The sequence below is a fragment of the Dreissena polymorpha genome, chromosome 10, assembly GCF_020536995.1.
Source record: "Dreissena polymorpha isolate Duluth1 chromosome 10, UMN_Dpol_1.0, whole genome shotgun sequence".
NCBI lineage: Eukaryota > Metazoa > Mollusca > Bivalvia > Myida > Dreissenidae > Dreissena > Dreissena polymorpha.
In genome coordinates, this window is record NC_068364.1 from 37,954,918 (window position 1) to 38,243,275 (window position 288,358).

General features: G+C 35.4%; 7 protein-coding genes and 1 long non-coding RNA gene across 15 annotated transcripts in view; 5 read left to right on the forward strand and 3 right to left on the reverse strand.

Moving 5' to 3' along the window:
• LOC127849055 (fibrinogen-like protein A) overlaps positions 1-738 on the forward strand; it is a 1,390-nt gene extending 652 nt beyond the window's left edge. Inside the window, exon 1 of the mRNA XM_052381778.1 lies at positions 1-738. This exon is cut by the window's left edge and continues 652 nt beyond it. Coding sequence (XP_052237738.1) covers positions 1-738 — 738 coding nt within the window.
• Positions 739-11,413: 10,675 nt separating this feature from the next.
• LOC127848359 (uncharacterized) lies at positions 11,414-14,240 on the forward strand. Its single transcript, XR_008034464.1, has 3 exons — positions 11,414-11,591; positions 12,243-12,304; positions 13,981-14,240. It is a non-coding gene; the product is annotated as an uncharacterized LOC127848359 (long non-coding RNA).
• A 57,782-nt stretch (positions 14,241-72,022) lies between these two features.
• LOC127847177 (voltage-dependent L-type calcium channel subunit beta-1-like) lies at positions 72,023-223,310 on the forward strand. Of its 7 annotated transcripts, none has more exons than XM_052378896.1 (14): positions 72,177-72,226; positions 149,757-149,840; positions 162,757-163,250; positions 165,482-165,514; positions 191,765-191,881; positions 193,150-193,272; positions 195,971-196,104; positions 200,724-200,809; positions 203,945-204,108; positions 205,385-205,524; positions 209,524-209,636; positions 210,555-210,706; positions 212,803-212,898; positions 216,485-223,310. In XM_052378896.1, the coding sequence occupies exons 3-14, from the start codon at positions 163,137-163,139 to the stop codon at positions 217,055-217,057; spliced, it is 1,845 nt and encodes a 614-aa protein (XP_052234856.1). In that variant the 5' UTR covers positions 72,177-72,226; positions 149,757-149,840; positions 162,757-163,136; the 3' UTR covers positions 217,058-223,310. The 7 variants fall into 7 exon arrangements, with proteins under 7 accessions (XP_052234861.1, XP_052234856.1, XP_052234859.1 ...); XM_052378895.1 differs by lacking the exon at positions 72,177-72,226 and adding an exon at positions 142,883-143,218; XM_052378897.1 differs by lacking the exon at positions 72,177-72,226 and adding an exon at positions 142,885-143,218 and having other exon boundaries at positions 203,948-204,108.
• Positions 130,272-134,553, forward strand: LOC127847178 (fibroleukin-like). The gene has a single exon (XM_052378902.1). It carries the CDS (start codon positions 131,199-131,201, stop codon positions 132,738-132,740), a length of 1,542 nt encoding a protein of 513 aa, XP_052234862.1. The 5' UTR covers positions 130,272-131,198; the 3' UTR covers positions 132,741-134,553.
• A 28,744-nt stretch (positions 223,311-252,054) lies between the features above and the next one.
• LOC127847280 (uncharacterized) lies at positions 252,055-256,422 on the reverse strand. Its single transcript, XM_052379085.1, has 3 exons — positions 256,174-256,422; positions 254,487-254,609; positions 252,055-252,446 (listed from the first exon to the last, which is right to left on the reverse strand). The coding sequence occupies exons 1-3, from the start codon at positions 256,403-256,405 to the stop codon at positions 252,430-252,432; spliced, it is 372 nt and encodes a 123-aa protein (XP_052235045.1). The 5' UTR covers positions 256,406-256,422; the 3' UTR covers positions 252,055-252,429.
• Positions 256,423-260,397: 3,975 nt separating this feature from the next.
• LOC127849056 (uncharacterized) overlaps positions 260,398-288,358 on the reverse strand; it is a 41,007-nt gene continuing 13,046 nt past the window's right edge. The window contains exons 2-3 of the mRNA XM_052381779.1: positions 263,618-263,866; positions 260,398-260,588 (exon numbers count right to left, since the gene is read on the reverse strand). Coding sequence (XP_052237739.1) covers positions 260,398-260,588; positions 263,618-263,866 — 440 coding nt within the window. The remainder of the gene's footprint in view (positions 260,589-263,617; positions 263,867-288,358) is intronic.
• Positions 280,492-283,736, forward strand: LOC127848578 (uncharacterized). 2 transcript variants are annotated; one of them, XR_008034588.1, is made up of 3 exons: positions 280,492-280,937; positions 281,379-281,598; positions 282,223-283,736. XR_008034588.1 is itself a non-coding variant. In XM_052381124.1 (3 exons), exons 1-3 carry the CDS (start codon positions 280,909-280,911, stop codon positions 283,370-283,372), a joined length of 1,335 nt encoding a protein of 444 aa, XP_052237084.1. In that variant the 5' UTR covers positions 280,492-280,908; the 3' UTR covers positions 283,373-283,736. The 2 variants fall into 2 exon arrangements, 1 of the variants encoding a protein (XP_052237084.1); XM_052381124.1 differs by having other exon boundaries at positions 281,443-281,598.
• Positions 284,348-286,716, reverse strand: LOC127848577 (uncharacterized). Its single transcript, XM_052381123.1, has 3 exons — positions 286,394-286,716; positions 285,948-286,162; positions 284,348-285,637 (listed from the first exon to the last, which is right to left on the reverse strand). Exons 1-3 carry the CDS (start codon positions 286,694-286,696, stop codon positions 284,581-284,583), a joined length of 1,575 nt encoding a protein of 524 aa, XP_052237083.1. The 5' UTR covers positions 286,697-286,716; the 3' UTR covers positions 284,348-284,580.

Here is a 288,358-nt window from a genome sequence, read left to right on the forward strand (position 1 = left end):
CGTTCATTGAATACATTACAGGAAATATCTCGGATAACATCAGATACTGCCAAACTAAAAACGTCGTATGAAATATTGAAGAACATAACTGGTAATTTAATTCCTAAATCCTGTGACAGTGTAGTTAAGAGTGGTGAATATACAATATATCCCGATGCGTTTCCACAGGGCGTGAAAGTTTATTGTTATGTGGACTCCACGAACAAGGGATGGATAGTTATACAGAGGAGGAAAGATGGGTCTGTAGATTTCAATCGCACTTGGGCAGATTACAAAGCTGGCTTCGGTGACTTAAGTGGTGAATTCTGGCTAGGCAATGACCATGTCTACCAGCTGACTAAGGACACACCGAGACAGCTGAGGATTGATATGGAGATGTTCAATGGAACGAAGCGATATGCGCTGTATTCTGAGTTCAAAATATCATCAGAGTCTGAGAAGTATAAGCTCCATCTGTCCGGATACACTGGGGACGCAGGAGACTGTTTATTAATGAGTAATGGTATTCACAACGGTCGGTCGTTTTCAACTTTCGATAGAGATAATGACCGATGGGATGACGGTTGTTGTGCATGCCGTTGGGTGGGAGGTTGGTGGTTTGATGCCTGTTTCAGCGTATATCTTAACGGTAAATACTTCAAGGAAAAAGATTACGTGCCTAATTCGGAAGGAATTCACTGGTCCACGATCACTGGGTGGTACACATCTTTAAAATTTGTGCAAATGAGCATGCGCTAAGAACGCACATTAAGACGGAGATATGACTTGATAAAGTATTTCCATTGGAGCAAAAAAAATGATTGTCATTCGTATTGTATCGATTGTTTTAATGTTTTGATGTACAATAAAATATTGCATGATATTAGTAAACACATTTCATGTATAACTGTCTTAGAAGTCACCTGTGAAAACCCTGTCGCGTATAAATGCTTTACATTTGTATTTCAAGTGAAATTCAACTATCATGTAAATTTGGTGCGCTACATCTACAATTGAAGACTTTTCTAACGCAATAATCTTCAAACAAGTATTTTTCAAACACGAATGTCTCAAGTGTAAGTAATGATTTAGACTTAAAATTGTAAATGTTATCATTTTACACCATTCTGTGGACGCTCACGATAAAATCATTCTTCCCTGACAATCAGACGCTTAAGCACGTGGGGTAGGTATTGTTTCATCTTGCTGCAGCTGGAAATTGTGAAACGCGATATAATGTTAATTTTATTTGGATGTCATTTTAAGTGGGTTGTAACGCTAAGATAACATAAAAATAATTCAAAAACAGTATTGTTCGAATGAATATTTCTGGAACTCAACCGCGCAGTTGGCATTTTGCAGGCTACATACCACACGTGCTAAAGCGTATGATCGTCGCGGATGTATGCTTTTATCTTGAGCTTGCACAAAATGTAGTCAAATTATCACATATACAATACTGACTCATAAGTGAGTTAGTCAGTTTGATAAATGTTGGTTTAGAAAAGTCTCCAAGTGAGCGGTGCGTCAGAAAAGTCAACAAGTGTACATCCCACTGTAGTAAGGTTTGAGTGTAAAAATATCCAGTGGGACCATACCTGTATGATCATTGCTTATTTGCTTGCCTGTCTTTTCAAACACAAAAGTGCGAACGAACTTACACTAACATTTAAGGGCTTACTGATAATTAATACCAAAATCTTGATCCGTGAAACTAAATGACTGATTGACTGAGTGAGTGACTTTGTGATTGAGTTACTGACTGATTGAGTGAGGGAGTGATTGAGTGAAGGAGTGAGTGATTGAGTGACTGACTGACTGAACGATTGAGTGACTGACTGACTAAATGAGTGATTGATAAGCATTTATTTAAATGTATTCTTTACCATTAAGGCATTGTTATGAGCATATTGGGTGCATAATTTATAAGCACGTGCTGATAGCCCCGTGCAGTATAATTCTTTAAGGGGTCGAGATATCGCAAAAGTAGCACCGGATTCGGGTTCCGGGAGACATAATCACATAGATTGGACTATCTTATTGTTTTATTTCACTGGAATTTAAGCTATACTGGATTTTGAGCTTCTGTTAAAACTGTGCTGCATTCTTATCGAATTTTACCATTTAAAAGCAATAATTCTTTAACGGATCAATATATCAGAAAATAAACACCGGATTCAGATTCAGCGAGCCAAATTCATATAGATTTCACTATCTTATTGTTTGATTTCGATGGAACGAGCGAACGAGCGAGCGAGCGTATTTCGTTTGTGCACGTAAATAGGACGTTTGTATGAAAAGGGTGCTTATTGCAAAACATATTTTGCTTATAACTTTTTCATTTTTTATCATTTTTCATTTTTTTTTCCAAACTTTTTTTTCACACTATAAACGGTTTATGTTTTAATATAAACAAAAAATTGATTTTTTTTTGTTATATGATACATATGTATTTTTTTTTTTTTTTAAATTAATAACTTTTTTATTTTTGAGTTTTTTTCAAATTTGTTTTCAAACTTTTTAACAACACTGTTTATGTTTTATTAAAATTGTTGTTTTTCAAGCACAAATAAAAAAGTTATGCGTTAAAATGTTGTTGTTTTTTTACTATTAAAGTGATATTATGCAGATTCGTTCAAACGACACAAAGATACTATTTTGTTTTACGGATCATTTCGGCTTAGAGGACTGGGTGAGTCATGTAAAATATCGAATATAATAAATATTTTGTATAAACAACTGGTAGCAAGATGAGTTGTAGATAATTGGTCAGTAAGCACATTTTAACTAACTCTTTTGACGTGTTAATTCTTTTCAGCTCAATTCAACAGTGAAAATGCCCATAATATCACTTTAAGTAACAGCATTGTAACGAGCATTTGTCCTGCCTTTTCTTTACATCAGAGTGTGCGAGGCTAGTATCAGTTTTAAAGATCAATATCTTGATTGCTATTAAAATCGTTGATTATACACTGATTGATACACAGGACAAAATGTTCGGTACACTCTGGGAAAATGAGAAACCCACGTCAGGTCCAGCGGCATAATAGTGGCCAGCCAGGCAGCCTCAAACTGTATGCGGCTTCGGTCAATATACGATTTGGGGCTGCCTGACTGGTCAAGATTATATCGAATGGCATTTACGCTTTAGTTTACTCTGCATTTAATTCCCAAATATGGAACGGACGACGTTTATGGTCCTGCTTTTTCTTTTTTCTTTACATCAGAGTGTGCAAGGCTAGTATCAGTTTTAAAGATCAATCGATCTTATCCCGAAAGATGCAATCAAAAACGTATGTCACGCAGCTTCTAAGAAAATCTCATTCGCCCAAATGCAAGCGAACTCGGGGATTCGGCAGTGGGATTTCGACAAAATCCATGTACTTCAATAAATGCACCACAAACTCTCGTCTGTCAACGTCGATGCCAATGAAATACACACACACACACACACACACACACACACACACACACACACACACACACACACACACACACACACACACACACACACACACACACACACACACACACACACACACACACACACACACACACACACACACACACACACACACACACACACACACACACACACACACACACACACACACACACACACACACACACACACACACACACACACACACACACACACACACACACACACACACACACACACACACACCACACACACACACACACACACACACACACACACACACACACACACACACACACACACACACACACACACACACACACACACACACAAGCACACTTAGGAAACAGTTGATAACCACTAAAGGAATGGACGCGATCGCGAAATGGCTTTTCATCCAGAAGACAAAACAACGTTTTACAAATAGGCACGTCTTTCGACAATCTCCACATGAAGCAAATATCTTAGTGGGTTTTCGCCATAAATCGTGATGCATCGACAATTTCATGAATCCTCCGCGACAAATGTGAAAATAACCATACTTAACCACCCACTAGCGCATGCCCACAACAAACACATACGCAACGTTTAACAAGTGCACTTAACGCACATTATAGTGCACTTTACATGCATTCACTGTTTTCATCCACTAATCATCACCGCTTAATAACGAAGCATTCAAAAGACAATACGAAATCCGTTTGCAACTACTTTCCACATCCACGTCTACTTTTAGTATGATGCTTTCAGTTTCACTTTACTGGCACAATCCGCAATTACATGACTTTGCTCACATACGCACGCAAATTAACATATCAACATATCACATACATACAATAAATACATAAATAACAACGTACTAAATCACGTACTTAATTCTTCTTCTTCTTCTTCTTCTTCTTCTTCTTCTTCTTCTTCTTCTTATTATTATTATTATTATTATTATTATTGTTATTATTATTATTATATTATTATTTCGAGTTCAAATGTTTAAAGTTATATCTCCCAAATTTCAGTTCTCTACATAAGCGCTATTTAAAAAAGAAAGAAAAATTCCGTGACTTTTTCATTTTGGCACTTTTACAAGAGCTTGAATGGCTACGATTCGAACATAAGTGCATAAATTGCACAGCTGTCACTGTGCGTCAGTGTTTGCCTGGTCACACTACATCCTACCTTACACAAGCATTTAATATTGCAAACAATATTAGCTATAATAGTAGTTGTAATAGCCATGCAAATTTTTCTACAACAGTCTTAAAAACAAGAAGTTTTGAAATTTTGATAATACATTTTGGAATAATTGGGATCATTTATATGAATTTCAAAACATTTGGAAATTGAAGAAAATGTGTATGTTTTATATTTGTAGCAATTCACGGAATTGTGTTTTAAATAATACAATTGATTAATTACTGTTAATAAAGCAATTAAGGTGGCCATTAACGTGGCCTACTAAATCTACCAATAACTATTGAATTATCAAGGTATTAAACCACACTCTCATTTCAGGTAACATTTGTTGACGTTTTAAATAATGATTTCTTTTTATTATCAATTTAAATATTCATTTTATTATCAATTTAAAATTGTATTATAATGTACCTTAACTATTTGCCATAATTTATGGGACTTTTGGAGGGCCATTGGCAGGGTTGGTAAATCAGTAAGGTGGTATTGCTCAATAGTATGTTGATCCTGGTTGATGAAAACATAACCGTATTGTCATACTTTAAAAAATATCATACCGGTTCGCTCAACGTCCTTTCAATTCCCACGTCGCCCTTAAATTGTCGGTCTATACATTTAATGAATATGTATATATTCTCATAGCAACCTTATGTTCTGCATATGCGGCGTCCCTTTAAATTTTGAAGGCGTAGGGGTGCTTACCACACCCATTCAGAAATATGTGAACCGTGAGTTTGGTCCCTTTATTCTTATATCCGATATAAAGACGAAACGACAATTGCTGGAGCTATAGAAACACACATAATCCGCTCATAATGACACTCACAGATTGACCAGTTTTAGAAGAAAACCTAACACATTTTTTTTTATAGAATCATTGCCTTAATCGATCATTTTAATAAGCACACACGTTCCACACAGATATCGGTGATCTAGAATTCGCTACAACCATCGCAATTTAATGAATGAATGTAATTACAACTTCTTTCATATTCACGTAAACGCTGCACTCTGATTCGCTAATCCGCTCTAGTGACTCGTTTTTTTTATTTCTCAAAGAAAGGCATACATATGTACATTTAAACGTATATATTCATAAATAAATCATAATTACGTCATTGTATTTATTGTTTGATTCTTCATGACATTTCTTTTAGTCCCAAACGACAAATGACGTCATAGTTTTTCGTTAGCTTCACAATTATGCCGTTAAACGAAAGTGAAACCGGAACTGAAACAAACTAAATTATTTTCATACGCCAGCGATTATAAGTGCGCTGTGATCTTAAGCTCGTAAAAAGTATAGCTAATGTCATATTTATATTGTAGTTACAAGAATTTAACAGAATTGTTAGCAGTTCATCGGGGTATGCACTGTCTGAGAAGTTACACTTTCTTATAGTAAAATCAAAAATTACTTTTCTGAAAACAATTAATAATTTCTTAAATAAACAAATGGAAAAGCTCTTCTTTATATAAAAGCTACTACTGATTACGAACTAAAGATGGTGATGATGATGATGATGATGATTATTATTATTATCATTATTAATCATTATTATTATTATTATTATCCCACACGCTTGTTAAAGTCAAAAGTTATGGGCAAATTAATGGGTAAAATGGGTAAAATAAAACTTCATTTTACTAACAACATGCTAAGCACATGATTATAACTTTTGACCGAGGGGTCAGATCAAAATTCCAAATAGTGCACCGTCGCACATATGCTCATAACTACCATGTGTGTAAGTTTCAAAGATTTCGTGCTAATAGTGTAGGAGGAGAACCACGCCCACCCCAAATTTTGTTTTAACATAACTTCTTCATTTATTCACCAATTTACTTCAAATTAATACTGAACATCTCTTATGACAACACGGTCTATCTCGACCATCCATGTCCACATTACCCACCCCAGGGCCATTGATAAAGTTAAAGGCAGCTTGATGCCCGTTCTCTTTCAAATTTATCGAGAGGTCCACGGGTACTACTTCCCCGTACCCCAAATTTTTTTCGTATCCAAAATTGTTCGTACCCAATTTTTTTGCACCCATTTTTTTCGTACCCAAATTTTTGTTCGTACCTAAATTTTGTTGGTACCCAAATTATGACAACACGGTCTAGCTCGACCATCCATGTCCATTTACCCACCCCGGGGCCCCACCAACATAGGCCTTGCCAACCCAAAGTTGCCTTTTAATTTAACATCTATGCGGCTTGGGCATACGCGTCGGCCTCTGCCGCGCCATTTTCTAGTTATGAGTTTATATTTGTCACCATCGATACATGTATATGGTATTCAAATATTTGATAGGCATGCAGTTTTCTTTCGACATGCAATTTTCTTTAGACTCATTCAAATCATAAAGCCCTGTCTGCACAGTTGCGCAATCTGGTCAGGAGCTGCGCTGTCCTCTATTAATCATGCAAGGTTTCGTGGTCTGATTATATATCTTCTGACCTATTGCGAGATGCGCAGACTGGACATATCTATGCTAGTTGCATGGCGCGGGTCTATACAAATATCTTTGTTTCTTCTTCTTCTTCTTCTTCTTCTTCTTCTTCTTCTTAATAATAATAATAATAATAATAATAATAATAATAATATTATTATTATTATACCAGATTTATAAAGCGCCCTTTTCATGCAACAATGCACGTTCAAATGCGCTTATAAATGTAACGTCTTAGCACAATACTTTTCGATAGAAAATTAAAGGGAGATTATAAGTTTTGTATATGTGTTAAATTGTAATATATTGATAACAATATGTTACAATAACCCCAAATAGGCAAGAAAAATTATACATTGAAGACGAATTTCATTTAATGCAGCAAACACAACTTAGTGCCCCGAACCGATTGTTACGAAGATATTTCGTACATATTTTCCTACAATTACCGAAGCATTCGTTTTTTTATTAGGACCGGAGTTAGTGTTCGTGTGTCGTATGAATAGATATCGTTGCAGGAAATGAAAATGGTCGGTAAAACTAAATTTAGATTCACATCGTACATGCATGATATACATGCTGGCTAATTCGACTGTACAGACATTTTCTATTTCAGAATTAAATATCTGGCTTATTAAGCATTCTTCGACACATGTTCTTCTTAACTTATATTTTAATTTATATTGAAATATATGTATGATAAGTTGTTTTTACACATTTTATAAAAATTCATAAATATTTAACAAAATCGTATAATCCGCCTTTAAAGTCAAACTGTGTTATTTATAGCAAACTGATAAATTTTGGTATCATTTCAGTCTCTCAAGAACGATTTACATACCGACTGAAGAGTATGGCAAACATTTGTGGTTAGATAATGAAACGATTGCCGTCTTATCATGACACTATATTTTTCGGTAGTTTTTGTTTCCTCATCTTGAAAGCAATACTTTCTTATCAACGTTTATCGATAGTCCATGGTGTCTTCCCCGGATGTTTTAATACCGAGTTAAAATGCAAAGTATTATTATAACATATATCACACCCACAATAATATCGACAGTGATCAACCCAAAGAGTTTTGTTGTTTTCTGTATAGTTTTAGCGAAAATTGATAAATTATTTCCGATTGTCACGAATTTCCCCCAATGAACTGCGTTTAACTTATCATTATCAAACAATAATGACATGGAATTCATATGAATATTAAAATAAACGTTTTTCTCTAAAAAAACAACAACATTTTTGCTTCATTTTTTCCGTTTTTCTTCCGTCGATCTGATTAAGAATTGGCTCTTATTAAGGTTGGTAACTAATAGCCTCATCTACGCACGTGTATGTATGTATTTCAAGGTCCCTTTAGAAGTCCTGCTGCAGATTTCCTTGCCATATCAAATCTCCTTCACCCCACTGTACTACCAGAAATCAGTCAAGCGACATTAACGAGGTTACGCAAAAGACCTTTGATAGAGTATTGCAATCTCGACATCCGATTGTCGATCAGCAGTCTTTTTATTTTCCCTGATCTATTAATAGCCTAAGATTTGGAATTAACTGTACTGCGCAAAAATACCACTTGACTGACGTACCACGTAGTGGACTATTTTAATCATTCATAAACTAACTCTTCCGCGACACGTATAGCTACAAAAAAATTTATTGACTTACGATCCATGTCAACATTATTTCATTTAACACGATTTTCATATATTATGTGTCAATTTGTAAATGATTGTAGTTCAAGAACTGAAACAAGGACGCGAATTATTTCTCGGCGCAGATGCGGCAGTTATCAGGTTTTGGGTCATTAGCAAAACTGGCTTGGAAAACTTGCTGTTAACCTTAGTTGTGGGCACAATATACTAAATATGTCCCTATATAATTCAATGTAAAAGCGACAACTTTAAGCGAAAATAAATGCAACATTTTGCACATAGAGACCCCCATAACCATAACTTTTCTAAAAGGTCATTATAAGCTGATTCGATTAAAGCAATAACAAAGATATGTCATGTTCAAACCAAGATAGAAATTGACACAAATCTAAATCGACTGTTTTAACACCTTAATTTTTCCGGCCATTTTCTAGTGGAATGTAACCTTTTTTAGTGCAAATGTGTACTTCAGACTCTAATGTTTTCATATGTCGGGGATTTAGTCAATCTCTTACACGACGGTTACATTACATTTGGACACATTCTCGCTAAGAATTTTAGCTAGCAAATGAAAAATTATTCTCTTTCCGTACCCAACAGGCAAATTAACAATTAGTAATTTTCGTTCAATAAATGCAACAAAGCTTCGGCTTGCTTCTCCTTTAATACAAGATTGGCATTGTAATCATGCACAATATCATTCAATTTCTCCATGTGTTTACATATGCGAAACTGCGCGGAATGATTCCATCTGCGCAAATGGGCAATACAAAAGATCCAAAAAGATGCGTTAAATATACCAGTTTTTTTCGGATATTGCGTAAACTAACAAATTATTTTTCATTGTATAATGTCTCCAATCCTAAATATCTAAATAAATATACAGTGAATGTGTTTGTTCGGTTTTGCCAAGATTCTTGGCAATCTATGGCTGCGAGTCCACTGTGAGAGCAAGGAACGACAACTCTGCGTGGAGATTGGGATACAGTACTGAACACCTATTCTTTCCCTTTCAATATCTCCAAAAGATAAAGTCAGCATACCAGTCTAACGTGTTAAACATGGCTCAGAGAAAAACTAAAAAACCTAAATTAAAAAATCAAATAAAGTATGTTTTATTTAATAAAAAGATTTGTATTCTTATTATTTTAATGATATCAAACTTTAGATTCGTTTGTTCGGAATTGATAAAATATTACTCCTGCCGATTTAACTATTTTTGATTGGTTCGAAAGAAGATTTAGAAGCTGATACAAAAATGTCAACCAGAACCAATTAACTAACGTTTGCGACTTATTTTTGATATATTTTCGTCGGACTGAAAACAGAAAACCCTTCAATACGATATATATTTTAACCAAGAATCGTAAATATTTCGAAATTTACCATATACAAGTGGAGAAATGCTAAAAATGCAATGCCTCCTCGCTTGCAACAGTTACAGGTGATTTATTTAACGACTGCAAATGATGTAGATCTTTAGTTTAAATGATAAAAGAGTTCTTCGTTCAACAAATTTTATTGGAAGAATTAAATATTGTGCATGGTAAATATAGTTTTATTTAATATGACTATGGGATATATCACTCAGTCTCGGGGCCAAACAAACCTTCTTCGCAAGGTGCCTCCTTCTCTTCCCCTTAACCAAAAGGGCCCTTTCCTCTACAGAAATTCTTTAAAATCATGCATTTTTCTCTAAATTTCCAATCTACTTCAGTATATTTCACCCCCCAAAGCCAGACAATTTCTCTTTTTTCCCTCAAAAAAGGCTGTGGGCAGTGTGGCCCTTTCCCCAAAGTTGGTGTTTTCGCCCTGAGTCTTCGATAGTCTGATGCTTAGTCAGAACAGAATTCAGTTGTAGTGGATAACAATTTTGCTAGCACTAGTTGCAACAGGTCTTCAATATAAAGCTTAGTTGTGAAAAGGCATTATTGTCCTTAATTCCCAGCATGTTTGGCCCTGAATGAAAATAAACATTGCATTCTTATTGAGGTATACATGTAGTTGTTTAAGGTGTTCCAAATCACGTTTTTTGTCATGTTATTTCGTCATATAATAATGTTTAGAAAAAGGAAGATACTTTCATTCTCTGTTCTATTTGTCACAAAAACAATAAAATACTTGTTAACATGCCTATAATCCAACTTAATCCAACTTGTAGTACGTTGTACATCGATTCTGTCACATTAACAGCAGTTTCTCCCACACTGGGTATGTTCTCAAAACATTAAAGATTTTGAAAACACTTACATTTATGTTGATTCAATTTGTGTCAAGTATTAACCTTCCACATCATAAAATTCTGTTAAACGGATGAGTACCTAAGTGCTACGTATTTACGGATCGCCAAAGTCGCATTTGACAATTACAATTTCTGGTTGGCGATCAAAAATAAGATTTTATTGAAATTGGCGATTGAACATTTTTTCCCCTTTTTTCAAATTCAGTCTCTTCATGTAAATTCCTGTTTACAGTCCGTATAAATTGCCAGAAACATCGTTTAGGTTACAATATACTAAATCTTTTTGGAGTGCAATGCTATACTCTTTAAAAACCTGAACATCATTTATAAGAAGACACAATTCTCTGTGTGGGCACTTGCCATGACTTTATTTTAGAATGTTTCTTTGTGCATGTGGTAGGGAAAACATTGATGTTTAACAGAAATTCACTCATTTGCTTGAAGGTTAAAGACTACATGAGACTTTGACAGATGGCGGGAAACCCTCATCCACTGGTACGAACCCGGTAAATTGATGGCTGTAAAACAGTGACCGCTGATTCGCATCGAGTTCTTTCTTGCAAAACGCACGACCCCCCTTTTTTATTGTCTAAATCATTGCGACTTGGAATGCTCTTTAAGAAAAGGTATGGTTATGGGGGTCTCTATGCGCAAAAGTTTGACTTTATTTTTTGTTGAAGTTATTGCTTTTACATTGAATTTGTGTAGGAAATCTTTTGGTATATTGTAACCTAAACTAGCTTTAGGTAAAAATGAAATATCATCTGCAAGTGCAAAATATGACTGGGAAAGCTGATTTTTGGTCATTTCTTAACAAAAGAGAAGAAAATAAGTGCCTTAAATGCATGAATTCAGATAATTTGACCTGGAATAGTTGTTTTTCAAGTTGACCCCCACCCTGATATAGCCAAATAAGGGCTAAATTGCTTTCCGACTTGAATTCAAAGGCATATTGGTTGACCGTGTAGCGTTAGTGTGCTACATGAAGTCAGAATTCAACGCCAGGAACTCCGTGATCCAGTAACGCAACAATAGCTAGTGCATAAAGCATGAACATTCAAACAGAGCCCCATTTCACCGACATGGAATGGCGGACATTTTTACAGTTTGGACAGTGCAGCAGACACTTAATTGAGGCAGCCTTCATATTTAGTACAATCATGAACATAACAAGGTTTATTACTTCATATTATTCATAAAAATACACTAAAAATACTTAAATGCATGTTTTTTGCCATTTTATATCTATTTTTTATTGGGAATTTTGACTTTTTCAGGTAGAGGAATGTCTGCAACTAAGCCGAGGGCCACTGGATAAGGGTTGTTGATGGTAAAACAGGTAATAATACTAAATTATTATCATGTACGCAAGCCAATAAGCATATTTATGATGCTTAAGGTGTGAAATACTGTCATAATCAGGTTTGTGGTCACTCAAACCCTTGCCGCCATGCAATTCCCCGTGCAGTTTGTATGGATAGTTCCGCGTCCTGACACATAAAGCTCGCGCTTTGTTGGCAGCAGAAGTTGGCACTTAACAGGTTTATCCTTGTTCCTTAGCATGTATGCAGTGCATCTGAGTTGATATGCTACTTGTAACCCTACAATTAGCTTGTGTTTGGTATTGTTTTCTCACAATATGCTTACAGTCATGGTCCCGGCTTGAAAGGATGTGGCGTCCGACTTAAACATAGGATTGTTGTAGCAAGAGTCCCCTTCATCATTTACCTTAGAGGGATCTTTTTGCCAAAATGTGGCACTTTCAGCAACCAGTTTAGTTTTTCATTTGGTACATGCTTCTCTCATTCAGTGATTTATGGGAAGTATTGACCTTATTTGCTTGTCTTTGCATACAAAGGTGACATGGATCAATGATATGTGTTGTGTTGAGAATTCTGCGGGAAGCTGTGTCCCCAGAAGATGTACTAGAAACCTCTTTCAGGAAGCCTGCATTGATCTGAGCTGCCTTTCTGCCCCTGTTACTTCATAGAACTTCATTTCTAAGCTTATAATGCTCTCCAACATATATGTATCTTGTTCATTTTAACCTTTCCTTCTAGTTTAAACCCCCAAAATGAGCATTTTTGTCTTTCGCTCAGTTATTAACGCCCATTTTGACCAGATTGCCACCATAAAAATAGTCAAAAGTACTTGTTTTGCGCCCAAAATATGAAATTTTGTATTCTCTTGAACCTCTGAATGACAGCTGGCAGAGCATATTGACCATCTGCTGCAGTTTAAAGGCACCCATGGCATTATATGCTAGAATATACCATTTGCGACTGGTAAATAAATGGGCTCCGAGCAACAAGGCGCTTTCAAGATTTCACACTTTTATACGTGTGAAACAACAAGTTATAGGAAGCTTATTGATTTCTACACTTCAAAGTATCTTTGATCTCTCATTTTTGCTTAATTGTTGTTTGTCTTGGATGAAATTGGATATTTTTGCTGTGAAAATGACATTTTTGGGGGTATTTAAAAAAAAACACACACAAAAAAGACATTATCAAAATTGCTTGGAGTGAAAATATCTAACAAGTTCATTCTTTCCCCACCCCGCATAAGCCCCACGTGCCTGTCCATATGGTTTGTTTTGGTATTTTGTTGCAGATATTGAACACAACAGCTTTAACTCTTAAAGGGACATTTAAGCTTTAACAGCCCTTAAATCGCCTTCTTCGGACCGAAAACACCCGCATGTGAAAATGTGATCTAAAATGGCCAAATGGACAGATAATCCAGCCAAACTTAATATATTGGTGCAATATGAATAGGAAGATAATAATATGCAAGAAAAACACATTTCATTCAGAACATATTTTTCCTTTAGGTTACAATATACTAAATCTTTTTGGAGTGCAATGCTATACTCTTTAAAAACCTGAACATCATTTATAAGAAGACACAATTCTCTGTGTGGGCACTTGCCATGACTTTATTTTAGAATGTTTCTTTGTGCATGTGGTAGGGAAAACATTGATGTTTAACAGAAATTCACTCATTTGCTTGAAGGTTAAAGACTACATGAGACTTTGACAGATGGCGGGAAACCCTCATCCACTGGTACGAACCCGGTAAATTGATGGCTGTAAAACAGTGACCGCTGATTCGCATCGAGTTCTTTCTTGCAAAACGCATGACCCCCCTTTTTTATTGTCTAAATCATTGCGACTTGGAATGCTCTTTAAGAAAAGGTATGGTTATGGGGGTCTCTATGCGCAAAAGTTTGACTTTATTTTTTGTTGAAGTTATTGCTTTTACATTGAATTTGTGTAGGAAATCTTTTGGTATATTGTAACCTTTATCAATATTCCCTACTTTACCTAATCAGTACCTACTTCCACAAGTAATTGCCATAAACGCCACATGGGGTTATAGATAATCCACTGATAGGAGATAGCATGACGCGCATATCAAATATCAAAGCTACATAACACAGTCATGTCTGCTGACACGGATGCATCATGAGAAATTCCCAGGTAACTTTCCAGTTGCCAATCTGTGATGTCACAGTCCAATCGGTTTACGAGAACGCTTATGAGGGCGGGCTTAACCGGCGACTATTGATTTTGATTGAAGTCGGTCAGTCATGAAGTAAGCGTCTATTGGTGATAGATTAAGAAGGAATCACAGTTTTACCATTTACGTAATATAAAACGGTAATTAAAACAGTACATTAAAGATTGCATCGGGCATTATCATTACACCTTTTTCCTGCAAACAATTACTGTAAAATTGCCTTAAACTATTGTTACTTATGAAAATTTAAAGGAAAATGTTGCGCAATTAATTACTTATGGAGAGTGAAGACAAGGGTCGATAACAATTTTATGCGGTAACAATTTATTTCCAGTACATGAATCTTTCATCATGTCTGTTTATAGAACTTATTTACACGTTTTTTTCTACAGCCACGTGATAGACATTGCTGCCTAAACTCCATTTGTACTTATCTACCGAATTAACCATTCACTGTATATGTATTAACCCGGGTTTTAATAAGAGCGCGAAATTGTTGCTGTTGTCTGTCAATTAACACCAGTGCTAAAGCTATGCCTAAATGGAAGGGCGCCGTGCCCTGCCCTCCGGAGCCCCGCCCTGCCCTTCTGATGCACCCCCTGCCCTTCAGTGCTTTCCACAGGATGTTTGTCAGGCGCCCCGGGGCTGATAGAGATGGTTCGGGAGGACATGTTGATTTATTTTTTAATTTAAAATGTCAATTCACTTTCTGTGGTGCGTTATAACTCAAAGAAAAACAGCGTCAAAAGACGTCTTTTGGTGCGCTATGACTCTTCAAGAAAATCCTCCAGTCATTAAAAATATATATAATTTTTTATATTGTTTAATTGTTTTAAAACTTTCTCGCACAGATAGTTGAATCCCGACTCGAACGATTCGCCAATACATCCGTTTCAACCCGACTCTATTACTGTATACGTACTACTTTTCAAGTTTCTATTTTTTACCCGATAATCCCGTTTATTCTGTTTTTTTATGAATCACTTTCTGGAAAATATTCACAATAAAAGCTCTCAATTATTTCTTTAACACAAACCTTGCCATTTGTGTATAGTATCAAATAAATTTTAAGTGACTATTTATAGATTTGATGAAATATTGCCTCCGAACATGCGTCAATCCCCTGACGTGTTGTGTGCTTGTTAAAACGCTCAATACACGCACGCTTTCTAAATGACGCGACATTGTACATGCTGCATAATTTTCGCGCTCTTTTAAATTGAGAAAAAGCTTCGACACAAAATAAATTTGCACTGCTAATTTGAAGCAAGAATATTTTAACGATTCTGTAACATTTACATTCGGAAGTGTGTTTCGGATTAAGAACGCGTTAACATCGACTTACTAGAATGGGTTTCGGATAACAAATTTAATTATTCACATTTGAGATTTCAACAAATATTAACAGTTGCGTTATAAATTCAATGATAATTTGTTTAAACACTTTACGAGTCGAATACATGTTTTGATGGAATTATGCAATAAATGCACGTTGTCCACGAGGATTACGGCCGGTTGCCATCATCAGTCTTCTAAGTATTGATTATCGGACGAAACATTTACAAGTGTGCGTAATTAATTCAATGAAAATTTGTTAAAGCGCATTACGTGTCGAATAAATGTCAGAAAAACGAGGTGAATTAGTTTTATAAATGGACATGATGAAATATACATGTACTGGAATAATATTGTATTCGCATAATTGTAACCGGGAGTTATTTGCACAACTTACTCGCTAAATTGGTTAATTGTTTACCACTTGCAATTAATTTCTCGTATTAATTATGAGTCATAGAAACACTTGATTACAGTAAAAAGGTGTGATGATGATGCCCGAAACAGTCTTTAATGTACTGTACTGTTCTATTTACCGGTTTTATATTACGTAAATGGAACAACTTCTTGCTAATCAAGCTGCGATAAAATCTTACTTCGTGCCCGACGTCAATCAAAAATAATGGTCGATAGTTAACCCCGCCCTCATATGCATTCGCGTAACCGATTGGACGATGAACATCACAGTTTGACGACTGGAAAGTTACCTGATACATCCTTGTCAGCATTTAATTGACTGTGTAATGTGGCTAGAATAATCGATACGCGCGTCATGCTATTCTCTTATCAGTGGCTTATCCATTACCCCATGTGGTGTTTATGGCGATTACTTGTGAAAGTATGTACCAAGTGCTCTTTTAAAACAGGGAATATTGATACACTGATAAAAAAATCTTGACAATCTCCACTTTCTTTTACTGCAAAATACACTGATCGGAAAATTCCCGGCGAGGGATCGTTAAATGGCCTGTGGAAAACCCTGCCCTTTATTAACCATACATGCCCAGATTGTCCGGGATTGTCCTGTAATTAAGAAATGAATGACGTAAGCAAAAATAACGTGTAGTCGTCGCAGTCGTCTGCAAGAGTTCTCAGCGTCAAGTCGTTGTATCGTCAGTTACCCTGGTGAAGAGCGGTCCGTCCAGCCTTCCAGATTGATATCAACTGAACACAACACCCAAAGTACAATAGTAAGTACTATACCATTCCAAATAAGCCGCGCTTTACTCCAACTCTCAGACAAATAGCCTCTGCCCGTGGCGGGTGACGAGAGAATCACCTCTAGGAACTTCATCTGTAAAAATGGAATATTTGCAAACGTTTGCAAACCCCCGTATTCCCTCGGATCCCACCTTAGTCGGTAGTCCATCCATAACAATCTTATTCCGGTAGTGTAGGATAAAATGCCTTGAACTTCATCAAAATTCACAATTGATTTCACGTTCAGTTTCATCGTCACATTGACTGCAGAGAGTTGTTCGACCACCGGCCGAACATTGAAATTGTATCCATTCGTTAGATTCGACAGAAGATTTTCTGTGTCAGAAACTGTCCTCTCGCCAACCGCATTGCTCGATAGCAGACCTATCAACATAATCATCATGACTATCACCACCGCCATCTCGGCCTGCGGTTGACTTGAATTAACACAGCCGTTCACCGGAAATGACAAAACAATTGATACTGCAGCGTTTTTAACTCGATCTTTGAAAAAGAGTGTATGTTTTCACGCGTTTACGAAAACTGCTGAAAGGTGCCCTCAAAACAACGTACATTAGTGGAATCGTGATATTTTCCGCGCATGCGCACTGACATATTGGCAAAAGCATTTGTAATGTCATTTGTATTTCATAATTTTTTAATACGACCGTAAAAGCATTTAATAAGCTTTTCATAAGTTGTCTATAATTCCCATTCAATGTGTCTTAAAAAATAGTAAAAATAGAAACATGTGTACTGATTGTTTATTTTTAGGCGTACACTAGTTGTTGACTGTTACTGTTGAATAATTACTATTTATGACAGTTATTGGGAATTAAGTATATTCAGAAGTTAATCGTTCAATATTTGTTCAGTTACAGAATGAATGATCGTTGCGTATAAGTCCATATATAAAGAAAAGGGTTCGCAACAGGCAACCGTAAGCCTTCTATACTCTGCCATATTTGCAGTCATTTACGGTGTCTCTTCTGTAATGACGTCATGAAAACGATGTATCAGTATGGCAAGCGGTTCGACTCATAATCCCAAGAAACTAGGTTACTCATGAAAACCTAGGTTCTCAAAATGAGAACCTAGGTTTTCGCTTGAAGATTGCACATGGCTTCAAGAACCCAAGTGTTAAAATGAGAACCTAGGTTTTCATGAGAACCTAGATTCTCATTTGAAAACCTAGGTTTTAATTTCAGAATTATGCGTCTTTAATACTGAATCCGTGGTTTTCATTTGGGAATCATAGGTTCTCATGCGAACCTAGGTTTCCAGAATTACGCGTCGGGCCGCGTAAACTTGCTCGTTTGGAATACGGGACACATATTATTCAGGGCGCAGGATCAATGGGGTTCACATATGATTACACACGGGCTGGACAGAATGAAAACACGCCGTTAAGAACTTTGTTACGGTTGCATAGAGGGGACATTCATTCTTCTCTTTTTTTTATTGCTCTTCTCTTTTTTTCTATCTCGTGGCCACGAGTTAGCTATGTCGTGGCCACGAGATATAAAAAGAGGATTGCATAACTAAATAGAAGCGGAGTGCAATTAAAACAAGAAATATCTTTAAAAAAGATATACGGCGTTGATTGTGGTCGATGTTTATGAACGATCAAAAGTTATCTCAATGAGATAAAAAGTAGCGGATGCCTTTTTTCTGCGCAGTTGATAGCTACATCATAAGCAAATCAATTACGGGGTGTTGCGCCAGATTTCGTGGCTTATTTTGCTTTATGTGATATTATTACTCAGATATCTATATTTACAGTATAGAAAAACACAAGAAACATGAAAATAAACGAGTGCATATAGGTCAGCCGGCAATACTCGAATCTTATTTAATTGCATAATTATAGTATAGCGAATTATTGTTGTCATGCTTAATAAACTGGTCTAAATGCATAAATATTTCTAATTAATTTTATCAAAATTGGTCCTTATCATGCAAATTTTGAAACCATATTAAAAATCGATGATTGACATACCACAATAATATCGCCGAATATCTTTATTTAGTATCTTTCTGATCAAAACAGACTTCAAGTGCACAAAGTTTACGAGACGGCGTTTATATAAAGATTTCTGCAACTGACCGCAAACTGACCTTGATACATTGCGGATTGGAATGCAATGCATTACAGTCACTACGTTATTGTCAGTAAGACACAATGATCGCAACCCCTTTTGCGAACTCCGGTGATGAACTGTATATAAACTCTGACTTTCACAAAATGGCCGCGTATTGACCCGAAACCTCGCGGGTTGAAATGCAATGCAAGTAAGTACTAAATATGACAACATAGCCTTTAGTTAAACGCTTTTGCGCTGGTAATTCTCTGAAAATAAAAGGTGAACGCACAAACTGTATTTATGTCGAAAATTGATTGTAAAACTGTTCTATCTATTGGGCCTTTTCATTAGAGATAAAATTGTTTCATGCAGTAAAACAGTGTTACAAAGACGCGGATATGTTTCCAATGTTCTGGTGTTATACTCAAATCAGCCAATGGAATAAATGAAGTGTATTCATTCGTACCTAGCCGCGGGAAATTTTATTTGAGTATTATTGGACACTTACAAAGGTCAAGTCAGGGTGAAAAGCTGGCTTAATACAGCTTACGCCGAAAAAGAGCGGAGTAGTAAATAAAGGCAGAGTGCATTAAACAAAAGAGGAAAGAATTTTCGCTATCTCGAGATCCCGAGTTAGTCAGCCAATCAAATTTTGCGTAACATGTGTAAATATAATGTACGCATATATATATAGCTGGTCAAAGCAGGCAAGGCTCTGATATAACATAACATACTACTATTAGTACTACTATTACTACTAATACTACTACTGCTGTTGTTGTTGTTGCTGCTGTTACTACTACTACTACTACTACTACTACTACTACTACTACTACTACTACTACTACTACTGCTACTACTACTACTACTACTACTACTACTACTACTACTACTACTACTACTACTAGTACTACTTCTACTACTACTACTACTACTACTACTACTACTTCTACTTTTACTACTTCTACTACAACTACTACGACTAAAACTTTGAGGACGACGGACGACGACGGACGACGACGGACGACCAACGGACGACCGACGGCCGACCGACGGACGATTGACGACGACCGACGGACGACCGAGGGACGACTGATGGACGACCAACGGACGACCGATGTTTGGACGAGGGACGACCGACGGACGACCGACGGACGGCGCCGGATGGACGACCGGAGGACGACCGACGGACGACCGACGGACCACGACCGGAGGACGGACGACCGACGGACGACCGACCGACGGACGACAATGACGACTACGACTACTACTACAACGACGACTACTACTACTAATACTACTACTAATACTACTACTAATACTAGCAACAGCAGTAGTAGTAGCTGCAGCAACAACAACAGCAGCTTAAGTTGTAGTAGTACTAGTAGTACTAATAGTAGTATGTTATGTTATATCAGAGCCTTGCTTTTGGGACGTTTTCATTGGCTGATTAATTTGAGGGAACAAGATAGTATTTGATTGGCTGACTAACTCGTGGCCACGAGTTAGCTAAGTCGGGATCTCGAGATCTCGAAATTCTCTCCTCTTTTGTTTAAAGCACCCTTCCTTTATTTACTTCACCGCTCTTTTTTAATTGCACTCCTATTTTATTTAGTTTTGCACTCCTCTTTTTTCTATCTCGTGGACACGACATAGCTATCTCGAGATCCCGACTTAGTTAACTCGTGGTCACGGATAGAAAAAAGAGGAGCGCAATTTTAAAAAAAGAGGAGTGAATGTCACCTCTAAGCATCTCGAGATCCCGACTTAGCTAACTCGTGGCCACGAGATAGAAAAAATAGTGCAATTTAAAAAAAGATGAGTGAATGTCACCTCTATGCCACCGTACTTTATTTTTGCAGATATCTCAAGTTATTGAAATATGTTTGCAAAGTCTTTAGTGCATAAGTTTTTCTTGCAGTGTGGGCCGATATCTTACGATTGAATAAGACATTATTACACATTATCAATAGAAATTAAACTTCTATTTATACCATAATGATTTCTTACTATATCACCGACGTACTTTAAATAGAAAACTGTTTACCGTACAGTCGTTTGAGGTCCTAACAAGGGAACTGAATATCTGAAACTCATTTAATGCTGTAACAATGAATTATGTAACGATTGATCTGAATTTGTTTCAATTTTTAATCTCAAAATAATATTTATAAATAAAGATGTATTTCATAAACAGTTTAATTTTTTATTAACGTGTTCAGACCAATGTCGACCGATTTCTTTACTAATTTCATTCCTCAAGAAGTTTCCTCCAAGTTTCGTTTAATATTACTAAGCAATGTCTGAACATAGTTCAAAAAATGTTCTTGGGGAGTAACATTCACTGTTTCAGGTATTTTAATTATCATTCTACACATATGCCGCCAGCATGTACCAAGCAATGGGAGACAACTGGAGGTTAATTATGGCAAGCGGTTCGATGCATAATCCCAAGAAACTAGGTTTCTCATGAGAACCTAGGTTTTCATGAGAACCTAGGTTCTCATGAGAAACTAGGTTTATGAAATCCCAAGAAACTAGGGTTTTCATGAGAACCTAGGTTCTCATTCTGAGAACTTAAGTTCTCGTTTGATATCCAAGGTTTTCATAAGAACCTAGGTTCTCGACAGCTTTTCGCGTCGTTCTTTCTGATAACCTAGGTTTTCATGAGAACCCAAGATTTCATTTGGGAACCATAGTTCTCATGAGAACCTAGGTTCCCACTCTGGGAACCTAGGTTCTCATTCTGAGAACCTAGGTTCTCATAAGAAACTTAGTTTCTTGGGATTATGCGTCGAACCGCTTGCCATAAGTTGTCATCTTTTTAACAAAAAGTAAAACCATGCAATAAACGTTTTGAACGATTTTTTTATTTTACAATTAAAGTCAATGATTTAGTATTTCCTTACAAAAGAATTTGCCTTGAGTATGAATACTTCGTAAATCCTGCGTATACTGTTCGCCGCATAGATAAGGAACAGTCAAGTACTTGAAAGTCATAGCAAATTTCATGAACCCATTTATGCCTAGCGTCTAGAAAAAAAGGCCTTGGCAAACAGCGTCGATGATGCGGCATCTCATCAGGGTCTGCGCTGTTTGCTTAAAGGAATTTCTGTAAGAAATATTCTAAATATAGAAATAAATATACTAGACATCCCTAATTTTGGAAATAAATTGATCCAATTTAGAAAGATGGGAGAGTCCACTAGGCATAACTGGGTTTATTAAACGAACACGGTAGGAACCTAGATAATCAAGTTCAACAAAACAGTGTGCAGCATGTCCACCACGGAGTTTGTATGTTTACTTACATTTGACATGCACACGTTGTAATCAAGACTAAGGGGGCACACTACAGTTTTTCACAAATCGGCTACTGGCTGCCGGGATGTGGGCTCTGTCCTTCCTTACAGCTGACACAACGTATACACCTGAAATCATACAAAACATATCTTCAGGATTGTTGGGGGTATGTCTTCCAAAAAATACATGGATAGCCATGGTGCACCCACTTGCGCTATATTTTTATCATGGAAAATCAGCCAATGTGAGGGTCTGAATGTCACCTGTTTTGGCGGCCATTTCTGTGATTGTCAACACAAATTTACCACTAAACTACAATTAACAGTTCATTAAACACTGTCTGTTTTACTGCATCACTAACCAGATATTTGACCGACAACGAAGGATCCTAGGGTCATCCAAGTGGTTTTTCAAAGAAATTCAGTTGAGTGGAGGCACATTTAAAATTCATGCAAAATTAGCCTTCGGAGCTAGAAACCAGCATGTACGTATTTCATGACCTTGGCAGCCCAGCAGAGACACTGGCTATGCAATGGACACATTTTCAAATTCACTAATCACCACCACTCAAATATGATACTTTGAACTTGTAAAACACTATAATTGCTGCTCAGTTTCATTGTATCCCTATTTATAAGAAATATCTCCCCAGCCAATTCGACACTAAGGCTTAAAACTGAATAGAGCTAACTTAAGGCTCCTCTACACTCTGGATCAGCAGACGATTTTATTCCTATCTTACGGGGGATCCGGAGATAGCCGATGTATCAAGATCTGGCTCCTCTTATTCTTTCTCAAGCCATATAATACTCATCTTCGGCAAGAGAATTGGAAAGCTCACTATAGAAAATCGGCCCCGATTTCTCGAAAATTCGTAACTCACTTTTTATGGTTAAAGGGCCTTTTCACGTTTTGGTTAATTGACACAATTAAAAAAAGTTGTTTGAGATTTGCAAATTTTCGTTTTAGTTCTGGTATTTGTGAGGAAACACTAATACTGAACATATACCATGCTCTAAAATATCCATTATATGCATCTTTTAACGATTTGAAAACCTGAAAATTAGAAAAAGCGAAACGATTGAATAATTTGGAGAGTTCTGTTGTTGTCGTTATATTTTGTGAAACTACCAGTATTGCTTATATAAAGTAAAAAATACATTACCTCATAGCATGAGCACGGATGACCAAGTGGTCTAAGCGGAAGACTTTTACATCCAGGACTCAAAGGGTCAGTGGTTCGAGCCTAGTTGAGGGTTCCTTTTTTCTTTTTAATTTGTATTCCCTTTTTTACTGGAGATTTTTGGGTCCAATGTTTAATTTTATCAATATAAAGCATTTGGTGACAAACTTCAATACATGCCAAAATCTGTGAAAAGGCCCCTTTAAGTCAATATAAACCAGCTTTAGCTGATTAATCTCGTTAAATTTTCAATCCGATTTCACAGAATCTGTTTGAGGATTATATACTTAAGCAGGTCATGAAACAAAGTCCACATGTGAAAGAGTGGAAGAGCTTAATATGGCGGAAATTCGGCATCGTTTTCAAAGATCGCAACGGTTTGTTCGCATAGACCTTTTTTTCGAAGTTCAATAGCTAGAGGAAGCGTTGCATCGGTACAGGTTTAGAAATATGAAGATGTTGAGCTTCGCTAAATTTGTGTTTCCTATTTTGGAAAGACCTACAAAACGATAGCATGATTTTTCCTTATTATTGAATGTTTAAGTGACATTAAATTATTTCTTGATGTTAGTTATTCCCTACTTTGTAATTTGTGGCGAACATGGTCCCTCTGTCACGTCAGTTTGTCGCTCCATGAAATATGCTCGAATCGTTGTAAACAGATCCAATTCACAAAAGGTGATGTTGGCAAAATTGTACATGCTTTTTTTAAAGCATCTACCAAAGTTCAGAATTAAATTTTAACTTTAAAGTAAGCTTGCAATGCTATTGATAGCATAGCTATTTTAAACTAAGCTTGAATAGATATTGATAACATCATCGGGCTTTTTGGCTGATTTTATAGCCATCGTTTGCTCATGTGCCCATTGGAAATGGTGTATATTTTCCCATGTCCATACCCAAAATTACAATCGAGATTATACGATTTTGTCAAATATTTTTGAATTTATATAAAATGTGTAAACAACTTATTATACCTATATTTCAACATAAATTTAAATAAAAGTTAAGAAGAACATGTGTCGATAAATGCGAAATAAGCCAGATATTTAATTCTGAAATCGAAAATGCTTGTGCAGTCGAATTCGCCAGCATGTAAATCATGCATGTACGATGTGAATCTAAATTTAGTTTTAGTGCAGATTCGTTCATACGACACAAATACACAATTTTATTTTACGGATCATTTTAATTTCCTGCAACGATGTCTATTCATACGACACACGAACACTAACTCCAATCCTAATAAAAAGACTAATTTTTCGGTTATTGAAGGAAAATATGTTAAAATTATCTTCGTCACAATCGGCTCGGGGCGCTAATTTGTCTTTGCTGTATTTTATGAAATTCATCTTCAATGTATAATTGTTCTTGCCTATTTGGTGTTATGTTTAGAACATGATATATACATAGTTTTGAGTTTGAAACATCCATGTTTAAAGTTTTTCATTTTATCAAATCATATAAAGTTGGCACTTTAGGGAGAAAAGTACTACCATAATTTCTTACGTGGACTCCTGTATGATACACTTGAAGTTGATACCTGAGTGTATGCCGTCATCTTTAAGATTAAATTATGTTTTTAAATTTCCATATACCACTTTAATGTTTTATTTAAGATGACACCTGGTTCTGGAAAAAGCAACAGACGTGAAAACGCTGGACCAGCCACCATGTTTTTAAGAGCAAGGTGAAATCCTCGATCCTTTCGAGAAAAAAGAGGAACAACAAGCGCTTTCTTAAGATAATGTCACCGTGGAATCTTCAGCTCACAAATTAACAAGCCAGGAGGGGTCATTCGGAAACTGCCCATGATGTTCAGTTGTAACAAATGACACAGTTTCCGTATGCGGAAACTGCTCAGTATAATAAGGTCTTATAAATGCATTCTTTCACATAACATTATGGATGATAGGGAAACTGCTCAGTATGGTCATGTGTTATATATGCATTCGTTCACATAGCATGATGGGTGATACGAAAACTGCTTTGTATGGTCATGTGTTATATATGCATTCGTTCACATAGCATGATTAATGATTCGAAAACTGCTCTGTACGGTGATGTGTTATAAATGCATTCGTTCACATATCATGATGGGTGATACGGAAACTGCTCAGTATGGTCATGTGTTATAAATGCATTCTTTCACATAGCATGATAGGTGATACGGAAACTTCTCTGTATGGTCAGGTGTTCTAAATGCATTCGTTTACATAGCATGATGGGTAATACGGAAACTTCTCTGCATGGGCAGGTGTTATAAATGCATTTGTTCTCATAGCATGATGGGTAATACGGAAACTGCTCTGTATGGTCAGGTGTTATAAATGCATTCGTTCACATAACATGATGTGTGATACGAACACTGCTCAGTATGATCATGTGTTATAAATGCATTCGTCCACATAGCATGATGGGTGATACGGAAACTGCTCAGTATGGTCGTGTGTTATAAATGCATTAGTCCACATTGCAAAATGGGTGATACGAAAACTGCTCTGTATGGTCAGGTGTTGTAAATGCATTCGTTCACATAACATGATGGGGATACGGAAACAGCTCTGTTTTGTCATGATTTATAAATGCATTTGTTTATATAGTATGATGGCTGATACGGAAACTGCTCTTATGGTCATGATTTATAAATGCATTCGTTCACTTAGCATGATGGATGATACAGAAACTGCTCATTATATCATGTGTTATAAATGCATTCGTTCACATAACGTGATACGGAAACTGCTCAGGATTATGTGATGGGCTCAATAATTAGTGATACTATTGTAAACAGTATCAATATGGACTTAAACACTCATTAATTTAATGGTGATTAACCGTACAATAAGCTAACAGAGTTGTTGCCCATGGAAATCAATTAGCAATTGTAAGTCCGGATATTTTTTTGTAAATAGAATCGACATCTTTTAATGAGATAATTGTAATGTGTCTGTGCATTTTTATTCTTGTTTTAACATATTCTTTTATTAAGGAACATGTAAGAGACTTTAAATGATTTCAAGATGTTTAATACGACTAGGCCCTGTTCTTCCATCATATGCTATTATTGTTTTTTCTTATGTTAAATTGTTTGTGTGTTTTTTTTCGGCTTAGCTGTCGAACACAGGTGTTAAGCTTTCATGACCTTTACCAACATTTGAGAAAAACATTTGAATTGAGTTAACTAAAACTTGTTTACTACTTTATGAGTCAAATGGAATTGTTATTAGTCCTAATCAAATACATAAATATTGAATTTCGGGGATTAGAATAAGTAAGTGTTCTTGTAAAAATATTTTCACTTTCGTTACACAACAAACATTCCATCTCGCAGAATATAAAGGTCAGTACACGGTAAACCTTTCTTGATTTTGATAACTGCATTATGGAAATCGAAACATCTTTACATGAATATTGTACAAAATGGTGCAAAATGGAAAATGCAGAAATTACTGCTGTCAATGAATGGAAAACCAAAGTATTATTGATGGCAATGCATAAAATATATTTATATAATACAAATCCGTTGGCCTTACCACATATACCTAAATTAAATCAACAAAGTCTCTGTAAATTGCTGAAAGAATTACAATCGATAATCGTCATAGTTCCTTCAGATAAGGCGGCTTATAATGTTATGATAATATGACGAGTGTTTTATGTTTAAACGATTTCACAAGAACTTTCACAAAGTACATCATATTAGGATCACAATAAGCAACTTAATAACATTATTGCCGACCATATTGCTGAGTGCAAAAACCTTATTGTAATAGTAAATATTACTGACAATTGGCATCACTTTTCTGGATACCTAAATTACATTATTAAACGCCACATAAACGTCCTTTTAAAGCTAATTCAGTGCATTGTACCACCAAGTAATTATCAGTGTATCTAACATCCGCACCGAGTGCTATTAGATATACATAGCTAAATCTTGTAATACAGTTTATGAAAATAGTAATACAAACTTATTTGGGTAAAAAAAAATCCTTAAAAGTTATTGATAAAATTGAAAAGAAAAAATGTCACAAAAAGGTGTCAAAATAAGCACATCTGATTTTTTCTACACAATATAAAACGCTTCTTCGGACTTGAATAAAATCCAAACTCGTTTCTTTGATTGAAAAAAAAACATTTGCAAGAGGGAAGTGTTCTTGTCTTGCTTTTAACACTAAAACAGATTTTTTTTTCTTATCAGATATTAGATAAATACACCATTTGAACTTGTCTTGACTTTTGTGCAGCACTTAAGGAGCCCATACACCAAGCACGTTCTTAGACAGTTCGACCACGTTTTGAAGAAAATGCATAACGGGATGTGAACTTGCTTGAACGTGTAGTTTTGGTCAGAAAATAAATCTACAATATGATTGACTGATGTCATACACAGTTTGCGCTATGTGCAGCTCGTTCCTATCCCGTCCTATCCGTTGCCAGTCCGTCTTTATCTAGTTAAAATCGGGTCAATTTTCCCATTGTCCCCGTTGGTATACCGTTGCCAGTCAGACCGAGCCCGTCCTCAGCCAGTTCGATCACGTTCGTACGATGTTCTTCTTTATTTATACAGTGGTAACTCGTTCAAAGGCAGTTCTCACTCCGTCCTACCACGTTCTTAATACGTTTAGGACGTTGTTGCATCCACGTTATGCACGGCGATTATAAACCGACTACATTCCTGCCAGTTCTCATTAATGTTTCACGCTTTGAGCCGACCAGACGTACATTTGTAATGCCTCCAAGAAATAATTCCGCCAAATTGGCAGTGCGGCTAAAGGCTGCCGCAATTAAAAAAAATGCTGTACTCTGCTTCTAACATAAATTGCAAAAAGCAACATTAAAAAAATTAACAGCTCCAAGATTGTCCATGTTTCAACTTTATATTACAAATAATGAATTATGAGACAACGACCTCTATTTATATGCACATTGTCTGAACGTATTGTATTTACGGTTTGAACGTTGTAACAACTGCATTTACTGATTACAACGTGCTTGGAACCTACTGCGAACTCCTTAAAACGAGTACAACGTACCAAGAACTTACTTAGAATACATAAATCGTGTTGCAATCGTTGTAAGAATTTATCTTTTAGTTTCTATTTATTTACACGAACCAAGATCGTACTCAAGACGTAGTGCGGACGGGGTCGGTCTTTCTGAGAACGGATTGGATGGACTAGAAACGGACTCGATCGGTATGGCATCGTACAGGTAATTTCGGTCCGATCGCACTACGTTCTGGCACGTTCCTAACCCGACCTTAGTACGACCTATCCGTTCTTAGTACGTCAATTCCGTTTCCAGTACGTTGTTACTACGTTTAATTGTTGAACGGGATAATTGGAAGAAAATTTTGAGTAGGCTCAAAGTTCTGAAACAACTCTCACGTTCAACCCCGTTCCAGGCCGTCCACACAGTTCGAAGACAGTTCGTAGCACGTTGCTTCTACGATCACTCCGTTCACACACAGTTCGAGCCCGTTTAGTCACATTTTTCAGAACGTACTTCGAACGGAGTCGGTGTATCGGGGGTATTACTTCTTCTGGATAACTTGTTTGTTGACTTTAATGGTACAATATTTAAACAAATTATCGGTGTTCCTATGGGTACTAATTGTGCGCCACTTATAGCTGATCTATTTTTATATTGTTATGAAAGCGGTTTTATGTTAGAATAATCGATAACTAAACAACTAGATTTGATTCAACGTTTTAACCTGACTAAAATGTACATTGAATGATGACATACTTAATTTAGATAATCCATACGTTGAATAATATATTCACAAAATCTACCCTAAAAACCAAGTTTTAAATAGATCAATCAAATGCATATGCTGCGTATTTATCTAGACTTACATCTAACTATTAATAATAATAATGTGATCAAGACAATATCATACGACCAACGGGACGACTTTAACTTAGAAATTGTGAAATTTCCTTTCCTAGATGGTAACATCCCTTAAGGTCCATACTATGGTATTTACATTTCGCAGTTGGTACGTTACGCCAAAGCATGTTCATGTGTTGAAGATTTTAATGATCGTAAATTTATATTAAAGGGGCATTTTCAAGTTTTGGTAAATTAAGAAAATAAAAAAAAAATGTTTCTGAATCGCACATTTACGTTTTATTTATGATATTTGTGAGGAAACAATAAGACTGAACATTTACTATGCTCTAAAATATCCATTATATGCCTCTTTTGACGATTTAAAAACCTGAAAACTACAAAGCGTTGCAACGCGAAACGATTGAATAATTTGGAGAGTACTGTTGTTGTCGTTTTATTTTGTGAAACTACAAAGATTGCTTATATAGTGTATACAATACATCCTTCATTATATGAGCACGGATGACCGAGTAGTCTAAGCGGGTACTTTTTACTCCAGGACTCCATGATACAAAAAACTCCAGTGATTCGAGCCCAGTTGAGGGTTAATTTTTTTCTTTTTTTTTTCTCTTTTTTTTAACTGGATACAATGTTTACATTTATCAATATAAAGCATTTAATTACAAACTTCGATACATATCCCAAAATCTGTGAAAAGGCCCCTTTAACGCAGAAATTGCTTAAACAAGTTTTTTTATACCATACCCTACGACGTTAATTCGCTAAATTTAACTCGAAGTATTGTGATTATATGTAAAAATATAATGTTTCTTTAAAATGGCGTTTAACTAATTGAATTTCTCATCCATCATTTGATATAGCTTCATCTTTGAAGCGTGTTCGCAAATTTAAATATCTTAAAGCAAATGTCTATATTACTTTTCAATTTAATTAACTCATTTTTATCACAAGGATATGATGCTGACGTAATTAAAAACATATGCATGTTGTTTTTCGATTCACCATATCTTTCTTCTCTTTAAATTTGGAATTATTAATGGAATGACCATTTTATATGTCTACTACCCCTTTAAATATTGGATTTTGTTACTGGTGACGCCATCGTGTCATCTCTTCTAAATTATGTCATCCGATCCATTTTCACAGTTTTGGATACGTGCATATTTCATCGGGTTTATATCGTTAAACTTTATTAATATTTTCTCTTTGACTGGCGTTTCTTGTATAATGTATTTTTTAGCAGTTACATTAACAACCAAGCTATGTTATTTGGATCATTTACACCCAATGTATTTCTGCTTCTTCCTGTATTTGCACGATAATGATCTGAAATATTAGCTATATGATGCTAGATCTATATTCCTTAATCTGTTTGTAAAAAGAAGGGATGAAGTTGACACTTGTTCGTAATTTCATTGCATCATTCCTTAAAAAGCTGTAATTCTGTTGCTCTGGTCTCCTTCCTACCATTGAGTAATTAAATGGTAATTAAATTGAATGCGTTTTAAATCCCTTTTATTATTGTTTAATTTGAGTTGCAATGCTATTAGGTTAAATTTTATTTACACTTATATCATGAATATTGCTGGGCCAAGTTTGAGGTTGAGCGCTCTAAAACCGGTTTAAAATCCAATGCTTTTCATTGACCGTTTCAAGGCGGTGACCCCAGCTTTATTCTTCTATTTGTGTATGTTGTTTCGTATTGTGCTATTTCGTACTGTTTTGGCAATTGGTCATTTGCCTTAAATAAAGAACCAACAAATTGAATATAAGAAGAATGCAATACTGCTCCAGCAGTTGGAGTTTCACTTATTGGCGTCGCACTGGAGTGCGGCGACTAGTATGTAATGCTTTTTTTTCGCTTATGGGAGGTGAAGTTATTTTACGGATCAATACATATATTTTTGTTTTAATAATATCTTGCATAGTGGTGTTTTTTTTGTAAATTAGTGTAAATAGGTACTGCATTTGTGCCTATTACATTTATTACAACATTTATTGCCAATAATGCAAAGCTAATTGTTTTAATTAATGACTGATCCACAACAGATCACAGGGGAAAGATCACAGGAACTGGGCAAATGCGCGAAACGTTGTGGTTTTGTACAAAAACAAATGATGTTTTGTATAAAAACAAAACATAATCAAAATATATAATTATTTTGTGGTTTTTCTAATTTGCTTATTTAGTGGAGAATCAATGTTGTACGATATTTGACGACCTATCGTGCAAGCAAGTTTATTGGAAGGCGTAGTGGTACGAAAACGTACAATGTATTAGTTTATTAGTAGACATATAATAACGATCGCTATACACAACTTCAACAAATAGCAGTACAAAAGTGAATGTCAGCCGGAATAGCTCAGATGGGAGAGCGTTAGACTGAAGTTGTTTACGCAACAATCATCTAAAGGCCCCAGGTTCAATCCCGGGTTCCTACATTTTAAGATCCATTCTACTACAATTGGACATTTTTATTAAAATTAATGGATGCAAAGTGGTGACAACGTTAACTAAAATTTCTTACATCACTTAAATATCTTATAAAAAAATACACGTGTTTTTATATTAACAAATAAATGCAAACAACAAATCTATTATCCATGTATTTTTATGGTTGTCTATCATAGGCCCTAAGTACTATCCCTACCACAAAGAGAGCGCGAAGCGCGACACGTATTATTGATTGTAACAATGAGTTGCGATAAAGGAAGCAGCCGCTTATCAAGGAGGAGCTGTGTCCCAGCAACCCTTTTCCTTAGAGTCAAGCACTCCTCGGAGTTTTTTTTTAAGAACCACATAGAGCGCAAAGCGCGACACGTATTACTATCCAGGTAGTATGGGCCCTTTAGCATTATCCGACCATTACGTCCATAGTTATCTTCCTTAGAATTTGAAAAATTTGAAATCCGTGTTTGAAGTCCAAAATCTTCATCCGATTGTTCCCAAACTTTCACAGGTTTTTTTATCATTGAGGAACTAACCCAATCTTTTTATGAGCAATATCGGACCATCAGTCCAGAACTATGTCTCTTTGAATTTAAAAATAAAAGTGAAAAACTGTTTGGTTAGGTGATTATGTCAACATTTTTCATCAGATTCTTTCCAAACTTAGTGTCTCCATATCAATGAGCATTTTTACCTCATTTAAAATGAGAAACATCGGGACAATAAGTCCAGAATTGTTTGCGTTTAAATTTGACAAAATAAACAATTTCCACTTGTTTAAAAGATTTCACAACTTTCGTCTGAATCTTTCCAAATTTGTTAAATGTTTTTATATCAGTATAACCCGAACCCTATTGAAAATGATGAATATCGGATCAATAAATCAATAATGAACTTTTACTGAATTTCAAAGTATTGTGAAATGTAGCTTCTTTATGCAATTGACAGTTTTCATTCAATTTTTTTTCAATCATTTACAATGTTTTCATATCAATAAGTACTCAACCCCTATCGTAAACGAGCAACGTAAGAATAAGTTCAGAATCATCTCCCCTTGAAGTTGAGAAAAATATGAAATAACTCTTACAAGATGAAGCAGATTTTGTAAAACCTACACAGTTCTGTTCCATTAATGAAAACTGCACACGGATGACAGTAAAAAAAAGAAACCAATGTAAATAAAATGAACTATGAAATATTTTGGGGTTACAACACAAAATCATAGATAATGGTTATTTGGGGTTTATAACACAAAATCATAGATAATGGTTATACCAGTATCTTTTTCTATTTTGTTTAAAATAATCGGCCAATATATTAATATTTACAGTAGAAAAAAAACAAACTATATATTTTATTCGTGAAGAGCAAACGAATGTTTAAAACATAATATACCATATGTGAGGGCACATATTATATGATCTAATGTAGTACCTATCACTCACAATAATTAACGATTTGATAATACATGTACATCTTTGTAATTGGTATTTCCTATATTATGTATTCACTAGCATAAAAAGTGTATACATACATAGGAAAACAGTAAATGTGATAAGTACTATGTATTGATTTTTAAACATATAAACATTTATCAAAAATTGCATAAACACATACGCAGTACAGAAAATAACAAACTTTTCAACCGGTGCATAGGCGCCTTACACCTTCAAGGCGCCTTTTCACAGATTTTGGCATTCATTGAAGTTTGTTATTAAATGCTTTATATCAATGTAAAAATTGATTATAAAAAGCTCCAGTATAAAAACAAGAATAAAATTAAAGAAAGAATAAAAGTAAACCTCAACTGGGTTCGAACCACTGACCCCTGGAGTAAAAGTCTATCGCTTAGACCACTCGGCCATCCGTGCTCATACAATCAATGATTAATTTTCTACTTCATATTAGCTATCCTCGTAGTATCACAAAATATAACGAAAACAACAGAACTCTCCAAATCATTCAATCATTTCGCATTGCAACGCTGTATAATTTTTAGGTTTTCAAAGCGTCAAAAGATGCATATAATGAATATTTTAGAGCATGGTAAATGTGAAGTATTACTGTTTTCACACAAATATCATAACAACAACGAAAATTTGTGAATCTGAAACATTTTTTTAATTTGTTAATTTACCAAAACTGGCTCTTACAATCACTGCCATTTAAAGAGAAAACTACCAGATTTGGTAGGCTTGTATTTGTTTCGTTTAAGTATTAAATTATAAAAGTAGTGTCATTTTCTTTTATAATTTGAAAATAGTGTATAAGTTTAGGTTTATAATATAAAAAAATACTTAAATTAAAAAAAAAGTAAAAAAATAAATAAATAAAAAACTGTCAAATAATTGTACCACGTGGCAAGGCTATCATCACGTGATTGGTTATGAAGGCAGGGATTTGATCCAGCTATGCTGGTTCCAATCAAATCTCTGCGCGGAGGTTGGAAAAACAGCTGTTAAATTAGAATCAATTAAACATAGACATATGACCTATAATGAGCTAAGCAACAAGGTAATTGATAGTTTTATTATTTATCGATGTTTTGCTTTGAAAATTTAAATTGTAATGAGCGTAGCATGAAATTGTAGCGAAATAAGGTCATTTCCAACAGCCTTACTGTGGGACTAGCTCTGTAGCGACGCGGTAAGAAGGTCTGAATACTATCTCTCTGGAGACCCGGGTTCAAATCTCGTTGGGGCTCAGAATTAAACATTTTAATGGCGAAGAGGCAATAACGAACTCAGTCATAGAGTCGCGGATCCCGCCCGTGTAACGGATGGCGCTTGTGTAGCGGATGGTCTGGGCACACATTAACAGGGGGAGGAGTGTAGTGAAATAAGGTCACTTCTAACAGCCTTGCTGTAGGGCTGGCTTTTAAGCGATTCGGTTAGATTGTCTGATACCACCCTTGAAACCTGGAGCTCAGGATTTCTCACATTAAGATAAAGCAAAACAAAACAATTGTGGCCTTATGAACTGTCAACGTTATCTTTAAAGGGATCTTTTCACGCTTTGGTAAATTGACAAAATTGAAAAAAGTTGTTTCAGATTCGCACATTTTCGTTTTAGTTATGATATTTGTGAGGAAACAGTAATACTGAACATTTACCATGCTCTAATATAGCCATTATATGCATCTTTTGACGATTTTAAAACCTAAAAATTATAAAGCGTTGCAACGCGAAACGATTGAATAATTTGGAGAGTTCTGTTTTTGCCGTTAAATTTTGTGAAACTACGAAGATTGCTTATATAAGGTATAAAATACATCAAGCATGTGTACACGGCGGAATAGCTCATTAGGTTAAAGCGTTTTTACTTCAGGACTCTGGCAGGACTCCAGGGGTCACTGGTTCGAAACCTGCTCCGGGCAATGTTCTTTTCCTTTTTTAAATTTTATTCTTGATTTTTTACTGGAGCTTTTACGATCCAATGTTTACATTTATCAATATAAAGCAGTTAATGAATAAGTTAAAAAATGCCAAAATCTGTGAAAAGGCCCCTTTAAAGTTAAAAAAGCACCCCCTCCCCCTTTCGTAACCTCACCACCCTCCGGCCCCACTCTGTGATCCCTGGACGGTTTGTAAGTTCATACATATTCGGACCAATGTTTTATTCTGATCTTTAACAGCAAATAGTATTGCCACAAAAGTCTCCTTTATGCTATCGTACGATTCCCTTGATTCTCAATCATTACAAGGTACGCACTTACTCAATCGTAGAATCATGCTTATTCATTTCATCACTAGAACATAGGATCTACGCATACAACGCAATTAGACTTCACAGAAAAACCGCTATTCATAGAATTAAAACACATTTACAAAACTCTCAAATTTGGTTTGCTGTTTAATGTAAGATTTGCTTTAAGTTTTTGTTTTTTACAAATGTACTACCTTGTATGCGACACTGTACTGTTATCTACACATTAATATGAAACCCGATTTAACAACCAAAAGAAATAACACGTGCATCAATAAAGAGGTGACTTCTTGTTGAGCATTGATTCAAAATGCTAAGAGTGCCGAGTTAGTACTATGAGACCAATTAAACTCTAAACATATTATCAGGAGAGAAAATCTCTAACCTCGTGTAGAAATTCAACTAAGACAGGATATAACTTTAAAAACATCATTATTGCAGCTCTGAAAAGGTAAATGCAACCACGGACAGCTGTTTTAAGATTGTATTAAACTAATTCCATTTCCCATAGTGTCTTATTATAAACTGCAAATTTTCAAAGGATTTTATCGTATTTCTTATTCATCAAATTTTGCAAGAGTGGTATCATTTTAAATATAAATGTGTCCTCTTTCAATGAATGTAGTCAAAATTTTCGACAAAAGCCCCGTACTCCAATAAACGCGCCTCAAACGTTTGTCTTTCGACGTTATCCAAGATGAAATACACCAACATGTTGCGGACAAACATAGGATGCAGGAAAGAACACAAAAAACATGGGTGCGATCGCTAAATCGCATTTAAAACCGAAAAGAAAAAACTATTTTTAAAAAGGCACTACTTTCGCCCACGGAGGGATACAACATGATTTAGTGTAATGTAACCGAAAGGGCTCGTCTTTCATCTATCCTCCGTAAGATAGGCAATCGTTTCCAGAGTGGTCTATCAGTTTACAAACCATATCCTGCGACACCATAGGAAATATTGAGTGTATTAAGATTGTAGTTATTCAGTCATGTATGTATTATCTTTTAATTAAGTAAACCCACATTACCATTGGTTATTTGGGGCTATATAGGAGTCACTTTGTCGGTCTGTCGGTCGGTCGGTCTGTCAAATGCGGGGGAATCAGGTGGTCAGAATTGAGAAAAATGGACGCCGATGCCTCGATTTGATGGAGAAATCGAGTTTTCAAACTGGTACATCTTCCTTATTACTTACTGGTACTTGTTTTTAATCGGATGACGCCTATCATAGGGCCAGCAGGAAGCGGTTTCAGCGAGTATCAACATTTTTCCTCTGATTGGTCTGAGTGTGAAGTCATGGATTATTTCGAGATTTCCTGAACCGTCAATTGAAATTGAACACAGACTAATAATAATATCACTGTTTCCACACTTATTAGCAGTTTAAGTACCAGTTGTTCATTTGTACGCATTTTGGTTGACAAAAATGGATAAATCGATTGCTCATGGCGTTATTTGCAAGGTAAAATTGAGTTTCGATTGGTTTTGACGATTTATATAGAGCACGCACATGGCCCTAATACACGGACAACTTCTTGAACAACCTGATATTGAGCACGCACATGTCCAGGAATACCGTTTTCTCCGCCCAATAAGTCTAAAACACCCTCGCATTGGCATGTTCTGATACATATCTAATGTAAAGGCACTGTAAATTTTTTACTTTGGACCTACAGTGCTGCAATTCATTAAAACTACGGACGGAACCTAGCGGAATGGATCGATTCAAAATAATTGTATCGCTTTTATTATGTGTGCAAAAAGACTGAAGCCTGGCGATACGCCAAATACTTTGGCGTCTCACCAGACTTCAGACCTCTTGCCTTTTTGATGATATTGCATTTAACGATTTGATATACAATGTACGTATGAGTCAATCTGAATTATAATGTAATGGATCTGGATCGGGAAATGTTTCAATTTGATAAGTGTAGCAAACATATTAGGGGCAGGGTAAATGAGAATATAAATTGACTTGGGCCTTAAAGGGGCCTTTTCACAGACTTTGGCATATTTTGAAGTTTGTCATTAAATGCTTTATATTAATAAATGTAAACATTGGATCTTAAAAGCTCCAGTAAAAAATCAAGAATAAAATAAAAAAAGGAAAAAAAAGTAGCCGGTACCAGGGCTCGAACCAGTGAACCCCGGAGTCCTGGAGTTAGTCTTAAGTAAAAACGCATTAGCCCTCTCGGCTATTCCGCCGTGTATGCACAGTTTAAGTATTCTATACCTTATGTAAACAATCTTCGTAGTTTCGTAAACTTAAACGACAACAACAATTATTCAATCGTTTCGCGTTGCAACGCTTTATAATTTTTAGGTTTTCAAATCGTCAAAAGATACATATTATGGCTATATTGGACTATGGTAAATGTTCAGTAATACTGTTTCCTACCAAATATCATAACTAAAACGAAATTTTGCGAATCTGAAACAACTTTTTACAATTTTGTCAATTTACCAAACCGTGAAGCCAATCATATCTGCCGGACTTGCGGCCAAACGATCTCCTCTAGGTCCGGTATAAATAGCCATTAGAGGACACATGAAGGAACAGGGCCATATAAATGCTGTGGCAGAACTTTCTATAGTCGGGACAATTAAACACGGCACATGAAAGATTGGTTGATAAATTTAGGTTTTATTTGTAACGTCCCTTAATCACAAGACATTGGTAGATCTATTGGTATTTAAAGTTGGTGTTTTGGCTCATGAAAAAAAATGTGTAGATCAAATATGGCTTCAAACACAAGGTTTGGGAAATAAAGCTAAATTATGTTTCTTCAAGAAGTGATAGGTCAACAACGAATGCGATAAGACTTAAAAAATGTTTGCAGCAAACAATTAAACTTTGTTCTTTGAGAAAATGAAACTTTCATTTTGCACAGCATATATAGTTATTCAGTTCTACTTCTTAAAAATGAGCAATTTCCAATGAACAATAGTGTCCCTCCTTTATTCAGTTGTTTGCTGAAGGTTGCTTCAGACAGCCATTCAATCTTTGATTGAAACATTATATTATTTGTGTAGGACATTTTATATTCCTGCAGATACCTTTATCGATCTATTAAAACTGTAAACCTCGATTGATTCGATAGTTTGTCGTCGAACCCAAAGTACGCAAATTTTTACGCGATATGCGCAGGCGTTCCCAACGACAAATCAGACAGCAAGAACAACAGCGAAAGTTTTGTTTGAGAAGTTTTTTGTGCATTACGGCTTTCCGGCGCGTTTACACAGTGATCAAGGTACCAATTTTATGTCTGGCCTTATAAGCGAACTGTGCAAGTTAGCTGGAATTGAACAATCTAGAACAACTCCATATCACCCTATGGGTAATGGGATGACAGAGAGATTTAACCAGACACTGCTGCACATGTTGTCCACACTCGAGGAGGACAAGAAATCCGACTGGAAGTCGTATGTTGCACCGATGGTTCATGCGTACAACAGCACAATTCATACCAGTACTGGTTATTCGCCGTACTACTTAATGTTCGGACGTCACCCAAGGTTAGCGATCGACGCACTACTTGATTTACCGTCGAACGATAATGGGACGGTGTTCCAGAATGAGTACAGCCGCAAACTTCGCGACAGATTGGCGACTGCGTATAGTCGTGCGAAAGAGAACGCATTTCAAAATGCAGAGAAAAGTAAGAGGGTATATGAAACTAGAGCCACTAAAATCATTCCAGGTGATTTGGTTTTAGTAAGAAATGTGACTCAACGCGGGAAACAGAAAATCGCTGACAAGTGGGCAGATGTGCCATATGTGGTAATTGACCAGCCAAATACTGAAATTCCCGTGTATGACGTCAAGAAGGATCAACCTCACTCCAAACGTATACGTCGTGTCCACAGAAACTTGTTGCTGCCATTGGGAATAACGGAGCAACATCAAAATAAAGAGCAAAAAGCTCCGAGATACGTTATACCGCAACGACGGACACAATCACGTGACAACTATGACGACGGTAGTGTACCCATACGTCGCTCGAACCGCCAACGTAAAGCGCCGAACTTCTACGTTGCGGTTTCGTGTTATATATGAACGGTAAAGACTAACAGTGATATTATAATGTGAAGTGTTTGCTAATAGACAGAAGTTTGGCATAAGTTATAGAGTTATTTTTAAAAAATGATGTAAATATGTGTCTTTATAAAAATTGCCATATATTGTACTTAAATGTTTGTATAATAAAATTTATGATGGATACGTACCATTTGTTTGTGTTATTACGAACAAAAATGTGCAAGTTATTGTACTTGAATGTTTTATAATAAAACTTATGATTGATACCGTGTGTTTGTGTTATTGCAAACTTTGGAAGTAGTAACGTGATGAACGTATATGTTTTATCACCGCGAGTTCTATAAAATTTTAGAACATATATAAATTAATGTCGGGACGACATTTCTAAAGCAGGGGGAATATGTCACAGGGTATAAATTCATAATTATCGTTAGTAAGTTATTTGTTATTCATGTCGAGTAGTTTTAGGTAGCTCTGATATAAAGTCTGTAGTCTTAGTTATTTTATAGTTAACATATAGTTGAATTTAACCTAATTTAGCACGTGCACGTAACAACCAATCATACACTTTCCATCCTTTATTCAGTTGTTTGCTGAAGGTTGCTTCAGACAGCCATTCAATCTTTGATTGAAACATTATATTATTTGTGTAGGACATTTTATATTCCTGCAGATACCTTTATCGATCTATTAAAACTTTAAAACTCGATTGATTCGATAGTTTGTCGTCGAACCCAAAGTACGCAAATTGCGCGTAGCTAGGCCGGCAACAATAGCAATGTGCTGGAACAAAAACTGTCACATGACCACAAATGCGAACGACCACGGCTATTTTGCCGGACAAAACGTCAATCGAAGGTATTTTTTCTATTATTTTCTCCGTTTTAGCAGAACACTTGTTACAATGCCTTGGTGTACCGTACGCAGTGCGAATTCTGCTTTTCATTGATGTATTGCTAATATTTTTAGGTATAATACTTTTTGAGAACACTTAAAGCCAAATATGGAACTCGACGATGCAGACGACCACACATCTTGTTTCTGTGAGCGTTTCTCTTTTAAAAGACCAAGTTGTCAATGTTTAACTATACGAAACAGACCAATAGAACAGCTTCGAAATCTAAAAAGTTTTCAAAAGGTTATTAACATGGTCTAAAGTATAATTATAAGGGAAAAAATAAATGGGCGAACGACCACATTTGAAAAACGTTTGCGAACGACCACACTTGGAATATATATTTATGCGAACGACCGCACATAATTATTAAACACTCGTACTAATGCACGCACGCACGCGATATTTATTACTCTATTCTTTAAATTATATATCCTTGTCTTGATGTACGAGGTCGAATGTATCAACTTGTTCAACACGATAAATTTTCTTAAGTGTCATCCGCTTCCTAGGTCAATTGTTAATAAGCCTTGAGCGTTGACTTATCTGATATAGAAGCACTTATAAATATGCTTTATTTTGCTCAAGCTAAATAGGTGGAAATAGATTCCCTAAATATAAGCTTATGTGTTCAAAAATCTTCATAAAAGTTCCGCCTTTTTCAATTAATTTTGGTTTAGAATCTTTGTATACTTTAGTATAATTTAGTATATAGTCATAGAAATATTTATGCATATTACAATATATTTTTTATTATTATAGACCATTTATATACCGTACGGGAAGATTGCATAAGTATCATCTGCTGGATTAGTCCAAGGATTTACCATCAGAGTGTGACCAGAAATGTGCGGCATGCGTATCTAGATCCAGAGCAGTCGTTACTGATATTACGATCAAGTAAGTTATTGGGACTAACTGTAGGCTATTAAAACAAACTTCGTTTTTTTTATCCCACTAGTGCATATATGCTCAATTCCGATCGGTATGACAAAACAAATATCAAATGGAAACCACGTGGATTGTTAAATTTTGAAATAGGCTAGCAATGTTATAACTTTGAAAAATATTTTTTTTAAGTTACAAATACTTAAATACGAACCAAATAAATTTGTTTCAATATATTTTATGATAAAATTTGCGATAACTGATAATCTTACAGGGACCATTTCTTTGATCATCGAAAATGGAGTAAGAAGAAATGCGGGACCATTAGTACGGACAGAAACTCTCTACAAAAAGGCGCCCTTGATGTTAGGTGGGAAAAAGCTAGAAGAAATGAATCCAAAATACTGGTTACTTCTAAAATGGGCTCAACGGACGTCATCTAACTTTCATTGTGTTTTGTGTACTATATTGGAACAGCAAAACGATGAATTCGAATGTAAATAATATAGATTATATACCAGCTAATGATATATTAATTAGAAGGTAAATACTTATACAAACATTTACCAACTGAATGTACATTTTTTTAACATATTGTATACGTATCACACGCGTCAGTGGCGTTTGTAGATACGCAACTTATTGTTTAACATGATATAATTGTAAATATATGCATATTAAATTTTATATATGAGATGGAAGTCTAATGAAATATGCAGTTATTTACAATTGTGTTGCATGTCAAAGGTGAAACGAGTGAACATTAATATTTGTATCCTTTCTATCACAAAACTGTACATTAATTTTATTTACCACAAACATTTTTTCAGATCAACAATTTATTACAAAAATAATCAAAGACAAAGATCACAGTGCGGATATTTGCAAACATAAAACTGTCAGTCTAAAATGTATAATTATGCTTTCCTGAACACATTATCACAGAACATAAACATAATAGCACTGAGTGTAAATAGTCATAAATAATCACATTAATGACTTCGCCATATGTAACATAAAGCATGCATTTATATAATACAAAAGCAAACCATCAATGAAATTGTGTTTACATTTTTGACTAGAATTGTTTATATTATATATTTTGTACCATATGACTCATTTCTACTTCAAATGAGCATAACAAATTGTATAAACTATTTTAATGAATCTACAACATCGTTATCGTTAACGCATAAAAACATTAACAAGCGAAACCTAAACTAAAGAACAAGGTTTTTATAAATTAATTATCACAAGCACCAATTTATAACAAATACTATTGCACTAGAAAAACAGCAAACAGCTCGTAAATGAAGATAAAAAATACCCTGAAATAGCTCCTTTTAAGCAGGTGAAAAACACTGTTGATGCCAATATTGTGTTCCGACTACACATTGATCACACACAATGATTAGGTGTTAGACGTAGATATTCGAATTAGTCGCCTAGTTTCATGGTGCATTACTCTGAATAAATGGGCATATCGACGGTTACCCCCTCTATAAATACATATATAAAATACAATTATTGAATGGTATATACCACAAAAAGCAATACTATGTTGATGGAAATGTTAAGAAATATAACAGCTAAAATATTGTTTAACCAACACGTCCTCTGTTTGATTAAAACTCACGCTTATGGAATCCGATTGCATCACATCAAGTATACAATACGTATATTTACAAGTCCAGTATCTTCAGTACTCTTGGAGGTGTTGCCATTTACATAATATTACTATAAGCTTCTACATTGTTGCCGCAGTCGCTAAAATATCCCATGGACAACTTTGTATAATGATTAAAATATATATGCTACTGTGTGACTATCAACAAGAGATCTACGTTTTAAGCAGTAATTTTAATATTTTTAAAACAGTATAAGCCACCAATATATCCCTATAAAATAGAGGGGCATCCACAAAACTAACGTCTTGCACTTCTGCAAAGTATGAACAACAGAGCTATGAAGTTTCAGTTTGATGCACAGAATTGTTTGTTGTTAAGTTCGCATGTACTTTTGACGCAGCAAATAACTCTGACACAATTTAACGTCTTGCATTTCTCCATAGTATAAATTCAATTAACATCATATTTTATTAAGTTTTATGCCAGCACAACAAAACAACTAAGAGACAGATTTGCGTCAAAAGTACACCTGTGTAGCGTAACAGACAGCCGACTGAAAGAGGGATTCCAATATACCACACAAACTGCGTTTGGAAGGGTAAAAGGACCATTTAGAAAATGTGTGTAACTACACATAATCATTCAGGGGGCAGTTTCATCAAAGATCGTAAATTAATTTTGATTTGCGACTCAAATATGAAAACTGAAATTTTACAAGCTGTTCATCAATATCCACTCAAAATATAAACAATGTTGGAAAAATGATGAAATAAATAAGTATAATAGTAATTCGTATTTTTTTACATTGCTGTTTTGCATTATTGCTTCTTTGAAATATGAATCGTATTCTAAATTTGTCGTACGATGTTTAATGAAACGGCCGCACGGTCAGCACAATACAAATGCATGATTGGCGAACTGTACTCTTTGCGTCGCTTTATTACTGCTGGGTACTTTCATGTGACGAGACAGTCTACTCCGATGCCGGAATTCTTTATCCCACTTCAAGCATTTCAATTTATGTTCTCCGTTGTGCATACATGTATCTATGTGTGCCTTCAAATTGGCTTTCTCAGCAAAACGTGCACCACATATATCACACGCAATTGTCTGCCCATTTTCCCGCCGCATGTGCTTCGGCAGGTCAGCATTTGTAGGAAATGGCTTACTGCACTTGGTACACATGAATGTCTTCTCTTCGCCATGTACAAGACATCTAAAATTATTATTATCATTACCATTTAATATCGTTTAATTATATACGAACATTCTCAATTTTCTTATTTTAGTCAAAATATTTTATAATGGGTCAAATAGTATTATTCATATCATAATAAACTATCATTACTACAAGCTGCGAATTAAGCCGATGTTGGTACCAATACAAACATAAGCAAGTAAGACTTTTTGCAGGCGACATGATATACTAGTTATTAAATACAATATTTTTTGTTAGGATAACCACCCATCTTTGCTGTGTCGATTTTGTACCTCTAATTTGTAAAATTTCATCAGGGAATAGACATTAAAAAGAAGAACTTAACAGCATATTTTTGTATTAATTACACTTTCGTTCAAACATAATTCAATACATGATTTACAAAATTATTGCACCTGTGCCTGTTCAGATTCGCCTTGCTGAAGTACACTTTATCGCAGCAGGTATATCTCTTCCCAGTACCTGTGTGACTCATCTCATGCTGGCTCAGAGACGACTTGCTTTTAAGAACGTTGCCACAATAGCGGCATATCTGTGGGTTTGAATGATCCATCTGAAATATACATTTCATTGCATGCATACATGTGTCAAGCATACAGTGTGTGGTCGTTCGCCTGTAACTCGAGTGTGGTCGTTTGCCAATTTCAAAACGAATGTCGTCGGTCGATCTAAAGAATAAAATAATAATATTGAGACTTATATTTTGGTCGTATTTGAAAAAATACGCATACTGACAGTAAAAAACCCTTCAGTTTTAATCGCTTTAACAACAAACACAGGTATTAATAAAAAATGTGTGTTCGTCTGCATCGTCGAGTTCGATATGTATCTTTGAATGTTCTCAGAAAGTATTTAACCTAAAAATGTGAGCAATACATCAATGAAAAGTAGAATTTGCACTGCGTACGGTACACCAAGGCATTGTAACACGTGTTCTGCTAAAACGGAGAAAATATAAGAAAACATACTTTCGAATGACCTTTTGTCCGCAAAATAGCCGTGGTCGTTCGCATTTGTGGTCACGTGACTGTTTTTGTTCCCGCACATTGAACAAGTTGATAACAAGTAACGAAGAAACTAAGTGGAAATTTAAGGAGTGATTAAATTATTAGTCATGACCAAAACATATGACGATCAATTTGAGGTTCGTGAACAATACTCTCCATCCGGGTTAAAACGTCTGCTGAATATGAGAACATAAAGAAGCTTACAACAATACAAACCTTACTAAAATCGGATATAGATATATCACTACTCATTTAAATGATACGTGAAGTTTAAACGCTTCACATAAATAGATTAATGACAGTATGAGTGCAAAGACACCGGTTGGTGACTTTTCAGTCATTTATAATTGAAATGCTCTTAATAATATTATGCCATGTTTAAATATACATCGAAACATCACAAGCGTAGATATCATATGGATGCCACTTATTTTCTATGTTTCTTATGGAAATAATTTATCACATTATATCAACGTATTGAATTGTATTTTAGCGTATGTTCAATTGCGCTCGTCGTCGTCGTCATAGTGGTCGTCGTCGTCCTTTTCCTCCTCATCATCATGATCATAAACATGATCATCATGATTATCATGATCATCATCATGATCATGATCATGATCATGATCATCATCATCATCATCATCATCATCATCATCATCATCATCATCATCATCATCATCATCATCATCGCCATCCTTCTACTCCTCCTCCTGCTCCTCTTTTTCACTTCTTCCTCCTCCTCCTCCTCATCATTATCATCATGATTATGATCCTTCTCCTGCTTCTACTCCTCCTCCTCATCATCATCATCATGTTCTTCTTCTTCCTCTTCATCATAATCATCATCGTCGTCATCATCGTCGTCGTCTTCGTAGTCGTCGTTTGTCTTTGACAGGTTTTTTCGAAAAAATACCGAGACAATAATAATAATTATTATTTTAATAAAAATAACATCCGCGATCTTTGATCTGATGGATCTTACTGATTAACTTTCACGTACACGCACCAAAATAAGCGTCGTATATCTTTTTAAAGGTATATTTCGTTTTTACATCCCTTACAACGTAGTCCAGGATAAGTCATCGCAGTGCGTGGAAAAAATTGTTGTAGCAAATTCTTATATTGGGAATAGTGCATAATCTACGAAATGTAAATGTATCAATCTTAAAAATAAAATAAACAAGGCCAGCAGGTATTGCTAACTTTATCTTTCAAGCAGCAGTAAAGACAAATAAACGAAACTAAAGTGCAAAAAAAGTAACACAGTAACATTTTGGAAACTGGTGATGATGATTCATTTAGCTGGCGGCAGCTGATGGAGCCGCTGGAATAAATCCGCATCTATTACTGCGCACATTGTTCTGGTATGTGTCTAACAATTTCGCTGCGTAAATACAAGAGTGTAAAAACATCCAGTGGGACCATACCTATATGATAATTGCTTGTTTGCTTGCCTGTTTTCTCAGAAAATCGAGCGAATCTCATGAAAGGTTGGGGCTGGGCCAAATATTTGGGTGTGTTTTTTTTCTCGGTAAAATTAGCGGATTTCCTGGAAGGTTGGGACCTGGCCAAGTACAATTCAATTTGTATGGAGAAGAATTTAGACAAACATTGCTACATGTCTGATCAATCTGATAGTGGCGGTGTGTTTCATAGAGACAACGTCGTGTTTCGTTTTTATTGGTATTGTTGGCAATGCAATGAGCCTGTTTAGAATAGCAACACGCATATTGATATAATACAAATCTGTTTTTATTACGCCGTTCTTACCCTTCTTACAACCCAATGACGATAGCTTAAAGTCGACATCTAATTGAGTCACATAATGTGAACTATGTTAATGAGAACACAAACAACGCGATAATGATATACGTGCACATAAAACTATGTCATTTGTCTAAATGTAATATCAATATAATGTGACAAGTGAATGTTATATACACAGCCATGCCATTTGGTTTACATCAATATCCATACAGTGTTGTTTTCACATTGGCTTAACTTCTTTGTCATATCTTTCCTAGAAAATATCGAAACACATGATGTAATAAGAATATTTCGTGTATTGAATTATTAATATCATATTGTATAATATTGATGTGATAACGTGTTTGGTTACTTTGTAATGTATTATATATTAAACTCTGTTTTTGTGAGATATGATTAAACAGAACATGTTTGTCTAGTCATTTAAAGGATTGATTTCAGCTTTCATTGTCATTAGCATTTGTTTATGAGAATGAATTGTATCTAACTGTAATCGAAAAGTGAACAACCCTTGTGAATTGTCGTCGTTGATAAGGACCTTTTTTAACATTCAAACTGTGATCTCATCAATCCGTTTATATATTATTGGTCGTTAGAAACGAGTGTTTCAAAGACTCGTTTAATTTAAAGGGGCCTTTTCACAGATGTTGGCATATTTTGAAATTTGTCATTAAATGCTTTATATTGATAAATGTTAACATTTGATCTTAAAAGCTCCAGTAAAAAATCAAGAATAAAATTTAAAAAAGGAAAAAAAAGTAGCCGGTACCAGGGCTCGAACCAGTGACCCCCGGAGTCCTGGAGTAAGTCTGAAGTAAAAGCGCATTAGCCCTCTCGGCTATTCCGCCGGGTATACAGAGTGTAAGTATTTTAAACCTTATATAAGCAATCTTCGTAGTTTCGTAAATTTAAACGACAACAACAGAACTCTCCAAATTATTCAATCGTTTCGCGTTGCAACGCTTTATAATTTTTAGGTTTTCAAATCGTCAAAAGATACATATAATGGCTATATTGGACTATGGTAAATGTTTAGTTATACTGTCTCCTCACAAATATCATTACTTACACGAAAATTTGCGAATCTGAAACAACTTTTTTCAATTTTGTCAATTTACCAAACCGTGAAAAGATCCCTTTAACAGGTGCGAACATTTTATTAAACTATGAAACGTAGTAAAAACAAAACTTCTGCAAAATGTTACACACGGGACTGGTGCCTTTATCAGAAACAATTGCATTAACTAAACTGATAATTATTGATGTATTAAACTCCATTTTGATATTAATTTTCTTTATGTATTGAGCAATTTAATTTTGCTTGAAGTCTATATTTATGCAACAAAGTCATGCGACGATAAGGACTATGATATGCAAGTTTCATTATTACGTAACGAGTTCTTAATGCAAAGACGTCGTCTGAAAAGAGTGTATGACTGTTTCATGTACACGTGTAACTTAAACGCAGAATTATCGTAAGTTTCATAATCGTTTGTTCGCAGCTTAAGGATAAAAACGTGGGCGTCCCATGTGTTAATATCCATGATTTATGACCAGTTTTTATTTGACGGGTATTTTAATGCTTTTTGTGCGTTTATAAGCATTTTTTACGATTTTCGTCTGATGCTTTTGTTGATGTTTATGACTTATGTTGGCAGGTGAATGCACATTCGTATGGAGACTGTGGGTGCTTCATGGTTATAACAAAACGTCGAACCGTACTCTGATTGTCCGTACGAAGCAATGGTGTGGCCGACTTGCTTCCGTGTGGAGATATTTTTTGCAAGGTTATCACACTACATTCCTATGATAAGCGAGCAGACAACGTTCGGTGCTACATATGATATATTTACCGGCTACTGGCTAACGATGTTATAAAGTAAATATAAATAACAAACTATCAGAGTCTTATGTACCCGTTTAAACCGTAAGATCTAATTATAAAATAGCAAGGCTTCTTTAGATTAAAACGACTCTGCAAAGACTTACATACATGATATGAGTTTGGACTGCTGTGAAATTTGGTCATGTCCGTAAAAATATTAATTGCCTTTCACATAAACGCAAATTTTACGCTATGCTGCTATCGATTCAAGCTGCAATTCATTTAAAGTAACATTAATTTAGGGAATTGTTATAAATGTAGAGCATTGTTTCAGTCACAAAGTATGGTTCAAATCAATATTAACATATTTAAATATACACGTAATAATAACTGATTACAAAAAAACAGATTGCCAGTTTATACATGATTTAATTATCGAATAAAAGTAACTATAATATACATTCATGTGCAATCGATCTGCTTAAAAAAACAACACAGTTTACGATATCGCTTTGGTGTCGATTTTGTGAAATTAACTAACGAGCTCTATTAAGACTCATGCGTTCCGAGGCAATCAAAAGATAACATTAAGGGACAATCATGGCCTTATGGTCGCTTCCGGATATAGGCCCATGATCAATTAAACCAAATTTCTAGCGAAGATCATACCGTGTAGACATACGTATCGGACAACTACTTTAATCTTTTGAATAACAACACAAGCAAGGTTTAAACACATACCGATAGAACTACCGGGGTAAGCACGATTGACTGAAACAAATAAATTAATTAGTTAGGGTGGAGGACAAATTGCATCTCTTGTTTTAGTTATGAAATATGCTGATATATTCTTTTCATGTTCAATACTTTAGAACGAAAGATTCACAAATCTGCATCAGTAATAGATGTTTCATGAATATCACGCGTACCGATTTAACGAACGTTTACGTAACGTTGAGTGTTCAGTATTTGTATACAAAATGTTTCATAGAAAAACTGAATACAATATGTGCAATAATATTTTGTTTCTAAAAAGCAAATGTCACAGGGTATAAATTCATACTTATCGTTAGTAAGTTATTTGTTATTCATGTCGAGTAGTTTTAGGTAGCTCTGATATAAAGTCTGTAATCTTAGTTATTTTATAGTTAACATATAGTTGAATTTAACCTAATTTAGCACGTGCACGTAACAACCAATCATACACTTTCCCTCCTTTATTCAGTTGTTTGCTGAAGGTTGCTTCAGACAGCCATTCAATCTTTGATTGAAACATTATATTATTTGTGTAGGACATTTTATATTCCTGCAGGTAACTTATTTGAATCTTTTGTTTTCTCTTTCAGATGAAGTTCCTCTTTTAATTTCATCTGTTGAAGCTTCATTGCTTTTATTTCAGCTTTAAGTGCTTTTTCATCATCATCTTCATTACTTGTAATTTCATCAATGTCACTTTTGTGGTCATGTTCACATTCGTGACATTCAGATGGTGTAAGTGTTTCAGTACTGCACCGCACCCCCTCTTTAAAAATTCTGTCCTCAGAATCAGCATGTATCTGGAATGTTTCCTCCATCTTCTTAGTCAACCAACTAAGTTCCTCATCTATTGAATCCATGTCACTTTCATAATCGTTGCCATGGTAATCATCAGTCTTTAATCCAACAGTTAATCCAACAGCACCATCAACATCACTATCATGGTCAAGTTCAGTCCTCCTTTCATGTTCCATTTCTTTACAGTTGTGCTGTAATCTTTCTCCAACAGTTTCTCTTCTTAATTGTTTATGCTTAACATCATTTGCATCATTCACATCGCTATGTTGGGCTGTTTTGTTTTCTATTCTCATCTTTATCAATTCATCTCTTTGTCGCTGAATTTCACGAATCTTTGAGTCTCGTTCCTTTATTTTATTCAGCATTTCAATTTCCTTTTGACTTTTCAACTCTTGTTCCTTTAATGTTTGTTGTTCTTTATGTTTCTCCCTTCTTTGTCTCCTTAATTCTCTATCAGAATCCATTTTCAAATAGTTATATTCACGCTCACACTAATTTCACACTAAGCACTAAGTTATGATATTGATCCGAACCATATGCAGATATCAAAGTCTTCTCTTTAATTCACTTCTCTTCACAATATTCTTTGCACTTCACAACACAAAACAATTCATTCAAAACTAGTATGTCATTAGTATTCGTTCAACTTCACTCACTCTAGATTAAATTTCATAATGTCAATCAGTAATATAAATCACTTGTCGTTAATAATAATTTCAATGCAACAATTCACAATTAAAACTATTCTCCCAGTGACTATTTCACTTCAGTCGTACGCACTTTTCTTTAATAACACTTTGTAAAACACACACTTAAATTTCATCAACCTTCAAATTCACAATTCATAACAGTTGCCTTTCTTTTCAACTCAAAAATGTACAATATACATATAATACAACACTAAACCACTAACTTCAATAGTGACCAATACATCTAATTCAATTTTAACACCTATGTATAATAGTAACCCTACATGTCATATAACACAATACAATAACAAAAAATTGTACACATTCATTCAATTATTGAATACCAAAAATAGGTATTATTATTAAACGTTCAACTATTTATTTCTCTTTATTAGCTCTCTATTTAATAATTACTTAATTAATAAACAATTACTGTAAATTAGATTAAACAAAAGTCAAAATAAATGTTCAAGTTTTATCAAACTCAACAAAAATCTAAATAAATGTCTACAAACAATTAAAATAAATATAGTGAAATTAATTCACAAATTATGATTTAATTGATGAATTAATCTAATTTTATTATAATAATAACACCTATAGATGCGTATTTATGAAACAATTGAACAAAACAATTTGATTAAACTATTTACAAATACACTCTCACACACGTACAACTATTTACAACTACACTCTCACACACGTACAACCATACATATTTAATCACACAATCATTGAATACTATGTACCATACAACTAAATCACTATCTGTACAGATTCGATACCCTATTTCCGGTCCGAAAATTACACTGGTCACTTTTACGTAGTGTCAAGTGTAACCCGCAACGCAATTACTATTTTTCCTACCAACGAATATACTATATACGCAATCAATTATTGCGCGACTTCTTTTCCCGTTATCAAATAAATCGATTATTTAAAAGCACTGTCCACAAACCGAATGTGTACGCTTTTAAATTGCTACCTCGATTAATTTTTTTCTTCGCTCGAATACGCGGTAAATCGACGCGATTATTTTACCTTGCAAGGCTTAAACGCAAACCAGTATTTCCCAATGAAATTAGATGATCAGTCTAATTTCAGTACGAAATAACTCGATTTTAACGATTTCCTATTTATGAAAGTACTATGAGTGAGCGTTGTTTCAAATTTTTGTAAGTTTGAAACAACTAAGGACAATTTTGATTTTACATGAGTTGAAACTTTTTTATAAGTGGGCAGCAAATTTATTGATTGTCTTGATCCCAAATTATGACCTTTAAACTAGCACCTGAGCTATCTACCTGAGCTATGTTGCCGGCCTAGCTACGCGCAATTTGCGTACTTCACTTCAGATAAATAATGTCTTATCTATGAGGACAAAAACAAGCTTAGCTTAGCTCAAGGGCCATAACATTATTCAGTATTAAGTGGCAATATTAAAATAGTTTTTCTCATTTTTGTTTAATCGTTTATGCCAAGTGTAGTATTTAAGACATTAAATCCGCATTTTTTGCAACGACATAAAACGATGTCACTAAGTGCAAAGCGCAATTTTCAACAATCTTTCTTTTAAGTTGTAAAGTTCATACTGTTTGATTAATGTGTTCAAATTACGTGGACAGAACATGACTCCATATTGTTTGAAACATATCAAATTATTACTCATATACAACTCATATAGGGCAATAGGTGAAAGTGCAGACTTCAAAGTGCATATTCGCTTTCCCTTCGATATTTTAAGATTAAGTGTCCTTAATTATTCTTTTATGTGCGAACATAATTCCGTGATTACTTAAAAAATTCATATTCAACGTAAAAAAAGAATAACTATAGTTATTGTTTGTTTTTTGGTTGTTTTCAATATTTAGAACATAACTAAGCAGTATTGAAGAGTTTCAAATAATATATCACATTACACGTGTTCACATCTTAAAATATATGTTTTTTTCTCGGAGAAATTCATTTTTTGTGTAAACAGTGACGCCAACAGTTATTGATTAGCTTTAGATTTTTTTGTGCAAACAGTGACGCCAACAGTTATTGATTAGCTTTAGATAAGAACTAGATCTGCAATCAATGTATAAAGTTCATGACCTCTCAGAATGTTAAGCTCTGCGTAATATGAACAAGAAATATCTTAAACAAGAAATATCTTTAAAAAAGATATACGGCGTTGATTGTGGTCGATGTTTATGAACGATCAAAAGTTATCTCTATGAGATAAAAAGAAGCGGATGCCTTTTTTCTGCGCAGTTGTTAGCTACATCATAAGCAAATCAATTACGGGGTGTTGCGCCAGATTTCGTGGCTTAGTTTGCTTTATGTGATATTATTACTCAGATATCTATATTTACAGAATAGAAAAACACAAGAAACATGAAAATAAACGAGTGCATATAGGTCAGCCGGCAATACTCGAATCTTATTTAATTGCATAATTATAGTATAGCGAATTATTGTGGTCATGCTTAATAAACTGGTCTAAATGGATAAATATTTCTAATTAATTTTATCAAAATTGGTCCTTATCATGCAAATTTTGAAACCATATTAAAAATCGATGATTGACATACCACAATAATATCGCCGAATATCTTTATTTAGTATCTTTCTGATCAAAACAGACTTCAAGTGCACAAATTTTACGAGACGGCGTTTATATAAATATTTCTGCAACTGACCGCAAACTGACCTTGATACCTTGCGGATTGGAATGCAATGCATTACAGTCACTACGTTATTGTCAGTAAGACACAATGATCGCAACCCCTTTTGCGAACTCCGGTGATGAACTGTATATAAACTCTGACTTTCACAAAATGACCGCGTATTGACCCGAAACCTCGCGGGTTGAAATGCAATGCAAGTAAGTACTAAATATGACAACATAGCCTTTAGTTAAACGCTTTTGCGCTGGTAATTCTCTGAAAATAAAAGGTGAACGCACAAACTGTATTTATGTCGAAAATTGATTGTAAAACTGTTCTATCTATTGGGCCTTTTCATTAGAGATAAAATTGTTTCATGCAGTAAAACAGTGTTACAAAGACGCGGATATGTTTCCAATGTTCTGGTGTTATACTCAAATCAGCCAATGGAATAAATGAAGTGTATTCATTCGTACCTAGCCGCGGGAAATTTTATTTGAGTATTATTGGACACTTACAAAGGTCAAGTCAGGGTGAAAAGCTGGCTTATTCAGCTTACGCCGAAAAAAGATATACGGCGTTGATTGTTGTTTGAGTTTGTGAAAGGTAAAGAGTTCAAAATATGAGACCAAGGATAGCGAATGTCTTTTTCTGTGCAGTTCTTAGCTGGATCACACGCAATACGGGATGTTACGCGGAGTTTTCGCGGCTTATTTTACATAATTACATATTGCTGGTCATAAACCTATAGATACAAAACAGAAAACCAAATGAAGAATGGAAGTGAAATTTTAACATATGAGTCAACCGGCCACACGCGAAGTATCCGTACATATTTTAAATATTTATACGCGCGTTCTTCGAACAAACCTGTTTTAGTGGTTTGTCGGGCATTGCTTTTTGATTCGATTATTAACAGTATCGAGAATCATCGCGCTCATGCTTAATACATTAGGCAATATGGTGGAATAATTCTTGTTAAATTAATTAAAAATAATATTTATCATGGTATTGTTGAAAACACATAGAGACTCTATTATTGACATACCATAATTATATCGCTGAATATCTTCATTTAACATCTTTTGTGGTCTAAAGAAAATCTCAGTTCACCTAGTTCACGGATAGGGTCTATATTATATAACAAACTGGCCACGAACTCAGGGCAGCACATAAGCGTCTTCGGACGCAGCGATGACCTGTAAATAAACCCTGATAACTCGCGGGTTGAAATGCAATGCATTAAAGTGAGGCCACGCTTCCACTGCTTTTTATACTTTTACATGTTAACATGTTGATAGGAATATGAAAGTCAGTACTAAAATGAGAACATAGCCTTTAAGTAAAAACGCTGTTGCCTCTGAAAATAACAAAGGTGGACGCACAAACTGTATTGATGTCGAGATTGAGTGTAAAATTGTTCTATCTATTAAGCCTTTTCATTAGAGATAAAATTGTTTCGTGCTGAACACGCAGTAAAACAGTGTTAAAAAGACGCGGACATGTTTCCAATGTTTTGATGGTATGCTCATATCAGCCTATGGGATAACTGAAGTGTATTCATTCTGAACTAGCCGCGGGAAATTTTATTTGAATTTTATTGGACAGTTACAAAGGTTAGGTAAGGTGAAAATCTGGCGTATACAGCTAACGCCGAAAAAAAAATCTTATTCCAATCTTAAGTAAAGATAGAGATGCACACTACAATTAAGTTTCAAGCAAATTTGTTTTCAATGTAACACAAGTAGCGCAATAGATTTTTCATAGTATGTTTTTTTTTTTTTGGGGGGGGGGATATTCGAAAAAAACGTAATGGATATAAAATAAGGGAATAACAACAATAAACAAAATATTATGAAGCCAAGGCAAATGATCACACAATTTATGTCAACATGCTGTCCATGGCATAATGATTTAAAAAAAGAAAATCATTAGTCTAGTCAAGAGCTAATAAGACCATTCCGTGAGATTTTGGCGCGCATGTTAGCTTATGACCAGACTGTGGGATAGCGCAGGCTTGTCTTTAGTTGCCATGGCCGAATAATGCATTAGACCCATGTTTGCACGGCGCGGCTCATTAGGTTATATATCAACGCACATTTAAAGCGTTCACTAATATTATGTTTTAAACCATACTTTCATAAAAAAACTTATATGTATCCTATTCAAATAATAATTTAAGCCAATGCATCATCTCCCAATAATGCCGCAAAAATACAAAAATAATATTTCAATATACACCATATTTAAATTACATTATTTTATAATTATAGCATTAAATAGGAAATAATGATTTAAAATATGGGCGAGGACTATCTGTGATATGGTTTCACATAAAGTCGGTGGTATTAATTATAGTTATCGATATGTACAACATGTAACAACACAACATATTGGGTAAGCCCCAAGAGGTGATGTACATGTGTATTTGTAGGCTGACAACCGTGGTGGACAAAACTCTTCGAGAGGGCAATATTATACCCGAACTATAGCCATAAATATGCGTATGATCATTATTTTGTTAAACCGCACAAATAGTCTGTTATTTTCTGGCGTTTTGATGTTCTTCTTTAACGAACAACCTGTCGTACGTGCATTGAAAACCGTTAAAGCGTTTTCAGCCTACGTACAGCGTGTATTACACAGATATTTTCAATAACATTTGGGAAAAGTCAAACTTGTATTATTAATCATTAATTATTACCATAGAATTAGAGGGCAGTCGTTTGAACTGTTGCTCTAAAGCCGTAATGCTGAGGGCAACAGTTCAAAATGTTCCCTCTATACTGATTAAAAATAATATGACTGTTCGTAAATACCAATACATATATATTTTTTAATTCTTAGAATAAGAAATCCATGTAATGATACTAACACTTTTACTACTACTATTACTATTACTACTACTACTACTACTACTACTACTACTACTACTACTACTACTACTACTACTACAACTACTACTACTACTACTACTACTACTACTACTACTACTACTACTACTACTACTACTACTGCTACTACTTCTACTAAAACTACTACTGCTTCTGCTGCTGCTGTTGGTGCTGCTGCTACTACTACTTCTACTACTACCACTACTACTACTTCAATAATAATAATAATAATAATAATAATAATAATAATAATAATAATAATAATAATAATAATAATAATGATGATAATAATAATAAAACTAATATTTTAATTATTATTATTATTTTTATTTTTATGATGATGATGATGATGATGATGATGATGATGATGATGATGATGATGATGATGATGATGATGATGATGATGCTGATGATGATGATTATTATTATTATTATTATTATTATTATTATTATTATTATTATTATTATTATTATTATACTACTACTACTACTACTACTACTACTACTACTACTACTACTACTACTACTACTACTACTATTACTAATAATAATAATAAAAATAAATAATAATAATAATAAATAATAATGAAAATAATATTTATAACATATTGTATATTGCTAAATAATGTTTTAAAACAAGAAAACATCACAGAATATTGACATTTTGTTCATAAACATTGGTAAACAGTTAAACATACGTAATGTTAATTGATAAAGTGACATAGCTAATACTAACCACAGGTGGTTAGCGTGTGGCTATGATATTAATTAGTGAAAACATCATTTTGAATGATAAATAATCATATTATAACGAAAAATTAACTTTTCTGAAAAAAAATATTTCACTATCAAATATATAAATAACAAGGTATGCAACTCAAAATCAGCCCAAAACGGGGTGCATCGCTTTGAACAGCCATATCTTCATCAATTTTGCAGCGATTTTCACGATCTCGGTCTTATTCAACGCAGAAATGAATTTCCTTTCTGGAAATGTATATGTCTTGCAATATTTTTACAAATGCTGGGTCAACTTTTAAGAAATAACACGATACACAACACGCATGACCCAGTTGACAGTGATCATGTATTCTTTATGAATGAAATCTCCAGTTGTAAAGACACACCTCCGCATTGGACCAATGAAATCACTCGTATGTTTAAAATGTCAGTTAGTTGAAATGTATGTAAACAAAGGTTTCAAACGGCGCTGGACAGTTAGTCTTGATGCAGAATGTAACGACAAGAACGGTAATAATGTTTTTTCATACGTTTTATTGAATTATGGTATCGAACTACACGAACTTTATAGGGAAGTTGCCCTTTACTCCGTGAAGATTTCAGTCTTAAAGACAGCATGATCACTGTCAACTGGGTCATGCGTGTTGTGTATCGTGTTATTTCTTAAAAGTTGACCCAGCATTTGTAAAAATATTGCAAGACATATACATTTCCAGAAAGGAAATTCATTTCTGCGTTGAATAAGACCGAAATCGTGAAAATCGCTGCAAAATTGATGAAGATATGGCTGTTCAAAGCGATGCACCCCGTTTTGGGCTGATTTTGAGTTGCATACCTTGTTATATATATATTTGATAGTGAAATATTTTTTTTCAGAAAAGTTAATTTTTCGTTATAATATGATTATTTATCATTCAAAATGATGTTTTCACTAACTAATAGCATAGCCACACGCTAACCACCTGTGATACTAACAATTATATCCCGATAGGGATATAATTTCGTTCCAGAGTCATGGCAAATCAAAATTATGGAAAGATGGTTTATATGGGTTTTTCAATTGGAAACGGATGTGACGTGTAATAGCGCATTTAGCTTTGTCCAGCTATTTTGTAAGAACTCTGAATTTTATTGCACTTTACAAGTCACTATTTTAAAAAAAATGGATAAGTTTTATTTTTTGTTTAACGGACATGCTACGATTTTATTGATATAGCTTATATGCGTTCTCGAATTTTGTTAGCCAACATATCTCCAAATTTTCAAGCATTAACTTATTTTATCATTGAAACTTGTTACAACATGCAGATTCAAACGTTATTTAGAATTAAAGCATTTGGCATATTGTTCCAATTTTTTGTAATTAGCCACGCAATCTAAAAGTAGTTTATTTTCATTGCAATATAATTATTAAATACATCTAAAATGAATCGTCATATAAATGTAGCCTAGTCGATACATAGTTATCCATGTAGAATAAGGTGCGTTGAAATCGTCTTTAACCCATTTATGCGTAGCGTCTAGAATAAAGGCCTTAGCAAACAGCGTAGACCCAGATTAGACGCCGCGTGACGCGGCGTCTCATCAGGGTCTGCGCTGTTTACTTAAAGGAATTTCTGTATGAAATATTCTAAATATAGAAATAAATATACTAGACATCCCTAATTTTGGAAATACATTGATCCAATTTAAAAGGATGGGAGAGTCCACTAGGCATAAATGGGTTAAATCAAAGAATAACTTTTACTTGCCTGAACCTAAGAAAATGCACTTTTAAATTTCTTTTGTTTCGTCGAAATCATTTTGTTAATAAGATTGCCATATTTAACAATGTCTCAATGCTGAGATGTGCTATTGATATTTTAACTTAGTATTTCAGAGGTACAAATCGACTTTGATACGCCACTTTAAACGCGAACCTCTTTCACCATCTGTCTTTTCATGTAACAGAAATTACATAGCGCTGCACGTTCAAAACATAATTGACATGACGCCTTATCTATGATCGCTCAACCCACTAGAATTGATCCACCAATCAGCGATCGATTAATCGGGCGCACTCGTTTGCAACGACCTGTCCGCCATTTTCTAGACAAGCTACATGTTTAGGTTCACTTATATTCCAACGAGTTTCTTTTGTTTTCCTCTTTAAAAAACGATTAAAAATGGTTAAACGGTGTCAATGGGGATTATGTAACTCGGATAATCGATATCCTGACAGATTAGTTGGTGACATTGAATTTATTTCGTTTCAAAAGCCGAAAAAAGACCATTTCCAACGTGGCAATGCGGTCTTGACAAGAGCGAGTGGAAGCTTCAAGAATTACCGAGATCTCCTTTATAGAACATTAATTTATTTCACAAACTTGAAATGTCATATAAGCAATAACTAAGCATTATTAAGTATGTATTATGTCACGTGTGCATGTAAAATAATTGAGAATTTTGGTACCCAATTCGTGTAACTTTACGAAATCCCCGTTAAAAATCACGTTTCTGTGTGTGTATATGAAACAAGTGAAAACCATTTTGTTATTATTTTAATAAAGACGTATCGATAAATGCTATTGTAAAAGAGTTATTATTACTGATATTAGTAAACCAATAAATGCGGTAACTTCGGGGAAGTCGGTACATGTACCTGCGCGAGCGTCTGATATTGGTAGCCTTATTAATTTATAATAGCCTGACCGTATTCCATTTCGTACAACGCTAATTTTATATCAAACAATGTTCAAACTTACTGTGTTGTTTTTGCGCTTTAAATTATAGTTATTGATAAATGTCCGATAAGCAATGTTTAATATGATTAATATCACTTTTATACGCAATAACATGTGGGATTGAGGTACCCACCCGGCGTCAGAAAGCGCGTAAAACTTCACCGAATTCCCAGTCATAAAGCGCTATTTCGTGTCAAATACACGGGGAGGCGGCAATGTTTCGGTAATAATTTTGTTAATAACACGGGTAAATGCCGGTGAAGTGTTAATTTATTGCAAATACCATAACGGGTTCGATTTCGGTAAGCGCGCAAGCGTTTGAGAGCGTGTTTAATGTACCGATTTACCCGTTATAAATAGCTGATGTTCTCTTTAAACGTATATTTTTTTCATTTGCAGAATAACTAAATGGCATCAACCCCTTTACAAGTGTAATATGGTGTTAAACAAGTCCATAAAATCATCCGGAATATAGCGTAAATCTATATGCAGACTATAGGCAAAGAAGCCATTTTGGTGTTAGTTTGTCTAGGTTTTCTTCCCACTGAGCCACGTGATTAAGTGGGCGAAGCGATCACTGATAAGGCGTCATGTCAATTCGTTGATATCAATTAATAGAATCACGTATTTTGTGTAGTTAAATGTTGCTCAGCAACATAATGTAAAACAGAGATAGCGGCAGACTTTTAAACTCAGCGTCTGGGTTTCCGTTATTAATGTTTGCCAGGTAGCTGAGTGGCGGATATATTGAAGCCGTGCGTTTCTTGTGTTTTTAAATACAGTGCTTCGTCTCACTTCTGTGCATTACACGTGTGGTATTTAGAAATATAGTTATGTATTTTAAATACAAAATGGTCTTGTACATTGTATATTTAGTTTTACTTCCAACTGTTTTTTCACAAATGTCAAGTGAAACATCAACATCTAGAATTAGTAGAAGATTGGATAGAATTGAAGAAGACTTAAGAGCTGAATTGCGTAATTTACGAAAGGATCTGAAAGAAGAAATAAATTTTATAATAGAGGACATATCTGCGCTTTCTACCAGGCTTACGGGATCTTCAGGACAGGTTGTGAGACATGACGAAGAACAAGTTTCTAAAACACAACAGGCGTCGTGTGATTGTGGAGATATTGTGAGTCAATATGAAAATGTAATGATGGCATTTAAGAGAGAAAAATTCGAAAATATATTGCTTCGAAAGGAATTTCAAGAAATGAGAAAACAACATGATTTTGAAATCGGAAATATCAGCAAAAAGTTTATTAACATGGAATCTAGATTAAATAATGCGGAAAAGACATTACTTTCAGAAATTGACTCGATTAAAAATGAAAAAATGGCGCAGTTACGTTCAGAAATAAACACAATTAAAGACGAAACAATTGTAGAATTTCAAGAAATGAAAAAACAACAGGTTGAAAAATGTTACAAAGTCGAAACAAGATTAAAAAGTGCGGAAACGACATTACGTTCAGATATAGAAAACATAAAAAAAGAAAACATGCCGATTAACCATAGCTATGCTGCGTGTCAAACATATATAAATAACACGCGTTCTTACTTCAACGACGTGACTATTCATTTAAATGAGTCATTGACAAACCGTTCTTTGAATGCATTACAGGAAATAGCTCGGATAACATCAGAAACTGCTAATCTTAAAACGTCGAATGAAATCTTGAAGAGCAAAACTGATTTATTAATTCGGCATCTACGTCACTTCCTTCCTCAATCCTGTGACAGCGTAGATAAGAGTGGCGAATATACAATATATCCCGATTTGTACATAGACGGCATACAAGTTTATTGTAATTTGGACTCCACGAACAAGGGATGGATAGTTATACAGAGGAGGAAAGATGGGTCTGTAGATTTCAATCGCACTTGGGCGGATTACAAATTTGGCTTCGGTATCTTGAGTGGTGAATTCTGGCTGGGCAATCACCATATCTACCAGCTGACTAAGGACAAACCGAGACAGCTGAGGATTGATATGGAGATGTTCAATGGAACACAGCGATATGCGCTGTATTCTGAGTTTAAAATATCATCAGAGTCTGAGAAGTATAAGCTCCATCTGTCCGGATACACTGGGGACTCACAAGACTGTTTATTAACGGATTGTGTTGGTTTTGGTCTTCACAACGGTCAGTCGTTCTCAACTTTCGATAGAGATAATGACCTATTGGGTGACGGTTGTTGTGCATGCCAATATTGGGCAGGTTGGTGGTTTGATAGATGTTTCAGTGCACATCTTAACGGTAAATACTTCAAGGAAAAAGATTCCGTGCCTTATGCGAAAGGAATTCATTGGTACACCATCACTGGGTGGTACACATCTTTAAAATTTGTGCAAATGAGCATGCGCTAAGAACGCACATTAAGACGGAGATATGACTTGATAAAGTATTTCCATTGGAGCAAAGAAAATGATTTTCATTCGTATTGTATCGATTGTTTTAATGTTTTGATGTACAATAAAATATTGCATGATATTAGTAAACACATTTCATGTATAACTGTCTTAGAAGTCACCTGTGAAAACCCTGTCGCGTATAAATGCTTTACATTTGTATTTCAAGTGAAATTCAACTATCATGTAAATTTGGTGCGCTACATCTACAATTGAAGACTTTTCTAACGCAATAATCTTCAAACAAGTATTTTTCAAACACGAATGTCTCAAGTGTAAGTAATGATTTCGATTTAAAATTGTAAATGTTATCATTTTACACCATTCTGTGGACGCTCACGATAAAATCATTCTTCCCTGACAATCAGACGCTTAAGCACGTGGGGTAGGTATTGTTTCATCTTGCTGCAGCTGGAAATTGTGAAACGCGATATAATGTTAATTTTATTTGGATGTCATTTTAAGTGGGTTGTAACGCTAAGATAACATAAAAATAATTCAAAAACAGTATTGTTCGAATGAATATTTCTGGAACTCAACCGCGCAGTTGGCATTTTGCAGGCTACATACCACACGTGCTAAAGCGTATGATCGTCGCGGATGTATGCTTTTATCTTGAGCTTGCACAAAATGTAGTCAAATTATCACATATACAATACTGACTCATAAGTGAGTTAGTCAGTTTGATAAATGTTGGTTTAGAAAAGTCTCCAAGTGAGCGGTGCGTCAGAAAAGTCAACAAGTGTACATCCCACTGTAGTAAGGTTTGAGTGTAAAAATATCCAGTGGGACCATACCTGTATGATCATTGCTTATTTGCTTGCCTGTCTTTTCAAACACAAAAGTGCGAACGAACTTACACTAACATTTAAGGGCTAACTGATAATTAATACCAAAATCTTGATCCGTGAAACTAAATGACTGATTGACTGAGTGAGTGACTTTGTGATTGAGTTACTGACTGATTGAGTGAGGGAGTGATTGAGTGAAGGAGTGAGTGATTGAGTGACTGACTGACTGAACGATTGAGTGACTGACTGACTAAATGAGTGATTGATAAGCATTTATTTAAATGTATTCTTTACCATTAAGGCATTGTTATGAGCGTATTGGGTGCATAATTTATAAGCACGTCCTGATAGCCCCGTGCAGTATAATTCTTTAAGGGGTCGAGATATCGCAAAAGTAGCACCGGATTCGGGTTCCGGGAGACATAATCACATAGATTGGACTATCTTATTGTTTTATTTCACTGGAATTTAAGCTATACTGGATTTTGAGCTTCTGTTAAAACTGTGCTGCATTCTTATCGAATTTTACCATTTAAAAGCAATAATTCTTTAACGGATCAATATATCAGAAAATAAACACCGGATTCAGATTCAGCGAGCCAAATTCATATAGATATCACTATCTTATTGTTTGATTTCGATGGAACGAGCGAACGAGCGAGCGAGCGTATTTCGTTTGTGCACGTAAATAGGACGTTTGTATGAAAAGGGTGCTTATTGCAAAACATATTTTGCTTATAACTTTTTCATTTTTTATCATTTTTCATTTTTTTTCCAAACTTTTTTTTCACACTATAAACGGTTTATGTTTTAATATAAACAAAAAATTGATTTTTTTTGTTATATGATACATATGTATTTTTTTATTTTTTTTTAAATTAATAACTTTTTTATGTTTGAGTTTTTTTCAAATTTGTTTTCAAACTTTTTAACAACACTGTAAACTGTTTATGTTTTATTAAAATTGTTGTTTTTCAAGCACAAATAAAAAAGTTATGCGTTAAAATGTTGTTGTTTTTTTACTATTAAAGTGATATTATGCAGATTCGTTCAAACGTCACAAAGATACTATTTTGTTTTACGGATCATTTCGGCTTAGAGGACTGGGTGAGTCATGTAAAATATCGAATATAATAAATATTTTGTATAAACAACTGGTAGCAAGATGAGTTGTAGATAATTGGTCAGTAAGCACATTTTAACTAACTCTTTTGACGTGTTAATTCTTTTCAGCTCAATTCAACCGTGAAAATGCCCATAATATCACTTTAAGTAAAAGCATTGTAACGAGCATTTGTCCTGCCTTTTCTTTACATCAGAGTGTGCGAGGCTAGTATCAGTTTTAAAGATCAATATCTTGATTGCTATTAAAATCGTTGATTATACACTGATTGATACACAGGACAAAATGTTCGGTACACTCTGGGAAAATGAGAAACCCACGTCAGGTCCAGCGGCATAATAGTGGCCAGCCAGGCAGCCTCAAACTGTATGCGGCTTCGGTCAATATACGATTTGGGGCTGCCTGACTGGTCAAGATTATATCGAATGGCATTTACGCTTTAGTTTACTCTGCATTTAATTCCCAAATATGGAACGGACGACGTTTATGGTCCTGCTTTTTCTTTTTTCTTTACATCAGAGTGTGCAAGGCTAGTATCAGTTTTAAAGATCAATCGATCTTATCCCGAAAGATGCAATCAAAAACGTATGTCACGCAGCTTCTAAGAAAATCTCATTCGCCTAAATGCAAGCGAACTCGGGGAATCGGCAGTGGGATTTCGACAAAATCCATGTACTTCAATAAATGCACCACAAACTCTCGTCTGTCAACGTCGCTGCCAATGAAATACACACAAACACACACACACACACACACACACACACACACACACACACACACACACACACACACACACACACACACACACACACACACACACACACACACACACACACACACACACACACACACACACACACACACACACACACACACACACACACACACACACACACACACACACACACACACACACACACACACACACACACACACACACACACACACACACACACACACACACACACACACACACACACACACACACACACACACACACACACACACACACACACACACAAGCACACTTAGGAAACAGTTGATAACCACTAAAGGAATGGACGCGATCGCGAAATGGCTTTTCATCCAGAAGACAAAGACAACGTTTTACAAATAGGCACGCCTTTCGACAATCTCCACATGAAGCAAATATCTTAGTGTGTTTTCGCCATAAATCGTGATGCATCGACAATTTCATGAATCCTCCGCGACAAATGTGAAAATAACCATACTTAACCACCCAGTAGCGCATGCCCACAACAAACACATACGCAACGTTTAACAAGTGCACTTAACGCACATTATAGTGCACTTTACATGCATTCACTGTTTTCATCCACTAATCATCACCGCTTAATAACGAAGCATTAAAAAGACAATACGAAATCCGTTTGCAACTACTTTCCACATCCACGTCTACTTTTAGTATGATGCTTTCAGTTTCACTTTACTGGCACAATCCGCAATTACATGACTTTGCTCACATACGCACGCAAATTCACATATCAACATATCACATACATACAATAAATACATAAATATCAACGTACTAAATCACGTACTTAATTCTTCTTCTTCTTCTTCTTCTTCTTCTTCTTCTTCTTCTTCTTCTTCTTCTTCTTATTATTATTATTATTATATTATTATTTCGAGTTCAAATGTTTAAAGTTATATCTCCCAAATTTCAGTTCTCTACATAAGCGCTATTTAAAAAAGAAAGAAAAATTCCGTGACTTTTTCATTTTGGCACTTTTACAAGAGCTTGAATGGCTACGATTCGAACATAAGTGCATAAATTGCACAGCTGTCACTGTGCGTCAGTGTTTGCCTGGTCACACTACATCCTACCTTACACAAGCATTTAATATTGCAAACAATATTAGCTATAATAGTAGTTGTAATAGCCATGCAAATTTTTCTACAATAGTCTTAAAAACAAGAAGTTTTGAAATTTTGATAATACATTTTGGAATAATTGGGATCATTTATATGAATTTCAAAACATTTGGAAATTGAAGAAAATATGTATGTTTTATATTTGTAGCAATTCACGGAATTATGTTTTAAATAATACAATTGATTAATTACTGTTAATAAAGCAATTAACGTGGCCATTAACGTGGCCTACTAAATCTACCAATAACTATTGAATTATCAAGGTATTAAACCACACTCTCATTTGAGGTAACATTTGTTGACATTTTAAATAATGATTTCTTTTTATTATCAATTTAAATATTCTTTTAATTATCAATTTACAATTATATAATAATGTACCTTAACTATTTGCCATAATTGATGGGACTTTTTGAGGGCCATTGACAGGGTTGGTAAATCAGTTAGGTGGTATATGTCCTTGCTCAATAGTATGATGATCCTGGTTGATGAAAACATAATCGTATTGTCATACTTAAACAAAAATATCATACCGGTTCGCTCAACGTCCTTTCAATTCCCACGTCGCCACTAAATTGTCGGTCTAAACATTTAATGAATATGTATATATTCTCATAGCAACCTTATGGTCTGCATATGCGGCGTCCCTTTAAATTTTGAAAGCGTAGGGGTGCTTACCACATCCATTCAGAAATATGTGAACCGTGAGTTTGGTCCCTTTATTCTTATATCCGGTATAAAGACGAAACGGCAATTGCTGGAGCTATAGACACACAGACAATCCGCTCATAATGACACTCACAGATTGACCAGTTTTAGAAGAAAACCTAACACATTTTTTTGATAGAATCATTGCCTTAATCGATCATTTTAATAAGCACACACGTTCCACACAGATATCGGTGATCTAGAATTTGCTACAACCATCGCAATTTAATGAATGAATGTAATTACAACTTCGTTCATATTCACGTTAACGCTGCACTCTGATTCGCTAATCCGCTCTAGTGACTCGGTTTTTTTTATTTCTCAAAGAAAGGCATACATATGTAATTTTAAACGTATATATTCATAAATAAATCATAATTACGTCATTGCATTTATTTTTTGATTCTTCATGACATTTCTTTCAGTCCCTAAGACAAATGACGTCATAATTTTTCGTTAGCTTCACAATTATGCCGTTAAACGAAAGTGAAACCAGAACTGAAACAAACGAAATTATTTTTATACGCCAGCGATTATAAGTGCGCTGTGACCTTAATCTCGTAAAAAGTATAGCTAATGTCATATTTATCTTGTAGTTACAAGAATTTAACAGCAGTTCATCGGGGTATGCACTGTCTGAGAAGTTACACTTTCTCATAGTAAAATCAAAAATTACTTTTCTGAAAACAATTAATAATTTCTTAAATAAACAAATGGAAAAGCTCTTCTTTATATAAAAGCTACTTCTGATTACGAATTAAAGATGGTGATGATGATGATTATTATTATTATCATTATTAATCATTATTATTATTATTATTATCCCACACGCTTGTAAAAGTCAAAAGTTATGGGCAAATTAATGGATAAAATGGGTAAAAAAACTCAATTTACTAACAACAGGCGAAGCACATGATAATAACTTTTGACCCAGGGGTCATATCAAAATTCCAAATAGTGCACCGTCTCACATATGCTCATAGCTACCATGTGTGTAAGTTTCAAAGTTCTCGTGATAATAGTATAGGAGGAGGACCAAGCACACCAAAAAAATAGCTTTAACATAACTTCTTCATTTATTCACCAATTTACTTCAAATTAATACTGAACATCTCTTATGACAACACGGTCTATCTCGACCATCCATGACCACATTACTCACCCCAGGGCCATTGATAAAGGTAAAGGCAGCTAGGATCCCGTCCTCTTTCACATTTATCGAGAGGTCCACGGGTTCTACTTCCCCGTACCCTAATTTTTTTTCGTACCCAAAATTGCTCTTACCCATTTTTTTTTTGCACCCATTTTTTTCGTACCCAAATTTTTTTTTGGTACCCACATTTTTTTTGATACCCTAATTATGACAACACGGTCTATCTCGACCATCCATGTCCATTTACCCACCCCACCAACATAGGCCTTGCCCACCCAAAATTGCCTTTTAATATTACATCTATGCGGCGTGGGGATACGCGTCGGCCTCTGCCGCGCCACTTTCTAGTTATGAGTTTATATTTGTCACCATCAATATACATGTATATGGTATTCAAACATTTGATAAGCATGCAGTTTTCTTTCGACATGCAGTTTTCTTTCGACTCATTCAAATCATACTTTTCTAGCCGCGTCATGCGAAAATGGCTCTTATGGCGCATTGGCTAACGTAGCTAAAGCTCTGTCTGTACAGTTGCGCAATCTGGTCAGGAGCTGCGCCGCTGTCCGCTATAAATCATGCAAGGTTTCGTGGTCTGATAAGGTATCTTCTTACCTACTGCGAGATGCGCAGACTGGACATATCTATGCTAGCTGCATGTCGCGGGTCTATACAAATATCTTTGTTTCTGCTTCTTCTTCTTCTTCTTTTTCTTCTTCTTCTTCTTCTTCTTCTTCTTCTTCTTCTTCTTCTTCTTCTTCTTCTTCTTATTATTATTATTATTATTATTATTATTATTCAAAGGCGCTTATAAATGTAACGTCTTAGCACAATACTTTTCGATAGAAAATTAAAGGGAGATTATACGTTTTGAATATGTGTTAAATTGTAATATATTGATAAAAATATGTTACAATAACACCAAATAGGCAAGAAAAAGTATGCATTGAAGAGGAATTTCATAAAATGCAGCAAACACAACTTAGTGCCCCGAGCCGATTGTTTCGAATATATTTCGTACATATTTTCCTACAATAACCGAAGCATTCGTTTTTTTATTAGGATCGGAGTTAGTGTTCGTTTGTCGTATGAATAGATATCGTTGCAGGAAATTAAAATGATCCGTAAAACTAAATTTAGATTCACATCGTACATGCATGATATACATGCTGGCGAATTCGACTGTACAGACATTTTCGATTTCAGAATTTAATATCTGGCTTATTTAGCATTCTTCGACACGTGTTCTTCTTAACTTTTATTTTAATTTATATTAAATATATGTACAATAAGTTTTTTTTACACATTTTATATAAATTCATAAATATTTGATAAAATCGTATAATCCCCCTTTAAAGTCAAACTGTGTTATTTATACCAAACTGATAAATGTTGGTATCATTTCAGTCTTTCAAGAACGATTTACATACCGACTGAAGAGTATGGCAAACATTTGTGGTTAGATAATGAAACGATTTCCGTTTTATCATGACACTATATTTTTCGGTAGTTTTGTTCCTCATCTTGAAAGCAATACTGTGTTATCAACGTTTATCGATAGTCCATGGTGTCTTACCCGGACGTTTTAGTACCGAGTTAAAATGCGATGTATTATTATAACATATATCACACACACAATAATATCGACAATGATCAACCCAAACAGTCCAATCGGGACAACTCGGACAATTCCGCCATATCGGCGATCGTGTAGCCCACTGTCCGATGCGTTCAGATTGCCAAACAGTCGTGTTGTATTCTGTTGAGTTTTAGCGAAAATTGATGAATTATTTCCGATTGTCACGAATTTCCCCCAATAAACTGCGCTTAACTTACATTTATTAAACAATAATGACATGGAATTCATATGAATATTAAAATGAAAGTTTAAAAAAAAATAAATAATTTTTGCTTCATTTTTCCGTTTTTCATCAGTTGATCTGATAAAGAATCGGCTGTTATTAAGGTTGGTAACTAATAGTCTCATCTACGCACGTGTATGTATGTATTTCAAGGTTCATTTAGAAGTCCTGCTGCAGATCGTCTTGCCATATCAAATCCCCTCCCCAACTGTACTACCAGAAATCAGTCAAGTACCATCAACGAGGTTACGCAAAAGACGCATGAGAGAGTATTGCAATCTCGACATCCCATTGTCGATCAGCAGCCTTTTTATTTTCCCTGATCTATTAATAGCCTCAGATTTGGAATGAACTGTACTGCGCAAAAATACCACTTGACTGACTTAGCACGTAGTGGACTATTTTAATCATTCATAAACTTACTCTTCCGCAACACGTACAGTTACAAAAAAAACTTGACTTACGATCCCATCAACATTATTTCATTTAACACAATGTTCATATATTATGTGTCAATTTGTAAATGATTGTAGTTCAAAAACTGAAACAAGGCCGCGAATTGTTTCTCGGCGCAGATGCGGCAGTTATCAGGTTTTTGGTCACTAGCAAAACTGGCTTGGAAAACTTGCTCTTAACCTTAGTTGTGGTCACAATATACTAAATATGTCCCTATATAATTCTATGTAAAAGCGACAACTTTCAGCGAAAATAAATGCAACCTTTTGCAAATAGAGACCCCCATAACCATAACTTTTCTAAAAGATCATTCTAAGCTGATCCGATTAACGCAATAACAAAGATATGTCATGTTAAAACCAAAACAGAACTTGACACAAATCAAAATCGACTGTTTAAACACCTTAATTTTTCCAGCCATTTTCTAGTGGAATGTAACCTTTTTAGTGCAAATGTGTACTTTAGTCTCTAATTTTGTCATATGTCGGGGATTTAGTCAATCTCTTGCACGACGGTTACATTACATTTGGATACATTCTCGCTAAGAATTTTAGGTAGCAAATGAATATATAATGCTCTTTCCGTTCCCAACAGGCATATAAACAATAAGGTCCCATTTTTCGTTCAATAAATGCAACAAAGCTTCGGCTTGCTTCTCCTTGAATACAAGATTGTCCTTGTAATCACGCGCAATATCAATCAATTTCTTCATTTGTTTACATATGCGAAACTGCACTAAATGATTCCATCTGCGCAAATGGGCAATAAAAAAGATCCAAAAAGATGCGTTAAATATACCAGTTTCTAATATTGCGTAAACATACAAAGTATTTTTCATTGTATAATGTCTCCAATCCTAAATTTCTAAATAAATATACAGTAAATGTGTTTGTTCGGTTTTGCCAAGATTCTTGGCAATCTATGGCTGCGAGTCCGTTGCAGATGTACACTGCGAGAGCAAGGAACGACAACTCTGCGTGGAGATTGGGATTTAGTAGTGAACACCTATTCTTTCCCTTTCAATATCTCCAAGAGATAAAGCCAGTCTAAAGTGTTTTACATTTCTCCGAGTAAAAAAAAGATGGTTTATTTAGAAAGTACATGACTCGATTATTTATTTTATGTAACCTAGAATTGTTCGCAAGCGATCAACTAATAATCTGTTGGAATATAACCTAACAAATCACTGGAATATAGCCTCGGGATTTTTGTCCAATCAAAATTGCCGTTAGAATGCAATGTTGTCTTAACGGAGAAAATGGAAAGGACTAAATATACATTTCCGTATACATGTTTATGATTAAATTTTGGATACAAAAAAACTTAATATCCTAAATTAAAGGTAAACTATCATATTTAATAATATATAAAATCATTTTCATTTATTTTATTATACTCAAATCAAACTTTATATTAGATTGTTCGGAATTATTAAAAATAACTCCTGCCGTTTCATCTATTTTTGATTGGTTCGAAAGAAGATTCAGAAGCTGATTCAAAAATGTCAACCAGAACCAATTAACTAACGTTTGCGACTTGTTTTTGATATATTTTCGTCGGACTGAAAACAGAAAACCCTTCAATATGAAATATATTTTAACCAAGAATCGTAAATATTTCGAAATTTACCATATACAAGTGGAGAAATGCTAAGAATGCAATGCCTCCTCGCTTGCAACAGTTACAGGTGATTTATTTAACGACTGTAAATGATGTAGATCTTTACTTCTAATGATAAATGAGTTCTTCGTTTAACGGATTTGATTGGAAGAATTAAATATTGTGCATGATAAGTATAGTTTCATTTTATTTGACTACGGGAGACATCACTCAGTCATCCATAGTCTGATACATAGAAGCTTATACGAACAAAATTCAGTTGTAGTGCATTACCATTTTGCTAGCATTAATTGTAATAGGGCTCAGGTCTTCAATATAAAGCTTAGTTGAAGAAAGGCATTATTGTCCTTAATTCCCAGCATGTTTGGCCCTGAATGAAAATAACCATTACATTCTTATTGTGGTAAAGTTGTTTAAGGTGTTCCAAATCACTTATTTTCTCGTGTTATTTCCTGATATATTTAAAAATGTATATAAAAAGGAAGATACTTTCATTCTCTGTTCAAAAACCAGGGTTGGCACCAATCGACCGACCCCGGTTTTAACCGGCAGTTTTCACTGGTTAAAACCGCCCTGGACAATAATCTCATAGTGGTCAGTACTGTTCGATTGAACTTTACACCCTATTTTGATTAATTTTCCATGCTTAATTAAACAATATTTAAAATATAAATTAAACAGACATGTTGCAGAAAATGTCTTAAGCTTTTTATAGACAAAACACGTCTATTTGTCACAGAAACAATAACTGTTTTGTTAACATGCTTATATAATCCAACTTATAATCCAACTTAATCCAACTTGTACATTGATTCTGTCACATCACATTTACAGCAGTTACTCCCACACTGGGTATGTTCTCAAAACATTAAAGATTTTGAAAACTTACATTTATGTTGATTCAATTTGTGTCAAGTATTTACCTTCCACATCAGTCATCATAGAATTCTGCTAAACGGATATGAGTACCTAAGTGCTACGTTAGCGTTTCCGATCGCCAAAGTCGCATTTGATGATTACAATTTCTGGTTGGATATCATAAATAAAATTTTATTGAAATTGGCAATTGAAAAAATATGCCCTTTTTTCAAATTCAGTTTCTAAATTCCTGTTTTCAGGCCGTATAAATTGCCAGAAACATTGTTAATCAATATTCCATACTTTAAAACAGCGATCGGTACCTACTTCCACCTGTAATTTCCATAAACGCCACATGGGGTAATAGATAATCCACTGATAGGAGATAGCATGACTCGCGTATCAAATATTCAAGCTACATTACACAGTCATGTATGCTGACATGATTGCATCACGAGAAATTCCCAGGTAACTTTCCAGTTGCCAAACTGTGATGTCACAGTCCAATCGGTTTACGAGGACGCTTATGAGGTCGGGCTTAACCTGCGACTAATGATTTTGATTGAAGTCGGTCAGTCACGAAGTAAGCGTCTATTGGTGATAGATTAACAAGGAATCACAGTTTTACCATTTACGTAATCTAAAACGGTAATTAAAACAGTACATTAAAGATGGCATCGGGCATTATCATCACACCTTTTTACTGCAAACAATTACTGTAAAATTGCCGTAAACTATTGTTACTTATGAAAATTTAAAGGAAAATGTTGCGCAATTAATTACTTATGGAGAGTGAAGACAAGGGCCGATAACAATTTTATGTAGTAACAATTTAATTCCAGTACATGAATCTTTCATCATGTCTATTTATAGAACTAATTTACACGTTTTTTCTACAGACACGTGATAGACATTGCTGCTAAAAGTCCATTCGTACTCAACTACCGAATTAACCATTCACTGTACATGTATTAACCCGGGTTTTAATAAGAGCGCGAAATTGTTGCTGTTGTCTGTCAATTAACACCAGTGCTCCAGCTAGGCCTAAATGGAAGGGCGCCGTGCCCTGCCCTCCGGAGCCCCGCCCTGCCCTTCTGATGCACCACCTGCCCTGACTTTATTAACCATACATGCCAAGATTGTTCGGGATTGTCCTTGAAATGAAGAAATGGATGACGTAAGCAAAATAACGTGTAGTCGTCGCAGTCGTCTTCAAGAGTTCTCAGCGTCAAGTCGTTGTGTCGTCAGTTATCCTGGTCAAGAGCGGTCCGTCCAGCCTTCCAGATTGATATCAACTGAACACAACACCCAAAGTACAATAGTAAGTACTATACCATTCCAAATAAGCCGCGCTTTACTCCAACTCTCAGACAAATAACCTCTGCCCGTGACGGGTGACGAGAGAATCACCTCTGGGAACCATATCTGTGACAATGCAATATTTGCCAACGTTTGCAAACCCCCGTATTCCCTCGGATCCCACCTTAGTCGGTAGTCCATCCATAACAATTTTATTCCGGTAGTGTAGGATAAAATGCCTTGAACTTCATCAACTTCCATTATTGATTTGTCGTACAGTTGCATCGTCACATTGACTGCAGAGAGTTGTTCGACCACCGGCCGAACATTGACATTGTATCCATTCGTTAGATTCGACAGAAAATTTTCTGTGTCAGAAACTGTCCTCGCGCCAACCGCATTGCTCGATAACAGACCTATCAACATAATCATCGTGACTATCACCACCGCCATCGCGGCCTGCGGTTGACTTGAATTAACACAGCCGATCACCGGAAATGACAAAACAAAGGATACTGCAGCGTTTTTAACTCGATCTTTGAAAAAGAGTGTATGTTTTCACGCGTTTACGAAAACTGCTGAAAGGTGCCCTCAAAACAACGTACAGTAGTGGAATCGTGATATTTTCCGCGCATGCGCACTGATATATTGACAAAAGCATTTGTAATGTCAATTGTATACCATAATTTTTTAATACGACCGTAAAAGCATTTAATAGGCTTTTCATAAGTAGTCTATTCAGTGTGTCTTAAAAAATAGTAAAAATAGAAACATGTGTATTGATTGTTTATTTGGTGTCGTCCCGATTGTCCCACATTTAGAAATTCAATACACCGTTCAAATAGGTGTGAAGAGGCGTAAGATGGGTAATACAAGTATAAAAAATATCATGTCTAGGATTTATTATGATTAACTACGTTCAAAGTATAAAACGATGATTATCTATTGTTTGTCTGCTGTAACATAAATACAATATAAATTTCAAAAATAAGATAAATAAAAACTGTTATTTTATATAATTAAATAACAGTCGAACATCTCAAACATGCATTAATATATATCCATGCGTTATCAACTAATTAACCTAACTTCACTTTTTTCAAAATTCCACGTTGCTGTATTTACTTATAAACACGAAGGGATGAGCATTTTGCTTGACGGATTCAGATTTGTACTATGTATGTATACTTGTATACTCATTGATCTTACAACATGCGAAGTATTGTTAGTATGCCATTCGAATTAAAGTATACAGAATCTTTATTCAGAGGGGAGATTAAATAACGGATTGAACGATTGATGCTTTGAATCGAAATATTAAGAATAAATGGTGATTGTTAAATAAACAAATTACCTGAGATTGTCTGATTTTTTTAATACATTCATATTGCATTTTATAGGTATTAAATCGATTGGTGATTAAATATAAAATGTTAATAAAGTGTGTCTATATTCCCTCTAATGGAAGAGAATAAAAAAATAAAATATTTATCGAGAAACACTTTTGTGTTTATGTTATGTTAATTTAATCAAATAAATACACGAAATAAATACCCCTTTTCGAGCCCCACATATGCGACTTACCTGTCTTTTCCGTTATCGATTTTTCACTCTTAAAATAAAAATGTAGGACAATCGGGAGTAAACCGTTTATTTTTAGGCGTACACTAGTTGTTGACTATTACTGTTGAATAATAACTAGGGATGGCAAACCTGATCAAATCCGTAACCGGTTAACCTGTTTCAATATTCGAGCGGTTAACCGGTTAACCGACTGTCTTTGTACCACATAAATATATATTACAAAAACACCCGGAAAACGTAAATGTTTGTAAACAATGTTTTACATGCTTGTCGATGAACTGTGATATTTCTTTGTTGTAATATTAGCTTCATGCCATTTACACACAATTATTGTTCTACATCTTGATCAATAAAAGCTAGTGCAGAATTTGAATTATGTTGAGTTTTATTAACACCCATTATCCTTTAAGAATTACTTGCATTAATAGTTGCTGTTTATGACCATTGTCAATTAGCGTAAATTTAATTTGCAACGGGCAAAGTGGTTTATAAACATCTGTTGTTAAGGCCTGTTATATTTATGTCCTTATTAGGGCGTTAAAGTTTGCAATAGTTGTTAAAACAACAGTGATCGGGTGTGATCATGGTCTCCAGCTTTATTGATTTTATCAACCAATGGTAGTCAACGCAATGGCATACTTCACGGGACTTGCAAAAAAACGACACCAAAAAACAACAACAACAAACAAACAAAACAAAATGTGCATGTTATTTTTTTTTTCATTCATTTGATTGATGGAGATTTTTGGATGTACCCCCATGCAACGAAATTGTCGTTGGGCATAGTATGCATGTAGCTGATTTCTTGTCAGCAGCCTGTTTGAACAATTTCCAAGCATCTGATCATGGTAAGAAGCATGATTGTAGATTGTCGCTTAACTTTTTAAATACATGATATCTAAACAAGTTGGACCGAATTTATACTGGATATTCACGTTGAATTAATATTTATAACATAAAATGACATGTGGCAGTCAAATGTGCAAATTGACAAGCCTAATTGATCGGTTTATAATTTAAATTTAACAATATGTGAATAATTGAAACACAATAGAATGTTAAGTGCTAAACAAACACACTGCAAAGAAAGTGCGAATTGCTCGCGTGCCTACTCATTAATCCGCTGCACCCGATAGTTTACAACGCTAATCGCTATTGATCCACAGGGGGCATTACAGGGTGGTAATTGCCGATATTTTGCGATAAGATAAGCGCATTGGCCAATACAGTGAAATGAAGACAAAACTAACGATATGAGCATTTATTGCGTTCAACCAAAAAAAATAAATTGTGTTTTCTGCGTGAGTAACCGATTATTTATTTTGTAATCGGTTAAGCTCCTAAAGAAACAGTTAACCGATTAACCGATTAACCGTTGCCACCCCTAATAATAACTATTTATGACAGTCATTGGGAATTAAGTATATTCAGAAGTTAATCGTTCAATATTTGTTCAGTTACAGAATGAATGATCGTTGCGTATAAGTCCATATATAAAGAAAAGGGTTCGCAACAGGCAGCCGTAAGCCTTCTATACTCTGCCATATTTGCAGTCATTTACGGTGTCAGAATGAGAACCTAGGTTCTCGCTTGAAGATTGCATATGGCTTCAAGAACCCAAGGGTTAAAATGAGAACCTAGGATTTCATGAGAACTTATGAGAACTTAGGTTCTCATTTGAAAACCTAGGTTCTCATGAGAACCTAGGTTTTCAGAATTAGAACCTAGGTTCTCATGAAAAACCTAGTTTCTTGGGATTATGCGTCGAACTGCTTGCCATATCCGTGGTTTTCATTTGGGAACCATAGGTTCTCATGAGAACCTAGGTTTTCAGAATTATGCGTCTTTAATACTAAATCCGTGGTATTCATTTGGGAACCATAGGTTCTCATGAGAACCTAGGTTTCCAGAATTACGCGTCGGACCGCGTAAACTTGCTCGTTTGGAATACGGGACACTTATTATTCAGGGCGCAGGATCAATGGGGTTCACACATGATAACACACGGGCTGGACAGAATGAAAATACGCCGTTAAGAACTTTTTTACGGTGACATAGAGGTGACATTCATTCTTCTCTTTTTTTTAATTGCTCTTCTCTTTTTTTCTATCTCGTGGCCACGAGTTAGCTATGTCGTGGCCACGTGATAGAAAAAAAGAGGGTTGAAAAACTAAATAAAAGAGGAGTGCAATTAAAAAAAGAGCGGTGCAGTAAATAAAGGCAGAGTGCATTCAACAAAAGAGGAATGAATTTTCGCTATCTCGAGATCGCGAGTTAGTCAGCCAATCAAATTTTGCATAACATGTGTAAATATTATGGACGCATATAAATATAGCTGGTCAAAGCAGGCAAGACTCTGATATAACATAACATACTAATATTAGTACTACTATTACTACTACAACTACTGCTGCTGCTGTTGTTGTTGTTGCTGCTGTTACTACTACTACTACTACTACTACTACTACTACTGCTACTACTACTACTACTACTACTACTACTACTACTACTGCTACTACTACTACTACTACTACTGCTACTACTACTACTACTTCTACTACTACTACTACTACTACTTTTACTATTTCTACTACAACTACTACGATTTTAACTTCGAGGACGACGGACGACGTCGGACGACCAACGGACGACCGACGCCGGCCGACGGACGATGGACGACGACCGACGGACGACCGAGGGACGACCGAGGGACGACTGATGGACGACCAACGGACGACCGATGTTTGGACAAGGTACGACCGACGGACGACGCCGGGTGGACTACCGGATGACGACCGACGGACTACCGACGGACAACGACCGGAGAACGGACGATGGACGACCGACCGACGACCGACGGACGACAACGACGACTACGACTACAACGACGACTACTACTACTACTAATAATAATAATAATTCTACTACTACTACTACTATCAACAGCAACAGTAGCAGTAGCAGTTGTAGTAGGGGGAGGAGGAGGAGGAGCAGTAACAGCAGTAGCGATAGTAGTAATAGTAGTAGTAGTGGTAGTAGTAGTAGTAGTAGTAGTAGTAGTAGTAGTAGTAGTAGTAGTAGTAGTAGTAGTAGTAGTAGTAGTAGTAGTAGTAGTAGTACATGTAGTAGTAGTAGTAGTAGAAGTAGTAGTAGTAGCTGCAGCAACAACAACAGCAGCAGTAGTAGTAGTAGTGATAGAAGTACTAATAGTAGTATGTTATGTTATATCAGAGCCTTGCTTTTGGGACGTTTTCATTGGCTGATTAATTTTAGGGAACAGGATAGTATTTGATTGGCTGACTAACTCGTGGCCACGAGTTAGCTAAGTCGGGATCTCGAGATCTCGAAATTCTCTTCTCTTTTGTTTAAAGCACCCTTCTTTTATTTACTGCATCGCTCTTTTTTAATTGCACTCCTATTTTATTAAGTTTTGCACTCCTCTTTTTTCTATCTAGTGGCCACGACATAGCTATCTCGAGATCCCAACTTAGCTAACTCGTGGTCACGAGATAGAAAAATGAGGAGCGCAATTTAAGAAAGAGGAGTGAATGTCACCTCTAAGCATCTCGAGATCCCGACTTAGCTAACTCGTGGCCACGAGATAGAAAAAAGAGTGCAATTTAAAAAAAGAGGAGAGAATGTCACCTCTATGCCACCGTACTTTATCTTTGCAGATATCTCAAGTTATTGAAATATGTTTGCAAAGTCTTTAGTGCATAAGTTTTTCTTGCAGTGTGGGCCGATATCTTACGATTGAATAAGAAATTATTTCACATTTTCTATTTATACCATAATGATTGCTAACTATATCACAGACATACTTAAAATAAAAAACTGTTTACCGTACAGTCGTTTGAGGTCCGAACAAGAGAACTGAATATCTGAAGCTCATTTAATGCTGTAACAATGAATTATGTAACGATTGATCTGAATTTTTTTCAATTGTTAGTCTCAAAATAATAGTTATAATTAAAGATGTATTTAATAAACAGTTTAATTTTTTATTAACGTGTTCAGACCAATGTCCACCGATTACTTTTACTAATTTCATTCCTCAAGAAGTTTCCCCCAAGTTTCGTTGAATATTACTTAGCATTGTCTGAACATTGTTCAAAAATGTTCTTGGGGAATACCATTCACTGTTTCATGTATTTTAATTATCATTCTACACATATGCCGCCAGCGTGTACCAAGCAATGGGAGACAACTGGAGGTTAATTATGGCAAGCGGTTCGATGCATAATCCCAAGAAACTAGGTTTCTCATGAGAACCTAGGTTCGCATGAGAACCTAGGTTCTCATGAGAAACTAGGTTTATGAAATCCCAAGAAACCAGAGTTTTCATGAGAACCTAGGTTATCATGAGAAACTAGGTTTATGAAATCATGAGAACCTAGGTTCTCATGAAAAACTAGGTTTATGAAATCTCAAGAAACCAGTTTTTTTATGAGAACCTAGGTTCTCTTGAGAACCTAGGTTCTCATTTGAAAACCTTAGCTTACGCTAGAGAACCTAGGTTCTCATGAGAAACTAGGTTTTTCATGAGGACTTAGGTTCTAATATACTCATAGAACTTTGGTTCTCATGAGAAACTAGGGTTTCATGAGAACCTAGGTTCTCATTCTGAGAACTTAAGTTTTCGTTTGATACCCAAGGTTTTCACAAGAACCTAGGTTCTCGACAGCTTTTCGCGTCGTTCTCTCTGATAACCTAGGTTTTCATGAGAACCCAAGATTTCATTTGGGAACCATAGTTCTCATGAGAACCTAGGTTCTCACTCTGGGAACCTAGGTTCTCATAAGAAACCTAGTTTCTTGGGATTATGCGTCGAACCGCTTGCCATAAGTTGTCAGTTTTTAACGAAAAGTAAAACCATGCAATAAACGTTTTGAACGATTTTTTTTATTTTACAATTAAAGTAAATGATTTAGTATTTCCTTACAAAAGGATTTGCCTTGAGTATGAATACTTCGTAAATCCTGCGTATACTGTTCGCCGCATAGATAAGGAACAGTCAAGTACTTGAAAGTCTCAGCAAACTTCATTAACCCATTTATGCCTAGCGTTTAGAAAAAAGGCCTTGGCAAACTGCCTCGACCCAGATGAGACGCCGCATGATGCGGCATCTCATCAGGGTCTGCGCTGTTTGCTTAAAGGAATTTATGTAAGAAATATTCTAAATATAGAAATAAATATATTAGACATCCCTAATTTTGGAAATAAATTAATCCAATTTAGAAAGATGGGAGAGTCCACTAGGCATAAATGGGCTAATTAAACGAACACGGTAGGAACATAGATAATCAAGTTCAACAAAACAGTTTGCAGCGTGTACACCACGGAGTTTGTATGTTTACTTACATTTGACATGCACACGTTGTTATCAAGACTAAGGGGGCACACTACAGTTTTCACAAATCGGCTACTGGCTGCCGGGCAGGGGGCTCTGTCCTTCCTCACAGCTGACACAACGTATACACCTGAAATCATACAAAACATATCTTCAGTATTGTTGGGGATATGTCTTCCAAAAAATACATGGATAGCCATGGTGCACCCACTTGCTCTATATTGTTATCATGGAAAATCAGCCAATTTTGAGGTCTGAATGTCACCTGTTTTGGTGGCCATTTCTGTGATTGTCAACACAAATTTACCACTAAACTACATTTAACTACATTTAACAGTTCATTAAACACTGTCTGTTTTACTGCATCACTAACCAGATATTTGACCGACAACGAAGGATCCTAGGGTCATCCAAGTGGTTTTTCACAGAAATTCAGTTGAGTGGAGGCAACTTTAAAATTCATGCAAAATTAGCCTTCGGAGCTAGAAACCAGCATGTACGTATTTCATGACCTTGGCAGCCCAGCAGAGACACTGGCTATGCACTGGACACATTTTCAAATTCACTAAGCATGCATTTCAAACCACCACCACTCAAATATGATACTTTAAACTAGTAAAACACTATAATTGCTGCTCAGTTTCATTGTATCCCTATTGATTAGAAATTTCTCCCCCGCCAATTCGACACTAAGGCTTAAAACTGTATAGTGCTACCTTAAGGCTCCTCTACACTCTGGATCAGCAGACGATTTATTCCTATCTTACGGGGAATCCGGAGATAGCCGATGTATCACGATTGGGCTCCTCTGATGCTTTCTCAAGCCATATACATACATATTTATCTTCGGCAAGAGAATTGGAAAGCTCACTATAGAAAATCGGCTGGCCCCGATTTCTCGAAAATTCGTAACTCACTTTTTACGGTTAAAAGGCCTTTTCACGTTTTGGTAAATTGACACAATTAAAAAAAGTTGTTTGAGATTCGCACATTTTCGTTTTAGTTATGGTATTTGTGAAGAAACACTAATACTGAACATATACCATGCTCTAAAATATCCATTATATGCATCTTTTAACGATTTGAATACCTGAAAATTATAAAGCGCTGCAACGCGAAACGATTGAATAATTTGGAGATTTCTGTTGTTGTCGTTATATTTTGTAAAACTACCAGGATTGCTTATATAAAGTAAAAAATACATTACCTCATAGCATGAGCACGGATGGCCAAGTGGTCTAAGCGGTAGACTTTTACATCCAGGACTCAAAGTGTCAGTGGTTCGAGCCCAGTTGAGGGTTTTCTTTTTAATTTGTATTCCCCTTTTTTACTGGAGATTTTTGGGTCCAATGTTTAATTTTATCAATATAAAGCATTTGGTGACAAACTTCAATACATGCCAAAATCTGTGAAAAGGCCCCTTTAAGTCAATATAAACCAGCTTTAGCTGATTAATCTCATTAATTTTTCAATCGGATTTCACAGAAACTGTTTGAGGATTATATACTTAAGCAGGTCATGAAACAAAGTCCACAGATGAAAGAGTGGAAGAGCTTAATATGACGGAAATTCGGCATCGTTTTTGAAGATCAGAACAATTTGTTCGCATAGACCTTTTTTTCGAAGTTCAATAGCTAGAGGAAGCGTTGCATCGGTACAGGTTTAGAAATACGACGATGTTGAGCTTCGCAAAATTTTTGTTTCCTATTTTGGAAAGACCTACAAAACGATAGCATGATTTTTCCTTATTATTGAATGTTTAAGTGACATTAAATTATTTCTTGATGTTAGTTATTCCCTACTTTGTCATTTTTGGCGAAAATGGTCCCTCTGTCACGTCAGTTTGTCGCTCCATGAAATATGCCCGAATCGTTGTAAACAGATTCAATTCACAAATGGTGATGTTGGCAAAATTGTACATGCTTTTTTTAAAGCATCTACCAAAGTTCAGAATTAAATTTTAACTTTAAAGTAAGCTTGCAAAGCTATTGATAGCATAGCAATTTTAAACTAAGCATGAATAGATATTGATAACATCATCGGGCTTTTTGGCTGATTTTGTAGCCATCGTTTGCTCATGTCCCTATTGGAAATGGTGTATATTTTCCCAAGTCCAGACCCAAAATTACAATCGAGATTATTCGATTTAGTCAAATATTTATGAATTTATATACTAGTGTAAACAACTTATTATACATATATTTCAACATAAATTAAAATAAAAGTTAAGAACATGTGTCGATAAATGCGAAATAAGCCAGATATTTAATTCCGAAATCGAAAATGCTTGTTCAATCGAATTCGCCAGCATGTAAATCATGCATGTACGATGTGAATCTAAATTTAGTTTTAGTGCAGATTCGTTCATACGACACAAATACACAATTTTATTTTACGGATCATTTTAATTTCCTGCAACGATATCTATTCATACGACACACGAACGCTAACTCCATTCCTAATAAAAAGACGAATGCTTCGGTTATTGAAGGAAAATAATTATGTTAGAAATATCTTCGTCACAATCGGCTCGGGTCGCTAAGTTGTCTTTGCTGTATTTTATGAAATGTATCATTGTTCTTGCCTATTTTGTGTTATGTTTAGAAGTTGATATATACATAGTTTTGAGTTTTAAACATCCATGTTTTAAGTTTTTTTCATTTTATCAAATCATATTGAGTTGGCACTTTATGGAGAAAAGTACTACCATAATTTCTTACGTGGACTCCTGTATGATACACTTGAAGTTGATACCTGAGTGTATGCCGTCATCTTTAAGATTGAATTATGTTTTTAAATGTCCATATACCACTTTAATGTTTTATTTAAGAGGGCACCTGGTTCTGGAAAAAGCAACAGACGTGAAAACGCTGGACCATCACCATGTTTTTAAGAGCAAGGTGAAATCCTCGATCCTTTCGAGAAAAAAAAGAAACAACAAGAGCTTTCTTAAGATTTTGTCACAGTGGAATCTTGAGCTCACAAATTAACAAGCCAGGAGGGGTCATTCGGAAACTGCCCATGATGTTCAGTTGTAACAAATGCCACAGTTTCCGTATGCGGAAACTGCTCAGTAAGGTAAGGTCTTATAAATGCATTCGTTCACATAACATGATGGATGATACGGATACTGTTCAGTATGGTCATGTGTTATAAATGCATTCGTTCACATAGCATCATGGGTGATACGAAAACTGTTTTGTATGGTCATGTGTTATATATGCATTCTTTCACATAGCATGATTGGTGATTCGAAAACTGCTCTGTACGGTGATGTGTTATAAATGCATTCGTTCACATAGCATGATGGGTGATACGGAAACTGCTCAGTATAGTGATGTGTTATAAATGCATTCGTTCACATAGCATGATGGGTGATACGGAAACTTCTCTGTATGGTCGGGTGTAATAAATGCATTCGTTCACATAGCATGATAGGTGATACGGAAACTTCTCTGTATGGTCAGGTGTTATAAATGCATTCGTTCACATAACATGATGGGGAAACGGAAACAGCTCTGTTTTGTCATGTTTTATAAATGTATTCTTTTATAAAGCATGATGACTGATACGGAATCTGCTCTGTATGGTCATGTTTTATAAATGCATTCGTTCACATAGCATGATGGATGATACGGAAACTGCTCATTATGATCATGTGTTATAAATGCATTCGTTCACATAACATGATGGGTGATACGGAAACTGCTCAGGATTATGTGATGGGCTCAATAATTAGTGATACTATTATAAACAGTATCAATATGGACTTAAACATTCATTAATTTAATGTTAATTAACCGTAGAATAAGCTAACAGAGTTGTTTCCCATGGAAATCAATAAGCAATTGTAAGTCCGCATATTTTTTTTGTAAATAGAATCGACATCTTTTAATGAGATAATTTCAATGTGTCTGTGAATTTTTATTCTTGTTTTAACATATTCTTTTATTAAGGAACATGTACGAGACTTTAAATGATTGCAAGATGTTTAATACGACTAGGCCCTGTTCTACCATCATATGCTATTATTTTTTTTCTTATGTTAAATTGTTTGTGTTTTTTTCGGCTTAGCTGTCGAACACAGGTGTTAAGCTTTCATGACCTTTACCAACATTTGAGAAAAACATTTGAATGGAGTCAACTAAAACATTTTTACTACTTTATGAGTCAAATGGAATTCTTATTAGTCCTAATCAAATACATACATATGGAATTTCGGGGATTAGCATAAGTAAGTGTTCTTGTAAAAATATTTTCACTTTCGTTACACAACAAACATTCCGTCTCGCAGAATATAAAGGACAGTATGCGGTAAACCTTTCTTGATTTTGATAACTGCATTATGGAAATCGAAACATCTTTACATGAAAATTGTACAAAATGGTGCAAAATGGAAAATGCAGAAATTACTTCTGTCAATGAATGGAAAACCAAAGTATTATTAATGGCAATGAATAAAATATATTTATATAATACAAGTCCGTTGGCCTTACCACATTTACCTAAATTAAATCAACGAAGTCTCTGTAAATTGCTGAAATACTTACAATCGATAATCGTCATAGTTCCTGCAGATAAGGCGGCTTATAATGTTATGATAATATGACGAGTGTTATATGTTAAAACGATTTCACAAGAACTTTCACAAACTACATCATATTAGGATCACAATAAGCAACTTAATAACATTATTGCCGACCATATTGCTGAGTGCAAAAACCTAAATGTAATAGTAAATATTACTGACAATTGGCATCACTTTTCTGGATATCTAAATTACATTATTAAACGCCACATAAAAGTCCTTTTATCGCTAATTCAGTTCATTGTTCCACCAAGTAATTATCAGTGTATCTAACATCCGCACCGAGTGCTATTAGATATACATAGCTAAATATTGTAATAAAGTTTATGAATATAGTAATAGAAACTTATTAGGGTAAAAAAAATCCTTAAAAGTAATTGATAAAATTGAAAAGAAAAAATGTCACAAAAAGGTGTCAAAAATAAGCACATCTGATATTTTTACACAATATAAAATGCTTCCTCAGACTTGAATAAAATCCAAACTCGTTTCTTTGATTGAACAAACATTTGCAAGAGGGAAGTGTTCTTGTCTTGCTTTTAACACTAAAACAGATTTTTTTCTTATCAGATATTAGATAAATACAACATTTGAACGTGTCTTGACTTTTTTGCAGCACTTAAGGAGCCCATACACCAAGCACGTTCTTAGACATTTCGACCACGTTCTGAAGAAAATGCATAACGGGATGCGAACTTGCTTGAACGTGTAGTTTTGGTCAGAAAAAAAATCTACAATATGATTGACTGATGGCATACACAGTTCGCGCTACGTGCAGCTCGTTCCTATCCCGTCCTATCCGTTGCAAGTCCGTCTTTATCCTGTTAAAATCGGGTCAATTTTCCCATTGTCCCCGTTGGTATACCGTTGCCAGTCAGACCGAGCCCGTGCTCAGCCAGTTCGATCACGTTCGTACGATGTTCTTTTTTATTTATTCAGTGGTAACTCGTTCAAAGGCAGTTCTCACTCCGTCCTACTACGTTCTTAATACGTTTAGGACGTAGTTGCATCCACGTTCTGCACGGCGATTATAAAACCGACTACGTTCCTGCCTGTTCTCATTAATGTTTCACTCTTTGAGCCGACCAGACGTACATTTGTGATGCCTCCAAGAAATAATTCCGCCAAAATTGGCAGCGCGGCTAAAGGCTGTTGCACGAAGCAACTTTAAAAAAATTTAAAGCTCCAAGATTTTCCATGTTTCAACGTAATATCACAAATGATGAATTATGAGACAACGACATCTATTTATATGTACATTGTCTGAACGTATTGTATTTACGGTTTGGACGTTGTAACAACTGCATTTACTGAGTACAACGTACTTGGAACCTACTGCGAACTCCTTAAAACGAGTACAACGTACCAAGAACTTACTGAGAACTCATAGATCGTGTTGCAATCGTTGTAAGAATTTATCTTTTAGTTTCTATTTATTTACACGAAACAAGATCGTACTTGAGACGTAGTGCGGACGGAGTCGGTCTTTCTGAGAACGGATTGGATGGACTAGAAACAGACTCGATCGGTGTGGCATCGTACAGGTAATTTCGGTCCGATCGCACTACGTTCTGGCACGTTCCAAACTCGACCTTAGTACGACCTATCCGTCCTTAGTACGTCAATTCCGTTTCCAGTACGTTGTTACTACGTTTAATTGTAGAACGGTATGGTTGGAAGAAAATTTTGAGTAGGCTCAAAGTTCTGCAACACCTCTCACGTTCAACCCCGTTCCAGGCCGTCCACACAGTTCGAAGACAGTTCGTAACACGTTGCTTCTACGATCTCTCCGTTCACAGTTAGAAGCCCGTTTAGTCACATTTTTCAGAACGTACTTCGAACGGAGTCGGTGTATCGGGGGTATTACTTTTCTTCTGGATAACTTGTTTGTTGACTTTAATGGTACAACATTTAAACAAATTATCGGTGTCCCTATGGGTACTAATTGTGCGCCACTTATAGCTGATCTATTTTTATATTGTTATGAAAGCAGTTTTATGTTAGAATAATCGAAAACTAAACACCTAGATTTGATTCAACGTTTTAACCTAACTAAAAGGTACATTGAATGATGACATACTTAATTTAGATAATCCATACGTTGAACAATAAATTCACAAAATCTACCCTTAAGAACTAGTTTTAAATAGATCAATCAAATGCAGATGCTGCGTATTAAACTAATTCCATTTCCCATAGTGTCCCTTTATAAACTGCCAACTTTCAAAGCATTTTATCGTATTTCTTATTCATAAAATTGTGCAAGACTGGTATCATTTTAAAGATAAATGTGTCCTCTTTCAATGAATGTAGTCAAACTTTTCGACAAAAGCCCCGTACTCCAATAAACGCATCTCAAACGTTTATATTTCGACGTAATCCTAAATGAAAAACACCAAAAAGTTGCGGACACACATAGGATGCAAGAAAAAACACAAAAAGCATGGGTGCGATCGCTAAATCGCTTTTAAAATCGAAAAGAAAAAACTATTTTTAAAAAGGCACTACTTTCGCTCACGGAGGGATACAAAATGATTAATGTGTTATGTAACCGAAAGGGCTCGTCTTTCATCTATCCTCCCTAAGATAGGAAATAAATCGTTTCCAGAGTGGTCTATCAGTTTACAAACCATATCCTGTGACACCATAGGAAATATTGAGTGTACAGTCCAACCTGCCCGAGCGACCGCCTGTTAATAGCGACCAACAGTCAATAACGACCACAACGATTTCCTCCCGAACGATTTCACTATATATTGAACCTGCGAATAAAGCCCACCTGTGAACAAAGACCAACGACCACTCTTTTACATTCCGAAATCTCCATTTTGATAGCTTACAACGACCACTGCAATCATAAAAATCAACGATTTCGCAACTTTCAAAAAACAAAATGGCGGCCAGGACGCTGCGTAGTCACGTGATACAAATCTTACCGGTGGACTCGTCGGTCGCTATGGAGATATTGGCAAGTGACAGTTTATTGCACTCGATAGCAGTTGTTTGTTTATTTAACATGCATTGCTAATTGGTAGTCGCCTGCTTCTTTTATGCATTTGACAGTTTGTCAAAAGTGTAAAAATTTGCCTTTGTATTTAAGTGACTCGCGATTAATGTACTAATTGCCGAAAATATCAAAGACAAATTTGGGGCTTTCAAAAACTCATTAAGGAAATTAACGGTTTCATATCATTTACGATGCCTATTAAAGACAAACATTTTGATAGTCATTCTCTTCTTAAATTTCTCCGTAATAAGACGTTCATAGATAATAGAAAAGTAAATTGTCAGTTCAAGTTAACCATCATGGCTTCCAAGCGTAAGTTCTAGACGTTGGAAGAACGCGTTAAGGTCATTAGTTTGTTAGGTAAAGGACACAGTTGTAGACGAGTGGCTAGTGATCTTGGTGTAGGAAAAACTCAAATTCAGAGCATTTTAAAGCGTAAACATGAGATTATGGACGAATTCAAGGAGAACGTAAACTGTGAAAGTAAACGCCCTAAGCGTGAGTCGGAATTCGCGTCAGTGAATGACTTAGTGCATAAGTGGTTTGTTGACACAAGTGCAAGGCTCTTGCCTGTGTCTGGACCTATAAATTAAATAAATAATAAAAACATAAAGGAATAGAAATACAACATGTAATAAATATACAAATGTATAACAAAACTGTGTTTCAATCCTTTATTTCATTATACATGCATAAGTATTCAAACATTTAAACAATAGAGCACATACATAGATAAGGTACCTGTTAAAAAACTACTATCATATTTTGCAAAGTTTCGATCGACCCTGCGAATAAAGACCACCTGTGAACAAAGACCACAACGACCAAATCCCTTGAGTGGTCTTTATTGACAGGTTGGACTGTATTAAGATTGTATTTATTTAGTCATGTATGTATTATCTTTTTATTTATTATACCCACATTACCATTGGTTATTTGGGGCTATATAGGAGTCACTTTGTCGGTTTGTCGGTTTGTCGGTCTGTCTGTCGGTCGGTCTGTCCAATGCGGGGGAATCAAGTGGTCAGAATAGAGAAAAAATGGCCGCCGATGCCTCGATTCGATGGAGAAATCGAGTTTTCAAACTGGTACATCTTCCTTATTACTTACCGGTACTTGTTTTTAATCGGTTGACTCCTATCATAGGGCCAGCAGGAAGCGGTTTCAGCGAGTATCAACATTTTCCTTTGATTGGTCTGAGTGTGAAGTCATGGACTATTTCGCGATTTCCCGAACCGTCAATTGAAATTGAACACGGACTTACAATAATATCACTGTTTTCACACTAATTAGCACTGTTTAAGTACCAGTTGTTCATGTGGACGCATTTTGGTTGACAAAAATGGATAAATCGATTGCTCATGGCGTTATTTGCATGGTAAAATTGAGTTTCGATTGGTTTGGACGATTTATATAGAGCACGCACATGGCCCTTATACACGGACAACTTCTTGAACAACCTGATATTGAGCACGCACATGTCAAGGAACACCGTTTTCTCCGCCCAATAAGTCTAAAACACCCTCGCATTGGCATGTTCTGGTACATGTAGCGATACATATCTAATGTAAAGGCACTGTAATTTTTTTAGTTTGGACCTACAGTGCTACAATTCATTAAATTTACGGATGGAATCTAGCGGAATGGATCGATTCAAAATAATTGTATCGCTTTTATTATGTGTGCAAAAAGACTGAAGCCTGGCGAGACGCCAAATACTTTGGCGTCTCACCAGACTTCAGACCTCTTGCCTTTTTGATGATATTGCATTTAACGATTTGATATACAATGTACGTATGAGTCAATCTGAATTATAATGTAATGGATCTGGATCGGGAAATGTTTCAATTTGATAAGTGTAGCAAACATATTAGGGGCAGGGTAAATGAGAATATAAATTGACTTGGGCCTTAAAGGGGCCTTTTCACAGATTTTGGCATATTTTGAAGTTTGTCATTAAATGCTTTATATTAATAAATGTAAACATTGGATCTTAAAAGCTCCAGTAAAAAATCAAGAATAAAATAATAAAAAAAGAAAAAAAAGTAGCCGGTACCAGGGCTCGAACCAGTGACCCCCGGAGTCCTGGAGTTAGTCTGAAGTAAAAACGCATTAGCCCTCTCGGCTATTCCGCCGTGTATGCACAGTTTAAGTATTCTATACCTTATTTAAAATATCTTCGTAGTTTCTTAAACTTAAACGACAACAACAGAACTCTCCAAATTATTCAATCGTTTCGCGTTGCAACGCTTTATAATTTTTAGGTTTTCAAATCGTCAAAAGATACAAATTATGGCTATATTGGACTATGGTAAATGTTCAGTAATACTGTTTCCTACCAAATATCATAACTTAAACGAAATTTTGCGAATCTGAAACAACTTTTTTCAATTTTTTCAATTTACATAACCGTGAAAAGATCCCTTTAAGGTATTAACTGCATTTCATTCCAGATTATGGCAGAAGCCAATCATATCTGCCGGACTTGCGGCCAAACGTTCTCCTCTAGGTCCGGTATAAATAGCCATTAGAGGACACATGAAGGAACAGGGCCATATAAATGCTGTGGCAGAACTTTCTATAGTCGGGCCAATTTAACACGGCACACGAAAGATTGGTTGATAAATGGAGGTTTTATTTTTAACGTCCCTTAATCACAAGACATTGGTAGATCTATTGGTATTTAAAGTTGGTGTTTTGGCCCATGAAAAAAAATGTGTAGATCAAATATGGCTTCAATCACAAGGTTTGGGAAATAAAGCTAAATTATGTTTCTTCAAGAAGTGATAGGTCAACAACGAATGCGAAAAGACTTCAAAAAATGTCTGCAGCAAACGATTAAACTTTGTTCTTTGAGAAAATGAAACTTTCATTTTGCACAGCATATATAGTTTTTCAGTTCTACTTCTTAAAAATGAGCAATTTCCAATGAACAATAGCAATGTGCTGGAACAAATACTGTCACATGACCTCAAATGCGAACGACCACGGCTATTTTGCCGGATAAAACGTCAATCGAAGGTATTTTTTCTATTATTTTCTCCGTTTAAGCAGAACACTTGTTACAATGCCTTGGTGTACCGTACGCAGTGCGAATTCTGCATTTCATTGATGTATTGCTATTATTTTTAGGTATAATACTTTTTGAGAACACTTAAAGCCAAATATCGAACTTGACGATGCAGACGACCACACATCTTGTTTCTGTGTGCGTTTCTCATTTAAAAGACCAAGTTGCCAATGTTTAGCTATACGAAACAGACCAACAGAACAGCTTCGAAATCTAAATAGTTTTCAAAAGGTTATTAACATTGTATAAAGTATAATTATAAGGGGCAAAATAAATGGGCGAACGACCACATTTGGAATATATATTTATGCGAACGACCGCACTTAATTATTAAACCCTCGTACTAATGCACGCACGCGCGCGATGTTTATTACTCTATTCTTTAAATTATATATCCTTTTCATGATGTACGAGGTCGAATATATCAACTTGTTCAACACGATAAATTTTCTTCAGTGTTATCCGCTTCCTAGGTCTATTGTTAATAAGCCTTGAGCATTGACTTATCTGATATAGAAGCACTTAAAATAATGCTTTATTTTGCTCAAGCTAATTGAAGTGGACGGTGGAAATAGATTTTCTAAATATAAGCTTATGTGTTCAAAAATCTTCATAAAAGTCCCGCCTTTTTCAATTAATTTTTGTTTAGAACCTTTGTATACTTTAGTATAATTTAGTATATAGTCATATAAATATCTATGCATATAACAATATATTTTTTACTATTATAGACCATTTATATACCGTACGGGACGATTGCATAAATATCATCTGCTGGATTAGTCCAAGGATTAACCATCAGAGTGTGACCAGAAATGTGCGGCATGCGTATCTAGATCCAGAGCAGTCGTTACTGATATTATGATCAAGTAAGTTAGTGGGACTAACTGTATGCTATTAACACAAACTTCGTTTTTTTTTATCCCACTGGTGCATATATGCTCAATTCCGATCGTTATGACAAAACAAATATCAAATGGAAACCACGTGGATTGCTAAATTTCGAAATAGGCTAGCAATGTTATAACTTTGAAAAATATTTTTTTTAAGTTACAAATACTTAAATACGAACCAAATAAATTTGTTTCAATATATTTTATGATAATATTTGCGATAACTGATAATCTTACAGGGACCATTTCTTTGATCATCGAAAATGGAGTAAGAAGAAATGCGGGACCATAAGTACGGACAGAAACTCTCTACAAAAAGGCGCCCTTGATGTTAGGTAGGAAAAAGCTAGAAGAAATGAATCCAAAATACTGGTTACTTCTAAAATGGGCTCAACGGACGTCATCTAACTTTCATTGTGTTTTGTGTACTATATTGGAACAGCAAAACGATGAATTCGAATGTAAATAATATAGATTATATACCAGCTAATGACATATTAATTAGAAGGTAAATACTTATAAAAACATTTACCAACTGAATGTACATTTTTTAACATATTGTATACGTATCACACGAGTCAGTGGCGTTTGTAGATACGCAACTTATTGTTTAACATGATATAATTGTAAATATATGCATATTAAATTTTATATATGAGATGGAAGTCTAATGAAATATGCAGTTATTTACAATTGTGTTGCATGTCAAAGGTGAAACGAGTGAACATTAATATTTGTATCCTTTCTATCACAAAACTGTACATTAATTTTATTTACCACAAACATTTTTTCAGATCAACAATTTATTACAAAAATAATCAAAGACAAAGATCACAGTGCGGATATTTGCAAACATAAAACTGTCAGTCTAAAATGTATAATTATGCTTTCCTGAACACATTATCACAGAACATAAACATAATAGCACTGGGTGTAAATAGTCATAAATAATCACATTAATGACTTCGCCATATGGAACATAAAGCATGCATTTATATAATACAAAAGCAAACCATCAATCAAATTGTGTTTACATTTTTGACTAGAATTGTTTATATTATATATTTTGTATCATATGACTCATTTCTACTTCAAATGAGCATAACAAATTGTATAAACTAGTTTAATGAATCTACAACATCGTTATCGTTAACGCATAAAAACATTAACAAGCGAAACATAAACTAAAGAACAAGGTTTTTATAAATTAATTATCACAAGCACCAATTTATAACAAATACTATGGCACTAGAAAAACGGCAAACAGCTCGTAAATGAAGATAAAAAATACCCCGAAATAGCTCCTTTCAAGCAGGTGAAAAATGCTGTTGATGCCAATATTGTGTTCCGACTACACATTGATCACACACAATGATTAGGTGTTAGACGTAGATATTCAAATAAGTCGCCTAGTTTCATGGAGCATTACTCTGAATAAATGGGCATATCGACGGTTACCCCCTCTATAAATACATATATAAAATACAATTATTGTATGGTATATACCACAAAAAGCAATACTACGTTGATGGAATCGTTAAGAAATATAACAGCTAAAATATTGTTTAACCAACACGTCCTCTGTTTGATTAAAACTCACGCTTATGGAATCCGATTGCATCACATCAAGTATACAATACGTATATTTACAAGTCCGGTATCTTCAGTGCTCTTGGAGGTGTTGCCATGTACATAATATTACTATAAGCTTCTACAGTGTTGCCGCAGTCGCTAAAATATCTCATGGACACCTGTGTATAATGATAAAAATATATATGCTACTATGTAACTATCAACAAGAGATCTACGTTTTAAGCAATAATTTTAATTTTCTTTAAAACAGTATAAGCCGCCAATTTGTCCCTATAAAATAGAGGGGCATCCACAAAACTAACGTCTTGCACTTCTGCAAAGTATGAACAACAGAGCTATGAAGTTTCAGTTTGATGCACAGAATTGTTTGTTGTTAAGTTCGCATGTACTTTTGACGCAGCAAATAACTCTGACACAATTTAACGTCTTGCATTTCTCCTTAGTATAAATTCAATAAACATCATATTGTATTAAGTTTTATGCCAATACAACTAGACAACTAAGAGACATATTTGCGTCAAAAGTACACCTGTGTAGCGTAACAGACAGCCGACTGAAAGGGGGATTCCAATATACCACACAAACTGCGTTTGGAAGGGTAAAAGGACCATTTAGAAAATGTGTGTAACTACACATAATCATTCAGGGGGCGGTTTCATCAATGATCGTAAATTAATTTTGATTTGCGACTCAAATATGAAAACTGAAATTTTACAAGCTGTTCATCAATATCCACTCAAAATATAAACAATGGTGGAAAAATGATGAAATAAATAAGTATACTGGTAATTCGTATTATTTTACACTGCTGTATTGCATTGTTGTTTCTTTGAAATATGAATCGAATTCTAAATTTGTCGTACGATGTTTAATGAAACGGCCACACGGTCAGCACAATACAAATGCATGATTGGCGAACTGTACTCTTGGCGTCGCTTTATTACTGCTGGGTACTTTCATGTGACGAGACAGTCTACTCAGGTGCCGGAATTCTTTATCCCACTTCAAGCATTTCAAGTTATGTTCTCCGTTGTGAATATCTTTGTGTGCCTTCAAATTGGCTTTCTCAGCATAACGTGCACCACATATATCACACGCAATTGTCTGCCCATTTTCCAGCCGCATGTGCTTCAGCAGGTCAGCATTTGTAGGAAATGGCTTACTGCACTTGGTACACATGAATGTCTTCTCTTCGCCATGTACATGACATCTAAAATTATTATTATCATGACCATTTAATATCGTTTAATTATATACGAACATTCTCAATTTTCTTGTTTTAGTCAAAATATTTTATAATGGGTCAATTAGTATTAATCATATGAAGTAAACTATCATTACTACAAGCTGCGAATTAAGCCGATGTTGGTCCCAATACAAACATAAGCAAGTAAGTCTTTTTGCATGCGACATGATATACTAGTTATTAAATACAATATTTTTGTTAGGATAACCACCCATCTTTGCTGTGTCGATTGTGTACCTCTAATTTGAAAAATTTCATTAAGGAATAGACATTAAAAAGAAGAACTTAACAGCATAGTTTTGTATTAATTACACTTTCGTTCAAACATAATTCAATACATGATTTACAAAATTATTGCACCTGTGCCTGTTCAGATTCGCCTTGCTGAAGTACACTTTATCGCAGCAGGTATATCTCTTCCCAGTACCTGTGTGACTCATCTCATGCTGGCTCAGAGACGACTTGCTTTTAAGAACGTTGCCACAATAGCGGCATATCTGTGGGTTTGAATGATCCATCTGAAATATACATTTCATTGCATGCATACATGTGTCAAGCATACAGTGTGTGGTCGTTCGCCTGTAACTCGAGTGAGGTCGTTCGCCAATTTCAAAACGAATGTCGTCGGTCGATCTAAAGAATAAAATAATAATATTGAGACTTATATTTGGTCGTATTTGAAAAAATACGCATACTGACAGTAAAAAACCCTTCAGTTTTAATCGCTTTAACAACAAACACAGGTATTAATAAAAAATGTGTGTTCGTCTGCATCGTCGAGTTCGATATGTATCTTTGAATGTTCTCAGAAAGTATTAAACCTAAAAATGTGAGCAATACATCAATGAAAAGTAGAATTTGCACTGCGTACGGTACACCAAGGCATTGTAACACGTGTTCTGCTAAAACGGAGAAAATATAAGAAAACATACTTTCGAATGACCTTTTGTCCGCAAAATAGCCGTGGTCGTTCGCATTTGTGGTCACGTGACTGTTTTTGTTCCCGCACATTGAACACGTTGATAACAAGTAACGAAGAAACTAAGTGGAAATTTAAGGAGTGATTAAATTATTAGTCATGACCAAAACATATGACGATCAATTTGAGGTTCGTGAACAATACTCTCCATCCGGGTTAAAACGTCTGCTGAATATGAGAATATAAAGAAGCTTACAACAATACAAACCTTACTAAAATCGGATATAGATATATCACTACTCATTTAAATGATACGTGAAGTTTAAACGCTTCACATAAATAGATTAATGACAGTATGAGTGCAAAGACACCGGTTGGTGACTTTTCAGTCATTTATAATTGAAATGCTCTTAATAATATTATGCCATGTTTAAATATACATCGAAACATCACAAGCGTAGATATCATATGGATGCCACTTATTTTCTATGTTTCTTATGGAAATAATTTATCACATTATTTCAACGTATTGAATTGTATTTTAGCGTATGTTCAATTGCGCTCGTCGTCGTCGTCATAGTGGTCGTCGTCGTCCTTTTCCTCCTCATCATCATGATCATAAACATGATCATCATGATTATCATGATCATGATCATGATCATGATCATGATCATTATCATCATCATCATCATCATCATCATCATCATCATCATCATCATCATCATCATCATCATCATCGTCATCATCATCATCGTCATCATCATCATCATCATCATCATCATCATCATCATTGTCATCGCCATCCTTCTACTCCTCCTCCTGCTCCTCTTTTTTCACCTCTTCCTCCTCCTCCTCCTCATCATCATCATCATGATTATGATCCTCCTCCTTCTCCTGCTTCTACTCCTCCTCCTCCTCATCATCATCATGTTCTTCTTCTTCCTCTTCATCATGATCATCATCGTCGTCATCATCGTCGTCGTCTTCGTAGTCGTCGTTTGTCTTTGACAGGTTTTTTCGAAAAAATACCGAGACAATAATAATAATTATTATTTTAATAAAAATAACATCCGCGATCTTTGATCTGATGGATCTTACTGATTAACTTTCACGTACACGCACCAAAATAAGCGTCGTATATCTTTTTTAAAGGTATATTTCGTTTTTACATCCCTTACAACGTAGTTCAGGATAACTCATCGCAGTGCGTGGAAAGAATTGTTGTAGCAAATTCTTATATTGGGAATAGTGCATAATCTACGAAATGTAAATGTATCAATCTTAAAAATAAAATAAACAAGGCCAGCAGGTATTGCTAACTTTATCTTTCAAGCAGCAGTAAAGAAAAATAAACGAAACTAAAGTGCAAAAAAAAGTAACACAGTAACATTTTGGAAACTGGTGATGATGATTCATTTAGCTGGCGGCAGCTGATGGAGCCGCTGGAATAAATCCGCATCTATTACTGCGCACATTGTTCTGGTATGTGTCTAACAATTTCGCTGCGTAAATACAAGAGTGTAAAAACATCCAGTGGGACCATACCCATATGATAATTGCTTGTTTGCTTGCCTGTTTTCTCAGAAAATCGAGCGAATCTCATGAAAGGTTGGGGCTGGGCCAAATATTTGGGTGTGTTTTTTTTCTCGGTAAAATTAGCGGATTTCCTGGAAGGTTGGGACCTGGCCAAGTACAATTCAATTTGTATGGAGAAGAATTTAGACAAACATTGCTACATGTCTGATCAATCTGATAGTGGCGGTGTGTTTCATAGAGACAACGTCGTGTTTCGTTTTTGATTGGTATTGTTGGCAATGCAATGAGCCTGTTTAGAATAGCAACATGCATATTGATATAATACAAATCTGTTTTTATTACGCCGTTCTTACCCTTCTTACAACCCAATGACGATAGCTTAAAGTCGACATCTAATTGAGTCACATAATGTGAACTATGTTAATGAGAACACAAACAACGCGATAATGATATACGTGCACATAAAACTATGTCATTTGTCTAAATGTAATATCAATATAATGTGACAAGTGAATGTTATATACACAGCCATGCCATTTGGTTTACCTCAATATCCATACAGTGTTGTTTTCACATTGGCTTAACTTCTTTGTCATATCTTTCCTAGAAAATATCGAAACACATGATGTAATAAGAATATTTCGTGTATTGAATTATTAATATCATATTGTATAATATTGATGTGATAACGTGTTTGGTTACTTTGTAATGTATTATATATTAAACTCTGTTTTTGTGAGATATGATTAAACAGAACATGTTTGTCTAGTCATTTAAAGGATTGATTTCAGCTTTCATTGTCATTAGCATTTGTTTATGAGAATGAATTGTATCTTACTGTAATCGAAAAGTGAACAACCCTTGTGAATTGTCGTCGTTGATAAGGACCTTTTTTAACATTCAAACTGTGATCTCATCAATCCGTTTATATATTATTGGTCGTTAGAAACGAGTGTTTCAAAGACTCGTTTAATTTAAAGGGGCCTTTTCACAGATGTTGGCATATTTTTAAATTTGTCATTAAATGCTTTATATTGATAAATGTTAACATTTGATCTTAAAAGCTCCAGTAAAAAATCAAGAATAAAATTTAAAAAAGGAAAAAAAAGTAGCCGGTACCAGGGCTCGAACCAGTGACCCCCGGAGTCCTGGAGTAAGTCTGAAGTAAAAGCGCATTAGCCCTCTCGGCTATTCCGCCGGGTATACAGAGTTTAAGTATTTTATACCTTATATAAGCAATCTTCGTAGTTTCGTAAATTTAAACGACAACAACAGAACTCTCCAAATTATTCAATCGTTTCGCGTTGCAACGCTTTATAATTTTTAGGTTTTCAAATCGTCAAAAGATACATATAATGGCTATATTGGACTATGGTAAATGTTCAGTTATCTGTCTCCTCACAAATATCATTACTTACACGAAAATTTGCGAATCTGACACAACTTTTTTCAATTTTGTCAATTTACCAAACCGTGAAAAGATCCCTTTAACAGGTGCGAACATTTTATTAAACTATGAAACGTAGTAAAAACAAAACTTCTTCAAAATGTTACACACAGGACTGGTGCCTTTATCAGAAACAATTGCATTAACTAAACCGATAATTATTGATGTATTAAACTCCATTTTGATATTAATTTTCTTTATGTATTGAGCAATTTAATTTTGCTTGAAGTCTATATTTATGCAACAAAGTCATGCGACGATAAGGACTATGATATGCAAGTTTCATTATTACGTAACGAGTTCTTAATGCAAAGACGTCGTCTGAAAAGAGTGTATGACTGTTTCATGTACACGTGTAACTTAAACGCAGAATTGTCGTAAGTTTCATAATCGTTTGTTCGCAGCTTAAGGATAAAAACGTGGGCGTCCCATGTGCTAATATCCATGATTTATGACCAGTTTTTATTTGACGGGTATTTTAATGCTTTTTGTGCGTTTATAAGCATTTTTTACGATTTTCGTCTGATGCTTTTGTTGATGTTTATGACTTATGTTGGCAGGTGAATGCACATTCGTATGGAGACTGTGGGTGCTTCATGGTTATAACAAAACGTCGAACCGTACTCTGATTGTCCGTACGAAGCAATGTTGTGGCCGACTTGCTTCCGTGTGGAGATATTTTTTGCAAGGTTATCACACTACATTCCTATGATACGCGAGCAGACAACGTTCGGTGCTACATATGATATATTTACCGGCTACTGGCTAACGATGTTATAAAGTAAATATAAATAACAAAGTCTTATGTACCCGTTTAAACCTTAAGATCTAATTATAAAATAGCAAGGCTTCTTTAGATTAAAACGACTCTGCAAAGACTCACATAAATGATATGAGTATGGACTGCTGTGAAGTTCGGTCATGTCCGTAAAAAAGATTAATTGCCTTTCACATTTTACGCTATGCTGCTATCGATTCAAATATTTAAATATACACGTAATAATAACTGATTACAAAAAAAAACAGATTGCCAGTGTATACATGATTTAATTTTCGAATAAAAGTAACTATAATATACATTCATGTGCAATCGATCTGCCAGTTTATAAATGATTTAATTATCGAATACAAGTAACTATAATATAAAATAATGTGCATCCGATCTGCTTTATAACACAGTTTACGATATCGCTTTGATGTCAATTTTGTGAAATTAACTAACGAGTTCTAGTAAGGAACGTGCGTGCCGAGGCAATCAAAAGATAACATTAAGGGACATTAATGGCCTTATTGTAGCTTCCGGGTACAGGCCCATGATCTTTAAACTAAATTTCTAGCGAGGATCATACCGTGTAGACATACGTATCGGACAACTACTTTTATCTTTTGAATAACAACATAAGCAAGGTTTAAACACATTACGATAGAACTACCGGGGTAAGAACGATTGACTGAAACAAATAAATTAATTAGTTAGGGTGGAGGACAAATTGCATCTCTTGTTTTAGTAATGAAATATGCTGATATATTCTTTTCATGTTCACTACTTTAGATTGAAAGATTCACAAATCTGCATCAGTAATAGATGTTTCATGAATATCACGCGTACCGATTTAACGAACGTTTACGTAACGTTGAGTGTTCAGTATTTGGATACAAAATGTTTCATAGAAAAACTGAATACAATATGTGCAATAATATTTTGTTTCTAAAAAGCAAAACTATCTGTTTTTATATCAGACTCGTTAGCTGCAGTCGTGATTTGGAAATGACTACGACGTAACACAAGAAACGCCAATCATACATGTATAACAGATTCTTTGCTATAAACAACACACATCCTGTTGAGCCTATACGTTTACCTTGATTTTATCTTTGTATTGCGCAATATGTTGCTTAGCAACATTAAATACATGATTCAACGTTCAAGTAATTTTATAAGAAAGATTAAGTATTTGAATTTCAGCTTTATTCGCGGCTGGGTAATAGGTAAAATTTGAAAGTGGCGTATCGATAGTAAGTCGACTACAAAATGTGCAATACAATAATGCCAGTGGCGTAGCGTGGCCATATTAACGGTTACTCGAAGTATAAAGAATCGTAATGATTATTGAACATTTGTAAAAGAAAAACACTTCAGATAAATAATGTCTTATCTATGAGGACAAAAACAAGCGCTTAGCTCAAGGGCCATAACATTATTTAGTATTAAGTGGCAATATTAAAATAGTTTTTCTCATTTTTGTTAAATCGTTTATGCCAAGTGTAGTATTTAAGACATTAAATCCGCATTTTTTGCAACGACATAAAACGACGTCACTAAGTGCAAAGCGCAATTTTCAACAATCTTTCTTTTAAGTTGTAAAGTTCATACTGTTTGATTAATGTGTTCAAATTACGTGGACAGAACATGACTCCATATTGTTTGAAACATATCAAATTATTACTCATATACAACTCATATAGGGCAATAGGTGAAAGTGCAGACTTCAAAGTGGATATTCGCTTTCCCTTCGATATTTTAAGATTAAGTGTCCTTAATTATTCTTTTATGTGCGAACATAATTCCGTGATTACTTAAAAAATTCATATTCAACGTAAAAAAAGAATAACTATAGTTATTGTTTGTTTTTTGGTTGTTTTCAATATTTAGAACATAACTAAGCAGTATTGAAGAGTTTCAAATAATATATCACATTACACGTGTTCACATCTTAAAATATATGTTTTTTTCTCGGAGAAATTCATTTTTTGTGTAAACAGTGACGCCAACAGTTATTGATTAGCTTTAGATTTTTTTGTGCAAACAGTGACGCCAACAGTTATTGATTAGCTTTAGATAAGAACTAGATCTGCAATCAATGTATAAAGTTCATGACCTCTCAGAATGTTAAGCTCTGCGTAATATGAACAAGAAATATCTTAAAAAAAGATATACGGCGTTGATTGTTGTTTGAGTTTGTGAAAGGTAAAGAGTTCAAAATATGAGACCAAGGATAGCGAATGTCTTTTTCTGTGCAGTTCTTAGCTGGATCACACGCAATACGGGATGTTACGCGGAGTTTTCGCGGCTTATTTTACATAATTACATATTGCTGGTCATAAACCTATAGATACAAAACAGAAAACCAAATGAAGAATGGAAGTGAAATTTTAACATATGAGTCAACCGGCCACACGCGAAGTATCCGTACATATTTTAAATATTTATACGCGCGTTCTTCGAACAAACCTGTTTTAGTGGTTTGTCGGGCATTGCTTTTTGATTCGATTATTAACAGTATCGAGAATCATCGCGCTCATGCTTAATACATTAGGCAATATGGTGGAATAATTCTTGTTAAATTAATTAAAAATAATATTTATCATGGTATTGTTGAAAACACATAGAGACTCTATTATTGACATACCATAATTATATCGCTGAATATCTTCATTTAACATCTTTTGTGGTCTAAAGAAAATCTCAGTTCACCTAGTTCACGGATAGGGTCTATATTATATAACAAACTGGCCACGAACTCAGGGCAGCACATAAGCGTCTTCGGACGCAGCGATGACCTGTAAATAAACCCTGATAACTCGCGGGTTGAAATGCAATGCATTAAAGTGAGGCCACGCTTCCACTGCTTTTTATACTTTTACATGTTAACATGTTGATAGGAATATGAAAGTCAGTACTAAAATGAGAACATAGCCTTTAAGTAAAAACGCTGTTGCCTCTGAAAATAACAAAGGTGGACGCACAAACTGTATTGATGTCGAGATTGAGTGTAAAATTGTTCTATCTATTAAGCCTTTTCATTAGAGATAAAATTGTTTCGTGCTGAACACGCAGTAAAACAGTGTTAAAAAGACGCGGACTTGTTTCCAATGTTTTGATGGTATGCTCATATCAGCCTATGGGATAACTGAAGTGTATTCATTCTGAACTAGCCGCGGGAAATTTTATTTGAATTTTATTGGACAGTTACAAAGGTTAGGTAAGGTGAAAATCTGGCGTATACAGCTAACGCCGAAAAAAATCTTATTTCAATCTTAAGTAAAGATAGAGATGCACACTACAATTAAGTTTCAAGCAAATTTGTTTTCAATGTAACACAAGTAGCGCAATAGATTTTTCATAGTATGTTTTTTTTTTGGGGGGGGGGATATTCGAAAAAAACGTAATGGATATAAAATAAGGGAATAACAACAATAAACAAAATATTATGAAGCCAAGGCAAATGATCACACAATTTATGTCAACATGCTGTCCATGGCATAATGATTTATGGAATGAGTGATGTATTGGACGTCATCATTGATGACGTTCATTCGAACGAATGATAAAGGGGGCTAAGTTTCATTAAGTTGGTGCATATAGTCGCGATTTGTGGCGCTTGAAAACTAGTCGGTTACTTTTGCTGAAATTTGACATGTATATGGACAAGAATGCGATCTACCTGTTGGCGTAGGCGTTATACCTAGGAAAAAACTAGTTTTCGAGTATTTTGCGTTTAAATATTTTTATGGGAAAGGGCACGCGCGCGTGACGTCATGAAAAGCGCTTAGGCTAGCTTCCATCTTGCTACGAAACAAAGAAACTGACGTTACGCGTTATTAATTCAGTTAGGCGTTTAATCGATAAACAAAGGCGTAATAATTGTGTTTGAATATCAATCGGTAGTACACATGCATGTCTTTTGTGCACATTGTGGTTTTTTAATGAACATGACATAAATCTATGTGTTATTCAACGTATTGAGTGCGACGAGTTAAAGAAAGGTTTACACGGCTAGGCTTTCCGAGATAAATGTAAGTACACACTGGTATTAGAATGGTATTCTATTTATCCGATAATATCTTGAATATAAATGATATTGAGACAATTATATTATTAGGGTTTAATAATTTATTATTTAATCAATAAATAAACGCGAGCAGCAAATCAATTAATTTCGTTTATAGTGGAAACCGAAAGTAAACAAAGCAACCGTCAAAATGGCTGACGACATAGCAACGTAGGAATTAACACTCAGAAAATATTTACAAAATAAGATCATCAGAAATGATATAAAGTGAACGCTAATTCGCTGTTTTGACGATAAGTATACGATCTATTGAAAAACCATAACATTTGACATAAAAACACCCGCGGATAATCCGATATGGAAATCTTCAGCGTAACGAAATAGCAGACACCACACAGCGTCTCATCTGATTCTACGCTGTTTGCCAAGGCCGATACTATAATGAATGGAAATGCACAAACTCAGTAACTGGCAAGCATATATGCATTAGTAGGTTGTTTCGTGATTATTTAGAAACGACTACATAATTCTTTTGGTTCAGCCAGTGCAACTTAAGAGAAATAAGTATAAAAAGTTTCTACACCTGACAACAATGTGCCAACTTAATACAAGGTAAGTTGTTTACATTATTTAAAATATTGCAACAATAAACAGCTGGTACAATGTAATGTCATCATTTTAATTTTAATAAGCCCGTGGTTAATTACCCTTTTTAATCTTATGGATCAATGCATCTCTAACACCTTCAATTGACTTGTTCATGAAAAATATACACCCTCAGTGCATGTTATCCCATACACCATCACTCACTTACTAAGGCTCGATTGGTCATTCTCGGCTCGGGTACTACTTACCAGTACATGTACCCCGGGTACTCTTAACTTTACTTACATGTACCCCGGGTACGGTAAATAAACTTAAACATACCCTCAAATATTAAATTGTATCCGAGTTGTATATCCGCCCAAAACCCGATATTGTTAAACATGCTACCGATTAACGTAAAACAATATTGTTTACCTTAAAGAAACTTCTCTTTTAAAAAATCTGCATCAACATGCTTTTTAGTATGAGTGTTGAGAGGACGCCGTAGGAATAATCAAGTAATCAAGAATACGTCTCTGTTTCTGCTTTTATTTCCTTCATGTATAATGACGATAAGGATTGACGACTAAAATTGACAACAATGATAACAAGCATAGAAAACTAACACTAACGACAAGCATTGGCAACTAGATGTAACATTGACGATTCTCTACAATAAATGAAATTAACAATAAAAAATGAATAATAAGATTATAGTACAACAGATATGCTTTTCAAAGTATAATATAATAGCATACACTCATTAGAATAAGAGGTTTCATAAATAACAATTTGAAACATGTTCAATCAATATCGAAATATCTTATTCAATATTTATTACACAGCATGAATTAATTGTTAAAACATAATATAAATACCATTTAACCATTCCCCATTTAACGGACCTTGCAAACCAAATAATGTTTCTTTAAAAAAATCTATGACGGTAAAAAGTGAGCGTGCGATGTCGCGGAAAATATTATACTTGACGACGTCATACAATGACGCGACTTTAAACAATTTAAGATTTAAAATTAAATCACATCATTGATTTTAACAATGAGTTTTGATAATATAAATGCCATTGAACAGAAAATTGACATAAATGTAAACATAATTAATTTTTACAAAATACCCGACAACAACAGATTTAGTGTTAAAATTCCCGGGTACGTTTTAGTATATTTACCGTACCCAGGGTACGAGCCTTACTAACTGTATTATTATTATATCTCACCGACTACAAGGTACCTTTACCTTGTTGTGTTTATCAAACTGGAATTTATGTAAAATCCGGCTTTGTTTACTTTTATTTTTCATTCATTTGATTACGCAATTGTTGACGTACCTCGTGGAAAATTATTTGAATCTTTGGATTTTAATGGCGACAAGCTATAAGTGTCAATTTATTTTAAAAACGAATCTAAGATTTTAAGTATTGTGTGTTTTTCATGCATAATTCAGTGTTTTCCAGAAAATTGAGTACCAGTTATATGGCCGGCAACTATGCAGTAAAACAAAAGCATTTATGACATTTACTTGATATATTTGGGAAAAAAAGCCGTCATGTAAATGTAAGAGTAAATGTAACGGGCAGAATCGCTGGCTGCCGGTATTTAAAGAGAACACTGATAATAGTAAACTAAATCTCTACGACACGATTACAGCGTTGTAAAATTGTGTTTTGGGTGATAATGGTTAGTAATTCATACAAATGTTATTAAAAAATATTGTGCTTTAAAATTAATTTTGAGAATGGGATGGAAGAACAGAAAATGAAGAGCATACAGGGATGGAAATAAGTGGTTTCCCATGAGCCCGGGGCAAGTAGATTTTGGCCTGGGCAACTCAATTTCAAAAGTTGGTAAACTTGTTTTTTTTTAAATCTTAAAACAATTCAGTGCAATAAAAATTGAAAAACAATTGATCACCATGGATCAATACTAGTTAAATAACATTCATTATATAGGAATAGGACATGATTCAATTCAGGCTCATAATAATACATCATGCATTGAACATGTGTATTGTCAGCAAATGTATATAATTATCTATTATTTTATTTAAAAAATGTATAATAATATTCACATGTTCATATTTCTGGGCTCGTTATTCTTTATCTGGGCAACCAAAATACTAAAGATGGTTGCCCACAATAGTAAAAAGTTAGTTTCAATCCCTGGCATATCATTGTAACTTTATTGTTTAACTGCATTGCATTAAAATTGTGATTGAGGTAAGCTTGTTGTTTATAGTATATTTACTTTTTAGCTCGACTATTATATATGAAATATATATAGTGTAGCTATCCTACTCACCCCGGCGTAGGTGCGCGCATTGGAATGTTTGCGTACCACCTCGAATATATTTCCTATGTCCATTGACATATTGCTTTCATACATGTATTTTGCTTCTTAACCAACATGACCCCAATGTATAAACAAAAGCAGATAACTGTATCAAGCATTTTGTAACAATTATGGCCTTTTTTTCACTAAGAATAAGCATATAATTGATAAATCTATTTTAAAGTTTGCGTACCACCTTTAAATTGCCACAACTTTTTTATTATGCTCTCCCCAAATTTTTTAAGGGGGTAGCATATAGTCGCCGCTTCGTCTGTCCGTCCGTGCATAATTTTTGTCGGGCTATTTCTCAGCAACTAATGACTGGAATTCAATTTAACTTAATGGGAAGCTTCACTACCAAGAGGAGACATGCATATTATCAGCCGGTTCTGATGATTTTTCACAGAGTTACAATGTATGGCCCTATGAAATTTTCCATTAACTGTACATATAACGCGATCTACCTGTTGGCGTATTCGTTATTACTGGGAAAAATCTAATTTTTGAATAAAATCACGAAAAAGTGGTGTTTTTTAGTGCGCAATCGCTATAAACACGTGGCTTGGCCGGAAGTACATGTAGCCTTAATAGCAACCCCAAGACAATTCACCCCCAGGAGACAATTCACGGGCTAGACAATTCAAATTAGATTTTTCATACCCCAATTTTTCGATTTTCGTAATCATTTTTGTCGTACCCAAATGTTTTTCGTACCCAAATTTGTTCGTACCTAAAAACAAATTCGTACCCATTAGTTTCGTACCCAAATGTTTTTCGTATCCAAATTTTTCGTACCCAATTTTTTTCGTACCCCTTTTTTTTCGTGCCCAATTTTTTTCGTACCCATTTTTTTCGTACCTAAATTTTTGTTCGTACCAATTTTTTTTCGTAACAATTTTTTTTTTCGTACCCATTATTTCGTACCCAAATGTTTTTTGTTCCCAATTGTTTTCGTACCCAATTTTTTTTTCGTACCCATTTTTTTCGTACCCGTATGTTTTTCGTACCAAAATTTGTTCGTACCCATTTTTTTTTCCGTACCAATCTTTTTCGTACCCAAATTTGTTCGTACCCAATTTTTTTTTCATACCCATTTTTTTCGTACCCAAATAAAAAAAATCGTACCCATTTTTTTAGTACCCAAATTTGTTTCGTACCCAAATTTTTATTTGTACAAATTTTTTTCGTACCCAAAAAATTTTCGTACCCTAATTTGTTTGTTTCCTTTATTTTTTCGTACTCTAATTTGTTTTCGTAACCAAATTAGTTTTTTTTCCTGCCCATATTATGTTCGTACCCATTATTTCTTCGTACACAAATTTGTTCATACCCAAATTTTTTCGTACCCATATGTCGTACTCAAATTTTTTACGTACACAAATTTGTTCGTACCTAATTTTTTATTCGTACCCATTTTTTTCGTACCCAAATAGTTTTTCGTACCTTTATTTTGTTCGTACCCTTTTTTTTTTCGTACTCAAATTTGTTTTCGTACCCAAATTATTTTTTTTTCGTACCCACTGCCCACATATTTTTTCGTACCAATTTTTTATTTTGAAATAATCGATTTTCAATTTGATTTGAACTCTCCACTCATTCCATCCCGCGAAACCCTTAAGGTGTCGCAACTCTAGTAAAAATAGAAAATCATTAGTCTAGTCAAGAGCTAATAAGACCATTCCGTGAGATTTTGGCGCGCATGTTAGCTTATGACCAGACTGTGGGATAGCGCAGGCTTGTCTTTAGTTGCCATGGCCGAATAATGCATTAGACCCATGTTTGCATGGCGCGGCTCATTAGGTTATATATCAACGCACATTTAAAGCGTTCACTAATATTATGTTTTAAACCATACTTTCATATGGAATGAGTGATGTATTGGACGTCATCATTGATGACGTTCATTCGAACGAATGATAAAGGGGGCTAAGTTTCGTTAAGCTGAGGCAAATCACTGCGATTTGAGTTTCTTGAAAACTGGCCGAACACGTTTGCTGAAATTTGACATGTATATGGACCAGAATGCGATCTACCTGTTGGCGTAGGCGTTATACCTGGGAAAAATCTAGTTTTCGAGTATTTTGTGTTTAAATATTTTTTCTGCGAAACACAACGCGCGTAGATAAACATTGTGACGTAACGTCATGAAAAGCGCTTAGGCTAGCTTCCATCTTGTTAAGAAACAAAGAAACTAAGTTACGCGTTATTAATTCAATATATATACAATTAGGCGTTAAATCTATAAACAACGACGTAATAATTGTGTTTGAATATCAATACGAAGTACACATGCATGTCTTTTGTGCAGATCGAGTGTGGTTGTTAAGATATTCATGACATAAATTTATGTTATTTTGTGCTAAGAGTTGAAGAAAGGTTTACACGGCGAGGCTTTCCGAGACGTGTCGGATAAATGTAAGTACACACTGGTATTAACATGGTATTCTATTTATCCGATAATATCTTTAATATACATGATAATCATGAGACAAATAAATTATTAATTTATGGTTTAATTATTGAATCAATCAATAAACGTGAGCAGCAAATCAATTTAGTATAAACAACACGCTTACCTTAATGACGACAATAATCCAATATAATATAACAATTACAATTATGTATGATAAACACACAATCCGAAATACGTTTTTGCATTCGTTTGATGCTTTAAACAAATAAATAACTGTTAAAAACATCCAGAGAATTTAACTTAAAACTGTTTGTTTTGACAAATAAATTACGTCACACAACATACGTCATAAATTGCGCAATCAGTTGCATGCAAAATAAAAGTACGGAAAGCCGGTTTTGAGAAATGTTTATATAGTGGAGCAAAATAGTATGATATAAACAATAACAAACGATAGAGTGGTGACGGACTTCTCAAAATAGCATTAATTGAAATAGTTTCATGTATATTAAAATCTCTGTGATATCTTTGGTTACCATCATCAAATACACAGAAAAAATAAAATACAATGTAAGTATCACGTGTACTTGAATTTGTCCGACGAGTTGAAGAAAGGTTTACACGGCGAGGCTTGCCGTGAGCAACACATCATTAGCAGCATAAAGTGCGTAACAAATAAACAAAATAATCAAACATAATTATAATTTCACATAGCACATTAAAATATCTATTGCAACTGACACCGTTTTGTAGCGAAATTTGATGACTCAATTTCAGCTGTAACAAGAGTTATAAAAAACTTAATTTAGTATAAACGTCACGCTTACCTAAATGACATCGTTAATCCAATGTTTGTAACAATAAGTTGACTACTTTAATCCAAAGTTTATAACAAACAATTTGAAACGATATGCACTTTCACCTTTATTAATCCATGTCTTTATCGAAACTTAGTTCAAACCACACAATTGTATTGTATTCCTATCTATGTTTACATTTATGCATGATGAACACACAATCCGAAATACGTTTTGCATTCGTTCGATGCTTTAAACAAATAGTTTACAGATGAAAAACACAACGACATGTCCTTAAATTCCAGAGAGTGTAAATAAAACCATTGTGTTTCGTCACCGAAATGACGTCACACAATGTACTGCGTAGTACATTTCGTAATATAAAATCAAAGCGCTGATTGCATTGCAAAATGAATTCAACACTATCTTGAACGCAAAGCTATAATGATGTTTCAATAAAATACACAGAATTTTGTAGACAAAGAAAAAGGCTTAATGCTAGTCGATAGTGTTTAAGATGGGGATGTCCGACACACTGCAGTTGTTTGCTCTTTTCACGTTTTTAATATTATAGTCATGGGAATTGAAGTTCTACTTTTTAAGGTAGCTAATCGAACGGCCTCGAAAAAATAAACATGTCTGCGAGTATTATGGTTACTATCAAATGATATGTATATTAATTTTTTGCGAGAACTTTGGTTACAATCATTAAATGCACAAAAAGAAATAGGTTTTCAATTTTATTTCATCTCCCCACTCATTCCATCCCGCGAAACCCTTAAGAACGAATGATAAAGGGGGCTAAGTTTCGTTAAGCTGGCGCATATAGCCGCGATTTGAGTCAATTGAAAACTGGCCCAACACGTTTGCTGAAATTTGACATGTATATGAACCAGAATGCGATCTACCTGTTGGCGTTGTCGTCATATCTGGGAAAAAACAACTTTTCGAGTATTTTGTGTTTAAATATTTTTTATGGGAAACGGCACGTGCGCAGATAAACATTGTGACGTCACTTCACAAACAGCGTTAGACATCCGCCATCTTGTAACGCGACAAAGAAACTCAGTGTTATTAGTTCAATAAGCACAGAAAATATGATTGTGTTTAATTATCATTAATACAAATGTCTATATTTTGTGCAGCGGATGTTTATTCAGACGGATACGACAGAATTACGTAAGTATCATTGTGTACTTTACAGTAGATTTTACTACGGAAGAAATTTATTATATCTCACTCAGTCACTGACAAAATGAGCTTGACACATAAACAACAACCGGATCGGATTTACATCCACATAATATTGTGCGAATCCGATGCAATTCAAATTACTAATGTTTGATAACGTTTGATGAATTCGTTATATCAATATGCATTAACTTTCAAGGGGAATAATTATAATTGAAATGTGCGATTCAATGACAGTGTTATATTGGGATAATTAGTCGTTTAGCCGTAACAGATAAGTATTTAGTTTGTTGTGTTTCATTTTCAACATAGTTTTACCGTTTTTTACTTAAAGTAAAACAGTTCAGTCGTCATTATATCTTGAATTTTAAATATTGAAATACATGTCGGATATTTCATATTTTCGGACGTTGCTACGTAAGCTAGTTGTCAACATAATTATTAAGATACATATTTACCTTTTACCATACAGTTGTGCAGCTGATGTCTAATTAATGACGCGCTGTTTAATGTCAATAATGTTTTTCTGCCCGTGATGATAATAAGTCTTTAAATCAACAAACCCCAGCAATGTCAATGGTCTGTCAACATTAGAAAAATATTAGCTAAAGAAACTTCAGCGTACAATTTATATGGTACTGACATACCTGTACTCTGAAGCCAACTCTGTATCGAAAGTCAACCAGAGTCGTTACATATTTATGTCACGCTATAAATCAAAGAATACTCATTTTCTTGGATACATTTCTACATATATTGGTGAATGAATATAAATTACTGCATCGAGGAATGTTTTAAGGTTTAAATGTTTCAAATGCATCTAACAATAGATGAAAATAACTCTCATCAGTCTGAAATTCACAATTTTGAAGCCATTGTCGCTTTGTCCAAGACTAGTTTTCATTTGGATACTGTCGGATCATCCTTGACATCTTTTGCTAATATTGTAAACATTGCCTTTGTTTTCTGAAATCTATTATTTGTGATTAACAACATACGTCTGGTGGATTATAAAACTGATTTCAGTGTGAATCGGGTAGTTTTAAATATTTACTTTGAGTTTGTATTTACACTACAATTTGTTAACAACACAAGCCAGAATATTCTAAAATACCGGGAAATGTCATTCTGAATTTGAAAACACTTGAGCACATGGTATACAAATATACAAATACAAATTTTATTTTAAGTCAGTTTGTACATAACAAGTATAACATTAACATCTACATTTTCACAACAATAACACGTATCAGTGCTACAGCCAGCTTTTCAAAATAGAGGGGAGCTTCCCCAAAAAGGGCACATTTCACACGTAATTTTGGAAAATAGGGCATTCGGTTATAAATATACTTAAGTATATACTTTGGTTATACTATATACTTATTAATTGTAAACATTAGTGCATTGGATGACTTCACCAATTGTATGCTGTTCCTCATTTTGTGTAATGAAATTACAATAAATATATTACTATCTACATTGGCACTAAGGAAAACAACTGAGTAGCCAATTTCCTAACCGACTTGGGCTTGCATCCGACTTCACGCATAGAGATATGTAGATATCATATTTCTATCCGGTGTGTGTGTGTGGGGGGGGGGGAATTTTGATGTTTATTTTATCACCTATCATCATTGAACTGCATGTTAATCTTTCAGGTTCCAGTTTCAGAATCAGTGGCCTTTTAGAAGAAAATGAAATGAAGAAAACATGAAATAAATTCAGGGGTTTCACTGGGTCAAAAAAACGTTGTGACTGTCACTACTTAAATTCGTTGCTTTAAATAACTTTGAGCCAATTTTTATCCACAATAATAATATTCATTAAAACAAAAATCTATATTGACAAATTTAAATTCTAAACAATGATCAATGTCACCATGAAGTAGCATCCAGTCTGGAGATTAAAATGAAACATTGTTATTGTTAATAATAGGATATATTTATTTCACAACACGTTATTTCAACTAATGTCAACAACGTTGACAGTTTTGTTAGGTCGCGAAAATATATGACAATATCAACATAACATTTTACTTTCAGAGTGATAAATCCTCCTTCCAAACAAGTTCTTTATTTGTTGAAATAACAACTGTCTGCCCCTATTCATGTTAAAATTCATCATGATTGAGGACAGACAGTGTTTTAAAGTTCAGAAATAAAATCCAAACACAAATATGTTTTCCATGCCCTAATTTCGGACTAAAAATTAACTGCATATTAGCATGAAAAAAGATTATTAATTTTCAAATTTTAATAAGTATTTTGAATTAAAAATCACTATTTTTTGCAAACAAAAAAATATAGCCAAAGAATTCAGAAGTTTAAAAAAATCAATAGTGCTGAGTTTGATTTCATTCGAGTGTGATGGTGCCTAACCAAGCGTGACCTCAGAGATAATCTTTCACAGCATGTTACTATCGTCTGCAACAAAAGGCTAATTAGTGATCTGATAACAAACCATGGCCTTGGGGCTTGTTTGTTCACAATGTGCTGACAGGCAGTCATGTAAGGGTGTTATCTGTGTATTCATGTCGATGTTTCTGGCGATTTATACGGCCTGAAAGCAGGAATTTAGAGATTAAAAGGGCATTTGACAGAAAAATAGAGGGGCGCTTTTTAAGTGGGCAAATTTTAGAGGGGCGCAGCGCCCCTCTATTTATTGCTAGCTGGAGCACTGCGTATACTGAAAGCGCTTGGACAAAGCGGAAAGAATCCGGGTATTTCGGACGAGGGTATTTCCGGGACAGATTTACTCAATATGCAAAGGAAAAATATGATATGCCTAATCGACAATTTCAATTGGGTTTCGGAACGCATGGTTTTATTTTTCTATGCGTAATCGGCAATTTTACATTGGGTATTTACACAAATGCGCACCTAATCTGTAGCTCTGTTACAGTAATCTGTGAAACAACGTCATTAATAAAACAAAAAATATGTTTGAACACAACGGTGGCTAATAATGTTTAGGAAAAATTACCAACAATATAGATTTATCTATAACATAACATGTTAGAATTTTATCATGCATTTATAATCACTCATAATGAGATTTCAATATACAGTTACATGCATAGACAGCTTTTTTAAGCCAGTGCCTTTTGAATTCAGAAAATAAGCAAGATAAACCATAAAATTGGGAAAAATAGATAGTAAACCATAAAATGGAGAAAAATGAGGCATTATTAATATGATTATAAATAACAGAATCACAATAATATTGTTTTTAAGTGCATGATTTAGTGCATTTTTAAATTTATATTATAAAATGCTGCTTGAATTTCTTTTTACCTTTCATATGTAAAAAAAGAAATATCATCTGCTAGTGCAAAATATGACTGGTCATTTCGTAGCAAAAGAGAAGAAAATAAGTGCATTAAATAAATGAATTAATATTTTTGTATCTGGAATAGTTGTATTTTAAATTGATCCTCCACCCTATTATGGCCGAATAAGCGCTAAATTGCTTTCCAACTTGAAATGAAAAGGCATATTGGTTGATCGTGTAGCGTTTATGTGCAAAATTTGAGGGCCAATTGATAAAGCTTGTTGATGCCAAAACAGGTAATAATAATAATTTATTATCAGGTACATGTACACAAGCAAATAAGTATATTTAACCCTTTCAGTGCGGGAACCGAATTTTAAAGGCCTTTGAAAACAGTTTGGATCCAGATGAGACGCCACACAACGTGGCGTCTCATCAGGATCCAAACTGTTTGCTATTCTGATAGTATTCTTTGATAAAAAATCGAAGAAAATGCTAATTTTAGAAATTCAGCAGACGACATTTTAGCAGACGACAAATTTCCCAGCATGCAAAGGGTTAAGATGCTTAAGGTGTGGAAGACTCATAATCAGGTTTGGTGTCCCTCAAACCCTAAGCGTCTTGTTATTTCTTATGCAGTTTGTATAGATAGTGCCACATCCTGACACGTAAAGCTTGTGCTTTGTTGGCAGCGTTAGTTGGCTGTTAACAGGTTCATTGTGGTTATCTCCACCATCAGTCTGTCCGTCTGTCCTAGCCACTATCTCTTACACCATAAGCACTAGAACCATGAAACTTAAACACATGGTAGCTATGAGCATTATGTGCGACCCTGCACTATTTGGAATTTTGATCTGACCCCTGACCTCGCAAACCAAATAATGTTTCTTTAAAAAAATCTATGGCGGTAAAAAGTTAATGTGCAACGTCGCGGAAAATATTATACTTGACGACGTCATACAATGATGCGACTTTTAACAATTTAAGATTTAAAATTAAATCACATTAATGATTTAACAATGAGTTTTGATAATATAAATGCCATTGAACAGAAAATTGACATAAATGTGACCATATATTAATATTTGTACAAAATAGCCGACAACAACCGATTAAGTGTTAAAATTCCCGGGTACATTTTAGTATATTTACCGTACCCAGGGTACGAGCCTTACTAACTGTATTATTATTATATCTCACCGACTACAAGGTACCTTTACCTTGTTGTGTTTATCAACCTGGAATTTATGTAAAATCCGGCTTTCTTTACTTTTATTTTTCATTCATTTGATTAAGCAATTGTTGACGTATCTCGTGGAACATTATTTGAATCTTGGGATTTTAATGGCGACAAGCTGTAAGTGTCAATTTATTTTAAAAACAAATCTAAGATTTTAAGTTTTGTGTGTTTGTCATGCATAATTCAGTGTTTTCCAAAAAAAATTGAGTAGCCAGTTATATGGCCAGCAACAATGCAGTAAAACTAAAGCATTTGTGACATTTTACTTGATATACTTGGGGAAAGTAGTTGGCGTCTAGAGTAAATGTAACCGGCGAAATGGCCCGCTGCCGGTCTTACAGAGAACACTGATAATTGTAAACTAAATAAAAAAAACTCGCTGCAACTGGATTACGGGTTTGTAAAATTGTTTTTTGGGTCATAATATGGTTAGCATTCAATACAAATGTTATTATAAAGTATTGTGGTTTAAAATTCATTTTGAGAATAGGATGGAAGAACAGAAAATGAAAGGGTATACAGGGATGAAAATTAGTGGTTTCCCGTGAGCCCAGGACAAGTAGTTTTGGCCTGGGCAACTCAATTTCCAAAGTTGATAGTCCGGCCGGGCAACTTGTTTTTTTTTTAAAGCTTAAAACAATTCAGTGCAATAAAAATTGAATAACAATTGACCACCATGGATCAATACTAGTTAAATAACATTCATTATTTAGGAATAGGAAATAATTAAATTCAGGCTCATAATAAAACATCAAACATTGAGTATTGCAATGTCAGCAAATTTATTTAATTATCTATTATTTTATTAAAAGAAAGTATAATATACACATGTACATATTTCTGGGCTCGTTATTCTTTATCTGGGCAACCAAAATACTAAAGATGGTTGCCAGTGCAGGCAACCAATAGTAATAAGTTAGTTTTAATCAATGAAATATCATTGTAACTTTATTGTTATAAGCATTGCATTAAAGTTGTGATTGAGGTAAGCTTGTTGTTAATAATATAGTATATTTACTTTTTAGCTCGACTATTATATATGAAATATATAAAGTGGAGCTATCCTACTCACCCCGGCATTGGCGTTAGCGTGCAAATGTTATAGTTTGCGTACCACCCCAAATATTTCCTATGTCCCTTGACATATTGCTTCCATATTTTGCATATTTCTTAACCAACATGACCCCAACCTAAATACAAGAGCAGACAACTGTATCACTTGCATTTTATAAGAATTATGACACTTTTTCCATGTAGAATATGCATATTATTGATAACTCTACAATGTTCGAAATTCGCACTAGCCCGGAGCTAGTTGATCTTGTTTCGGGCTACTGAATTTCAATGGGTACTAGCCCGATTGGGCTATTGATTTTTCGAACTTTTGAAATTAAAAATGCTCAAAAATATTATTTTCATCCATCGTTTGAACCATACCTTAGAGGGTTTATTTAGCTTCGTATCGCGTTTCCTCACCCTTCCGATTATGTTGACATGACGAGAGTTTGAATGACAATTTTTTTTTGATACCGTGCAAATAAAATGCGGATCTACCCAGGTTGTTCAATTTGCTGTACTTTCAGAAAACCATACAAGTCTACAAATGTTTTAAATGTCCGCCATCTTGGATTTGTAATGATCTATTGACGAATTAACGCATTGCAATATCATATTTTAATAGAATATGTCAACCAAATTATATATTGATAGCGTAGTTGCTTGGTTACTTTTTACTGGTTTTCAGTTTTGGCAGTCAAACGTTATGCATATTTTATTTCACGTGCAAGGACTTACATTGATTGTTTTTGGACAGTTGTTTCCGGATACGGTATTATCTGTCGATTTTAATTTATTTTCGACATTCTTGATAAAAAAATATCTAGAATGATGAATACACATGCGATGTTACGGATGGTCTGGTTGATAATTTTTCACATTGTACTCACCAGAATTGGACCTAGAAAGACTATAAAAAAAAACAGTAAGCTAGGGGGAGGAGACACTGCCCTCTATTCGCTTTATCATACGGCCTAAGACTTTCGGCTAAATGTTTCGGATTTCAAATTTGGGACAATTGACATCTAAAATTATTTACAGACTGGATATAAACCTTTGCATCTTGACTGCATGTAAGGTATTGATTGACGAATATCGTCATACATAAATATTATAATCGTATTGTGTCATTGAAAATGAAATATTATAATAACATTTCCAGTTAATTGGGATCAACTGTTAGTTGCAATCCTCATCAATTACACCCTACCTGCAATAAAATCTACCCAGAACCGCAAAAATATAAACTTATTTTAAAAACTTGTGATAAACAGTTCGGGTTAGTAAACTTTGGTTCGGGCTAGTGAAAAATTCCATCTGGTAGCCCGAACGGGCTAGTGGTTTCAAATGTGAAATTCGCACACTGACTCTTTGTTAAAGTGTGCGTACCACCCCAAATATTTCCTATATCCCTTGATATATTGCTTTCATATCTTGAATAATGTTAACGTGCATATTTTGTATTAACGTCTTGTTATTGTAGTGTACATATTTTTCGGATTTCGGACAGCCCATTCATTGATTATTATTGTTGTGGTTTTGTGAGTACTCTTCATGTAAAATACTGCTGTTTAGATGTTCATTTTTAGTCGTATATATATCAGGATTCAATACCTATACCTTAGTGAAAATGGCATCGGAAGAACATTTGTTCATTGTACTAGATAAAAGTAAACATTATATCTATCCATCTTATTGTTTATTGCAGTTTCAGTAATATTCTGTCTAAAAATGATTTCTACATGATATAATTATAAATCATGGCTAGGAAATGTGTATATATGAAGCAAAAATTAAAAATAGATGGTTCATTTTTTCCCATTTACATGTATGTATATTTATCTATGTATACATCTTTTGTTGTAAACAGTTATGCGACATGTTGGGAAACGCCCAGGACAAATATATCGACGTAATGATTTTTTCACTTATGTGGGTGTATGTTGGCTCCACTTCACACGATACAGTCATTGTAGTTTAATTGAAAAATGCATCTTACAATGTGAGATGAGTTCTGGGTTCAAGCCCCAGCAGTGGCCTATCAAGTGTGAAATACGGAGCCATTATGATTAAATATACACAGTTATCTTTTTAAACAATACCATTAAATATAAGGAATAATGTTAAAGGGGAATTGCTGCTTAGCTATTTTTGACATTGTATAACAGGGTTTATATACACCCCAAGGATAAATGCTTCTAAATTTGTAAAAAAAACAAAAAACAAGTCGAAGTGTGCAGAATATTAAACATTTGCAACTTTCTGATGTCTAAAAGTCATCAAATGCCACTTGAAGTTTACTTTTTTTTTGTACAAAATAACCCATTTTGTGCTGTCTATTATCGGTTAATGTTTTACGCTGTCAGGTCCAGAAGCGCTCATTCTGTAGCATGTTTGGACCATAATGTATAATGCGACCAAGTTTCAGCAGATTCAGCCCAGTGGTTCTGATTTTATACGCTGTGCCTAGCTTTTATTGAGTATAAGTACTATTACTCACTGATTTATGCATATGAGCTTGGCTGTTTTCGAACAAAACCTGAGGTTTTGTCATAGCAAGCTCATTGTGTCATGAAGTGTCTTTTCGCCATCCGGCGTCCGCCATGCTAAAACCTTAACATGAACCCATTGTACCCACATATTTTTTCGTACCCATTTTTTTCGTACCCAAATATTTTTCGTAATCAAATGTTTTTCGTACCCAAATTTTTTTTGTACCCATTTTTTTCCTACCAAATTTTTTTTTCGTACCCATTTTTTTCGTACCCAAATTTTTTCGTACCCAATTTTTTTTTTCGTACCCATTTATTTCGTACCCAAATTTTTTTCGTACCCAATTTTTTTTCGTACCCACATGTTTTCGTACCCAAATTTTTTTTCATACCCTTTTTTTTGTACCCAAACTTTTTCGTACCCACTCTTTTTCGTACCCACTCTTTTTTTTTAACCCAAAATTTTTCGTACCCAATTTTTTTCGTACCCAAATTTTTTTCGTTCCCATTTTTTTACTACCCAAATTTTTCGTACCCAAATTTTTTCATACCCAATTATTTTTTGGTTCCCATTTTTTTCGTACCCAATTTTTTTTCGTATCCAAACGTTTTCGTACCCACATTTGTATATTCTTACCCATTTATTTTTTTCGTACCCAAATGTTTTTCGTACCCAATTTTTTGGTCGAAATAATCGGTTTTCAATTTGATTTGATCTCCCCACTCATTCCATCCCGCGAAACCCTTAAGGTGTCGCAACTCTGGTATGGAATGAGTGATGTATTGGACGTCATCATTGATGACGTTCATTCGAACGAATGATAAAGGGGGCTAAGTTTCGTTAAGTTGAGGCATATAGCCGCGATTTGGGCTTCTTGAAAACTGGCCGAGCACGTTTGCTGAAATTTGACATGTATATGGACAAGAATGCGATCTACCTGTTGGCGTAGGCGCTATACCTGGGAAAAATCAAGTTTTCGAGTATTTTGTGTTTAATTTTTTTTTCTGCGAAACACAACGCGCGTAGATAAACATTGTGACGTAACGTCATGAAAAGCGCTTAGGCTAGCTTCCATCTTGTTAAGAAACAAAGAAACTAAGTTACGCGTTATTAATTCAATATAATATACAGTTAGGCGTTAAATCTATAAACAACGACGTAATAATTGTGTTTAAATATCAATACGAAGTTCACATGCATGTCTTTTGTGCAGATCGAGTGTGGTTGTTTAGATATTCATGACATAAATCTATGTAATTGTGTGCGACGAGTTGAAGAAAGGTTTACACGGCGAGGCTTTCCGAGACGTGTCGGATAAATGTAAGTACACACTGGTATTAACATGGTATTCTATTTATCCGATAATATCTTTAATATACATGATAATCATGAGACAAATACATTATTAATTTAGGGTTTAATTATTGAATCAATAAATAAACGTGAGCAGTAAATCAATTGAGTATAAACAACACGCTTACCTTAATGACGACAATAATCCAATATAATATAACAATTACAATTATGTATGATAAACACACAATCCGAAATACGTTTTTGCATTCGTTCGATGCTTTAAACAAATAAATAACTGTTAAAAGCATCCAGAGAATTTAACTTACAATTGTTTGTTTTGACAAATAAATTACGTCACACAACATACGTCATAAATTGCGCAATCAGTTGCATGCAAAATAAAAGTACGGAAAGCCGGTTTTGAGAAATGTTTATATAGAGGAGCAAAATAGTAAGATATAAACAATAACAAACGATAGAGTGGTGACGGACTTTTCAAAATAGCATTTATTGAAATAGTTTCATGTATATTAAAATCTCTGTGATATCTTTGGTTACCTTCATCAAATACACAGACAAAATAAAATACAATGTAAGTATCACGTGTACTTGAATTTGTCCGACGAGTTGAAGAAAGGTTTACACGGCGAGGCTTGTCGTGAGCAACACGTCATTAGCAGCATTAAGTGCGTAACAAATAAACAAAATAATCAAACATAATTATAATTTCACGTAGCACATTAAAATATCTATTGCAACTGACACCGTTTTGTAGCGAAATTTGATGACTCAATTTCAGCTTTAACAAGAGTAATAAAAAACTTAATTTAGTATAAACGTCACGCTTACCTAAATGACATCGTTAATCCAATGTTTGTAACAAGAAGTTGACTACTTTAATCCAAAGTTTATAACAAACAATTTGAAACGATATGCACTTTCACCTTTATTAATCCATGTCTTAATCAAAACTTAGTTCAAACCACACAATCGTATTGTATACCTATCTATGTTTACATTTATGCATGATGACCACACAATCCGAAATACGTTTTGCATTCGTTCGATGCTTTAAACAAATAGTTTACAGATAAAAAACACCACGTCCGCGACATGTCCTTAAATTCCAGAGAGTGTAAATAAAACTAGTGTGTTTCGTCACCGAAATGACGTCACACAATGTACTGCGTAGTACATTGTGTCACACCGGTCTTACTGACCTGTGTGAATGCGCGCGAAGCATTGTGGGAAACGGACTTTTTTCCATCATGGCGTTGGTAAACATAATAAACACGGAAGTGAAAAATGGTAATTAATTATTATCAAAAACAGGCCCCATCAAACCGGGCCAGCTGAAATATATACATGGATGCAGTTTGTGCTTCAAAAGGAGCCACTTTTCATGTCAGTCTATTGTTTGTAAGAATCACCTAACACGTAACTTAGACTAACTAAACACGTTGCAAGACTGTATCTTCGAAATAGTAAATAAATCAAAATCATTAATAAATATTTATAATTTAATACCTGCTGAAATTTGAGGACGTAAACGATTTAAAATAAACGCTGTGAACATTACAAGGAATCTTACATGTAGGCCTCATGTGTGAAAGGAATAATCAGGGATAAAATAAATGGAGTTCAAAGGATCTAACATTTTGAGGAGGAAGTCATGGTATCTTGGACATTTGGCACTTTCATATATTTATTTAGTAGATACTGAAAATGCTGAATGTGCTAATTGCAACATCAAAGACGAGCAGGTGAGATTTTTACAGCTTTATTTTTCTTGACATAAAGTCGTATGTTTTCCATTTAATTTATATGGCGCTCTAGTCTTATTTATAAGAATTTAGAGATACTTTTTATATGGGCTAAATTCTTTGCTCCAAATATTACCCATATAAAAAGTAGCTTAATATTTAAGAGCGTCAACAATTTGGACTAATGGTGCTCAATTTTAGCTCGGCTGTTTTCGGGGAAAACCCTAGGTATTGTCATAGCTCGTCGTCAGATGTCCGCGTGGTGCTAAAACCTTTACATCGGCTCTAAAATCAAAGTGCTTCCACCTATAACATTGAAACCTCACATGTATATGCACCGTGATGATTTCTACACACCACACCCATTTTGGGGTCACTCAGTCAAAGGTCAAGGTCACTAACCTCTAAAAAATTCTTTTAAATTTCATTTATTCAAAACTGCACCGCAGCCTAGCTTGGCACCCATAATGTGGTGCTCTTGTTTATATATAATTTTAAAAATGTATTAATAACCAGAATAGTTTATTATGCATGTATAAATAAAAAGATACAGCCATGAACAGTGTGTTTTAATTTTTAATAAATATGCTTTGATTGCGTATATGCAAAACAATGAAGTCCATATATTGTTAACTGATTTTTTAAATGTTGAATGTCACACATTACGTACCAGTCCGTTTATATACCGAAACTTTATGTACCACTATCTGACACTTTATGTACCATATTTATAATATAAAGAGATAACTAATTTAATATGAATGTGTGTTATTGATGAAATGTATTTTGTGTGATAGTATTTATGAATTTAGACTTATATATTGGCGATAGATTTTATATTTTGTCAGATTGTCTAAGTGTCACTGAGTGTCTTAGTTTAATTTATTAGCCCAAGTACATGTAGTACTTAATAAATGATTTATTAGTCTTACCTGAAATTGAAGTAAATTATAAAAATTCATTTGTCTCTTATCTTATCCTGACTAAGGATTATAAAGTCTAAAATGTTTGTATTATATTGTATAATTGAAATATGATACTTTGAAGAGAAGAGAGAATGACCTCAATGTTCAAACTGTAAAAAAAATCAAAATTATTTCCTTCTTTAGACTTTAATCATGTTTAGAGAATGACCATAATTCATCAGGACTGCTATGAATGAATGGACAATAACACCTATATTTTATGTAGGTGGTACATAAAGTTTCAAAGTACCGGTAGTACATTAAAGGTCTGGTACATGTACATAAGGTGTTACACCCTAAAATGTTCATGGTATCAGTGTTTCAATAATGTAGTGTTTCTTATTATGTATTGCTTAGGTTGTTTTGTTTCAAATTTCAAATTTGCATTTATTTTAAAGCATTTTCAGTCACTTTGTGAATTCCATGTTTTTTGTAATAAGGTGAATTATGTTGTACATGGTGTCAAATATTAATTCATGGTCGCTATGCTGTAGAGAATGATGTCCGCTGGGCGTGGGTTCGATCAATACTCTGGGAGTTCTCCTTATCATCTCCATGGACAACAAGTTCTGGTGTACCAAGTAGTAGTAGTTGTAGTAGTAGTAGTAGTAGTAGTGGTGGTGGTGGTGGTGGTGGTGGTGGTAGTAGTAGTAGTAGTAGTAGTAGTAGTAGTAGTAGTAGTAGTAGTAGTAGTAGAAGTAGTAGTAGTAGTAGTAGAAGTAGTAGTAGTAGTAGTAGTAGTAGTAGTAGTAGTAGTAGACTAGTAGTAGTAGAAGTAAGATCAGTAGTAGAAGTCGTAGTTGTTGTTCTTGTTGTAGTAGTAGATAATTAATTAATTAGTAGTAGTAGTAGTAAGAGTTGTAATGGTTGTGTTTGTATTTGTATTGAATTCTGATAATACAACACAATGATGCTGCTGCTAACAATGATGATGATGAATATGATAATGCTGCTGCTGATTGTGATGATGATTATATGATGGGACTTTGGTATTATAAAATTTGTGAGGTTCAAACACAAAACCTGTTGGATAATAAAACTTCTCATTTTATGACAAAAGAGCTAGATTGTAGAGTAAAAAATAAGTATAAAATTCGCTAATAGGAAAGCTACCATTAAAGGACCATGATTTGTGGGCTTCATCAAAAGCAATACATGAAACAGTTATATCTCTTTCAAATGCACTCAATATTGCTGTTCCTATTGATATGCTCAGAAATGCTTCTGGATGGGCATACACCAATGAGTACTTTCCTTCAGTTATTTCCTCTAAAGACACATTAACAACACTGTCGCCCTTAGAAGGAATTCCGGACGCCCCACCTAAGATGTTCCCTCACCAGACATTTCCCCCATTTTAGTTTTAGTGCTTACATTACCCCCCTCCTCACAATAAATTTATAATGGTTTGGTTGAAGTAAAATCTTGATTTATTATCAAAATGATTTTTTTGCTTATGTAATCTTATGTAATTAACTTTTTATATGAAGCAGCTTGTTTGTTGTTTTCTTTGGATTAATCATTCATTATTTTTGTTAAACTGTTTAAGGAGTGCATGTTAATCATTAGTAAGACGTGCATGTTGGTGTACTAGAGGAATACATGAGATATTCTCAAAATCTTACACATGTTGTTTTTAATATAATTAAATAGGATCAATTGATGAATTAATTCAGTTTGAGTCAACTTGGGCTGGGTTGTAGAACTATAGTTATTTGTTGTTTTTAATCCAATTAAATAGGGTACTATGTAACTGTCAAAGAAAATATGCATTCATATGCATATAAGCCAAGTTTTGGATGTCACTGATATTTTCAATTTTACTAGTACCTAATTAAGACTAATTAAAACAGAATTGGACTTTCCTTGCAAAGTATTTATTATTAATAATAAAATAAGCTAATGTAATCAAAACATATTGATATTTTAATAATTTAACTCAATGATATTAATAATATTTAAATTTGCCCCAAAAAACTAGGGCAGGTAGATAGGAAGGATTTTTTTTTTGAAAACCAACAGTGTTGTCAGTGTAAAATATTTGTAAACCTTCTTCAATTTCAGTTTCACATTTTATGACCTGCAACACATTCTATGCTACTTAATTTTACTATGGTAAGTCATTAAAGTGTTATTTATTTTTCAACTATATAATGTGCTAATCTCATATAATGAATTACTACCCCATTTAAAGATGACACCTAATCTAAATTCATTAATACACTAGTTATAATTGTTTTATTGTAACATACTATTCCACTAAAAAATGACCATCATAGAACATCAATGCTGTGCTTTTACTAAAATTTTCATTGATCTCAATTATTTAAAGAAAAAAATCTATCAAGCACTTATAAAAAAATATATAATTAGGGTGTCAAAATTTAACAAACTGAACAAGTCAATTTGAACTTCTCTTGCAATGCAAATGGAGCCACTTGAAATACCAAATTGTTCCCATACTAGTCGGCAATATAGTTATGACATTGTGTCTATTCATAACATGCATCAGATGCACCTTCTGAAACTTTTTAAGCGGTTTTGAAAACGCTATTTCATTGCAATCTTTCGTCAATAAAGGATACATGTTGTTATATAACCGAAAGTGAAAGTACAGTTTAAAAAAATGAATAAAGAGCGAAATTGTTGAAAACTTACGAAAATTTTAATTGATACCAACATAAGACCGTAAGACTGAACAAAACTATACTTAACTTTTAAATCATAACATGAAAGTTTACTTATAAAGCAAATTCTTCATTCATCCGCGGACTTCTTTGTGTCGTAGTCATAAATGCCTCCAAATGGAGGTGCGTGATGCGTCTAAGTATAGAGGTGACAATAACGTAGTGACGTCACCATTTATGTATAGAATGCTGCGTAGTACATTTCGTAATATAAAATCAAAGCGCTGATTGCATTGCAAAATGAAATCAACACTATCTTGAACGCAAAGCTATAATGATGTCTCAATAAAATACACATAATTTTATAGACACAGTAAAATGCTTAATGCTAGTCGATAGTGTTTAAGATGGGGATGTCCGACACACTGCATTTGTTTGCTCTTTTCACGTTTTTAATATTATAGTCATGGGAATTGAAGTTCTACTTTTTAAGTTAGCTAATCGAACGGCCTGGAAAAAATAAACATGTCTGCGAGTATTATGGTTACTATCATGTGATATGCATATTATTTTTTGCGAGAACTTTGGTCACCATCATTAAATGCACAAAAAGAAATAGGTTTTCAATTTTATTTCATCTCCCCACTCATTCCATCCCGCGAAACCCTTAAGGTGTCGCAACTCTAGTAAAAAAACTTATATGTATCCTATTCAAATAATAATTTAAGCCAATGCATCATCTCCCAATAATGCCGCAAAAATACAAAAATAATATTTCAATATACACCATATTTAAATTACATTATTTTATAATTATAGCATTAAATAGGAAATAATGATTTAAAATATGGGCGAGGACTATCTGTGATATGGTTTCACATAAAGTCGGTGGTATTAATTATAGTTATCGATATGTACAACATGTAACAACACAACATATTAGGTAAGCCCCAAGAGGTGATGTACATGTGTATTTGTAGGCTGACAACCGAGGTGGACAAAACTCTTCGAGAGGGCAATATTATACCCGAACTATAGCCATAAATATGCGTATGATAATTATTTTGTTAAACCGCACAAATAGTCTGTTATTTTCTGGCGTTTTGATGTTCTTCTTTAACGAACAACCTGTCGTACGTGCATTGAAAACCGTTAAAGCGTTTTCAGCCTACGTACAGCGTGTATTACACAGATATTTTCAATAACATTTGGGAAAAGTCAAACTTGTATTATTAATCATTAATTATTACCATAGAATTAGAGGGCAGTCGTTTGAAAAGTTGCTCTAAAGCCGTAATGCTGAGGGCAACAGTTCAAAATGTTCCCTCTATACTGATTAAAAATAATATGACTGTTCGTAAATACCAATACATATCTATTTTTTAATTCTTAGAATAAGAAATCCATGTAATGATACTAACACTTTTACTACTACTATTACTATTACTACTACTACTACTACTACTACTACTACTACTACTACTACTACTACTACTACTACTACTACTACTACTACTACTACTACTACAACTACTACTACTACTACTACTACTACTACTACTACTACTACTACTACTACTACTTCTACTAAAACTACTACTGCTTCTGCTGCTGCTGTTGGTGCTGCTGCTACTACTACTTCTACTACTACCACTACTACTACTTCAATAATAATAATAATAATAATAATAATAATAATAATAATAATAATAATAATAATAATAATAATAATAATAATGATAATAATAATAAAACTAATATTTTAATTATTATTATTATTTTTATTTTTATGATGATGATTATGATGATGATGATGATGATGATGATGATGATGATGATGATGATGATGATGATGATGATGATGATGATGATAATGATGATGATGATTATTATTATTATTATTATTTTTATTATTATTATTATTATTATTATTATTATTATTATTATTATTATTATTATTATTATACTACTACTACTACTACTACTACTACTACTACTACTACTACTACTACTACTACTATTACTAATAATAATAATAAAAATAAATAATAATAATAATAAATAATAATGAAAATAATAATTATAACATATTGTATATTGCTAAATAATGTTTTAAAACAAGAACACATCACAGAATATTGACATTTTGTTCATAAACATTGGTAAACAGTTAAACATACGTAACGTTAATTGATAAAGTGACATAGCTAATACTAACAATTATATCCCGATAGGGATATAATTTCGTTCCAGAGTCATGGCAAATCAAAATTATGGAAAGATGGTTTATATGGGTTTTTCAATTGGAAACGGATGTGACGTGTAATAGCGCATTTAGCTTTGTCCAGCTATTTTGTAAGAACTCTGAATTTTATTGCACTTTACAAGTCACTGTTTTAAAAAAAATGGATAAGTTTTATTTTTTGTTTAACGGACATGCTACGATTTTATTGATATAGCTTATATGCGTTCTCGAATTTTGTTAGCCACCATATATCCAAATTTTCAAGCATTAACTTATTTTATCATTGAAACTTGTTACAACATGCAGATTCAAACGTTATTTAGAATTAAAGCATTTGGTATATTGTTCCAATTTTTTGTAATTAGCCACGCAATCTAAAAGTAGTTTATTTTCATTGCAATATAATTATTAAATACATCTAAAATGAATCGTCATATAAATGTAGCCTAGTCGATACATAGTTATCCATATCGAATAAGGTGCGTTGAAATCGTCTTTAACCCATTTATGCGTAGCGTCTAGAATAAAGGCCTTAGCAAACAGCGTAGACCCAGATTAGACGCCGCGTGACGCGGCGTCTCATCAGGGTCTGCGCTGTTTACTTAAAGGAATTTCTGTAGGAAATATTCTAAATATAGAAATAAATATACTAGACATCCCTAATTTTGGAAATACATTGATCCGATTTAGAAGGATGGGAGAGTCCACTAGGCATAAATGGGTTAAATCAAAGAATAACTTTTACTTGCCTGAACCTAAGAAAATGCACTTTTAAATTTCTTTTGTTTCGTCGAAATCATTTTGTTAATAAGATTGCCATATTTAACAATGTCTCAATGCTGAGATGTGCTATTGATATTTTAACTTAGTATTTCAGAGGTACAAATCGACTTTGATACGCCACTTTAAACGCGAACCTCTTTCACCATCTGTCTTTTCATGTAACAGAAATTACATAGCGCTGCACGTTCAAAACATAATTGACATGACGCCTTATCTATGATCGCTCCGCCCACTAGAATTGATCCACCAATCAGCGATCGATTAATCGGGCGCACTCGTTTGCAACGACCTGTCCGCCATTTTCTAGACAAGCTACATGTTTAGGTTCACTTATATTCCAACGAGTTTCTTTTGTTTTCCTCTTTAAAAAAACGATTAAAAATGGTTAAACGGTGTCAATGGGGATTATGTAACTCGGATAATCAATATCCTGACAGATTAGTTGGTGACATTGAATTTATTTCGTTTCAAAAGCCGAAAAAAGACCATTTCCAACGTGGCAATGCGGTCTTGACAAGAGCGAGTGGAAGCTTCAAGAATTACCGAGATCTCCTTTATAGAACATTAATTTATTTCACAAACTTGAAATGTCATATAAGCAATAACTAAGCATTATTAAGTATGTATTATGTCACGTGTGCATGTAAAATAATTGAGAATTTTGGTACCAAATTCGTGTAACTTTACGAAATCCCCGTTAAAAATCACGTTTCTGTGTGTGTATGAAACAAGTGAAAACCATTTTGTTATTATTTTAATAAAGACGTATCGATAAATGCTATTGTAAAAGAGTTATTATTACTGATATTAGTAAACCAATAAATGCGGTAACTTCGGGGAAGTCGGTACATGTACCTGCGCGAGCGTCTGATATTGGTAGCCTTATTAATTTATAATAGCCTGACCGTATTCCATTTCGTACAACGCTAATTTTATATCAGACAATGTCCAAACTTACTGTGTTGTTTTTGCGCTTTAAATTATAGTTATTGATAAATGTCCGATAAGCAATGTTTAATATGATTAATATCACTTTTATACGCAATAACATGTGGGATTGAGGTACCCACCCGGCGTCAGAAAGCGCGTAAAACTTCACCGAATTCCCAGTTATAAAGCGCTATTTCGTGTCAAATACACGGGGAGGCGGCAATGTTTCGGTAATAATTTTGTTAATAACACGGGTAAATACCGGTGAAGTGTTAATTTATTGCAAATACCACCATTACACGTAATAACGGGTTCGATTTCGGTAAGCGCGCAAGCGTTTGAGAGCGTGTTTAATGTACCGATTTACCCGTTATAAATAGCTGATGTTCTCTTTAAACGTATATTTTTTTGCATTTGCAGAATAACTAAATGGCATCAACCCCTTTACAAGTGTAATATGGTGTTAAACAAGTCCATAAAATCATCCGGAATATAGCGTAAATCTATATGCAGTCTATAGGCAAAGAAGCCATTTTGGTGTTAGTTTGTCTAGGTTTTCTTTCCACTGAGCCACGTGATCAAGTGGGCGGAGCGATCACTGATAAGGCGTCATGTCAATTCGTTGATATCAATTAATAGAATCACGTATTTTGTGTAGTTAAATGTTGCTCAGCAACATAATGTAAAACAGAGATAGCGGCAGACTTTTAAACTCAGCGTCTGGGTTTCCGTTATTAATGTTTGCCAGGTAGCTGAGTGGCGGATATATTGAAGCCGTGCGTTTCTTGTGTTTTTAAATACAGTGCTTCGTCTCACTTCTGTGCATTACACGTGTGGTATTTAGAAATATAGTTATGTATTTTAAATACAAAATGGTCTTGTACATTGTATATTTAGTTTTACTTCCAACTGTTTTTTCACAAATGTCAAGTGAAACATCAACATCTAGAATTAGTAGAAGATTGGATAGAATTGAAGAAGACTTAAGAGCTGAATTGCGTAATTTACGAAAGGATCTGAAAGAAGAAATAAATTTTATAATAGAGGACATATCTGCGCTTTCTACCAGGCTTACGGGATCTTCAGGACAGGTTGTGAGACATGACGAAGAACAAGTTTCTAAAACACAACAGGCGTCGTGTGATTGTGGAGATATTGTGAGTCAATATGAAAATGTAATGATGGCATTTAAGAGAGAAAAATTCGAAAATATATTGCTTCGAAAGGAATTTCAAGAAATGAGAAAACAACATGATTTTGAAATCGGAAATATCAGCAAAAAGTTTATTAACATGGAATCTAGATTAAACAATGCGGAAAAGACATTACTTTCAGAAATTGACTCGATTAAAAATGAAAAAATGGCGCAGTTACATCCAGAAATAAACACAATTAAAGACGAAACAATTGTAGAATTTCAAGAAATGAAAAAACAACAGGTTGAAAAATGTTACAAAGTCGAAACAAGATTAACAAGTGCGGAAACGACATTACGTTCAGATATAGAAAACATAAAAAAAGAAAACATGGCGATTAACCATAGCTATGCTGCGTGTCAAACATATATAAATAACACGCGTTCTTACTTCAACGACGTGACTATTCATTTAAATGAGTCATTGACAAACCGTTCTTTGAATGCATTACAGGAAATAGCTCGGATAACATCAGAAACTGCTAATCTTAAAACGTCGAATGAAATCTTGAAGAGCAAAACTGATTTATTAATTCGGCATCTACGTCACTTCCTTCCTCAATCCTGTGACAGCGTAGTTAAGAGTGGCGAATATACAATATATCCCGATTTGTACATAGACGGCATACAAGTTTATTGTAATTTGGACTCCACGAACAAGGGATGGATAGTTATACAGAGGAGGAAAGATGGGTCTGTAGATTTCAATCGCCCTTGGGCGGATTACAAATTTGGCTTCGGTATCTTGAGTGGTGAATTCTGGCTGGGCAATCACCATATCTACCAGCTGACTAAGGACAAACCGAGACAGCTGAGGATTGATATGGAGATGTTCAATGGAACAAAGCGATATGCGCTGTATTCTGAGTTTAAAATATCATCAGAGTCTGAGAAGTATAAGCTCCATCTGTCCGGATACACTGGGGACGCAGGAGACTGTTTATTAACGGATTTTGACGGTCGTCTTCTTCACAACGGTCGGTCGTTTTCAACTTTCGATAGAGATAATGACCTGTGGGGTGACGGTTGTTGTGCATGCGGTGCTGGGGGAGGTTGGTGGTTTGATGCCTGTTTCGGTGCACATCTAAACGGTAAATACTTCAAGGAAAAAGATTCCGTGCCTAAATTGGGAGGAATTCAATGGTTCACGATCACTGGGTTCAGAAGATCTTTAAAATTTGTGCAAATGAGCATGCGCTAAGAACGCACATTAAGACGGAGATATGACTTGATAAAGTATTTCCATTGGAGCAAAGAAAATGATTGTCATTCGTATTGTATCGATTGTTTTAATGTTTTGATGTACAATAAAATATTGCATGATATTAGTAAACACATTTCATGTATAACTGTTTTAGAAGTCACCTGTGAAAACCATGTCGCGTATAAATGCTTTACATTTGTATTTCAAGTGAAATTCAACTATCATGTAAATTTGTTGCGCTACATCTACAACTGAAAACTTTTCTAACGCAATAATCTTCAAACAAGTATTTTTCAAACACGAATGTCTCAAGTGTAAGTAATGATTTAGATTTAAAATTGTAAATGTTATCATTTTACACCATTCTGTGGACGCTCACGATAAAATCATTCTTCCCTGACAATCAGACGCTTAAGCACGTGGGGTAGGTATTGTTTCATCTTGCTGCAGCTGGAAATTGTGAAACGCGATATAATGTTAATTTTATTTGGATGTCATCATTTTAAGTGGGTTGTTACGCTAGGATAACATAAAAATAATTCAAAAACAGTATTGTTCGAATGAATATTTCTGGAACGCAACCGCGCAGTTGGCATTTTGCAGGCTACATACCACACGTGCTAAAGCGTATGATCGTCGCGGATGTAGCCTTTTATCTTGAGCTTGCACAAAATGTAGTCAAATTATCACATATACAAACTGACTCATAAGTGAGTTAGTCAGTTTGATAAATGTTGGTTTAGAAAAGTCTCCAAGTGAGCGGTGCGTCAGAAAAGTCAACAAGTGTACATCCCACTGTAGTAAGGTTTGATTGTAAAAATATCCAGTGGGACCATACCTGTATGATCATTGCTTTTTTGCTTCCCTGTCTTTTCAAACACAAAAGTGCGAACGAACTTACACTTACATTTAAGGGCTAACTGTATCCGATAATTAATACCAAAATCTTGATCCGTGAAACTAAATGACTGATTGACTGAGTGAGTGACTTTGTGATTGAGTGACTGACTGATTGAGTGAGGGAGTGATTGAGTGAAGGAGTGGGTGATTGAGTGACTGACTGACTGAACGATTGAGTGACTGACTGACTAAATGAGTTATTGATATGCATCTATTTAAATGTATTCTTTACCATTAAGGCATTGTAATGAGCGTATTGGGTGCATAATTTATAAGCACGTACTGATAGCCCCGTGCAGTATAATTCTTTAAGGGGTCGAGATATCGCAAAAGTAGCACCGGATTCGGGTTCCGGGAGACATAATCACATAGATTGGACTATCTTATTGTTTTATTTCACTGGAATTTAAGATATACTGGATTTTGAGCTTCTGTTAAAACTGTGCTGCATTCTTATCGAATTTTACCATTTAAAATCAATAATTCTTTAACGGATCAATATATCGGGAAATTAACACCGGATTCGGATTCAGCGAGCCAAATTCATAGAGATTTCACTATCTTATTGTTTGATTTCGATGGAGCGAGCGAACGAGCGAGCGAGCGTATTTCGTGTGTGCACGTAAATAGGACGTTTGTGTGAAAAGGGTGCTTAATGCAAAACATATTTTGCTTATAACTTGTTCATTTTTTATCATTTTTCATTTTTTTTCAAACTTTTAAACAGCACTATAAACTGTTTATGTTTTAATATAAACACAAAAATTGAATTTTTTTTGTTATAATATACATATGTATTTTTTGATTTTTTTTTAAATTAATAACTTTTTTATTTTTGATTTTTTTTTCAAATTTGTTTTCAAACTTTAAACAACACTGTAAACTGTTTATGTTTTATTAAAATTGTTGTTTTTTTCAAGCACAAATAAAAAAGTTATGCGTTAAAATGTGGGTTTTTTTACTATTAAAGTGATATTATGCAGATTCGTTCATACGACACAAAGACACTATTTTGTTTTACGGATCATTTCGGCTTAGAGGACTGGGTGAGTCATGGAAAATAGCGAATATAATAAATACTTTGTATAAACAACTGGTAGCAAGATGAGTTGCAGATAATTGGTCAGTAAGCACATTTTAACTAACTCTTTTGACCTGTTAATTCTTTTCAGCTCAATTCAACAGTGAAAATGCCCATAATATATCACTTTAAGTAACAGCATTGTAACGAGCATTTGTCCTGCCTTTTCTTTACATCAGAGTGTGCAAGGCTAGTATCAGTTTTAAAGATCAATATCTTGATTGATATTAATATCGTTGATTATACACTTATTGATACACATGACAAAATGTTCGGTACACTCTAGGAAAATGAGAAAACCCACGTCAGGTCCAGCGGCATAATAGTGGCCGGCCAGGCAGCCTCAAACTGTATGCGGCTTCGGTCAATATACGATTTGGGGCTGCCTGACTGGTCAAGATTATATCGAATAGCATTTACGCTTTAGTTTACACTGCATTTAATTCCCAAATATGGAACGGACGACGTTTATGGTCCTGCTTTTTCTATTTTCTTTACATCAGAGGGTGCAAGGCTAGTATCAGTTTTAAAGATCAATCGATCTTATCCCAAAAGATGCCATCAAAAACGTATGTCACGCAACTTCTAAGAAGAACCTATTCGCCCAAATGCAAGCGAACTCGGGGATTCGGCAGTGGGATTTCGACAAAATCCATGTACTTCAATAAATGCACCACAAACTCTCGTCTGTCAACGTCGCTGCCAATGAAATACACACACACACACAGTTGATAACCACTAAAGGAATGGACGCGATCGCGAAATGGCTTTTCATCCAGAAGACAAAGACAACGTTTTACAAATAGGCACGTCTTTCGACAATCTCCACATGAAGCAAATATCTTAGTGTGTTTTCGCCATAAATCGTGCATCGACTATTTCCTGAATCCCCCGCCCGTCAATGTGAAAATTACCATACTTAACCACCCAGTAGCGCATGCCCACTACAAACACATACGCAACGTTTCACAAGTGCACTTTACACACATTAAAGTGCACTTTACATGCATTCACTGATTTCATGCACTAATCATCACCGCTCAATAACAAGGCATACAAAAGACAATACGAAATCCGTTTGCAACTACTTTCCGCATACACGTCTACTTTCAGTATGATGCTTTCAGTTTCACTTTACTGGCACAATCCGCAATTACATGACTTTACTCACATACGCACGCAAATTAACATATCAACATATCACATACATACAATAAATACATAAATAACAACGTACTAAATCACGTACTTAATTATTATTATTATTATTGTTATTATTATTATTATTATTATTAGTATTATATTATTTCGAGTTCAAATGTTTAAAGTTATATCTCCCAAATTTTAGTTCTCTTCATAAGCGCTATTTAAAAAAGAAAAAAAAATCCGTGACTTTTTCATTTTGGCACTTTTACAAGAGCTTGAATGGCTACGATTCGAACATAAGTGCATAAATTAAACAGCTGTCACTGTGCGTCAGTGTTTGCCTGGTCACACTACATCCTACCTTACACAAGCATTTAATATTGCAAACAATATTAGCTATAATAGTAGTTGTAATAGCCATGCACATTTTTCTACAACAGTCTGTAAGACAAGAAGTTTTGAAATTTTGATAATACATTTTGGAATAATTGGGATAATTTATATGAATTTCAAAACATTTGGAAATTGAAGAAAATGTGTATGTTTTATATTCGTAGCAATTCACGGAAATATGTTTTAAATAATACAATTGATTAATTACTGTTAATAAAGCAATTAACGTGGCCATTAACGTGGCCTACTAAATCTACCAATAACTATTGAATTATCAAGGTATTAAACCACACTCTCATTTGAGGTAACATTTGTTGACGTTTTAAATAATGATTTCTTTTTATTATCAATTTAAATATTCTTTTAATTATCAATTTAAAATTATATAATAATGTACCTTAACTATTTGCCATAATTGATGGGACTTTTGGAGGGTTATTGGCAGGTTGGTAAATCAGTATGGTGGTATATGTCCTTGCTCAATAGTATGTTGATCCTGGTTGGTGAAAACATAATCGTATTGTAATACTTTAACAAAAATATCATACCGGTTCTCTCAACGTCCTTTCAATTCCCACGTCGCCACTAAATTGTCGGTCTATACATTTAATGAATATGCATATATTCTCATAACAACCTTATGTTTTGCATATGCGGCGTCCCTTTAAATTTTGAAGGCGAAGGGGTGCTTACCACATCCATTCAGAAATATGTGAACCGTGAGTTTGGTCCCTTTATTCTTATATCCGATATAAAGACGAAACGGCAATTGCTGGAGCTATAGACACACAGACAATCCGCTCATAATGACTCTTACAGATTGACCAGTTTTAGAAGAAAACCTAACACATTTATTTGATAAAAACATCGCCTTAATCGATCATTTTAATAAGCACACACGTTCCACACAGATATCGGTGATCTAGAATTTGCTACAACCATCGCAATTTAATGAATGAATGTAATTACAACTTATTTCATATTCACGTAAACGCTGCACTCTGATTCGCTAATCCGCTCTAGTGACTCGTTTTTTTTTTATTTCTCAAAGAAAGGCATACATATGTAATTTTAAACGTATATATTCATAAATAAATCATAATTACGTCATTGTATTTATTTTTTGATTCTTCATGACATTTCTTTCAGTCCCTAAGACAAATGACGTCATAATTTTTCGTTAGCTTCACAATTATGCCGTTAAACGAAAGTGAAACCAGAACTGAAACAAACTAAATTATTTTTATACGCCAGCGATTATAAGTGCGCTGTGACCTGATTCTCGTAAAAAGTATAGCTAATGTCATATTTATATTGTAGTTACAAGAATTTAACAGCAGTTCATCGCACAGGTGGTTAGCGTGTGGCTATGATATTAATTAGTGAAAACATCATTTTGAATGATAAATAATCATATTATAACGAAAAATTAACTTTTCTGAAAAACAATATTTCACTATCAAATATATATATAACAAGGTATGCAACTCAAAATCAGCCCAAAACGGGGTGCATCGCTTTGAACAGCCATATCTTCATCAATTTAGCAGCGATTTTCACGATCTCGGTCTTATTCAACGCAGAAATGAATTTCCTTTCTGGAAATGTATATGTCTTGCAATATTTTTACAAATGCTGGGTCAACTTTTAAGAAATAACACGATACACAACACGCATGACCCAGTTGACAGTGATCATGCTGTCTTTAAGACTGAAATCTTCACGGAGTAAAGGGCAACTTCCCTACAAAGTTCATGTAGTTCGATACCATAATTCAATAAAACGTATGAAAAAACATTATTACCGTTCTTGTCGTTACATTCTGCATCAAGACTAACTGTCCAGCGCCGTTTGAAACCTTTGTTTACATACATTTCAACTAACTGACATTTTAAACATACGAGTGATTTCATTGGTCCAATGTGGAGGTGTGTCTTTACAACCGGAGATTTCATTCATAAAGAATACATGATCACTGTCAACTGGGTCATGCGTGTTGTGTATCGTGTTATTTCTTAAAAGTTGACCCAGCATTTGTAAAAATATTGCAAGACATATACATTTCCAGAAAGGAAATTCATTTCTGCGTTGAATAAGACCGAGATCGTGAAAATCGCTGCACAATTGATGAAGATATGGCTGTTCAAAGCGATGCACCCCGTTTTGGGCTGATTTTGAGTTGCATACCTTGTTATATATATATTTGATAGTGAAATATTGTTTTTCAGAAAAGTTAATTTTTCGTTATAATATGATTATTTATCATTCAAAATGATGTTTTCACTAATTAATATCATAGCCACACGCTAACCACCTGTGGTTCATCGGGGTATGCACTGTCTGAGAAGTTACACTTTCTCATAGTAAAATCAAAAATTACTTTTCTGAAAACAATTAATAATTTCTTAAATAAACAAATGGAAAAGCTCTTCTTTATATAAAAGCTACTTCTGATTACGAATTAAAGATGGTGATGATGATGATGATGATTATTATTATTATCATTATTAATCATTATTATTATTATTATTATTCCACACGCTTGTAAAAGTCAAAAGTTATGGGCAAATTAATGGATAAAATGGGTAAAAAAAACTCAATTTACTAACAACAGGCGAAGCACATGATAATAACTTTTGACCCAGGGGTCATATCAAAATTCCAAATAGTGCACCGTCTCACATATGCTCATAGCTACCATGTGTGTAAGTTTCAAAGTTCTCGTGATAATAGTATAGGAGGAGGACCAAGCACACCAAAAAAATAGCTTTAACATAACTTATTCATTTATTCACCAATTTACTTCAAATTAATACTGAACATCTCTTATGACAACACGGTCTATCTCGACCATCCATGACCACATTACTCACCCCAGGGCCATTGATAAAGGTAAAGGCAGCTAGGATCCCGTCCTCTTTCACATTTATCGAGAGGTCCACGGGTTCTACTTCCCCGTATTCTAATTTTTTTTCGTACCCAAAATTGCTCTTACCCATTTTTTTTTGCACCCATTTTTTTCGTACCCAAATTTTTTTTTGGTACCCACATTTTTTTTGATACCCTAATTATGACAACACGGTCTATCTCGACCATCCATGTCCATTTACCCACCCCACCAACATAGGCCTTGCCCACCCAAAATTGCCTTTTAATATTACATCTATGCGGCGTGGGGATACGCGTCGGCCTCTGCCGCGCCACTTTCTAGTTATGAGTTTATATTTGTCACCATCAATATACATGTATATGGTATTCAAACATTTGATAAGCATGCAGTTTTCTTTCGACATGCAGTTTTCTTTCGACTCATTCAAATCATACTTTTCTAGCCGCGTCATGCGAAAATGGCTCTTATGGCGCATTGGCTAACGTAGCTAAAGCCCTGTCTGTACAGTTGCGCAATCTGGTCAGGAGCTGCGCCGCTGTCCGCTATAAATCATGCAAGGTTTCGTGGTCTGATAAGGTATCTTCTTACCTACTGCGAGATGCGCAGACTGGACATATCTATGCTAGCTGCATGTCGCGGGTCTATACAAATATCTTTGTTTCTGCTTCTTCTTCTTCTTCTTTTTCTTCTTCTTCTTCTTATTATTATCATTGTTATTATTATTATTATTATTATTATTATTATTATTATTATTATTATTATTATTATTTATTATTATTATTATTTATTATTATTATTATTATTATTATTATTATTATTATTATTATTATTATTATTATTATTATTATTCAAAGGCGCTTATAAATGTAACGTCTTAGCACAATACTTTTCGATAGAAAATTAAAGGGAGATTATACGTTTTGAATATGTGTTAAATTGTAATATATTGATAAAAATATGTTACAATAACACCAAATAGGCAAGAAAAAGTATGCATTGAAGAGGAATTTCATAAAATGCAGCAAACACAACTTAGTGCCCGAGCCGATTGTTACGAGGATATTTCGTACATATTTTCCTATAATAACCGAAGCATTCGTTTTTTATTTGGATCGAAGTTAGTGTTCGTTTGTCGTATGAATAGATATCGTTGCAGGAAATTAAAATGATCCGTAAAACTAAATTTAGATTCACATCGTACATGCATGATATACATGCTGGCGAATTCGACTGTACAGACATTTTCGATTTCAGAATTAAATATCTGGCTTATTTAGCATTCTTCGACACGTGTTCTTCTTAACTTTTATTTTAATTTATATTGAAATATATGTACAATAAGTTTTTTTTACACATTTTATATAAATTCATAAATATTTGACAAAATCGTATAATCCCCCTTTAAAGTCAAACTGTGTTATTTATAGCTAACTGATAAATGTTGGTATCATTTCAGTCTTTCAAGAACGATTTACATACCGACTGAAGAGTATGGCAAACATTTGTGGTTAGATAATGAAACGATTTCCGTTTTATCATGACACTACATTTTTCGGTAGTTTTGTTCCTCATCTTGAAAGCAATACTGTGTTATCAACGTTTATCGATAGTCCATGGTGTCTTACCCGGACGTTTTAGTACCGAGTTAAAATGCGATGTATTATTATAACATATATCACACACACAATAATATCGACAATGATCAACCCAAACAGTCCAATCGGGACAACTCGGACAATTCCGCCATATCGGCGATCGTGTAGCCCACTGTCCGATGCGTTCAGATTGCCAAACAGTCGTGTTGTATTCTGTTGAGTTTTAGCGAAAATTGATGAATTATTTCCGATTGTCACGAATTTCCCCCAATAAACTGCGCTTAACTTACATTTATTAAACAATAATGAAATGGAATTCATATGAATATTAAAATGAAAGTTTTTCTGAAAAAAAAATAATTTTTGCTTCATTTTTCCGTTTTTCATCAGTTGATCTGATAAAGAATCGGCTGTTATTAAGGTTGGTAACTAATAGTCTCATCTACGCACGTGTATGTATGTATTTCAAGGTTCATTTAGAAGTCCTGCTGCAGATCGTCTTGCCATATCAAATCCCCTCCCCAACTGTACTACCAGAAATCAGTCAAGTACCATCAACGAGGTTACGCAAAAGACGCATGAGAGAGTATTGCAATCTCGACATCCCATTGTCGATCAGCAGCCTTTTTATTTTCCCTGATCTATTAATAGCCTCAGATTTGGAATGAACTGTACTGCGCAAAAATACCACTTGACTGACTTAGCACGTAGTGGACTATTTTAATCATTCATAAACTTACTCTTCCGCAACACGTACAGTTACAAAAAAAACTTGACTTACGATCCCATCAACATTATTTCATTTAACACAATGTACATATATTATGTGTCAATTTGTAAATGATTGTAGTTCAAAAACTGAAACAAGGCCGCGAATTGTTTCTCGGCGCAGATGCGGCAGTTATCAGGTTTTTGGTCACTAGCAAAACTGGCTTGGAAAACTTGCTCTTAACCTTAGTTGTGGTCACAATATACTAAATATGTCCCTATATAATTCTATGTAAAAGCGACAACTTTCAGCGAAAATAAATGCAACCTTTTGCAAAAAGAGACCCCCATAACCATAACTTTTCTAAAAGATCATTCTAAGCTGATCCGATTAAAGCAATAACAAAGATATGTCATGTTAAAACCAAGACAGAACTTGACACAAATCAAAATCGACTGTTCAAACACCTTAATTTTTCCAGCCATTTTCTAGTGGAATGTAACCTTTTTAGTGCAAATGTGTACTTTAGTCTCTAATTTTGTCATATGTCGGGGATTTAGTCAATCTCTTGCACGACGGTTACATTACATTTGGATACATTCTCGCTAAGAATTTTAGGTAGCAAATGAATATATAATGCTCTTTCCGTTCCCAACAGGCATATAAACAATAAAGTCCCATTTTTCGTTCAACAAATGCAACAAAGCTTCGGCTTGCTTCTCCTTGAATACAATATTGTCCTTGTAACCACGCGCAATATCAATCAATTTCTTCATTTGTTTACATATGCGAAACTGCACTGAATGATTCCATCTGCGCAAATGGGCAATAAAAAAGATCCAAAAAGATGAATTAAATATACCAGTTTCTAATATTGCGTAAACGTACACAGTATTTTTCATTGTATAATGTCTCCAATCCTAAATTTCTAAATAAATATACAGCAAATGTGTTTGTTCGGTTTTGCCAAGATTCTTGGCAATCTATGGCTGCGAGTCCGTTGCAGATGTACACTGTGAGAGCAAGGAACGACAACTCTGCGTGGAGATTGGGATTTAGTAGTGAACACCTATTCTTTCCCTTTCAATATCTCCAAGAGATAAAGCCAACACACCAGTCTAAAGTGTTTTACATTGCTCCGAGTAAAAAAAAAAGATGGTTTATTTAGAAAGTACATGACTCGATTATTTATTTTATGTAACCTAGAATTGTTCGCAAGCGATCAACTAATAATCTGTTGGAATATAACCTAACAAATCACTGGATTATAGCCTCGGGATTTTTGTCCAATCAAAATTGCCTTTAGAATGCAATGTTGTCTTTACGGAGAAAATGGAAAGGACTAAATATATATTTCCGTATACGTGTTTATGATTAAATTTTGGATACAAAAAAACTTAATATCCTAAATTTAAAGTAAACTATCATATTTAATAATATATAAAATCATTTTCATTCTTTTTATCATACTGCAATCAAAATTTATATTAGATTGTTCGGAATTATTAAATATAACTCCTGCCGTTTCATCTATTTTTGATTGGTTCGAAAGAAGATTCAGAAGCTGATACAAAAATGTCAACCAGAACCAATTAACTTACGTTTGCGACTTGTTTTTGATATATTTTCGTCGGACTGAAAACAGAAAACCCTTCAATATGAAATATATTTTAACCAAGAATCGTAAATATTTCGAAATTTACCATATAAAAGTGGAGAAATGCTAAGAATGCAATGCCTCCTCGCTTGCAACAGTTACAGGTGATTTATTTAACGACTGTAAATGATGTAGAACTTTACTTCTAATGATAAATGAGTTCTTCGTTTAACGGATTTGATTGGAAGAATTAAATATTGTGCATGATAAGTATAGTTTCATTTTATTTGACTATGGGAGACATCACTCAGTTATCTATAGTCTGATACATAGAAGCTTATACGAACAGAATTCAGTTGTAGTGCATTACACTTTTGCTAGCATTAATTGTAATAGGGCTCAGGTCTTCAATATAAAGCTTAGTTGAAGAAAGGCATTATTGTCCTTAATTCCCAGCATGTTTGGCCCTGAATCTACTTCTACTTCGTACTTCCTACAGTCAATTGCTGACTATTACAGGAAGGCCTATTATAGGCAGATGTGGACATTGTCGAGTCCGTTTCCTGGGAAGAACCAGTACTTGGTGTCTGTGGAGGAGACAATAAGATTGCTCTCCGAGTAGGGAGCGAACCCACGAACTCCCGATCGCTAGGCGGACACCTCATCCACTACACCACCGCGACCTTAATGAATGAAAATAAACATTACATTCTTATTGTGGTATAGTTGTTTAAGGTGTTCCAATTCACTTATTTTCTCATGTTGTTTCCTCATATATTTAATAATGTATATAAAAAGGAAGATACTTTCATTCTCTGTTCAAAAACCAGGGTTGGCACCAATTGACCGACCCTGGTTTTAACCGGCTGCTTTAATGCTTTTACTGTTTAAAACCGCCCCGGCCAATACTCTCGAAGTGGTCAGTACTGGTTGATTGAACTTTACACCCAATTTTGATTAATATTTCATGCTTAATTAAACAATATTTATAATATAAATTAAACAGACATGTTGCAGAAAATGTCTTAAGCTTTTTATAGACAAAAACACTTCTATTTGTCACAGAAACAATAACTGCTTTGTAAACATGCTTATATAATCCAACTTAATCCAACTTGTACGTTGATTCTGTCACATCACATTTACAGCAGTTACTCCCACACTGGGTATGTTCTCAAAACATTAAAGATTTTGAAAACTTACATTTATGTTGATTCAATTTGTGTCAAGTATTTACCTTCCACATCAGTCATCATAGAATTCTGCTAAACAGATATGAGTACTTAAGTGCAACGTTAGTGTTACCGATCGCCAAAGTCGCATTTGATGATTACAATTTCTGGTTGGGGATCATAAATAAGATTTTATTGAAATTGGCAATTGAAAAAATATGCCCTTTTTTCACATCAGTTTCTAAATTCCTGTTTTCGTGCCGTATAAATTGCCAGAAACATTGTTAATAAATATTCCGTACTTTAAAACAGCAATCGGTACCTACTTCCACATGAAATCTCCATAAACGCCACATGGGGTAATAATAGATAATCCACTGATAGGAGATAGCATGACGCGCATATCAAATATCAAAGCTACATAACACAGTCATGTATGCTGACACGGATGCATCATGAGAAATTCCCAGGTAACTTTCCAGTTGCCAAACTGTGATGTTCACAGTCCAATCGGTTAACGAGAACGCTTATGAGGGCGGGCTTAACTGGCGACTATTGATTTTGATTGAAGTCCGTCACTCACGAAGTAAGCGTCTATTGGTGATAGATTAACAAGGAATCACAGTTTTTCCATTTACGTAATATAAAACGGTAATTAAAACAGTACATTTAAGATGGCATCGGGCATTATAATCACACCTTTTTACTGCAAACAATTTCTGTAAAATTGCCTTAAACTATTGTTACTTATGAAAATATTTAAAGGAAAATGTTGCGCAATTAATTACTTATGGAGAGTGAAGACAAGGGCCGATAACAATTATATGCAGTAACAATTTAATTCCAGTACATGAATCTTTTATCATGTCTATTTATAAAACTTATTTACACGTTTTTTCTACAGCTACGTGATAGACATTGCTGCTAAAAGTCCATTTGTACACATCTACCGAATTAACCATTCACTGTACATGTATTAACCCTTGTTTTAATTTACACCAGTGCTCCAGCTAGGCCTAAATGGAAGGACGCCGTTCCCTGCCCTCCGAAGCCCCGCTCTGCCCTTCTGATGCACCCCCCTGCCCTTTATTAACCATACATGCCCAGATTGTCCGGGATTGTCCCGAAAATGAAGAACATGTCCTGCAGCCCCGGAAATCTGTCAACTTTCCCGATTTTATAAAATCCATATATACATTTACCTTATCTTAGGCTAAACTGCACCTCGAATCTGTGTTCCCACTAATCTGCTGCGTCTCCATGGCAATGCCTACCCGAATAGGTGACTACGCTACGTGTCAAAATTGTTCAATTAACAGGGGTCCTGTTATCATATCGATTGTCTCACATCTGCAGTCAAACTGAAAAGGTGGCATTTTTTAATGTGGTTGTTAATTAGCTTTAATATACTACATTATAATTTCCCTCTGTGTAAGGGCGAAGGAGTTGTTCATACATCTGAAGATTGGTGCGGTTGTGAATTAGTCATGTGTCAATAACCCCGTATCTATATCAGTCTATAGTGTCAGTGGCTTTGTTATACCAAGCACACTAATCGATCCTTATTGTGTACTCTTCCACCATAAAATTGTGGACAGTTACTTCAGAGACTTTTGATGAAAACATCGATGTTGTCCTCGTGGAAATTGTGCATTTCATGCATAATTCAGTTATATCAAAACATTTATTTTTTAGCAAGATTAAATTAAAAATAAGAACACGCAAACAATGTGTATCTTTATCGTCTTTAAGAAAATTAATTATTGAAACAATTACTGTAACGTATATAGTGTTTCATCCAGGCCGTTTTAGCGTGGCGCAGCGCCACGCCGCTTTTTTGAAGCGCCTCGCTGCCCCTTTCAAAGCAAATCAGCGCCACGCTGCCGATTTCAAAGGCCGCCGCCCTGTTTTCCGCCGTGCGCGACCTTATTGATAACATCTTAATTGCCTCTTAACCAAGCTTCTAAGCCGACTTTTATCAGCGAAGATTCGCGCGGTTGTGAATACGTCATGCGTGAATAACCATGTGTCAATATCAATCGATAATTTCAGTGGCTTTGTAACACCAATCGGTCCGGATACAATCGTGCACAGTTACATAGGAGACTTGATGAAAACCTCAATGTTATTCACGTGGAAATTGTGCATTTCATGCATAATTCAGTTATATCAAAACATTTATTTTTACGCGTAATTAAATTAAAAAAAACAACACCAGTTGCATCTGTAAAATATTGATTTGATTTCAATTTAATGCAAAACAGTTTTAAGTTAATAAAAATTAATTTAAAACAGGGCTTGCACTAAGGGGCGTACGGCCGTATATTAAGCCCGATAATTGTTTCCATACGCCGATTACAAAACCCCATGACGTCCACTGTACTTCCTGAAAATTGGCCATACGCCGAAAATAGCAACCCGTGACAAATTAAAGCTGTCGATTAAAATAACGCTCCGCCTCCTATCCAATACAATTGGCACAGGCTCATATTAAAGCTGTCGATTAAAATAACGCTCCGCCTCCTATCCAATACAATTGGCGCAGGCTCACAGTAGATGTGTGTTGATGAATTGTAGCAGACGACAATCTTAACACGTTTGCTGTTCACGGTTAGGCAGACCGCGCTTAATTGGAGCACATGTTTGTTTATTGTCACGATGTTTTGATTACAATAACGTGTGAATGTCGGCAAAGAAGTTGATACCCCGTCTTGGACCCTGTTTGGCCAAAAGTTGTTAATTGTTGTAACAGTAGTAGGCCTGCACCATTGGTTCAATTAAGAACATTATGACCCGTTTGTTACTTGTTACTTGTCAAAATATGTTAATTGGCAAACACATATATGAATTTTACAAAAATATTGAACTTGTACCATTCGTGTTTAGAATGTCGCAATGTACGCTTTCTGATTTTGGCATTCCACTTTCGACGAAACGTAAATTAGAAATTGATGCAAATTGCTTTGTAAGCAAAACAAGTTTATATCGGAGACCAATTAACGTGTATTGAATAAATTGACAGTGAACAAAAGACAGTACGGCGCCGTTCCTAGTTACACTTTTTGCGAAATAAAATGTACACAATACAACACGTGGTCATGAAAACAATGACATTACGCAGAACTTTCTGACTATTCAACAAAGTGTTAGTGTTTGTGAATCTCCATTTAAGATGCATATAAAGGACTTGTTTGTGCAATGTGTGTAACGTTTTAAATATAAATAATTGTTTAAGAGGGTAACTCATTTAACAGTATTCCAAGACTTCTTTGAAAAGCTATAGTTTGTATAAGATATATATCCTATGGTGTTTAATCTAGTTTTTTGTTACTACATGAAAATATAAAACACATAATAAAATATACATTCTGGATTTTGTTGGTTTAATTTTTCAACAATAAATCTCAAAACTAAACATACAATGTTTGTGTGTAACAAAGCTTGTTATTAAGTCACTATACAGATATATGTGTGCCCTTTTTATGGATGTCGCGCGCTAAAGTGCCCTTTTTTGAAATTTTGCACCACGCCCTTTTTCCTTCCTGTATAAAACACTAGTATACTAAGTAAACAAAATGCGAATCGCCTATTAGGCGGATATATTTTTATACTATTTTACGTTGCTAGGCACACCTGCCACTTACATCATTTCAACAAGATGGCGGACTTCAAAGAAATTACAGATAGAATAAACGATGGAGATCATACACTTAGAAAAGATTATTGAAATGCCTGTGATAATCAACGCTGCATAAAATCGTTTTAGATGCTAACAACATATTTATTAGTAATGTACTCTATTTACCATGTAAAAAAAATGCGTACCAAAAATGCATATATGTCTATATATGTATATATATATATATAGCGCTATATGTATACATGTCACGGAAAATCGGCAAATTTCCCGGAAAATTGAACTCAATGTCCCGGAATTGGTCTGAAAATGTATGGATGCTGGGAAATTTGTCGTCTGCTAAAATGCCGTCTGCTTAATTTTAAAAATAAGCATTTTCTTCGGTTTTTTTTTCAAAGAATACTATCAGAATAGCAAACAGTTTGGATCCTGATGAGACGCCACGTTCTGTGGCGTCTCATCTGGATCCAAACTGTTTGCAAAGGCCTTCAAAATTCTGTTCCAGCACTAAAAGAGTTAACAAAATTCTGCGCGTTGAAAGTGCCCTTTTGTCAAAAAGCCCGCCCTGCCCTTTAAGAATCCTAGCTGGAGCACTTGACACACATGGAAAGTGTTGCAAAAGACTAAAGTAAATCTAAACGTGCAATTGCAGGGCCCTCAATCTAGCAAATCTGCTGCCGAATTTCGGCGGCAGTCCCCCACCTGAAAAGTATATTTTTTTCCCCTTTTAGGGGGAAAAATTCCCCCTAAAAAAAAATAATTTTTTTTTTTTTTTTTTTAATAGAAAGATGTGTCTTATGATTATTATATCTCAATTCTATTTCAATTTAATCTTTTCAAACATACTAAATTATGAAAAATGCAATGAATATAGTGCAAACATGTACAAATGAAATAATGAGAGAGTAAGTAAAAAAATCCCCCAAAAAGGGAAACGCCGCAAAAATTCTCCCTCCTAAGGGCTGCGGACCCCTTCCCCCAAAGTAGTGTAAGGGCCCTGAATTGAGTTATACATGTAGTATTTAAGAATGAAAAATTTACATCGGAATTAAGGCACACAATTAGAAAGTATTGACCCATTTAAGCTATAGGAAAAAATGTGTCAATTCACGACTAATACATTGCAGTAGACTACATGTTTTTTTAGAAAGCCAAAAAACACCAGACTACATGTACATGTATTTTCTTTGACAAGTACATGTACGTTTGTATAAAATATTGGGGAGAGGAGGGGGGGGGGGCGAACAATTCTTGTCAAAGCATGAAAATGAATAAAAACGTAATGAAAATAAAAGAAATGAAGCATTTCATTTCAGAGGAAAAATATTTTATTTAAATGTGGTTTGCTTGATAATTCAATACAATGCTTGTTGATACCAATACATTTAGGGTAATACTTATGTTGTAATTAATTCTTTGTTAGTTTCACACAGTGACAAAAAGCGACAGGTACACTCATATATAAAGCAAGTTAGCTTATATGTGGGTCATCATCGCAGCGCTGAAATTTGGCTACTACTTTGTTTTCCTAAGCGCCAACCACACCTAAGTGGAAACAGCATAATTAAGTTTCTTTTCTTTTAAATTGAACTGAAATTGAAAGAGGTCACAATGCACTTTTACAGCCCCTCCTTCCTAATATTGTTTAGTCTGGCCCAATCCATATATGTTTCTCTGAAAAAATTGGCAAATGAAGACATTTTGAAAAAATTAAACTTAAATTTTCATGTAAATGGATTTTTGCTAAGAAGGGATTTCCTTTAAACGAAGAATGCAATAATAGCAGAAAGTGTTGTCACTGATTAGCCTGTGTAGACGGCACTGGCAAATCCGGGATGACACTTAACGACTATGCATTAAGACCAGTTTTTATTGTGAATTTAATTTTTACAGGAAAAGCTTGGCAAGATGAAGGGCAAGGCCTCTAAACGCTCGGATGGCAGTTTTTCTGACAGCTCAAACAGTATAGCGCGCCAGGTATGTCAGCATGCGAACCCAGCGATAGAAATTATTGGTGGGCCGTTAGCCCAGGGCCTGAAGATTAAGGCATGTGCAAGTCTATTAAATTAGTTAATATTCGGACAAGGCAGCTAGCTTTAAGGAAAGCTTGAACCATTTTCCCAACAGTTTATTAGTTGATTTCTAAAAAGACTCATTTAAGGGCATTAAGCATTGAGCCATGTCATCAAATTTGTCTAAAAAAATTTTCTTTAAGTTAGCAATGCATAATAATGACGTGTGATTGGTTCCGGGCTCCGTATTCTTTGCCTGGGCAACCAAAGTTTTAAAGATATTTGCCAGTATGGGCAACCTACTGTAAAAAGTTAGTTTCTATCCCTGGGCTCTGCTTGATTGTTTCTAATCCAATTGAATTCCAAGCGGCAAGACTTAGTTTTTATCACTTTTTTTCAGGGTTTTGTAAAAGGGCATGGCTTTATCTATTTCTAGTGAGGTTTTTAAAATTGGCTGGTGTTATCAATTCAGTCAGGCATGCAAGAATTTAGTTTTTATGCCCCCGGATCGAATGATCGGGGATTTATTGTTTTGGCCTGTCTGTTTGTTATTGTATATGGCAGTCTGTCCCAAAACTTCAACCTTGGTCATAACTTTTGCAATATTGATGATAGCACATTTTGAGTGGTGAAAGGTCAAGGTCATTCTTCAAGGTCAAAGGTCAAATATATGGCTTCAAAGCGGCGCAGTAGGGGGCATTGTTTTTCACAAACACAGCCCTTGTTTTTTAGCTCGGCTGTTATTCGGAGAAAACCCGAGGTATTGTCATAGCCACCTCATCGTCCGCTGTCGTGCTAAAATCTAAACATTTTGTTAAGGTTTTGAACATTGGCTCTAAAATCAAAGTGCTTCCACCTACAACTTTGAAACTGCATATGTAGCTGCACCTTGATGAGTTCTACATGCCACACCCATTTTGGGGTCACTAGGTCAAAGGTCAAGGTCACTGTGACCTTTAAATACAATCTGACAAGCTCTCATTTATTCAAACCCATTATGCAGTGCTCTTGTTCTTACTTTGCTTGAGAAAAGAACATGAACTCTGTCTCGTAGGGGAAAGGGACAGGGCTGTTGTCTTTGCTCAGAAATAGTGCAGGTGTTTTGTGAGTTTGTTTTTAAAGGAACAGGTCTTTTTCTGGGTTGGGGAAAGGGACGGAGCTTTTGTCTGTGCTCAAGAAAGGCACAGGGTTTTTGTGAGGGTTTTTGAAAGTAACAGGGCTTTTGCTGGGTTGTGGGAACGAGACATGGCTTTTTGCCAGGGTTTTGTAAAGGAATCCTTCTTTCTGTCAGACTTTTGGAAAGGACAAAGTATTCTGTCATGGTATGGAAAAGTCAGCATAAAAAAATGTGATGCTTTATATAACAAATTATATAACTTTCTGCTTTAGTTTCCAGTTATGTAAAACAAAAAATCAATACATTTTGATTTGAGTTTTATTTAAGTGTATTGTATGATAACTAACATATTAACTTGTCTTTGTTTGTGATGGAGCATTTGTGATTGCACTTTTCAATAGCATACATGTACCTGAAACTGAATGCCAGGAGTGTTGGTTTTGGCTTGTTCAGTATAATGATTTAACACCCAATAATTGTTTGTTTGATCTTGAGAATTTAGGACATGCCATAAAATTGCTTGTGAAAATGTTTGCAGATTATGATCTTGCTGGTATGGGATCAAATATTCTGTTTGTGTCCTACAAATAATATGTGAGTCAAGATATGTGAAAACTGGGCTTAATGCAATCTGCGCAGGCTAATTAGAGATGACACTTTCTGCACTTACTTATAATCTGGCCGTGGCGTAGCCGCGTATTATGTTTGTGCCGCTTTGGCTGTACTGTATGTGAGTCGAGTTCTGGGAAATCTGGGCTAAATTCAGTCTGCACAGGATAATAAGGAACGACACTTTCTGCACAAACTTGATTTTCTCTAACAAGAGACATCTTGGAGATTTAAAACGAATAAAAGTGATATGTCATCCCTGATAAGCCTTTGCAGAGTGCACAGGCTAATCTAAGACGACACTGTATGCAGTCTACGCACATGCATTAAGCCCTGTTTTTCCAGAACAAGGTTCAAATGCTAAAGAAGTAAATTCAGAGCAACAAAATAATGCAACTGTTTGTTTGAATGTCGTATTCTGATACATGTGTGTCCTTTTAAGTGAATGGTGCATGAATTCATTACTGATGTTAAAGAGTTAATCATAAGACAAGAATCTTAATCAGAGTTGTTCACTTACAATTTTTTAGACTAATTAATGTCTGTTATTTGCTGAAAACATTATTGTCTTGTGTTTGCTACATGGAATTTATGTTTTCTATGTACTGATATATACAAAAGAACATACACAAGTGGCCTCGTAATATACAAATGTAAACTACCCTTGGAAAATGTGCAGCCTCGTGGGTAAATACAGGTATTAATGAATTTACAGTTTATTGTGAGTGTTACAAACTGAAGGCAAAATTAAAGGGGGGCGAGGGGTATCTTACATGTAATTCTCTAAATCCACAAAATTTTGCCATGTTACTGTTAAGTGGAGTATGTAACCATCTATCCAATCAATTATCAATTTAGAAAGGTCAAGCATCAAAATGTGGGCACTCATTAATAAATAATTAAATAATTCCTTTTACAATATAAACATGGCATGGCCGTCTGGGAAATCGTGGCTAATTATTCATGTGCAGTTACGACAAAAGCAATAATTGGGGATGAATATTGCATTATGGTTACATGCCACCAATATTGTGTTTATTGTTACATACTGCCCTCTGCAATTATTGCCAAACAAATTCCAAAATCATCATTGGATAAATCGGCTTTGTCAGGGTGGTTCACAATTTATAAGTGTGTGTATTTGAAAGTTTCCTTTCAATTAGTTCATGACAAAAATGAAATGGGCCATAATTTGTGACTTACCCTATACACGTGTTAGAAACACAAGACTGCATAGTAAATTATTTTAAATTATAGGCACGTTATGTTTTGAATATAGACGGAATTTAACACGTCATTTGTGTTGCTTTGTATTTTACACTAAGTATTATGGCTTGAACATTTATGAAGATAAGTTGTAAAATGTAAAGGTTTGGATATTTCCAATTAAGTGAAGATGAGGACATTTAATCATGAAATTGGATAAAGTTTGAGTGTCTAAAAATTAAAAGGTTTCCTTTCCACAAATGGCTGCGAATATTGCAAGTTTTGATTAGAGATCATCGTCCGTAAATAGACTTATAAAATTAGTGAAATGCACAGTTTGTAACACCCACCAGTGAAGATTTAAGGATTTATTCAAATTTGATTGTCCAGATGACATCAATGAACATTGAATCTTTCTTTGATCTGGTAAGTGGTTATGTATTTTTAAGTGGTTATGCATTACAAAATGGTTTTGCATTTTTAAGTTGTTGCGCATTTTCAGCGGTTATGCTTTTTTTTAGCTGTTATGCATTTTTTTAGTGATGATGCTTTATACAAGTTGGGCTGGAACTGCTTGATCAAATAAACATTGTATTTACTTTTGAAAACTGGAAGTCTTACCTTTATGGCCTCTGATTTAGGATGTTTTGATTATGATAGTGAAAAAGTATTTATCATAATGCCACAATTAATATTCATTGTTCCCCTCCCACGACCCATGCTAAATGAAGATGGGTAGGTAGGAGAAGAAAATTATTTATAATAATTGTTATTTAATTTCAATTCAACTTGCAGTACTTACATTCTAATGATCTATAGACCACTAAATAATCATGGGAGGGGACTTAAGGTTTACCCACCATCTTTCATGTCTGTCTGTACGTCTGTCCGTATTTATTATGATTGGAAGCAGCATAGTTAAGAAACTCACATGGTACAAAGTTTACCATCTTAACAAATTTCATCAAAGACTTTCACTGTCCTTTTTTTTAGTCATGATTTTCAAATAATGAAATCTAAGTTTAAGGTCACAAGGACATTTTTGAAAGATAGAATGGGGGCATACATATCTTGTTTCAACAGAAAATTATTAACAGTTACTGTAGATAATATATTCTTTAGGGAGACAACTTGTCTTCTGTTTATCATCAACTGACATGGAGTTATCTTCCTTAGATTTGTACTCTTTGTTTTCTAGATTTTTCTACCTCTATTAGATTCAGGGTTTTTTTCCCACTTTTTGGGAAGATAGCCCGTGGCTTTGGAATTGGGAATTTTATCGGCATTTTCATGAAATTGGGAAAATAAATTCATTAGCCTTTTTTTCCACACGAAAAGTCCACTGATTAGGGAAATACTAAATTTGATTTAACTCTTTATAATCATTCAAATCAAAAGAAAAAAATCATATAATACTTTGTTAGATGTAATTGAATTAAAATTGACATAAAATACACATAAGACTTATTTAAAAAAAAAAAAAAAAAATTATTTTTATTTTTTTTTGCAATTGGGAATTTTTTGCCACATTTTGGGAAAAAAGTATACTTTTTGGGATTGGGAACATAGCCGAATTTCGGCTATAAAATCGGGCCAAAAAAAACCCTGAGATTATCAACACATGTTTTGCTGAGTATTCAGTTGTACATTTATTGCAACACATTACTACTATGAGTAATATGAAGAACAATATTTTAAGCATCTAAGGCTGTAAATACATAATTTTATCTAAACTTTCAATTTAAAGCATTAATTTTTTAGTACTTCTAAATGTCATTAGGTTAGACAATTTCTGATATATGGTATTGACCAAAGCACATTGACAATGGGATTTATGAATTCAGCACATCTACTTTTATGTAGGTCTATCAAACAATGTGCAGAGTGTACCAGTGTTTTTACAGTTCTGGGCATTTTTATGGTTTTAACTCTTTCAGTGCTGGAACCGAATTTTAAAGGCCTTTGCAAACAGTTTGGATCCTGATCAGACGCCACAAAATGTGGCGTCTGATCAGGATCCAAACTGTTTGCTATTCTGATAGTATTCTTTGAAAAAAAAAAATCGAAGAAAATGCTAATTTTAAAAATTCAGCAGACAACATTTTAGAAGATGACAAATTGCCCAGCATGCAAAGGGTTAACAATCAAATCTCTTCTCAAGGTCAATACTGCAAAATGCTGTGTTGCATGTGCAGAACTGTATAACAAGAACCTACCTATTTTTGTGTGTTGTAAATGTGGGGAAAAAAGGTAGGCAAAACTACTAGTAGGTTGAAAATCATTGCTGTGAAGCTTTGCCGTCAATTTTTAACAAAACGATGCAATACAAATTGTATCATATTGAAAACACGGTGCTTGGTGTCATGTTTATAGCATCTTTAGGCTATGTTAATCAATTTTTACTTTTTTTAGTGAGGCTGTATTCGGAGAAAACCCGTGCTATTGTCATAGCCAGCTCGTCCGCCGTAGGCGTTGTGCTAAAACCTTAACATTGGCTCTAAAATCAAAGTGCTTCCACCTACAACTTTGAAACTTCATATGTAGATGCACCTTGATGAGTTCTACATGCCACACCCACTTTTGGGTCACTAGGTCAAAGGTCAAGGTCACTGACCTCTAATATAAAACTTTAACAAAAACCTAAACATTGCCTCTAAAATCAAAGTGCTTCCACATACAACTTTGAAACTTCATACGTAGATGCACCTTGATGAGTTCTACACGCCACACCCATTTAGGGTCACAAGGGCAAAGGTCAAGGTCACTGTGACCTCTAAAAAAACATATCTGACAAGCTTTCGCAGCCTAGCGTGGCACCCGTTATGCGGTGCTCTTGTTTGAAAAAATACTCAACATTGATAAAGAACAGAATAGACCATATACAGTTTCAACATTTGATCCATGTGGTGGGCAAACTGGGCGTTACTGCCAGATTAGCCTGTGCAGTCTGCACACACTCATAAGGGATGACATATCCAGCTTTTATGGAATTTGTATCTTCTGAACAAAAATCCAGTCTAGACAAAAAGTGTCAGGGCCCTCAATCTATCAAATCTGTCGTGTCTCATGATTATTATATCTTAATTCTATTTCAATTCAATCTTGTCAAACATACTAAATTATGAAAAAAAGAAATGAATATAGTGCAAACATGTACAAATGTAATAATGAGAGAGAAAATAAAAAAAATCCCCCCAAAAGCGAAACGCCGCGAAAATTCACCCTCATGAGGGTAGTGACCCGCTTCCCCTAAAATGGATTGAGGGCCCTGAGTGTCATCTTTGATTAGCTGTGCCTGATCCTGAAGCGAGGTATTTTATCTGAGTAGTTTTTCTACAGTTACAGGGCCTCCCTGTATTATCTCACTCAGGCAAGATTATAGTGTAAAATAACTGAATAAAAATGACTGAACAGTTATCAGTGGTGTGTATCATTCTTCAATAAACAATGATATTTTTTTCACCATTTTGGCAATGGGGAAGGGTCCCTTTGGATTGGGAAAAATCGCCGCCTTATGACCATTTTGGATATTGGGAAATTAGTGTTGTTGTTGTTTTGCTAAGGAATGCTTCAAAATTGAGAATTAAAGTGCTTTCATTATTATATTTACTTAAAAGTTTGAATTAGTTTTATTGTTTTCGGGAAACCTTCAATTGGAAATTTTGGGAGGGGGGGGGGGGAATTAATACTGGGAATAGGGCCAAATACCGGACCCAATTTTGTACAAGCAAAAAAAACTGGGTAGGGTTTACTAAAATAATGAACAAAAAACACCATAAATTTTCCCAATTCATTAAAGGGACCCGACCCCATTTCCAAAATGGTGAAAAACAACACTGTCATATTATCGTGAAATAGTTCTCTTTAATTTTTTTTACCTGTCATGCAACCAATAAATTCAACCAAGAAACAGTGAAATCTGTGCCTGTTTTCAGTGGCACACATCAGCATATGCATTATAATTTATCACATCTCCAAATTAACCTTCAGTGGATGGGAATATTGTTTAGTTTCCTTTTTATTACAACTCAAAATTAATCACAGGAGGGTATAAATTGTTGGGTTTCCTGATCGCACTGCACTGCAGATAAGCCGGAGGCTTTCATAATTCATTACAAATTGTTCCCTCTTTACCTGACTGATGAACCAATTGGCTTTTTTATGACCGTTTTATGTGCCAGTTGTTTGGGTATGGACTGTTTCCATTAACTCTTTCAGTGCTGGAACCGAATTTTGAAGGCCTTTGCAAACAGTTTGGATCAAGATGAGACGCCACAGAACGTGGCTTGGCGTCTCATCAGGATCCAAACTGTTTGCTATTCTGATAGTATTCTTTGAAAAAAAATCTAAGAAAATGCTAATTTTAGAAATTCAGCAGACGACATTTTAGCAGACTACAAATTTCCCAGCATGCAAAGGGTTAAGAATGCAGAGGAGTGTTCTACCTTCACAATGAGGACTGATTGTTGGAGATTTTCCAAGATCTGTCGGAAATAGACAGGCTTCCTGCTTGGTCTTCTGCTCTTTTCTTTCTGTTTGTCGATCGATGTGATGCAGTGCTCCAGCTAGGATTTGAAAAGGGCAGGGGGGCTTTTTTGTAAAGAGGGTATTTGGACGCACAGTATTTTGTCAAAAGGGCACTTTCGAGCGCGCTGGCGTTTCTGGATTGCTTCCTCTTGCATGTTAATTTATATGTTATTAATGATTGTTAGAATATATTATTCCCATTATTTTATTAAACAATTAAAATATACTGTCTACAATGAGGAATAAATAAACTACAATGTGTTGTAATAAGAGATTTATTAATTATCATATGTAAAAAAAACTATTTTTTATTTTATTTTTTTGGAAGGGCAGGGCGGAGGTTCAGGAGGGCATGGTGGGGCGCCCTTCAATTTAGGCCTAGCTGGAGCACTGTGATGTGAATGGATTTCAGTTGATTTGGGTTTGAAATCTGAAAACAGTTTCAGTTACTAGTCTAGTAGTAAATCAAGAATAAATTTAGTGAAAGAGTATTGTTCATTGAGTTTGAAATGCTTAAAGGTAATTTAGTTTTAGTTACAAAATCAATTAAATGCCTGAGTTATGGCCCTTGAATCACCAAAATTTACACTTCAAGCAATTAACACCATTTCCTTTCTTAGTCTGCATCCAATCTTCACCAAACTGTTTGAATATGTACATACATGATTTACTTAAAAAAAGGGATTCCCGTGCACTGTTGCCAAATTGAGTGGACAACCAGTTGCCTGGTGGGTGTTAATTGGTTGATGGTTTGGTAGGGAACTGGCAACAGTTCAAGGCTTCTTTCCTATTGTCAGGTGTTCATGATCCGAGTTTTCACAATTTTAAGCAGTTTGCAACTGAAATTTTTACAATTTTGAATAGTTTGCGACTCATTTTTACACAATTGTGAACAATTGGTAGCTTTATTTCTGAAATTGAGGGGACATAGATAGGGTAAAGAATCCATGCGGCCTAATTACTGCTTTACCACTTTGAAACATATTTTAACCCTTTACCACTTAGAAACGTATTTTGCCCTTTACCACTTAGATTTACGCAATTTAACCCTTTACCACTTAGAAACTCATATTGACACAATTGTAGTCCCTCAAAAAGTTAAATGTTATTAAAGACTTTTCTTACTAAATTCAAGTTTAAAGGCTCCATTATCAACCCCTAGATACTGATGAGCAGCAAACAGCATACAACTCGCAGGCTGTTATGGTTTTATGCTGTTTGCACAAGCCATTTTCACTTTGCTTCTGAGTGGGAAAGGGTAAGACAAGTAACTCAGTAGTCAATGTTACTTAATTCAGGCTGGTGCATTATGGGGAACTAGCAAATTACTGCCATATGCGTGTTAGCCTATGCGTGTTAGCCTGGTGCCGGAGAACTGGCCGTATACCTGCACTATTCATGCTAGTCTTTTTATTTTGTTTAGTTCCTGGTTACTGTTGATTGGTTGACTGCCTGATGGTGAAAGGATTTACTATTTACTGCCTTATTAAAATATGTACACATTTGCCCCTCAGACATGCATTTTGACCAATTTGTAGTATATTAGCAAATCAAACTAAATTAAAGACCTTTCTTTATCGATTCACATTTTAAAGGCTTTATTTCCAACCCCTTAGATACTGATGAGCAGCAAACAGCATACACCCTGAATTACTCACAGGCTGTTCTGGTTTTCGTTGGTTGCATATAGCTATTTTCACTTTGCTTCTGAGTGGAAAAAGAGTTAAATCAGTCTGGTAACCAGTCTATCTACCTTTACAGAATTTCTGTGAATGTTTTTAGTTGAAAATGAAGGATTGCACAGGATTTACCTGTTAATGTACCTGGTGCTGTGGTGTGTGTGTGTTTTTTTTTCTGCCCTTCCATTTGTACATTGTTCAGTGGTGATGGAATTATGAGGTTCTAACAGTGATTTGGATTTAATTCTGTGCATTAAAAAGATGGTGTATGTTATGGAAGCTGCATGTGTGTTTTGGGGTGCAGATAGTTTGTGGATATTTATCATATTGAAATGAAGAATTAGCTGGATTGTGTGTTTAAATATCTGCATGTTGAAAATGGTTTCTTTTGTGCACTTGTTTCATTGTTTTTTAGCTCCTGTGATTCATCTAGTATGGACTTACATTCATAGCCAAAATAATTTGCAGTTTTCACAAGTTAGTTCATTCATACCTTCAAGTAAGATGATAATGTTTTATCAGAAAGTGAACGATACTGTAATAAAATGGAATCATCATTTCTTTAATGAATATAATTTAATTAAAATGTGTACAGTTTGTAAGTATTGGTTTGATGGGCTAATGCTGTATGGTATCTAAAGACTAAAATGTTTATTTACATGTATAACTAAGATTCAAGGCTTTATAATGTTTAAGTATATTTATATATTCAAGTGGGCAATTTCTAACGCTTTTCAGCTGAGTTTTTCCTGATAAATTTTCATTTAAATGTTTAGTAAAGATTTTACGCTTTATATATTTATAGTATATAAAGTATGTTCGTGTGCTCAATTTTCAACCTTTTCAGGTCATTTCCACGTTATTTTTGCAAAGCTAATTTAAAAAAAGAGCAAGTTTTTAACTTTGCTAGATCTATTTGAATTTGTAGTTTTAAATGACTTAACAGTATTTTGCTGTGATAATTATGTGCATCTATTAGTTTAGTACAGAATGTTGTTGTTGCTGATGGTACAAACATAATTTTGTCCTGTGTCATGATTGGAGTTCTGTCCAGAATAAGTTTTTTTTCACCATTTGGGGAATGAGGCCGGGTCCCTTTGTATTGGGAAAATTTGCTGCGTTTTGACTAAAATTTGGAAATTTAAGTGTTGTAACATTGTCGTTTTGCTAAAAATGCTTCAAAATTGAGAATACGGTGTTTTCAGTAATATATTTACTAAGGTTGAACTTATATGGATGGAGATGAACAAAATATTGAGATCTAAAAAAAAATAATCTTTTTTTGGGATAATCTTCAATTGGGAATTTTTAGCTCTGATTTGGGAAAAAATATACTCTTTTCCGGCGGATTACCGGACCCGATTTTGAATGAAAAAAACCAGTGTAAACCGTCGACGGTTTATTGCGCATATTTTTGGGCAGATAGTTCGTGGATATTTATTGGCAAATGATGGAACATTATTGATATGATTATAACTAACATTATTCCAATTGTTTATGAGTGCATGTTTAACTGCATTTTTAAAATCTATATTACAAAATGCTACGGAATGCTATGGCTGTATAGTAAACTCATGAAACAAATTATTGAGTTTATTGGAAAAGTTTGGCATCTGTTTTGGGAAATGTTTATGCCCCCGAAGGTCACGGCATATAGTGATTGCATTTCCGTCTGTCTGTCAGTCTGTCCGTCACTTTTGCGTTTAGGTTTCGAAAAATGCTCACAACTTATATGTCGCTTCAGATGTAACCTTCATATTTGGTATGCATGTTTATATGGACAAGGCCTTTCCATACACACAAAAGTTTTGACCCCTTTGATATTGACCTTGAACTTCGGGTCCGCGTTAAGGTTTCGAACTGTGCGTTTAGGTCTCGAAAAAGCGTTTTTCAGGGGCATATGTCTTCCGTTGGAGACAGCTCTTGTTGGGATTTTTTTTGCCATTAGTAAGGGAAACAGCCTGTGTTAGGCTGTAAATTTTGACCCAAAAATCACTATATCAACTTTATATGGCCTGAATTTGAGTAAAAATCCTCATTACTACTAGATAAAAAGCTAGAAATGTTTGTTTTGGAATTGGTACAAGTCTTGATTATAAGCATTTACATAGAAAAACTGCAGATTATGAGAGCCGATGGTTCTTGGCATGGACATATGTTCCCCATTAGTGGTGCATATGTGGAGAACTACTGTTTTGTTGTCTGCAGCCTCAGGATAATAACAGCTTCTAATCTTAACCCTTAATTTCCCACTCAGAAGCATTAAGTGGAAATGGCTATGTGCAAACAGCATATCAAAGCACTGAAGGCAATGAAGTTGTTTGCTTTTGTGATTAACCCTTTCCCACTCAGAGGTAAAGTAAACATGGCTATAATTATGCAAACAGCATATAACCAGAACAGCCTGACTTGCAGACTGTTCAGGTTTTATACTGTTTGCTGCTCATCAGTATCAAAGGATTTGAAATGAAGCCTGTTAAATGTGAATCTAGTAAGAGAGGTCTTTAGTTAAATTTTAACTTAAAATTGGCTTAACCCTTTCCCACTCAGAGGCAAAGTGAAAATGGCTATGTGCAAATATCATAAAACCAGAACAGCCTGCGATTGACTCTAACTCGCAGACTGTTCAGGCTTTATACTGTTTGCTGCTTATCAGTATCTAAGGGTTGGAGATGAAGCCTTTAAAACTTGAATTTGGCAAGAAAGATCTTTAATTAAATTGAACTTTCTAAGAGACTACAAATGTGTCAAAATACATTTCTAAGTGGCAAAGGGTTACGTCAATATTCTGACTCAACTTTGAGTTTTTTTCTCAATTCAAACTAATCTAAACTAAGTTTTACTACCTTTGGCTCAAGGACAAGACATTTCTTAAAATCAAACTAAGTCGTAATACCCAAGTCTTTAGGACTACATATTTCTTAAAATCAAACTAAGTCGTAATACCCAAGTCTTTAGGACTACATATTTCTTAAAATCTAACTAAGTCTTAATACCTACATGTAAGGCTCATGGGCGGGACATTTCTTGAAATCAAACTAAAGTCCTAACTATTTCTGTTGTCAAAGGACTAAAAAATCTGTTAATTATCAAACTAAGTTTTAACTACTGAGGTTACATTAGACTAGAAAATATAGGTTAATAGGTTACAGGAGTTAAGGAAAGAGTTAATAAATCTAAGATTTGACCTCAAATCAAACATTTTTTTTTAGAACATAAAATCTGCGATTTGATCTTAAACTACTTGTTTGTTGCTAAATGTTCAATAATTTTTAGCATAACAAGATTATGTTAGACTCGACCTAAATAAAATGGTATAGATGAAATAGCTAATTTAGCATGTACTAACTTGTTTTTTGCATAATAACACCGTTTGCAGTGGAATAACACTAATTAACAATTTGCATGTTTTAGAGTCAAATATCCCATTGAGAACTACTGGTAAACTAACTTTCCTTGAAATACTAATTCTGATTTTTATATTAATAATTATTCTGTACTAGCATCTATCTGTAATTTAAACTTGATTTTACAGACCTGTGATGATTTGATTATTTAGTTTGTATGAAATTTTGGCTGATTAAATACATTATTGAATTAAAATAAAAGATAAAAATAATATATTTCAAACTCATTTTTCAAATGGATTAATAATAATAAATAATATTAATATATATGTAATTCTATCAATCTGACTATAGTTATATTAAGAATGAAATAATTTGTACAATTTTTTTTTTTAGATTTGGACTGGACCATTGGATATTTAAGACTGTAAAAAAAACACCTATGAATAAAAGTGCATCTTAAGAACTGTTTTGAAATGAAACCAATGAAATTCAAAAACTTCACAAAGTTATGGTACGCTGTCTCGTATATAAAGCCTGGAGTGGGAAATAACATACATTTTATGTGCATACTGTGTCGTGATTATTTATGATTAAAGTATTGTGCGGGTGCATGATTTAAGTGCATTCATTTTTAAATTGCAAGAAAAAAAGGTGTATGTTAAAAATAACAACACGTTTCGCCTTGATTTTCATAACTGTGTAAGTGGAGCGGACTCCTTAGGTCTAAGGAACATTTAAGTTTAGTGGAATATATAACGCTTTATACGTTAACAATGGCAAGGAATAAACCAAACTATGCACGGAACAAAAAAACTGGCAACAAGGGCAAAATGCCGCAGTACAATTTGAAGTATGGGCCCGAAGCAGATGATGAAGACAACTATGAAGTAAGTATTCCCCTTTTGTAAACCTAAATGTGGGCCGACAATTTTAAGATTACCGTATCAATTTTGCGTTTTCAAATATTTGAAAATAATTAAGAATCGAAAATAACTTGATTTCTGTGCAAAATGAAATTGATTAAGACTGCAATGCAAAATGTAATTGATTAAAAACGCAATTCAAAATGTTTTGGATTAAGAATGCAATGCAAAATGTTATTGATTAAAAATACAATGTAAAATGTTATTGATTAAGAATGCAATTAATGCACAATGTAATTGATTAAGACTGCAATTCTAAATGCAATTGATTAAGAATGCAATGCAAAATGAAATTGATTAAGAATGCAATGTAATCTGTAATTGATTAGGAATGCAACCCAATCAAAAGATGGCACTATTTTGTTTTGATAAAGTGTCCGGAAGTCAATAAGTAGACCTCTAAGTCAATTAGTAGACTACTACAAGTAAATTAGTAGACCACTAATTAAGTCAATTAATAGACTACTGCCAAGTAAATTAGTAGACCACTTAGTCAATTAATAGACTACTGCAAGTAAATTAGTAGACCACTGAGTCAATTTAAATAGACTACTGCAAGTAAATGAGTAGACCACTAAGTCAATTAATAGACTACTGCAAGTAAATTAGTAGACCACTAAGTCAATTAAAGTTGACTACTGCAAGTAAATAGGTAGACCACTAAGTCAATTAATAGACCACTGGAAGTACATTAGTAGACCACTAAGTCAAAAGAGACCACCTTAGTTTTGACAAGTTCTCATCTGTTCTTGATTTTAATTTCCCAAAATATTTTAGGCCTGTTCAATTCTAAACAAAATAGCTCTTGGAATTGATAAATTTTCCAAAATGACAAAAAGACGTTAAGGCTACTCAAAATAAACGAATATTTCATAAAATATTTTTTTTAAATAAAGTAAATCTATAAGCAATCAGTGTCCTAATAGCAATAGCCAATGCTTGATGTGGTCTGGTAACATAGATTAAACGATGTTGATTAATCTCCGTATGGTGAAGAAAATAGTGAAACAGCCCTTGTTTGTTGACAACATCCCTTATTGAAATTAATTTGATATCTGTCAATACCGTATGTTCCCTAATAACCACTTGTAGCGGCATTACAATATCTTACGGTAGGTGATTGAAATGAATTCAGGGCTCTGCCTACATTCAGATTTGAGGGAGAAGTGATTTCTTCCTCAGCTGAAATTAGGTAGAAGTGAGTCAACTTAAAGGAAAAGTGGCAATAGTTAAATAGCACAAGGCATCATCTATGAACAATGCCAAGAAGTCTTATGGCTCCTGATTGTCCATTTTAATGTTGCATGGCCTGGCCATGGGGACACAAATGGCAGAGACTCCTTTGTGAAGCTATTCTCCCATTTTCTTGATTTGAATTGGTCAATTTTTGCTCAATGTATATCATCGAAAGGAGTAGAAGTCACTTCCCTTTAATGACATTAAAGGGAGAAGTTTATATGTCCAGGGAGAAGCTAATGTTCCGCGTGTCCCTCATGGCTGAGTCCTTGGAATTTAATAATGGCATTCTGTTATATTATGTTACATTTATAACATTTTAATTTGTGTAGCTATTTATAAAAAAATGTCAGGCAGCAGGGCCCTCAATCTGCCAAATTCACGGCCGAAATTCGGTCGCATTCCCCCACCTGAAAGGATACTTTTTTCCCCCCTTTTTTTTTTTTTTTTTTTTTAAAGATAGATGTGTCTCATGATTAATATATCTCAATTCTATTTTAATTTAATCTTGTCAAACATACTTAATTATGAAAAAAGCAATGAATATAGTGCAAACATGTACAAATGTAACAATTAGAGAGTAAGTTAAAAAAAAAAGGGGGAAACGCATCGAAAATTCCCCCTGCTATGGGTAGCGACCCGCTTCCCCTATAATGGATTGAGGGCCCTGGGCAGTTTTACATTAAGCATTTATTTGCATTGAGGGTTTTGGCTAAATTATGCGTTGATTGTGATTTGAAGTTTATATATTTAAAAAAAAAAGTACAGTGTGTTTATTAGGGAATATACGGTCATTTTAATTTTGACAGGGAACTAGAATTGTAAGAATAAAATGTCATATTTGTTGTCAAATAAACCCATTTGCGATCCTTCTTGTATGCCTGTCAATATGTGGAAGCTAGGGGTGTGGGCGCTCATGAGTCATAATCTCATACAAAAATATATTTTTGATTTTCCAGGGAAGTGACATGCACGGTCGGGCAAGTGATAAGGCACGTATTTGTTCATCTATATTATCATAAACTAACCTCTAAAACCACATAATATGAGCTGTGTTATGGGAAAAGTGGGCTTAATGCGTGGGCTTAATGTGTGGGCTTGAAGTGTCATCCCAGATTAGCCTGTACAGTCAGCTTAGACAATTCAGGGTCTACACTTTCCGCTTTTATGAAATCTTGCATTTTAATGAAGTCTCTTGAAATAGAAAATCCAGTCTATGCAGGAAGTGCATGCGTACCTAATGAGCTTGTGCCTACTGCAGAGGCTAATCAGGGACGACAGTTTACGCACATGCATTAATCCTAGTTTTTGTAGAACGCGGCTAATATTGATAATGCACCTTTTAAAGGTGTTTAAGGGTATCAGATAAAATGATTTAACACCCAAGAATGTAGCACAACAGCTTTAACACATTTTAAGGGACTGAAAAGCATGAACTACCCCCGAAAAAATGTTTTGCCACTATTACAGAAGAAAAGAAATTCCCACAGAGGAATACGCATGAATCCAAATGGTTATGAGCTGGAAAACAGCTCTCTGGGAAAGGATTGCACATGAAACAAAATCAGTGCTCTAGCTAGGATTTGAAAAGGGCAGGAGGGCTTTTTTGTCAAAAGGGCACTTTCGACGCGCAGTATTTTGTCAAAAGGGCACTTTCGACGCGCAGTTTTTTGTGAAAAGGGCACGTTCGAGCGCGCGGGTGTTTCTGGAATGCTTCCTATTGCATGTTAATTTAAATGTTATAAATAATTGTATTATTCCCATTATTATTAAACCATTCAAATATAATGTCTACAATGAGGATTAAACTAATTACAATGTAATAAGAGATTTATGAATTATCATAATGTAAAAAAAAAAAAAAAATTTTTTTTTTTTGAGGGGGGGGGCAGGGCGGAGGTTCGGGAGGGCAGGGCACGGCGCCCTTCGATTTAGGCCTAGCTGGAGCACTGAAAATGGTTATGAGCTGGGAAATAGTTCTCTGGGAAACAGGGCTAAAATCATGTGCTGAAAGTTTCATCCCAGATTTGCCTGTGAGGACTGACAAAACTTGGCTTTTATGGAAATTTTCGTTTTCAGGAAGTTTTGAAATGTCAAATTTGCAGAAGTGCACAGGCACACCTTGGACAACACTTTATGCACATGCATTAAGCCCAGTTTTCCCAGCACAAGCCACAAATGTTCTATTCACAAGGGTGTGATCTTTCCCCCTTTCAGCAGATGCCCCGCCCCCCCCCCCCCTTCAATGTCAAACAAATTTTACAGGTAGTGATTAATTTTGCTGGATCTAAATACAAATGAAGAGTTAAGTTGAACATTGTAAGGGGGGGTAGGGTATTTTCCACCCCTGAGGTGGTTCTTAAAGCACACCCATATATACAATTGACATGTTCTAGATGAGCTTACACTACGCGACCCGTGATTTTTGCCGCGATTCTCGCATCACCGCAATCGATGCAACGTGACAAATTGCGGTGATTCCGAGCGACAAGAAAATTTGGGTGATGTCTCGGCGACCGTCGCGCGATGTATCTCGCTGTTACGCAATCAGCGCGAATCACCGCAAATCAACGCGCACCGCCGTGGTTCACCTTTTTAAGAGATTTACATTAAGGGTTACACTTCATTACATGTACATGTAACATATATGTATACACTTACATTATACATTGCAATAATAAAGCTTTTGTTGTTGTTGTATGCAATGGGCGTATTAGCTAAAATACTCCCGTTCCGACATGAACGTGATGAAGTAATGTCGGAAGCTTTAATGGCTCCAAATTAATATAACAGCGCAGAAGAATGATCATGCAATAATTATTTAACATAACATGTAAACATTATTTAACTAATTGCATTAGCAGAATGTTTATTAAAACTTACAATCAATTATATTCCAGGCCCGAATACACTACCACTGTTCAAATTCCATATTGTTGCAATATACATGTAGCGTAGCACTGTGTAAATTGAAAGTTGCATAGTGTTTCGTCATTGGTCGGTTATAAATACCTTGTTTCTCTACATGTTATTTGATTTCGACGAAACTAATAATGTGGTAATTTACGAGAAATACGATATAAATTTTCCATTTAAACTTTGATCTTACCGTGTGTGTTTATTGACGTTATTAATTATGTTAATACTTATTTTTGCATTTCATTAAGAATTATAACGTGTAGCCCTTTTGTTTACAGTGTTTAGCAAAATATTCGCGCCTTAAGACACGGAAAATTGTTTAAGTAACACTTTTATTTAAAGGTTAAATGTAATCGGTAGATTACATCTAATTATTTGGACTAAAATATGCTATACTTATTTATTTTCTGTTTAAGGCTCCAATGCGGATAACTTGTGTTACTCGCGTTACTTTCCGAGCGTTGTACATACATTCACAATGTTTGATTAGCCAGAAATTGGAAATACATTACTGTTCTATTTTTTAGTACATTTTATTATGACATTGTGGTATATAATTTGTTGTTATTACATCATTGCCTAAATATTAAAGTTGTTAAACATTGTGTTTGTTTTGCTGAAAAAAAACACGAGTGTATCAACGTAGCACTTAGCGTTCGCAGAGTTCAATAAATTTATGATCATGTATAATGTACATGCATTTCTCTGGGTTTTCACGCCAAAAACAAAAAACCCTCAACATTTGATTATTTAGTGTTTACTGTCCAGCGGGTGATAGTGTTTGTTCAAGTGTCTAATTGGCACTCTTTGTACGTGTTCAAACTGTGAAAAGATGTGACAATCACAGAAACAACAGGATGGCGCTGCCAATTAAGTGCGATAGTGGATCAAAGGGCATTGACAAAAAATAACAGTTTAGATATATTTTACGGCGTTTACTCAGATGGTCTCTCACAACAAAAATGTATTATGTTTTACTTCTATCAGTAAAGATACGGATACGGCGTGTTTGATTTGAATGGACTTAAAAAGAAATATCAAATTGTTGGCGATATAACTGTTTTAAAAATTATAACCAAAGAAACATTTAACCGAAATCAACAGAATTCAATGTTCCCTGCGCTACGCAGTTTGTATAAAAAAAAATCAATACTTGCACACTTGTATACTATGACCTTGTACATTGCCGCATAATTTTCGCGCTCTTTTGTCGGGAAATATACATGGTGACTATTTTGAAAGCATTTGTAAACGTCGTGTTAACATTAAAACATCAGAAGTGTGTTTCGGATTATAAATTTTTATTCTCATTTGGGAATTTAACGGAAAATTTATACTTATGGTATATTTGTTTTGAATTGTATATTAATTTGTTACAACGCGTGAAAAAAATGTTTTGATAATATTATGCATTAATAGCACAATTTCCAGGAGGAAAACGTTTTTTACATGAAGGTGTATGACGCAATAAAACGTTTTTTTTTTGTAAGATCGTATTGTATCAATCTAAATTTAAATACGCTCGTCAAATGAAAGCTGTGTCCCACATTATGCGCTGTACTCTTTACACTTCTGAAAAATGGCGTAGTCATATGGTTGTTTTAATGAAATTCTCAAACATATTTACCGACATAAATGTTCAAGATTATTTTTTTGATGTTGGATTATCGGATAATTGTGAACATTAGAAGCGTTATGTACATGTATAAAGTAATCGATACGATTCGGTTTCTAATCATGAATTGGCGAGTCATCGTTGTCACTGCGATCACGACGAATTGCGGCGAATTGCAGCGAATCACCACAACATTGAGGGGATTAAGCGCGAAGATTATCTTGCTCTCGCGCCACGTCGGAGTGACGAGTCACGTGAAATCGCGGTGATTTTCCACCCAAAAAGCAAAATGCTCGCCTTGACTTCGCAAATTAGGCAAAAATCACGGGTCGCGTAGTGTATCTGGTCGGCTCATACTTTGTGGACTTAAATACGAAAAAAATTTCCTTGGAAACAGTTGGAGGTACTGAACCAAGCTTTGTATGAATATTTTGTTGGTAAAGCTCTATTCAATTTCTTTTCTTGTATGTCTATTTAGACAGGTTTCCCTGAACAAGGCTCTAATAACAATGTATTATCTCAGCAACTGTAACCACTCTATTGTCGACTATTGTAGTAGAAATAGGCTTACATAATATAGACAATCTTTATCTCTGCATAAAGTTTTGAATGTAGTTTAGAACTTTGTTTGAAATTCATATTTACTTAGCATGACTCACTCAACTTTTTAACATTGGGGTTGTGCATTGAATTAAGGTGAGCGCTTCATAGAAGTCATGGCTCTCTTGTTTCATTAAGGCAATAAGTGACCAATTTTCTATTCATGACAGTACAAATGACACTGCACAGCAAGCTATATGGTTTCATAATGGTCCAGTTTCATTAACGTTTTCAATTGTTTAGATCAACTAAGTCCACGAGATTTGAGTGTTCACTCAGCTGAGTACATATAGTGTGTCAGAAGCTCACAAACAATCTGAAATCTCAGCCATAACAATGTGCCCATAGTCAAGGTTGAGTCAGGCTCAAAACTCAAAAAAATAATTCTGTGCATTGTGATCAGTCTGGACTAAAAATTATGAAAAAAACACACTCAAATTTGAGTCAAAATAGTGACTGAAATATGTTTGTGATACTAGACCCAGGGGTTTTTCTGCTTTGTAAAAAAGGGGCGTGAAACGGACCCGGTCCCAAACCGAAATTGAAAAAAAATTATTCCAATTTCCAAAAAGAATTATTTATTTTTTTAGTAACTAGTGTCTATGATTATTATATCTTAGTTTTATTTCTTAACATCTAACCAAATATACTATAATTTAAAATGTCAGTATTTGTTGATAAAAAAATTCCAATTGGTCCATTTTTTCGAGTAAAATTTCCCAAATAGACCCAGATGAGATGCCGCATGATGAGGCGTCTCATCAGGGTCTGTGCTGTTTGCTTAAAGGAATTTCTGTAAGAAATATTCTAAATATAGTAATAAATATACTAGAAATCCCTAATTCTGGAAATAAATTGATCCAATTTAGAAGGATGGGAGAGTCCACTAGGCATAAATGGGTTAATTTGGCACACAGCCTTCAATGTTATTGATTGTCATGAAGTCTCTGATGACAACTCTCTATTGCGCAATCTTGTATTGACTTTTCGGGTTTATAAAACAACAGTGGAATTTTCCCAGCTGAGGACTTGTTTTGCATCCCTGTATATTGAGCCTAGAGTGATCAATAACTGGCCTCCATTGCAGTAGCATTCTGTAATAGAATATGGCGGCCATTTTGGGATGAAATGAAGCCAAACTGTTTTGTTCGATTGACGAAAGATTACTCAACAATGATTGCCATTTATGGATGGATTAGTAGTATTAGATGTTGGTGCACTAATTCAAATGTGTAGACTGAAATTGGTCATTGGTGAAACATTACGAAGGAGTTATTTGTCCTTAAAGTGAAAAGGGAGCTTTGTGATTTACTGGAACTAGTTTGTGTACATAAAAATTAGGATGTATCAAAACCAGGACAGGACAAAGTTATGTGCTGAAATCTGATGATGTCATAGTAGTGTCTCACTTTTTATTTGTTTGTCACAGCTTTGTGTATTTATGGGGGTAAAAGCATATGTATTTGTTGAAATAAGATGCTTTCAAGTTTTTCACTGTGAGGCAGTGACAGCATTTTGTGATGTTATAGTAAAACAAGTGACACAATGTTAGTGTAGAACTGTTAGCAATGGTGACAAAAATGTTGCGATGTAACAGACGCAAGTATTTTATGATACTCTGTAGTGGTGATAAAATGTTGAAAACAGTGAAACTGAAGTGAAATTTCAAACAAAATCCGATTCTTTTTAATCTACTACCTACCATTTAAATTCATGTGTATTTGTATCTTTGTGTACTTCGATACATTGCACTTAAAATTACAATTCTTAAGATCTTAAGAGTACAAATATTACTCCTTTTTATATTTATAAGAAGCATTGTGAATTAAAGTAAGTAAGGTGACAATAATACAATAATACAAGCATAAAGTGACAGTTGGAAAGGGTTTGCTTGACACTGTTATTTTGTCAAAGTCAAAAGGTCATGTTGATATGACCTTGACCCCAAAAAGTCAAGGTCAATGGGTAGAATATTAAGGCCACAGGATATTGTAGAAGTAGAAAACATGTATGACGCAGGAACGACAAAGATGGGGCGTCTGCGTAAAATACTCTCCGGGCTGAGTGACCTGGAGTCAGTGGTAAGTTCATCTTTCAGTGTGTGTTTTTTTCGTTCAAAATCGGGGCCAGTTATATCCGGCCCCATTCCCAATTTAAAAAAGTATATATTTTTCCCAAATGGGACCTTAAAATTCCCAATTGAAGGTTTTAAAAAAAGAAAAAAAAAATTAAGATCAACATTTAGTTCATCTCCTATCCAGCTCTACAAGTTACACTTTGTCAAAATTAATATTTAAACACTTAAATTCGCATTTTTGAAACAATTGTTGGCCAAAAAAAAAAACAACAACACTATTTCCCCAATTTTGGTAAAAAACGCTGCGATTGTTTGCCGGCCCCATTCCCAAAATGGTGAGAAAAACACAGTCTTTTTGTTTACAAACTGAATTATACAATATCTAGTTTTCTTGTGATCACCCTGTGTAGGGCGCCTTCGCCATTCGTCATCGTGTCGTCAACTTTTAGCCTCTTTGCACTAAAGGCCACATTTATGACTTAGTCTTTATGGAACTTGGTCAGAATTTTTATTATGTACCGCACTATAGTAGTGGGGGACATGTTGTTTTTGCCCTGTCTGTTGGTTGGTTGGTTTGTTGGTTGGTTTGCGCCAACTTTAACATTTTGCAATAACTTTTGCTATATTGAATATAGCAACTTGATATTTGGCATGCATGTGTATCTCATGGAGCTGCACATTTTGAGTGGTGAAAGGTCAAGGTCATCAGGGGTGTTATTTTTCCGCGGATCCGCTGATTTCCGCGGATGAGGTTGTCCCGGGGATCACTTCAGAGATTCGAGTAAATTCGTAAAAAAAATGTGGGGGAGAGGGGGTACCACCGATTCCGCGGGTCGCGAAATCTATCCGCATTTTACACTGGTAGATTCTGCCTCAGCATTTTTTAAACGAGCGATATGATTGGCTGTCGTTTTCCAATCTTCCAATTAAAATCGGTTTCTTAAAATGTGTTTGGTACGCTTGCAAATGGCGATGTTTTGAAGCGAAAATTAAGATTATTGAAATGACAAATAGCAAGCGAATTAACGACTGACATCATATAGTTTGATAGGAATAATGACATGTGTTTGTCAACGAAAAAAACTACGTTTTAGATACAAGCAACACTATTTTTTGTTTAGAAATGTGCACAATGAATTTGTGTCATGGAGACCAGTGTGAGCAAATTGAAGTGCAGTCTACTCGCGAAGTAAAACAATTTAGAAGAGTCGAACATGGAAATAGACAAACATGATTTGATTTATAACATGTTAGTGGATCTGTGTATAATCAGATTCATATGCATATTCTGCTTTATTATATTTGTCACGCTGTTCAGTAAACTGGAAAAGCATTGAACTGAAGATGTGAAATGCAAGATATTGAAAGGTAAACAAATTAAATATATTAATATTACTCAGTTTAATGCATCATTAACACAAGAAGAACACTCAAGTGTGTTTGTTTATATTATGTCCATTTACTGTAATTCAATTAAAAAACTGCTGCTATTAAGCACAATAAATACTGTTTACTTTGCATCCTCAGTATGTTTAATGTGAAGACCAGGTTTTTATAAAGAAATAATGTTATGAAGTTCAAAAAGTTGTTTATTTTAATGTCTGTTTTAAGGATTGTCATTGCGTATGTGCGTTATTCGCGTAGTCAAAATCATTCGACAGAATTATCCTCCTCTCTGACTTTGCCTCAATCACACCCCTGGTCATCCTTCAAGGTCAGAGGTCCAATATATGTTGCCCAAATCGCTCATTTTATGAATACTTTTGCAATATTGAAGATAGCAACTTGATATTTGGCATGCATGTTTATCTCATGGAGCTGCACATTTTGAGTGGTGACAGGTCAAGTTCAAGGTCATCCTTCAAGGTCAGAGGTCCAATATATGTGGCCCAAATCGCTTATTTTATGAATACTTTTGCAATATTGAAGATAGCAACTTTATATTTGGTATGCATGTGTAACTTATGCAGGGCTCAAATTTAACTTTCTTATCTACTTGCAAAAAATTGCGAGCAGCTTTAATACCAACTTGCAAAATCAAAAAACATTCTCGCAAATTTTGATGGAAACATAAAAAACCTTAAACATTAGTTTAGTACTATTTAAACAAAATAAAAGTACTTAACATATATACACATTTTATGTCTGCAACCATACAAAGACATCCGAGTTCCTTGGACCATAACGGCCCACATCAGGTTTTAGTCTTATTTTAAGTTATTTTCCCCACTAATTCACTGTTTTCGTAGAAGGATTTAAAATCCGTTTTTTTCTAACTAAACGGTTAACTTTGCTTTATCTTTTGTATAATGTATATTTTGTGTTATTTCCGTCTGTGGGAATAAAGTGACAAGTTATTTTTCGCTTCAATGAACATGGGCGTTCAGCCGTTATATAAATAAACCTAAGATTTAGCCATCATGACGTCGAGCAGCATTATACCTACTCATTTCTTTTCACTATTTATTTACTCGCAAAAAAATACTAGTGGCTTAAAACTTAACTCGCAATCCCTATTTTTTACTCGCATTTTGCGAGTGTGCGAGTGTTAATTTCGAGCCTTGACTTATGGAGCTGCACATTTTGAGTGGTGAAAGGTCAAGGTCGAGGTCATCCTTCAAGGTCAGAGGTCAAATATATGTGGCCCAAATCGCTTATTTTATGAATACTTTTGCAATATTGAAGATAGCAACTTGATATTTGGCATGCATGTGTATCTCATGGAGCTGCACATTTTGAGTGGTGAAAGGTCAAGGTCATCCTTCTAGGTCAAATATATGGGTCAAAATTGCTCATGTAATGTAACTTCTGCAATATTGAAGCTAGCAATTTTATATTTGACATGCATGTGTATCTCATGGAGCTGCACATTTTGAGTGGTGAAGGGTCAAGGTCAAGGTCATCCTTTAAGGTAAAAAGTCATATAGGGGGACATTGTGTTTCACAAACACATCTTGTTATCTTGGAAGTTTAAATCTGGGTCACATGTGTCTCAAAACTAGGTCATGAGGTCAAACTTAAGAAAATAAACTTGTTATCACTGTAGTGGCCACACTCAATCTTAATGAAACTTGGTCAATTTTTTTTATATCAAGCCCATGTTTCAATATGTGTCAAGTGCATCACAAACCAGGTCAAATAGTAGAAAACCCCTGTTACCTCTCTACTTCTCTAAATGGAACTTTAATGACTCAATCCTAATGACTTTCCTTTGGTGTGTGGAGTATGCTTTACTTAATACAGTATTTTTATGCTTTTTTACACTTTGCGTTCAGATTTCGAAAAATGCTCATAACTTCTATGTCGCTTCAGATAGCAACTTGATATTTGGCATGCATGTGTATCACATGGAGCTGTACATTTTGTGTGGTGAAAGATCAAGGTCATCCTTCAAGGTCAAAGGTCAAAAAAACAATTCAAGGGAAGTAATAAGCTTTAAAGGGAGATAATTATCTGTACCTGCCAAATGATAAAAAATTAAATAAATCAAAGCGGTGCAGTAGGGGGCATTGTGTTTCTGACAAATACATCTCTTGTTTTTGTCAAATTGGGAAAAGTACCAGTACCACACCAATTGGGAAACAATTCCTGTAAACAAATCCTAAAATTGGAAAATTCGCGCTGTGAAATCTTAAGATTGGGAATTACAGGTCTCTTTGATTGCTTGGCACTTAATTAATTGAACAAATCCATTTAAATACTCTACTTTTATAGATGCCTTTTTGCTTCAAATATTTAGTTTCCTTGCTAATTGTATTTGTTTACTTGCAGATTATGCGCTTTTGGAACCAAAGTGGCGCAAATTTCCTTTATTTTGGGAATTTTTCAGAGCCTAATTGGGCATTTAGTAATTTTTTCTCAATTGGGAAAGCTGTGCCTTTACAAGTACTTAATAATGAAGGATAAAAAAAATCGCTATTGTAGTAAACAGAATACTTTCCCAGCTGATGATCTGTTTAATGGACATTGATTTATTACTTAAAGTCATCAAATGATTCATGGCATTATTGTACAGGTGTCAGATGTGAAGGAATGGTTCGGTTTTATTATGGTATTTTAGTTGTTTGCTTGCGAACAACTTAGGTTAATACCATGTTTGCAAGCAAGATTTGCTAATGATCCAAACCTGATAACTGCCGCATCTGTGCCGAGAATGAGTTCTCAAAAAACAATTCAAGGGAAGTAATAAGCTTTAAAGGGAGATAATTATCTGTACCTGCCAAATGATAAAAAATTAAATAAATCAAAGCGGTGCAGTAGGGGGCATTGTGTTTCTGACAAATACATCTCTTGTTTTTGTCAAATTGGGAAAAGTACCAGTACCACACCAATTGGGAAACAATTCCTGTAAACAAATCCTAAAATTGGAAAATTCGCGCTGTGAAATCTTAAGATTGGGAATTACAGGTCTCTTTCAGAGGTTTCTGAGTTCTTCCACTATATTCATTCACAAGTGGACACATAATGTAAATATCGTGTTAAATGGAATGTTTTTTATCAGAGTGTATGTAGAAATCATTATTAAACATTTTTTAGCTCGACTATTATATATGAAATATATATAGTGGAGCTATCCTACTCACCCCGGCGTCGGCGTTACCGTTTGCGTTAGCGTGCAAATGTTAAAGTTTGCGTACTACCCCAAATATTTTCAATGTCCCTTGACATATTGCTTTCATATTTTGCATACTTCTTTACCAACATGACCCCAACCTATACACAAGAGCAGAAAACTCTTTCAAGCATTTTGCAATAATTATGGCCCCTTTTCCACTTAGAATATGCATATTATTGATAAATCTGTGTTAAAGTTTGCATACCACCTTAAATATGTTCAATGTCCCTTGACATATTGCTTTCATATTTATGTCCCCCTTCGAAGAAGAGGGGGTATATTGTTTTGCACATGTTGGTCGGTCTGTCGGTCGGTCCGTCGGTCGGTCCATCCACCAGATGGTTTCCGGATCATAACTCAAGAACGCTTGGGCCTAGGATCATAAAACTTCATAGGTATATTGATCATGACTGGCAGATGACCACTATTGATTTTCAGGTCTCAAGGTTAAAGGTCAAGGTCACAACAACTCCAAATAGTAAAATGGTTTCTGGATGATAACTCAAGAATGCTTTGGCCTAGGATCATGAAACTTCATAGGTACATTGATCATGACTGGCAGATGACCCCTATCAATTTTCAGGTCACTTGTTCAAAGGTCAAGGTCACAGTGACAAAAAACGTATTCACACAATAGCTCCCACTACAACTAACAGCCCATATGGGGGGCATGCATGTTTAACAACAGCCCTTGTTTGCAAACTTCTTTACCAACATGACCCCAATCTATAAACAAGAGCAGACAACTGTTTCAAGCATTTTGTAAGAATTATGGCCCTTTTCCCATTATAATATGCATATTACTTTAATGACATTGCCTTAACTTATGATCAGATTTTATTAATACGTAGACAAAACAACACTTACCTGAATACCACAATGGATTCCACCCAAACAATACCCCACGCCCCAACCCAGAATCCCTGCCCCCCCCCCTGTCCCCCCCCACAAAAAAAATAAATTGTTTTTTCCTTTTTAGCTCACCTGGTTGTGCTCATGGTGAGCTTTTATGATCGCCTTTTGTCCGTCGTCCGTTGTGCGACGTCAACATTTGCCTTGTTCACTCTCTAGAGGCCACATTTATTGTCCAATCTTGATGAAATTTGGTCAGAAGATTTGTCTTAATGATATCTTGGATGAGTTAGAAAATGGTTACGTTTGCTTGAAAAACATGGCCGCCAAGGGGCGGGGCATTTTTCCTTATATGGCTATTTAAGGCTATAGTAAAATCTTGTTAACACTCTAGAGGCCACGTTTATGTCCGACCTTTATGAAACTCGGTCTGAAGATTCAACCCAATAATATCTTGGGAGAGTTCAAAAATGATGCCTATTGGTTGAAAAACATGTGGCGGGGCTATTTTCCTTATATGACTATAGTAAAACCTTGTTAACACTCTAGAGGTCACATTTATATTCCAATCATCATAAAACTTGGTCAGAAGATTTGTCCCAATGATATCTTGGATGAGTTCGAAAATGGTTTTAGTTGCTTTAAAAACATGGCCACCAGAGGTGGAGCATTTTTCCTTATATGGCAATACATGTATATGGCTATAGTAAAACCTTGTTAACACTCTAGAGGCCACATTTATTGTCCAATCTTCATGAAATTTGGTCTGAAGATTGGTCTCAATGATATCTTGGATGAGTTTGAAAATAATTATGTTTGCTTGAATAAAATGGCTTCCAAGGTGCGGGGCATTTTTCCTTAAATGGCTATAGTAAAATCTTGTTAGCTCTCTAGAGGCCACATTTACTGTCTGATCTTCATGAAACTTGGTCAGAAGATTCATCCCGATAATATCTTGGATGAGTTCAAAAATGATGCCGGTTGGTTGAAAAACATGGCTGCCAGGGGGCGGGGCATTTTTCCTTATATATATAGTAAAACCTTGATAACACTCTAGAGGCCACATTTATTTTCCGATCTTCGTGAAACTTGGTCAGAAGATTTATCCCAATAATATCTTGTTATCTCAGGTGAGCGACTTTGGGCCTTTCAGGCCCTCTTGTTTATTTTTGAAAGATCATCTAATAAATGACCACACCCCACATTATACCCCCCTCTCAACCTACCCCCCCCCCCCCACCACAATTTTTTTTTTTAATTTCCTTTTTTTTATTTTTGTAAGATCGTCTATTAAATTATTGAATATGAACAATTTCCTCATGATGGCTTACATTATAAACTGTCAAGCACTCGAGTTTAATTATACATGTCGCGGAAGAGAATGTACTAAATATTCAATTAGTCGTATCTAGTGATAGTATTTTTCGGATGTTTATTAATCTCCTTACTTTGAAGGAAATAGTGAAAAGCCAGCAAATTCTATGAAACAGCACTTGTATGTTGACAACATCGTGTCTTGTCACATTTATAAATTTCAGGGGTGTGATTTTTCCGCTGATTTCCATGGATCTGGTTGTCCCAGGGACATTTCTGAGATACTTGTAAATTCGAAAAAAAAAATGTGGGGGGGGGGGGATACGCATGATTCCGCAGACGTTTTTTATAAGCAGCCCGAAATATCCGCGGCCTGTGAAACCTCTCTGCATATTACACTGGTAGATTCTGCCTAGGCATTTTTGTAACAAGCGTTTTCGTTGGCTGTCGTTTCCCAATCTTCCAATTAAAATCAATCTTTTGACATGTTGACATTTGTTTGGTATTTCTTTTTTGTTTCGTTTGCAAATGGCGCTTTTGTGTAACGACAAACAAAATTACTTAAAGAACGAACGAATCTTACAAAATATCGGAGATTCACACATAAGTTAAAAACAAATTTAAATGGGAATGGTAAGAAACAACAGTGGATATAAATCAGGAAGCAATACCACTTTCTGAATCGGTACAGAAGATCGACTCTCCTGGCAAGGCAAAGTGTATTCCATGTGAACAAATCTTGAACTACAGATACCTTGTTATAGTGTCTCTAGTTTTACACTGTGACAGTGTACATTTGGAAGGTAAAGATATTGAGCTCAAATGAAAGATTGCCACAAAGTTCACAGGGATTGGATCACATATTGGTTTTTTTCACTGTTTATCTTGCACTATAGTTAATTTGTTAAATGAGAAGTTTAAAAGGTTTTAATGAATATATCAGGTTATGAAGCATAAGAAGTTGCTCATAAGAAGGTGTTTATTTAAATGTCTGTTTTAAGTCTGCATTATGCACTCAAATCGTGTAGTAAAAATCAGTCAGATATTTTCTTCCCCTTGGACTTCCTTTGAACGGGTTGTGTTCATTTCAAACTTGCGATAAGAAAAAGCTATAACGTAATTTTGAAAAATGAGTTGTGTCTAAGATTATGCAATAGCGAATAGCTTCAGTGCTTTCAGTGCTTTGATTATGTAACTTTTCTGACCTTATCAATACAGTTTTTGTATTGGTGTCATGAAAAACAAACAAGATGTTGTAGTTTCAATATTATGTCAATAAAAAAAGATAATGAAGCCAGATAAAGCTGCTTGTTTATGTATAATTATTATAACAGCTTTCTGGGAACATTTGCTGAGGCCAAACAAAAAAATAGGTCCGTTTCGGGTCGCCCTACCATGTCTCCTGAATCAGCGCCGACCTCAACTTTTTATTGGGGTTGCGAAAAAAAGAAAAATCATTCATTTTCTTTCATATAAGATGTAATATCAAGCAAACAAAGCATATATATACATGTATTTCTTATTATAACCTTTAGTAGCCTTCCATTTTAGTACCCAAACAAAAAAACAAACAAAAAATCCCACCTACCGACCCTGTTTTTTTTCCAAGGGGATCAGAAACGGACCTTTTTTTTTTGGCCAGATTAGTTCTGACTGTACTTTAAATAATAAGTTTGTCATGATGGTAGCAATGATTTATGATTTGGTTGTTTGTATTTGTATGGAATGATTAACGATTACAAAGGGATCACACATGATGATGGTAATATTTTATGATTGCTGAGGTTGTTGTAGTAGGGAATGATTTAGAATTTAAAAAAATGATGATGGTAAAATTTTATGATTTATAAGTTGTATTTGTAGGGATAGATTTAGGATCAGAAGAGGATCACAAATGATGATAGAATGAATTATGATTGCGGAGGTTGTATTTGTTGGGAATGATCTAGGATTCTAAAAGGCTCTTGATGCTTAATAACCCTTTCAGTGCTGGAACCGAATTTTGAAGGCCTTTGCAAACAGTTTGGATCCAGATGAGACGCCACAGAACGTGGCGTCTCATCAGGATCCAAACTGTTTGCTTTATTAATAGTGGTCTTTGAAAAAAATCGAAGAAAATGCTAATTTTAGAAATTCAGCAGAAGACATTTTAGCAGACGACAAATTTCCCAGCATGCAAAGGGTTAAAAAGCTCAATTTGGAAAGCTGGACCAGTTTGGTGAAAAGTTCTAATAACGCCTTAAAGCCAAGGTATTTCTAAGTACAACAGATGTAAGTAAGGTTTAAGTATATATACACTGTACATTTGCCTCTAGAAATTTGCTAAAATACATTAAATTTGTTAAAGAGAGTTTAACATTTTGTTGTGATGAACAGTCCAGAGGGGGGGGGGAGAGAGGTAAGGAGCTGGGTAGAGCACTGTGCTATTTCACTGTTGATCTTTCCACTTTATTTAATACCTCTTTATATACTTATATCTTATATACTCATAATATAATCTTGGGTAAAACAGAAAAAAATGGCTGTTTGTCAGAAAAAAATCAAATGACATTTAATTATTATTTTAATGACCCCCTTCAAAGAAGAGGGGTATATTGTTTTGCACATGTCGTTCCTTCGGTCAGTCTGTCCACCAAATGATTGGATGATAACTCAAGAATGCTTAGGCCTAGGATCATGAAACTTCATAGGTACATTGATCATGACTGGCAGATGACCCCTATTAAATTTCAGGTCACTAGGTCAAAGTTCAAGGTCACAGTGACTCGAAACAGTCAAATGTTTTCCGGATGATAACTCAATACCGCTTAGGCCTAGGATCATGAAACTTCATAGGTACATTGATCATGATTGGCAGATGACCCCCATTGATTTTCAGGACACTAGGTCAAAGGTCAAGGTCACAGTGACTCGAAACAGTAAAATGGTTTCGGGATGATAACTCAAGAATGCTAAGGCCTACAGTACAGCCAAAGCGGAACAAACGTATTTCACGATCCGCGGCGGCAAGGCGAAACGAGTCGATGCCGCGTCAGTCGTTGAAGCCGCGTCAGTATGCGGCGGCAAGTCGCATTTCGCCGCGAAACTTTGCATCTGTCCGCCGAGGCATGCCGCGCTCCGCGACAGCTGATGCCGAGTCGATGCGATCATGAATTTTGTTTTTTTTAATTATTAGTTACATGTAGTTAACAAATTTTGAAAGAACAATTATAATAATAATTAAAATCATAATAAATTTATTGTGCGCGGATTGTATTAGCATATACATGTAAGCATGGTTAATGTGTCTGGCCAATTGTTAAGTTTGTTTCCCGCCCGTAGTGTATGTATTTCACACATAAACAAGGTCATGTAATTATGTTTTTCGCACATACAAGTGGTCAAGGCTCCAGCATATGGTGGATTTATAAATTAATTGCATGTTGATTCCGCTATTATATTTTAGCTGAGAAAATTAGCAGTTTGAAGCCACATCAATAATCAAGACGGTGACGACGTATTTGTAGTTTTGTTAATTATCAGCTTATTATAACTATTGTTTGAATATGCGTATACATGTATAAACACGTTTTATTTTGTTCATATTATACAGTTTATATCGCTACTAATTACCCGATAATCCCGTATATTCCAGTTTTAAAGCAAATGCTGGTTAATATTTACGATACACAAACATTCTCGATATTTCCTTAAGTATCAAATACATTTTGGCATTTGTTACTATTTATAGAGATGATGAAATAACATCTAATCGGGGCGTTTTTTTTCTCCACTGAACACGCGATTTACGCCTGACGTGATGTTCATGTATTTATACAACACAAAATACACCCAAACTTTCCAAACGACGTTCTACATGTCTGCATAATTTTCGCGCGCTTTTTATGAAACAAAGGATATTTTAGCACTGTTTATTTGACGCTAGAATTTGCCAAAGGACGCGTAAGCATTAAAATTCGGAAGTGTGTTTCTATTACAAATTTAATAATGATAATCGAACGAAACATAAACAGTTGCGCGTAATTAATTCTACGCTACACATACATGTATGTACATGTAGGTGGATATCTTTTCACTCGATCCGCCGCATACGTATGCGGCGGATTTACTCCGCGAAAGTACGCGTGGTTAATACAGACTCGGCGTCGTTGCGCGGATCGATGCCGAGTGCCACGGCGATACGCCGCGTGAACACACGATTCCGCCGCCGCGGACTAATAATCTGGCCGTGGCGTAGCCGCGGATTATGTTTGTGCCGCTTTGGCTGTACTGTAGTATCATGAAACTTCATAGGTACGTTGATCATGACTGGCAGATGACCACTTTTGATTTTCAGGTCACTAGGTCAAAGGTCAAGGTCACAGTGACTCGAAACAGTAAAATGAGTTCCTAATGATAACTCATGAACGCATAGGTCTAGGATCATGAAACTTCATAGGTACATTGATCATGACTGGCAGATGACCCCTATTGATTTTCAGGTCACTAGCTCAAAGGTCAAGGTCACAGTGACTCGAAACAGTAAAATGGTTTCCGGATGATAACTCAAAAATGCTTAGGCCTAGGATCATGAAACTTCATAGGTATATTAATCATGACTGGCAGATGACACCTATTGATTTTCAGGTCACTAGGTCAAAGGTCAAGGTCACAGTGACCTGAAGCAGTAAAATGGTTTATTAGTATTCACACAATGGCTGCCACTACAACTGACAGCCCAATTGGGGGCCATGCGTGTTTTACAAACAGCCTTTGTTATTATTATTATTATTATAAACATTAAAATTTAAACATATAATCATCTATGCCTTTCATTAATAAGAATTCCTAATAACATTCCCATTCTTATCAATATTATACAGTTTATATTATAAAAGACACCACTTAACAGTTTAAAACACATTTTTTTTGCACAGGAAAAATTTTGTTCTGCTCTAAACTCGTTTATTATACGCACCCCCTACTTGAAGAAAAAATTGGCAGGTAAAAAAGTGCGTATTATATTCCTGGATTAACAGTATATTATAAAGTGCTAGGGAATTAAATTGCTGTATTATGAACTCAATAAACCAATGAGTTTATTGGAAAGGTTTGGCATATTTTAGGAGAAATTTTGGTCAGATTTTTTGAAGAAAAAAAACACTTTTTGACATTGGAAAAGAGCCTTTTATTCCTTTTTGCAATTGGGAAACAGCCTGTAGAGGCTGTACATTGGGTAAAAAAAACACTGACATGACTGTCCAAAAACTAGGTTTTCCTCGAACTCTGTCAAGCCCTTCAAGGCCATCATGGCCCTTGTGTATGGGTTAATCCTTTCCCACTCAGAAGCAAAGTAAAAATGGCTATGTGCAAACATCATAAAACCAGAACAGCCTGCCAGTAACTCACAGTCTGTTCAGGTTTTATGCTGTTTGATGTTCATTAGTATCTTTGGGTAAAAAATGAAGCCTTCAAAATTGAATTTAGGAAGAAAGGTCTTTAATTAAATTTAACTTTCTATGGGACGTCAAATGCATCAAAATACCTTTCAAGTGGTAAAGGGTTAATGATGCAGGAAGGTTGGCTGATTCAGTTACAGCATTGTTCTGAATTATTGATAATAAAAGCTGGTCCTGGTACCTGGTTTACTCCTATGGGAAATAGCAACCTCATGAAATATTCACCATCAAGTTCTCTTCATGTGATGTGACGCACACACTGAGTTGTGTAAGAAGCGCTGTAGTGTATTATTGATAATTTGCAGATTTAGTTACCGTAAAACGCTGTGTATAACGCGCACTTTTTTTTCCCCCAAAATGTAATTTTAAAAACTTTATGCGCATTATACACCACAACAGCCATGCCAAGAGATTTTTTCTTACGATACAGAATTTTTTCCCCGATTTTTTGCTCCAAAAATTTTTCTTCCCGATTTTTTTGCTTCAAAAAGTAGATGCGCGTTATACACAGCGTTTTACGGTACTTGTGCTATTTGTTGAAACATAATATGATCTAGCCCCTGAATGTTTCCTAAGGCAAAAATTATTACTTGGTTAAAATTGTGCTGACAGATTTCAACTTGCTAACATCTAGGCCACGACTTTTTTTTTTATTGGTTTACAAAAATTATTTTGAAAATGGTCCATCGGGCGGTCGAAAAAAAAAAAAAAAAAAAAAACATCGGAAAAAAAAGTTAATACTAATAACATCAGAACAAAGACAACATATCTTTTATAACCTTAACACAGAGACAAAAAATCAAATTGCAATGCAATGAAACACATCTATATCTTCAAATGAAATGAGTCCTAAAAGCACCTTTTGTAACATCAGGCAATTTTAAACACTCCATTACATGACATGCGTTCTTCTCCCATTAAAACGAAAAACTGCGCTTCATTTCCATAATTCGATGCGCTTAATTACGCAATGCAATGCCCGTTGCATAAATCTTATATAAGATAAACTACTCATACACAAATTACCCGGTATGTGTTTGCTCTTACTCGACTTATGAGATCGTACATGAAAAAAAATCGAGGTAGATCGATCCATGCGTCGTCGCGGTAATGTTTGTCAAAGTTATTGTTGTCATGAAAACTCGTTGATTTACAACGCAAAACGTCTTATTTGAACTGATGCGAATTAATTTAATCATATTTGTCAACTTCGCTTTTGCTTTATTTTGATAATTTAATCCAAAGTTTAATGTTAGCAAGTGTTTTTTTTACCGGAATTGTAAACAAGGAGTCAGTTAAAGTCTTCCGAAAATGTGCAGTCTGTGTGAATTGACAGTTTGACGTCATCAAAGGAAAGCCGCTTTCTGTCGGAAGCAATAAAGCGACAAATTTCGCGCCGAAAAAATTGGCTTCCTTTGTCTAGCAATCAACATGCCGAACCAATCGTGTGTTTGTTTCTCAATTGCAATCCTCCAATTTAATAAAAGCACGTGCATAGCTCCGCCTTCGAATCTTTTGCCGAGAACGGAGGCGGAGTTTAATGGTTAATTGAGCTAGTGTTTTACGCAAGTTGAGTTCCGATTTGCCGAAATTACTCGGCCCTAAGCATTGAAACGACAAATACATTTATCAATGATTTTCCGAGATATACCGATTTGTTCCGATTTCCAAACTTTCTGTACAGTTCCTATAAACTATGGCGGACGTGTTTACAAAATTCCTAAACACATATATCGTAAATAATGGCAGTGTTTTATTGGATTATTTATACTAATTATCAAATACTTTTTTATCTACTATAATATCGGGTTTGTTTAATATAATTAACATGTTAAACAATATAGTTGCGTCACAGACTCGGAAATAAATTTTGATGGGGTCGACATTTTACTGACGCTGATTTTCTTATTGTCTGTAATTTTTACCCGAAATAAATTTTGAGAAGTGCCCATAAAAGGACTGGTACATAATGTGTCACATTGAAAAATATCCCGATCTCTGCAATATATGTGAACCAATCGTTGATTGTACTTACTTGATTTTATTCGCAACCGTACTCAAACCGGATCGTTTTTTTTTTCTCGTTTCGCTCGTTTTGCAGTGCGGTCGGGAATAAAATATTTAAAAAAAAGACGATTTTCCGATTTTATTTTTTTTCCCTTTTTCCAAAAATTAGGGTCGGCGGTTTTGTAAACCAAGAAATATAAAAGCCGTGGCCCTAAGTTATTATAAAGAAAAAGCAATTATGTAAAAGAAGTAAGTTTTTATATGTTAGGCAGAAAGTGATATCCCTGATTAGCCTGTGAAAAGTGCACAGGCTAATCTTGGATGGCTATTAACGCACTTGCATTTTCCCAGATTGAGGCTCATTTGTTTAGAGAATCTATGTAGCCAGATGCATATAAGTCAAATCCTCAGTGGAAGCAAGCAAAAAAAAATGTAATTACAGTGATTTTGTTCATTCCAATTTGGGTCCAGTAAAGTATTTTTTTTTCTCAAATGGGACCCAAAAATTGATTATTCCCAATTGAAGTTTTCCACACACAAACAAGTTTTATTTTAGGTCACAACATTTTGTTCATCTATCAAGTTCTATAAGTTAAACCTTTGTAAAAGTAATATTGAAATAAGTTTATTCTCAATTTTAAAGTACTCGGCCCCTGATTCAGAAAACGGTGAAAAACCCCACTGAATAAATTATGCAGGCTTCAGTTATACATATGTAGAAGCCCCACTGAATAAATTATGCAGGCTTCAGTTATATATATGTAGAAGCCCCACTGAATAAATTATGCAGGCTTCAGTTATACATATGTAGAAGCCCCACTGAATAAATTATGCAGGCTTCAGGTATACATATACTAGAAGCCTTTGCAGTCATTGCTTCTGGACAGGATAATTCAATCAATTTCAAGGAGTTTTCTTGGTACACTGCTGTTCATTCACTTGTCATCTGGTTCATTGAATAACTTAAAGGTGTGGTTGTGCAGTTGATTCAGAGTTAACTATTGCAAGGCCTGTCAGCTTTTGAAAGTTCAAAAATTCAAAAAAATATTCTCATTATTTAAGCTGCACCACTGTGTGTTTGTTAAATATTACGTTTGAATATTTGTAAAGTCTTGATATTTTGACAGAGGGAAGTCTTGATATTTTGACAGAGGGAAGTCTTGATATGTTGACAGAAAGAAGTATTGATATTTTGACAGAAGGAAGTCTTGATATTTTGACATATGGAAGTCTTGATATTTTGACAGAGAGAAGTCTTGATATTTTGACAGATGGAAGTCTTGATATTTTGACAGATGGAAGTCCTGATATTTTGACAGAGAGAAGTCTTGATATTTTGACAAAAGGAAGTCTTGATATTTTGACAGAAGGAAGTCATGATATTTGGAGAGAGGGAAATCTTGATATTTTGACAGAAGGAAGTCTTGATATTTGGAGAGAGGGAAATCTTGATATTTTAACAGAAGGAAGTCTTAATATTTTGACAGGTAGAAGTCATGATATTTTGATTGAGATAAGTCTTGATACTTTGACAGAAGGAAGTCTTGATAATTTGACAGAAGGAAGTCTTGATATTTTGACAGAATGAAGTCATGATATTTTGACAGAAGGAAGTCATGATATTTGGAGAGAAGGAAATCTAAATATTTTGACAGATAGAAGTCTTGCTATTTTGACAGAGGAAAGGTTTGATATTTTGACAGAAGGAAGTCTTGATATTTTGACTGATGGAAGTCTTGATATTTTGACAGAGGGAAGTCTTGATCTTTTTAGGGAGGGAAATCTTGATATTTTGACAGAGGGAAGCCTTGATATTTTGACGGAGTGAAGTCTTGATATTTTGACAGATGGAAATCTTGATTTTTGGACAGATGGAAGTCTGCATTTTTGGACAGATGGAACTCTTGATCTATAGACAAATGGAAGTCTTGATATTTTGACGGATGGAAGTCTTGATACTTTTACTAATGGAAGTCCTGATATTTTGACAGTAGAAAGTCTTGATATTTTGACAGATGGAAGTCTTGATATTTTGACAGAGAGAAGTCTTGATATTTTGACAGAAGGAAGTCTTGATATTTTGGCAGATGGAAGTCTTGATATTTTGACAGACATAAGTCTTGATATTTTGACAGATGGGAGTCTTTGTCTCTTGACAGAAGAAAGTCTTGATATTTTGGCAGATGAAAGTCTTGATATTTTGATGAAGTCTTGATATTTTGACAAAGGGAAGTCTTGATATTTTGACATAGAAAAATCTTGATATTATGACAGAGGAAAATCTTGATATTTGACAGATTGAAGTCTTGATATTTTTACAGATGGAAGTCTTGATATTTTGAAAGAAGGAAGTCTTGATATTTTGACAGAAAGAAGTCTTGATATTTTGACAGATGGACGTCTTAATATTTTGACAGATGAAAGTCTTGATATTATGACAGAAGGAAGTCTTGATATTTAGACAGAGGGAAGTCTTAATATTTAGACAGGGGAAAGTCTTTCTATTTTCACATAGGAGGTCTTGATATTTTGACAGTGGGAAGTCTTGATAGTTTGACAGAGGGAAGTCTTGATCTTTTTCCTTAGATCGATCTTTGTATCACCTTACCATTGGTAGAACTATTGGTGTATCTGTTTGTGTTTCACTTTGGCGGTATCTCTGTTGTGTTCAGATTGTATTCATTGTATGGTATTGATCCGTCTCTCATCCCATAGTCTCCCAGTGTACATCAGCAGTCGATGTATTGATTATCAACCATGGTTTCGCTTTCCTGTAGTAATGCTTCAGTTTCATATGAGTAGGCTTTCATAGAAATAACGTACAATTGTATAGTTTTACATTTGCTTTTCTTTTTGAGCGGTGGAAGTGATGATTTAAGTTTTTTGGATGAATTCGACATTACTTTCCTCGATCTATTAGCAAACTAACATTCAGTTGTATGGATTAATGATGTAATGGGTGTTATATGTGTGGCAAATCAGTGTCAGATTGAATGTTTTAGATGATGACTGTTGCTGAACTGTCACTTGGTGATAGGTGGATATTTGATACATGTGTAGTGAATTGGTGACGGAATGGTTTGGAATAATTATAAGCTTTTCCATTAACCCTTTGCATGCTGGGAAATTTATCATCTGCTAAAATGTTGTCTGCTGAATTTCTAAAATTAGCATTTTTGATTTTTTTCAAAGAATACTATCAGAATAGCAAACAGTTTGAATGCTGATGAGACGCCACGTTCTGTGGCGTCTCATCTGGATCCAAACTGTTTGCAAAGGCCTTCAAAATTCGGTTCCAGCGCTGTAAGGGTTAATAGTTTGGTTTCATGGCTTTGTGTTATTTTTATGTTGTTGCTTTCTGTTAACATTGAAGTTTAATCATTAAGCATGAAAAGTGCTAAATTATTTGTTTGAAATATTAATAATTCTGTGAATTGTGGAGTCAGGTGGTTTCTATTGGTTGATTTTTTTGTTGTTTAATGATCTTGCCATAGTCAAATTGTTCATCCCTTTTGGTCTTGGTTCAGTTGACATTAAAAACTACACGTGTTGAAATAAAAAAAGAAAATTTCCAGTGATTAAATCTCAGAATAACAAATCAAGGAGCGGAAAAAATGCTATGTGAATGTAATTCCATTACCTACAAAGTGATTTACCTACATATTGTTTTCATCATTCAATTGTTCTGGTCTTTGACAATTGTTTTCTTAGTGTAACATGTACATGCACTCAATGCAAATTTTGAAAGTCCTTGAAAATGCTTTTTATGGAAAAAATAATCCTCCATATAAAACAAGTACTTTTTTACCTAGCGTTTTTGTAACCGTATACGACTCTGCTTATGTTTATGGTTATTTTATAACTATGTTTATCTCAGTGATATAGTTGTATGTGAAATATCTAGTGTTACACCCTTTCAGTGCGGGAACCGAATTTTAAAGGCCTTTGCAAACAGTTTGGATCCAGATGAGACGCCACAGAACGTGGCGTCTCATCAGGATCCAAACTGTTTGCTACTCTGATAGTATTCTTTGAAAAAAATCTAAGAAAATTGCTAATTTTAGAAATTTAGCAGACAACATTTTAGCAGATGACAAATTTCAAAGGGTTAATATCTTAATCTTCTTAATGCTAATCCTCATTCCAGTGCAACAAATTTAACAACAAAATGTCCTGATCTACATAAATTTGCATGGCAATAAAAGAGTTATCCTGTGGATCAAAGCCAAGCATTGTTTGTGCAGACGTTAATTTGCATAGCAGACTTGGGCCATCATCGAAAGGAGCAGTTTTAGCTAAACTAGCACTAAATTTACCCTTGACATATTGTTCAATGAAGATTATATAGATTTAACCCTTTAATGCTGGGAAATTTGTCGTCTGCTAAAATGTCGTCTGCTGAATTTCTTAAATTAACATTTTCTTCGATTTTTTTTCAAAAAATACCATCAGAATAGCAAACAGTTTGGATCCTGATGAGACACCACGTTCTGTGGCGTCTCATCTGGATCCAAACTGTTTGCAAAGCCTTACAAAATTGGTTCCAGCACTGAAAGAGTTAAGTTAGACCAAGTAAGAAAATACCAGAAGACAAACATAGGTGGCTTCAACTTTCAGTTTGTCTAAGGTGGTTTGTCCAAAGATTTTGAGTAATTTCATCAGATGATTTGAAAAACGCGTATTTATTCCCTCTGATTATTTGCAAAAGGGTATTTATTCTCTTGGATGATTTGATAAAAGGGTAGTTATTCTATCAGATTATTTGCAAAAAGGATATTAATTCCCTTGGATGATTTGAAAAAGGGTATTTATTCCCTTGGATGATTTGAAAAAAGGGTATTTATTCCCTCGGATGATTTGAAAAAAGGTTAACTGTTCAAGAATAGGACTTTTTATTTGGCTTGCGCCAATACAAAAAATTGCATTGGTTCTCCATACAATTATAGTTTGATACTAAAGATTTGGATTGGAGATCAAGTCAATCACACTGTGGATTATTTGTTGGTGGTGAAAGGACTTTTTATGGCCTTGTGACAATGGTTCTTGATGAAATAGCTTGACATAAATGCTCGAGATTTGAGTCCCAGTTGATCGAATTGTGGATTATTTGTTGGCTGTGCTGTGCAGTAGATGGTATTGGGACAGCTGCGAGGGCTTTATGAGGATATATAGCACGGCTACCATGGTTACTGCTCATCGCTACGATAGTCAGGGCGAGACAACACCCTTCTTGGCTCATCAGCACTCGCTGGTAAGGGGAGGCCAGCAGAGTAACACAGTTTAATACCTTAGTCAAAAATAGAAACCAATCACGGTCATCGGGGTGGCGCCTGGCCGATGATCGCACATTACCGGGTCATTTTGTAGAATTGGGCGGGGTCCGGAGTAGTTTTAGGTCTCACTTAAAATTTTACTCAGGCCCGGGAAGTAATCAAGTTGAGATCAAAAGATGATCTGATGACCAATGCACGGTTATCGCCCAGCAATCCCCCGACATCGGATACGTGTATAGGTGTATCATGACGAGCTCTGTCAGGCGCCCGTCAGTCATTGTGCGGAGGCCATCAGAGGGTTGCTGGCAGATGAATATGTCCCTGGGAAATACCATAATTTTGCTGATACACATACAATGAATCCGATGTTGGACGATTGCCGGGCAATAACCGGGTGTTGATCGCCCGATACATGTCAAAATCTGTAAAAAGGTCGCTTTAATCAGCACACCTTCCTGTATTATTAAATATTTAACATGAACACATTATGCGGCTCAAAATGTGACTTATCATGACGTTGTGTTATTTTCAGGGGTCGCAGGATTCCAACTTCAGTCAGCCGTCCTCCGACCTGTCCATAGACGAGGAAGGGGAAGCACTACGTCGAGAGACGGCAAAACAGGCCCAGGCCCAACTGGACAAGGCTCGGGTAAGTAGCATTGAGCAAAGCCAAGGCCTATGTGGACAAGTAACATTGAATCAGGCCCAAGCCTAACTGGACTAGGAACAGGAAAGTAACATGGAACCAGGCCCAAGATCTTATCACTAGCAGTACTAACCAGCTTTTAATGATAACCATGGAACTTTCAGCAAAGGTCAGGCCTATCAGGGCAAAGTTCTAAAGGTGCGGACTTAGTAAGCCAATAGTAAAAGTAGAAGACCACTAGACCTGAGCTTAGCAAGTTCACATAAGTCTAATCAAAGTTATTGCATTGAAGGTCCAACTGGAAAAAAAACACAACTCCCTGCATAAAATCTTAAATATATATTGTTTGCTAGAGAGAATGTTGTGTTACAAACATGGCTTTAACCCTTTCCCACTCAGAAGCAAAGTGAAAATGGCAATGTGCAACCAGCAAAAAAAACAGAACAGCCTGCGAGTAACTCACGGTCTGTTCAGGATTTATGCTGTTTGCTGTTGATCAGTATCAAAGGTTTGGAAATGAAGCCTATAAAATTTGAATCTAGTAAGAAAGGCCTTAAATTAAAATTTAATTTCTAAGGGACTTCACATGTGTCAAAATACGTATCTAAGTGGTAAAGGGTTAAATAGCAGAAAAAACGCTGTTCGTTGACGGTATAGTGAGGTTAAAACTGGACCCAGAATAAGGAGAGGAACACTCTTTTATTGTAGGTGTGTAATAATCAATGGTTGAATACATTGTGGATGAATATTTTATGAACTTGTTGCTGGGAACATGCGATCAGAATCCAAGTCACGACTTGTTCATGGTTGGAAAAAGGTTAATTGAAAATGTGTAAATTAAAGGGCTGTATCTGAAAACTTCCAAAGAAAAATGGCACAGTAAAAATTGTATTATTTATGGGTCATAAAAATTTGTTGATTTCGTTTTTTCTTTTTCTCCTAATCAGAAATCCATGAATTTACGTGTCCACTAAAGTCTTTTTCTGAAAAACCACAAAATTTCAGGCTAAGGAATGTAAATGATTTAACAGTTTATTTCAAATTTGCAATTAGGGAAAACATGTCAAATTAAATACATATGTACTTGTGACAATAATATTTTAATATGGCAAAAAATCCCTCTTTTTTGAAAGCCTGAGGCTTATTGAGACACGCTTGAGTCCATTTCCTGAGTGGAACCAAAACATGGGTGTTTTAAAGGAAGATCACAAAAACTCTACTTTCACAGAACAAAACCAGACTAATTTTAATCACTTGCTTGTACATGGCAGGGTAAGCCGGTGGCGTTTGCAGTTCGCACGAATGTCGCATATGATGGAGCCGTGGACGACAACTCGCCAGTGCCCGGTAGAACCGTGTCTTTCGCTGTAAAAGACTTCCTTCATATAAAAGAGGTATGTCTTGTTGGCTATCCTTGGATATTATTATCAGTACATTTGGTCTTGATAAAGACGATTATAGACTAATCATAGGCGTTTTTTAAAACAGAACTTTTTAGAATTTCCTCAATTAGTATGAGCCTTGCTCTGCAAAAATGGGGCTTAATGCATGTGAGTAAGGGTGTTGTCCCACAGCGATTTATTTCCTTCTTTATAAGAATCGGTAAACGGCACTTTCCCAATTACGAAAAAACTACAAATTTTCCAATTGCTGGCCAAAAAATTCATAATTTAAGGTAAAAAAAACAAAAAAACATGTTGTTTTTTTTGGAAAATGCAACCTTTTTTTTAGTTTCCCTGTGCAGCTCTATGGTTTGAACCTAGGTAAATATAATATTGACAGCTTGAAAACACTTAATTATCAATTTTAAAGTATTTGGGAACATAAAATCAAATACATCAATTTCCCAATTTGAGGGATTCACGACTCAATTTTTCCCAATTAGACCGGTACGGGTACTTTTCCCAATTGGACAAAAAAAATCGCTGTCCCAGAATAGCCTGTGCAGTCTGCACAATGCTAATCAGGGACAACACTTTCTGCTTTTATGGCATTTTTGTTTGTTTTAAGGAAGTCTGATTGTAATATATTTGAACCTTCTATCATGCCTCTGCATACATGCCAGACATCCCGATCTCAGCGGGACAGTCCTGCTTTTGGGCTCTTTGTCCCGGCACCCCAATATGAGACGATTTGTCCCAACATTCGTTAAAAACAATGTAAGGTCTATAAGATCCCAATAAATTCAAGCTCTTTCTGGCTAAAACTTACCATCGCTTATCTCTTTGTTGCCCCCAATTAACAACCCACTTCTAGTACTCGAGTGCACCAGTGTTGTTTTTGAAACCTTATTAGTGATTTATTAGCAACTTATTGATTTAATCAGCATTCACACCATGGTGTTTTTATGATAGGGGTCGCTAATTGCTATCGAAAGATGTATCATACAGAAATAAACGCCAACTGCGTTTGTATTTCATGGCCCAATCAAGTCCAACGATACTATTATCCTGTGTATTATACAACCTAAGGTTATAAAACCTGTCAAAACACCGATTTTGTACATCAAACAAATTAAATGCTGACCAATACACATTGATGTTTCTCACAAATAACCTTTTGTTTTCAACTGATTTTCAGAAAATAGTTTGTACATATTGCATCAATCTAAACTTAGAGTTAAAATTAACGATTGGTTGAAAAAGAACAGTGCTCGATGCGCTCACATGGTGTCACATGATTTACATTTGTTCAAGGGGATATCCGTGTACCAATTGTATGTCAAATTGAGGCATACAGGGATACCCCACATTTCAGTTTATGGAGTGTGTTTACTTCCGGAAAATGGAGAACGTCCGTGTTCATGAAATTCTGAACACACATTTATCGTAAATATTGGGAAGAAATTTAGAGTTTTTGTAAGTAATATACTGGCTACTGACTAAAGGTGCAATGATATATTGTTTTAGGTGTCCCACTTTTTGGGCAAATTTCCCAACAATTTTTTATGGAAAGTCCTGATTTGGACCTGAAAATTTCTGGCAATTATGCCTCAGTCTGTTCATCAAAGACTGCTGATAATACCAAATCTAAGATTGTTACAATACTTTACCTCATTAAGGGTATCACGTTTACAGATTTTTCTAAACGTTTAAACGAAATGAAATGAACGAAACGTTACCGTTTAAACGGTATCCCTATGTCATTTTACAAAGTATCAGTACAATCGCATTTCCAAACTGAAAATAGTAATTATTTCCGGAAGTAACATTCAGTGCATATACCATTCGCTCAATGACATCATATTAAAACCATAAAATAATATTAAACAGACCATCCGCATCACCACATGTGTATTCGTCATTCTATAAAAACAATTTAAAGAACGTTGAAAATAATGTAAAATCGATGAAAAATACTGTTTACGAAAACTAGCAACTAGCAAAAACGTAATCAGTGTATAATTTTGTTAAAATATTGCTTTTCAACATGCTACCGCAGTGTTTTACTTTGCTAATCGATTACTTAAAATATTTCAAGATGGCGGCATATGCACTGTTTCGTTGCCATTAGTTGTAAGATTTTCGGAAAGTAGCAAAGATTTTCTGTTAGTTTCCGTTCATGTCTGTGACATCCGCTAATCAATCAGAAATAAATTAGTGGCGAATTCGGAATCCTGGATTTACCGCAAGTACCCGGATTTCTCAATTCGTCATCGATATACTTCGAACGGCTAGTCGTCTACGTTATTTGCACCCCTATATTTATTTTATTGATATTGACTGTCGTTTAAACGTTTATTGTTTTGGGAAACGTTTTTGAGCAAAACACAAAACACGACCGTTTTAACGTTTAAACATGATACCCTTAGTTCTGTGAAAACTTTGCTAAATGCTTGCTTGTAGAGTAGCGTCCCAGATTAGCCTGTGCAGTCCTCCAAGGCTGATCATTTACTGCACTTTCGGCATAAACTGGTTTTTGGTTTAGAAGAGACTGCCTCTAAACGAGAAATTCCTGAAAAGAGAAAAGGCTTGTTACTGATTAGCTTGTGCTGACTGCACAGGCTAATCTGGGAGGACACTTAAAGCGCATTCATTAAGCCCTGTTTTCCCAAAACAAGACTAATTTTAACCTTTTATCTTGCCTCCGCAGAAATTCAACAATGACTGGTGGATAGGTCGGCTAGTAAAGGAAGGGTGCGATGTGGGGTTCATACCGAGCCCCGCAAAGCTTGAGACTATAAAACAAAACCTCGGGGGCGGACGTTCCAAGGGCAGCAATCCTGTGTGAGTATCGTAGACCGAAATTGGTTGCTAGGGTTGGGCTCTGGAATGATTGGAGCCTTTAACCCTTTGCATGCTGGGAAATTTGTCGTCTGTTAAAATGTCGTCTGCTGAATTTCTAATATTAGCATTTTCTTCGATTTTTTTCAAAGAATATTATCAGAATAGCAAACAGTTGGATCCTGATGAGACGCCACGTTCGGGCGGGCGGAACAAGCTTGTCCGGGCCATAACTATGTCGTTCATTGTCAGATTTTAAAATCATTTGGCACATTTGTTCACCATCATTGGACGGTGTGTCGCGCGAAATAATTACGTCAATATCTCCAAGGTCAAGGTCACACTTTGAGTTCAAAGGTAAAAAATGGCCATAAATGAGCTTGTCCTGGCCATAACTATGTCATTCATTGTGAGATTTTAAAATCATTTGGCACATTTGTTCACCATCATGGGACGGTGTGTTGCACGAAAGAATCACGTCAATATCTCCAATGTCAAGGTCGCCACGACTAAAAATAGATTTTTTTTTTTAAACAAACTTACAAAGGGGGGTAATTTTGTTCGTTCATTTCAAAAGTGCAGTTTGAGTTTTCTCCCTTTATCAGATTTTTTTTCACAATGAAAACCTGGTTTTGTGACAATTTTGTCCCTTGTTTATGGTATGAAATAGGATTTTTTAGAATATTTTTATCTTATTTTAACATATTTTGACCAGAAATGGTGAAGCAAAATCGAATGCCAAACTAAGAAAGTATTTGATAGAAGATTTTTTGTATGTTTGAAAACTTACTGCAAATAAATAGCTCATTTTTCAATGCCAATTTGGACAGAAGTATTTGTAAGTCATTAGGCATTCAGAGCTACATCTAAGTTGTCGTATATTTACAACGTTAGGACTTCCCACTGTAGATTATTTGACACATATATTCGACACTAGAAACTTCACTGTAGATTATTTTGATGCATATATACGACACTAGGGTGAATGGGTTAAGTCTTAAAATAAAGAATATTGTTTAAAAACTGTAATGTGCTAAAACTACTTGAAGGTCAGGTATAGCATGGCACTTAACACCAATAATTATTAATGTCTTTGATTAAAACGATGTGTTAATAAAGCACCATTGTTAGCTTCTATATATGCATACACTGAGGAATTTTCATTGAGTCAAATGATAATAATTATTCGTAAGTCTAAGAATGGGTTTGTGCTCAAGGATTCCAGTTCTACACACCACACCCTATGTTGGGTCACTAGGTCAAAGGTCAAGGTCACTGTGACCTCTAAAAAAAAAATATGACAAGCTTTCGCAGCCGATCGTTGGCACCCGTTATGCGGTGCTCTTGTTTATATGGACATATATGTCTTAAAAAATGTGGTCCGTTGAAAATCGCATTGTCACAATTGCAAGGTTTAAGATGTGGTATTGTTGTTTTCTACATGCAAAGCTTTAAAAAAAACACTTGGGAAATCAAAACTGTCTACGCCAAGTTTTCATTGTAGCCTTGTTCTTGAAAACTTAATTGTGTCTTGTTCTGTGAAAGCTGGTCATAATGCATGTGCGTAAAGTGCCGTCCCAGATTAGCCTGTGCAGTCCGCACAGGCTAATCAGAGACGACACTTTCCGCTTAAACTTGATTTTCGGTAAGAAGGGACTTGCTTCAAACTAAAAATACCATTAAAGCAGAAAGTGTCGTCCCTGATTAGCCTGTGCGGACTGCACAGGCTAATCTGGGACGGCACTTTACGCACAAGCATTAAGCCCAGATTTCTCAGAACAAGGCACATTGTTAATGCATGTTCGAAAAGTGTCATCCCAGATTAGTCTCTGCAGACTGCAGGCTAATCCGGGACGACCTTTAATGCACATTGATTAAGCCCAGTTTTCCCTGAACAGGGCCTATTGTTTTAATTTAACCCATTTATGCCTAGTGGACTGTCCCATCCTTCTAAGTTGGATCTATTTATTTCCAAAATTAGGGATGTCTAGTATATTTATTTCTATATTTAGAACAATTCTTACAGAAATTCCTTTAAGCAAACAGCGTAGACCCAGATGAGACGCCGCATCATGCGGCGTCTCATCTGGGTTAACGCTGTTGCAATGTCCTTTTTTCAGGACGCTAGGCATGAATGGGTTAATATATATTTAACTACAAGGGGTATTTTTCTTGTATATGACTTGGTCTTACGAGCAATACATAATTGATGAAATGATCACAAGTTAAATTTTGAATTCTTATGGTCATGAATATCTACTATCTTCGACTATTGTCTACAAGTGTAGACTTTTGTATGATCGTCTGAAAGAATATTGAATTTAAAATGGAATCCATTATGGTTATGAAGTGATTTCCAGAATAAACATTCTCCAGCAATTTTTTCGACCCCCAAATCTTACCTCTTTGACAAACATCCTTAAGGGGTACAGGTTATAAATTTGTGCATTTGCCAGTTAGCATATTATTAAATTGTTGAAGACATTAGTTCCTTACCAGGGTAATTATCAAGTCACAATGACAACCAATTTACGTGAGACAAGTTGGGTAACATAACATGCATCATCGTAGACGGTTTAACAATTTCACATTTGGCGTGACCCACTGTTGATGAATGGCAGGATTTAAGCTCAGAGGTTATTGATGCCATGGGATGTTTGATTAATAATGCCTGCTCATGTTGGACAAAAGAATAAACATTCCTCCCCCACTTTCCAGATATTGATCATTTCCACTGTGGAGTTTTTTTTTGTTAGCAGGCATTATTTTAAAGGTAATAGCCAGTGTTTTATTTTCAGTCGAGTTTAGCTTTGGTTGACAGTGTGTTGTTTTCACCATTTTGGAAATGGGGCCGGGTCCCTTTGGATTGGGACATATCGCGGCGTTTTTGACCACAAGTGGGAAATTAGTGTTGTTGGGTTTTTTGCCAACAAATGCTTGTAAAATGAGAATAAAAGTGTTTTTAATATTATATTTAACCCTTTCAGTGCGGGAACCGAATTTTAAAGGCCTTTGCAAACAGTTTGGATCCAGATGAAACGCCACAGAATGTGGCGTCTCATCAGGATCCAAACTGTTTGCTATTCTGATAGTATTCTTTGAAAAAAATCGAAGAAAATTCTAATTTTAGAAATTCAGCAGAAGACATTTTAGCAGACGACAAATTTCCCAGCATGCAAAGGGTTAAGTGTTACTTTTAGAGCTTAATGGGAGATTAACAAAATGTTGATTAAATAAAAAATAAAAAAAATTGTTTTTTTGTTGTTGTTGAAACCTTCAATTGGAAATTTTTGGTCCCATTTGGGAAAAATATATACTTTTTTGTCCACTACCGGTGAAATCAGAGGGGACTTATGGTTTGCGCTCTGTGTGTCAGTCTGATTGTCTGTCAGTCTGTCTGTCAGTCCGTCACACTTTTCTGGATCCTGCTATAACTATAAAAGTTCTTCATATTTTTTCATTAAACTTGAAAAATGGACAGATGGCAATATGGAGATTATGCACATCAATTTATTTTGTTCCTACGTCAAGAATTCTGATTGCTATGGCAACAAATAAAAAAAATACTGACAATGGTGGAGTTTCACAGGTAGGGGACCATATTGCTTGGCAATCTCTTGTTCCACTGGGTATGGTGCCGGATACCGGCCCTGATTTTGAAAAAAAATAACACACTGGTTGCTTTTGGCCATGATAGGTTTCCCGTAGCAAGTATTATTATGCTTATTGGATCACGATTTCCCTCTCATTCTGATTCATGTAGGGCAGTTGTCAGTTACAGGCTTAACCATTCGCATGCTGGGAAATTTGTCGTCTGCCTAAATGTTGTCTGCTGAATTTCTAAAATTATCATTTTCTTCGATTTTTTTCAAAGAATACAACCAGAATAGCAAACAGTTTGAATCCTGATGAGACGCCACAAAAATGGCGTCTCATCAGGATCCAAACTGTTTGCAAAGGCCTTCAAAATTTGGTTCCAGCACTGAAAGGGTTAAAATTTGCTCTCGCAAACCAGCTTGCCAAGGAAAAATATGGGTAGCAGGGTGCAGAATCAACAGGGTTTTCAGGGGTTCACACACGGGCTGGACAGAATGTAATCACACCGTTAAGAACTTTATTTTTGCAAATATGTCAAGTTATTGAAATGCATTTTCAAAAATCTTTAGTGCATACAAGACAGTTTTTCTTGCAGTTTTTGCTGATATGTAAAGGTATAAGAATAAATCATTGAATACATCTGAAATCGGTGACAAAATTTCACGTTGCGTTAAGCAAAATCATGTAGTACAAATCAAAATTTGAACAAGAGCACAGGCTAACTAAATTAAGTAATTCTGATGTATTTAACATGGCCATAAGCAGCATTAAAACCTGTCTTTTATTCACTAGTTGAAATTCTTAAGAAAATTTGTTTAAAAAAGTTTTTTTAAATAAAGCACTTCTTACCGTAGTGTTTAAATACATTTAAGTTAAAAGGGGAACCCAACAAAGTCATGTGATCCTGCACGCTGGGTTGGTAAACTTAATGCCTTTGTACGACTGAAAATACTGTTGAAAATACTGTTGCAAAAACTAACAAAATAAACAAACAAACAGTTAAATTTAATTGTGTTTCATTTCAGGAAAGCTTTCTCGTCCTCCCAGAACATACCAGTGGATAATTTACGTCCATCCATCTCTCGAGATTCCACCACCCCATCCACCCCAGGTACTGCAGTGATTTCTTTTACCGTTTTGGGATTGGGGCCTGGGTCCTCTTGAATTGAGAACTATCGCATTCTTTTGACTACATTTGGGAAGTTAATGTTGTTGATTTTATGCTTACAAATACTTTGAAATTGATAATAAAAGTGATTTCAGTATGATATTTTCTAATGTTCAACCTATAGAGCTACTTTGAGATAATTTACATGTTTAGACTTATAAAAAAAAAATTTGTTGGAAACCTTCAATTAGGATTTGTTAGATCCCATTTGGGAAAAATATATACTTTTGTCCATAGGGTCCCCCTACCGGACCCAAATTTGAAATAATAAACACTGTACTGATACGATTAAAGCAGCCAGGGTATTTTTTCTTGATTTGGGGAGTGACCTGGTCCTCCATTTTGGGGAAAATTATTGATAAAACTGAGAAAGCTTGCAATTTGCAGAATATTGCACCATTTTAAACAAATTTACTTTGGGGAAGGGGCCAATACATGTATAAGGCTGTTGCTAAAGAAGAACCAAGCCCTGTCAGCTTCTCTGTCTGAAAACTTAGCTTTTAATTACTAAATGTCTTTATCTTATGCTTTCCGGTGGTTTATAGAGAAATATCAGTGAAATAAAATTGGTATTCCACAGTTTTAAACAGTGAAAAATAACAGTGAAAAATATCGATATTTTTCACTGGTTTACTGTGAAATGACGTCATTTTTTGGACGAAATGACGTCATTAATCCAGTGAAATTATGCAGTTAAACTTATTTACAATGTAAATAAACGTTGAAAAAAGCATAAAAATAAAAAGAAAATTTGTTGGATTCGATGGAATATCGATTTTATTTTACTTGTGATCATAGAAAATATATATTTTCACTCGTATCTCACACTAAGCTACGAATTTCAGAACTTTTCTATCGCAAACTCAGCATGGAAGTACACAACTTTGTTTTAAAACCTCTTTATCATAAATTATAGAACACCTTCATCATAAACAAAAGAACTTCATTATCATAGATTAAATAACTTCTTTTGTCATAAATTATAGAATGTCTTCATTTTAAACTATATAACTTATTTAGATCTATTATAAACTGAAATATGAGTTTCAAAAGTTATCCTTTGGTGTCTGGCAAAGTAATGTTCAGAAGATACATTATGAATACGTGGTAAAGTTTTGATTACTGATATGTTTACAGGGTTTTTTTTGGCCCGATTTTATAGCCGAAATACGGCTATGTTCCCAATCCCAAAAAGTATACTTTTTTCCCAAAATGTGGCAAAAAATTCCCAATTTCCAAAAAAAAAAAAAAAAATTTTTTTTTTTTTTTTTCAGAAAGATGTCTAATGTATATTTTATCTCAATTTTAATTCATTTACATCTAACAAAGTATTATATGATTTTGTTCTTTTAATTTGAATGATTATAAAGACTTCAATCAAATTTAGTATTTCCCTAATCAGTGGACTTTTTGTGTGGAAAAAAATGCTAATTAATTTATTTTCCCAATTTCATGAAAATGCTGATAAAATTCCCAATTCCAAAGCCATGGGCTATCTTCCAAAAAGTGGAAAAAAAAACCTGGTTTATTAAGCAATGCTTAGAAGACCTGAACTACGAATCTTCGTGAGGGGTTCATGTTGTGGTGCAGGGCAATGAAACTTATCTGTATTCAAAGCTCATCTGGTATTGTGTTTACTCCAACATTTTCTAAAAAATAAGTCCTTTTATTTTATGCTATCCATTGGTTTATAGAGAAATATCAGTGAAATGAAACTGGTATTTCTCCGATTTAAATAGTGAAAAATAACAGTGAAAAATATCGATATTTTTCACTGTTTAACTGTGAAATGACGTCATTTGTTCGACGAAATGACGTCTTAAAAGCAGCGAAATTATCCACTTAAACTCTTTTACAATGTAAATAAGCGGTGAAAAACCATAAAATAAAAAGAAAATTTGTTGGATTCGATGGAATATCGATTTTAATTATATGATCACTCGTGAAATAAAATCGATATTCCATCGAATCCAACAAATATCCTCTATATCATGAACATCAAAGCAAATACAATTTATCGCTGAAGTTGCCAGAAAAACATGATTATCTTTTTAAAAAAATCATGTTTAACAAAATGATGTCATTGATCAGCATGGGAGAGCAATATCCTTGCAGTGCTGAAATAAAGCCAAGTTTATTCATCTGTGGTTTATTTCGACAATTAAAGCCACACACCTTGAAATGAAATACATGTTAATCAATATTATAGATGCAATTTGAAAGTGTGCAAAATTGTCATTAAATCTCTAGCCTTGTTAGCAAGTAATTTATTATTTTTCAAAGGGTACCGCTTTTAAAACCGAAAGTAGGATTTCTATACGTATACATCCATTTCGACCAACGCGTTTATTTTTAAGTTTAAAAGCGCAAAAAATACGAATTTCTTCATTGTAACTACCAGATATATTCTAATTGGCATAGATAAAATTAAATCTATAGCCTAGTTAGCATGTAATTTATTATTTTTCAAACAGTAACGCTTTTAAAACCGAAAGTAGGATTTCTAGACGTATACGTCCATTTCGACAACAGCGATTATTTTTAAGTTTTAAAACGCAAAAAAGATGGATTTCTACCTTGTTACCACCAGATATATTCTAATTGGCATAGATAAAATATGTTTCTTATTTATACTTAAATTTACTATGCCAAATAAGGTACATGTATGTGGCTTTAACCTTTAATATGAGCCTCGATCTGGGAAAACAAGACTGAATGCATGTGTGTTAAGTATTGTCCAAAATTAGCCTATGCAGTTTGCACAGTCTTATCAGGGAGGACACATTTTGCTAAATTGGATTTAACAGAAAACAGATACTACCTTTAAATAACTAAAAATCCATGAAAAACGGAATCTTTGTCACGGATTAGACTGCCCAGGCTTATCTGGGAAGACATTAACGCACATGAATTAAGCCCTGTTTTCCCAGAGGGAGGCTCAATTAATAGCTAATTAATAGTCTTCTTTAAAAAAAAAATGAAGGAAAGCGGAAATTGTCGTCCCTGTTAAGCCTTTGAAGACCAATCTGCCTTAAGCCCCGTTTTCCCAGAGCTTTGCTCATATGTAATTTTCTGCAGTAGGGCTGGAGGGGGAGAATGGCTGTGACAGCGTTGACGACAGCGACAGTCTCGGAAACTCAGGCTCGGGAAAGAAGAGCAACCTTACACCCGCAGATCAGAAGGGCGCGTTTCCAACCTCTGCAGGTACCAAGGAGAAACGGAATCGGCCCTTCTTTAAAAAGGTAATGTCAAAATAGAAAGCCTGCGACCTGGATCTCACAGGTTCAATCCCCACTGTCGGAGCAGACTTTAAATCTCCCCCAAAAACATTAAGTACTGGTTCTACCAAGGAAACAGATTTAAGAGCATTTCAGAAAGCCTTTGGCTTTTGATGCAATTAAAGATAAAATAAATAGATTTTAAACGAAATAGAAGAGATCCTTATATATTATATTATTATGCCCCCCTTCGAAGAAGAGGGGGTATATTGCTTTGCTCATGTCGGTCTGTCGGTCGGTCTTTCGGTCCGTCCACCAGGTGGTTGTCAGACGATAACTCAAAAACGCTTGGGCCTAGGATCATGAAACTTCATAGGTACATTGATCATGACTCGCAGATGACCCCTATTGATTTTGAGGTCACTAGGTCAAAGGTCAAGGTCACGGTGACCCGAAATAGTAAAATGGTTTTTGAATGATAACTCAAGAACGCATACGCCTAGGATCATGAAACTTCATGGGAAGATTGATCATGACTTGCAGATGACCCCTATTGATTTTGAGGTCACTAGGTCAAAGGTCAAGGTCATGGTGACAAGAAATAGTAAAATGGTTTCCGGATGATAACTCAATAATGCATACGCCTAGGATCATGAAACTTCATGGGTAGATTGATCATAACTCGCAGATGACCCCTATTGATTTTGAGGTCACTAGGTCAAAGGTCAAGGTCACGGTGACCCGAAATAGTAAAATGTTTTTTGGATGATAACTTGAGAACGCATACGCCTAGGATCATGAAACTTCATAGGTAGATTGATCATGACTTGCAGATGACCCCTATTGATTTTGAGGTCACAAGGTCAAGGTCAAGGTCATGGTGACCCGAAATAGTAAAATGATTTTCGGATGATGACTCAAGAACGCTTTTGCCTAGGATCATGACACTTCAAAGGTACATTGATCGTGACTCGCAGATGACCCCTATAGATTTTCAGGTCACTAGGTCAAAGGTCAAGGTCACAGTGACAAAAATCGTATTCACACAATGGCTGCCACTACAACGGACAGCCCATATGGGGGGCATGCATGTTTTACAAACAGCCCTTGTTTGCATATTGTTTTTATCAAAGAAATTTATAATTATTGGTGTTAAGTGCCATGTTTGATGTGACCTTAAAGTAGTTTTAGCACATTATAGTTTTAAGAATATTTTTTTTACTTTTAGACTGAAGTCTAAGAACTGGTTGAATACTGGGCCTGTATTGATTTATGCGGTAACTGTTCGGGTCTATTTCAGTCTGAGAATGTGCCGCCCTACGAGGTTGTGCCATGCATGCGACCCCTAGTCCTTATTGGTCCATCTCTGAAGGGTTACGAGGTTACCGACATGATGCAGAAGGCCCTCTTTGACTACCTGAAACACCGCTTTGAGGACAGGTAATGGTTTCCTGCTGGCTTAGATTTTGTGACAATTGCTATTCCCCTGAAGGAGTTATATAGTGATCGGACGGTCCGTCTGTCTTTCCGTCACACTTTGCGTTCAGGTTTCTGCGTTTAGGTTTGGAAAAATGCTCATAACTTCTATGTCCTTTCAGATAGCAACTTTATATTTGGCATGCACGTGTATCTAATGGAGCTGCAAGGTCAAAGGTCATAAAACAAATCCAAGTGAAGTAATAAGCTTCAAAGGGAGATCATGATTATGTACCTGTCAAATAATAAAAAAATCAATAAATAAATAAAATCGAGGCAGTAGGTGGCATTGTGTTTCTGACAAACACATCTCTTGTTTAATGTAACTTTCATTGAGCGCTGTTTTGTGAAAACTGGCTTAATGTACTCACATGAGAGTAAATCAAATAATGTTATGTCATGTCTTCAAAATAAGAAATGGCCTTTGTCCAGATTACATGAGTGAACACTTTGTTTCTCAAGATTCTATGCATAATTACAGCACTAGGCTGAGTAAAAAGGGTGGGTATTGTTTACCCAAGGTCAACATTTTTTATTTCATTAAATAATTATTTTACTATGAACATAGTTATGTTTAAGGTCATCATAATTATGTTTAAGGTCTGCCTCTTTTTGTCATGCCACCAATAATAAGGAACACAATGGAAATAAGGGCTTGGCCTTTTTTGTGTTATCCTTGGTTTGGTGAGCATGTCATAGTTTATTCTACATCATATAGTTTTTAATAATTGCTTATTATTTTATTCTATGTTATGTTGTGAACTGTGTATATGCTTCCTATGCCGAAATAAAATCTATCTATCTATCTATGTGTGTAAGAATGATAAGAATTAGGGTGTGCCTTGTTAAACTGCTATTATTGATGACTGATGCAGGAACAGAACCTTGTTGTGGGAAAACTAGTCTCAATCCATGTGTGTAAAGTTTCCTCCCTGATTAGCCTGTGCAGTCTGCACTTTCCGCTTTAATGGTATTTGTGGTTTAAAGGAAGCCTCTTCAAAGCAAAAATCAAGTTTAGGCAAAAATTGTCGTCCCAGTTTAGCCCGTGCAGACTGAACAGGCTTATCTGGGATGACACATAAGGCTCATGCAATAAGCCCTATTTTCCCAGAGCAAGGCTCGTTTTGTGACCATTATGATGTTACTTTGGTTGAAAACTTTCTAGATAACACTAACAATCTACAGCATGCTTTTCCGCTATCAGTCATCAATAATATCATTTTAACAATGTTAGTCCAAAGTCTTATAATATTATGCAGCAATTTTTTTTTTCAAAATCCGGAAAAGGGATTGTACCGAACCATATGAGAAAAGTGAGCACAAAAAGCTATGAAATTGAGTACATCGTTTGATGAAATCCTCAGATTGGGAGTTATTGGTCTTTTAAATTGCTTGGTATAAAGTGCACAAACCAATTTAAATATTCATTAATGTGCATTTTGGCTTGGAATGTTTAGTTTCAGTGCTTGTTTTCTTTGGTCAATTGAAGATAATGAACAAATTAACGAAATATGCCTTGCTTTTGGAAATTTTTCAGACAGCCATTAGGAATTTTGCAGTTTTTCCTCAATTGGGAAAGTACCTTTTATGGGTACTTTATAAAGAAGGAAAAAACAACCGCTGATTATTGAATGACAATTCAGCCTATACGAAACCAGCAATCTGTGATTGCTCCTGCTCTTAATTTAAAAAAAAAATGCCAATGCATTTCAGCTTTATTTCGTTCATTTTCTTGAAAAAGGCTTTGTTACAATTTATTGTTCAATTGTCATTAAACTTTGTCAGAACATTTTGTTGTAATGAAATCTGTGCTGAGATCAAAACTGGGTCATCTTGGCTCAAAAACTAGGTCACTGTATCCAATTAAAAAACACTAAAGGCAACTTTTATTGCCCAGTCTTCATGTAACTTGATTACAACATTTGTCCTTATGATGTTTTGACTGAGTTTGAAACTGGGTCATTACAACATTTGTCCTTATGATGTTTTGACTGAGTTTGAAACTGGGTGACATGGGCTCAAAAACTAGGTCAAATTATAGAAAAAGCTCGTGATAACTATAAATGCAACATTTATTGACCAATTTCCAGAAACATGATCAGAATATTGGTCCCATCGGTATCTTATCCAAATTTGAAGTTTGATCATGTGGGGGTAAAAAACTAAATCACTAGGTCAAATTAAAGAAAAAGCTTGGCAACACTCTAGAAGTTAAGGTGTTTTTTTTCGCAGTCTTCATGAAGCTTGCTTGAAGCTTGTTGTAATGATTTCTCAGACAAGTGAGATATGGTCCCTTTTCATTGAAAAACATGGGTTGGGGGGGGGGTATGAAATAGAAATGAATAAAAGATAAATGTATAAAACAAAAATCAGAAGTTATATTAAACAATAAATGTCCAGTCCCCCTATGTAGTCAGGTTTCAGGATTATAGGATTATCATTATACAGATGTCTGCTGATATGTTGTTTGCCATTAAGTATTTGCTACATGCAAATTCTCATATTTGGTTTATCGTCCCCTACCGATTTCACCAGAGGGGACTTATGGTTTGCGCTCTGTGTGTCAGTGTTTATCGTCCCCTACCGATTTCACCGGAGGGGACGTTTGCGCTCTGTGTGTCAGTCAGTCAGTCCGTGAGTCTGTGAGTCTGTCACATTTTTCTGGATCCTGCAATCACTTTAAAAGTTCTTCATATTTTTTCATGAAACTTGAAACATGGATAGATGACAATATGGACATTATGCATGTGATTTCATCGTGTTCCTACATCAAAAATTCTGGTTTCTATGGCAACAAATATGAAAAAAAAATCTGACAATGGTGGAATTTCTGACAATGGTGGAGCTGGTAGGGGACAAATATTGCTTGGCAATAGTCTTGTTAAATCATTGATTAATAATTAATTATTGAGATATTCATTTTTCAGCATCATCATTACACATATGTGTCTGCAAATATATCATTGGCAAAGTGCTGGCTACTCAACTATCTTCATAATTAATAAATGATAAAATATTGTGGAATTAATGTTTCAGGATCATCATTACACAGGTGTCTGCAAATATATCGTTGGCCAAGTGCTGGCTACTCAACTATCTTCATAATTAACCCTTTGCATGCTGGGAAATATGTTGTCTGCTAAAATGTCGTCTGCTGAATTTCTAAAATTAGCATGTTCTTCGATTTTTCTCAAAGAATACTATCAGAATAGCAAACAGTTTGGATCCTGAAAAGACGCCATGTTCTGTGGCGTCTCATCTGGATCCAAACTGTTTGCTAAAGCCTTTAAAATTCGGTTCCAGCCCTGAAAGGGTTAATGATAAAATATAGTGGAATTCATGTGTCAGGATCATCATTACACAGGTGTCTGCTGATATATCATTGGCCAAGTGCTGGCTACTCAACTATCTTCATAATTGATTAAATAAATAATTTATTAATGATAAAATATTGTGGAATTCATGTTTCAGGATCATCATTACGCAGGTGTCTGCTGATATATCACTGGCCAAGTGCTCGCTACTCAACTATCTTTATAATTGATTGAATAAATAATTGATTAATGATAAAATATTGTAGAATTCATGTTTGAGGATCATCATTACACAGGTGTCTGCTGATATATCACTGGCCAAGTGCTGGCTACTCAACTATCTTCATAATTGATTGAATAAATAATTGATTAATGATAAAATATTGTGAAATTTATGTTTCAGGATCATCATTACACAGGTGTTTGCTGATATATCATTGGCCAAGTGCTGGCTACTCAACTATCTTCATAATTTATTGAATAAATAATTGATTAATGATAAAATATTGTGGAATTTATGTTTCAGGATCATCATTACACAGGTGTCTGCTGATATATCACTGGCCAAGTGCTGGCTACTCAACTATCTTCATAATTGATTGAATAAATAATTGATTAATGATAAAATATTGTGGAATTCATGTTTCAGGATCATCATTACACAGGTGTCTGCTGATATATCACTGGCCAAGCGCTCGCTACTCAACAATCCTCACAAACGAGTCCTCATGGAACGGGCAAACAGCCGGACGTCCGGGCTAGGTGAACTTAAAATGACAATTTTGTTTCCATTTTCTGCAATAGATAAGTGAACAAATCGTGTTAAATGACTATTAAAATAGCTATAACACACTGGGGGTTTGTCGAAAGCAGCATCTTGTTAAGTATTAACTTTATTTTACAACACAAATATTATTTCCCACTTAAAAAAACATGTTCAGTGAGAAAATAGAGAATAATAGGTTAGCGTTGAATAGAGAGAAGTTTTTGTTGCAAGGCTTAGAACGCCGGGAGAGCAAGCCTTGGTGAGTGCTTTCGGTGTTTGAGCTGAGCAACATAAGCTTATCTCTATTCAACGCTAATCCTAGTATTCTATTTATCCCATCACATTTTTACTTAACAAGAAAAATAACAAACAAACGTGGCATGTTTGGAAACTTCAAAAACAATGCAACACAGCAAACGATTGTTTGTTTAATAATGACGTCATTTGTCAGTGCACGCGACAGTTTATTCAACAAGGTGGGATAGAGGCTAGTCTATTCCATGGGGTGTTATACCGTCAATGTTGCGGTGATGATGGGATAAAAAATCTTTCAAATCTTGTAGAAACAATTCTTACTTTATATGTACAAGTAAAGTTAGTGAACATGAGTTGATGTAGCAAAAGTAATCGAAACTCAAGCTGACTTGTTTGTAGTCTCTTACAAAGTTATATTTAATTGAAGACCTTTCTTACTAGAATCAAGTTTTAAAGGCTTCATTTCCAACCCTTAGATACTGATGAGCAGCAAACAGCATAAAACCTGAACAGACTGCGAGTTACTCGCAGGCTGTTCTTGTTTTATGCTGTTTGCACATAGCCATTGTCACTTTGTTTCTGAGTAGGAAAGGGTTAAGCCCAGTTTTCAAAGAATATAGCTCAACACAATTTTTTTTAAAGCCTTATATTACTTCCAGGAGAGGTACAAAAGGAGATTGAGCGTATTTTCGACCTGGCGCGGGTACTCAAACTGGTGGTGCTTGATTGCGATACTATAAACCACCCGTCTCAGCTGGCAAAAACCTCCCTCGCACCAATCATTGTGTACCTGAAAATTGGCTCACCTAAGGTAATATTGTTACACTTTCCATTTTGTACCTGAAAATTGGCTCACCTAAGGTAATTCTGTTATACTTTCCATTGTGTATCTGAAAATTGGCTCACCTAAGGTGATGTTGTTATACTTTCCATTGTGTACCTGAAAATTTGCTCACCTAAGGTGATGTTGTTATACTTTTCATTGTGTACCTGAAAATTGGCTTACCTAAGGTGATGTTGTTATACTTTTCATTCTGTACCTGAAAATTGGCTCACCTTAGGTGATGTTGTTATACTTTTCATTGCATAACTGAACATTGGCTTACCTAAGGTAATGTTGTAATACTTTCCATTGTGTGACTGAAAATTGGCTCATCTAAGATAATGTTGTTATACTTTCCATTGTGTAATTGAAAATTGGCTCACCTAAGGTAATGTTGTTATACTTTTCATTGTGTAACTGAAAATTGGCTCACCTATGGTAATGTTGTTATACTTTCCATTGTGTAACTGAAATTTGGCTCAGCTAAGGTGATGTTGTTATACTTTCCATTGTGTATACAAACATTGGCTCACCTTAGGTAATGTTGTTATAATTTTCATTGTGTAAATGAACATTGGCTCACCTTAGGTAATGTTGTTATACTTTTCATTGTGTACCCGAAAATTGGCTCATCTAAGGTAACGATGTTATACTTTTCATTGTGTAACTGAAGATTGGCTTACCTAAGGTAATGTTGTTATACTTTTCATTGTGTAAATGAACATTGGCTCACCTAAGGTGATGTTGTTATATTTGCTATTTTGTAAATGAACATTGGCTCACCTTAGGTAATGCTGTTATACTTTCCATTGTGTACCTGAACATTTGCTCACCTAAGGCGATATTGTTAATTTTTCCATTGTGTAAATTAACATTGGCTTACCTCAGGTAATGTTGTTATACTTTCCATTGTGTACCTGAAAATTGGCTCATGTAAGGTAATATTGTTATACTGTTCATTGTGTACCTGAACATTGGCTCACCTAAGGTAATGTTGTTATACTCTCCATTTTGTACCTGAAAATTGGCTCACCTAAGGTGATGTTGTTATACTTTCAATAGCATAACTAAAAATTGACTCACCTAATGTTATGTTGTACTCTCCATTGTGTACCTGAAAATTGGCTAACCTTAGTTTATGTTGTTATACTTTTCATTGTGTACCGGAACATTGGCTCACCTTAGGTAATGTTGTTATACTGCCCAAGGGCTATGTAAAGGAGGGGTATGCCAGAATTGTCACAGACATCTTTCTTTCTGTTTTGCTGCAGACACAAACTTGCTTTTACTCTTTACCACTTGGATACTTATTTTGACGCTTTTGTAAGATTTAATGTAAGACCTATCCTATTAGATTCAAGTTTTCAAGCCTAAGGTAGTTAGGTACTGATGAGCAACAAACAGCATAAACCCTAAACAGACTGCGAGTAACTTGCAGGCTGTAGGGGTTTTGTGCTGTTTGCACACAGCCATTTTCAAATTGCTTCTGAGTGGGAAAGGGTTGAGATATGTTCTCCCACTCTTTTCAATGTACATCTTTTAAACTTGCAAGTATTGTCCTGTATGATATAAAGTTGTGAATTTGTATCATCCTACATCAATAATAATTGAAGATAACCAATACCCCAACAATCGTTCATTTCAAGCAGGAGCAAAACTCTAGCGGTCGACAAATTAATCTCGAACTTGTTGTGATCACACTCAAAGCCAAAAAGGTGCACATTGGACTATGGAATCATTTGATTAAGTTCAATTCACATGCAAAATCATTGAATAGTGCACAGTTATTGTAATATCTGGAATTATTCCATAGTGCACTGTTATTGCAATATTCATTGTAATTCCATAATATATAGTTATTGCAATATTTGGAATCCTTCCACAGTGCACAGTTATTGCAATATCTGGAATTATTCCATAGTGCAGAGTTATTGCAATATCTGGAATCATTCCATAGTGCACAGTTATTGCAATATTCAAAATCATTCCATAGTGCACAGTAATTGCAATATTCGGAATCATGCCATAGTGCACAGTTATTGCAATATTCAGAATCATTGCAGCAATGTGGACATTTTTTGCAGGTGTTGGAGCGTTTAATCAAATCACGCGGGAAGTCCCAGAGTCGTAACATGAACGTGCAGAATGTGGCGGCTGAGAAGCTGGCTCAGTGCGCACCTGTAAGTACTGATGAAATAAAAGTGTATGGGCCCTGCTCTCAGATATAGGGTGTAACCCTTTACCACTTAGATACGTATTTTGATGCATTTGTATCCACTTACAAAGTTAAATTTAATTTAAGACCTTTCTTACTTAATTCAAGTTTTAAAGGCTGCATTTCCAACACTTAGTTACTGTTGAGCAGTAAACAGCATAAAACCTGAAAAGACTGCGAGTTACTCGCAGGCTGTTCTGGTTTTAGGCTAGTTGCAAAAGCCATTTTAAATTTGCTTCTTATGGGGGAAAAGGTTAATGCATTTGTGTAAAGTGTTTTCCCAGATTAGCATGTGCTGTGTGAAATAGGCTAATCAGGGACAACACTTTCCACTTGCCAAGAGGAGACCTCCTTTTAACGAATAATACTATAGAAGCTGAAATTGTCGTCCCTTCTAATTCTGTTACTAACAGCACTTATAGTTTAGTATGAGAAGCTTTATTACTCATTGCTTTTAGCCTAGGGTTGAGCATTTAAATTGTGCCTCATATAGAAATGTTTAGAAACATTTTAACATTTAATTCTAAATTTTCACGGGCGATGTTTTTCCACAGATTTTAAGAAATGAGCTTAGTTGTAATGTTCATTTACACAGTTACGCACATCTGGTTGTTAAATATCAGTGGACAGAATTTTTCTCCCCTTAGACATTTTTTCTTTCACACCCCTGATACTTATGGACAAGGTGAATGAAGTATCTTAGTGTTCACCTCCCACCCACCCCCACAACAACCTTCCCCCCACACACCACATCCCCACCATGCACATGGGAGAATTCATATATTGAACATGCCTTGATAAAATCCTTGATAAATGTCATATTTTCTACTCAATACTGCTAAAGTGAACTAATCTAGGTTTTAAGTAACAGGATTTTAAGCTACCATAATCCATTTTGTCACGTTGAATGGTAAAAATGTTAGATACCATTATCCCTTTCAGGACATGTTTTATCATTATCCCTTTCAGGACATGCTTTAAACCAATATTCCTTTGAGGACAAGTATGATACCATTATCCTTTTCAGGTCATCTTTGATAACATTATCCCTTTCATAATATCTATGATAACATTACCCCTTTGAGGACTGCTTTATACTAGTATCTATTCAGGACATGTAAGATGCTATTATCCCTTTCAGGAAAATGTTTCTTCCTAACATGACATGTTTAATACCAGCTTCTCTTTCAGTACATGTTCTAAGCCACTGTCTTGTTCAGGAATGTTTTATTCACCTTTAAAGTTTTAGGGCATGTATGATAGCAATATCTCTTTTAAGATCACGTTTTATACCATTATCCCTTTGAGGCCTTGTATCAGCTAGCTTTGATACCAGTATCCATTAAAGGCCGTTTATCAGATAACTTTGATACCATTATCTCTTTTAGGCCTTGTATCAGATAGCTTTGATACCATTATCCTTTTGAGGCTGTGTATCAGATAGCTTTGATACCATTATCCTTTGAGGCTGTGAATCAGATAGCTTTGATACCATTATCCCTTAAGGTCTGTGTATCAGATAGCTTTCATACCATTATCCCTTTTAGGTGTGAATGAGATAGCTTTGATATCATTATCTTTTAAAGGCCATGTATCAGATAGCTTTGATACCATTATTCCTTTGAGGCCATGTATTAGATAGCTTTAATACCATTATCCCTTAAAGGCCATGTATCAGCTATCTTTGCAGTGCCTTCCCCAGGAATTTGGTCAGGCGCCCCGGGGCCGACCGGGGGTGGGTTCGGGTTGATTTTTTTTTAATTTAACGTGTCAATTCACGTTCTGTGGTGCGTTATAACTCAAAGAAAAACAGCGTCAAAAGACGTCATTTGGTGCGCTATGACTCTTCAAAAAAATCCCCCAGTCATTTAAAAATATATTTTTTTATATTGTTTAATTGTTTTAAAACTTTTCCGCACAGATAGTAAAATCCCGACTCGAACGATTCCCCAATACATCCGTTTCAACCCGACTCTATTACTGTATACTTACTATTTTTCAAGTTTCTATTTATTACCCGATAATCCCGTTTATTCCGTTTTTATCAATCTCTTTCTGGTAAATATTTACGACAAAAGCTTTCAATTATTTCTTTAACACAAACATTGCCATTTTTTAAGTGACTATTTATAGATTTGATGAAATATTGCCTCTGAATATGCGTCAATCCCCTGACCTGTTGTGTGCTTGTTAAAACGCTCAATACACGCCATTTGTATGCAATAGAGGCGACGTTGTACATGCTGCATAATTTTCGCGCTCTTTTTAATTGAGAAAAAGATTCGACACAAAATAAATTTGCACTGCTAATTTGAAGCAAAAATATTTAACGTTGCGGTAACATTTACATTCGGAAGTGTGTTTCGGATTAAAAACGCGTTAACATCGACTTACGGTAATGGGTTTCGGATTACAAATTTAATTATTCCCATTTGAGATTTCAACCAATATTAACCGTTGCGTTATAAATTCAACGATAATTTGTTTACACACTTTACGAGTCGAATAAATGTTTTGACGGAATTATGCATGAAATTCACGTTGTCCACGAGGATCACGGCCGGTTGCCATCATCAGTCTTCTAACTATCGATTATCGGACGAAACATTTACAAGTGTGCGTAATTAATTCAACGAAAATTTGTTATAGCGCATAACATGTCGAATAAATGTCAGAAAAACGAGGTGAATCAGTTCTATAAATGGACATGTTGAAGTATTCATGTACTGGAATTAAATAAATTGTTATCACATAATTGTAACCGGGAGTCATTTGCACAACTTACTCGCTATAATAATTAATTGTTTACCACTTGCAATTAATTTCTCGTATTAATTATGAGTCATAGGTAACACTTGTTTACAGTAAAAAGGTGTGATGATGATGCCCGAAACCGTCTTTAATGTTCTGTACTGTACTAATTACCGGTTTTATATTACTCAAATGGTACAACTTCTTGCTATTCAAGCTGCGATAAACTCTTACTTCATGCCCGACGTCAATAAAAAATAATGGTCGATAGTTAACCCCGCCCTCATGAGCATTCGCGTAACCGATTGGACGATGAACTTCACAGTTTGACGACTGGAAAGTTACCAGATACATCCTTGTCAGCATTTAAATGACCGTGTTATGTGGCTATAATAATCGATACGCGCGTCATGATATTCTCTTATCAGTTGATTATCCATTACCCCATGTGGTGTTTATGACGATTACTTGTGAAAGTAGGTACCGAGTGCTCTTTTAAAACAGGGAATATTGATACACTGATAGGGAACCCTTGATTTTTTTGGACAATCTCCACTTTCTTTTACTAAAGAATACACTCATCGGAAAATTTCAAGCGCCCCGGGGACTCTGATTTCGAAATTCAAGCGCCCCGGCAAGGGGCGCTTAAATGGCCTGGGGAAGACCCTGCTTTGATATCATTATTTCTGTTAATCCCTGTATTGGCTCTCTATGTTATCATTATTTCTATTAATCATTGTGCCAGATATCTTTGATATCTTTTTCTATCAGGACATGTTTGAAATCTTTTCTTCTATCAGGACATGTTCGATGTGATACTGGATGAGAACCAGCTAGAGGACGCCTGCGAGCACTTAGCAGAATTCCTTGAGGCGTACTGGCGCGCCACCCACCCAGTTACCACCAACCCACAATCTCCGCGCAGGGACCTACACTCACCCACTCACCTGCGCACCACCCAAGGAGCCAACCCTCACACCACTCATCTCTCCCCGCGGTCTCATAGCCTCGAACCGGAGCAGGACTCCCCACATCTCCCGCGGCGCGGGCATAGTGAATACTCCCGCGGTAGTGATAGACACATAACTGGGGAATCGTCGTCACGCGCTGAAAGACCTCATAGCACCCATGGTCCTCATGGTAGTAGTAAACACGAACGGTCTCGCGGTGGCGGCGGCGGTGATTCTCGCTCACAGACTCAGCACGCGTTTGACGATAGTTTAGATTATGATAATAAACACGGAGGTGGATTAGAACGGGATTTGTCTGTGCGTAAGAACTACAGTGGCTCTGGTGGTCCCCATAATAGGTACAACTCGTCCCCCCATGGCAGTCGTAGACATGTGTCTCGTGAAGGAACCATCGATATATAGCATGGATTGGGCATAGAAATGTAACAGATTTCCTGCTACTTTTAAGAAATCAAAGTAAAGTGCTGATTGAAAGTTGTGAACCTTGTGGCTTGAAATTTTGATGCAGTTTTTTGTTTGTGTAAAGTTACTGGTGAGATTTTAAGTACTTGATTTATATATGATCACGGATAGTAACTGAAGACGTTTTTTTCTGTAAGCAGTGAATCATTGTTTCCAGTTAAAGTTTGGAATGGATGCAGCTTCAATGTTGAAAACACAACTGTTTTTTAGATTTAAAAGGTTGGTTGTTTTTTTTAACAAATGTTTGTTTTGCTGCAATGAGATGATAAATAATCGTACGGTAATGTCAATTTGCCTGCAGTTGATAGACTCTTATATTGTTATTCAAATGGGTCTAGTGTAACCTTGCAATTTAATAGAAATTGGTGCAGGTTAACCTGGTATTTCATTTCGGATAAGTAGAATGTAACCTCTGTTGTGATACACTATGGTGTAGTGTACCCTGGTATTTCAGAACGATGGGTCTTGTATCATTTAAACTGGCATTTGCATAAAAATGGGTGTAGTGTTACCCTGAATTTAATTAAGATTGTTGGAGTGTAACCTACATTGTTTTACATAGCATTGTGTGGATTTTAACCCCTGTGTACTCGGCCAACTGTTAGTGACCACTCCTCCTGAAGGTGGGACTTGTGGCTTGAAAGTTTGACTGGAAAATCAAAGTCTGTTTTTGTTTTGTAATTTATTAATACTTGTCTTTCATGATTGTTTCTTTCAAAGATTTTATCGACATGCACGTTTTTTTGTGACCTATAGAGCGCTGTAAATATTAAATTTGATGATGTTTGCACTTTAGGTTGTGAGGCATATATGTTATTGCGTGTTAAAATGGTTACCGCTTAAAGAGACTGAACTTTCACCTTGTTGCCATGCATGGTTTATTTGCCTCGTCAAGGCATCGACTACTTCCATCGACAGCACTTGCTTGTAGCAACCATCCCTTTTATAGCTTTGCATGCTGGGAAAAATGTCGTCTGCTAAAATGTCGTCTGCTGAATTTCTAAAATTAGCATTTTCTTCGATTTTTTTCAAAGAATACTATAAAAATAGCAAACAGTTTGGATCCTTATGAGACGCCACATTCTGTGGCGTCTCATTAGGATCCAAACTGTTTGCAAAGGCCTTCAAAATTCGGTTCCAGCACTGAAAGAGTTATAGCTTTTTCTGTTAGCAGTTATTCTTCCAGCATTTATATATGTTTCTACCACTGAGATCGTTATTGTATGCATATTTATTCACCAATAGTGTTTACATTTAACCCATTTAAGCCTAGTGGACTCACCCATCCTTCTAAATTGGATCAATTTATTTCCAAAATTAGGGATGTCTAGTATATTTATTTCTATATTTAGAATATTAATTCCTTTAAGCAAACAGCGCAGACCCAGATGAGACGCCGCATCATGCGGCATCTCATCTGGGTCTACGCTGTTTGCCAAGGCCTTTTTTCTAGACGCTAGGCATAAATGGGTTAATGCTGTTGAGTTTTTATTCACTGGTTTACTTTATTGATGGCATTTAAATGTCAGTTTTCTGACCTTTGCTAGAACAGTTTGCTTGTGTGGACAATTCTTCAGACTTAAATAATTGTGAATACTTTGCATTTATGATTTTAAAAATAATGTACGGTATTTTTGCTTTCATCTAGGGGTAGGTATAATTTAATTTCTAAACCATGATAATAACAAGCTTGCAAAGAAGTAAATAAATAAACAGCTGTAAAATATATTTGGCTGCCTCTTGTTAATAATTGTAATCTTATTATACCAATTCTTAAATTTTTATGTCCCCCACCACTATAGTGGGAGACATATTGTGTTTGCCCTGTCTGTTGGTTTGTTTGGGTGTTTGTTTGTGTGTTTGCGTCAAACTTTAACATTTGCAATAACCTTTGCAATATTGAAGATAGCAACTTGATATTTGGCATGCATGTGTATCTTATGGAGCTGCACATTTTGAGTGGTGAAAGGTCAAGGTCATCCTTCAAGATCAAAGGTCAAATATACAGCTTCAAAGCGGCGCAAAAGGGGACATAGTGTTTCTGACAAAAACATATCTTGTTGCTTTTAAAATTAAATGGTTTCAAATAAAATGGTTGGTGTTAAAATAAAATGTTAGCTGTACAAATAATTGTCAGTCAGTAGAAATTTGTGAAGAAAAATTTGTAAATGGTTGCTGGTAAAATGGTTGCAAATAAAATGGTTGCTGTTGAAATAAATTGGTTGCAAATAAAATGGTTGATAAAATGGTTGCTGTTAAAATAATTGTCAGTCAGTGGACATTTGTGATTATTCTGATAGTCTTTGAACTAACTATACTAGTTGTGCTATTTTATTTATTCTTGAAATTATTTATTTCATCAAGCTTTAATGCTGATGTTTTTATGTGTTGTTTTTTTTGTACGCAATATTTTTCTTCGATTAAAAAAAATGTCCATTAACTTTAATGTAAAAGAGAGACAAATTGTTTAGCACTTATGTGTTTGTTTCATAACTGTGAAATCATTTAACTTGCATGTCATGCAATTTTTTGCCAAATTGCAAATCACGGCAAAATAGAATTATTTGACTGTTAAACTATCTACCAATATTTGTATTCATGATTTTTTTTACTATGGAAGTGTTCTTTCTTAGTTCTGCCTTTTCTAGTTCTGTGCAATGAAATCCTGATGTGATTGTAAGAGATTAATTAAATGTTTGTGCAATTAGTTTTTTCATATTAAATGGTGTTTTGAGTGCAATTTTTGTATCTGATAATGAAATATACAGCAGGCACGATAGTTTCATGCTGATTACTTGTTACTGATGACTGTGTTTGTGTGATTGCTGTTAGATTTTCATAGCCTTTTGTAATTGAGCTGCACTGTAGGAAAACAGGGCTTAATGCATGTGTGTAAAATATTGTCCCATATTAACCTGTGCAGTCCACACAGGCTTATCTATCTTGGATGACACTATTCGCCTTGACTGTATTATTTTTCAGAAGATGCTTTCTTTGAACATAAAATTCCGAAATAGCTGTGTCTGCCCTGATAAGCCTGCGCGGACTGCAGAGGCTAACCTGGAACGACATTTTACGTACAGCGATATTCTTTGTCCAATTGGGAAAAGTACCCGTACCGGTCCAATTGGGAAAAATTGAGTCGTGAAAACCTCAAATTTGGGAAAAAGCGAGTCGTGAAAACCTCAAATTGGGAAATTGGTTTATTTGATTTTTTGCTCCTGAATACTTAAAAATTGAAAACCAAGTGTTTTCAAGCTGTCAATATTATATTTACCTAGGTTCAAGCCATATAAGTGCAAAGGGAAACTAACTCAATGTTGCCTTTTCAACAAAAAAAAAATGAAGATTTTTTTTACCTTAAATTCGGAATTTTTTGGACAGCAATTGGGAAATTTGTATTTTTTTCGTAATTGGGAAAGTGCCGTTAACCGGTACTTTATAAAGAAGGAAAAAAATCGTGAATGCATTTAGCCCCAGTTTGCCTAGAGTGCAGCTGAAATCAATCATGTGGAAAACATCCGATGCTAGGGCCCTTTGAAGCATAGTGGTACTGCTATTGCCTACGCCCTGTCAAATCTTAGATTGTTGAATCACGAAAATTAACGAGCCCTTTGAATAGTAATGACACAGAATGTCATGTCTAGATAAAAATAATTGCTACTGTCCCCTACCAGTTTCACTGGAGGGGACTTATGGTTTTCGCACTATGTGTCTGTCTCTCTGTGAGTCTTTCTGTCACATTTTTCTGGATCCTGCGATAACTTTAAAAGTTCTGCATATTTTTCATGAAAATTGAAACAGGGATAGCTGGCAATATGGACATTATGCACATCATTTCATTTTGTTCACATGTCAAAAATTCTGGTTTCTATGGCAACAAATATATATATACAGGGTTGTGATTTTTCCGCAGATCCGCGGATTTCCGCGAATCGGGTTGTCCCGGATGTCACTTCTGAGATTTGCGTAAATTCGTTATAAAAAATGTGGGGGAGAGGGGCTACCACCGATTCCGCGGACGTATTTCATAAGCGGCCCGAAATATCCGCGGCCCGCGAAATCTCTCCGTATTTTACACTGGTAGATTCTGCCTAAGCATTTTTAAAACGAGCCATATAATTGGCTGTCGTTTCCCAATCTTCCAATTAAAATCGTGTTCTTAAAATGCGCTCTGTGATTTGTTTGCAAATAGCGCCGTTGTGAAGAGAAAATTAAAATTATTGAAATAACAAATAGCAATCGAATAAACGACTGACATCACCTAGTCTGATATTGTGTCACGGAAACCAGTGTTTGCAAATTGGAATGTAGTCTACTTGCGAAGTAAAACAATTTAGAGAGTATCGTTCGAAAATGGAAATAGACAAACATGATTTGATTTTTATATGTCTGTGGGTCTGTGTATAATCAGATTCATATGCATATTCTGCTTTATTATGTTTGTCACGCTGTTCAGTTAACTGAAATAGCTTTGAACTGAGTGAAGATGTGAAATGCAAGATATTGAAAGGTAAACAGATTAAATATATTAATTTAACTCAGTTAATACATCATTAACACCAGAAGAACATTGAGCGTGTTTGTTTATATTTAGTCTATTAACTGTCATTCAATACATTGAAAAACTGCTGCTATTGATCACAATAAATACTTAACTGTTTACTTTGCATCCTCAGTATGTTAAATGTGAAGTTAAACAGGTTTTGATAAAGAAATATTGTTATGAAGTTCAAAAAGTTGTTTATTTTAATGTCTGTTTTTATGTTTGTCATTGCGTTATGCGCGCCATTCGCGTAGTCAAAATCAGTCAACAGAATTTTCCTCCCCTCTGACTTTGTCTCAATCACACCCCTGATATATATATATATATATATATAAATTATTTAAAAAAATCTGACAATGGTGGAGCCGGTAGGGGACATATATTGCTTGGCAATAGGCTTGTTTATCATGATTGTTTATGGGCTATGATGTTTTATTAACAGGCACATATGCATTCAAAAGTTCAAGTTTTCAACCTTGTGTTTAAAATTCCTACTTCTGAGTATGCCAAATAATTGTTTATTAGTCAATTAACAACTTTAAATACATGACAGTCATATAAATTATAATCGTTCATTTGTAAGGAGCAAACAGAAAACTTCACTCTCTGTTATGCACGTTTACCACTTTATTGTTTTATTGTGTCCCAACTTGTGGATGTCATTTTTTTCTGTGTGTGTCCAAATAAATAACTTGTTTTGGCAATATTTAGTATACATAGTAACGTATCCCAGGGTATCCTAAAATACCTATTTCTTGTTAACGTGTGACGTATATACTGATATTTATATTGCTCATTTTGGTACTTTTTCAGTACATCGTTTTAAAGGAATTTATTTGCAGAATGACTGACAATTTTTCAAATTTTATACTTTGATCTGATTTGTTGACAAATTAAATTGTTCATTCCTGATCATCATTTTGTCAAAAAAAAATAATTTGTTTTCAGTAGGAAAATAAAGGCCAAAACGACCCAGTACAAACCATAACAAGTTTCATTGGTTTCAACATAAAAATTACTAGCTTTATTTTAGCACAAATACATTTAAATAAGATAAGTTTATTGTTTTTTAACATGTTTTTTGACTATGAAACTGAACATTTCTAACAAAAATTATTTCATCTTTATTCTCATAGCATGTTTGCCTGTGCATATTTTTGTTAAAATCATCATACATCATTTTATTACTGCTTTTCAAGTGGCAAAACAGTGAATTTGCAACATACGCTATCTTATGACCCCATTTCTGGTTGTCATGAGATACTGTTGTTACCGTAGTGACCACACACCCAACTCCGTAGGCACAACTGACCAGACAGATTGTCCAGTCCTGACCTTTCTGCACCGCAATAAGCTTTGTGTATAATATCTTCGAAGTTTGAGTCGTGTTTGGGGAAAACTGGGCTTAACACAGGTGAATAAAACGTCATCCTAGATAAGCCCTTTTGCAGTCCGCACATGACAAAAGTGTCATCCTCGATTGCGCAGGCTAATCTGCGTTGACATGCATTAATCCCAGTTTTCTTAGAACGGGGCTTGTTTTTACTCCAGGTCTTTTTTCCATGAGCATGTTATTGAACTATTCATTTACTTGTGTTAAGTAAATTGTATATATAAAATAAATACGTTTTTAACTCCTATCCACAATGCTGTGTTGTGTTGTTTATTTCTATGAAATGAATACTGTCAAGGTGTGGATTTTTTTATTTTTGGTGACAGGAAATTTCAGGGATAGGAAAAATCTAATTGCTCAAAATGTTCAACAAATTGGTAAACGTCTTTCATTATAAAAATTGAAATAATTTAAATATCATGGGCATGCAGTAAATTAAAACAGTGTCGACGTTTGTTAATTATGAATTGTTATTTTTCGTATTGAGTTATTTATTTTCAACCGGCTATATAGAAATCATAAAATAAATTAATATTAGCCAATAGAATTCAAACGCCTAATCAAAGTTTATACTAGCTATAAACTAAAGTTTAAAAAATCATGTTTAACTTAGAGGTGACAAATATACAGGGAATTCTCAGCAACCATATCATTAAACGGGATTCAAGTAGGTTTTCACTGAGTCTGCTCTCTAGGAGTTCAAAGCTTGCATACATTACCTATTACAAAGGTGCACTGAGACAGAAGACTTATGAAGGTACAACTACTCCATCAGGGATGTCGGCTCTCTCCAGTCCTGTTAAACATTTTCCTTGAGAAGATAATGTCTTACCACCATGAACTTACTTCAATGTTGGAACCCCCATCTCCAACTTGAGATTTGCTGATAACATTTACCTCACCAGCAGTGAACCCCAAGATCCCACCAACAGACTCTATGAAAGAGCAGGAGCATACGGGATGGAGGTCAGCACGGAGAAGTCAAAGATCATGGTGAAAAGCACAACCATTACCAGTGCAGATATCACCATGAACGGCGAATAAATTAGAAGAAGTAACCTGCTTCAAGTTCTTTGGCGCAGCCCTGTCCAAGGATGGCACCAGTACGGCTGAGGTCTGATTAAGAATTGCCATGGTAAGGTAACAGCAGTGATAGCCAGACTGAGCAGGTTGTGGACCAGCATTTCCATCAGCTTCCAAACGAAGTAAAGGCTCTTTAAGTCCCTCGTTGTCTCCATCCTACTGTAAGGCTTCATGACCTGGACGCTTCACGCTGACACAGAACGCTGGATACAGTCATTTAAACATAAATGTTTCAGAAGACTGCTCAGCATCTCCTACACAGAGCACAAGAGCAATGAGCATGTCCAGAACATGATTGCAACACTTGATGGCCCACAAGAGCCCCTACTGGTGACTGTCAAATGACGAATTTTTGACCGATTGGCTTGATACTTCACATGTGCATTGGCCTTGGACAGTAGATGACCCCTATTGAAATTGGGGTCACTCAGTCAAAGGTCAAGGTCACTATCAAACTAAGTATAAAAATCGTTTCCGATCAATTACTTGTCAATGAATTGACCGATTGGCTTGATACTTCACATGTGCATTGGCCTTGGAAGTAGATGAACCCTGTTGGAATTGGGGTCAAAGGTCAAGGTCACACTAAGTGTGAAAATCGTTTAAATCAATAACTTATCAACCAATTTCCCGATTGGCTTGATACTTCACATGTGCATGGGCCTTGGACAGTAGATGATCCCTATTGAAATTGGGGTCACTAGGTCAAAGGTCAAGGTTACTGATACACATTAAGAGTATAATTGCTTCCGATTAATAACTCTTCAACTGATTCACCGATTAGCTTCCTACTTCCCATGTGCATTGGCCTTAGACAGTTGATGACCTCTATTAAAATTGAGGTCACTAGGTCAATGTCGCTGTTATACACTAAGTGTGAAATCGTTTCCCATCAATAACTAGTCAACTGATTCACTGATTGGCTTGATATTTCACAAGTGCATTTGTCTTGGGCAGTAGATGACCCCTATTGAAATTGGGAATAACTAGGTCAAAGGTTTAGATCACTGTAACGCACTAAGTGTGAAATCGTTTCCGATCAATAATTCATCAATAGATTTACCGATTGGCTTGATACTTCTCATGTTCATTGGCCTTGGACAGTAGATGACCCCTATCAAAATTGGGGTCAAAGGTCAAGGTCACTGTCACAATAAGTGTGAAAATTGTTTCCGATCAATAACTCATCAACGAATAGACCAATTGGCTTCCCGCGCAGGTTCGAATCCTGCCGACAACGCATACTTTTTGTGACGCGTTTTATTTCTTTTCTCACGTAATTTGATTTGATATGGCATACAAGCTATGTTTATTGTTAAATATGTTGCAATTTTTATGCACATTCTTCATTTTTGTTAATTAAAACAACGTTATGGCTAAATTGGGTGATTTACTGCTGAAAATACGAATAAGGCAGGTTGCATTTTTATTTTTATAAAACGGTACATCTGTCTTTCTTTGTATTTTTGCTGTATATAGTGTATCGAAAAAAACTCAAGTTCAAAATATTTAAATGATACTATTTTGAATTGTATGACACTTTGTTTTTAACCAACCCAATTTCTACTTGGCTGAAACCACTTACATTTCATGGCGCTCTTCCATAGATAACAAGTTATAAAAAATAAATGTCTGTAAAAAATACTTATTTCATCTTGTTTATACTTTAAACACCTTTACTGCATCTGTTCACACCAACTGCATGCCCATATATGGAAATCTGGATGAATTATGGAACTTTCATACACCCCAGGGGTGCAAATAAACTGGACAAACTGGACGAGTGTGGGGCGGTTTTGAAAAAAATCAGTTTTTTTAAGTATGGAACGCCTACATAAAAATGTGCATGTAGTTCAGTGAAATGATGCTGATTAAGAAAATAATACATTAGGTTATATTTGGAAAGGTGCCCATTACGGGTGCGTTACCTTAAAGCGGCAAAGACATTCAAGAAACGCGTAACATGGCTTGGTGCTGAGGACTTAGGTTGTAATATCGCAGTGCTAAATACGTCAACAAGTTTCATGCCATAATTTCAACCGTTTTGCTTTTATATACAATTTCATGAAACAATGAATATATTGACACGATGGAACATAATTTATCTATCAAGATAACGGATTTGAATTTCAATAGACTTAAACAACCTATCACATTTAAATACATATTGATATAGCTAATGATAGTAATATTGTATAGGTAACGCATCTATCAATGGCGCTTTTGGTACTATTACCGAAATCGGTAAATCTTGTGATCCAAAATTAAAGATGCAAATGTGTCTTGGTTTGTTCTTAAATTTCTTGTCGACCTATATTGCTAGCTGGAAGTTAATACAATGTATCAAGACATTGAGGTGTATGCAAATAAGTCAATGTTATTGACTCTACGTATCCAATATATCCAATATTTATTATACTATTGATTATTGCTCAATAAACATAATGAATACATTACGAAACAACAAAATGACAGTCTAAATTTAGAATAAATATAGCATATTCAATTTGTAACAAAAAATGTTATCAGTAACATAAGCATAAAATGTTATTCTTCCAATACGCAATATCCTTAAAAAATATTGCTTAAAACTCTATTTTACTATATAACATCTGACATTTTTACCTATCGCATTTTTACCTATGGCATTTTTACCACTTAACTTCTGGCATTTTTACCGCACACAGAACCTTTTGCGAAGTGAACGAAATAAATAAAACAAATAAAAAGAAAAGCTCACAAAACATAATCAATTTATCAAAGCTCTTGGATCAGCGTTCCGGTAAATGTGTTATAAGCATAAGCGAATTCTGTAACATATGATGCGTTGTATGGATAGGTCATACGCACCCAGACGTGCTCGTTTCTTTTCACTTTCACAGGTGTGGATGCCGATGAACATGACGTGTGTGAAGTATGATATTCAAATGTAGCCGTAAAACGCTCAAAGTTGCTCATATCAGCAGTTCCTTTTTCGATGAAAAAACCAACATACTTTTGCTCGATGAAAAAACCAACATACTTTTGCTCGGAAGCGCAGAAATGCGCAGTTAAGAAAGACAGACCGTCCACAGGAGCTGTGAAGTGTCCATTGCTTGCATCGTAAGCATTTTCTTCGTTGAACATCACAGTTTGAAACACATTCAAATAATTTGACAAACAGTTGAACCCGTGAGCATTGAATGCAACAACATTGCCTGTAATATGATCACATACTTTTATATGACAACTTGAAATATTGTTTAACAAAACAAATCATGATCAATTAAGCTTTATAATAAATATTAATAATAATTATAATCATAATAAACACTATTTCAAGTTGACATGCTTTGCTGATTTCTTAGTTCATGCATTTTCTTAATTACGCAGTACACATACAATTATTGCGCATGTAGGTTAAAAGAAGAACGCAAAAAGTAAATTACTGGAATTTGAAAACATTGTACCTAACAACAATAATTGTATTATTAAAACAAAATATACACGTATTTTAACTTATTACTAGAAAATTTTTACTAAATAGCATTACTCACATGGTGTATTGAGGCACAAAGCAGAATGTTGATAGTCACCTTCACAAGGCTTGCCGTAGGCGGTAGGAATTGGGTTGGAACAGTGCCCGTGTCGTAACTTGAGACCCACTCCACAGGTGACTGAACAGCTCTGCCACTAACCCCATATAGACCAGCCGCCATCTTCAATATTGTGACAATATTTGTTTCTATCTTGCTTAATTTAGATTACCATTTTCATTTCATTGCAATACATCCTTTTAACTCTTCCAGTGCTGGAACCGAATTATGAAGGCATTTGCAAACAGTTTGGATCCAGATGAGACGCCACAGAACGTGGCGTCTCATCAGGATCCAAACTGTTTGCTATTCTTATAGTATTCTTTGAAAAAAAATCGAAGAAAATACTTATTTTAGAAATTCAGCAGACGTCATTTTAGCAGACGACACATTTCCCAGCATGCAAAGGGTTAAAAGAATCACATACTTCGTGTGCTGCATGGTTCGGAAAGACAAACTGAAGTCTCGCTCGGATCTCCCACCCAATAGTCTCCATATCGGTTGGGTTTTGGATCAGTGCAGGTTCTGGTTTTCATCCGCAGTCCAACATCGCAAGTAACTAAGCAACCTGACTACGCTGACCAGTCTGACCAGTAACCGTGTACTGATAAAATAGATGCCTACATCAAATTGTCTTACCGATTCGTCTTTGAAAATAAATTATATTTTAATCGTCGATAAGTGAATGCAACATTTCTCACAAATAAATAAACAACGGAATGTTTTACCTGGATTAATGCAGGGATCATTTTGACACACGGTATACTCGCTCGCATCACCATAACAATTATCCCCACATCGGGCCGGTCTAGGGTTGGTGCAGGTTCTTGTCTTCTTCCGTAGTCCCACTTCACAGGTAACTGAGGCTCGATTGGTCATTGTCGGCTCGGGTACTACTTACATGTACCCCGGGTACTTTTAAGCATACTTACATGTACCCCGGGTACGGTAAATATACTTAATCGTACCCGGTCGATATTAGACTGTACCCAAGTATTTCCGCCCCAAATCCGATGTCGTAAAACGCGCTACCGATTATCTAAAATAAAACTTCTCTTTTTAAAAAATCTGCATCAACATGCTTTTTTAGTATGAGTTTCGATAAGTGCGGGTCTGATAAGTGGGTTGTGACGAAACGGATCGCGACCGGTAGGTCAATGTCACGTTTATAATTAAACAGTGCTCCAGCCTCCAGCTAGGCCTAAATTGAAGGGCGCCCTGCCCACCCGAACCTCCGCCCTGCCCCCCCCCCTGCCCTTATTTTATTTTTTTTACATATGATCCTTAATTAATCTCTTATTACATTGTAATTCATTTATAACTCAATGTACACATTATATTTGAATGGTTTAATAATAATGGGAAAATATATTCTAACAATTATTAATAACATATAAATTAACATGCAACAGGAAGCATTCCAGAAACGCCCGCGCGCTCGAAAGTGCCCTTTTGACAAAATACAGGCGCGTCGAGAGTGCCCTTTTGACAAAAAAGCCCCCTGGCCTTTTTAAATCGTAGCTGGAGCACTGTATAATATTTATATATATTTTACGCTTACATGTATACATGTAATGAACTACTAATGGGGCATGCATTTCAATCTTAATAAAAGTATAAATGTACCGATGTGAATGTGAGGGTCGTCGCGCATGCATGATTATTGCAAAGGAAATTCACTAAAAGATTAATCGAGTTTAGGCCGCCGCCCGTAAAATAAGGGCCTTTGGATGACTGTACTGGTGGCCGTCCGATACCTTGACAATAATATATGTATCCCGGAAAAAAAACTTTTTGGAAAAACACACTAATCTGCAGGTACAAATAAAGCTGACCCATTTATAATCCTTTCTAAGTCACACACCGTATGAATCGTTATTATTTAAAGTAAGCTATCTTTGTTTAATTGGTTGATATAATGGACCAGCGTTGTTTGTACCGGGTGATTAGTGGGGTTTTCTAAACTCTTGCTTTTCATCAGTCTATTGAACATTGCTCAGTGCCTTTCGTTGCATAATTTGTCGCCACGATCTTATTCGAAATTGGACGATGTTTTAAAGTATATAACCTACGTCCGATCAAGTAAAAAAATACCATCGACGATCTGACGGTGTGCGGCCAAACTAAAAAATATATATCACCAGGTGTGTGTTAACGTTTAAAGGATTCGTTAAACTTCGACTGGTGCCATCCAAATATCATTCAGCGATTCTTTTTATATAAATATTATATGTTATATACGCTTTCAAGCGTAGGGTTAGATCATAGGACAACAGTTAATGCAGATTTAAAATCACAAAATATGTAAAGTATTCTTTTTTTAATCATACATTAACAGTTCGACACAATGCTTCAGTTGTGTGAATAAGCTGATAATTGCTGCATTAAGTACAATTGACAGTGCCCATCTTTGCACCACTACTTTATTGTTTTATTTGAGCTAGTGGGACGTTACACCTTCCTGAGATGTGATCAGGTGGTTTATCAAGGTGTGAAACTTGATCGGGTTGATCAATGGTTGTTGGGATATTGAAATGAATGGATGTGCAGTTCGCCTGATAAGGTAAATATAAATGTTTATTACATGTACTTATTACTAATTTGCGTATGCTTTGCAATTGTGACAGTGCTTGTAAGTGCGATTAGTGTTAAAAAGTTTGGTTGAGGAAAATGAAAAAAATACACATGTATCACGTAAAACGAAAAAGAACGAACAAATATTTTGTTGACTAAAACACCGCTAAAAGTATTGAAAACAACGAGTATATTAACGAATTTAAGGAGAACATAAAACATTTATATGTTTGTTGTTTTCCACGTGAAAGCGATAGCCATTTAACAATGCACTTGTGCGCCCAAAAGTGTATGAATACTTTTACGGAATCCACTCATTTTGAATTTTCAAAACTGACAGTTTTTATCCTAAATAAAAGGTTGTCGCGCTGCAACTAATTTGGAAAAATTAAATCACATTGTGATTTGGAACACTTTAAAACTTTAATCAATAGATTTCGACAAAACATATTGGCGACATGTCCTTTGTCTGTATTTAATATACGTAAATGGGTGTCATCTCTAACATCTTTTTCGAACAGCTGTCCGTTTATTTGGATACAGACAGTAACTCGCTATGGGATCGGATACACCATGACCAACTGCTGGAGGTCACAGTAAAAAGACCGAAGTATGGATCGTTGAAATGTCATCTCTGCCACTGCTGTAAATACAAAGATAAGTGATAATATATCTTTTTGAAATTGACGTTAGGCAGGTGTGATTAAAGAGACAATTGTGATGTGCGATTTTCGTTGAGTTCCTATGGTAAGCAGTACTGCTGTTGGTACGCAGAAAGACAACACTGTCCATTCGACTTGATTTGTAGAACTATGACGTTTTAATGTTGTTGACGCTCTGTCTGTGTCTGTCTGCTAAAACTCTGGCAAGGCTCCTCAGTTTTTACTGCGAGGGACACACTTTTTTGCCCGCTAGCGTAAACACTGACGCGGGTCGACGGTGCTGGTACAGCGAGTCCGAGTCGTACGAGTCAGCGTAAGCATTGTTAAAACGCCTTAATAATTAGCTCTAAAAGCAAGTCTACTCGATAGCGTTTTCGTTCTGTTTTCCAACAGCATTACGGTTAACTAAAGGCAGTAACTAAGGTCTTACATAACCTTATCCCTTTTTTCAGAGCAGCTGTTTAACGTAAACTCTGACATTTTCTTGCAAAAGGACGTATTTTAATTTACCTACCGGTATATATGCTAATACGTGTTTATTTTATTTATCTGTTATCGCCCCTTATCGTTGGTTAAAATGATACTAAAGTGTATATTTTCAATAAAGTTATGTTTAATTTATTTTTATTTCAGTTACTAGTTCGTGTCAGATGGGACTCTTTCACGATCCGGTTCCACTGCTGGAGAAGGATGGCGCAACGTTTTCGGATGCCATGAAGATTCTTCAATTTAGCCGCTGGTGGTGATGATGGTAGTGGTGATAGTTGTGATGGTGGTGGTGATGATGGTGGTGGTGATATTGGAGGTGATGGTGGTGTTGGTGGTGGTGGTTTGGTGACGGTGGTTGTGATGGTGATGCTGATGGTGGTGGTCGTGGTTATAATGATGTTGATGGTGGTGGCGATGGTGGTAGTGGTTGTGGAAATGATGATGTTGCTGGTGTTGGTGATGATGCTGGTGGTGTAGGTGGTTGTGAAGGTGATGGTTGTGGTGGTGATGATGGTGTTTGTAATGATCAACGCGGGAGATCAGTCTCCACAAGGTCGCATCCGGGGGATAACTTTTGATTATCCGAAAGGGTTCCTTAGAAAAGTCATACCCACTCGCCGTGGATATAGCGCACAATACATGTATGCTAAATAGGCTGTACGTACGTCCCCCCCCCCCCTGACGCCGACCCTCATTTAAATCCAGGAAAGAAACTATGTCAGCCCGACAAGCAGCCGCCAGGAGATCAGCGTGCACAAGTCGCTTCCAGGGGATAACTCTTATTTGTCCGAAACGGGCCCTTAAAGGTGCATATCCTCTCGCCGTATATATAGCGCATACTACGCTTAATAGGCTGTATGTACGTCCCCCTGAAGCCCACCCTAAATAAAACCCTGTGTCGAAACTAGGTCAGCCCGACAGGCAGTCAACTGGAGATCAGCGTGCACTAGGTCACTTCCGGTGATAACTCTTGTGTGTCCGAATGGGGCCCTACATATAGCGCATAATATGCTAAATAGGCTGTTAATACGCCCCCTGACACCGACCATAATTAAATCACGGGCCGAAATAAGGTCAGCCCGATAGGCAGCTGACCGGAGATCTGCCTTCACTAGGTCAATTCCGGGGGAAAACTCTTGTTTGTCCGAAAAAGACACTTAAAGATGCATACCCACTCGTCGTCGATATATCGCATAATACGCTAAATAGGCTGTATGTACGTCCACCTGACGACGACCCTTATTTAAAACCCGAGCCGAAACTAGGTCAGCCCGACACGCGCCGACGGGAGATATGCTTGAAATAGGTCACTACCGGGGGATAACTCTCGTGTGTTTTCGAAGGGGCCCTTAAAAGTGCATACCCACTCGCTTTGTATAAAGCGCATAATACAATAAATAGGCTGCATGAACGTCCCTCTGACGCTGACCCTAATTAAACCCCCGAGCCGAAAGTAAGTCAGTCCGACAGGCAACCGACGGGAGATCAGCGCGAACTAGGTCGATTCCGGGGGATAACTATTGTTTGTCCGAAAGGAGCCCGTAAAGGTACATACCCACTCGTCGTGGATATATCGAATACTACGCTTAATAGGCTGTACCAACGTGTCCCTGACGCCGACCCTAATTAAAACCCCGCGCCGAAACTAGGTCTGCCCGACACGCAGCCGACGGCAAATATGCTTGCAATAGGTCGCTGCCGGGGAATAACTCTTGTTTGTTCAAAGAGGACCCTTAAAGGTGCATACCAACTCGTCGTCGATATATCGCATACTAGTAATACGCTCAATAGGCTTCATGTACGTCCCTCTGATGCCGACTATAATTAAAACTCCGAGCCGAAAGTAGGCAATCATGACAGGCAGCCGCCGGGAGATCAGCGTGCACTAGGTCGCGTCCTCTTGTTTTTCCGAAAGGGGCCCTTAAAGTTGCATATCGACTTGCCGTAGATATCGCGTACACTACGCTTAATAGGCTTGATGAACGTCCGCCTGACGTCAACCCTAACAAAAACCGTGGGCCGAAACTAGGTCAGCCGAAGGTAGATCAGCGTGCGCTATGTCACTTCCTTGGGATAACTCTTGTTTGTTCGAAAGGGGCACTGAACGGTTCATACAAACTGGTTGTGTAAATAATGCAATTGGCTTGCTAAATAGGCTTAAATTTAATAATATGATGAATGGTTCAACCTATTCAATAAGATTGCTAAAAAGCTAAATAGACTGCATAGGGTGAATAGGTTTCTAAATAGCCTAAATAGGATGTTTGTTTCAACCTATTTAATACACTTGTTGATAGGCTTCTTACTTAATATGCTTGATATGCTAAATATGATGTATTTTAGAACAGACATGTACTAAACTTGCTAAGTTCGCTTAATAGGCGAAAAATACTGGTACATATGCTTTTAGGATTTATTTTAAATAGGCTAAAAAGGGTGCTAAAAAGATTAAATAGGATCCCAGCAAACATATGACGTTAAATAGACGTTGAAAAGACGTTGTACCATGACGTTGAATGACCTTTGAATTTTGGTTGTAAATGAAAGTTTTTTTAGACGTCATTTTATGACGTTGATTCAACGTCATGTTACAATCAAAATTCAACCATTTTTCGATCCAAATACAACCATTCTACAACCACTTTGCAACCAAACTTCAACCACTTTGAACCCAAAATTCAACCACTTTGCAACGTTAAAATGTATGGTTCGCTTAACGTGCCCGAAACGTTGCGGAATAACGTTATAATTTAACCTAAAACGTACCTAAATCTAATTTTCATATTGAGGTTGAAAACCCAACACATCTTTATTCTTGTATACACAAGTTTATTGCTTGAACATACACATATATGAATCCGAATTTTCTAGCATACATGGTAGCTGAAATAATTCGCGTTCAGAATAAATCTGAGTCTGCCAAAAGTCTGCCAAAGAAAAAATCATCAAAAGACTCTAAGGCGGCAATTTATATTGACTAGCATACATGGTAAAATAATCAAGCGTTACAACATCTTTAAATTTAATAATGTATTTTATGACTGTATCAATTCATAACTAAATTTGAAATTAACCTACAAGATCAATATTTTAATCATGTCATGCCCAACAAACGTTTTATATAAACTACATTTTACATAATTTTATATTTCAATTTTAGATTTTAATAAAATTAATAATTGAGTTTAAGATAAAATTTTGAATTGTATTTATTTTTCAATCAACGTTGAATTCGGATTATCGGTGTTCAAAATAACGGTGTTTAAGTGTACATATTTATTTTTCACGAAATATCATGCGTTTTCAAGAATGTTTTCAACAACAAACTACTACCAAAAATGACTAAGTGAATGTAGAATATTCAAAAGTGGTACGAAGTCTCCATGGTACGAGTTTCTCCATAATTACGAATTTGAATTTAAAGCAAGTGCATAATGATATCAATTTTAAGATTACAAACAGAAATAACAATAAACACCTACCTCGCAAACTCTTGTTTATCGTCGATTGTAGGTTCCAACTTCTCTTATTATTGAACAAAAATGTTTACATTCAATAACAGCACAGTTTGAAAATCCAATTAGCCAGTAGGTCAGTAAAGCTCGATTGGTCATTGTCGGCTCGGGTACTACTTACATGTACCCCGGGTACTCTTAAGTATACTTACATGTACCCCGGGTACGGTAAATATACTTAATCGTACCCGGTCGATATTAGACTGTACCCAAGTATTTCCGCCCCAAATCCGATGTCGTAAAACGCGCTACCGATTATCTTAAATAAAACTTCTCTTTTTAAGAAATCTGCATCAACATGCTTTTTGAGTATGAGTTTCGATGATATAGATGCCATTTTACAGAAAATTGACATATATGTAAATATAATTATTTCCAAAAAATAGCCGACAACGACCGATTTAGCGTTTATTTTCCCGGGTACGATTAAGTATATTTACCGTACCCGGGGTACATGTAAGTATACTTAAGAGTACCCGGGGTACATGTAAGTTGTACCCGAGCCGACAATGACCAATCGAGCGTAACTGAGCAATCGGACCACGTAGACCATTCCGACCAATAACCATGTACTTGAAGAAAAAACATTTTTATACAATTTATGTGAGAATTGTTTTTACGTCCTGGTTCAGCTGTTTACAATGTTTTCAAGAGGCCTACTTGAAATAATACGACATGTTAGTATGAATGTAGTGGTTATTTTAATATAATACTATAACACACAACATGTGTTATCTGAAAATGAATTAAGGTTATTGCAAATATATGTACATGTATTCACAATTATTTTTTAAAGGTTTTCATTACTGCACGAGTAACGTCGGCCTCAATCACTGCGCTTTCCAATCGCACATTCTCGGCCCTTTCCGTCAAACATCGGATAAGTACCGATTATGATAATCTGCGAGGGGTACCGAATGTGCGCTTTCCGGACCAATTACACTTAATAAGTTTAATCGGTAATTTATTCATAAGCGATAAATAATATTTATAGGAAATCCATCCACGACCTATATAATCAGAAATAGGGCATAGTAAAACTTGAATTAAATACCTGTTGTCTTATCATATAATCATCATGTTGAATAAACTGATATTTATTAGAGGAGCAGGTTGTGGAAAGTACTATCGACATTTTACAAATATGTACACTATAGGATACGTACAGTTTCCATGAAGTGTATTATATTTTTATGAAGAAAGAATAATACGCCCAGATATAGCATGATGGACAACAAGAAATATGACGTCTTATGTTTTGCAAATATAAACTAATATGTGAAACTTCAGCTACACCAGCTAGAGAGAAACCTTAATATAACAGGTTAGACTTCAGTTATGCTTAATCGGATTAAATAATTAGAATGTATTTGCAAACAGAAAATATAACATTATAAACAACGTTAACGGGCAAAACGTATAGTATTTTATCTATCTCAGTTTCAATGTATTATTTATTTGTGTGGAAGCTTCACCAGGTATTTCGCTCTAGGCGTTGCGATAAAAAGAATAACATGCATTACAGGTTCACGTACATACTACATGAACTTATACAACTGTATGAAATACTTTTACCTTGACACAGCTGCCCAGAACACAATTTCGAGTCGATATATGGCATTGTGCAGTCAAGGCCACCGTTGCTAGGCGGCGGGTTTGTGCAGGTGCGTTTTCGTATCTGTTTTCCGTTTTTACACGTGACACTACAGCTAGACCAATTTCCCCACTCCGCCCAGTTGCCATCAACTGTGTACCAATGTTATGTGACTTTAATTAATTTAAGAACATTGTGTAAGTGCTGGATTTATGTAAGTAAGAATACAAGAAAAATACCGCAAATAAGTTTTAACGTGCACGTTGGACGTTATTAATAATGGAAGTTTAATATGACATATCATATCATCTTTGCCCGAGGTTTGACAAACACTACCAGCGTAACGGAAAAGTGATGTCCCGACTTTGTTCTCATGTTTTTTTTCAGAATAGTCTGACTCTTATCTAAAATGTACTCTTACCGAGCTGACACAGCCCACAGAACTTTGGACACGTGATTTTGGCGTGATGAACATCTGCGCAGACGTTCAAACGTGAGTTGAGTAAAGCACATTCGAGCTTTTCGTCATCAGTGCATTCAGAAGCTGCAATTTGGGTACAATTCAAATTTTATCTCAACTAAATAATAAAAGAAAATTGAATTGTATATGTATAATAATATGTAAATAGGCGTGAAACAAATACGTACTCTTTCTTCGCAACAATATAGTTTCACCTTGTGCTATTAGCTCAACTGTCGTCAACTTTTAGCTCATCGTGTTTATATTATAAACAAAGAAGGAATAAACAATATTTTATCATAATATGCACGATTATAAAGAAAAATTAATGAATTAAAATATGCAGTACGATATTAGATTAACATATTGATCAATAATAATTGAACGATATGCCCAGGAATCAAAACAAAGTGAGCTTCGACCAGTTTTCAAACTAAATAAAATTCATGCGAACAAACGATATTTAACAACAAAAAATTGGCTATATAGTTACCATATTATTTTCCGCTGCACCTATACTAACTTAATCTACAAGTTTATTACTACATGAAACCAATGAAGAAGAAAATGTTTACGATCGGTGGACGTTGAGGCTCTGTTTCGGAAATTATTTCCATCGAATAAGCGTGATATCAACCATTTTTAAATGAGTCTATGTACTAACGTTTTCTATGAGCACAAAGGTTCTGATTACAGCGCTCAGCACTGCAGCATTCATGGCAAGTGTCCTGCTGTCTGGTCTGGAAGGAGCGACCGATGATACTGTTTGGACCAATAGCATGGGAACTGCATAACTGCAATTTATTGCAGTTATTGATTATTGAGTGCGAATACCAGTATAACTGTTACAAAGAAGACACGTATAATGTATTATATGTTACAATTGTAAAACAAAATGTTTTCTACAGAAGATGTTTACAATAGTATACCAGTAATATTTGTTATTGTTATGACATCCAATGTTGTAGCGTAAGTCGGAGCCATCATGGGTTGTTTGTATAAAGCATGACTGTTCATAAAAAATGAAAATAAAAAAACAATCTCCCAATTGGTTTGACAGTTATTGTTATTTAACAAAGAACAGTTTCTTACGTGCGAGATACACGTTAAACCAATAAAAAAAAATGAAAATATATACCATTTCGTAAAAACGCGCACACTATACAACAACATAAGAAAACAAACAAAAGCGAAATACAAAATAGCGTAAGACAAAAAAACTTAAAAATAAAAATACCGTTATCCCAGTGGACAACTTTAAGAGTAGCCCATTGTCCGGGAATGCCAAAAACGCAGGGAGCCGATTTGCCGGGTGCAGTTTGTCTGGATACAATTTGTTTGTACCTTTTAACATTTATAACCAATTTTTAAGATGATGTAATATGACATGACATATTAAGATGATTACATAATATGCATGTTTACAAAACACGTGGTACTGTTCCCCCTACACTAGCTCAAACGGACATGAATTCCGTTCGGACGGTTACAAAGGTTTTTAGCTTAAAATGAGCTCATCCAAAATGACTAACCATTTAGATAGTAGATTCGTTAAATAAACACAATTTACTATTTTGCATTGCATCGATACATGAATCCAAAATACATTATACACCAGTCACACATTTAAAACTGCACATGATTTCGCTGATAAAAATGCCACAAAGCAGATAACATTTGGGGCGTGCAGACGTTGCTATATTATGTCTAGAGTGTCGTCTGTCATTTAAGTAAAGTTATATAATTAAGCGTCAACAGTATTATTTACTGTCAGTTTTGTCGACAGAGCATCGTAACAGACTTTCGCCAGGTTGGAATTAATTCATTACACCATGCGATAGTCTAATTTATTACCGAAAAATCATTCGTATCCCTGATTCTTTGAGATGTAACGTAACAACCAAATATCTGAACAGGGTCATCACTCATTATCACATTGAATGCTGAAACATACATGTCTAAAGGCGTGGCAGTGTGCACGATGGTGCACATATATTTTGTTTAATTGGTCTTTTTGAATTAAGTTAGATATATATATATATCCAATTGCATATCATGAACTACACTTAAATTTGTCAAGAACTCAGCAATAGCAACGCAAAAATACCAGTAACCAAAATCCGAGAGCCAGCATACATGCGCGAAGAAATATCAGTAAACAAGACTCCGGGAGCCAGAACGCCAACCAGAATCCGGAAGCCAGAACGCCACGCATGCGCGTATGGGGTGAGTAATGGTTACACTACACCTACAAAAGGAACCCTTAATAGGCTGCACCTGACTCCGACCCTAATTAAAATGACGCATACGAATAATAGGATAAATTGGCTGCATGCACGGGCCGACTGTAATTAAAAGTACCGGCCGAAACTAGTTCAGCCCGATAGGCAGTCACCGGCTGGTCAGCGTGCACTAGGTCTCTTCCGGGGGATAACTCTTGTTCGTCCGAAAGGGGCCCTTAAAGGGGCATACCCACTCACAGGCAAAAATGTCGCGTAATACGCTAAATAGGTTGCACCTGGCTCCGACCGTAATTAAAAGTCCCGGCCGAAACTAGGTCAGCCCGACAGGAAGTCGACGGCTGGTCAGCGTGCACTAGGTCTCTTCCGGGGGATAACTCTTGTTCGTCCGAAAGGGGCCCTTAAAGGGGCATACCCGCTCACTGGGAAATGACGCATACGAGAAATAGGCTAAATAGGCTGCATGCACGTAGCCGACCGTAATTTAAAGTCCCGGCCGAAACTAGTTCAGCCCGATAGACAGTCGCCGGCTGGTCAGCGTGCACTAGGTCTCTTCCGGGGGATAACTCTTGTTCGTCCGAAAGGGGCCCTTAAAGGGACATACCCACTCACAGGCAAAACTGTCGCGTAATACGCTTAATAGGTTGCACCTGGCTCCGATCCTAATTAAAAAGCTGTCAAATAGACTAAATAGGCTAAATAGGAGGTATGTTTTAACATTTGTACTAAACTTTCTAAACAGGCTGAAAAGTCTGTTAAATATGATAAATAGGCTGATAGGATGTTAAATAGGCTAAATATTCTAAAAAGGATGTATATGTCTACGTATGTACTAAACTTGCTAAATAGGCTAAATAGGGTAAATAGACTAAGTAGGCTAACTTCACACACGTCGTAACATGGCTTGGCGCTGAGGACTTCCGTTGTAATATCGCAGTGCTAAATACGTCAACAAGTTTCATGCCATAATTTCAATCGTTTTGCTTTAATATACAATTTCATGAAACAATGAATATATTGGCACGATGGAACATAATGTATACATCAAGATAACGGATTTGAATTTCAATAAACTTCAACAACCTATCACATATAAATACATATTGATATAGCTAATGATAGTAATATTGTATACGTAACGCATCTATCAATGGCGCTTTTGGTACTATTACCGAAATCGGTAAATCATGATATCCAAAATTAAAGATGCAAATGTGTCGACCTATATAGCTAGCTGGAAGTTAATACACTGTATCAAAACATTCAGGTGCATGCAAATAAGTCAATGTTATTGACTCTACGTATCCAATATATCCAATATTTATTATACTATTGATTATTGCTCAATAAACATAATAGTACATTACGAAACAACAAAATTACAGTCTTAATATGGGCTCTCCGTTGTAGTGACAGCCATTGTGTGAATATGTGTTTTGTCACTGTGACCTTGACTTTTGACATAGTGACCCGAAAATCAATAGGGGTAATCTGCCAGTCATGATCAATGCACAATTATGTTCGGGTCACTGTGACTTTGACCTTTGACCTAGTGACCTGAAAATCAATAGGGGTCATCTGCGAGTCATGATCAATATACCTATCAAGTTTCATGATCCTAGGCCGAAGCGTTCTAGAGTTATCATCCGGAAACCATTTTACTATTTCGGGTCACTTTGACCTTGACCTTTGACCTAGTGACCTGAAAATCAATAGGGGTCATCTGCGAGTCATGATCAATCTACCTATCAAGTTTCATGATCCTAGGAATAAGCGTTCTTCAGTTATCATCCGGAAACCATTTTACTATTTCGGGTCACCGTGAACATGACCTTTGACCTAGTGACCTCAAAATCAATAGGGGTCATCTGCAAGTCATGATCAATCTACATATCAAGTTTCATGATCCTAGGCATAAGCATTCTTGAGTTATCATCCGGAAACCATTTTACTATTTCGGGTCACCATGACCTTGACCTTTGACCTAGTGACCTGAAAATCAATAGGGGTCATCTGCGAGTCATGATCTATGTACCTATGAAGTTTAATGATCCTAAGCATAAGCGTTCTTGAGTTATCATCCGGAAACCATTTTACTATTTCGGATCACCGCGATCTTGACCTTTGATCTAGTGACCTGAAAATCAATAGGGATCATCTGCCAGCCATTATCAATCTACCTACGAAGTTGCATGATCCTAGGCATAAGCGTTCTTGAGTTATCATTCGGAAACCATTTTACTATTTTGGGTCACTGTGACCTTGACCTTTTACCTAGTGACCTGAAAATCAATACGAGTCATCTGCCAGTCATGATCAATCTACCTATCAAGTTTCATGATCCTAGGTCTAAGTGTTCTTGAGTTATCATCCGGAAACTATTTTACTATTTCGGATCACTGTGACCTTGACCTTTGATCTAGTGACCTGAAAATCAATAGGGGTCATCTGCGAGTCATGATCAATCTACCTATCAAGTTTCATGATCCTAGGCCTAAGCATTCTTGAGTTATCATCGGGAAACCATTTTACTATTTCGGGTCACCGTGACCTTGACCTTTGACCTAGTGACCTCAAAATCAATAGGGGTCATTTGCAAGTCATGATCAATGTACTTATGAAGTTTCATGATCCTAGGCCCAAGCGTTCTTGAATTATCATCCGGAAACCACCTGGTGGACGGACCGACCGACAGACCGACCGACAGACCGACAGACCGACATGTGCAAAGCAATATACCCCCTCTTCTTCGAAGGGGGGCATAAATATAGAATAAATATAGCATATTCAATTTGTAACCAAATATGTTATCAGTAACGTAAGCATAAAATGTTATTCTTCCAATACGCAATATCCTTAAAAAATATTGCTAAAAACTCTATTTTACCATATAACATCTGGCATTTTTACCGATCGCATTTTTACCTATGGCATTTTTACCACTTTACTTCTGGCATTTTTACCGCACACCGAACCTCTAGCGAAGTGAACGAAATAAATAAAACAAATAAAAAGAAAAGCTCACAAAACATAATCAATTTATCAAAGCTCTTGGATCAGCGTTCCGGTAAATGCGTTATAAGCATAAGAAAAATCCTGATCCATTACTAGCTCTTCAATTTAATAAAGCTTACTTTTGTTTTTTCCTATTAGTTTTTTTATATATAATTTTATAGGAAATTATGAATTCTTGAATCCGAAAGTTAAGCTTAATTTAATTAACGTTAATTTTATTGACGTAAATTTTCCCGCAGTTTAATGTACGTTAAGTCAATGACGTAACATCCGCTTTCTGTTATTATTTGTATTATCCTGATAGAGGCGTAAGCCGAAACATTGATAAAAAAGGAAAGAAAAATATGTGTTTTTGTTGGATTTATCATACTATATTATAAGCATAAGCGAATTCTGTAACATATGATGCGTTGCATGGATAGGTCAAACGCACCCAGACGTGCTCGTTTTTTTTTCACTTTCACAGGTGTGGATGCCGATGAATATGACGTGTGTGAAGTATGATATTCAAATGTAGCCGTAAAACGCTCAAAGTTGCTCATATCAGCAGTTCCTTTTTCCTTGTATTATTTCTACTTGACATAGTCCTTAAGTTTCAGAATTTAAAGGGCATATCGACTGTAAATACGGATTTATGTCTTAAGGAATACATAAAATGTTAGCTTGACACACATGTCTCGCTTTTATACAGTTTGATAACACATTCTTGTTTATAATGATGTAATTTATCCCCGGGCTACTTTTAGTGGGCTACAGAGAATCAGCAGTAGTAAAATGAATGTAATTTATCCCCGGGCTACTTTTAGTGGGCTACAGAAAATCAGCAGTAGTAAAATGAATGTAATTTATCCCCGGGCTACTTTAAGTGGGCTACAGAGAATCAGCAGTAGTAAAATGAATGTAATTTATCCCCGGGCTACTTTTATTGGGCTACATAGAATCAGCAGTAGTAAAATGAATGTAATTTATCCCCGGGCTACTTTTATTGGGCTACAGAGAATCAGCAGTAGTAATATGAATGTAATTTATCCCCGGGCTACTTTTAGTGGGCTACAGAGAATCAGCAGTAGTAAAATGAATGTAATTTATCCCCGGGCTACTTTTATTGGGCTACAGAGAATCAGCAGTAGTAATATGAATGTAATTTATCCCCGGGCTACTTTTATTGGGCTACAGAGAATCAGCAGTAGTAAAATGAATGCAATTTATCCCCGGGCTACTTTTATTGGGCTACAGAGAATCAGCAGTAGTAATATGAATGTAATTTATCCCCGGGCTACTTTTATTGGGCTACAGAGAATCAGCAGTAGTAATATGAATGCAATTAACATTCAGTACAAGATGGTGCTTCATGTACATTTTTCTGTTATCATAATGAATTTTATCAATTTTTGTTTCTAGATACATCTGCTTCACAAGATTGTTTATTGTATTGCTTTTAAAATTATATAATGGTGGAACTGCCGTGATATACTCCTTTAAGGAGTTTCGATACTCGAGGTTATTGACACATTTATATTTTTGCTCCACAAATTCCTTATTCGTTGCATGAGTAATTGTTGGTTTAACCCATTTATGCCTAGTGGACTCTCCCATCCTTCTAAATTGGATCAATTTATTTCCAAAATAAGGGATGTCTGGTATATTTGTTTCTATATTTAGAATATTGCTTACAGAAATTCCTTTAAGCAAACAGCTCAGACTCTGATGGCCCAGGGTCTACGCTGTTTGCCAAGGCCTTTTTCTAGACGCTACGCATAAATGGGTTAAGCTCTCCCGTTTTTACTTTTATGATTGAAGTCCTTTGTATTCAACATCAACATTGCTAAAAGCGCAAAACATTTTAGTGTGCATGTTGTTGAAGGATGCGCTTGGTTATCAGAAGGGAATACACTATTTCTAAGTATGAAGTTAGGATGTTATTAAGCATAATGCAGTTTTGGTAAGATATTTCCTTCATACGCTTTGTTGCAGTTATTCGCCGAAAATTCATTTTAGCGATACTCATTTTTTTATAGATTCTAGGCAAATCATGTGAGTGCGGCATTTCATATGGCATTATATTAACAAATAATTTCATAATTCAGAAAGTTATGTTAAGTGCTAAGTCAATTATTTTGCTTTAAACTTGCGTATATGTTGTCAACGTTGTGGTTCGAATTGTTTACCGAATGGTCATGTTAGAGATGTACAATACAAACACGTGTAGGAGTTTTAATTTAAAGCAAATGTGCTCGACAAAGTCGTTGTTTTACAGAGAAATATGTGTTTGTTATATTCATGATGTAATTTTATGACATCTTGAAGAACCGAAATAACACCGAACCGGGATCTAAAAGTAAACTCCTTTGAATTCTTAATTCACGTGTTCGCCAGTCGCCGGTAATTCTCCGGTTAAGGTTGACTAAGATGTGATCAGTAAGGGCGAGTGGCGGCTTGTGCATTGGAAAAGGACAATGTGGCGCTTCAGAACAGCGCCGTGTCGCAGCTCCACGCAAAAAGAGCTTATGAAAAACACTAAAACTTGCAACAACTCCATATAACTGTTTCACAACAAAACTCCTATCCATACTGTGTTTTGTTATTTATTTCTATGAAATGAAAACTGTCACAGTGCGGTTTTGTTTAATGTCGAACATATGAAATTTCATGGATTAATGGCTTAGCAATAAGGCTCCAAAATTATTGTTTCCTTAAAAAAAAAATGTAAATCAAAGCATATTTCTTATAAAAAATGGATATTTTTCTTACAAGAATCAGACTTGTTTTTTAACTAAATTTCTTTTTGAACAAACAACTCGGTTTTTATTTGAGTCATTTATTATAGAAACGACAAATTCACAATTTATTTCATAATTATCCAATTTACAAAACATAAAATAATAGAAAAGGTGCACGGTAAGGACATATTAAAGAATCATCAATTGATTGATAATAGCAAATGTAAAATTTAAAGTAATGCCATAAAACGCTATATACATATTTGGTTATACAATTTTTCCTAATTAATTTGAATATTTTAAGCAACGCTACGTACTTTTAATATTTTTTATATTAAGCACAATAAATATTGTTGAACAGAACATAAGTTATGTTCTACCTAATACAGCTTAAAATAGCTAATGTTATGTTATTTCGTCAAGTTAAAATAATCCTTCATAAGCTAGATTACACCTAAGGTTTAGGTTAAAAGAGGCAATTAAACATATTCATTGATCCCTTGGAACTATCATAAAACATTGCACAAACAAATTAAATCTGGGACCTCCTTATGTAAAGATGGGCATCCTATCAACTTTTCCGAAATCAAATTTAATCTAAAAGTGATTATTAAAAAACAATGTGTTTGTTTTTGTTTTTCTTGCAAAAAAACACAGTTATTGAATGGGGAAAACCTACACAGGTTGGTATTCTGACTGTTTGGGATTACATCTTGAAACATGGAATAAATACACCAAAAATATGTAGGAAGAGGGCGATAATACTGCATCTTAATTAAGAACAGTTAAGCAGATATAACAATTTCACAATCAACCAGTGAACATTTAACAAAGCCTATAACTAATCTGCCAAGGCCCCATGGCTTCGAAAGTTTGAGATCTCCATCTTGGTCTAAACTAACACTTTTGACCAATGAAAATGGGGTTTACATTCAATGTTGACAACTTGCTCTAAACTGACAATATGGACCAATGGCAATGTTTGTTACTTTAAAGATTGCCAATTTGTTCTTATCTAACACTTTGGGCATATGATAAAAGTTATTGCATTCAGGTTCGACAACTTTTTCTAAAACTAATTCTTTGGAACAATGAGAATGTTTATTTCATTTTAGGTTTGACAAGGCGTTCTAAACAAACTCGTTGAACCAATGACAATGATTGGTACAATAAAGGTTTGACAACGTGTTCTAACTAAGACTTTGAACAAATGACATTGGTTGTTACAATCATGGTTTGTCAACATGTTCTAAACTAACACTTTGGACAAATGACACTCGTTTTTACATTCACGAGTTGACAACTTATTATAAACTAACACCTTGAAACAATTACTGTGGGTGATTCATTCAAGGTTTGATTTTCATTTCATTTCTCAACTTTTCATATCTTTGCGAACGTGAATACAATAAAATACTTAAAATAGTAATGGCTTTAAATTAATAATAATAATTTGTTTCTCAGATAAAAAGTTAAAATTATTCAGCTACAAATAAACATCATGCCAAAATTAATTTTCTTTACACAATTGTATAAAATCGAGCACTGGATACAGTCTGGATAAAAACAAAGGCGTGTTTAAAAATAGTGGACGAACATTAATTAAAAGTTATTAAATTCGCATTATAGATTGGTTTTTAAATTATAAATAAATTATACAATAACATTTGTCAAAATATGAAATTTTTGCAAAAGTTATATAAAAATCTTCCAATTTTTACAAACTAATTTTTAAAATGTGGATTAGGAAAATGAATAACTTTTTATAATACTTATACAATTATGTTTAACCTCTCAGATAAAAGGAGCATAATAGATTGGACAAAATGTGTTACAAACAGTACACAAAACATATATATTTTAGCCTAAGAACTTCCTTATAATATATATTTACTTATCAACACACAATACCAATAATATTTAGAGATGTTATATACAAGTTACAATTATTCTATGCACTGGCTAAAACAATTTCAAATTGCTGTTAATATGAAATAAACCTGGAACACGCATTTCCGTTTTTTTATGATATATATAATATATTTCAATTAAGGACAATTTACTTCGAATTTTCAATAAATTGTTGATACCCCATCATATAAACGTCCGAAAATTAAACTTACACTTTTTTCTTGTGTAAGTAACATTAATGTATCCTTCTACAAATAAACAGGTCAGACGTATTTTATTCTTCGTCCTGAATATGTAAAAATATTTTACGTAATGTACAACGTTACGTTATCCTCGTGGAAACTGTGGGGTTTAATATTTAATTGCATTTGTATCGCGTTTTGATTGAAAAATATGTACATCTACAACTTAAGTGTATAACTCAAGACACATTGGCTTTAAAATCATTAAACAGTTAATTGCGGCCTACACAAAAATGCTGCAATAAATATTGAGCAATAGTCTAGAATTTGTATTTTATTTTGAGCCAAATCATCATATAACTTGACCAATCACGTGTCCAATCTTAAAAGTTTTATTTAAGTCAGTATATACCATTTAATGTCTTTTTCCTATTAATGTTTTACTTTTATTTCATTTTTGATACTTGAATTGACAAAATATCAAATATAAATGTTCACGGTTTTGAGAATGTTTTAGCAAAGTTACTCGTGCATATATACATGACATAAAATATACGTCGATAACAATAACTCTTACACCCACAATGCATTATTGTCTGTAGTCTCCCATTGATTGTTATTTTCACGATGATTATGCCTTAAATTTAGACAATATGTTTGTGTGTGTGGTATACTAGAAAACCATGTTAAGGCTAATGTATATAATATTAATTTACATACGATATACGAAGACATACTTTGGAGGGTGAGGGTGGGGCATTTTTTTAAAGTTATTTTTGAACAATAATGCTACAAAGACATGTAGATTTTAAAATGCGAAACTATTCTATCTCATTTGGAAATTTAACCCATTTATGCCTAGCGTCTAGAAAAAAGGCCTTGGCAATCAGCGTAGACCCAGATGAGACGCCGCATGATGCCGCGTGTCATCAGGGTCTGCGCTGTTTGCTTAAAGGAATTTCTGTAAGAAATATTCGAAATATAGAAATAAATATACAAGATATCCCTAATTTTGAAAATAAATTGATCCAATTTAGAAGAATTGGAGAGTCCACTAGGCATAAATGGGTTAGGAAGTTACAACAAGTTCACTCTGAAACCATTGAGTTCCGTTTATTATACAGTGTTATCACAGAACACACACATCATTGTGAACTGCTTTCAAAAACAACATTGTTTGTTCAAAATCACAACCATATAAAAAGATGAAATACACCTGGAAAAATACCAATTGTGCACTTATTTCATTAGAGCATTGACTATACAAATGCATACATGACATAGTAGTTAATAATACATACACGTGTATACATGAAATCAAGTCCTAACCTAGAAATATATTTTGAAATAAAAGCGTAAGGCAGTGCCAGCTTTAAAGATGTTGATTGTCTGTGGAGTTTAACTGCATGAACAAGAGTTTGAAAACGGTCTGAATGGCTCAACTTTGACCAATTATGACTTTGATGCAGTTCTAAGGGAACTAATATATCTATTATCAATACAATACAGGCAATAACAAACGTGTTACACAAACTAGCAACTAGCAAACACGCATTTGGACATTATATATTATACTTTACTTAGCTAATCATTCATCTGTACCATTGAATCATATTTATATATGAGGTATACTATTGTACCATTTGATCCCACTGACTTGACCATATATATTTGTGTACCATATATTTATAGTTTTACAGCAATATATACTCAAGATTGTCTCATTTAATCCCATTCACTTACATGGATGAAGTACGTTGTACATTACTTTGTTACAATTAATCCCATTTACAAAGTGAGATATACTCCTTAATTATTAAATCCTATTTCAATAATGAATTACTCTTCTGCGATGTTAAACCCCAGTAAGGGAAAGGGATACACCACCGCTACATTCTATTCCTCTTCCATTTCATTCCAGTAAGGTAGTGAGATATTTGAATGTAACATTTTTACCAGTAAGATAGTGGGGTATTCCAATGTACCAAATTATACCAGTAAGATAGTAAAGTATAGCAAGGTACGATTTTATTTCAAAAACATAGTGTGATGTTCCAAAATACAATTTGATCCCATTAAGATAGTGTGATATTCCAATGAACCATTTTATACCATTAAGATAGTGGGATATTCCCCGGTACAAAAATATGTCATAAGTGAGATTGTTAAATACATTCCATAGAAACCCTTTGTTGAACAATAGCATACATCTTCGTTGCGAAGAAAGGTAACCGTAGAAAAATGTTAAGAGAATAAATCATGCAAAAAGGAAAGCGAACATGACAAAATCAATTTTGTGCATATAATATGTACACGAATGATATGAATACAAATATCTAAAGTTATTAACCCATTCATGCCTAGCGTCCTGAAAAAAGGACATTGCAAACAGCGTAGACCCAGATGAGACGCCGCATAATGCGGCGTCTCATCTGGGTCTGCGCTGTTTGCTTAAATGAATTTCTTTATGAAATATTCTAAATATAGAAATAAATACACTTGACACCCCTACTTTTGGAAATAAATTGATCCAATTTAGAAGGATGGGAGAGTCCACTGGGCATAAATGGGTTAAGAACGCCCGTCTGATGGATACTATCTATTTCACATGCTATAAGCATACTTCTACAATCAGCAAGGCACCCATAAGTAAGACATTCTTTGCTGTCCCATCACCATGCCGGTATTAAATTAAATACCAAAGTCATATTTGTGACAACAACACGGTCGGTCACCCACTCAGGTGTTATTGGTAAATATGGACCGAAAGGACCTGACAACTGACGTCATTCTGTTAATCGTCCTTTCATCTTTTTTTATCAAGTTTCTTGAGTTGAAGTTCTCTTTTTTCATTTTAAATAAAAATATAGACTATGTGAAAAATACATAACTAGATGAGTTTTTCTAATATTATTATAATCGTATTCAACTAAATAGTTGATTTGCTCTGCACAAAAATGATTGTCCTCGTCTGAGAGTCAATCATCTTCTTTCTAATAAATACTGTAATATCATTATGAAATGTGAGCCATTAATTGTTGTTTATTTCGTGTGATGACCAATCAACGAATTTCAAACAAATACACCGGAAAACGACTCACGCAATTTCCTATTTTTCCCAAATAAAAAATCCAAGGTTTAACGCGTCCTTAAACAAGTCTTTGTTTGAACAACCACGAAAGTTCATCCCGACAAATAAATATGATTTTACAGCATATTAACCCTTTACCACTTAGATACGTATTAAACCCTTTACCACTTAGATACGTATTTAACCCTTTACCACTTAGATACGTATTAAACCCTTTACCACTTAGTTACGTATTAAACCCTTTACCACTTAGATACGTATTAAACCCTTTACCACTTAGTTACGTATTAAACCCTTTACCACTAAGTTACGTATTAAACCCTTTACCACTTAGTTACGTATTAAACCCTTTACCACTTAGATACGTATTAAACCCTTTACCACTTAGATATGTATTAAACCCTTTACCACTTAGTTACGTATTTAACCCTTAACCACTTAGATACGTATTTAACCCTTTACCACTTAGATACGTATTTAACCCTTTACCACTTAGATACGTATTAAACCCTTTACCACTTAGATACGTATCAAACCCTTTACGACTTAGTTACGTATTTAACCCTTAACCACTTAGATACGTATTTAACCCTTTACCACTTAGATACGTATTTAACCCTTTAACTCTTAGATACATGTTAACCCTTTACCACTTAGATACGTATTTAACCCTTTACCACTTAGATACGTATTTAACCCTTTACCACTTAGATGCATATTAACCCTTTACCACTTAGATACGTATTTAACCCTTTACCACTTAGATACGTATTTAACCCTTTGCCACTTAGATACGTATTTAACCCTTTGCCACTTAGATACGTATTTAATCCTTTACCACTTAGATACGTATTTAACCCTTTACCACTTAGATACGTATTTAACCCTTTAACACTTAGATACGATTTTAACCATCTACCACTTAGATACGTATTCAACCCTTTGCCACTAAGATACGTATTTAACCCTTTACCACTTTACCCTTTACCACTTAGATAAGTATTTAAACATTGATACAACCTACAATTTTCTCATTAAAGGAGAACAAATATTCACCAGCATCAAATGCCTTCAAAGATAAAAATCTCTCCTTTAAGTTCCGCGTAATGTGAAACTCAATCTTATGACAAATGCAGCTAGCATGGCTGAATACCAAACAGGAACGGCCCTGTCAGCAATAAAGTAGTGCATGGTGCAGCTCCCGACCAGACAACGATAACACTACACTGGAGCTACGCTGACCGCATGTGGCATAAGACCCATTTCGCATGACGCGGCTCATTAAATACCAGCTGAATTAAGTTCTCTTCACCCCCCTTCTATCTCTCTCTCTCTCTCTCTCTCGATAGTCTGCGATATCTCTATCAGCTAGCTCTATCTTCTATCTGCTTCTATCTGCTGTATCTTGTCCCTCTATTGTCGCTATCTCTCTATGTCTGTCTCTCTCGCTATCGTCTCTATCTCGCTCTCGAGAGAGAGAGGCGAGAGAGATAGAGAGAGAGATTAGCTCAGAGAGAGGAGAGGGAGAGAGAGCGAGTAGGATCTCTCATCCTCTCTAGTATCTCTGTGTTCTCTTCTGTCTCTCTCGTGTATCGGTCTCTATTCTCTCTGGTCGCTCTCTCTCGGTTCTCTATCTCTCGAGAGGTACGAATGAGAGCGAGAGAGAGAGAGCGAGAGAGAGAGAGAGAGAGGAGAGAGAGAGAGAGAGAGAGAGCGAGAGAGAGGAGAGCGCGAGAGAGACGGCGAGAGCGCGAGCGCGAGAGGGAGAGAGTCTGAGCGAGGAGAGCGGGAATCGCTATAGCGATGCGAGGCGTAGGAGCGGGACGGCGCGCTATCTCTCTCTCTCTCCTATATCTGTCTCTCTCTCCGCTCTCTCATCTGTCTCTCTGTCTCTCTCTCTGTCTCTCTCTGTCTCTCTCTCTCTCTCTCTCTCTCTCTCTCTCTCTCTCTCTCTCTCTCCCTCTCACTAAAACATTTGTATGATTCATGATGACCCATTCGCAGTTTTGTTTTGAAACAACAACTGGGATTAAATCATTCCCAAACTTCCCCGTTGACTGACAGTTCTGTGTGGCCGACGGAGAATGTGAAATACTGCAAATGAAAGCTTCCGCTTGAGACGAACTAGTCTGTCTCTTTCTCCGAATGGGAGTCTGTGCAAAAAAAAAAAATAGCCATGCCAGCTTCGAATTGTTCGAGCGAGTCCGTATAGTAGTCACAGTATTGTAATCAATGTCACACCTTAGCGCATGCTTCCGGCTCTCATATATGCTCAGCACCTGAAACACAACGCAGGATACATGCAAGCTCATTAGTAACTATGGTTTGACAATTTACAAAAAGGCGGAGGTCAATTTTAATAATGTTGAGCCTCGCTCTTGGAAATCGGGGCTTAGTGCATATGCGTAAAGTGTCCTCCCTGATTAGCTTGTGAACTCCAAACAGGCTAATCAGGGATCATTGACGGCACTTTCGGCCTAAATAAAGTATTCGTTTAGAAGAAACTACCTTTAAATAAACACAAACAATCCATAAAAACGGAAAGTGTCGTCCCCGATAAGCGGACTGCACAAGTTAATCCGGGATGACACTTGACGCACACGCATAAAGTCCACTTTTCCCAGAAAGCGGCTCATTATGGTATGAAAGTCTACAATTTAATGGTCAATTTAAATGTGTCTTGTTCTGAGAAAACTGGGCTTAATTCATGTGCGTAAAGTGTCGTCCCAGATTAGCCTGTGCAGTCCGCACAGGCTAATCAGGGACGACACTTTCCGCTTAAATGGTATTTTTAGTTTCAAAGAAGTCCCTCCTTACCGAAAATCAAGTTTAGGCGGAAAGTGTCGTCCCTGATTAGCCTGTGCGGACTGCACAGGCTAATCTGGGACGACACTTTATGCACATGAATAAAGCCCAGTTTTATCAGAACAAGACACAAATAAACTTAAGTTCGATTTGAATATTAAAAGCAATTATGCAGCTTAAGGATATACATGTATTAACGTATATTACATTAAAACTGATGCATATTTGCTTTCAAAAAATAATTGTCATCTTAAAAATTAAAGCATACACTGTAATTAAGGATGGTATTTGAATCAGATAAAAAACTAAACTTAAGCAAACATGATTTCATTCCTTGGTTGAATTAAAAATAACTATTTTTCTACTTTGAATTTATTATGCTCCCCAAAAAATTGTGGGGGGGGGGGAGCATGTAGTCGTCGCTTCGTCTGTCCGTGCGTGTGTCCGTCCGTCCGTTCACATTTTTTGTTCGGGCTATTTCTCAGCAATTAATGACCGGTATTCAATTAAACTGTATGGGAATCTTCACTACCGAGAGGACATGTGCTTATTATCAGCCGGTTCTGGTCGGATGATTTTTCACAGAGTTATGACCCTTTGAAATTTTCCATTAACTGTACATATATTGCAATTCTTGTTCGGGCTATTTCTCAGCAACTAATGACCGGAATTCAATAAAACTTTATGGGAAGCTTCACTACCAAAAGGAGATGTGCATATAATCAGCAAGTTATTGTCCGATGATTTTTCACAGACTTATGGCCCTTTGAAATTTTCCATTAACTGTACATATAGTGCAATCCTTGTCCGGGCGATTTCTCAGCAACTAAGGACATGGAATTGAATGAAACTTTATGGGAAGCTTCACTACCAAGAGGAGATGTGCACATTATCAGCCGGTTCTGGTCGGATGAATTTTCACATACTTATGGCCTTTTTAAATTTTCCATTGTACATATAATACAATTCTTGTCCGAGCTATTTCTCAGCAACTAATTACCGGAATTCAAGTAACTTTATGGGAAGCTTCACTACCAAGAGGACATATGCATACTATCAGCCGGTTATGGTCGGATGATTTTTCCAAGAGTTATGGCCCTTTGAAATTTTCTATAAACTGTACAAATAGTGCAATTCTTGTCCGGGCTATTTCTCCCCAACTACTGACTGGAATTCAATGAAGCTTTATGGGAAGCTTAACTACCTTAAGGAGACGCGCATGTTATTTGTGGGTTATGGCTAGATGATTTATTTAGAGAGTTATGGCCCTTTGAAATTTTTAAGTTGCTAAACCATCCATTGTATTATTTTGTCCAAAGTTATGCCCCTCAAGGCGTTTCCTTTTATCTGAATATAAAGTGCAATATTGTGACAAAAAACCTTTGGGGAGCATCGCCCGTCCCCGACGGATTTCTTGTTTTAAAAAGGCTCTTGTTTTCTGAACCAGCAAAATTATTGTAAGATAAAACTAAGATATTTTGCGCAGTGGACCCTGGCAAGGTTTAACATCCCACCTGTCTGTTGGACGGTCTTGAGCAGTGGAGCGGTGGGTCCGTGTTCGTCAGACGGTGTTGTCACAGTGATAACCACGTCGGCGTTTGGCAGGTCCGAGCCCAGATGATGGCGGTCAATAGACGCTGCAAACACAACAATAGACGCTCGGAAAACTGATCAATAGTCGCTTGCAAAACCAATCATTAGACTCTTAGAAAAAACGCATCAATAGACGCTTGCAAAACACATCAATAGTCGCTGGAAAAAATATTAATAGACGCTGGAAAATACAACAATAGACGCCAGTAAATACAGCGGCACAAAACTAGTTCTGTAAAAACGAGAGTGAAAACAAACAATTGAGCCTGGTTCTGGGAAGACCAGGCTAAATGCAAGTGCGTAAAGTGTCGTCCCAGATTAGCCTGCGCAGTTCGCACTGGCTAATCAATGACCACACTGCCGCCTAAACTAGATTTTTGTATAGAAGAGACTTCCCTTGAACAAAAATTATATAGAAGTGGAAATTGTCGTCCCTGATTAGCCTGTGCGAACTACACAGGCTAATCTGTGGCGACACTTTTCAAACGTACATTAAGCCCGCTTTTTCAAGAACGAGGCACAATTTTCACCCTGCGTAACGTACAGTCCGGTGAAAGAAGTAGTAGTTAAAATGAGCATTTAATCCCTTTGCAACGAACGATTGGAGGATCGCATGATCGGAGGAATCGAACAAAATAGAATTGCTTAACAATAAAAATACTGATTGATATTCCAAGCATAAAATTTCGTGGATGTTATTTTGTGGATTTCTTATTTTTGAATAGAATGAGGAGTTTGCGATGGTGATGTTTGTGTTGAATTCGTGGATTGTTCAATCCTCCAAATCAACAAAAAATAATGTCCCACAAATAATACAAATTTTACAGTAACTGGTCCTGTTAATACATTTTATCAAACAAAGGTACTTCCGTTAAAAAACAAGACTAACCAAGCCTTGCCATATGGACAGCTTCACTAGTAATAGTAGAGATGAAATGCACCAGATGGAATCGTATGAGCATGGTAAATGTTTTGATTCCTTAAATGTATGCTATGTTTATGGTTCAGGTTGTGTGTTTTTACACTATGGTATATAAGTTAATATGATTACAGTATTGTGTGCGTATACCTATGTGTTTTACAGTGTTAAATATTAGAAAACCGCATGTTTTACACTGCTGTGTGGGTATTTCTGTATGTTTCACACTATTGTGTGTGTCATGCTGTATGTTTCACACCAGTGTGTAAGTAAAATTGTATGTTTCACACTGTTTGTGGGTAATACTCTATGTTTACAATGTTGTGTGGGAATAACTGTGCGTTGCACACAGTTTTATGTGTATAACTATGTTTTACACTGTTGATTGTGTACAAATGTATGGCTCACATTGTTGTGTGATTTTATGTCTTTGGTTCATACTGTTGTGTGGGTATAACTGTATATTTCACACTGTACTTATACGACTGTATTGCTGTATGTATGCCTGTTACGTTTGCATAAACCTGTATGTTTAACGTTTTGTGTATGTTCCACTCATGTGTGTATAACTGTTTGTTTCACAATTTGTGTGCAAAAACCTGTATGTTTCACACGCGTGTATGCGTTTACCTTTATGTTTCACACATTTTTGTGCGTATAACACTGTTGTACACTGCTTGTGCGTATACCTCTATGTTTCGCACTGTTGCGGTGGCCTCCAGCCGGCGCCGCGGCGCTGTTTGGCTCATGGGAGGGCCGCCGGCTGACGGAGGGCGTCGGGTCGGCCGTCGGGCACATCTGGAAGCTGCCCCTACGGCTTCGGTTGCTGCGGACGCTACCCTGGCGGCTCGGGCCGCGACTACCCTGCCGGCTGGGGCCGCGACTCTCGCGTAATCCCGTAATGCTGTTGACCACCGTCATGTGATCTTGGTAAGCGGGCTGCTCCAGGCGGTTTACTGCGAACGAGAGTGATAATATTCGTCGCTTTCCGGGAAATCCGGGCTAAAGCCTTAATGCACGTGCGTAACGTGTCGTTTCAGATAAGCATGTGCAGTCTGCACAAGCTTATCAGAGACGACACTTTCCGTTTAGACTGGATTGGCGCCTAGAGACTGACTTGAAACACAAGGCCGGTTAATACCGACCAACAACTATTCTAGATTCTGCCTCGTATGTAAAAATTATCCCATAAACCGTTATTAACAGCTCTTACATTGATGAATACGTTGCGTAACGGATGACCTTACAAGTTGCGAACAACTATGCGCGCACTTACGTTCCTTGCCGAGCACTTACGTTCATTGCCGAGCACCTACGTTCTTTGCCGAGCAATAACGTTCCTTGCCGAGCACTTACGTTCATTGCCGAGCAGTCACGTTCCTTGTTGAGCACTTACGTTCCTTGCCGAGCACTTACGTTCCTTGCCGAAGGAGCGACGGACCCACATCAGTTTGATTCCGTCGTGTATTTCCGGTCGGCGCTGGCCGCAGCAGCAGTAAATGATCATACAGAACGTCAGGGCGATCACAAACGCTGCGGCCACACTCAGACCCGTTCTGCAAATAAATAAGCCGCGTTCGTAAAAAACTTGACGACCACTTTCCGGAGATATACGATCAAGTTAGACATAGAACAATCACAATGGAAAAGTATATATGAGCTGTGCAATACGAAAACTGGGCTAATGCGTGGACGTGAAGTGTCGACCCTGATTAGCCTGTGCAGTCCGCATAGGCTAATCAGGGACGACACTGTACGTCCAGACTAGATTTTCGGTTAGAAGAGGCTTCCTTTAAACTATAATTTTCATAAAAGTGGAATGTGTCGTCCCTGATTGGCCCGTGGGGACTGCACAGACTAGTCTGGGATTACACTTTACACGCAAATGCATCAAGCCCAGTGTTCATAGATAGCGACTCATATTTTTATACTATAGCGTGGTGTTTGTCCAATAGAACATTATTTATCCTGTCACATGCTTTTAATTCAGCCCGATAACCAGGTAACCTAATATCCCACAAGATACTAGTATTAGGCTAGATGACCATGTGACCTCGAATATCCGTCACTCGCTCTGTTTTACTGTGACATGACGTCATTGTCTTGATGAAATGACGTCATTATTCCAGCGAAACTCTCCAGTTAAACTCTTTTAAAGTGTAAATAAACGGTGAAAAAAAAGCATAAAATAAAAAGAAATAAATGTGACATGTATTGGTGACGTGGATGGAGAATGGTTATCTGGCTCGTCGGGGGATCTTATCCGGTGAGCCGAATTCTCCGACTTGCCAGATAACCATTCTCCATCCACGTCACCAACCTATTATTCTCTATATCACAGGGATGTAAGAAAGGAAAGTCTTGCATACCACAATCACACCTTCCCTAAAAAAATCAGACATTTGGCGACATACATATCAAAATGAACATACGGACGGACGTTTGAAAGTGAGCAGGCAAGCTGCTGGACAGACTGACAAATGCAAGCTTTTTTGTTCTTGTAATATCCGGGTTTCAGTGATTAGGGCAAAAAGTTACGTAAACATCACTTTACAGTTTAAGTAAAGTTTAAGTAAAGATTGAGGTAGAAGTGCCTATCGGTATAGTTTATAGATTCTCCCATAAATAGGTTTCCACGTTATCCAAAGTATCAATTTTTACAGCATGTATAACGGGCATAAAGTTGAAGAACGTGTTGTATTGTGCTTATCATAACGTCCCCATGGCATTTAAAAAATCTTCATTTTTGAAGAATATCAATGATATTGATATTCGTAATAGTAATAAAAATAATAATAAAAATAAAAATTATAATAATAATAATAATTATTTTTATAATAATAATAATAATAATAATAATAAATATAATAATAATAATAATAATAATAATAATTATAATAATAATAATGATACTACTACTACTACTACTGCTACTACTACTACAACTACTACTACTACTACTACTACTACTACTACTACTACTACTACTACTACTACTACTACTACTACTACTACTACTACTACTACTACTACTATTATTATTATTATTATTATTATTATTATTATTATTATTAAAGTATTATTATTAGTAATGATTATAATAATAATGATAATAATACTAATAATAATACGATAATTTGTCCAAACAGTTTTAAATGCGCAAATTCTTGAACTGGTCCCTTTAGAATCAGTAGCGGATACAGATGCGGACGGCATTGGGATCTCCCTCTCAGAAGTTGCCCAGCCATTGCCTTTTATATTCACACAGATTAAAATAACACAAGACATGTGCACATACAGCACGGATGCCCCTGAAATCCGCTTATGTACCAACTAAACTTGTAAAAACAACAATCTGCTTTAAGTCAAAATTTGACGTTTGACATTAAAGGGTGACCTTGACGTTTGAAACAGGGAGTCAATAGTTACATTCTATGCGTCGTCTTATGATGGTTTACTTTTTTTCAAGTTATTTTAATCCATCAATATATGGCAAAGTTATGGCTACTTCAGCACTTGCAACATTGCCTCTATTCTCACTTTCTTAACGTAAACAATCCACTTCTTATGTTACATCAGCTCTTTCTCTACTAACAGCCAGCTATTCTTTACTTTCAACACCGCCTTTATCCTTAACTTAGACAATATCCTTCTTATGTTAAGCTCCTTCGCAAGTTACACCAGGTCGTCGGTGATGCTATCAGTTTCTTTGGCGTGCACTTTCTGCAAGCAGCACTGCTGTTCCGTACTCTTTCCACAACAGTGGAAAAACGAGTCCGACTGTTTCACAGACTCTCTACTTACTTACACAAACTCTTTCGTCTCCTACACCAACTGTTTTTGCATTAACAAACACCTTTTTTCTACTCAAACCAATAATTTCTGAGCTGACACCAATTGTTTTTGCACTTACACCAACTCACTCTCTCTACTTACACCAACTCATTGTACACTGACACCAACTGACTGTTCACTGACACAAACTATTATTTTACTGACTCCATATGATATACCATTTCAACATGAAACTTCTTGGGTGTTTATAAAGCAATGGAAAGAAGTGCCATGCACAAAAACCATAAGTCTGCACTTTCTTAACTAAGAGTTATATCCCTTTCTTGTTTTTGTATGATGTAACTGTTCAATGATATATCTCAGATACGCTACACGATTTTAACATGAAACTTCATGGGTGTGTAGATATCATTGAGGAGAATTGCAATTCATTAAAACAATAACCCTACACTTCAGTACTACCTTTTAAATATTACTCTACACTTTATGATTCTATTGTATATCATGGGTTTGCACCGTTCCATAAACAAAGTTATTTTGGCGTGGGGTATCAATTTAACGAATTTGCTTGTTTTCTACTTTATCCACTCTTTCTCTACGTACCGGTACACTATCTCTTCATAAATTTAACCAACTATTGCTCTACTTACACCAGCCATGTCTTTACTTTCATCATCGCCTTTATCTTTACGTCAAAAAGCTCTTTCTTAATGTAGAACATTATCATTTTTATGTTACATCAGCTAGTTTTCTGCCTTCTTACTTATCAGCTAGTTCTCTACCTTATTATGCTACATCAGCTAGTTCTCTACCTTATTATGCTACATCAGCAAGTTCTCTACCTTCTTATGTTATATCAGCTAGTTATCTACCTAACAACGCTATATCAGCTAGTTATCCGCCTTCTTATGTTACATCAGATAGTTTTCTACCTTTTTATGTTACATTGTACATCAGCTAGTTCTCTACCTTCGTATGTTACATCAGCCAGTTCTCTACCTCTTATGTTACATCAGCTAGTTCTCTATCTTTTCATGCTACATCAACTAGTTCTCTACATTCTTATGCTACATCAGCAAGTTCTCTACCTTCTTATGTTACATCAGCTCTTTCTCTACTTACACCAGTTCGTCGGTGATGCTTTCCGTTTCATCTGCGTGCTCTTTCTTCTGCGAGCAGCACTGCTGTTCCTTGCTCTTTCCACAACAGTGCACGAACGTGTCCGACTGGTTCGCCATGGGGCACACGAAACGCCCCAGGGTCACGCCCTTGTTGTGCAGAGTATTGTTGTTGAAACATATGGTCGGCTCTGAAAACAATTGAGCCGCGTTCTGAGAAAACTGGTCATAACGCATGTGCGTAAAGTGTAGGCCCAGTCCGCACAGGCTAATCAAGGGCGACTCTTCCCGCCGAAATTGGATTTTTGTTAAGAAGAGGCTTCATTTAAACGAAAAATGTCATAAAAGCGGAAAGTTTCGTCCCCGATTATCCTAGGCGGACTGCACATGCTAATCAGGGACGACACTTTACGCACATGCCTGAGCGCGGCTCATATATTAAAGCCAAAGAAATGATCGAAAATTTGTAACTATTTTAGTTACAGCGACATTGACCCTGGAGCGACTGGTCCCCAAAATTATGTCTGCCAGTAAGCTATGTGAGCATTTTATTTAAGAATAATACATCCATTCTAAATATTGTTGCTAAGCGAGCTTATTTGTCCCGTATCAAAACGCAGTAAAATATTCGAATCGTATGACTCACGATGCATTTTTTTCGGCGTTACTGTTTTACCAGGAGTTCACCTTCATGGACTTTTATCGACAGGCAATACAAAGTTGTAGAAAATTCAAAGTATTTAGTCGGACTCTTTTAATTTCTGTAATAGTACTGTGCATTTCAATAACATCTTTTCAGCGTTATGGAAACCTTAGTAGCTCGGGGACTTGGATTACTCGTGCATTTCCTTAATGCCGTTGCGACCTCGAGTTAAAAAGTGTTACGTATACATAACTCGGGCATTTCAGTAATGCCGTTGCGACCTCGAGTTAAAAAGTGTTACGTATACATAACTCGGGCATTTCCGTAATGCCGTTGCGATCTCGAGGTAAAAAGTGTTTCGTATACATAACTCGAGCATTTCCGTAATACCGTTGCGACCTCGAGTCAAAAAGTGTTACGTATACATAACTCGGGCATTTCCGTAATGCCGTTGCGATCTCGATTTAAAAAAGTGTTCCGTATACATAACTCGGGCATTTCCGTAATACCGTTGCGACCTCGAGTTAAAAAGTGTTACGTATACATAACTCAGGCATTTCCGTTGTGACCTCGAGTTACATAACTCGGGCATTTCCGTAATACCGTTGCGACCTCGAGTTGAAAAGTGCTACGTATTATGGTACGCCTATCGTAATTAAAACAGGTACACGGTGCTGTCCATTACGGAATCTCTCCGTGCACAGTGAATAAATTGCAGCAGGGTTTCTAAATAAAGCTGTCATTTATGTCCTGCGAACAATTCCAGTAAATTGGTTAAAGACAAAATTGTCAAGTGATGTCATGCAAATAGTTTGAATAAAGTGGTAACATATAAACGTGTCATGGGATGTCATGCATGTAGTTCCAGTAAAGTGGTTAGATACAAACGATAACGGAACTGGTATTAATTTGAGACTATTATTTCGGCACTCATAATTGTGTTCAATACGGTAGCTTTCGTATCATCAATAAGAAAGGAATATTTTCAATATCACTAATAACACGCGTTCTGATGAAACTGGGCATAATGCTTGTGCGTAAATTGTCATCCCAGATTAGCCTGTGCAGTTCGCACAGGCTTATCAGGGACAACACTTTCCACTTCATGACATTTTTCGTTTAAATGAAGTCTCTTCTTAGCAAATATCCAATTAAGGCGGAAAGTGTCGTCCCTGATTAGCCTATGCGGACTGCACAGGCTTATCTGGGACTACAATTTACGAACATGCATTATGCCCAGTGTTCTCAGAACAAAACATATCTTTAAAAAGACATATACGGGGTTGATGTTTTTGTGTGTCATTGGAAACGATCGTTACTTTAATCAATAAGATCAAAGAATATATGATTCATTTCGAGAATGAGTTTTTCTAAGCACTACTAAGCAACATTATATTTACATTCATTTAAATGAGGATGTAAGTAATTTACAATTTTATTTGATACCCTCCGAGATTGATAACGTCCAACAAACGCTTGTATTTAGTAACACAAGCTTCGCGATGAAGACGCGATGTGTCAACTCTATATATCCATTACCTCGTCCGCTACATGAATTTAAAATTGGTTCAGCACCTTGAAAAGTACCGTTGCATGACGTTGGTGTGCGATAACCATATGTATATATATGTTATTTATGAACGCCTTTTTTAAATCTTGATTTTAAAGAGACCTTTTCGCAGATTTTGGCATTTATTGAAGTGTGTCATTCATTGTTTTATATTGATAAAGGTAAACATTGGATCAAAAAAGCTCCAGTAAAAACAAGAATCTTTAAATTATTTAATCGTTTCGCGTTGCAAAGCAACGCGTTTATAATTTTCAGGTTTAGAAATCTCAAAAGATGCATATAATGGATTATATTTTAGAGCATGATTAATGTTCAGTATAACTGTTTTCTCATTTTTAATAACATACATACATAGAAAATTTGCGATTCTGAAACATGTTCTTAAATTTTATCAATGAACCAAAACGTGAAAAGTTCCCTTTAGTTTGCAAATTAAATATTTTATATTACATATGTTTCTTAGAGGACCATTTTTTGCGAAATGGCAGTGTAACCAAAATAAGGCTCCGATATTGACGTTGGAAATATTATTAATAGCATTACCGTTGGTTATTCTGAGTAAAATGCCAAACAAAAAAGATGCATTTCGACAGAGTGTTGTGTACATTGGGTTACATTCCATCAATTCCACAAATTTTCCAATAACAAGACAACTCATATATTTTAATAACAGCTACTATTAACTAAATTATGTTCTGTTTACATGCAATACTTAATTAGATTGCCACAGCAGCGGTTGTAACTAATTAGTGTCATATGAAGAACACAAGCACTAATTCTATGTAAGCCGCTCTCTAGGAAAATGGGTCTTAATGCATTTACGCAAGCTGTCGTCCCATATCAGCCTGTGAAATCCACACCGGCTAAGCATGGATGACAATGTTCCACCTTAACTGGATAAGAAGAAACATCCTTTAAACGATAAACATTATAACAGCGGAAGTGACGTCACTGATTAGCCTGTGCTGCCATGAACCATGAAATACACATAAGAATGTATCGCTTACCTTTGTCCGGATTGTCTGTGAACAGTTTTCGCTCCAGGTACTGTTTTGAGCCGTAGTATTTGTCACTGTACAGGTCATGCCACCACTGCGGTTTAGGCACCGACGTCGTGCTGACGTTGGCGTACTGCGTGACGTTCTCTGACGTCAGCGCGTCATCCGCCATCGTAACGTTACGTCTCTGACGTCGAGCGCTCGGGCCATCGTTGAAGGTATTGTGGACGTCACCGTTCCAGTCCAGGAAGGAGCAACCTGAAAGTAAGAAACAATTATCCCTTTGCATGCTGGGAAATTTGTCATCTGCTAATCTGTCGTCTGCTTAATTTCTAAAATTATCACTTTCTTCGATTTTTCTTCAAAGAATACTATCAGAATAGCAAACAGTTTGGATCCTGATAAGACGCCACGAACTGTGGCGTCTCATCTGGATCCAAACTGTTTGCAAAGGCCTTCAAAATTCGGTTCCAGCACTGAAAGAGTTAACAATTCTAACACGTGGGAAAACGGGTATTATGTCATATGCGACCAGCGTAGCTTCAGACTATAACGCGAACTTGCGCAGCCTAGGCAGGAGCTTCCCTGTCCTCTATAAGTCACGTGGTCTCATTCGCGTACATTAAGACTCCTCATTATAGAGTTCGGATGCAGAGGAATATTCGGGCGGTTCTCATGTAATTCCGTACAAATGTAGATATTTGCACTATGTGCTCAATGGGGGCGGTTGTTGAGGTTGACGATTGGCAGAGGTATGTGCACCTGGCAGTGATATATCGTCTAGAGCTTGTCACGAAATGTGAGTAGAATAACTTGGAGATATTGAATACGACAAACATCACCCAACCAAAAAAAAAAAACAACAAAGCAATAACAACAAAACACTACAAAAAATGATTATTTTTACAAAAAACAATAGTGAAATTTTTCTTAAGCTACAAAGTAAACTAACACAAATACATATTCAGATCGTGTTGAAATCGAAATAATTTTTATAATGGCTTCATTCTTGTTGTCAAACGTCCAGGTATTTGTTTTGGTCATGCTAATGTTATTTTATTAATGGCGCAAATGTATGCTTGCTCGGACGTTCGTCGGGATATAAATTTTAAGGTAGAATAGAATGCGCCGGACGCCTCATGATGTAATAACACTTTTGTTGCAGTCAAGTTGTAATAATCATTCTGCAATAACAAGTTGTACATGGGGCATAACTTCAGAAATGTTTAACGAAGGATAATAAACCTTGTACTTTCTCAACTCCCTTTAAAGCCACAGATCTTGAAATGAAATACATGGCATAGTAAATTTAAGTATAAATAAGAAACATATTTTATCTATGCCAATTAGAATATATCTGGTGGTAACAAGGTAGAAATCCGTCTCTTTTGCGCTTTGAAACTTAACAATAATCGCGTTTGTCGAAAATGGATGTATACGTCTAGAAATCCTACTGTCGGTTTTAAAAGCGGTACCGGTTGAAAAATAATAAATTACTTGTTAACTAGGCTATAGATTTAATTTTATCTATCTCAATAAAAATATATCTATTGGTTACAAAGTAGAAATCCATCTTTTTTGCGCTTTAAAACTTAAAAATAATCGTGTTTGTCGAAATGAACGTACACGTAAAGAAATTCTACTTTCGGTTTAAAATTAAACAGAATAATAAATTACTTGCTAACTAGGCTATAGGTTGAAGGACAATTTTGCACACTTTCAAATTGCATCTAGATGTATTGATTAACATGTGCTTAATTTCAAGGTGTGTGGCTTTAATAATGAAGAATGTATGCAAGTTTCACCGTTGCACGTTTAAAATTGTACTTCTTGTGAATTACTTAATTTACTTGTAATGTATTAGTTCTACGTGTGAAGTACTTGTTCCATGTTTGATGTACGTATTCTAATTTTGACGAAATGGTTCCGTTTGGAATGTACTTGTTGTACTTGTGACGTACTTTGTTTACGTTAGGTTGTTGCTTTACTTGCGATTTACTGTGTTTAAGACGTGAAATACTTGCTTAAATTGTGAAGCACTTCGTCAATTTTCGATATACTTGTCCAGCTTGTGAAGTGCTTGTTCCATTTTGTGACGTTCTTGCTTTACTCTCGAAGTACTTGCTTTACTTGTGAAGTACTTGCTTTACTTGTGATGTACTTGCTTTACTTGTGATGCGCTTGTTTTACTTGTGATATACTTGGTTGACTAGTCAGGTACTTGTTCACCTCCTGAATATTTGGTTTACTCGTGAACTACTTAGTCATATTATGAAGTTTTTACTCGCGATGTACGTGTTCTACGTGTGACGTACTTCGTGTAAAACGTAGATTTCTTGTTCTTCTTGTTATTTACTTTCTTTACTAGTGAATTACTTGTTCTACTTATGACGTACTTGGTTTAACACGTGGAATTCTTGTTATACTCGTCAAGTACTTGTTCTTCTCTTGCAGTAATTGTTTTACTTGCGACGCACTTGTTCTAGTTTTGACCTACTTGTGAAGTAATTCGTCTAGGTGTGATGTACATGTTCTACGTGGTATTTACATGATCTACTTGTGATATAATTCTTCTACAACTCAACTCAACTCAGTTTTTTAAGTAAATAAAGTCCGTTGGCCCAAAATACACAGTACTTGACACAAAAGATAACACATTTATGTAGTTCAAAACACATTATCTTAGTAACAAAATATATCAACGTATAATATTGTGTTCGTGTTACATTTAAAATACACATACAAACATAATTTCAATATTGTTTCATTATCTGTTTTGCTCATCAGATTATAAAAGTCATGTACAGTATTTCCACCCATATACCAGTTATATAGAACTTCTCTTCGGACCACGTCATATTTACTTCAGTGAAAAGAAAAAAACCCGCATAATCAATAATATATACATAATTATCGTTAAAGCAATAATTGGGATGTACATTTTCTACACGAAATGTACCTGTTCTCCTTGTGGGATAAATGTTCATCTTGTTATGTGTACTTGTTGTTCTTGTCATCTTCTTGTACGGTGTTGCACTATAATTATACTGTACGTATAGCGCTTCTAATGTTCTCTCCTATGTGATGTCTGATGCATGTAATTATTTCTAAGAAAATGGAGTTGGGACTATGATAAATTGAGAAAAAAGCTGGAGATGTCCGGTATTAAGTGCGCCAGTGTCAGCTATCGAGCCCTAAAGGAATGCCGTTTTTGTCTCTAACAGCCGTAATGTTCCTATTACATGCGCGTAGCTCACAGTTATGGCGTCAATTTACTCTAAAAGCCTAATAGAACGGAAATTAATTATGGACAAGAAATTGTTCATCGGTCATTGGTAATTTCTTAGAGGAAACGTTAGCTGCAAGTAATTCAAAGACATGTTGGATACCGCTGTTAGCAATTTCTGTTCAAATAAAAATATGCCAGTCTAGTCTTGTAAACAACAATTTTTGCGCAACTTCATGTCAAAAATTTATTTCTAACCCTATTAATAAAAAAATAATATCCGTATATGTTTTCAAAGCAATGTACACACACATTAATATCCGTATATGTTTTCAAAGCAATGTACAGAATTGTTTTTGATGAAGACATATTCTTTTGAATACTTTCTGTTTCTTTTATTTGTTATAAATATCGACATTTTCCTACGCACTATATGGCTTTCGGCAATATGTCGAGCCCGTATAATAACAAGATTACCGTGACCTTTGAACGTGACCTTTGAGCGTGACCTTTGAACTCCGGCCACGTGCATTCGGTGCAACGCGTCATGTAACAGTGTTGACAGTTGAAGAATAATATTTTAAAATTGCCGGTTGAATGAAAATATTCATGTCTGCTCAAAATCTATTTTGCCAAATTTTCAGCCTTTACCTTTTATTATGTCATTAACCTTTGAGCTGAGGACGCGGGTCTTGCATACAACATGTCAATACCAAACGTTGAACACGTGTGGAAAATTATGTACAACGTGTCAGAAAACTGTTGATGTTTAACTATTCGAAAGCTGCATGATGTCCACCTTTTGGCATCGACCTTTTATTATGTCCTTGATCTTTGATGGTGCCTAAATTTGATATGTCATTGACCTTTGATGCTACCCACATTTAAGCAGTGATCTTTATGTCCTTGACTTTTTTGTGATTGCCACATTTGAGCATTGACTTTTAATTATGTCAATTATCTTTGATGATGCCCACATTTAAGTAACGTTCTTTAAAGATAAAATTGACTTTTGAGGTGAGGGACACAGGTCGTTCGACAAGTCTGAATATTTGTGGTAAGGAACATTAAAATGTCATGATCAATAAAAAAGTTATAGTCCGGGCAAGAGCAGATGAGCAGACGCACGCATTAACGGACGGGCTCACGCTTGCACGCACATACACCAAACTGACAATGTGTCGGCTGTATCGACCTACGAAACAGACGATAATCGAGCCCAACAACAACAGCATCGAGGAAAAACAACAAAATACAATGGACTTACGGTTAAAGAAGTATAAATATATTGACATAGTCTTGTTATGTAAATAGTTCATTGGGACCGTCAATGATTGGGGGAAATCAATGTTTCACAGAGATTGCACGTACTACCATGCTTGGGAGCACAGACCCTAACAATTACAAGCAACATTTTAAGTATCTAGAAAGAAACATAAATATGCAATAACTGATGGATAATCACGAAACAATTTTCGATTTATCCGTAGATTATCAATGAGTTCGATGATTACTTATTTCTTCGTTAAAACACGATTGTCTTTGAATGCACGAACTTATAAAAATTTGCTAAACTGCTCAATAGAAAGTTAACAATAAAGTCTCAACGCATCGACCAGCGGAGTCGAATATGCCCGTCATATGAACCACGTTCTGAGAAAACTCGGCGTAATGCACGTGCGTAAAGCGTCGTCCCAGATTAGCATGTGCATTCCGCAAAGGCTAATCAGGGGCGACACTTTCCGCTTTTATGGTATTTTGAGTTTAAAGGAAGTCCCCCTTTACCGAAAATCAAGTATAGGCGGCAAGTGTCGTCCCTGATTAGCCTGTGCGGACTGCACAGGCTAATCTTGGATGACACTTTACGCACATGCATAAAGTTCAGTTTTCTCAGAACACGGCTCATATGTATAGAAAAAAATGGTCGTGATCCAGCTGATTAAAGCTTAAACGACAATAAACGGCCGTTAACGTTATTGTCCGTTAATATTTTTTCCAGCAACTTTGCGCAGATGATGTTTGAGAATTCGACGAATTACCGCTTTATTGTTATGTATCAATAGTTAAGAATATACCCACGTCGTTCGGATGCCACCATATTCCCTAGAAGTGCCTATGCTTACGTGTGGAACGAGCTATCGATCCGCCGCAGTCGTTGGGACGGTTAAATGTCAGACAGAAACTTACATTAATGTTTCATAAAGTTCGTACCGTGGGTTGCTTCCGCGTGTTTTGTCCACAGGTGTTGGGCGCGTAGCCAATTCACTGAAGATATTTTTTGACATATTGATAATGATTCAATGAATTGGCCACGCGCCCAACACCTGTGGTCTATTGAGCAAATAACAAAAACAGAACGAAAAAAAAACAGTGTAACGTAGGGGTCACTTTAGTGTCGCATGGTTGACCTATGGCGAGAACACTATCAATCGTGATACATCGACTATCTCCGGGATCCTCCGTAAGATAGGCAGATTTAAGCAACAAAATCGTCGGCTGATCCAGAGTGGCACACTATGTGAGTAAAAGCTACGTAATGTAAAATCATTTATTTTTGTTGACATTATATTTCGTTGTTTAAAAATGACTTTCGTAGACTCGTAAACTCGTTGATTTCTGATTTTGGAGAAAGAACCGAGAAATTTGCGTCGGTAGTTTTCCGAAGTGTTTTTGTTATAGTCATGGCTCGGTCAACATACAAAATCAATTTAACATCCTAGGAATAATTATAATTCTAAAGTACGGGGTGACTACATTCAGTCAAATCATTTGATATAATTTAAGTTTTATTAAATGTTCGTACGCAAAAGAGAATGGTTTAACAACTTCGGTTTGCGACATTATTGCTCTCATCCTACACGAGATATGACCCATTATTGCTCTCATCATACACGAGATATTCCCGGTTTGCGACATTATTGTTCTCATCCGACATGAGATATGGCCCATTATTGCTCTCATCATACACGAGATATTCCCGGTTTGCGACATTATTGTTCTCATCCTACATGAGATATGGCCCATTATTGCTCTCACCATACACGAGATATTCCCGGTTTGCGACATTATTGTTCTCATCCTACATGAGATATGGCCCATTATTGCTCTCACCACACACGAGATATTCCCGGTTTGCGACATTATTGTTCTTATCCTACATGAGATATGGCCCATTATTGCTCTCATCATACACGAGATATTCCCGGTTTGCGACATTATTGTTCTTATCCTACATGAGATATGGCCCATTATTGCTCTCATCATACACGAGATATTCCCGGTTTGCGACATTATTGTTCTCATCCGACATGAGATATGACCCATTATTGCTCTCATCATACACGAGATATTCCCGGTTTGCGACATTATTGTTCTCATCCGACATGAGATATGACCCATTATTGCTCTCATCATACACGAGATATTTCTGTTTGCGACGATATTGCTCTCATCCTACATGATATATGGCCCGGTTTGCGACATTATTTCTCTCATCCTACTTGAGATATGGCCCGTTTCGCGACATTTTTGCTCTAATCCTACAAGATATATTCCCGATTTGCAACATAACTGTTCTCATCTACCTGAGATATAGCCTGGTTTGCGATATTACTGTAATATTTTAATCTTTTGTGTTGCAGATAACTCAGGATTTGTTAAATAATACTTGATCGTACATGTTCCCTTCATTAAACTTAATTTGTGATTTCCCGAAGGAGTTTTTTGAATGTCAGGACTGACAGGCGGCTCATTCGAACCTTGATGTTATGAGTCGTGTACAAAGAAAACTGGGCATAATGCATGTGCGTCAAGTGTCGTCCCAGATTAGCCTGTGTAGTCCGCACAGGCTAATCAGGAACGACACTTTCCGCTTTTATGGTATTTTTCGTTTAAAGGAAGTCTCTTATTCACGAAAATCGAGTTTAGGTGGAAAGTGTCGTCCCTGATTAGCCTGTGCGGACTGCACAGGCTAATCTGGGACGACACTTTACGCACATGCATTATGCCCTGTTTTTCCAGAACGCGACTCTTATAGATTCTAGATAGATTGAGGTAGCTGTTCAATGAATTATGCACGGGTTGTGCTATAAACATCTGCGCGTTTCAAAGTAAATAGATGCACACATAATTCTGAATGTTTTTTGGATTTGGCTAATAATTTATTCAGTAATGTTACAGACTTGAAAATATTTTTCATATAACAACCGTGACGATCAATAATAAGCGTGAAATATCGATCTCTACAAAAGCTGTTCTACTACCGGTAATGGCCTTCGATGATAAGATTCCTGGAAAACGCGTAAAATATTGTTCATTCGATATATGAAACTTGTTCATTAGATATTTGAAACGCAATGCATTAGCGAAGCAAAAACATATGATATACCATTAACTTCTTCGATCCGTGGATTCGATCCGTGGAATGTTTCACAGTTGTCAGGAATAGTGAAATACATGTTTACTTTACACGGTGGTTACAAGAGGTCACTAATGGATCTGATTTTATTGTACAAAATGTCTAAACACGAAGTTCTCATGATGAGCTATGGTGGTCACCCAATGTCGGCGTCCATCGTCGTGCGTCGAGTGTCGTCAACTATTTGCCACATATGTCATCCACTTGGTAAGAAGGTTAACTTAATAATATGAGTCGTGTTCTGTGAAAACTGGGTAAAATGCATGTGCGTAACGTGTCGTCCCAGATTAGCCTGTGCAATTTGCACAGGCTTATCAGGGACGACACTTTCCGCTTTTATGACATTTTTCGTTTAAATGAAGTCTTTTCTTAGCAAAAGTCCAATTAAGGCGGAAAGTGTCGTGCATTATGCCCAGTTTTCTCAGAACACGACTCATATATCGGTGTGGTTTGAATCGGAGTCACCAATTAAATGTAAAAAGAGAATATTTTCGTGTTGTAAAATAAAGAAGAAGAGTATGAAGTGAACGTAGAAATCAATAAAAAAATGCATTTCATAAATGCTTCTCATAATTCTATGTTTATGTTTGGAATATCCGCCAAATGTTTACCATCACGTGACTGCCGTAAAGCTCAAAAAGCGTCTCACTAATTCTAAGTTCACGAAAGTCCAAAAAAGTGATTTCGAGAAATTCGCTGTTAAAGTTTTGAAATAACAAACCATGTATTATAAAACAAGATATCTTTTTGAAATTTGGACAGGTGGTTGAGATGTATGCAATCTATCAATTTGCAAAATTTTAAAACAATTGCTTTTAAAATAAAAAAAGTTATATGAATTAATAATTTTTGTTAATATGTCGATTTGTGCAATTTTTGTACATTCGCGACTTTAGAATTAAGGCGACGTTTATTTGGTTGAATCCTACACAAAGACATTCGCGATTTTAGAATTAAAATGAATAGAAAATTGTCACGTTTCGCCAATGTTGAGGGGTGAATAGTGCCAAAGTAGAGAAAGGTACAAATATCCTTTTTTTGCATCGTGTAGAGCTCGTCAAGCCCGATAAAATGATACCAAATATGCCATTTTTGCAATTTTTGACATTCGCGACTTTAGAATTAAGGCGACGAAAGTATGCATCATATGCTATTGTGACGAAAACACTTGATCAACCAATGTGAATAATTAATGATACAACTCCTCACGTTTGCTCGCAAGGAAATGCAAAACAAATATGAAACATCATTTAGGATTATAACCACACAGGTTCTGTTCATGAATATTTAATTATATGTCGTTTTTTTAACGGAGTTGCTTAAATAACCACGACGTATGACCGGTTATGGTGTTAGTGATTGTTGCCTATATCTTAACCCATTTATGCTTAGTGGATTCTCCCATCCTTCAATTTATTTCCAAAATAAGGGATGTCTAGTATATTTATATCTATATTTAGAATATTTCTTACAGAAATTCCTTCAAGCAAACAGCGCAGACCCTGCGGCGTCTCATCTGGGTCTACGCTGTTTGCCAAGACCTTTTTTCTAGACGCATAAATGGGTTAACAGCGACTCAACTCAAGTTACATCAATATGGTATCATTCCGTTGATAACAACGACGTGTTTTATTTGAAGCAAGTGTCCGATTTCAACACAATTTACACACAATACAAAAACACAGGAAAAACATTAACAGTAATAACTGCAAATGTAATCACCTTATTGGGAAGGTCGAGCAATTTGATTTGTTCTAGTACGTCAACACAGCAAAACATGTAAGTTAAAATTTATATAAATCACAATTCTGATGAAACTGCAAAAATTGGGAATACACTTTAAGTTTATTACAAATTTATTTCGCAATGGTATTGTGCAGCATTGATTCTCACTGTATATGGTGTAATAAACAAAACTATAAGTGGATGTGCCATGAAAGGGACCTTGTCACGTTTTTGGACAATATAAAAAAAATGTTTCCGATTCGCAAATTGTTGTTGAAGTTATTATATGTGTGAGGAAAACAGAAATACTGAACATTTACCATGCTCTAAAATTTCTATTATATGCATCTTTTGACGATTTGAAAACATGAAAATGAATAATTTGTAGCATTCTGTTGTTGGCGTTATAGTTTGTGACACTACACGGATTGCTTATATAAAGTATAAAACACATCACTTATTGTATGAGCACGGATGGCCGAGTGGGCTAAGCGTTAGACTGTTACTCCAGCGGTCAGTTGTTCGAGCCCAGTTGAGGTTTACTTTGTTTCTTTCTTTAATTTTATTCTTTTTTACTTGAGCTTTTTAGATCTAAGGCTTTCATTTATCAATATAAGGACAAACGTCAAAATCTGTGAAAATGTCCCTTTAATAGCAGTGACTCAATCACTCGCGACTTGCTGTTGTAAATATATATATCAATACTATTATTGAGCACATACTACCACTGAATGCGATGCTATTGTATGCAGGCAGTGGGTGTGGTATTAATAGCAGTAACTCAATCACTCACGACTTGCTGTGCTTTATATATAGCAATACTATTATTTAGTAAATACTAACACTAGATGTTATACTATTGTAAACAGGCAGTGGATATGGTATTTATAACATTGACTCGTTCAATAGCAAATGTCTGTGCTTTTAATAAACTGTCACTGGATATGATTCTATTGTATGCGAGAACATCAACGACAGCAGCTTTTTGCATGTTTTTGTTGCTATTAACTACCATTGTCAAAGCCGTCTCCTGATTATTCCGATAGACAGCGGAATTTGCAGATGTATTGTACTCAAACTAATACACGTATTGATTTATTATCTGGCCCCACGCATCTCGCTACATTATTATGATTGATAATACAATCGTTTGTTACAGAATTAATACGCACTAAGATAATGGATTGATGATTTGTAATTTGCACTCTGATTATCTAACATTTAAGGCAAGTGGAAGACAGCCAGCCAGCCAGACAGACGAACGGACGGACAGAAGGACGGACGGTATATTCAGACATAAAAATAAGAAAAATAAAATAATATAAACAAAACAATAACCATACAAAATGATTAAAGTTCGGGTTACCGCATTTGAAGGCTGAGTGCAAATGTTTCATTGCATTTTTCTTAAGTTGTTTAATGTAAATATGACCAATAATACTTCTCAGTTAACAGAAAACGCACTATGTGCGGTATTTATCATTGATTGTCAGTATGACAATATCACGTACCGGAGAAAACTTTCTAAATTTGTTTAAGTGAATGTTTTTTATTCATGGTTGTCACATAATTCATTCAGCAAATATTTGGTTTCCTAGCAACGACCATCAACGCTCCATTAATGGCGGAAGAACTCGCTCAAGTTATTCAGTACAGTCCTTGTGAAAATTCTGTTGTTATAAGGTTTCATTATAATCTTTATATTATTACTGTGCATTTGTCCGTCGGTCATTCAGATGGTCGGTCGGTCGGTCCGTAAGACCACTTTGTTCGATATTTATGGAAAAGTCTGACAAACGATAATCCAAATTGGTATGCTGACCGAAGAAAGACGTTTATAAACTTTGAGGTCAAACGGTCGAAGTCAATGAATGTATTAACCTGACAACTGATTTCTTCATAGACGAGTTTGTTTATAATTGTGCACGAGAACCGTTTGACCATATTAGTGTTTTGGTGACTAGAGAGGAATAGAAGAAGCGTATAGTTTTTTTAGCTCGGCGTTTTCGGAGAAAACCCGAGGTATTGTCATAGCCAGCTCGTCGTCCGCCGTCCGCCGTCTGACGTCCGCCGTCCGCCGTCCGCCGTAGGCGTCGTGCTAAAACCTTAACATTGGCTCTAAAATCAAAGTGCTTCCACCTATAACTTTGAAACTTCATATGAAGATGCACCTTAATGAGTTCTACACGCCACACCCATTTTTGGGTCACTAGGTCAAAGGTCAAGTTCACTGTGACCTCTAATATAAAACTTTAACATAAACTTTAACATTCGCTCTAAAATCAATGTGCTTCCACCTACAACTTTGAAACTTCATATGTAGATGCACCTTGATGAGTTCTACACGGCACACCCATTTTTTGGTCACTAGGTCAAAGGTAAATGTCACTGTGACCTCTTAAAAAATAAAATCTGACAAGCTTTCATTTATTTAAAACTGCACCCGTAGCCGAGCGTGGCAACCGATATGCGGTGCTCTTGTAAGGTCATCCTTTTCAGACTTGAATTTAATAGAGGATTGTAACCACACAGTATCTAGAGAATTCTTTAACTTGCGAGAATATATAAATTAGCATGTTGGCTTTTGATTTTGAGACCAGGATATCAAAAGCAAAGGTCAACGGGGCATGGTTTATTTAGGGGGGGGGGGGGGGGTGAGAGGGGGATGCATTTTGTGGCTTATACCTCTTGTTGATAAAATCGCTTACAAACCGAGAATTACATTTACCTTAAAGGGATCTTTTCACGCTTTGGTAAATTGACAAAATTGAAAAAAGTTGTTTCAGATTCGTAAGTTTTCGTTTTAGTTATGATATTTGTGAGGAAACAGTAATACTGAACATAAACCATGATCTAATATAGCCATTATATGCATCTTTTGACGATTTTAAAACCTAAAAATTATAAAGCGTTGCAACGCGAAACGATTTAATAATTTGGAGAGTTCTGTTTTTGTCGTTAAATTTTGTGAAACTACGAAGATTGCTTATATAAGGTATAAAATACGTCAACAATGTGTACTCGGCAGAATAGCTCAGTAGGCTAAAGCGTTTTTACTTCAGGACTCTGGCAGGACTCCAGGGGTCACTGGATCGTAACCTGCTCCGGTCAATGTTCTTTTACTTTTTGTATTTTTTTTTCTTGTTTTTTAATGGAGCTTTTACGATCCAATGTTTACATTTATCAATATAAAGCATTTAATGAATAAGTTAAAAAAATGCCAAAATCTGTGAAAAGGCCCCTTTAATTATTGAAGGCATTTGATGAAAACCAACATTCATTAGTATTATAATGTACAAACATTGAATCGCATGGACTACTTTAAAGTGTGTTGGCTAAGAAGCACTTTATTTCCCCAAAAGTATTCGCTTCATATGTTTTTTATGAGTCTTCCTATTAAGTCATCATTTAGACTGTAATTCATGTATTGCGTCTCCGCTTAATTTATTCACTACATTTATATACAATTTCTTGATGTTCAAATAACGAAGTTTATATACAAGTTTGATTCATCTTGTCATTTTGTTTACCAAATATTTGCAGCATATTTTCTTTTATTTTGGATACTTTTCTTTTCTCGCCAACTTTTCAACTACATGTAACAACGTATTTACTCTTTTGCACGCGCTTGTGTACGCGTGTTTATCGAAGCCAAAGCCTTGTCTGACCAAATAAGCTACTTTGAGTACATAAAACCCAATTAATTCCTATGCTAAAAATAACAAAATTAATTGTCACGTGATCCTGCACTATGTATTGGACACAGAAACTGACCCAATGCTATAGAAGCAACTTCCAAGAGTAGTACGAACAGCAGCACGAGATATCATTGAAATAAAATGGATCCATAAAATGTATGATGAATAGTGGATGTGCTAAAATAGCAACGATGTACCACTGGGCTCGATTCCCATGATTGGGTCTACATTTTTACAGTGATGTGATTGAAATATAAATAAACTGAAACTGCATTTATATCCGAAGGGATCATTCTTATGATTTCTACTACCTTTATTTTAGGCAAGTGCCCAATTGCAATACAACTTGACACAGAACAAGACACTGGGCAAACACAAACAGTAATAAATACAGATGTGGTTACCTCATTGGTACGGTCGATGATGTGGTTACCTCATTGGTACGGTCGATACAGATGTGGTTACCTCATTGGTACGGTCGATACAGATGTGGTTACCTCATTGGTACGGTCGATGCGAAGTACTTTAACAGGTTTTAGGTGTCACATTTAGCCTATATTAATTCGCACAAAATTTAAGTGTTAATAGATGTTAATTTTTAAGCATTAAGTTCTAATCAAACTTCAAAAAAGAGAATAAATATAATTTTTATTACAATTGAACAACTCAATGATCGGGAGAAGCATGGGATGCCACTGTATATGGTGTGATTAGCAACTTTGACCCATTTATGCCTAGCGTTTAGAAAAAGGCCTTGGCAAACAGCGTAGACCCAGATGAGACGCCGCATCATGATGTTTGCTTAAAGGAATTTCCGTAAGAAATATTTAAATATACAAATAAATATACTTGACATCCCTAATTTGGAAATAAATTGATCCAATTTAGAAGGATGGGAGAGTCCACTAGGCATAAATGGGTTAATATCATTAACTTTATAACTCGCAACTGGCTGCGCCTTTGATCTCGGGACAATCTATGGATACGGTGCGAATGTACGCGTGTGTATTTCGACGTTTATTTACCTTTCAGCGGAAAACATTTAATGTTGAACCATAGTAGGTCATTTGTGCTCGGATAATCGAATTTGTTTTTGATTCATATATACCATGGTGACCAATGAGACCGTAATGTGCACTGGTAGACAATTTCAAGACACGTCATGTCTGGTTGCCCCGCCCTAGTGAGGGCAATGCTATGCTATATTATGTATTCAGGCAGTGGTTGTGTTATAATTAGCAGGGGCTCGTTGGCTCGCAGCTGGCAATGCTTTTAATGGACAATAGCTTTATACGCTGCTAATGTGTGCAAGACAATCAACGACATCAGCTTTTTGCGTGACTTTGTTGCCATAAGCTACCATTGCCCGAGCCTTGACATGATTAATCCGATAGCATGAAGAAGCTGCATATGAATTGTACACGAACTAATACATGTATTGATTTTTTATCTTGCTCTACGCTTCTCGTCGCAATATAATGATTTATAATAAAATAGGTTTGTTACAGAATGAAATATAATGAAACACAATTAAATAATACATTGATTTTCTCACTTTGATTATCTCTTATTTATGTCAAGCGACTAGTTGCCTATACAATCCAGCACAAAACGTTCAATACAATATCAAAATAAACAAATGATTTAAGTTCGGGTAACAGAATTGAACTAGTCCACGTACATGTGTGATTGCATAAATAAAACTGTTTAATGAAAGTTTTATAAAATGACATTTCTTCTTCTTAGGTTATAGATAAGTAAGAACCGTATATATGGTATTTAACATTGATCGTCTGTATGGCAATATCACTTATTATATGAGAGAATTTTCATTTTGTTGAAGTATATCCTTTTCATTTATAGTTCTCACTTAATTCCGTCAGCGAATATTCCGTTTTCTTGCAACGGCCGTCAACGCTTTAATCGTCCAGTGCTCATGGTAGGAAAGTCGTACATGCATTTTTAATTCAGTACAGTTCCTTATGAAACTCTCGTTTCTATCAATTTCATCTAACTTTATTACCATGCAAAGATCATCCTAAGTGCTTGACAATCCTTTAGAATAGTGGTTTAGCTTCAAACATATCATATTTCGCCACTACAGAATTGCAATTACTTTATAAGTAGTTTTACTTTATTGCAATTACTTTATAAGTAGTTTTAAGCAGGTTTGTTCCTGTAATACTTCTACTAATAATGTATAAAATTCATATTACTTTAAAATATACTTTTCGCATGCGTTGTTTTGGGCAACCGCCTTGGAAAGGTCCACGTTTAGTATTCAGGGTTGAAGATAAAACTTACTTTAAGCCCAGAAATAGTTACTTCGCAATGAAATTACACGGTTTTATAATTATGTGGGATACTATGCCAAAGTAGTGCTTGTTTGCCGTGGCGTAGTGGATGTGGTGTCCGCCTAGCGACCGGGAGGTCATAAGTACGTTCCCCACTGTGTGAGCGCTCTTTACATCTCCCCCCAAAGACACCAAGTAATAGTTCTAGTCTAAAAATGGACTCAAGAATATTTAGATAAGCCTTTTGCATTTATGCAATCGAGCTTAACCCTTTGCATGCTGGGTAATTTGTCGTCTGCTAAAATGTCGTCTGCTGAATTTCTAAAATTAGCATTTTCTTTGATTTTTTTTCAAAGAATACTATCAGAATAGCAAACAGTTTGGATCCAGATGAGACGCCACGTTCTGTGGCGTCTCATCTGGATCCAAACTGTTTGCAAAGGCCTTTAAAATTCAGCTCCAGCGCTTTAAGGGTTAAATAAATAGGTTCAAACTTAATGCAGTTGAATTTCGCATCTGCTTGCAACAGTAAGTCTAGATTCTAGCACACTTGTGTGAACAATACCCGGTTTAAATACACCAACAAACAAAATGGATGATAATTATACAGGACAGTAGTACGCATTTGTTTCCATTTTTTGTTTAAAATTCTGTAAATAAAAAAGCTGTAAAATCTAAAAACCAAAAATCTATAGAAAAACCCCTTAATATCAGCAAATCATCCACTACTTAAGGTTTTGTGCATTTAGTGAACATCATTTTTTATACCATTCTATATCGTTGATTGAGTTGTTCAACTTTAACTGGAACGTGCCTTACTGGCCTTATTGGCGCCATCATCAGGGTATTTTTTGTTTAAAGGAAGTCTCTTCTTCACAAAAATCCAGTTTAGGCGGAAAGTGTCGTCCCTGATAAGCCTGTGCGGATTGCACAGGCTAATCTGGGACGACACTTTACGCACATGCAGTATGCCCAGTTTTCTAAGAACGCGAATCATTTCATGAGATTCAGTAAGTATATGGCTATGTTAGTTTAAGTTGTTTTATCAGTTATGTTTTAAACAAGCAAATATTACTACGGTGGGTACAATTTTAACCTTTTGTTTTGCAAACTCCAGACTTGTTACAGAAAACTTGATAGTACATGTTCCATAAATTAAACTTAAGTTGAGATTTCCTGAAGGAGTTTTGTGAATATCGGGACTGACAGGCGACTAATGCGAACCTTGATGTTATGAGTCGTGTTCTGAGAAAACTGGGCATAATGCATGTGTGTAAAGTGTCAAAGATTAGCCTGTGCAGTCCGCACAGGCTAATCATGAACGACACTTTCCGCTTTTATGGTATTTTTTGTTGAAAGGAAGTCTCTTCTTCACGAAAATCCAGTTTAGGCGGAAAGTGTCGTCTCTGATTAGCCTGTGCAATCTGGGACGACACTTTAAGCACATGCATTATGCCCAGTTTTTCCAGAACGCGACTCTTATTGTCTCGTACGATAACCTAATTACCTCCCCTTATAGCTCTTCAGCAATTTACTTCCGGGGTGTTCATTGTTCAAGATGTCGGACGCAGACAAAGGAATCAGCGAAGCGTGTGAGAAAAATGATAGTTTGACAGGATTTAAAGTACGAGAATTGAAAAGCTACTTGGCTAGCCGTAGGCAGAATGTTTCAGGCAATAAACAGCAATTAATTGATCGTGTAAAAGGGACATTTAAACTTGGTATTTCGGACGTAAACGGAGAAGACGATGGCGTGTTGCAGCATAATGCTAGCTCGCACAGATTTGTTACACCTTCGGGTGAGAAAATTCCCCATCCTGACTCATTAGATAATTGGACAGATGATTATTCAAAACTCCCGGAATTTGGAGATAAAGACATCTACAATTATCTAGTGTTAAAAATGAATTCTCAGAGACATCTCAAGTCTAAAGTGTTCTATGAAGATGGACATGTACATAAAGTCCAGGTCAGTATAAGTCTTTGTGGCATCAGTTCAACATGCCTATAAAAATTATTATTAATGGTGTTTTCATATTATATGATCTGCATAATAATTTTGATGAAAGTATTGTTAAATATAAAAAGCGCTGTGTGTTTTAACCCATTTATGCCTGGCGTATAGAAAAAAGCCTTGGCAAACAGCTTAGACCCAGATGAGACGCCACATGATGCGGCGTCTCATCTGGGTCTGCGCTGTTTGCTTAAAGGAATTTCTGTAAGAAATCTTCTAAATATAGAAATAAATATACTAGACATCCCTAATTTTGGAAATAAATTGATCCAATTTAGAAGGACGGGAGAGTCCACTAGGCTTAAATGGGTTAATTACTTGTTAGACATTCCGACGGTCAAACAGTTTATCATTTTAATTTATACTTTGCATTTACTGACAGATTTTGACTTTCAGGTAAAACAGGAATAGAAGCATACAAAGATGTAAAATAAATATTTATTTGTTTTCAAACAAGTAGCATCGATGAAAACACAAGTCATCTCTACATCCGAGCAACTGTCATCCCATCATTTCCAACAGCCGATAAGAAAAAGTCTCCAGATTATCGACCTTGGGTTCTCCTTTCCAAAGTGACTGGATGTGTGCATTCTGCAACCTGTAATTGTCCAGCAGGGTAACTATTTTTAGCTTGTTTTGCAATAATTTCTGTTATCATGATGTTGTAATTATCCTTCATATCGCATTATCTGTATAAACCTTTTTCAGTAAAACAATGCCAATATCATACATTTCCTGCTGTGTTTATCCATTTGTGAGATTACATACGCTACAGACAATTTTGTTACTTATATCCACATTCAGTTAGGAACAGGCCATATTGAAGCATTTCAATTTTATTTTACATTTATATTTGATTATAATAAAAATGTAATATAAGCACTCTTTTGTATTGTCTTTATTTGATCGCATGTTGTGTCTTATGTTGTGTCGTGATGTTTTGTGTTGTATTGTGCTGTAAGGCAATAACTCACTTGCCTTAAATAAAATAATTAAGGACTTTCGGTTGATCATAAGGATTTCTCTCCTGTTGATGTTTTTGGAGTTTCTTAGTATTATATTTATCATTTCTGTATGCAATCTTTAATTATTGATTTATTTTTCTGCCTAAACCATTGTATATGCATTTTGTTCATGTAACATTCTGAAAAAATTAAATTGAAAGGAAAAATGTGACCTAGTTCAATTACTGCATAATTATTTATTTGCCCATCAACTGTCAAATTCATTATTTTTTCAGAGAAGGTGAATCGTGTAACCACATCGGCGCGCTCTTGTATGCAGTGAAGGACATTTGTAACAAAGTGCAAGATGGCAAGCATTCCTCAACATCTCAAAAATGCAAGTGGTCAAATCCCAGGAAGAGGAAATTAAGTCCAAAAAAGAGTCAGAGTGTGATTTTCAAGAAACACAAGTTCGAATCCTCATTGAGGAAACCTGTAAGTGGCTTGTTTGTAAAAGAGAATGCTACATTCACAGAAAGTACAGTGAACATTCAACGACTGAGAAACAGACTTACTGAAAAATCCTTGAATGTAGGTTGGCTGCAAAACTTTCCCGTGCACAAGGAACCCGAGCCATTGATACCAACTATCCACAAAGTTGAGTTCATGTACAGGGACTCGGTGAACTTAGAGTCGCCCGAGTGTTGCACAGTCTTTGAGGCCCATTTTAGAAATATTAACATTAGTGCCGATGACTGTCAGGCTGTGGAAACAATGACTCGGGGGCAGAGTAGCCAGCCATGGAAGGTTGCCCGAAGAGAGAGGATAACTTCTTCATTCTTTGGGAAAGTTTTTAAACGAAAGACTGACACTAAGCCTGACAACCTGTTGAAGGAGATGCTGTATTCTGATTTCTCCAACAAATCTACTGCATATGGAAAAAAACATGAAAAACCCGCACGGAAAATGTACGTCTGGAAAATGAACACCGTCCATAAGGGATTGAAAGTAACAGAATGTGGGTTGCTAGTAAACCAAAGGTACCCACATCTTGGTTCCAGTCCAGATGGCCTAGTTTATTGTCCACATTGTGAAGAGAGTCATGGACTTGTTGAAATTAAATGCCCCGCATCAATGAAGTGGCGGATGATCACACCTGAGGAGTGTTGTAATGACAAAGACTTTTTCTGTTCCCTTGTCGATGGAAAGGTGGTTTTGAAACAAAATCACCAGTACTACTATCAAGTACAAGGACAAATGGCAGTCAGTGGTAGAAGGTGGTGCGATTTTGTTGTTTGGACATGTGCCGGCTTGTCAGTGGAGCGTATCACGTTCAATAATAAACTGTGGATGCAAATGCAAGCCAGACTTGATGACTTCTACATTAAGTCCTTCATCCCGGAGTTGTACAGCCTACGTGTGTATAGGAATGTACCTTTAATTTGAAGAAATTGAACAATGGACTGGTAGTACATAAGAAGTGTCTGTCTATAAGCAATAAAATGAATAAGATCAGTACTACTACTATAGACATGGTTTCTGTTTGAAAGTGAAAGGTTACTTTTTGACCTTGTGTGTTACCGCCTTGTATGCGCCTTGTATGTTTGAAAAAATAAATACATGTTCATGTTATATAAATTCATTGATGGGAAATAGATGTACCATTACATAGGATTGTACTCTACAATGTTTTTGAATTGTCATATGATATTATTATTTGACTTGATTGTTTGTTATGAATTATAAATAATACGAGATTAAATGACTTGTTCAAGTTAATATGCATGAAATAAATGTGTGTACAATGCTTGGTTATAAATCTTGTATTCCTTTCTTTAACTTCTGTGATCATATTCCAGAGACATCTAATTTAATCCGATTGTTTATATTTATTTAAATAAATGATATATTTGAAAATGAATCATTTTATTACTACCGAAAGTATTTATTTATATGCAAAGAGCCAACTAAATGTTTGAAAACGTTGAAAGTCAGATAATTGTGTAACTTGAAGTGTTTCTGAAATATAGATTTGGCATCATTAAAATGAATTTATACCCAATTCAAAAGCAGCTGCTGTAATGGGACATGTAAAAAGATTTTTATTTTTTTTAAGTGTGTCAGTAAATGCCTTAAAGTGCTTATTTTAACCACGGCATTGCAGAAATGATAATGCAGCTGTATTTTCAGTACAAGTCTACACCATAAGGGCATTTTGCTCCCCAATTTATACTGAAGTGTTCTTTGATTTTATTTTTATGACACAATTGGAAAACTTATTTTTACAATCTATAAACAAGTCCCTTTAAGCATGCCCTACAAGTTTGTATTAACACCCAAATAATACTTTAACAAATACGGTAATACTAGTATATGGACTTTCCTTCTGTATCTTACTATTTAGAAAGCCAACACAAAGTCTTTGAGGCAACATACTATTTTATTTTACTGTAATAAATCAAGTACGTGTTAGTCAGTGATAAACAAATTATGCAAACAGGCATTTCAAGCAAAACATATGTACATATATGTTAACAGTTTTTCAAGTAACTCTATATCAAGGTCATTCCTGTTAACATGAGATTAAACAGTGTTTGTTAGCCAGTCATTGTGTGAGCACATTTCACATTACAATTTCATTTATTGTTTGTTTATTAATCCTGCACAAGTGGAGGTTGTAGATTGGTCAAGTATGTGCATATCTTGAACAGTTTAGAGACACGAGGGGCCATTGAGATAGGAATGTTTCCTTGAAGTATCCGGAAATTCTTAATCCTTTCCATTTGTCGCTCAACGTGTATCCTGCACATGGCAATGTCTTTAGTGAGAAGCACGTCTTTCTTGGAGAATTGCTTATTGGCTCTTTTGAACGGTGGTATTATTAGTTTGACTGCTTTTGGTGTTGTCAAGTCACTTATTGTAAAACCTTTATCCACCATAATAGCATCACCTGCGGTTAACAGGTCTAGTAAGCCACATTCCTTTGTAATTTGCTTATCACTTATGCTTCCACACCATAAATCAGATACAAAAGTCACAACACCATTCAGGCTAATGCCTACTAGCGCCTTGTAAGTCATGTGTGATTTATAGTCACTGTACATTAGGGACTTAAGTTGCAAAGAGCTAGGGACTTCAGTGTAAATCTCAGTACAGTCAACAATGATACGGGTATCTGGAAATTTGTCTTTGAACAATTTTGGCATGTTGGACTTTATGACTTCTATACTTGGCCATTGCACTAGGACAGCAAGTTGCACGCTTAAATAGTCAATCCACCGGTTAACAATGTCACTACACTGTGATTTTGACAAACAGAATCGAAAGGCTAAATCTTCAATCAGAAGTCCTAAGCGCAGTCTCATCAATACCATGAAGAACTCGTTTATCACTGACAAGCTGCGCGGTCGACCTCCTTGATTCGTAGTGTAGCTTACTTTCCTTCGTGAGGTCTGTTCTTCTGCGTTGTCCTTTATTTCGTCAAAGACAGCTTGAAAATGTTCATTACTGGGTATACCTGTATAGAAGCACAACTGTTCATCTTTGTCTTTAACATCATAGTACGTTAGCAACGGCAAGGAACACTGAATGCCAACTTCACATGTGTGTGTTTTTGTCTGTGTTGAACTGGTTGTGTATTTTTTTATAGGATCAGTCTCTGTTTGTGTACTTCCGTACCTCATATCTGGTTCTGCCTGAACATACGTAGCCCTGAAAAAAAATTATTTACTATAATTATAAGTTATAAATCATTTGTCAAGTAAGTCTATAAAATATATTTAGCGCTGCAGGAGCTCATAACTGATGATAAGCCATTGAAAACTAATGTTTAAAATTTAAGTTGATAACTGTTTTAATTTTTAAATGTATTGAGTTGTGTTCTTAACAAAGTATTTATGCTTAATCAGCAATTTATTTATTTTTAATTATAAATGTAACCTATAGAAAAATATAATGATATTTATTTTAAAATTATACTACACGTATGTACATATGCGCCTGTGGCCAGTTTAAATATTACCTTGTTCCAGTTTTTTTAGGCACCAATACAGGTAATGCACAGTAATCGTGTAGGTAGGCTGAAACCTCCATGATGGTCTCTATATCTGGTACGTTGAAATGCGGTCCGGGTTGGTAGTTCTCATCATCGTCAGACTCAATTGTGAGGAAAGCATCGTTGAGGCTAATATCATCACTGACATCACTGTTGTTGTTACAGTCAGTGCTCTCAAGAGACTGTAAAAATAACAATCAGCAAAATAAAGCCTCAAGTATATCTCTATTAAATATAATAAATGTACATGCACTGCTGGTGTCCAGTTAATCGTAATGCAGAGAAAATGTGTGTAGTGAAAATGAAAAACGTTTATTTACATATTTGAAAATGGAGAGAATCGGTAAAAAAGTCCCTTTAAGATAAATTGTACTTTGAAGAAATGTCCAACGATTCATTGTTGAGTAACTTACTGTTGTTGGGAATGTCTTTGTGTCTCCGCTTTCTGTTGGAAACATCGATGGCAACGGATTATTTTCAGTTGGCCCTCTTAATCCAACAAAGTGCTCGCTGCACAGAAACTTGTTGGCATTCCACTTAAATGTTCTCATCACGGTCTTACATCGCTGAATCCACACTCGTTTTAAACATTTATCCTGTGGAAATCGATGCATAGACACTTTTCTGTTATCAATTATCATGCCTCTATAAATTCCTTTACAAATACAACAATATTTTCGAGTCTTTCTCGCTTTCTTTTTCACTGCGTCATCCATTGTTTTCGTTTATCGATCTATATCTGTGAACACCCCGGAAGTGAAATGCAGTCGTCTGCGCATTTCCAATTTGAAGAGTATTCAAGGGAAAGTAACTCAGTTTACGTATCGGACAATAGATTTTAGATAGATTGAGGTAGATGTTCAATAAATTATGCACGGGTTGTGCGATAAACATCTGCGCGTTTCAAAGTATATAGATACATACAAATAATTCAGAATCTTTTTATGCCCCCGGATCGATAGATCGGGGGTATATTGTTTTTGGCCTGTCTTTCTTTCTGTCTTTCTTTCTGTCTTTCTTTCTTTCTGTCTGTCATTCTGTCACAAAACTTTACTGTATAGTAAAGTTTTGCAATAACTTTTGAAATATTGAACATAGCAACTTCATATTTGGCACGCACGTGTATCTCATGGAGCTGCACATTTTGAGTGGTGAAAGGTCAAGGTCATCCTTCAAGGTCAAAGGTAAAAAAAACCGGCGCATTAGGGAGCATTGTATTTCTGACAAACACATCTCTTGTTTTGTATTTGCTTATTAGTTATTTAGTTGCGCATATGTAATGTAACAGACTGGAAAATATCATTCAAATAACTACCGCGACGATCAATAAAAAGCGTGAAATATCGATCTCCACAAAATTTGTTCTACTACCGGTAATGGCTTTCGATAATAAGATTCCGGGAAAACGCTTAAAATATCGTTTATTCGATATTTGAAACTTGTTCATTAGATATTTGAAATGCAATGCATTAAGGAAGCAAAACATATGCTATACAATTAATTTGTTTCGATCCGTGGATTCGATCCGTGGAATTGTTCACAGTTGTCAGGAATAGTGAAATACGTGTTTACTTTACACGGTGGTTACAAGAGTTCACTTATGAATCTGATTTTATTATAGAAAATGTCTAGTTCTCGTGATGAGCTATGGTGGGTCACCAATTAAATGTTAAAAGAGAATATTTTCGTGTTGTAAACTAAAGAGGAATAGGATGAAGTAAATGTAGAAATAAAAAAAAACATTTCATGAATGCTTCTCTTTTTACTATGTTTATGTTTTGAATATCCGCCTAATGTTTACCATCACGTGACTGCCGTAAAGCTCAAAAAGCATGTGTCCTATGCTATCGATTAGCAATATTATTATTGATGATACGACTTATCATATTTGCTCGTTAGTAAATAAATAAAAAAGAAGAAACATCACTTGGGGTTTTAACCAAACATGAATATTTAATTACATCTCCATTATTTTTTTAGCCGATGTGCTAAAATAGCAACGACTTATAATCGGTTATGGTGTTAACGATTGTATCCTAAATTTTGACAGTAATGTGCTTGAAACGTAAATGAATTGATGAAGCTCAAGTTACATGAACATGGCATCATTCTGTTGATAACAACGACTTGCTTTATTTGAAGCAAGTGTCCGATTATAACACAATTACACACAATACAAAAACACAGGAAAAACATAAACAGTAATAACTGCAAATGGGATCACCACATTTGGACAGTCGAGCAATTTCATTGGTTCTAGTACGTCATCACATCAAAACATGTAAGTTTAAATTTTTATAAACCTTAAAGAATAAAAATTCTGATGAAACTGCAAAAATGGTAATACACTTTAAGTTTATTACAATTTAAGTTCTAAA

Excerpts from the sequence above, each read along its gene's own strand:
- LOC127847178 (XM_052378902.1), top strand. The coding sequence starts at position 131,199 with ATGTATTTTAAATACAAAATGGTCTTGTACATTGTATATTTAGTTTTA.
- LOC127847177 (XM_052378896.1), top strand. The coding sequence starts at position 163,137 with ATGGCAAGGAATAAACCAAACTATGCACGGAACAAAAAAACTGGCAAC. Across the intron at positions 163,251-165,481 it reads ATGATGAAGACAACTATGAA|GGAAGTGACATGCACGGTCG; the intron begins GTAAGTATTCCC and ends TTGATTTTCCAG. Across the intron at positions 205,525-209,523 it reads AAACACCGCTTTGAGGACAG|GATCATCATTACACAGGTGT; the intron begins GTAATGGTTTCC and ends TTCATGTTTCAG.
- LOC127847280 (XM_052379085.1), bottom strand. The coding sequence starts at position 256,405 with ATGACGGTGGTCAACAGCATTACGGGATTACGCGAGAGTCGCGGCCCC. Across the intron at positions 254,610-256,173 it reads CAACAGTGCGAAACATAGAG|CGTCTATTGACCGCCATCAT; the intron begins GTATACGCACAA and ends TTGTGTTTGCAG.
- LOC127848578 (XM_052381124.1), top strand. The coding sequence starts at position 280,909 with ATGAAGATGGACATGTACATAAAGTCCAG. Across the intron at positions 280,938-281,442 it reads GACATGTACATAAAGTCCAG|CATCGATGAAAACACAAGTC; the intron begins GTCAGTATAAGT and ends TCAAACAAGTAG. Across the intron at positions 281,599-282,222 it reads ACCTGTAATTGTCCAGCAGG|AGAAGGTGAATCGTGTAACC; the intron begins GTAACTATTTTT and ends TTATTTTTTCAG.
- LOC127848577 (XM_052381123.1), bottom strand. The coding sequence starts at position 286,696 with ATGGATGACGCAGTGAAAAAGAAAGCGAGAAAGACTCGAAAATATTGT. Across the intron at positions 286,163-286,393 it reads CAAAGACATTCCCAACAACA|TCTCTTGAGAGCACTGACTG; the intron begins GTAAGTTACTCA and ends TTATTTTTACAG. Across the intron at positions 285,638-285,947 it reads CCTAAAAAAACTGGAACAAG|GGCTACGTATGTTCAGGCAG; the intron begins GTAATATTTAAA and ends ATTTTTTTTCAG.